Consider the following 288,358-nt stretch of genomic DNA (forward strand, 5'->3'; position numbering starts at 1 on the left):
AGGGGGTGGTCTGCAGTATTTTAGGGATTTAGGACATTTTTCTGGAGGTTTTGCGGACACTGAGGAAATGCTTAATGAGAGATCTGCCCTTTTCAATATCCTATCTGCCTTCTGTTCTCTCATCTTCTATTGGCTTTTTACTAACAGGAAAAAAAAACCTAGTTTTTGAATTTGACATCTCCCTGCTTTGTTTTGGAAACTGTCTTCTGTCTCAAAGTACTTTCCTAAACTCTCTAAGGAGAGGCTTTGGTAAGAACGAAGGGTTTCAGAGTCACCATCTTGAGTACCTTTGCCGAATCTTATTATATGTGGATCCTGAAGAAAAACAATGCAAATCATATCATGTATACCCGCGTATGATTAAAAGTAAAAGTATGTCCTTTATGAGACCTAATAGTGAATTTCAAAATATAGTCCCTTTGTTTCTCTAACCAGTGAGCAAAAATGAAAAACACACACACACTTCCTATTATCTCTACATTTCCTTTTCATCCCTTGTTGATCACCAGGCTGGATTCTAATTCTTACCTTTAAATAGCTGTTCTCTTATTTTCTCAAACCATTTGACATTAGTTTCTCTGAGGTGTTATAAAAGGAATGAGATAGAAGACTGGAGGTAAGACAGAGGGCAAGCTATAGCACTGAGCTGGCTTCTCAAAATGAGTGGAGAGAGTGTAGGGAAGAGGTGTGCTGGGGGCCGCAATCACAGGTGCACGCACAGTCAGAGGCAACAGGGGCCAGTGAAGCACGTCTGCGTATGAAAGTCTACTTTTCCCTTTAAAGATTATAATCTTTCCATGTGTTTCCCTAGAAACATGGGGTTCTTTAAGTTTTACTTTTGTTTGCTCATTTTTAACCTCAATCTGGGAACAGAAAAATATTTTTCTAGTCAAAGAAAAGCGACAATGCAAGTGAAATAATAACTGATTCGTGGCTGGCTTCAGTGTCAGGGAGATAATGGAGCAGAGGTGACTGGGGTGAACTGAAGAGGGTGGTCACTGCATGATGGGGCAGCCACGCTCAGTGGAAGTGGACTACTGACGGGTGGGGAGTGTAAGCACCATGCGGACAGACAGTGTTTCTCAAGAAAAGCTGCCAGTATAGATTTTATGGTAAAAATCTTTCAATTTTTTTTTAAGTGTATGAGTTACATTCAATTTCAGGCTGCCATTTATGGCCTCTGTTTTATATATAAATGAAATGACATTGTATCAGACATTGAAACCTGAACTAACTATGGAATAGGCTTAAATTGCAATAGCAGTATTAGAATTGTAACATTACAAAAAGGATTATTTCCTGGAGTCCCACTTCCCAGCAAGAGTGTAAAAATCCCATGATGATCCAGGTCTTGTGGCCTTTGTAATTCAGGATGACAATAAGCCAACTGACTCAGCCAAAGGAATAATTTCCACTTGGCCCGTTAGCATTGAGCAACTTACACCCATCGAAATGCTTCATGAAAGAAGGCAGGTGGCACAAGTACAGAAAAGTAAATCACTTTGTCCCCAGTACGGTTAGAGATGGGCGCCGTGAGCTTCCACAGAGAGCCCAGCACATACACAGTGAGCGGTGGGTGTTTGCCTTTTAGTCTGAGTGCAGCTGGATGTGTTTGCCTCAGCAGCCCCATGCACCCGTGAGGAGCCCTGGCACAGGGGACTTCTGTGAAGCGCCCACCCAGCCCTCACATCGTCAGGCAACAGGAGGCAGGAATGTGGTGAAGAGGCTAGGGGACAGCCATGCTGCCATCTGCCCAGCTGATCTCTTTCTCTAGAGGTAAATGCTGAGGTGGAGATTAGCTCACAGCCACACCCGTGCCGCCCATATGGAAGAAGAGTTGGTTTCATGATTTCAGCCAACAAAGTTCTCCTAGAGGTGGGAGGGCCCCTGAGAAGGGCCAGGAGAAGCCGCTGGCCACGGTTTGGCTGGCAGCAGCTGGCGAAGCACCCAGCTGTCACAGCTGTGCCTCAGCCCTTCCCAGCCCTGCTGGTGGCTTTTCTCACTCCCCGAGGAAGCAGCTTGTTCAGTACACCATATGTTGGACAGGGAGAATCCACCCTCCCTTCAAAATTTAAAAAGCAAAAGAGGAAAAAAAAGAGCAAGTCAATGATAACTTCCTAGTTTTTGTTTCTTCTCTCACTTTCTAGCTAAGCGGCCAGCGATGCTGATGATGTATTCAGAGTGTGAGTGACAAGGATCCCGCGTCTCTGAAACCCTTTCTTCAACGCTTCCTCTCTCTGCTCCCACCGCCCCCTATCCCACCCAGCTCCAAGTACTACGTGCCCCAGAACAGGGAAGCCCTGACCCCACGTGGATGGATGCCTATGATAAACATACGCAGGGGCCAGGAACTCAAGTACTTGGCCTGGGTCCCCAGCCTGAAAAAGGCCAGCTGCGGAGGACCAAGGGCAGCAGGCCTGCAGTTAAGTAAAACAAATATATTCGTTCTCCCCTCTTCCTTCTTTCCTCCCTTCCCTTCCCCTCGTCATCTCTCTCCTCCCCTCCCTTCCCTTCCTTCACCCTTTTCCCTCCACTCTCTACTTGTGAACATTGAAATCAATGTGTTTATAATATCTGGAAGAGACAACAATTACCGAGTATATTTCCACTTCCCGAATGACCCATCCTGCCCGTCCCCATCTCTGCAAACGAATTGGTTTTCCTGTTTGCTTGCTTGCTTAAGCCAGGTCCTTTGCACAGCCCTACCCCATCCTTGAGAGGCAACTGAACAGAGGTCCACTGTGCCTTTGGTTCCCAGCTGGAAGTGTATTTCACGAAACTCCTAAATGTTTCTTTGTGACCTGAGGTTCAGGAGAGACAGGAGTGAGCCGAGCACGGACTGTACAACCATTGGTTCTCACTCCCAACAGCCCTTTCTTTGGCTCTGGCCCAGAACTTCAGGTAATGGAGGAAATTCGTATAACACCTCAAGGACAGTAATTAGAAGCACTGTTCTCTTAGAAGCATAGTCCTGAAGCTCTGAAGTCAGGAAAGTGACCTATGCTTATTTCTTTCCATGTAGGAAGTACAGTGGAAGGGAATTAATGACACAGAAGGAGAAAGACAAGCTCAGGGAAAGTTCTTGCTGCCTAGCTGAGAAAAACAAAATGCAATTAAGTGATAATAAAGATAATTCTTAAGAAAGCCCTTTTTAACAAGGCCCCCTAGTGTCAATATTTTTTCATGACTCTATGGAAGGTGGTTAGCAGGCCAGGCCAGCAAGCCTAGGAAGACAGTGTTTCACACTGAGATGCAGACCGCCCCGCAAGCCCCTCCCAATCCACAGCGAGCAGGTAATCCGGCAGGAGGATGCTGTTACTGAGGCCGTTTGGTGGTCCAGCCAGTCTCTCAGCCACCCGAATGCCACATCCTCACGGTTTGCAACTTGGCTTTGCAGATGTTTACGAAGGATCAGGTTTCCTTCTGCTCCCAGGGAGACCTGGCTGGAGGCCTCTATCCCATAAACTAAATTGCCTGTGACTAACTAGACTTCTGTGAATTGCTAGACTCACAGAAGCACTCTGATGTTATGGGTCTGCTTTCCCTGGGTGCAGCTTTGTGACCTGGGAAATGCCTTCACTTCTTTGGCTCTTTTTCTCCTAGTCTCTAAAATGAGAAAAAAAAATGTTTTTTTTTATTATAACAGCTTTATAGAGATAATTCACATAACATAAAATTTACCCTTTAAAAATATACAATTCAGTACTTTTGGTATATTTACAGAGTTGTGCAACCATCATCACTATCTAATTTTAGAACATTTTCACCAACCCCAAAAGAAACCCTATACCATTTAGCAGTCAATCACATTCTTTCCCCCTACAACCCCTGACAGCTGCAAATTTATCTTCTGTCACTATGGATTTGGCTATTCTAGACCTTTCACATACATGGAATCATCCGGTATTTGCCCTTTTACATCTGGCTTCTTTCCCTTAGTCTAATGTTTTCAAGGTTCATCTGTGTTATAGCATGTCAGTATGTCATTCCCTTTTATGGTCCAATAATATTCCACTCTATGCTGTAACACATTTTTTTAATCCATTCCTCTGTTGAGAGACATTGGGATTATTTCCTTTTTTTTTGGCTATTATGAATGGTGCTTCTATAAACTTTCATGTAAAAGTTTTTATGTGGACATGTTTTAATTTCTTTTGGGTGTATACCCAGGGATGGAACTGGGTCAAATAGTAACACTATGTTTAACATTTTGAAGCACTGCCAGAATGTTTTCAGCTGCATCATTTTACAATCCCACTGGCCATGTTGAGGATTTCAATTTCTCCACATCTTCATCAACACTTTATTGTCTGTCATTTTTATTTTAGCCTTCCTAGTGGGTTTGACATACAATACAAACCCATTAGTTTTAGGTGTGATCATAGTGATTCAACATTTTCATACATTACAAAATGATTCCCATAATAAATCCAGTTATTCTCTGTCACCATCCAAAGTTATTACCATATGGTTGACTATATTCCCTATATTGTACATTGTATTCCATGACTTACTTATTTTATGACTGGAAGTGTGTACTTCTTAATCCAATTCACCTATTTCACCAATCCCCAACCCCTCCCCACTCTAGTATGCAACAGCTTGTTTTCTGTATCTTTGAGTCTGTTTCTATTTTGGTATGTTTGTTCTTTGTTTTGTTTTGTAGACTCCACATGGAAGTGAAAACAGGTAGTGTTTGTCTTTCTCTGTCTGACTTATTTCACTTAGCATAGTACCTTCTAGGTCCACCCATGTTGTTCCAAATGGCAGGATTTCATTCTGTTTTGTGGCTGAATAATATTCCATTGTATATATGTACCACATCTTCTTTATCCATCCATCTATCGATAGACACTTAAGTTGCTTCCACATACTGGCAATTGTAAATTGTAAATGATGCTGCAATGAACACAGGGGTGCATATATCTCTTCAAATTGATATTTTCATTTTCTTCAGATAAATACTAAAAGGTAGAATTGCTGGATTGCACGGTATTTTTAGTTTTAGTTTTTTGAGGAACCTACAAACTATTTTCCATAGTATAGTAATTTACATTGCCACCACTGGTGTTCAGGGTTCTATTTTCTCCACATCCATGCTAACAGTTGTTATTTTTTCTCTTTTTGATAACAGCCACCCTGAAATGTATGAGGTGGGTATCTCATTATGGTTTTGATTTCCACTTTCCTATTGATTAGTGATGTTGAACATCTTTTCATGTGCCTTTTGGTCTCTGTATGTCTTCTTTGCAAAAATGTCTATTCAAGTCTTCTGCCCATTTTTTTAAATCAGATGGTTTATTTTCTTTTTTTATTAAGTTGTGTAAGGCCTTTTATATTTCTGCTATCAGCCCCTTATTGGATGTATGATTTGCAAATATCTTCTCCCACACAGTAGGTTGGCTTTTGGTTTCATTGATGGTTTTCTTCACTGTAAAAAAGCATTTTAGTTTGATGTGATTCCACTTGTTTTTTCAGCTTTTGTTGCTTTTCCCTGAGAAGCATGGTCCAAAAAAATATTGCTAAAACCAGTGTCAAAGAGCTTACTGCCTATGTTTTCTTCCAGAAATTTTATGGCTTCAGGTCTTACATTCAAGTCTTTAACCCATTTTGAATTTATTGTGGCACATGGTGCAAGATAGTGACAAAGTTTCATTCTTTTGTATGTAGTGTTTAGTTTTTCCACCGTTTATTAAAGAGACTCTCTTTTACCTGTTATATAGTCTTGCCTCTTTGTCATAGATTAACTGACCATATACGCATGGGTTTACTTTTGGGCTTTCTATTCTATTCCATTGATCTATGTGTCTGTTTTCATTTCAATACCATATGGTTTTGATTACTATAGCTTTGTAATATAGTTTGAAATCAGGAGGTAAGATACCCCCACTCAAGATTGCTTTAGCTATTCAGGATCTTTTATGGTTCTATACAAATTTTAGGATTCTTTTTTCTAGTTCTGTGAAAATTACCATTGGTATTCTTATAAGGATTGCATTCAATTTGTAGATTGCTTTGGGTAGTATGGCCATTTTAACAATAGAATTCATTCCAGTTCATGAATATAGTATAGCTTTCCATTTATTTGTGTTGTCTTCAATTTCTTTCATTACTGAATTTCTTTCAGCGTACAGGTCTTTCACTCCTTTGTTAAATTTATTCCTATGTATTTTATTTCTTTTGATGCACTTTTAAAATGGGATTGTTTTCTTAATTTCTCTTTCTGATAGCTGATTATTAGTATATAAAAACACAACCAATTTCTGCATGTTAATTTTGTTTCCTGTGACTACTGAATTTGTTTCTAATTCTAATAGTTTTTTAATGGAGTCTTTAGGGTTTTCTATACATAGTATCATGTCATCTGCAAATAGTGGCAATTTTACTTCTTTCCAGTTTGGATGCCTTTATTTTTTTCTTGCCTAATTTCTGCATCTAGAAATTCCAATACTATATTGAATAAATGTGGCAATAGTGGGAATCCTTACTGAATAAAAGCTTTTAGCTTTTCACCAAATATGTACTTTTTGAGGGATTTTATCATAAATGGATATTGAATTTTGTCAAATGATTTTTCTGCATCTATGGAGATGATCATAGAATTTTTATCCTTTGTTTTGTTAATATGGTGTATCACATTGCTTGATTTGCAGATGTTGAACCATCCTTATATACCTGGAACAAATTCCAATTGATTATGGTTTATGACCCATTTAATGTACTATTGAATTCAGTTTGCTTATATTTTCTTAAAGATTTTTGCATCTATATTTGTCAGAGATATTGGCCTGTCATTGTTTTTTTTTTGTGGTGTTTTCTCTGTTTTTGTATCAGGGTAATGCTGGCCTAGCATTTCCAAATAATGAGTTTGAAAGAATTCTTTTCTCCTCAGTTTTTTTGGAATAATTTGAGAAGGATGGGTACTTGTGCTTGTTTACATGTTTGGTAGAACCCACTTATGAAGCTCTCTGGTCCTGACTTTTTTGTTAATGTTTTTCTGGTTGTTCTGATAGTTCCATGTTTGTTTCTTCTTCTCTTGGTCTCCTCCCTTGTGGTTTGATGGTTTTCTTTGGCATTATGTTTGGGTTTCTTTCCCTTTATTTTTTGTCTATCTGTTGTAGGTTTTTGGTTTGTGGTTACCATGAGGTTCATATATATTGACCAAATAGAAAGTAGTCTATTTTAAGTTGATAGTCATGTAAACTCACATGCATTCTAAAAATATAGAACACTTTGTGCATTTGCATGACATCCTTGTACAGTGTCTGTGCTCTCTTCTCTATTTTGTTCCAATTCTAAAATGGGAAAAATCAATCAGTAATTGTCAAATATTGCAACCCAGAGTAAAAAGTGCATTTTACTTTAGTTTAAATTTAAATTTAACTTAATTTATATAAATTTAATTGACATATTTTAATTTAATAATAACATGTGTATTAAATAACTTTAGTGAAATAGTTCATGAAACAGTATTTACCCTTACTATCTGCAGTATACTTCATCTTTTCTCTCCTTTATTGCTGGTCATGAAGCACTAAATTAATTTCATGACCTGCTAAATGGGTCACAACCTATAGCTTAAAACCTCTGATCAAGATCATTCATTCATTTAATAAATATTCATTAAACATCAGTGTGCCAGGTTGCCAGATACTGTTCTAAGTTCAGCAGAGGACTAAACAGACAAAAGCACTTGCCCTCATAAAGCTTACATTTTAGAAGAGGGACTATATATATATGATATGCTATTTGATAAATATGATGTATCTTAATAAACTATATGGTATGTCATAAGTATACCAGATATAACATGCCCCACCCCTACCCCTGGATATTATATCGTCACTTTGGTGGGCTCCCTCCTATTCCAGAGACAAAGACATGCATTTCTCTATTTAAAGACTTTTTCGAAAGTTACAGAAGGATTATTTGACCGACTTGAGTAGAAGCAGAAAATTAACACTCCAATCCCAGGCAGCCCAAAACCAAAGACAAACGGAAGTTGGTGTAAAACTACCCCAGCTCTTTCTCCACTTGAGCAGGGTTAAGTTTCTTGAATCATCTTCCAAAAAACCAAAAATACTTGAATTTTTGGCACAAAGTCTATTTCTGGGGTAATACAAGCTATGAAAGAAGGTGATAAATGCTATGATAAAAAAGTAAATAGGAAAAGGGGATAGAGAGAGCCATGGGAGGTAATTTTAAATGGGGAGATCAGGAAGAGCTTCACTGATAGGAAATGCATGATATCTGAGGAAAGACCTGAAGAAGGGTCAAGATATTTTCCCCCCTATAGTGGGGGAAGATATGTGGATATGGAAGAGGGGAAATGTTCTAGGCAAAAGGAACAGCAAGTGGAAAGGCCTAGAAGCAAGAGTAAGTGGACCAGTGGAATGGGCTGAACGTTCCCTAAATTCATAGTTGAAGCCCTGATATCACTGTGTTGGCATTTTAAGGGGGGTCATTGGGAGTTAATTAGGTTTAAATGAGGGCATGAGAGTAGAGTCCCCATGACGGGATTAGTGCCCCTGAATGGAGATGAAGGGAAGCAGAGCCCTCTCTGCTACGTGGGGACACAGCAGAAAGCAGCCGCCTATGAACCAGGACCATTCACCAGACACCTAACCAAGCTGGCACCCTGATCTCAGACTTCCACTCTCTAGAACCAGGAGAAATAAATGTCTGTAGTTTAAACCATTCAGTCTATGGTGTATTTTGTTATAGCAGCCCTTATTAACTAAGATGACCAGTAATACAAGCCACGAAAGACAGGAGATTAGTGGAAGGGGAAATCAGAGATGTAACAGCATATCTAAGCAGATACTTATCAATTCTACCATTTTAATTTTTTTACCACATGTTAATGATTGAGGGTTGTAACATACAAAAACCTGATTCAAAAGTGTACGGTGTTGGTCAAAGTCAGGAAATGTAATGGCGGGCAGAGCAGCTGAGGGAAACAGGACACAGAGAGGTTAAATAATTTACCCAAGACATACAAACCAATACATTTTGGAGTCAGACACTCACAGACACTCAAACTTGCTAGTCTGATTCCAGAGCTCATATTACTCACTATCATTCTGTTCTACCCCCTATGAAAAGTTCAGATATAATGGAAGTAAAGCCAATGAACCACTGAAATTAGTGCTGATTAGTAATAACCAGTAAAAGATTTTTGTGTACACAGCAAAAAGTTTACAGACCAGGAGCACTCAAACCAGAACACGGACTGAGGTCCTGGGGTATAGTGTTATAAAGTAGCATATCTGGAGGGAAAGCAGTGACTGGTTATTCTTCACAGTGACTGGTTATAATATTACAATTTTCTTAAATGATAAGGAATTGGTTTAGTGGGAAATCAACCTCAAGAAATAGTTTCAATCTTGCTTATGATTTTCAGAGGCATAAGCAAAAAATGACCCAGGTCAAGTTAGTCTTACAAAATAAACTAAATTAAGCTTTGCTTATATGACTAAACTGGTTTTGTCTGCTCAGGAAATTTTCAGGGCTGGTCTGTTTATTTTTTATTTGAACACACCTTTCCATTAACAAAGCCACAGCATATTAGTATGAGTCCACACTAAAATTCAGCCCTTCTAGCTCTCCGTTCAATACTCTTTCCACCATATCACATTATCTTGAGTATGGATGGCACGCCCTTGGGAGAAAGTAGAGGGATCTTGGGAGGGAGAACTAGGTTACAGAATTCCCAAATCCAAAGCCACAGGAGAACTGGAAATCTGTTGAGCTTTTACTTCTGTTACCAAACATAACCTTTCCCTATTTCTAAATTTAGTCAGGAAATGAATGTGGGCAAAGACAAAAGGTAGACTTACTCTAGAAAAATAATCTAAGTTTCTCCCTAATTCCCACACCTTAGGCACCTACAAGATGAAACTCAGGGAAGTCTCTACCTTGAACCAGGAAGGAAGCAATGGCCTACGGCCACAGGTCCTTGTCACCTGGGGCTGTTGAGATGGTGAAAATTCAGTGGTGAAAGCTTCCTTTGTGTAGTATTTTCCTTCTTCCCCAAGGAGCTGAGAGGTGGAGTGAATAGTAAAGGACAGCCATAGCTTACAAAACTGAATCTGAAAGATCTCCCAAGAAAGTGAACTTTCAGGAAGGGCTCATGGGGAAAAAAATATCAGAAAAAGGAACCAAGAAGGGAGACAGAAATGACAATTGTCATGGTATTATTCCTTGGCAGGGGGCAGGATGATCGTCTAAAATGAAAGTGAGCTCATGTCACTCTAGTCGGTGCCCAGTGGCTTCCCTCTCTCCTCCCAGGAGCTTTATTTCAGAAAGACACTATATAGTCTCCATCCAGGATTCTGCTCAGATTCTATCATCAAAGAGGCCCATCTTGACTCTCTGACTTAGTTTAAACCTTCTATTCTACTTCTCTGTTTTGTTTTACTTCTTGGCATATATCACCAGCTGACACATGGTTCATTCATTCGTTTTTTGTTTTTTTTTAGTCTCTCATTCCCCCAAACCCCAGAATATAATACCATGGAAGGCATCTCAGACTGAGACTAATTTTTTCTGCTGTAATCCAGGATCTAAAATTGAATCTGGTAATTACTGATAAATTAATGAATGAAAAAAATGAATAGAACTAGAAGGAAAAGAAGAAAGCAGATGGTAAAGATAATAACAAAAGGGTGAATGATTCCAATAGTAAGGAGACCTTAAAATGAGATTTTTAACCCAAATATGGATAGGAAGATGGGGCAAGATAAGAGGAACTGATAAGTTTTTAGTGGTTTAAAAAAATAGGAACATCCATCTTATCTGCAGACCAACTGAGGACCTATTTTAATAGCTCTTTCTCTCTGATTTCACACACACACACAAAACGATTCCAATAGCTTCTATTTATTGAGCCAGGCACATGACCTTTATTAGCTCCAGTCTTCACAATAACCCTGAGATTGATGATTATAATCCCAATTTTGCAGATGAGGAAAATAGGGGTGAAATGTTAAGCAATTCATTCACAATAGCCCAAAGTTGAAAACAACACAAATGTCATCAGTGGATAAATGAACAAACAAAATGTAGCATACAATAGAATATTATTCAGCCACAAAAAGAAATGAAGCAGTGATACATGTTACAACATGGATAAACTTAAAAAACAATATTCTATATGAAAGAAGCCAGACACAAAAAGTCAAGTGTTGTATGATTCCATTAACATGAAATAACCAGAATAAGTAAATCCAGAGAAACAGAAAGGTGTTTGGTCGCTGCCAGGGGCTGGAGATGGGGAGTGACTGCTTCATGGGTGTACATGGAATCTCCTTTGGGGATGATGAGAATGGTTTGGAAGTACATAGAGGCAATGATTGTGCAACACTGTGAGTGTACTAATGTCACCATATTGTATACTTTAAAATGGTTGATTTTATGTTCATGTCAGTAAATTAAATTGTTAAATGGTTGGCAACTGGTACAATGTTAAAGTGAATTCTTCAAGTTGAAATGAAGGAACACTAAACAGCAGCAAGAAAGCATATGAAAGTATAAAACTCACTGGTAAAAGTAAATATGCAGACAAATACAGAACACCATAATACTGTAATGGCATGTAAATCACTGTTGATTTGAATATAAAAGCTTAGAGACAAAAGTATTAAGAATAACTATAGCTACAAATATTTGGTTTAGAAATATAAAAAGATGTGAATTGTCACATCAATAGCATGATATTGCAGCGGTGGAAAAGTAAAAATGAACTGTTGTTATCAGCTTCAAATAGGCTGATAAATATAAGATGTTTTATGTAGGCCTCATAGTAACCACAAAGAAAATTCCTATTGAGGATAAACAAAGAGAAAGAAATCAAAGCATATTACTACAAAAAAATCAAAATTCAAAAGGAAGAAAGGAGAGGAAAAGAGGAACAAGAGTTACAAAACAGACAGTAAACAATTAGCAAAATATCAGTAGTAAATCCTTTCCTGTCAATAATTACTTTAAATGTAAATGAATTAAACTCTCCAATCAAAAGAATGACTGAATGGATTAAAAAAAATCAAGGACCAACTATATACTATCTATAACAAACTCACTTCAGACTTAAAAACATAGGCTAACAGTGAAGGGGATGAAAAGATACTCCATATAAATGGTAAAAACAAGAAAAGCAGAGGTGGCTATACTTGTATCAGCCAAAATATACTTTAAATCAAACTGCCATTAGAGACAAAAGAGAACATTATATAAAAGGATCAATTTATCAAGAAGATATAACAGTTATATGTGTATCCAACAAGAGAGCACCTAAATATATAAAGCTTTTGAAGGGAGAAATAGTAACACAATAATAGTAAAAGACATCAGTAGTCCACTTTCAGCAATGGAGAGACTATCCAGACAGAAAACCAATAAGGAAACAGGACAAGACAACACACTAGACCAAACAGGCCTAACAGACATACACAGAACATTCCATCTAACAGCAGTAAAATACATTCCTCTGAAGTACACACAGAACATTCTCCAGGAGAGAGCACTTGTTAGGTTACAAGACCAATCTTAACAATTTTAAAAAGACTAAAATCATACCAAGCATCTTTTCTAAAACACAATGGAATGAAAGTAGAAATCAGTAACAGGAGCAAAACTGAAAAATTCACAAATGTGGAATTAAACACGCACCTGAACAACCACTGGGTCAAAGAAGATATCAAAAGGGATGTCTTTTTTGCCTCAGCCCCTCTTTTTCTCCTCCTTCCTGAATGAGAACATTTTTGTCTTTGGTCCTTCATCTTCTTTGAAGACTACATCCCTTTCTTAAAAAAAAAAATTGAAAAAGCCTAAAAACACCAGGAGTAAAAAATCACCCCCAATTACTTGCAATAAAAGAAAACCAAAACACAACATACAAAAACTTACAAGATACAGCAAGAGCAGAGCTAGGAGGAATGTTTACAGTGATAGATTCCCACATTAAAAAAGAAGAGGGACTCTCTTGTCCCCTCCTGGCGTGAGCTGGGAGCTCTGTCTATCTTCTCACTGTATCTCTCAATAAAAGTCTCCCTGGCTCTCCTAAAAGAAAAGAAGAACAATTAAAAAAAAAATCCAAACCTTAAACATCAAGGAATGAGAAAAAGAAGAAAAAACTAAGCCCAAAGTTAGCAGAAATAAATAAATAATAGTGATTAGAGCAGAAATAAATGAAATGGAGAATAGGAAAACAAATAGAAAAAAAAATTAGCAAAATTTAGGTTTTTCTTTTTAAGATTATCAAAATTGACAATCCTTTAGCTAGACCAAGGAAAAAAGAGAGAAGACTCAAATAAATAATATCAGAAATGAAAGAGGAAACATTACATCTAATACTGGGGCAATAAGAAGGATCATAAGAGACTACACAAGGTAACTCTTGTATGCTGTTGGTAGGAATAGAAAATGGTGCAGCACTATGGAAAATAGCATGAAGAGCTCTAAAAAATTAAAAATAGAACTAACACATGATTCAGCAATTCCACTTCTGAGTATATATCCAAAACGCTGATATCAGGGTCTTGGAGAGATATCTACACTCCCATGTTCATTGCATCATTAGTCACAATTGCCAAGATATGGAAACAACCTAAATATCCATGGACAGATGAATGGATAAAGAAGATAAGTATATACATACATTGAGGTATTATTCAACCATAAAAAAAGGAAATCCTGCCATATGAGACAACATGGATGAATCTGGTGGACATGATGCTAAGTAACATAAGCCAGTCACAGAAAGACAAATACTGTACAATCCCACTTATATGAGGGATCTAAACAGTCATAAAATTAGAAAGTAGAATGGTAATTGCCAAGGGCTGGCAGGGAGGAGGTAAAAGAGGGTGGTTGCTCAATAGTGTAAAGTTTCAGTTATGTGAGATAAGTAAGTTCTAGAGATCTGCTGTACAACATTGTGCCTATAGTTAAAATATTGTCTTGTGCACTTTAAAAATTGTTACAAAGGTGGATTTCATGTTTCATGTTAAGTGTTCTTACTACAGTATAAATAAAATGAATATTCATCACATATAAGAAAACTAAATGGAAACTTATCTGATTGTGTACTCCCAATCATATGATTTCTAGGTTTTACAATGTGGGAAACAGAAGGTGTAACATCAGCCTGTCCTCATACTGCCCCACCACCATACACACACACACAAGATAGAGATGGTGAAAGATAGAGTCAATCACGCCCCTGGTGCAAATTAAGCACTTCGGGAGAAATGTTCACTTTATCATCTTTTGGGCTTTATGAACTCCAGGACTGGAGAAGCAGATCTTGTTAAAACACAAAGTTGGATTCAGAAGATCTGAGATCCTTCATTTCTAATAAGCTACCAGATGATGCCAATGACGCTTGTCTAAGGATCATACTTTGAATAGCAAGACTCACACGCAATAGCCTAAAAACATCCGTGTAGCTATTGCAGAGACTAATGACCATTGCATTTTATTCAGCAAGCTCAGTTCTCCCTCTTTAGGTTAGGAGACATGGATCTTTATGAGTCAACAGACCAGCTCTCTTAGCATCTTCCTGTTGCATGTCTACATGGAGAAAATAATTCTCATTCCCTTTTTCATAAAGGCCGGTTGTGCATAGCCTAGTTGTTTGTCCACTAATGTGGGCTTCTGGAAGGAAGGAAACTTTGTCTAATAATAGCAGTGCCTTATATTTACACATAGCTTATAATTCACCAAATGTACTCACACATGTCAACTCATATCAGCCTCACCATGTTCCCTGGAGGTAGGACAGACAGGTTAAGTATATTGTAACTTAGTAGAAGCAAGCAGACCATTTGATAGAAGCAAGCAGAGTACCTTCAGAGTTGGAGTGATCAGGGAAACCTTTTAGGAGAAAGTAACATTGAATATGAAAACCAAGAATGGACAGAGTTTTGCATAGGTAAGGAGTGGAAGAAATAACCTTCCAAAAAAGGAGGTGGGATTCAAACAAACTGCAAATATTTATTAAGCTACTACTCCAAAACCCAGTAAAATCAGCAGGATCCAAAATATTTTAACGTTTTTCTGTAGGAAATAGACACCATTAAAGAATCGCAACTCATGGAGTGATATAATCAGATTCACTGCAGAAGCAGTTGAGTTTCGCGTATGTCAGGCTGGTGAAAGTGAGGCTGTCCAGGGGGCTATTAGAGGGGAAAAGTAAAAAATGATGTAGACATTAACTAAGGCATTAACAATGAATACGGAAAAAAGATATTTATGAAAGTTTGGGTGATTGGATTCAGAGTGTGATACAGGGAACATGACAGTTGAAACCTTCAGAAAAGATAAGCTTTTATATCTCAAAGGCCTTAAAAATGTGCATGCCCTTTGACGTAATTACGTCCACTGGGATTTTAGACTAAAGAAATAAATCTTGCAAAGGCAAAATCTCTTTCCACAAATATGTTCATTATAGCATTATTTTTAAGAGTAAAAATTTGGGAACAACCTAAATGTTCAAATATGACATGATTGTATAAATTTTTGTGCAATAAGATTATAATGACACCAAAAGATTAAACAAAAAATTTGAAAGATATTTTTAAAAGACCCAAATAAACAGAGAGACATATTTCCTGAATAGGAAGAATTAGTTCCTTAATTATTTTTCTCAAATTAATATGTAATTTCAACATGCCAAAGACATTTTTTTATTTGAACAAATTGATTCTTAAAGTTTATGGGAGAATAGATAAATAATATTTAAGAAAATTCTAAAAGGAAAGACTGTGATGAATTACTTTCACTGTACTAACAGGTTGTACAGTACACTATTTTTACAAGACAGTTATCAAAATTGTGCACTATTGGCATGCAACTAAGACTGCCAAACGAAACAGAGTGGTGTCTAGAATAGATATAAATATATATGGCAATGATATGTGCCACTAGAAATCAAAGTAGAAATCACAGATTTTTCAATAAAGGGTAATGGGATAACTGACTATGCTTTTGGAAAGAGTATATTTAATTCTCTACCTCATATAAGGTTTAAAACCAATTCCTAGGATTAATAAACATCTTTTTTTTAATTTAGCTGTATGAGAAGCAAATAAGCAATACAGAAAACTCAACCTTAATAGAATATAATTGACAGGTTTGACTAGGTGAAAACTAAAAACTTGTGTGCAGTAAAATAGTGCATAAACAAAACCAAGGGAGACAGGACAGACACAGAGAAATGTTTACAATGTACTTAACAAAGCGTTAATATGTACAATAGTAAAGGAGAACTCAAAAACCGATTTTTAAAAAGGCAAACATACCAGAAGAAATATAGGCATAGGATTGAACAGACACAGCATCAGAGGAAAAAAACACAAATAATAATAAGCATGTGAACTCAACCTCACAAGAAGTCAGGAAGCTATTAATTAGAAGAACCATATGACACTATATTTTGCTTGTCAGACCTGCAAAATTAGATTGATACAGTGCCAGCAAGTACGTAAGCAAACCTCCTTGGTAGGAGTGTACATTGGTAGGAGTGTATATTGGCAACTATTTTAGGAAGAATCTGGAGGTATACATAAAAATTTTAAATGTCCCTACCCTATGACTCAGTTATCTCACTTCTAGGACTTCTGTAACATTTTTTGAGAGCAGTTTGGCAGCAATTTATGAAAATTTTAGTTCTCATTCCTTTGACCCAACAATGACATTTCTAAGTATCCATCCTAAGCTACATGAGAAGATAATCATGGCAGCACTTTTTACAATAAAAAATCAAAATTGCTGAAGATCGAACAATGGAAGGATAACAGAATAAAATACAAACTAGGGAGCCATTAAAAAGACTGGGTTAAATCTATAGCTAGTAACCCAGAATATACACTTGCATTAAGCTTAAAAAAAATTAGTCATAGAAATTACTCCATTTTTTTCTTTAAAAAAATATGTGCATATGCATATAGAGACATGACTACATACATGTAAGAAGAGGAATAGATATGCACCAATATGTTAATGGTGTTCACCTCTAGAGATGAGATCAGCTAAAAGGGAAGTGTGTGATTTGGGAAGATACTTTTTTACTTTGTAGAGTTTGGGTTTGTTTTGTTTTTGTTTTAATTCTTTTATTAAGGCACATACAATAAAATCCATAAATCTTAGTGTGTAGCTCAATGCGTTTTGACATGTGTATACTCGCATGTACCCATCAGCCAGATTAAGATATCAAACGTTTTCACTACTGTTTTTTCCTTTCATCTAGATTGTTTTTAACAGTGCTGGGATTGGGGCTGATTTTTGACTCTTTTAGTATTGTTAGCATTTTTTTCTTTTTTTTTCTTTTTAAGAAAGGAATGTAGTCCTTGAAGAAGAAAAATGAAGGGCCAAAGACAAAACTGCTGTCATTCAGGAAGGAAGGGAAAGAGGTGGGGCCCAGGCAAAAGCCAACATAGGAGTGCCACAGACAGACAGGGGCCCAGGGGGCAGGCATGGGGCAGAGCCAAGGACTAAGAAAGAGAATGCTGCAGAGAAGCCAGGAAGATCAGCCAAGGCAGCAGGTGATGCGGAGTAGTGGTGGAAGGTGGGTGCACAAGGGGCTGAAGGCAGCTGCCTCCCACCCTGCCTGTGCATCTCTGTAGAGCCAGACAAACCAGGACCCACCCTAAACCTCCTGAATTAGAGGCTCTCGAATGACACCTGGACCCAGGACGTTTGAAGCACTCCTCAGCTGAGTGTGGGGTACAGCCAAGGTTGAGAAGCACTGAGCCAAGGCAACGAGAGCACCTCAAGTCAGGGAAGCTGAGGAGTGTAGATCATTCCTTCACCGAGGCTGGCAGGTAAAGAAAGAACTGGCTTAAACTGTCAAGTCACCTTGACCTTCCTTCTGGGTCAAGGAAGATGTGAGGATGGGCTGGGCTGAGATGAAAAAGCTCATGGGGCAGGAAAGATTAAACATTCAAGCAAGGTGGGGGAAAGGGGAAGGAAAAAAGGGAACCTAATGTTTTGGGACTTTGTTATTTGTCAGGAATTTTATATACACTATCACTATTACTTGTCCTTTGGTGATTAGTAATCACCACTATTACTATTTTTGAGACATGTATTTTTGCATCTGATCTGCAGCCAGGCAAGTAAAGCCAAATGAATAACAAGGACCCAACCCCATGTCAATGTTGGGGCCCTCCCTCTGCATGGGGCCAGGCAGTGAGGTCTAGGAGACAATGGGCAGGGAAGAGGTCCAGGTCTCAGCTGGTGGAGCAGCATGGAAAGAAAGGAGGAACACACCCACTGAGACGGAGACAAGCAAAGAGGGAGCATGCACAAAGGGGCTGGCATGTCAGTGTGGCGAGAAGGGGGCAGGGACAGAACAATCGGGGCAGAGAATAAAGAGCTGAGGCTCAGAACAGAGTTCTCCATCATCTCAGTGTATAGCTGAGATGGGGCAGTTCACTAAAAGTGAATGCTGATGGCTCAGGGACAGTGCCTGTGTGCTGAACAACAGAGCAGAAAGCCAGCTTTTGCTCCTCTCTCCCAAAGAGATGTGGACTCATCTTTCAATGACCAGTCTGTCACCCGCTGGAAGCTATGAGCATAGATAAGCTGAGCTGTCTGCAGCGGACTGAGAACTACAGGAGTAAAAGCAAAGTCCTCTCCTTCTAAGCGCTGACAGTCTAGAATTACCCAGAGTGACATTTCCTCACCAGCTTTTAACATTGTGTGATTGGAACAACTCCAAAAAATTAAGTGATCCTTTGCTTTGCAAAGGTCATATAGAAATATTCTGCCATGGAAGATCCATGTCACCCAGTGGTTTTGAAAATAAATAGGGTTTGCATACCTTTGAGGCCATCCATGAGCAAATGTAAATATGCTTGGATGATCACAGGAAGCACATGAAGATTGTGCCTGAAAGACACCCCTTCCCTCAGCTAAGAGAAGCAGATGGAGGTGCCAGTTTACTTGTACAAGGTACTGCTACTGAACAGGAAGCATCAGGTGATTATGCCTATGTAGGTCCTCTGGGCTTCGAGTCAAAAAAGCACCCTGGGATTATCAGTGTTTTCCTGAGGCCTGGCAAGTGGCTGCTGCTGAATGGCATTTGCCAATTACTCCAGAGTGGCAATCAAGCAAAAGGGGAAAGTCCAACAGTCCAATAACTATTTTATTTTTGAAACCCAATTGCCTTTGTTTAAAATTCTCCTCGGCAACCCTCTGGGTTATGAAACTGTCAGCTGCAATATTAATTAATAGCATTGAACAGACACACTAGAACTTACTAATCGTGTATAACTTTGCATCAGGCATCTGCCACTTCTTGTTTCAGTAAAATTTTTGCAAGAGAAAAGGTGGCAGTTTATGGGTGGTGTTACTACCCAAAAAGGTCAGAACCATGTACAGCTCTACTAGAAAACATAAATTCTACCTTTGTGGAAAACAACAAAGTGTGGATTACTTAGGCATCACCTCAGTGTCACACTCATCTGGCAAAAAATAAACACAGCACCTGGGAAGTTTGGGTTTTTGAGTATCAAAAAAGAAAGCAAAACTTGCCTGAGTCCTTGACTGTTTATTTTCTTTCTGACACTTCCTGCTCCTGGGATTCAAATCCCTGGAGCCCCCATCAAATACTGTCAAGCTTCCGTTCAAAGTTAGTCAGAATTAAGGAAAGAAATTGGACCCGGTGACACTCCACATCTGGGCTGCCAGGAGCAATACCATCTTTGAGGTCATTCAGTTTATTGACATTTTTATTATTATTATTGTTTTGTCTATTTTCTGCTACAGTCCCAGAGGAAGATGTGTGGCCCCGAACGTGCCAACCTGATCTGGGAGAAGCAACTAATCCCCATGTCTTTGCTGCGCCCGGCTCTGCACCGACCTCAGCTCACCTTGTAAAGTAGCAGGCTCTGGGCGTTTTGCATGCTGTGGAGAATCACTGTTTTGCCTTCAGCAAGGAACGTAAATGTTGCAACACTGACTCCTCCTCTAATGAAGAAAGAGTGAACAAGTGCACAGAGTGAGGCTGCTGCTCCAGAACCAGGCGGCTGGGGACGGCTGAGCCGGGCTGAAATCCCAAGACGCCTGTCGCCGGGGCTGGGCTTCCTCCGCCCCCTCCGCATTCGTCTTACTCGCTCCGCTCCCTCTTTCTGGATTTTACCGGCTGTGCGTGGAACTGCTTTACACACCATGGAGCTCCACGTCCCTTTGCAGGAAGTGCTCTCGGACTGATGCGCTGATCGTCGCTCACGGCACAAGTGAGTAGCCCCGGCAACTTGAGCCAGCCGCTAGCGGAGCGGCGCCGCGGCCGTGAGTTCGAGGTCGCTACGGGGCGGGAGCGGGGGTGCGGGAAAGTGACAGAAGCCCGCTGAGCAGGGCGGAGGGAGCGGGGCGGCCCGTCTGCAGCGGGATCACTGTCACAGGAACTGAAGATACTATACACTACGCGCTGTCCCACTCCCCCAGAATTTACAACTGCACACGCTAGTCTTTTTAAAAGGCAACTTCAGATGCACCATGAGAATGAATGAGTTTCGGCTTGGTGGTGGGATTCTCAGAATGCAAAATTTACATCAGATCGCAGAGAAAAAAATAGCGGGAAGGGCCTCAGACGGGTGTCGGTGGTGACGGAGGATTGAGGATTTTCCTACCCATCGCAGCAGCCTCCCGGGTATCCGGTGCGGAAAGTTTAGTGGTACCGGTGCCGACCCGAAAGGCGTGGCTCCCCGCATAAGGCAGTGAGGTAATGGCAGGTAAGCAGCCCCCTGGCTGTAACCCCTAACCCGGAGCAGGAGGGAGGCGGTTGACCTCAGCAGAGGCTTGCCAGCCCGGGAGGCAGCTGGAAGGAGAGTCCGCTGGTGGTTAGAGGAGGAGAGAGGAGCCGATGGTGGGAAGGCCGGCGAACTCAGGGAATTGCGGAGCCAGCGCGCTGTGGGCAAGAGCGCAAGCGCTGGATCTCTAGCCCTCTGAGTAGGAAAATACCATTTTAGTGACCTCTACCTGTATCCTGGAGAAGCAGCCCACGTTGCCCTAATAACAGCAGTTTAGAATTTTCTAGGATTGAACTTGAAAATGCTTGCAAAACGTTGTTATTCATCTGGAGGGATTCGTTTGTTTTCATTCATCAAGTTGGCTGACAAAGATTTCCCACCTGAGTCTCACGCTTCTTGGTCCATGGAGTGTTGCTAATCCTAGCCTTGGCTCTGGCTGTGCAAACTTGAGCAAGACATGTTTCCTCCCTGTGCCTCAGTTTCCTTTGCAACATTTAGGGATATTAATTATTCCATGTATATACCATTCATTATATGTGTGCATATGGGTGCCCGTGTGTATACACACACTATAATATATACATATGTATACACACACTCGTTTATGTGTGTGTGTGTGTATATGTAAATATAGTAAAGTGCTGAATAGTGCAAGTGAAAATTTTAACTTTAGTTGTTCTTAAAAACTGGGGATCTTAGGTCCTTTTGAGAATTAGCTATGAATCCTCTCCAAAGGGAGAAAAAATATTCTTGGAAAACATACGTAAAGTTTTGCAAGCAATCCCTGAGGGTTTGTGGAACCTCCTGAAGACCCTGCCTGAACCCCAGGCATGTTGCCTTCCTTCTGAGGACTTTATCAAAACCACACGGCCACACCTCCTCCACTGGCAGCTAGGCCGGCTGCACATGTAACCTGCAGCCTTTGCCAGAGTCTGGATCAGCCAGGCTGCTGAAGGAGAAAGCCCTGCCCTCGGGAGTGAGCTCCCGGGACACTGTTTCCCAAAAGCATCACCAGTCTCTGCCTCCTGGGAAAACCCCACCTTACAAACTCTTTTAATCACTTTCCTAAGGTGATGGTCCTCACCCCTAGACTTTTCAGTCCTACAAACAGAGCTGGAGAGCCACCTGTCTGTTTCAAAGAGAGCTCTTCAGTCACCTAGCTGGATGTCAGACAAAGGCTCTCTTGGGAAACAAAGTGCTGTTTGCTCCCCAATATAGTGGGAATAGTAATGTGTTCTTTCGGACCTCTGCACTTTTCCTTTAAGGCACTAGAGACTCATGCCTTGTCTGACCTGAGTCTTCCAACTGGTAATGCCAGCAAGGTGTAGCAGGGGACACATGGAGCTTTGAAGCCCATTGGACTGGGCTTCAAATCTTGACTCCCACACATAAGCAAGTCACTGAACTTCTCTGAGCCTCACTTTTCCTGTCTGTAAAATGGGGGACAGTACTGCCTTTCTTGCACAGTTGTTAGGGGAGTAGAAAATGAAAAATGGAAATGTCTGGTCTATAGTCAATAAACTGTTATTATTAATGTTAATTTAAGGTTTTAAGTAAGTGTTAAATGATCTCATGTTTTTTAAGAGGAGCTTACTCTCTCCTGTGGGCCTTATGTCAGCAAAAGAATGAGTAAAATCAGCTCTGGTCTCATTATTCTCAAAGATGAATGGTTCATAATACAAAGCCAGCTTTACTGCTTCACCAGCAAATAAAATGTGTCCAGACTGGCGTGGGTTCTCAACTCTTTCTCTCGCTTGGCCCATTGTCTTGAATACAAAGCATAGGACTGTGCCTGTCACCACAGACCTCATAGCATGGAAACTGGAAGGGTCTCATGGCTAGATCCATCACCAGGTAACACCGGAAACTCTCTTTGTAAAAAAAGATATGTCCCCACTGTCATCATTCACAAGTGGCACAGACTTAGCCAGTTTAGCTTCCCTTCCTTGGTCTTTCTCTGTTTGTCCCTCTCTTTCTCTGCAGTCCTGAACCCTTTGTTGTGAGAAGTTGGATGGTGCATGAATGTAGGAAAGAAATACCAGAACCTTGAAAGGAAATTCAATACTCTCAAAGTAGCCATTCCCAAGATGACCTGTATATTTTGGCAAGGCATTCTTGTATGCAAAGATGACAATATCGATACCTACTATTCACTGAACCACCAAGCTGTGTTAAACATTTTTCTACCTTACCTCAAGTCTGGAGGGTACAAGTTATCATTTAAAACTTTACAGACTAAAAAAATAATAAGAATAAGGATTTACATTATTTGCCCAGTCTCCAGAGCTGGTAAAAGGCAGAACCAGGATCCAAGTCCAGGTCTGTCTGACTGCCACTTTCACTCCTTTTCCACTGCAGAGTGCTGCCAAACTCCTTGATTATCAGAAAGTTGCATCATGCCAACTGGGTCTCAACCCAGTTCTTCTAAAAGGCAGGAATAACCAAATCTTCTGGATGATTTAAGTGGTGTGAACATATACTTTGCATGTAATATATATTAACAGGCAACAACAATGAGAATGTTCTCAAACTTGTGGAGAATAATTTTCACAACCCTTCCCAAGTCCAGCTATTAGACTCAAGTTAGGCAATAGCAGACCTCAGCAGGTGAAGCTGACTCTTGGCCACTAACTGAGAGAATCTTTTAGGTTAAAAAAAGCTCTGGAATTTCCTTCTCTACCACCTTTAGAATCAAGACATAATTTACATTTACCTCCCTGTGTGAACATTCATTCATTTATTCATTCACTCCACAAATACTTGCTAAGCTCTGAATCAGACAAATAAGGTCATCTACAGAGCGTATATGCTAGAGAGAGTAACAGGTAACGGACAGGTCAGCAAATACATAAATAAGGTCATTTCGGATATTGACAAATGATATGAAGAATGTGAAGAGAGGCTAGGCGCTGGAGTAACAGGACTTGTGGGCAACTTTAAACAGGGCAGCCAGAGAAGATTTCCACCTGAAAATCACTCGTTAATTAAATATGCATACTGAGAGGGAGCCAGCCCTGTGAAGGTCTGGGGAAAGGGCTGCCTTGCAGAAGAAACCTTAAGGGAAAGATCCAGAAATGGACTGAGTGAAGCAGTAGAGCCTGAAATACGAGATGGCCTCTTAGAAAACCAGATGGGTTATATAAAGAGGGAATTGTTGTTTGAATGCCTATTATACTATTCTAGGCTGGGCTGTGCACTTTGTCTATCTTATTTAATCTTCCCAGCAATCTGGTGAGACAGCTAGTTTTATCTTGATTTGATTTGATAAAGAGAGTGAGGCTCTTAGAGGGTGAGGAGTTCACCCAAGCCCACAAAGCTAGTATTTGATCCCATAGTCTGATTTGCTCCAAAGCCCAAAATTTTTGCTCACACAGCATGTGACCTTTGAGATAATCTCTTCTAGAGCTAGCAGAAGCAAAACCTCAAAACTGTATTAAATACATAAATGCTGCCAATGATTTCTATCTGATGTCCCACACTCTAGTTAGTGTGTCTAAACCTGCACTGTGCAATACAGGAGCCCTAGCCACATTAGTTATTTGGTACCTGGAATGCGACTGGACCAAACTGAGGTGTGTTTTAAGTGATACACCCTAGATTTCAAAGACCTAGTAAAAAAAAATAATTTCATGAATTTTTATATTGCTCTATGTTAGAATGATATTTTGGTTGTGTTGCTTTGGATGAAATATATCACTAAAATTAATTTCATCCATTTTCTTTAAACTTTCTTAATGTGGTTAAGTTTAAGAGAAAATTTAAAATCACATACATGAGTCACATTGTATTTCCCTTTAACAACACTGGTGTAGACTAGCTTGACAAAGGCGACAGGGAATTTTCTCCTTTATTCTTAACATAACTTTTCCTCTACCCGTGGCTCAGACGCCTTTTCAAGTCAGTCCCCAAATTCAGTTATTTGGTGAAGCAGTAAAAAAGAAAAGAGGTCCCTCTGTGTCCTCCGCCACACTCATTCTTCCTCTGTGATGTGACATCATGTCACCCTTGGATTTGATGAAATAGACTCGGGTTACTTCGATCACCAGGATACATCCCCTCACTCAGGCAAGATTCCAACATTCTATGACCAAAGGATCATTTTGAACCTGGATTTAGTTTTACCTTGAAATCAATCCCAGGCCATCTTTGTCATTTGCCACTTCATAAAATCAGACTAAGAGACAGACAGGACTTCCTGTTTGCCTGCAGAGCTCATTAAATAAGCCATCTCATTGTGGGAATAAATGTTTCTCCCGCTCTGTCCTTTCATTTAAAGCAGCATGAACAAGATGCAGTCCCAGTTTCCAGAAGGACTGTTCCACAGGCTTCACAGGGCCATTTTGGTTTCTTCTGTCTGAAAGCTAAAGTGGCCTCGACTGTGTCACTGAAGTAAAGATACGATTTGTTCCCACAGTCCCATTCATTCCAAAGGGAAGACCAAACAGATTCTGGTGGTGGTGGAGGACGCCTCTGGACTGGGATGTGTCAGAGGCTTACATTCTATTTGTCTGCTGGTTGACACATTACCTTCCTCCTCCTCCAGCAGTCTCGCAGTGAGTTCAGAGCTGATGAGACAATGCCACATGAAATGTCACTGGAGAAAAGTGCTGTACAAGTGTTCGTCATGGTGAGCATTGAAAGTCTGAGGCCTGTTTGCTCCTGTAGACATTTGCCTGCAGGGAAGAGTTTTCTTTCTAGAACTTGAGCAAAGCACCATACATGATGCTTTTGACATATACAAATAGCATTTGTGAATGCTTTCCATGTGAAGTCTAGATCTGGGGGTAAATGGCAGTGAAAAGCACACTCGAGTGAATTTTAGTGTATCTACACCAACAGTACCACATTTTTTCAGCATCTTCTAGGCCAAGAGTCTGTGCCAGACTCCTTGGGGAAAACAGAAGATGAAAACAGGGTTCTTGCTCTAGAGGAGCATATTGTCTAGGTGGGAAGATGGGCATAAGCATAAAACCCCAGGAACAATGTCAGGGAACGTTCTCTGAAGTATTACATGAATGATGCAATTAGAGTTCGGGGTTCCAGACGGCAGCACGCCCACCCACACGCCCTAAGTACAATGAGAAAGACAAGGCGAGAGGTCAGCACTGCAGGATGGAGAAGTTAGACTAAAGGCAAATGGAGACAAAAAAGACAAAAGAGCATCCCAAGAGAAATGCACAAGCAGCAGGCAACGGCGATGTGCACAGGCATTTGCCGGTGGGAAACATGAAAAACTGGCACCAGGGAAGCTTTCAACACATACTGATACCTCAATTCCATCTCCAGAGTTTTCATTTAACCAGTTTAGGTATGGGGCCTGTTGTAGTTGTTGTTTTTAATTCCCCAGAATATCCTCTCATGAATATTCTTCACCAGAGCTGAAAGTCACTGAGCAAAAACACAAGTTTTCATGTCATAATCATTGGAAATACAATTAGAAGAGTAATATTTCAAAGGGGAGTAAATGCACAAGCAAGATATGTGGTCTTTACTTTGTGGAAATTTTATATACGTGCCTACTTCTACATAGTCTTTTTAATTCACAGATAATTGTTGTTCATAGTGATTTCATTGACTTGAATGGTGTGGCCAAAAGGTGTAACCAGTTACCCACTCCTGTACTCTGTGTGCTTTGCGGTGCCCTGTAGTCAACTAGCTCAGTGTGGGGAAACTTGTCTCTCATGCTTGCTTGTCATGCATGCTTGCTAGGCTTTTGTAATCATTGCGAAGGGTTTTATTATCATGCTCATTAGGGCTCACCCTTGCTATTTTATGACAATCTGTAACCTACCCTTACCACTCCAACTTCACAGATTGGGAAATGAAGCTGAATTACTTGCCCTGGGCCTTGAGGCTGACTAGCAACAGAGATGAAATTAGAATTCTCAGCCACTGAATCCCCCATATCTTACTGGACTCCCAAAGTGAGTTGGCCCAGTCTCATGATGGTGTTAGAATCCTCTGTCCCAAGCAATGTTATTTCTTCAATGAATGGATTCGTGCTACAAATCAGTAGGCAAAAGATGACTCACTGTCCACACTGCAGCCCTGTAATTATGTCAGCAGCCTATCTCAGCCCCAGCTCTCCCTGCCATCTTGTAGTCTCCACTGCAGTGAAATCTTGGCCATGCATATTACATCACTTACAGGACTCCACTCTCACCTCTGGGAAGTGAAGTCTCCTTAGCCCCAGAGCTTTTGGACTGTTCTGATTTCTCTTCTTTGAAGCTCCTGTTTGTTGAAAGGTTATTAATTTTTGTTAGACATCTGAGAGAAGAGTAAAAAGCCCACCAATTTTTACAACTGCATTTATAAGGAACTCCTTATATGTCTTGGGAATTCGTGGTTTTGTTGCCAATTATAAAGCCAGGAGATCTTTATGAAGAGTAGTGGGGAAAAGCTGGAATCACGGCACTATAGTTTCTTTAGAACAAGAAGACAGGTCAACTTTGTGCCATCCCAAAATGATAATTTTCTTTTTCTCTGTTTCCAAATCCATTACTGATTTAATAACAATTTCCAATATCTTTAGCTATAGCAAAAAGCAAGTCTCTAAAACAGTGGTCCTCAGTACTGACCACATAGGAAAATTATCCCAGGAGCCTTAAAAAATACAGATGCCCAGACCCCACTCATAGACCCATAGAACCAATATTCTGGGAATGGATCCTAGATAGCTGTATTTATTTACAGTTTTCCAGGTGATCATAATGTGCATCAGTAAGAGCTCATCTTACTGCTCAGTGAAGGGCCAAGTCTTAACTGCATATTTCTGTTTCTCCTTTTGCCTTATTTTGGTCCATCCAAACTGTCTTTGGGAAACATGATTTCTAGCATAATATTAATTTTTCTGCCTATATAAACTAACTAGGTACTCAGCATAGCCTGGTGACTAAAATTTATGTACAGAAAATTTGGAAATTAGGTTGCCAGCAGCTTGACATAAATTATGAGATTGAAAGATAAAGGTTAAGCTTCCCTACCACCCATGTATTAGATTTCCCAATTGCTATGTTGATCTGTAGTTAACCAACACTTGGCTTGCCTATCTCAGCCATTTTAAAACCAATTAACTCCAATTCTATTCACACCCTTATTAAAAATATAATTACAGCAGTATTCTCCAGGGACTGTCCTTGGTTAGACTTTACCAAGGTGAATTGGCCAAGAGCTAACGAGGTTGTGTAAAACCCTCACAGCCCCAGGAAATCGTTTAGGTTGAAGAGGCTACCAGCATCCGACTGGGCCAGGAGAGTCATGAATTTTGGTTTGGAAAGAACCAAGTTAAGACCACCCCCAATAAAGAAGAACCCAGGATATGGAAAATGATTCTAAAATCAACCAAAGAATAATTATCCAGGGTCCTGCTAAAACTGAGACTCTCTAACCCTTCTCAGATGGTTGTATTAGTGGCACAAAACAACCAGATTGGGGTACTAGGTTTAGCAGAGAGAAGGGATGGGGAATGATGTACCATTGTACTTTTCTGGAGTGTTAAGATTATAGGATTAGCAGAAGATAAGAAATTGTTAAGGAGATTGCAGGGAGAAGGATGGATGAAGTCCTGCTGTTAGCCAAGCATCATAGACATCAGCAATTTTCATTCACTCAACTTTTATGGAAGGCCCACTATGTGCTGGGGCTGTACTGGAGTTGGAGAGATGAAGTTCCTGCTCTCGTGGGGGTTTATAGTCCAGTAAAATGAAACAGATATCCACATTAAGAAACATAAATATAATCAAATAAGAAAGGGCTATGAAAAAAAATAAAGTGAAATAAAGGGATTAGAGTCTAAGGAGGACTGTTTTAAATAGACTTATGAGAGCTGCTGTCTCGGAAAGGATAGCGTTTGAGCTAGCACACCAGTGTTACAGAGAAAGCCACAAGGAAATCAGGAAGAAAGAAGAACAGCAAGAGCAAATACTGGAGGTAAGAAAAGGTGTGACATGCCCAGGGAACAGAGAGGAGAGGAGACCAGTGGGTCTGGACCTTAGGGAGGAAAGACTGGAGCTGGAGCTGTTTTTCTAAGTAGCCCATAGGGTCCAAGGTCAGTGGAACAGAGTTAGATCTTAAGTGCTTTAAGAAAACCTTTGGGAGGTTTCAAGTAAGGAAGTAATGTGTTTTGCATTGTATTTTAGAGATCTCTCGGGCTTCTGTGTGGAGAATGGATTAGACTTGGAAGCAAAGGGAGAACTTGGGAGGCTGATCAGGAATACAGCCAGAGGTGAGGATCAGCCAAGCAGCGGCAGTGGGGTAGAAGTACTGGATTCAGGAGCAAATTTGGGGGCAGGACCAGTAAAGTGATGTCAGGCCTAGTCCTGCCTGAGATAATTACTACTGCTCTATCTTAACTCAGCCCACTGGTTTTGAACCAAAATGGAAATACATCTAGAACTATTTGGAAACATTAGGGATTTTGACCTTAACTTATTTAAGTAGGACAAAAAAAAATCCTATCCAAGGAGAAATTTCTGTTTACTACTTTTTACCCCCATCCATAAAAATTTCATCCTGTTTCAGAAAACCATTCTGATATCTTTGATGTTGTTTTTGATCATTGTGCTTTTCTTAAGTGCTAGAAATGTCACATTTACATTGCTAGTTTATCTCTTCTCTGAGTGTTTTGTCACTTTGGCTGTGTTGACTGAGTCCTTCATGCTGTCAGATGTTTACACATGGCTTTTTGAGTTGGTCACTGTCTCCATATAAATCATCACAGCAAGCATTAACATAACATCATACTAGCAAGCATTAAATGAGCACTTACTATAGGCAAGGCATAGTTTTAACAATTTTACATGTTTTAACTCATTTAATTCCCACCCACCCTCTGAGTGAGTACCCTTATTAGTATCATTTTACAAACAAAGAAACTGAGGCAAAAAAAAAATGAGGTTAAGTAATTTGCCAAGATCACACAGCTGATAAGTAGCAAAGCCAAGTTTTGAACTGAGGCTGTTTTCCAAGCTCCAGGTTGTTAGTCCCTAAGTGAGGTCACTTTTCATCTATCTCCTTTTCACTCCTACATATGAAGCTGCTACCTTCAGAATTAGACTTGTTTCTCCTGCAAAAACCGGAACCACTAGGAATCATTTCAACTGAGCAGGGCGTCCAGGAGTGGGACTGGAGAGGAAATGGCATCATTCAGAAGCTGGAAGATTCAGCCCCTCGCTGGGAGGACCTTGCATCTAAACCACCTGCCATCTGCCAAGGTGGGAGGGTAAACTTCTACCCAAGGAGCTGACTGGACAAAGCTGCCAACACCAAAGAACTCTTGCTGAAATGCCCCCTCTTTTCACCCTGTCTTTTGCCCACCACTCATAGTCCCTGTCTTATAATCACCTACTTGTCCTTTCTCAAAGCACTGAAGAAATCAAAAGTTACTTAATAAGCTCAGCAGCAAATTCTAGTTGCTCTCCATGGTTATCTGAGGCTGGCCTTTAGAGCCAGCCTCAAAACAAAAAAGAGTCATTAACTCATTTGTTATCACATTTTTTGCTTTAAAAATACAGAAGATTTTCTCCAGAATTTTAATATTAGAAGTGAAATAAGCCTGGGAACAATAGCTCATGCTGTCTTCTTTACCTTTCATGCATATATGCTTCCAGAAAATTCTCTCTCAAGTTAACTTGGTTTTCCAATAATCAGCATCAAAGTAACTGACCATCCCCCACTTCCTAACACAGTAATAATGATGAATTTAATGGAATTGAGGTTTATGCAAAGAAATTTACGAAGGTTTCTTTAATTCTATTAACAGATTTTTCATCAATGACTTATTTGTAGTGATTCATCTTTTGTGCTATAAGTTTTAACTTGTATATTTTAATTAAATGGAAGGCAAGGCTTTTTTTTGCTCCAATTGCCATAGGGTAACTTTCTGTAGAGATTGACATATATTCATTGAAGTATTGAGTTTATCTAATCAAATCATCAATCTCTTCATTCAACTGTTTGATTTTCAATAAAATTGTTATTTTGAAATGTTATATGATACATATCAGATATTTCCTATGGTTATATTAATTTGTAAATTCAAAACTACAAAAGTTATTATAACTATATAGTTATTAGACTGTAATCTTATTTATGTTAGGAAGATTTCAGGGAGAATCAATTAGTTAAAGTTTGAAAGCCATTTCAACCTCTAAATATCCTCCAAATAGCTCAGAATCTTACAAAAAGCTTAATTTTTATAAAGTCATCTTCAAATCAGTAAGGAAAATTCCTCCTTTTTCAGATGATTTTGATTAAATGTTCAGCAGAAAGTAAGGGTGAATATGTGCTGAATGAGGATGTGTCGTAAAAACAAGTCATTCAAAAATCAGAGCTACGTAATGAGAGCGATGTGATCAGACGGGTGACTTCATTGCCTCATTTGGGTTTGACTAAAATAAATTTTATTTTTCTTTTAGCACACTTTACTGATTTTACTTTTCAAAGGACACATCACTGAAGCTGTAACACTGTTCAGATCTGTAATTTTTAGATTTTTTTTTAATACATGGTTTAAAATTCAAGGTACAAAAGAGTATTCAATGAAAAATACATCTTTTCTCTCCTGCCCCACAGCCAACATTGCCCCAACAGGCAATCACTCACATTAGATTATTACCAAAATATCCCATGCCTTTACAAAAACATACTATGCATATGAATATGGGCTAGATGGCCTGTTTTGGGTATTTTGCATCTGAAATGCTGTCACTCTGGGAAGTGAGGGCCTACATTCTGACCTCCCAGTCTTGGCGCTGCCTTTCTAAACTAGTGTGTTATTCAGTGTGGCTATTAGAGGATAAACAGCAGTATTTTTGGAGAAGGTTTCATGTGCCAAGTATAGAGGAGGAGATGAAATTCCATGAGCACACACCTCTGGGTATCGCTGGGCATATTCTTTCAGTGGTGGCATTGTTATGTTGTTAAATGTCAGGGTGAGAGTCCTGGGGTCTAGTCTGCTTGGGCTCAGTCTTCTACAGGGACCTAAGGATGTTGGGCTTCACTGAGGCCCCCAAACATACCTACTTCCAGGCTTCTGGAGGCATAAACTCCTCCCTGTGATCACCGAGCCTTGGTGCCATCATGGATCTCAGAAGTTTCTCAGCAGGAAAGGATTGCACGGGTCAGGTGTCCAGAAGGATGTGTGGGGTTCAAAAATTGGCCAATGGACCTAGTTAAGATTTGGGAGCAGTATGAGGAAAGGCAAAACCTGTGACCCCCAAGGAGAGTTTTAGAATGCACCCATTCTGCCCATGGCCTTGCCCTGTCACCTTTATTTATCACCTTGTGTTAGGGAGTCATCTGCTTATTACTGATAATACAGGTCTGTGCTAAGCTACCTGAGGACAGGCCCATGACTGATTCACCTTTGTAAACCCTGCCTCAGAGCCTAACATTGTCTTTCAAATTACAATATTTAGTTAAGTGGATTAAACCTATAAGAAATGAATGTTTCAAATCATCATAGATTACAGATGGTTGGAGACCAAATCCTTGTCAGTGCAAATACATTCTAATTAAATCAGTGTTTTGTAATTACCAAAAAATTCTTGTATGGGCCACTCAGATGAACCATTTCCCTTCCTTCTTGCGTTTTACCAGCAGACCTTATAAAAGAATTTACCTTCTCTGCATTCAGAAACAGCCTATTTCTTTTTTTCTGCTGAATCCGCTTCAAGGCTGTGCCACTGAGATGTGTGACCTGTGCAAGGTTTGCTAAACTTCTCTTGAGCCTCAGTCTCTTTATTTGTAAAAATGGTGATGATAATGCCTACAGAACAGTTTCAAGGCTGGAGGAAGATAATGGATGAGAAGCACCTCATCTATAGTTGGCCCTCAAAATGAGCTTGCTCCCTTCTCCTGTGACCTCATGTATTCAGATGGTGGGACTGTGTGTCGCACACAGAACAAATAGGAACAAATAGAAATGGTTGCTTGATTTGGTGCTTTGTACACCCAGCCATAAATGGCAAACTTTCGAGACCATCATTCTTGCCAAACACTTACCTGGAAAGCTTAAGTTCTAAGCCTTTGCCAAATCTGCTTGAGGAGGAAAACTCCTCAAGAGAGATGAAGGCAGGAGGTTGGCTGAATATACCTCCTCCGTGTGTCCTGACTTTGATGCCAGCAGGCACTAGAGCCGCTTGGCAGTGTGCAATTCTGAGAAATGAGGAGAGAGCTGTCCTTCCTCTAGCAAAGCCAAAAGCTCAGAAATATATCAGCGCCATCAGCAAGCACGGTGGGTACAGCTGGACATCACATCACTGGTGAGAGCACTGTTGTCTGTGTGGGCTGCTCAGCCTGTCTGACGGGCCTCACACTGCACAAAGGCCTGAGTCGCCGGCCGGGCTCTGTAGGAACTGGGCGCCAGGCACCAAGGATTGAAAACCAGCCTAACAAAGCATGACTGTTTCCACCTGTGAGAGATGAAGCGATAGGGGGGCTGTGACTCACTTACCCACCTGGAAGACCAAACAATTACAAAAGCCAAGGGCCTGGCTTCCTGCGGCCACACAGAGGGGGCCTCCGACGCAGGTGGCTGTGTGCCACGGGTCCTGGTAACTGCACCAGAAGGAGCTGTCAGGTTTAGACACCTGTTATTATTCACTGTTTCATTTTGGTTCTTTCCATTTGTTTCTACTTCCTTAAACGTAATTGGGATTATTGGTATAAAAAGGAAACGTTCGTTTGTGAACAAATTATGTAGTAAGAATACAGTACTGAAAATCTACTAAAGAGATGAAAATTGGTATAGGAATAGCAGTGACATGGGCTTCAAATATCCTGTATTGTACCATTAAGGTGACAACCATTAATGTGTGAGGAATACTTTGAAGTCTAAGGCATGATCAAAGTGTAATAGCTTACAACAGAAAACACATGTTTCTTAGGGAAATCTTCAGTTGGAACATAAACAATGCTTACGAATTCTTACCAAAGTTGTCAAGAGACTGAGTATGTAAGAACTTGGCAAAGACATGTTCTACTGTAAAACAACTTCTCCCCACAGTGGTATTTCACAGAGTCCTCCTTTACAAAGTGGCCAGCAATCGGGATCTTTTCACAGATGTTGCTTTGGAAGCAGACAATGAAATTCAGGCAGGACATCATTATTGTACGTGATAGGTGGCTCTGAATTATCCAAGCAGCCAGGGCATTATTCAGCGGTAAAGCATTAAGCTTCTCTGGAATCTTTCTTCTGTGTAAGTAGATGGCTGCTATGGAGAGTTCCTTTTTTGGGGGTGAATTTACCCAGCAGATGACAAATACTCAGTGGGAGTGGAGAATGACACCAATGATTGTTGATGACAGTTGAAACTGAAATTACATTCATGAACCTCATACTTGGACTTGGTGACTGAGTCAGAGCCCTGGACTTGAAATCATGATGTCTCAAAATGTAGATCTGCTCGCTAACTGCTGTGATCAATCATTTTCCCCTCCATTTTGATCAGCAATTTAAATTCTCTGTGGGATTCAATGTTCTAGAAAATAGGAAAGGATCTTAATAGTGTCAACCCCAAGATAGGCAACTCCCCGTGTTCTAACAGATACCAATATGTCAAATATGTACTAGGTTCAACTATGAACTCCACCTTTAACAATGGCCTCTATAATCTAAGAAATGTTTTGGAGGCATTTGTCCATGAGTGAAAATTTGTCCCAGAATATGTGTTTTCATTATGCAAAGCAGAAACCCAAAAAAAGCTTAAACAAGAAATAGTTTCTCCAAGTTGTTCTCTTAGGTAGGTGGTATAACTGCTGTGAATACTAGAGACATGTTGTATGTATACCAACTGATTTCATACCAGGAAACTGGGGATAAAAGGAAGTCACTATTTGCAAGACTCTGAATTTGGTTTCTTTGTGGGTAAAACACTGCTAATATATTTTGTATACAGGAGAGTGCAATATTTTGATCTAAAAATCAGAGCCTTAATCTTAATTCAAAACCTTGTCACATCTCTTCATACTTCTGAGTTTCACTTCCCAGCAATTCCATGATTCTTTGTAGATGGGGAGCCCAGAATTGAAGAGCATCTAAAATAGCTAAATATAGTCAGAAACCTATTTTCTAACTATCTTTCTAAAATTCAGGAAGCATCTTTAACTTGATTATCAAACCTCCAAAGATATGCTGATCAGATGACTGGTAAACATGCATTTTGGGGGACATTTCTTAAGATTATCAGAAATTGCTCTCCTAGCCAAACTGCTGCACCCATTTAGGGGTGTTACCTAGAACTTATTTCATCCTGCTTAAAGTAGACTTCAAATATGAATAACATTAGCATGTTCCTAATACGTCCTAGACTGGAATCAGCAAACTTTTTCGATAAAGAGCCAGAGAGAGTAAACACTAAGATTTGCAAACCAGACAGCCTTTGTCACAGTTATTCAACTCTTCTCTTGTCACACAAAAACAGCTGCAGCCAGTGCATAAATGAATGAGTGTGGTTATATTCCCCAAAACAGCCAACTGGCCAGATTTGGTGATCCCTGTTCCAGATTCTGTTAATGCCACAGTAACCATCTGCTTTTGTAACATAGTTTTAATTTATCTTAAATTCTGTTTAACCTATTTATATTTTAGTCAATGTATATAATACAATATGAATTGGTTGTCAGACCATACAGGCATTTATCTAAACATTGTTTGATCTATTGATGTTTAGACATTACTAATACTATATCATGAATCTGTTGTCATATCATATATGAATTTTTACAAATATTTACCAATATTTGTAGTCAATAACAAACACACCTGGAGGTAACAATTATCCTAACTATCTACTGGATAACTTATCAAATCCTCTCCCTGTTTCTTAACTCTCTGATGCAAAGGGTTTTACATAACTACAGTATTGGGAATAAGTCTGTCCTATCCCTATCTTTCTTGATATTAACCATCTCCTGAGATAGCATTTATCTCTGCAGACTGAATAGTTCTAATCTCCATGATTTGTCCTGAAATAGCCCCCTCTCCTTCATCTCCTTGATTATTTTATGCTTCCATCACTGAGTTTCTCTGGGCTTTGTGAGTCCTTGAAGTGTAGTGACTAGACTGGAACACAATGTGCCAGAGTGGTCACATCATCTTTTCCTAATGATGCCCAGTTGTACCTTTTGACTGCAGCAAGCAATAAACAAATTAAAAGTGTGAAAGTAGGGAAGACATTGAGAAAGCCCAGAGGATTTTTAGAAGAGCAAAATGGACTACATGAAAAGAAGATTCTTGCAAAACACTATGAGCTGGCTACTAATGCATTATATGATTCATTTAAATCTTAGTTGTGATCACAACTGTGCTTTCTGGGGTGCTGAAAAAGGTAAGAACAAAAGCATTATCTTGCTTTGCCTAGGAATGGTCCTGTACTAATTTAGAGTGAAAAGCTTGGCTAAGAGTTTGTCTGATGGACACCAACCATGCAGAGTTTACCACATGTTTCCTGTGGAATGAGAAATCTGGGACATGATTTAGTACAATGGGCTAAATAACTCTGGAATGAGCTCTGCTTGCTTCCCAGACAGGACACTACTAATCTAGGAAGATCTATCTTTGTATCAAATTCTCTCCTTTGCCCTCCCGGTCCTGTAGGCAAAGTTAATCTGAATTTAGTGAGATCAGTTATACAGGGACTGTGTTATCATTGAAAGTCCTGTGCAAAATTTCCAATTAAAATTTATCTTTATCGTCATTAGGAGTGATAGTGAAAAATTCATAAAACAAGCATTTGTAAAACCCCTTAGACACTGTGCTAGGTAATAGTGAAACAATGGTAGCAGAAGGATCTCTGCCCATACACAGCTTACAATATAATGAGAAAGAAGATGTCAAATTCAGGTACATTTGGAAGTATGATAAGGGCAACAAAGGAGAGGTGTATTATACTCTAAGACAGCAACCCTGAGAAAGTGGTGATTGACCTTAGATCAAAATGGGGAGGAAGAGTTTTGCTGGCAAAAGGAACAGCATGTGCAAAGGCACTGAGTCAGGAGACATTATGCCAGATGTAGGGGAACACAGGGCACCTGAACCAGGTTGAAACAAAATGTGAGAAAAAGCTGGGAATGAGCCCACACAGGATATCAAGAGGCATTAGAAAGCCTTTGAAAAAGAGATATCATGATCTGATTGGTATTTTTAAAAAGAACCACTCAGATTACTCTGTGGAGAATATTGTGAGAGGAGAGAGCAAAGGCCTATGGACCTACTCAGAGGTTAAAGCAGCTGGTAAGAAAGATGAGCAATAACAGTGACTTTCTGAGCATGATTTTCAAATTACCGGTGGGAAGGTGGCTCAAGCCCATGTACCATTGCAAAATTAAGATATTTACCTCCAGGAACTTGTGGAAATGAATGCCGTGCCACACAGCTTGATTGACACCCTGCAGTGTGTTTTAATGCTTCAGGATCTTAGGCACATACTCCAGATGATGCAAAGGAGATTTAATTAACCTCTGTTTAGGAACTCAACAGACATGCTATTTCTTAGTGTCTATTTGGTATTTCCATGCCCATGAATTATTTGCAGCAATAAGCCAACTGATTATTATTGTTATCCTCCAAGTCTGGCCAATTCTGAACAGTGGGTTCAAAGTACACTTTAAGGATTTGGTTTTTAATCTTCCCTCTTTTCTTGCCTACCTCTCAACACTCATTTTGGCCCAGAAGAACCTATTTTTGATCAGTGGAGTCTAAGAAAGTTTGGTTTTATTTGTATTTTAAGGAGATGGAAGAAAGTGATTTTACATAAAAATACAAATTCTTGCTGTGCAGCATATTATAGATTCCTGAAGTTGATGAAAGGTTAAAGAAATGGATTTTTATATAAGCTTAAAGTTTTTGTAACTTCTTTCTGGCATTATAGAAAAGAATAAAGATGATAGATACAATGCATAAGTATCATCCAGAAAGAAAATCGCTATTTATATATGGTGAAATTTTTTTCTCTCATTTAGCAAATTAGGAGTACATTATGTATATATTTTTCAAAACCTCTTTTTTAAGCTTAATGTACATGATAGTCAATTATTAATGTTAACAGTTTCTGAAAACCTGATTTTTAAGCCATTATAACATTCTATCACTTGAGTGTGCTAAATTTGCCAATTAGATAATTCTAAAATAATATCAATTTTCATTTCCTTGATTACCAGATATAATTATTTTCTAATGCATTTAACACCCTTAAATTTCCTTCTTATATGGACTACTTTTTTATGTCAATAATCAAGATTTCTATTTGATTCTCGATATTTTCTTAATTTGAAATAATAAACCCTTTATACCTTAATGATGTTAATCTGTTCTCTATCATATTTGTTGTACTTATTAACCCCAATTTGAGTTTGTCTTTTAATTCTGTGTAAATTGTTTTTTGATAAGAAAATTTATAAATTTTTGTGGCATGAAGTCTACCAGTTTTTTTCCTCTGTGATTATTTTGTGTCCATTTACTCAACAAATACTGAGTGTTATGTGTTCAGGCACAAAGTAAGATACTCAGGGTAAAGGAGAAAATGGGACAGAGATGGTCTTGCTTTCTCAGAGCTTACAGTCCAATGAGGGAGACAGACAAACAAAACCCAGGCCAAACATATAGCACATTTTAACTATGTGAGAAGCACAGGGTAGGATGAGGCACCTAATCTGGACTTTGGCGGCTAAGAAAAGGCTTCTAGAAGGAAGCTAGTTCCCAGCTGAGAAAGAGACAAGGACTGTGAACAGGCGCGGAGAAAACAGAATACAAATATTCGTGTTTAGTGACCTAAATGCTAAGCGTGCCTTATGCCTGGAACATGGAGTGTGTGTGCGTGCCCCCCGGTGAGTGGCGTGATGGTCGCAGTGAGTGGGAAGACTGGCGCAGGAGTCCAGGACACAGGTGACGACAGGCAGGGACTGTGCCAAAGGGCTCCTCCCTTTTCGGGGGTTGAGCAATGCTTCAGCTATAAAGTTCTTATACGTATTATAATGCCTATTGCTGAATAATTCATTAGATTTTATTGTCATGTCAGTTCTTAGGCCAGCACCGTGCTACTTTTGCATTTTATGAAACATTTCAACCGGTAAGGAATGTATACGCTCATCACTTTACATTTTCAAAATTGATTTATCAACTCTTGCCAGTGAGTTCATCTAGGTAAACTCTGAAATGATTTTGAAAAGTTAGAAAAGTATATGTGTATGTGTAATATACATATGTGTGTTTCCATGTGTGCACATATATATGCATGTATGTATACACACACCCACAATCTCTCATTGGTAACTTGTTCAGGAATGTGTCAAGTTGTGGAAGAACTGACATTCTTTTGAATATTGAGTCAGCCCATCGAGAAGCATTGAATATCTCCCCACTTACATGAATTTTCTTTTGTATTTATTGTTAAAATGTTATGATTTTATTCACATAGGTCCTGCATATTTCTTGTTATGCCTATTCTTATGTATTTTATAATTTTATTTTTACATTGTGAATGGATCCTTTTTCCCTATCTTCTCTCTGTCATATTCCTGGACTATAGGAAAAATACAAATGTATGTATATTTTGTCTATTTAACTCATAATTATTGTAGAGTTTTTAGTTGATTATGAGTCTGCAATTATGATGTAAATACTGATTATTTTCTTCCTTCCAATAGTTTCATCTAATTTTTTATTTGATGTCTTACAGCAATGATAATAATTTTTTAAGTAATAAGGGTAACAGTGCATTTCCTGTCATAATTTGAAGAAGAATGCCTCTTGTTTCACATTTTTCAAAGTATGTTCTGTGAGAATTAATAAACATAGGAAATGCTACAAATGCATTCCTCTCACTCAGGCATTCATAATTCATATTAATATATTAAGAGTCAGAGGTTTTCAATAGAAAAAAACTAGTTACATTGAGTTTGACCCAACATTTCTAAAATGTGTTTGACCACAGAAGTCTTTTTCTCTCATTTGGAACTTTACACCAATTAAAACAGTCGAAATTATATTAATTTGATATTTTCATAATTTTTTATGCACCTTTGTCTTTTTTAACCTACCTTTTGCCATATGGACTATGGTTTAGTTTTTCTATTATTTTTTCCAATAATTTAAAAGATAGTCATCCTCTTTTCTATTTCTATTGCTCTTACGGTTTTCAAGAACACTTCTACCTATATTTTGTACTTACTAAACCCAAAGACATGACCATCCACTCTTCTAATCAAGTTCATAAAAAAATGGAATGTTTAAATAACTGTATCAAAGATGAGAAATTAATCCATTTTTACATCCTTTCAACCCTTTTCTCAGTATTTCTAAGAATAACAACATTTTTTATTCAGGTTTCTGTCAGTTAAATATTTTATATTACATGACTTTTCTTTCATTAGTTATTTTATCTGTTCAGCCATGTAATCATATTTACAGTGGATTCTTGGACACGTCTATGGTTATCTGGTTTCTGTGTCCATGGTTATTATCCCATAACACCGTAAATTTCATTTTTTAATCCTTTGATTAGTAACAATTTCTATTGGTCTTCAACCAAAAGAATGATTTGTCTGGGCATGGAATTCTTGTCTTACCATCTTTCTTGCCTTTTGCATTTTGGTCATGTGGTGGAAAAATCTGAGATGATCCATATTTTTATTATTTAGTAATATGTTTTTCTTCCCTGATTTTTATAGATTTTACCTCATGATTCAAATTTTTTTGTCATATTGCATCTAGGTGTGAACTCTTTTTACCAATTTTGCATAGTCCTTGCTGAATCATGTCAATTTCTAAAGTCAGATCTTCAGTTACCCTGGGAAGTTGTCCTTTTTAAAACTTTTTTGAATATTTATTTGGTTTTATTTTCTCTTTTAAAATGCATTTTTAAAATTTGAATGCTTTTTCTAGAGAAATAACTTACATCCAATGAAATGCAGAGACCCTAAGTGTATGGTTTGATTAGTTTTGCCAAACTCATATACCTGAGTAACCCAATTCCCTATCAAGATATTGAGCATTTCCATCATTCCAGAAAACCTGAAGTCCCTTTCCAAGCAATGTCAGAAGCAACCACTGACCTGATTTCTATCACCTTGGCTTAGTTTTTGCCTATTCTAAATCTTATATAAATGGAATCATACAATGTGATGGATGAGACTTCTTTCATTCTTGGTCATGTTTCTTGAGCTTTGTCCATGTTGTTGCTTGTAGCATTTCACGTATTGCTGAGTAGTATTCTGTTATATGAAATACTACTATTTTTTAAATTTTCTTTGTTGGACATGTGTTCCAGGATACCTGGGCTCTTATGAATAAAGCTGCTATTAATATTCTTTTTGGGTTTATTACAGTCATATTTTCCATTTCTTTTGGATAATTACATAGAGGTGGGATTTTGAGGTCAAAGGGTAGGAATTTATTTAACTGTTAAGAAGCTGCCAACAGTTTTCCAAAGTGGTTGTGCCATTTTGTAACTCTACCAGCAGTTGAGTTTTGGTTGGTCTGCACCCCTGGTAACATTCAGTGCTGTCCCTCTTTCATTTTAGCCTTTTTAGTGGGTGTGTAGTGCAGTCTCATTGAGATCACTGGTCTCCTTTTTATGAATACAAATTAATGCTACTTTGATTCTTGTCTCCATTTTGTGCATCAGCAATTTCTTGTCTCATGTTTATTCCTTTTAAGAAGTACAATGCAGGGCTTCTATATTTTAGGGAGTGTCTGATTCTGTTTCCTATAGTGTCTATTTTACCTCCTTCTGCCTTCAGTGGACATATTAATACTATTATTAATACTATTCATTTTTCTTTTTCCTGCAATCCTCCTTACCACATCCAGCCTTTTATTTCATAATGGCTACCTGCCCATTTTCATAGTGTCTTTTTCGTACATCAGTTGAAGATAAGAAACAGTCTTCTGTTTATCTCACATTGTGTAATGTGCAATGTGTTCTTGGACCTGCTCAATATGTACCAGGCTTTAAGTTTTCTGGTTCACTGCTGGAGGGCAGAATGACATGTCCTAGTTCAATCTAACAAGAACACCGCAGATGTAGCTTTGTGTATTAAGATAGAATCTTCTCTTCCCCCACCACCTATTATTCCACATTCAAAACAGAGACACAAAAATTCATCATCTTTGGGATGCCCTCTGCCAGGACCCTTCCTGTGGTCTTTCCTTGTTGGATATGTGTTCCAGGATTCCATGTGCTATGACCTGGTCTTGTAACATTCAACTTCACTGTTTTCTGTGGGGTGAGTTTTTTATATGAATATGGAAGGGGTGCCCTACTGGCTTTCATTCAGCAAAGGGCTAGCTGAATAGTTTTCAGGAAAGAAATGAACTGTTTCCCTACCTTCTTTGAAGCTAACAGTTTGGTTTTACTTCCAACAACAAATTATATATTGGTCAATACTTTTGATTCTCATTTTGGTGCCGTTGGGTCATGTTAGTCCCTATATTTCATCCAAATTTCTGAGTATGGACTGACTGTAGGTCTTGGTTTTTGGTATTGTCTGGAGTTTTGCTTCTTCCCCTCCTCCTTGCCATGTCCTCATAAGCAGTCAAAAATTGTACTTTCCAGGAATCTAATTAATGTCTTCTTAAATCGTTTCCATTCTTAAGATTTTTATCATTCTATATATTTTCCTCATGAATTTTGGCTAAATTCCTGATTTAATCCAGTTCAGGTTTGTATAAACAACTAATGTTTCTCTATTTTACATACATAAATAAGTTCATGTAAAAAATGAACTCTCTAGCAGTCTTTAGTAATGTGAGGTGCTGTGTCACCAAGAAAACCCTTTTACAGATGACCAAATATTCTGGGAGGCAAGGATGGGAGGAATCTAGTTAATCATATTTTTGTTGCTTTCTCTGAAGAGTGATTAGCTGTATGTCTTGAAAGATGTGGCATTATCACCTCTGAGTGGCACATGAATTCAAGTCACCTAATCTTTACTGAGGTCTGTGATGTGTCAGGCACTGTACGAGAAGGTAGATGTGTAGAGAAGTGTGAGACATGGTCTCTTGCATCAGCTAATTCACACTTTTCCTCCTACCCCTAGCAGTGGCATGTGTGAGGCAGGTGAGTCCAGTCTTTTGGATTTGTGAAGTCTCCCATATTGCTGAAAAATCCTTTTACTTTCATACAAAATTTTTTTCTCTCTCTCTTAAGATTACATCCTTTATGTCTACCAGGAAAGCTTTTGACTCTAGAATTACATTGCATTGTTCCATGGGGTCAGTAAGATTGGTGAGGTGATCTTTGAAAAATAACACTAAACAGACCAGAAACTAAGACTGAACCTTCAACAGAGCTCTTGAGGCATTTTCTAGGTATGTTCTGTTTCATACAATGAAAATTCCAAACACAGGTTCCTCAGGAAACAGGCCAACCCTAGTCATAAGATTCAAAACAGAGCTACACATTTCCTCATCGCATATAAGTGTGTATCATATGGTCTCATGCAAAGATACTTTTAGAATCTAAAAATAAGCTGACAAGTTAAATTCTAATCTTCCTTTGAGGGGAAAGTTTTACATGGTTAGCCTTTGAAATACATATTCCCTAAAGTACCATGAAAACATTGTCCCATAAAAGAACGTTTCTAAGAAACACGTATGTCCCTCCCCTCAATGATTTTTCTTATCATCACCAATAAAAATAAAAGTTGTGCTGTTCTCTTCAGGACCTTCAAAAAACAATCAGTCTTTGACTTTCTCATTCTTGACCTGCAAAACCAAGGATCCAAACAAAGATTAAGGTTCAAGGAGAGGAAGATCAACTACCTGCCCCAAGTATTTAGAATAGCAATTCTGAACTTTTGGTAAAGACTCAGAATTCCCATTTTTATCCATTAGACAAGAAGAGGAGGTCATTATTAAGAAACCATATTCAAAAAATTGGTCCCACAAATATGTTGCTTACTCTACATGCATGACTGCTCTTTACACAGATTTTGACTAGTTATTAGCAAAGCCGTGTTAGAGTAGCACAGAGCCCCATCAGACTGTGTGAATAGCCACTGGACCTCATTTACTAGGTTTCTGCTCAGCTCTATACTATGAGGGGTCGACGATAGTTCAGACCACAAATGGGCAGAATGGTGTTGGATCCAAAGTTTTGTCATGACAGAATGCTGTCTGCCTCCTTGTGATTATTTCAGACCCAACATAATGATTCCTGACCATGGTAGCTCAAAAAATCTTAGTTCTTTCTCTCTTGTCTTCCGTCTAGTATGTCTTGCTAGCTACACACTTACCAAAATGTCCTACTGAGAAAGGCATCTTCTATGGCCACTATCTCCTCTAGCATAACCACATATATGATGTTTTTTTTTCAGCCATATTTGCCAGGAACCCACCTTTTACAGCACAAGAATCCATGCAGTTTTCTACTGCCTGTAGAAAAGGATAGCTCAGTCTTTCTCAAACCAGGGAGCATTTGAAGCAACATGTCAATAAGGTGGACTGGTAGTTGGTGCTCCTTTCAGAACTAGATGAAAGATGCAGTTAATTCAGATTTTCTCCTCTCCCTAGAACCCTCAGGGAGTAGGATCTACCCAGGACACAGCTGACAATGAGAAGCCACTAGGGATTTATAACATGTTTAAGAACAAGGCCAAGAATGAGGTCATTCTACAACATTCCCCACTTGATTGTCAGAGGACAGATCTCCATTAACAGAGGAATCTCCAGTGACATTTTCAGGGACACATAAAATAATTACTACTTAAATATTTTTCTAGGCTTTCTTTCAGAGGAGTATAGGAATGGCCTAACGTATATTGTATACATTATACCATATAATACATAGTATATTGCCTTCATATCTTTAGTTAGCTTCATTGCTAATACATCTTATATTATTTATTTACTTACAAACAGATACCCTCACATATTTTTCTAAAGTAAGAAGGGGCCATAATATGATCATGATTCCCAAGAGACTTAACTCATATTCATTTAATCTCTGTATTACTTGCAAATAACTGTTGCTCACCCACCATGTACTGGATACTATGTTAGGCACCAATATGAAAAGGTCACCATGCTGTACCCTCAGAAAACACAGCCTAGTGGAGGAGAGAGCTGCAATACAGACATGGGTGGGAGTGGGGGGGGCAGTTATTGAACAAGCAGGAAGAAAGTAAGGAGAAGATTCTGTAGAGGAAATAGCACACACAAACTTACAGTGATTCACATGTCCCTGAGATTTTGGGCAACTTCAAGTAGTCTGGTGAGCAGAACGCACAAAGAAGTAGGAAATAACATCAGTGGAGCTGAAAAAACTAGGTTGGAGTCAAACTGTACAGTTTTTGGTTTGATCTGTGATTCAAGGGAGTCAGGTAGTAGAAGACTTGAAGAGATCTCTCTTGATTCATAGGCATGGTTTTCTCTGCTAGACTGTACTCATCCCTCCAAATGCGTGTGATGCTACACTAGATTTTACTAAAAGATCAGTCAGTGGAAATATAAATTGCCTGTGAAAAACAGTTGTTGAGTTTTCTTTTTATCTCTGTTTTACAGATGAGGAAACTGAAACCTTTTTAAAGAATGTAACTTGTCCAAGGTCACACAACTAGTTGAGTGATTCCAGGCTACCTGGCTTCACAGTCTCTGGTCTTGACTACAACACTTTACCCTTTCTTGATCTAAAGGTTTTCATGCATTTGTCTGTGTCCTACTGATGTTACAGTCAGCAAGTAAAGGCTGCCTTCCAGAATATATTTGATAACTGGCCAAGTTTGAAACTGAAAGGATTGATGTCAGTGATAACACAGGTCTTGGGGTCAAAGAATGAAGGATACTCCCTAGTCATGTCTCCAGATATCTTTCTTTACCCTTTCATGACTGTTTGAAACCAGATATCTGGAACTGGGTAGTCTTGTCCTGTTAAAGACAGAGAAATACTAGAAAGATATTAAAAGAATATTAATGGATTTGATGAGAACTCTGAAAAGCTACAAATAACAGCAATTGTATTTACTACCCAAGGCATTAAAAGTTAAAGACTGAAAATTTCAGAGAGATGTTATGTGCTTGATAAATATTGGTTGCTTGGTTTTGTTTAAATATTCATGGAGAGAATGGAAAAGACATTGGAGTGTAAGCTTAAATCAAAGCAGGACAGACAGGTTCTACAAGTGTTTCTCCTTATGCATCAATATTAATGACACCCAAATAGGCCTTAGGGCCATCCTCTTACTGTGCCCTTACCAAATAAGTAGGATATCATTTTCCTTGGAACCCCAAATGTAAATATATTCTTACAACATGACTCAAGTACTGTGGTTTTAAAAATTATGTTTTGAGTATCTATAGCTCTTCAGTGCCTTACTTGGAATCAATATCTGTTGGAAGTTCAACATCAAATGTTTATCACGTGTGAGGAGCAGGAGTTACTCCAAAGGCTGGAACCAGTACGGTTGGAATTGTTACAGCAGGACATGTCTAATATGTAAAGAAAGCTTTTGATCAACTAGTACAGATCTTCCTTGACTTACAGTGTGGCTGCATCCTCATAAACATATCATAAATTGAAAGCATCACAGGTTGAAAGTGCATTTAATACACATAACCCACCAAACATCATAGCTCAGTCAAGCCTTTCTGAAACATGCTCAGAACACATGTCCTGCAGCTGGGCAAAATCGTCTAACACAAGGCCTATTTTATAACAGAGTGTTAAATGTCTCATGTCATTTATTGAATACCGCACTGAATGGAAACAGCAGAATGGTCGTATGGGCACAGAATGGTTGGGAGTTTGTCGGTTGTTGACCTGGTGACAACGTGACTGCCATGGCCTGGCATCGTGAAGGAGTTTTGTGTCACATATCCCCAGCTTGGAAGAAGATCCAAATTCAAAATTCCAAATGTAGTTTCTAGTGAATGTGTATCACTTTAGCACCATTGTAAAGTTGAAAAATCCTAAGTTGAACCATCATAAAGTAAGTCAAGGACCATCTCTGCTGTGATACGCTGCAACTACGACATGCAGCAGTCACCTCCCTTTCCCCAGACATATTTGAGCAGAGACTGAATAACCATTGGAGGATGGTGGTAAGATGGAATAAGAGCATGTGTCTGAGGCTGGACTGGAATGGCCTCTGAAGGTTCCTCCAGCTCTCAAGTATCATAGAATAATTTACCAGCACTGCTCTGCACAAAGACCTTAATAAAAGTATTCCATTTTATCATATTCACCTATTCTAAATGGACAAGGATATCCAGTCCAGTTTTTGGAAGTGCTTTTCATGTTCATCTTCATTTTTATACCTCTGATATTTTTAGAAAATGTTGAATATACAGCGATATATAATATACTAATATTATATGCCTATATTATATATTTAGATATATAGATTGATGTGTGTGTGTGTGTGTGTGGTGTATGTGCATGCAAACACCTTTAACAGCATTTCATTAATCCTCTGACTATATTGACAAGTTAGAACATGGAGAAGTATTTCCATGATTGTATTAGAGATGGAAAAACTGGGGCTCAGGATCTTCCCACATCCTCCAGTCTCTGATGCTAATTGGTAATGGCCTGTTGAATAGAGTCCTTTATTTTAGATGTGGACATTTTGTTTAGTTTAAATCACAATGAAAACTCAGGGAGGGGTCATTCGGCATTTGGACATCTGTCTATGGAGAGATTTTATCTTCTGTTTTGTTACCCTATAATGCATTGTTCTTGGTCCAACATGCCCCTTCCTCACACATAGCTGATATTTAAGAAGCACACACTGAATTGAGTGGTGATGCTAGGACTTTTCCAGTCTCTGAGGGTCAGAGCAAAAGGAGACAACACACCACTCACATCTGATGAAGCAGCTGCAAGTCAGAGAATCCAATCACAGGGCAAATTTCAGACAGTGTGATGCTACTAGTGGTCATTAGAGGGGATGGATAAATGTGCACGGGTGACTAAACAGGATTTGCCCCCACAAATCAGCTCACCTGGATCAGGGATAAATTTCTCGGAGGGCTTTGCAAAATTGGCTTCAGCTCTCGTTGCCTTAGGGAGGCTGTTTAAAGCGGAGATAATTGCTAGATTGAAAAGGGGATTGGTTTGTTTTCCCAAAATGTTGAGGGGCAGTGGTAATGGTTTGGCTAGACCCTGCTGGAAAGCCCAGAAGAAGATTTGAAGTCCTCTACTTGGAAATGAGCTCAGTTGAGCGGTCAACTTCTTTCTGCTTTGGCTTTCCTCATAAAAAAAAAAGAGACTGGGCAATGTTCTCCTGAGTCAATGATTTTCCCTCAGAACTGAGTGTCTTCTTAAATCTGATAAAGTTCCCAAGGCATCTCTGTAGACACTAAATCAAATGAGCCCATTCCCAAGGCTAGTCTGTGTTCCAAGCCAGCACAGGGCCTTACCTCGTGCCATAAAGATGCATTTGCAGTCCTCATCAGTCATTCTCCAAGCTATTAACTTTAGCAAGTACACAGCAGTGTCAGCTACCCTTCTCTTTTGCTGCTGAGATGACCCCCAAAAATGGCCTGTACCAACTCTGGTGGAAATTTCACCTTGTTTTTCTTGTCCAGCTAATTGTACTTCCTCCCTTGCTCCAAAGCAATGCTTCATATGCTTATGTCACTCTCTGCATAGATTCTCCAGATGACACCAGGAGAGTGAGCAACTGACCTAGAGCTCTGCTTTATGCAGTTTCCCTGAGTCACAAAAGGTGCATCCAACTTTTAGTCACTCTTAGGAGAGAGAGGTTTCTTCAGCAACATTCTCCACTGTGAACACGTGGGAAAAGATGTGGAGATGGTTTTATGTAGGTGGATTTCTGTTCTCCCCACACACTATTTTGTCTTTGCAGAGTTCTTCTAGGGATTTTACTGTTCATCCCATTCTCACAGCAACTCCAGGATGTATATATTATTAGCCTCATTTTCCAGAAATGAAGAGACTAAGGCAAAAGAGTGAAGTGGCATGCCAATGGCAACATGGCTGAGAGGCAGCCTGCCCAGGGCATGGACTGTGGTCATCTGATACAGGCCACATCCACAGGTCTTTCTTCTACTCCGTGGCAGCCTTTCCAGTGCCATGGAGGGAATCAAAGCCTAGAAGAATAAATAGCAACAACACTAAAATTAATAATTGACTTTTTAGCATTTGCTGTGTGCTAGATACCATACTGAAAACTTCCCATGCCTTACTGCTTCTGCTCTTCACAATTTCTGAGGGTTACCATTATCATCCCACCTAAAGAAAAAATTGAATTTCAGAGTGCAAAAGTGACTTTCTCAAAGTTTCACAGGTTGGTAGAGACAGAATCCATCTCTAGACCTAGGTATTGAACCATGGAATTTGCTAGTGCCTTATAGCTAAAAGTTGGAGGGAACAGCAGGGCCTTTGATGAGACCTGGGCAAGGATAAAAGAACTTTGAGTTCTAACCGTGTGTCCACTTATCTGGGTGTGATCTTGGGCAAATTTGTAGACCCTGTGCTCTTTTAGCTTCTTAATATAAAATGGGGCTATAGTGCTATTTGGCCTGATGTCTCACAGAGGAGGGCCCAGTCAGGCCAGACCCAGGGTTTCTCTGAGCTGAAGAGCATTGTACAAAGGCAAGATACCATTTTTAGTGTTAGAGTTGTGACTCCAGGCCTTGTGTCCTGACACCTCCTAGCAATGCCCAGAAAGTCTGGGCTCCGCCCTCAGTCCCGTACTTCTTCCACAGCTGCCAGAACAGCTTGGTTAAGAAGAGTGTTACCCTTAGAGAATGTGTTCGTAAAAATATCTCCATTTCCTTGCAGTATAAAAGAAACCTAAATGAAATTAGGCTGCCCTTTACAGGAGTATATTTTTGAGCACCCTCTCCCTCGATGCTGAGCAAAGTAATTGTCAGTCAACCAACCAGAGTCACTCCCCTGGGGGTGTTTATATTCTGAGAATGACTAACAACTCTCTCTCATCCTAGAGCAAATAGTGCTTTCAGAGGGAGGGTTCAGGGGCAGCTTGTGGCCAAGATAGAATTGATTTGCTCTGGTGTCCAAGGTTATTGACCCTCAGGAGAGCCGCCATGTACAAACTGCCTCCTGTCACATCGTGCATTAAAGGTAATATTTCTAACCTTCACCATAGCCCTATGAAGTATTTTTTATCCCCATTTTACAGAAGAAGAATGTGACACTCTCAGAGAAATGCCCAGGACCTCAGCTCATCTGTTTTACATGATCTTCCTGTCTATGGCCTAAACAAGCAGCCATTTTCAAAATGCCACCCCTCCTCCAGGGCCGCGCTCCTTCCTAGCACCCATCAGAGCCGCTCAGGACTGGAGGGCCGTGCTTGCAGGAAAGAAGCCTTGCATTTTCTAAAACACCTGCACTTAGGGTTGGGTCTGCACTATGACCATTACTGCCCCTACTTTTTTTTTTTTTTGGTAGTTTATCAAACCCTTTGTTTCTCTTATATTCATTCAGCCCTGGATTTCTATTTAGTTCTGATGACAGATACAATATTTTTGGAAATTTTGATGCCTTGGAGTATAATTTGAAAATTAAGAGGAGATAAGAAAGCTACAGAACATAGTACAAACTGAAACACAAAATGTTGATTTTTAGTCTCATTTAGAGGCCTGCAATCGTCTTATTTTGGAATATCAAGATAGGTTATGTGGTTACTGGGTTACTCATGTAATAACCAGAATTTATTTAGAGACCTATAAAGGGGGAGAAAAAACTTTAGACAACCTGTTTTTTTTAATTTTCTATTTTTGAATGGAAGTTTTTTGGAAAACTTTTTAAAATTTCCCTAAATTTGACCCCCTTTAAGGTAATTTTATAACTATTGAAATGACAGCTTGAAAATCTTTCTATTATAACCTTAATCATAGGAAATTAGCAGAAATTATGATTCCTAGCCACAGAACCACCAAGTAGATCACAGTCTACCTTTTGGAAAATGACATTTCAACCAGATTAATTTGTCTATCTCACAATCATAATCCTTCACATCTGGGATATCTTAAACTGGAAATGTCCACAAATTTCACAGCCTGGCTCAGGGGGAGAAAAGAAAGAGGATCCCCCTGGGGCTGATCTTGCATTTCTCCCAGAACATTCCTTTGTACTTAAGAAAAGCCCATTCATTGACCTGTGAACTGTGTGAATCTCTGTAAGTTTCTGGTGAGCTGAGGGGCTTAGAGCCACATTTTTATGTACTTGCCTTAATTTTTCCTGCTTCTGAGGGAATGAAATCCTGCTTTTTCTGTGGCCAGCTCTGGAGAAGCAGAAAGCCAGCCTGACCGGGACAACCAAAGGCACGGGTGCGTGAGACGTGTTCAGCTTGTTTGAATTTCGCTGCTGCTATTGTGGGGGTGGGGATGGTGACTGTCATTCAGGAGCAAAGGCTTCAAGGGGGACAGATCAGCCCCTTGCTCTGGTCTTGGAGTAACAGATCATGGAGCAACAAGCTACCTGTAGAGAGCGTCTGCAGTTCCTGAGGACACACCACTGTCAGAGCTGCTGTAAACAGTCCACCTGATCAATGTTATAACCCAAACCAGGTGGGTGTTACATTCTCTTCAGTGGCAAAGCAGGGGCGGGTAGGAAAGAGAGAACAAAGACGAGTGGTGGAATTTAGTAGTAATACGGAAACCAAAAAAATATTTCTTTTAATAGCCAAAATATTTTCTTGTTTAGAGAACCTGTATTTCTTACTTATGCACAAATAACAAAAATTAAAATAAGATTAAATGGCCAGTTTACTAAATAGCAAGGAAATTAGAGTCAGGTATTCACTCTCTTATCTTTGAGAAAGGAGAGCAGCAAAGAAGTTGGAAATGGCAATGTCCCTTTGATGAAATAAGAAGAGACTTCTGTAAGCATCCCTGCAAAAACACACCTTTTATCTGATGCCAAAAAAACTCACCAAAGGTTATCAGCTTTGCAGCTTCACTTGGGACTGGGGGAGAGTTCCACAGAGTCAAGGGCACAGCATCATAAAGGGCTCAGTCATTTATGTTGGCAGGTGTAATGTGACATCACTAAGTAATGCCCTGATAGAGGCTGGGGCCAGCACCTTTGAGGAGGAAAAGGGACTCCTTTTCTGGGACAAGGTGTTTTCAACCTTCCTACTCTCAGAGGGCCCTGTAATGTCTAAGGGAGGAGTATAAAATTTGTCAGTCTTACTGGCAAGTTCCTGAAGTGGCGCTGGGCTACATAGAACACTGTTCTGTCTTTGGGGGACCCCACGGAAGGTGTGGGATGTTGAAAGGGGATTGAAGCCCCAACGGGCTGCCTGCCATCCGCAGGGCAGGACTCAGAGGCCAGTTGGCCCTCTGCCAGTGGAGCGGGGCCCCTCGTGCCCTTGCGTGCCCTGGGAGCATCCTCAGGAGCTGACACAGAGCCACAGCCACAGGGGGTGAGCCCCAGTGGTAAAGGAGCCCTGCAACTCACCTCCTGGGAACTCGACTCCATCCCCAAACTGAGTAAGAATGTGCTCTGAGCAGCGCTCACTGGGGACAGGCTTCCTGAAGGGGCGGGTCTCACACAGGGCGGTCCTGGAGCTCTCAGGGCTGGTGCCAGGTTAGTTGGCTGGTTTATTTTCAGCCTCCTTTGTATGTAAGCCCTGTAGGAGCTTCTTTCCGGTCTGGAAAACTGAAGGGCATAATGTGGGGACTGGCGGTTGTGGTCAGCAGTGACAGAAGTGAGTGCCTGGGTGGTGGCCATATGCAAATGGCAAGGGCCACATTGTACCCAGTCTTGCTCATCCATCTCCCGAGCGCTGATGTAGTCGGTTGCTCCCAGATCCCAGAGCGGAGCAGTGAAGGAACCCTCCCACTGGAAGCTGGCCTGCAGCCGTTGCATAGACCTGAGGAAGCAGCCAGAAGGGGAAGAGTTGGCCTTGAGGCTAATTAATGTTCAAAGTCTGAAAAAGGGAAAACAAAATCACTGCACTTCAGACACATCCAGTGAGCCTATGAATCCCTCTGATCGTAAAACAAAGCACAAGGGTAGAGCCAGCCTCGCCCTCTTCCTTTCCCATTTGTGACTTTTTATTTTTCCTCATGGCTGAAGTTCTTGGCAAGCTGATTTACCTTGGATTAAAATAAAAAATTGGGGTCAGAAGAAAGTGGTTCCCTAGGACCTACACGCCCTTACCCCTGAGACCGATCCCCTCCGGGGATGTCTGGATTGGCCTTCATTTAGTCAGTTTGCAAACAGCCTGGAGTGTCCTACTGGTGGTTTTGGGCAGCTGCCCAGGCTTCCAGGCAGGCAACACATGCCTCCCTCCTGGGCAGCAATCCTCACGGGGCAGCCTGGGAGACTGAGGGAGATTATTTCAGCAGAAACAATTCTCCCAAGGAGGCAAGCCCTCTGGCTAGGGTTTTTGTTCTGCGTTTGCTCATGGAGGTCCCAGCCTACTTCCTGCCTTATATTCTCTTTCCTTCTAACCCCCTGGCAGATGGCATGGCTCTCTCCCATGTGGGACTCCTTCACCCTCAGGCAAATAGGCCGAGGCCAACACATTTCACATTTCAGAGTGATTTTTGTAAGAACCTCCAACTAGGGCAGCCACTGGCAACCTCCTCAGAGAAACAGGGCGACATCTGTCCTCCTAAATGCTGTTGCAATAGCTTCCTTTGGTGGCCAGAGCCACAGTCAGGAAATATCGGGCATCTCTACTCTGATGAGCAAAATGCAATTGAGTTCTTTTCTTTCCTGATCCAAGGAAATGCTGAATTAGTCACACAACCCTGCCATGTCTCCTTCAGAAAACTTGGAGCTGTTTTCCTGGAGGTGTGACAGTTTACTAGGCCCTGGGCATCCTCTCACACTGGGGGAGGAGGCGGAAGAGTGGCTGTGCCTTCCTACTGCCAGTTCACACCCAGCCTTTCCCAGGCAGTATAATCTCAGGGCACCAGAGGAGGAGCAAGGACATCCATGAAGAGAACGTTTGGCACAAGCAATCGGAAGATTATCCCGAAGCTGTAGCTCAAATGTCAGCCATTTATTCACCAAGCATTTATTGAGTCCCTACTGGGTACCAAGGTTCTAGACTCCAAAGTGGATGACAAAGCCTGGGGATTTGAGGGTCTAGTACAAGACCCTCCCAGCCAATGAAGGTTCTGTGTTCAAGGCAGGTGCCCAGCTACCTCCCCATGTAAAGGTGACTGCTCCCCATGCTGGTTTCTCCTGGTGGGAGGAAAAGATAAGGTATGAGGAGCCAGGAGCAAGGAGATGCTTTTTCTAAGGGTTTTGGGAACTCCTTCCAGAGTCAGGCTTTGGAGAATTCCTTCCTGAGTCTCCAGTGGCCTTAAATATCACCAAATGTGCTTAATGTGCTTGCTGTCATATATGCCCCCTTCTCTCTGAGTGTCTAGTTTCTGAGCAGCTGGACAATGTGAAAATGAGAACCTTTAAAGAAGTAGGACTCTTCTTCATTCCTCTTGGTTTCTAATTTCCTCCCTTCACTTCCTTTCCTTATATCCTGCCACACTCTTGTCACCTCTCAGAAAACTTAGTGGCTGCTCTCTGCCTGCAGGATTGAGCTCGAGCTTCTTGGCTTTGCCTTCCAGGAGGGCAGGCCCAGTAGAGGACTGTTGAATATGGTATCAGAAAGAACCATTCTCATGGTCTTTTTCAGTGTCCATATTTCACAGGAGTTGATGGACTTCTTCTTCTGGAAACTTGAAGTTTAGTATTTTCCTTCAAAACAGCTTTCACTTTTTGCTTAGAGCCTGTTAAAGATGAAGGTTCTGTCCCCCATCTCCCATCCCCAGCCAAACCCCATAGACACACGTGAGCAAGCCTTCCCATAACTCCAAGCTCTGACCCTTGGAACCAGCTGAAACAAACATGCCCTCACGCTCTTCAGAAAGGGATTGTCTTGCCTGCCCTATCCCCATAACTGAACAACGATAACAATCCCCACACTGGAATATGCAGATAAATTATTAACAGTGGGTTGTACGTTTTGCCAGGTTGTAAAAGGGTGACTGGTTAGAGTCCCAATGTTCTCCTTGTCAGTGTAGGAAATGAAGAGGAGGATGTCATCTCGGGCCACTTGCATCTAAGACTCATCACAAAGATGTGACAGACTCCAGCCAGGAGTGTGAATGGGGTGACAGACAGCAGGAAGGCCATGGTGACTTCCACCTCTCCTTGTCTCTCCCAGGACTGGGAATGGCAGGGTGGGAACTGTGGTTAGGGTATCAATGGTTGCTCACAGGTCTTAGGGAAAGGTACGTGTTTTAATGGGAGATGGGCAAGGAGGCGCTATGTTAACATAAAGACCAACATGAAGGCCTGCTCTAGATCCTGGGTGTTACAGGGAGAAATGTGGGCCTGGCATGGGAGCAAAGATCACAAGGCCAGCGTGCTAACGGCAGCATGGCTCCTGGCAGAGGAGCTAACGGCAGAGATGGCTCCTGAGGGTATGGAAGGAGGGAGCCACAGGGCAGGGCAGGCACACTGCAGTGAAGAATGCCTTGCTCTGGTGGGGAGTTGGGGCCTTCTCCAGATCTCACTGGAAGGCTGCTCTCCCCCTAAGAAGCCAGCCAGTGAGCTGTGAAGAGCCATTGGAACCCATGCCAGGGTGAAGTTTGGGTGATTTGAGCTGAGGCTTTGTTTTTTTTTCATATTTAATAGGCTTCATTTTTTAAAGCAGTGCTAGGTTTACAGAAAAATTGCACGGAAAGTAGAGTGTTCCCGTAGCCGACTTCCCCGGGGCACACATTTTCCTATATTGTTAACATCTTACATTAGTGTGGTACGTTTATTACAGTGATGAGCCAATGTGGGTACATTAGCATTAACAAAACTCCATAGTTTACATGAGGGTTCATTCTGCGTCATACATTCTGCGGATTTTGCCAAATGCATGATGTCATGTATCCACCATTACGGTGTCATACGGAACAGTTTCAGTGCCCTAAAATCCCCTGTACTCCATCTACTCATCCTTCCCTCCTTCCCTCAAACTCCTGGCAACCACTGATCTTTTACTCTCTATAGTTTTTGCCTTTTCCACAGTGCCAGGTAGTTGGAATGATACAGAATGTAGCCTTTTCAGATAGGCTTCTTTCACTTAGAAACATCCTTTTAAGAATGTCTTTTCCTGGCTGATAGGTCATTTCTTTTTAGTGCTGAGTAATATCCCATTGTGTGGATGAGCCACAGCTTCTTTATCCATTTGCACAGCTTTTCAGTGAGATAAAAGGCAGAAACCCTGGAAAGGGCAGATGAAGAGACTCAGCAAGGGCCACAAGATGTGACAGAAGCAAGGAGGAGGACGGTGGAGAGAAGTGGGAATGCCAGCATGAATGCAGAGGCCTAAACTGGCCTGCGGCAGAGTTCTTGAGACCAGTGGTGGGTGGGAGAGGCCAGTTCCTCACTGATCCCTACCAAGTCTTCCCGGCTCTTCTAGACAAAAACTTTATGAAGGCAGGAAGCATGTCAACTTCATCCTGAGATCCCAACACTCTGCAGACATCCAATAAATATCTGGTGAACCCACTAACCTCCAAAACCTTTTCTAAAGAGCAAGTTTGCCCAATTGCCAGAAGATCAGAAGCCCCTGAGGTTGGCCAGTCATCTCAGGCAGGTGTCTGCCATTCTTTCAGTTCAGCTCCTCTGTGCCACGGGGTGGGGCCAAGTGTGCCCGCCCCGTTCTCCTTCTCGGCTATGAGTGCTTCTCCCTTGTCACCACCTGTGCCTGCCTTGTGAGACGTTCTGTGGACAGAACCAGAGCCACGCTGTAAGGAGGCAGGAAAATTAAGGGAAATTCAGGCCAACCTAATGTACCAGGTCAACAGGCATTCTCACCCCAGGATTAGAATCCAGCTGTCCTGCACTCATTTTTCAACCCAATCACAAAGAAACAGAGTTGGCCAAACAGCATCTGTAGAAAGGAAAGAGCAAGCAGGGTGACTCGGGGGCTCAGAAACAGCTGTGAGAGGAAGAAGAGCCGCACATCACGTTCGGGAGGACAGGAAGTCTATTGCCGCAGCAGAGCAGTCCACATGTGGTGGCTGTGGGAGCTGGCAGGTGGAGTGCAGCCAGGAGTCTGGGTGGAAGGGGATGCTCTCCAGGGGAGCTGGCAATTCCCTAGACAAAAACTCCTACTACAAAAACTCCTAGACAAACAGAAATCCTGCAGTGGGAAATTACCAGGGAGAGCGCCTGTCACCAGACCTGTGTGTTGGTGCAAGGTCATTGCTTAAAACCTGGTCCTCTCCCAGGGCATGATACGGGGGTTCGTTGGTACCCACATCACTTTCTCTCAATGTGATGAAAAGGATGAATGAGCCTCATAAGACAATGAGGGTATTTTGCTTGGAATCTGCTCACGTCCTCCCCAGGTAGGTGCTCACACAACCCACACAGTCAGCACAAAGTTGGAGAGCTCTTGAGAATTTCTTATGTAAGGGAAGGAATGGGGTGGCTGCTTGGCCCAAAGGCTGCCTTGGATGGTGGGGCTCATCCAGAGACACCCATTTTGCTCTTTGTCCCTTACTGTTATATAATTAGGGGGATCTAAGTTTACTGTGGACAGTTAATTAGACACAGAGAGTGGAGGTGGGAACATTGGGTGGGGCCAGGAGTGGCTGTCTTCCCACCTTGAAGCCCACTAAGTGGCAATCCCTGAAGAAGGACCCATCTGTGGGGTGGAGGGCCCAGTGCTGATCCTGTGTGTTCCCAAGGCTCTGGCCTCAAAGCTGCTTCAACCACAGGGGCCGCAGAGGATGAAGGGCCCCCAAACACCTCCATGTAACCAGAAATGCAAAGAGCAGAGTCAGGCTCAGATCGCACCATGGCATCAGCCCTGGGGACGGCTGGCCTTTCCTGAACCATCAGCATCTGGCCACTTCTGGGGCATCTGGCTGGTGTCCGGAGCATTTCTGGCACATGTGAGCCCCTAGAGAACTACCACTAAGCTCTCCATATCCAAAAATTTCTGTGAGATCGTGTTTGTGTCCCACCACAATCTGTCTGTTTTCTTGGGGCATTTGCTCACGAGCATGGAATTTTCATCTTAATTTCTTGCTCATTTGCTCTTGTCTTCATGTGGGAAGACTACTTGTGGAAATTCAGGGCCAAGCCACCATTTGGCCATAGCAGTGAGAAAAAGAAGAGACAGTGTTAGGCCTGGTTACTTTGTCTTGGGAATACACACCACTCACCACACAAATCCACCCTCACCCCCCTCTCTCCATCCACAGTTTTTCTCTGGCTTTCCAGAACACTCTTTAGACTTACCTCCTTCTATCTTAGTGTACACCCTGCCTTCCCTGCAACCTGTGTTTCTTAGCCACAGACATTGGAACACATTTAAATATCCACCCACAATGAAGGTAAACCCTCAGCTTGGGGCCCTAGGTCCCCATGAAACTAGGAGTGGGGGAGAGAGGAGGGCACAGCTGAGAATGGCATGCAGGAGCCGGTGCCAGCTCTTTCTCATGGAGCCCTGAATTTCCAGGGACATTAAAAGATAGACATTCATGACAGAGCCCAGAGCCATGCCATTACTATTTATAGTATTAAGTAAACTATGGGGCCTAGTTTGTGTTTCCAAGAAGCTTATGGGGGACATGGGCCCAGGGGCCAACAATGTGTAGTAAGTGTGGTGAAGTCCATGGTCCTGAAAGACACTAGGGCACTGGGTCTGCCTGAGGAAGCCTGGAGCCCACGTGGGCCAATTTGGGGAGAGTCCATAAGCTTGATGCCTGAGCCGAGTCTGGAAGGTAAAGTTGGGAGGAGGAGGGCACTGGATGGCATTTCCTGGCAGAAGGAAGGAGCCCATAAGAGGCAAGAGGCAAGAAAGCACCAAGCAGGTGGAGTGGTAATGGGGAACTAGGTTGCACAGTGGCTGGAACCCTGAGTGGGCGCCTGGGAGAGGTGAGCCCTGAGAAGGACTTTGAAGCCAGTAAGAAGGCTAAGGCTTTGAAACATTAACGAAAGACTCTGGGAAGGAAAACTGTCCACTCAGACTTACATTTACAGGAGAAAAGTCTGTCAGAAATGCGGGGATTAAGACAGGAGACATGGAGAACACAATCAGCTGGCAATGATGTTCCTGGGAAGTCTCTTTGTCCACACCTTTCCACCTCAGGCTTCCCGTGGGAGAGGAAGGCAAGCTGGTGAAAAGGCTTTCAGGAAAATAACCATTTATTAATTGTGTCATTTTTGTGCTGTCAGTGACTACAATGACTTTGTTTTGCAGTCATGTCATGTAAAATCACCATCATGAAAATATTTCCTCCTGATAAAAGTTAGACTTCAGAACTGTGAAATCATAAATTTCTGTTGTTGAAACCACGTAGATCATGGTACTTTGTTTTGGCAGCCCCAGCGAACTTACACAAGTGGGGAATCTAATTATCCTGTATTACATGTGGAAACTGAGGCACAGAGAGACTAATACCTCCTCGGAGTGAAGAAAAGACATCCTCTCAGATCTCCAAGATCTCTCCAGGAAAGTCTAGGTTAAATAATAGTCTAGGTGTTTGGCAGCACTAGCCAGCATTATAGCACATCTTAAACAATAGGCTAAGGCTGGAAGAGAACTTCCAGGTGAGGTTGAGGTTGTTTGTACTCATTACACCAGCACTGCCCAATAGAAATATAATGCGCTAATGTGGCTGGGAAAACTTTTCTTCTCCAGTATTCGACGTCTCAACCAAACAGGGTGTTTTGAGAAAATAAAATCCCTGGGACTGAGTTAGTCTGGCCTGAGTTGGGGAGTATTTACAGAGAACATCATTTATTATACAAAATAACTAAATGATGGTAAGTGCCTAGGAGAATTTGATTTTCTGCCTATATACTCCCACCATGAAATTAACACATCCCAGAATTTAGGTTGGAAGTGTGAGAATTAACTTTATCCCTTATCTATGGATCAAGTATCTGAAACTGAAGGAAGGTCCAAGTCTAGAGAGCAAGATTAATGACTCATAGGTCAGTTTACTTCCTTCCCAAGGAGATCTCAAAGTCAAGCGTATTTCATAATGTTCAGTGACAGTTGTTTCTCTAAACTCCTTCAAACAATTCCTTGAAAATTGTGCAAAATAGAACCTCCCTTTATTGATATAATAATATAGAGCTGAACCTTGGCCTAAATTATGCCAAAATATCATCATTCTGAACTAATAACACCTACATTTGCTGAACATTGAACAGTATGTGTGGCTAGACCGAACATTAAGTCAGACGACTTATCTCATAGGTGCTTCATGGACACTTGTGTTATTTGGAGTATTGAATAAATACATGCAAAGTGCTTAGAACTCTACCACCCCATCTCAGCTACAACCTCAGTGAATTCCTGCTTTGGCCAAGTAGAGCCATGCCCTATGGGGACAGGAAGGACTTAAGGTGCAGGCAGGGCTGACCTTAAAGGTGGACACAATTTCTGAGCATCCATGGGGTGCAGTTGCCCCCATGCTTATGTCTATTTCATTCTAGTTTTTTTTTTTAATCTGGAAAGTTTAAGGGTATCTCAGTTAAAGGCAAATAGTATTCTGAGGAATAAACTTTTAATCAACCAACCATTATCAGAAATGCTTCTACATCTTCCCAGGAATCCCAAAAAGCAAGATCTTATAGGTAAGGGCACAGGGAGAATGTGTGAGAATTCAGACCGTAAGTAGAGATGATCACTTGACATCTAGTCTGATCCACTCAAGAGTGACTTTCTCTATAGGAATAAGTTTACCCTCTATGAGATCAAATGAGTTCATTTGTATAAAGTCTTCCTAGAAGAGAACAAAGAACGTTCTAGGACAGTTTATGTATCTTGTTTCTGAGAATTAAAAGATTAAATGACTTTTAAATAACAGCTTCACTGAGATACAATTCACATATGATAAGTCAGTCTCTTAAAATATACCACCTGGTGGTTTCTAGTATATTCACAAAGTTGTGCAACCATCGCTACTGTCTAATTCCAGAACATTTTCATCACCCCAAAGAGCCCCCCCGCCCATGGGCAGACATTCCCCATTTTCCCCTCCACCCAGACCTTGGTAATTATTAATCTACTTTCATCTCCATCCATTTCCCTATTCTGGACTTTCACATAAATGGAATCCTATGATATGTGGTCCTTTGTGACTCACTGGCTTCCTTCATTCGCATGTTTCTAAGGTTCACCTGTTTTGAATCATGTATCAAAAATGTTCGTACTTTGTTCTTTTTTATAGCCAAGTAATACCCTTTGTATGAATATACCTCACTTTGTTTATCCATTCATTTGTTGATGGGCATTTGGACTGTTTCCACTTTTTGGCCTAATATGATCACTGGGGTACAAAAAAAAAGAAGAAGAAATGCAGGTCTTGGGTTGCCTACTTGCAGATGGGAAAAATATTTGGAAAATTCTTATGCCCTGAATGAGTGACTTGGCAAGAGAAGATGACAGAGTCCTTCAAATACCATGCCTATTTTGTTTCCAAAAGACTTACAAGCCTGAGGTTTCAACACTTCACTTCTGAGCTATCTAAATGAAAGCAGTCACATGCCCACATGTGTGTCTACAGCTGACCAAAGACAAACCAAGTCAGGGCCACGATTTCATTTGAGTTCTGTGTCCTCTCTCCATGTGTGAGGTGAAGGAGAAAACACATGGAGGCTAACAGACCCCATTTTCTGTGTCCTGGGTTCCCTTGGCCTTGATTAAATTAGATTAAGCAAATGCAAGGGCACCCTTGGGAGGGAGATTCAGGCCCTGGGATTAGGCCACACCTTCTGGCCATGGAAGACATGCCATAGGCCTGCCAGCTTTATTGGAAAACCCAAGGATTGAGGCGAGGACACATCAAGAGTCCTGTAGTCAATTCTGTGATGTACTCCATGTGTCCAGTGGGGGGCAACAAAGAAACAGATTGAAGAGAGCAATTAGAGATTTGAGACACTGTTTCCTGTTAGAAGAGAACGCGCAGAGGAATGTAATGGCGAGGTACTATTTAAAGGACTGTCGTATGGAAGAGAGAGGAGTATTCTTTGGGCCAAACAATAAAGGTAGGACCAGTGGAAGGAGATAGTAGGACTGCCGGGTTTTCTTAGCAATTAGCGCTGTCCCAGTGAGTGAGCACTGCAGGTCAGTGCCCTCCTTGGCACTTGATGTGTCCGTTCATGGGCTGGGGAAGAAGTGGACAGCAGTTGGGAGGCTGCAGAGCAAATGCCTCACTTGAGTGGGAGACTGGACTAGGGAAGCCTTCGGGTTGTGGCTAAGTGTAAAAATGATTTAAAAAGTGAGTAAACAATAAAGGTGGGTTCATAGTCTCTGTCTTTCACAAACGTTAATTTACCACATTATTTCATTGCATGGAAACCTAATAAACAGGAAAGAAGGTTGCCAGCCATTTTAAAAATACATGCTGGGAGGCCATTGGACCATTAAAGGCAGTGCACAGTGTGGGTAAGAGTGCAGGTTGTGGAGGCCAAGCCCTCAGGGGTTCAAATCCTTCCTCTGCCCTCATTAAGCCTGTGAACTTGGACAGGTTACCTAACTGTATTATGCCTTCATTTTTGTGGCTGTAAGGTGAGAATGTTAACACTTGACTCCTACTTTTGTTGGGAGCCTGAAGTCAGTTAATGCACCTGAAACTTTAGAATGCTGCCTGGCACATGGTGAGCCCTCAGTAGGCGTTCATGATAGTTGTTACAGAGGAGAGATCATTATTACTTCCTAAGTCCATGAGAGCATTTAAGCACCATGGCATCAGCTTGCAACAAGAAAAACCATGTTCTTTTGACTTGTGATATAATGAAAAAGAAAAGTTAAATATGGCTGCTCTTTTTGTAATAATGGACAATTTTAGGAACCAGTACAGGAGTGATAAGTCCCACAAGTGGAGTGGATGAGAGCTTAGTTCCATGAGGCAATGGATAAAATAAAATCCAGTGATTTGGGGTGGGAAGGAGGGCAGGGGGTAATGAAGCCCAAAGAGACAGAGTGCAGCTGAGTCCCTAGGAGTTCCCTGGACTGTTGCCTGTGGTTTTGTCCTGGCTTCTTGGTTCCCCTAGAGGAATAAAAATCAAGGCTTCATCCAGATTGCTTACCTGCACCAGTGTTGACAGTGCAGTAACACCTGGCTGACAACCTAATTATCTCTACCGTAAGTTTTCTTATTATAGGAGCACCTGTAGATGAGGAGGGGTAAGGAGAAAAAGACATAAGAGGGCTTAGTTTCTCATCTTGATAATTGCCTGATAATTTGCACTTGGAGGGCTTGTTGGGAGCCTCAGAACCATTTATTCCAACTTTGGTCCTTTGGATTTACTAAGCTGGCAGCTGATGAATACAAGGGGAGAAAGACCCTGGATATCCCTCTCAGGAGAGATTCTTCAGCTCTTAAGAGTCTGCTTGCTCACCAGCCCTGTCCAAGGGACATAGGTCACTGCAGAAACAGCAGTCTCCTGCTGGTGAGCAAAGTGTTTTCCAGTCCTGGGAGTTTCACCACTTTGTTTCTATGTGAAATAAGGCGGCTCTGTCCTAAAGCTAAATGACCAATTGCGTGTGATGGGATGAACTTATTTTTCATGCTCCCAATAAATGCAATAATAAGAGCACAGACAACTCTGGGTGGTCTCTTTGGAAACTGGATGGTGACAAGAAACAGTTTCTTTAAATTGTTTCCTTTCTCCTAGGACTGCCTATAAAACCAACATTATTTTAAAAATGCTGAGAACTATTATGCTTCATTGATGTGCTCCAGGGCATGATTTAGTGCTTGTGTAATATGCACTAATCATCCACTAATGATGCCTATCTCCGAGGACTCTTCCAACTAGTTTATTCATACATATCCTCAAATTTTGAATGGGGATGAAAGACAGCTAGAATCAGGTGTGAGATGGAAGTTGTTTCTCCTGATTGCCTTGTCCTTTATTATTTCTTTGTCTTTCTTTTTTATGACATAATCCATAAAAATCTATCTGCATGGAAATGTATCCACTATAGAATACTATATAAGTTAAATTACAGAGGGAAAAACATTTCTGGTGATGATAACTTGAAGAGGCACTGTTTGGCCCACTAATTATGAGATTTGGACTCAGGCAGAATCAGGGTCTCAGTTTCTTTAAGTCAACAAGTACGTGTTGTTCTTTATTTGACCCAGCACATAAATAGGTGGTAGTTAAAGTCAGCAGAAGTTTCTTCACAAAGGTTTCATTTGCCTGGAAGTTTCTACATACTGAACTGTAACTAATGCCCACAAAACCCCTTGGCATGAGATCATGGTTCTCCCAGGTGGAAAATGTCATCAAAAAACTTAGTGTGTGATGGTTGAACACAGGTCAGATGTAGTGTGACAGCCTCAAAGTCCTCCCTCAACCACATGTGATAACTTGTCAACTCTACCTAACAAGAGTCAAAGGCCTTAAAACAGCTGCTGGACTCCATGGAAGAAACCAGAAAGAAGCACCTAGAGAAACATTCAAATGCATGTGGACAATGGAAGAGAGCAACACCAACACTTGGACTTTCTGTTTGCATGCACAGAGCTGGAGTAGTTACTGTGGGTCTCCATCCCTCCTAAAAGTCTTTCTGCTGAAGAAGTCTTTGGAATCTATTCCCCTTAACTATAAAGAAAAAAGAATTCACTGGGTTGAATTATTTTAGCCTCCACTTTACTCCTTCCTTCACAAAGATTGCACTTAGCTATAAATGAGTTCTGATGTCATGAGACTTGGACACTGCAAATTGGTATTATTAAATTTATTAAGAGAAGAGAAGAGCTCTTTTAGGAGAATAACACAGTCTGAGTAACATCTCTCACTTAATAGACATCTGCCTAGAAATGTTACTGAGCTTAATGGTTACATTAAATAATTCAAAATTAATATAAGTATGCTGCTCCTCTCCTTCACAGCCTTACTGAAATTAAAGGGGGCCACATCATTCTTCTCTGTTATTTCACCAACTGGGAGGTATGACTCCCCTTCTATTTGATTAACTGATAGCTAGACTCCAATGCCTGATCAATTAATGTACAACAATGCCAGGATTATTAAGCTTGACTTTGATAAATTTTAGCCCCTAAAGAGCTCACCCTTGGTTAAGTAAATAGAAAAACCGATAGAATTCCAATATAAAAATGTTGGCAGAGCTTAGCTGATAGTTAGACATTCAAATACATATCCCAGTAAAAATATATTAGGACAAGTTTTCCTTCCTATAGAATCTCACTAGGACAAAGGACATACTAACCAACCTCCTATTTTAAATACCTACTATATGCCACTGCTCCTAAAAACACTTTTTTAATCATGAATTGAGGAGGTAGGAGATACATACCTTCATTTGTAAAAATTAAAAAACTGCAGAATGTTATGCAATGAATGTGAAAATGAGGAGCCTAGAGCAGTGCTAGCTGATCTGTGTGAACCACACAGGCACACGTAGGCACTCCTTAAGCACTTATGTTGATAGCTCTTTATCTGCTCATTTGCATGTCATTGTCTCACCATGCTGGACTGGAAGCTTCATGAGGGCAGGGCCCATATCTCAGCTGTTACCATCTGCCTTATTTGCCTAGCCTGTAAATAGCCATCAGTAAAAGATTATAGCATGGATGAAGCTACCTAGAGAGAAAGTATTGAAGAATGGGCAATAATTTTAACAGACATGGATGTTTTATGGTAGGATGAGCAGATGAGCCAAGACAGGAAGCAAGGATTAACATGGCAAATATATCTTTTCATGTTCTCAGCAAATATGTGCAGATTCTTCACCATGTACTAGACTCTGTGTGGGCAGGATGGGTACAAAGGTGAGGAAACATTACTATGGGCAGAGAAGAGATTTTGAGGCCGGCCAGGTTGGTGGGAGGTAGGAGGGCGCTGGCTGTGTTGGTGAGATGGTCAGGATCGGTGAACTATGAGGAGATGAGCTGTGGAATAGAGTTAACTAGGTGTGAAGAGCCTTGAGACCTTTTTCCTGAGGATAGAGACAGCCAGCAAAGCAATATAAATTAGGGAAGGTTAAAAAGACATTGGAAATGTCCCAGAAGTTTCCATGACATGCGTGAAGAGATGGCTCATCACTGACGAGAACTTAAGCCAAGTCGCACACACTTTAGGAGCTGCTGTCTCAAAACTGTACATGAGATAGATGTTCACATAGGCAGAATGTCCAGGGCTCCAGAATATTTTCACTGTTATTGTTTAATGTTTACTTAATCAGTATATTACTGTGTTTTGTAATTTTTTCATAAATATACCTTCTTTCTTTAAATATGATAGTTCTAAACATTTTTGGCACATTGTTAAAATGTGGCTTTCATATAGTCATAGACAAAATCTTTTCTGGCAGACTACACTTCATTTCATAATATAATTCAATGGGATAATGGGACTTAGGTATACTAAATTCATCATAGAGAAACCTTTGCTAGAGTTCATGTGCTCCATTACATATGTGTCAAGCCAAACAATTTAAAAACTAACACCGGAAATAAACCACCCCTACCCTACAGTTTTTCCTATGGAACATATAGTAATCATTTTGCATAGCAGCCAGATTTTAACAATGTGTATTCACGTTGCAATCTAGTTCCTTCATAGTCCACGTAACTATCTTCAGGGCCCCATGAATAATGCAAACTACAGCTAATGGCACAGATATGGACTCTTGATATGAGGTGTTTATGATATGTAAGGACCAAGCATATTTGGCTTCTCAGGGCAAATGGCAACACAAAGACCAGAATGTAGAAATGTTCTTTATTATTCTTCCTGAAGGCCTAGTTTGCAATTGAGCAGCAAAAATCTGGACTCAAAAAGTTAAACTTGGAATATAAAGAATAATAACTCATTAGAAAATAGGCAAAGGATTGAAAAAGCATTTCTCCAAAAATAGATACCCAAAGGGTCAATAAGCACATGCAAAGATGCTGAGCATCATTACTCACTACAGAAATACAAATCAAAACCATAGTGAGCTACCCTTCGCATGAACTAAAATGACTGTTATTAAAATGACAGTCAGTAGCAAGTTTTGGTGAGGGGATGAAAAAATTGAGAACCGTCATACACTGCTGGTGGATATAGCAAATGGTGTAGTCGGGTAGTCACTTCAGAAAACAGTTTGGCAGCTCCTCAAAATGTTAAACATTAAATTACCATTTGACCCAACAACTCCAATACTAAGTGTATACCCACCCCAAATGGAAAACACTCAAACCAATACTTGTGCATGAGTGTTCCTAGCAGCACTATTCACACTACCCAAAAGGAGGACACAGCCCAAGTGCCCCTTGACAGGTAAACACATAAACAAAATGTGATAATCCATGTGATGGAATGTTATCCAGCCACAGGAAGGAATGAAGTGGTGATAATATTACGATGTAACAAACTTCAAAAACATTATCGGAAGCAAAAGAAGCCAATCACAAAAGTCCATGTATTTGATGATTCCATTAATATAAAATGTCCAATATAGGTAAACTCATAGAGACAAAAAGTAGATTCATGGTTGCCAGGGTCTGGGAATGAAGAAACAGGAAATGAATGTTCATTTTACGGGGTTTCTTGTGGTGATGATAAAGATATCCTGCAGTTGATTCTGGTGACAGAAACTCAAACCTTGAGAACATACCCAAAAAGCCACTAAATTTTACCCTGTGAAAGCATGAAGTTTATGGCATGTGAATTATTTCTTAATTTAAAAACTAAAAAAGGAAGGTAAAAAAAGATTAAATTTGGAATTATTGATTTTTTTTGACATGCTATAAAATTAGTCCTTGGTTTTGGGGACAGACTTGAAAAATTGTAATTGGAAGACATAAGCAAAGAGAGGGTTGCATCAAAGAAGATTGGGAGAGAATTAGATAACAACAAGAAATAGTGAACAGAGACTGAGTTAAAGTTTATGAAAATAATCAGGCAGGTTTACAGGGAGCCATGTCTGTGATTGTGATGTATGTATACCTGTCGTACATACATGTACACATATATATTATATCTTATGTATTATAATAATATATATTATTTATGTATATCATTATATATTATAATATATAAAAATATACATACATACTCACATGGGAGAAATATACTTTTCTGTATATTTCTTGAAGAATAAGTATATTCTTAAAGAATATACTACCAAATGTTAACAATAATTGTCTCTGTTTAGTGGGATTTCAAGGCAATTTGCTTCTCAAGGCTAGTTCCTTTTGCTTCTCAGGATTATCTTACTTTGTCTGCAATGATCATATAATAGTGAAGAAAAGTTAGTGTGGAAGATGTTCTTTGAGAAAGAGTGTTCTCTGATCAGATGAAGAAAATAGGGGAGTTTTCAAAGTCTTACTAATAAATAATGTCCTGCTTGAGAAGACTTGTCTTTGCGTTGGGAGAGAAGGTGGGCTCACTTGCAGAAAAGATCGTCCTGGCACAACCTCTGAAATACTAATGCTTAGAATACATGTCCTTAGAAACTGAAGGCAGAGCATACAAAAGGCCTTTTCCCCTTGCACAACAGCTTGCTCTCAGACTGAGGCATCCACACGTACACTGTACATAAGTCACTAGCTACTCCACCTATCACAGATCAACCAGTCTATCTATCAACTATCTATCATCTTTAATCAGGATATGTCTACAAGGCAACTGACACCTGAAAGTAATGAAAATTCACTTGCTAAGTCACAAAATACAATCACCTCTAAGATTACACCATGTGCCAGGCCCTGCGCTTGAGCTGAGCATACATCATTGACCGAGTCAGACCCCTTCTTGTCTTTCTGAGCTTGCAACCTAGTCAGGCAGGAGCCAGGAAAGAGCTAGTCGAGGTAGGACAAGTCCCACAGGCTTGGTGGCACTCAGGGTGGGGTTCTCACCCTTAATTTCCAGTCTGAAACTGGAGGGCAGAGACAATGGCTCTGTCCTGAAGGAGTTCCCAAGATGAAAGTAAAGGTGGCTGGTCCCAAAACAGGTCATGGAAACAAGGTCCTGATCAGAAACAAGCCAGCAGCCAAGATGTGGAGCCCAAGCAGAGTGGCTTGGATGTGGGGTGGAGGAAAGGAGTTCACTAGAAAACTAGGTGGAAGAAGAGGAGTGGTGAGGGATGGGGCAGGATGGCAACGTCTCTGCATGCGTCCCTGGCATCAGGCTCAATAAGGCTCACAGCAGCTTTGTTTGCAAGAGAAGAATGTGGGAAGCAGCTACCCGTCAACAGGAATGAACAAGTTAATTGTAGGGTTTTCAAATAATCAAGTTTTGGGCATAGAAAATTAATAAACCAGGGTGGCATGTGTGAACAAAAAATGAAGAACAACAAAAAAAACAACTCTTCAGTAATTTCTTTCTTTCACAATTTGCTGAAGCATCACTTGAAGTGTCTTTCAATGGAGTATGACATGTCTCCTGCAGGGAAAATAGAAAAGTTTCCATGGCCAAAAATAAAAGAGAAAGTGGGAAGAATTTAACTTCTGAACTGGAAGGTCACTTTTACCAGAGGCCTTTGAGAAGGGCAAGGTTCTGCATTTTGTTCCTCAACTTTTTTATACAAAGGCCCACGGACCTCAGGCCAGTCTTGCTACCTGAGCTCCTACATGATTCTGCCAAATCCCTTAGAATTGAGCTGCGCAGTGCCCAGCATCAGTTTCTTTTTCATCAGAATGACTGCCTAGGGAACAGGATCCTGGCTGAGAAAGTGAAAAAGCAGACAATGAATAGATCCTGTGCCCCAAATAATAACTCTGTTTTCTCTGCCTGCCATCCCACCATGAAAGGTTTCCTGCATGGTAAGAGGCTCTCATAGAAAATGGGCTTACCCCGCAAAAAGTACTGAATTTTATCAGCCAACAGCTGCGTGAATGTCCCTGGAGAGCAAGGCCTTGATAAATTAAGCCGCAGATGGAATGGGGTCATGGGAGAAGAGGAGTAGAAGGTTAGAAGAAGTACAAATGGGGCAAGAAGTGTGTGTCAAAGGGTGGGAGTGAGACGTGCCTCACTGACCAGACACTCCTTCTCCAGGCTCATTTTTCTGGAGACCATCTCACAAACAATTGTAATGAAAAACAAAGCCACACAAACCAAAAACATAAACACAAAAAACAAGAAATATGAAACCCCACAGCATATGAGAAACTTTCTTCTGATTGACAAGGTTAAAGCAAAAATTAATTTATTACATTTCTTGAACCAGCACTCATTTCTGCTTAAATAAAAATAGTAACATTTTCCTTGTGACAAATCAAGGCCCATCTATGCCCCTAGAAGAGACGGTACACCTGGCAGGAAAACCAGACACAGTGCCTCCACTGCTGTTACTGGGTGGTCACAGGATCTGTGCCATGTGAGGTGCTGAACCCCACGCTGCTCCCAGAACAGTGAGAGGACTGGAGTCGTCCCACAGCGCAGGGTCCCTCCAGGAATCAGGGCGATTTGGGAAGGCTTGATAATGAAACTCGTTACTGAGGTGTGAGTAGAGTACTCATCGCCACCGGAGAATCCAGTGGCAGGGCTGGCAACTGCTGAGCACCAGGTACCTCAGAGGAGGGCTGGATGGAAAGGTCCCCTGGAGGGAAGCAGTGACCTTCAGTCAGCCCAAGGTGACCTCACAACAAAGCAGCAGGGGGACATATGCCCCAGTCCCACCTCCTTGTCTCCCTTGATCTCCTGCCAAGGCTCCCTGTGGGCTAAATTCATACTGGAAGTCAGAGGCCTGTGATTGCCATTCGTACAGTTCAGAGCAGGAAGCAGGGTGAGGAAGAATGCCGTGGGGAGGAGCCCAGGGGGGGCATTCAGCCCGCAGGTCTCCCAGCCCCCAGCCTCTCTGGATGGCAGTCACTGTGGTGGAGACTGCATGTGCACTGTGTTCCCCTTTGAGCGTTTAAGACGCTTCCGAGGTGAAGAGCCTAGAGTCTGGCAGGGCACGCACACACTCTGGAACTCTGTGGCTCATGCTATTACCTCCCCATCAGTTTAGCCATTTTGGGAGCTTGCCCCTCAAAGCAGCCCCAGCCCCTCAGGCTGAACAACCTGATTGCTGTGGTTGGGAAAAATGAAATTAGTTTGCTTTCCATATTGACATAACTTATTGAATACATAATACCACTTTGCTCTGGTTTAAGAAGCCCTACCATTTCAAAACACTCAGATGAGATTATTTGCATCATGCAAAAAAAGTATTTACTGTTTCAAAAGTAAGATTTTTTTTTAAGATACCTGTTAGAGTGAGTGGAACTAAGGACTTATTTAGAAACCTTGGTGGTCTCTAAGGAAGACATTTTAAGGGTTTAAACTCAAGCAGGTCCCAGATCCTCATCTTCTGTGTCCTACAACCCAAGCTGAGGTGGATACAGCTTCACAGACATACTTTAAATCTGTTAAAATGCTTCTTGTTCCAGTTGACAAATATCTAATGCTCAGGCCCCAAGTCTCCCCACTGCTGCTCCAGCTGTCTTAGCACCTTCTTGCCTCCTCCCTCCTTGCACCCTGAGCCTGTTATCCAGTGGTAAAGGGATCCCCCCACACCCTGCTCCTATCTGGCACAGCCAAGTGCCTATGTTCTGAGTGGTCATTGCCTAGGATGGACTGGTTGCTAAAGAGTTTGAGCATCACTCCTGTTCATAAAGGAATTACTTGGAGAGACATTCCCCACCTATGAAAAGAAAAAATAAGGCCACTCTTCTAGGAGCCGCCAGCTCACACCTTGCCTTCAGTGTCTCCCTTTGCAGACACCACCTCATGTGTTTGCAGGGCTCACCATGCTGAGTAACACCTTTCTGTCCCGTGACTGGCCAGTGGAAGTTTTTGTGAATTTCTCTGGAATTCATTTGGAATACCTCTCTGAGGAGAGATGTTGCAATTTTCAGATTGTTATGTAGGCCAGTGTTGCTGTTATTATTTAATCTTTGATTCCCTGATGTGACTTTTTGTTTGACATCTTAGAGTTTTCTGCTACATTAATCATGGTAGGATTTTTCCAGAGTGGTTTTTATACCATCTCAGGAATTATTATTCATCACCTATTCTGTCACTCACCACATTCTGTGGGTAAAAATGAGATTTTGTTTTAAGAAAAAACATAAGGGAAAAACAAGGAAACAAGGAAACAAATGGAAAAAGAGGAAACTAAAGCTCCTGTCAGCACTAGTGAGCAATTCCCCTCTCCCAGTGAGTTGTAAACCATCACAAGAGCAGGGGCTGTGTCCATTTGCTCAATGGGTTTTTCCTAAGCCTATAGCAGTGCCTGGCACTTAGCCAACACATGCATATTCATCTAATTAATTGATTAAATAAATCAGGCTCAGACCCTAGTTCTTGAGGTCAGTTCTTCTACTTTAGCATTTATAAACTAAGGTTGGGTTTTTTTTGTCTTTTATTTCTGATTTAAACAAACAATCCAATACTACCAAATCAAATAATGGGAATACCTGTCCTCTGTCCCTGACTGCCCACCTGCCTAAGTCTAGGCTTCACAGTAGCCCCCGTCACTTAATGCCTGTGATGAACTTCTAGGGATGATAGAAATATATTTTAACCAGCATGGATCAGTTATTTTCCGCAGATTCAAATCTTGCAATTAAAATCCACAGCATACACACTGCTGCTTACATTTGAGCACAGAGCGTCTATCCTGTTATTTTAATGTGAGTAATTTCTTTAATGACAAATTGTGGAATCACAATTATGTTCTTAACAAGCCTCTTGACTGAGCCAAAACTTGCATTTTTACAAACCTCTAAGGAGCAGCATTCCTTAATGAAATTCTGTAACACCAGCCATAGGAAATTTAGTGGCAGCATGTATGAGAAATACTCTTCCCAACACAGAGACCAAACCTCATATCAAAACAGTAGGCAGCACACAGGAAGCTCATGCTATGAATTCAGAGATGCCACAGGCTGCTCACATTTATAAGTGTTAAATGCAGACTATGTAAGTAAAACAACCACCACTAGAGATTGTAATGTGGAGAGGTGGAGAGCATTCCACACCACCTGATGGTTTGGGTTATTAGTGAATATTAAGTGATGTCTAAGAGCTGTGTGATAATTCAGGAAATCCAGGATAAGAAACAAGGTGGAAGGTGATTCTAATGGGTGATAGTAAATGAATAATTGATTAGAGCTCTTCCACAGTATTTCCTCATAAGGATCACTGCTAAAGTTGTGGCAGTGCCCATACAACCTTCCAAGAATGAAGAGGTCAGACAAGATGTACTGTTGAAGCCATGGGGGCATGTGCAACACGGCTCCTTGGCGGTTACGCTCTTGGCAAGGATCCATTTCACACTATCATGGATTCATATCTTCAATTCTAATTTACGTCATTAGGACACCCACTGTTCCAAAGGCATTTTCTTGAGATTTCCTGGACCATTTTCAGGAACCAAAAGCTGGTATGCAGAAATCAATATTTTCATGTTGACCCAACTAGTACACCCAGACACTTAAAAGCATGAAATACGTTTTTGCCTTACTGATAAACTAATAAAGAAGGCCTTGGATGTCTAATAAAATAAGATGTTATGCACACAAAGATTATGGATAATAGAGCTAAATAGTCAGGTGGAGACTGATACACTATCAATCTACATCTGCAAGCATCTACAACCTGCTTTGGGTCATTCAGTGCCTTGTTCTTGCTAGAAGAAAAGCCTATAGAAAACTTACCATTAACCAAACTAATATGGAACTGATTAGCTACAATGCTACTGCAGAAAACTGGCCCAATTAAGAGGCCTTGAATCAACTATTGATTTACAAATGCCCACTAGAATTTGTTTCTTAGTCATCATTTAATGAAGGGTTCTCAGTTAAGCCCTTAAGAAAAAGAACTTGTTCTGCCCCTATAATCATCCAAAAGTTTCATAAAGATCCTGCTTCTCAGAATTTGAGGTGTGGAATCCTTATTCACTGACAGCCTAATCAGGATATGGACAGAGGATGAACTGGTGGACTTGAAGTCCTATGTCAATATCAGGTTAATAAAGGGGAATGTAAACTTGGAACTTGCAGCATCATTTTGTCAAATCTACAATATGTGCAAGTCATGATATAGCCACATCACAAGATATGACTGTCAGTACCTAATTCTGCCACATTTTTCTTCCACAGAGGATAATCATTGCTTAGCCTTTTCATTGCTTCTCTTGGAATGAAATATTTCTATTATAATTCAGTTCAAAAAGTTTTCTGATTTCCACTGTGATTTCTTCCTAAACATAGTTTTATTAAAAATATATTGCTTAATTTACAAACGTTTGGGAATTTTTGAGTTACCTATCTGATATTGATTACCTAATTTAATTCTCCTTTGGTCAGGCAGCATATTCTGTATGATGATTTCAAACCCTTGAAATTTGCTGAAATTTGGTTTTGGCATATCATATGGTCCATTTTAGTGAGTATTCTATGGGCAATTGAAAAGGTCATGAATTCTACATTTGTTCTACAAATGTCAACTAAATCAAGTTTTTTAATCATGTGATATAAACCATCTATATCTTGCTGATTTTTATGTGCATGTTTAATCCAACATAAGAACGACATATTAACATCTCCTATGATTACGTCTCTATCCTCCACTCCTTTTAATTCTGGAAGTTTTGCCTTATATATTTTGAGGCTATGTAACTACATGAGTATAGACTTTCATTTTCCTGTTGAATGGACTCATATCATTATGAAATATCACTCTATATGTAATACTGACAATAAAGTCTACTTTATCTGATATTAGGTATAGGTACACCAATTTCTTTGGATTAGTGTTTTCATGGTGTATCTTTTTCCATACCTTTATTTTCAACCTTCTACGTTCTTAGCTTTTGTCCCATCTTTTTTTCATTCCTTTGTAATTCCTCTCTTACCTTTTTAAGGTTTTTGATCAGTGATAACCTCTTAAAATTATTCCATTTGTTCTCTTCACTACATTGTTATTAATGCATCTGTTATAATTCCTGTAGCTGCTGCTCAAGGATTATAGCATGCATCTTTTGCTTATGACAGTACCTCAAGTTTGTACTTTTATCCCTTCCTAAATAATACAAGTAGCTTGCAACAACTTAATGCCATTTACAACTCCTTCAACTTTTTGTATTATTGTTATGCATTTTGATTCTACATATATCGTTAAAACCAAAGGGCATTATTATTGTCATTGTTCCTGTTTTAAATAGTCAATATTATTTAGATTTACCCAATACTTGCCCCTTCTGGTGATATTTATTCCTTCCTACATTACCATGCTTCCATTTGTGTTCATGCTCTTTCTGCTATAGAACTCTTATTATTTCTTTTAGTTTAGAGCTGCTGGCTATGTGTTTTCTCAGTTTTAGTTTGGGCTCACTTCTCTATGGCTCCTTTTCAAGGAATTATTAGTCTATCGCCTTTCAAGACTCAGTCACCTTGGCAGCCTCTAGCCTACTGAAACTGCCTCAAATCCCAGGATATTTTTATTTTATTCCATTTATTTCCTGCTCCAAATATTGGCAAATGCCTCAAGTAGAAAAAAGGAGATGCCAATATGAGAATCATCACAACGCATTTCCCTTCTCTCTGGGATCTTGGAGCCCTCTGGTTAACTCTAGTGCCTTTGAAGAATATATAGACGTAATACAGATATATAAAACATATATGCTAAATTATAAATATAATTATATGTATATTAAAAAATCCAAACTTCTAGACCCTATCTGCTTCCCCCAATCCTGTAAGAATTTTCTTGCCACCTTATACTATAGCCATGCTGGCCTCTTGAATATGTCAAGCAATCCAAGTGCTTTTACAGTTGAGAGCTTTTTGTGCTTGCTGTTCCCTCTGCCTAGAATGCTTTTCCTCTGGCTCTTAAGCAGTTCCTATCTATCAGCGTGTATAGTTCATACTCAGAGAGCCCTTCCCTGACCACCCATTAATAAACTGACCTTGGCCTCATTGGTCCTCCTGACACCACATTTACTTTCTCCTTGGAACTGACTATTGCCCGTAACTGTTGTTATCAGCCAGTTTACTTGTGTCTTGTCTGTGTCCTCCACTGGAACATAAGCCCCACAAATCAGTGAACTGGCTATGTAAGTTTCCATTCTGTGATTTACATGTTCTCTAGGAAGTAATCATGTACTTAGTAAACCCACTGCCCAAGGAAATTTGCATAGTAATTCATATCCATTTTGGAGAATTATTACAAGGCAAAAATGTCCTAGCTCCAGATTAAAATGGCTCAAAATTTGTATCTAGCTTCATCTCAAACCTAAGCTTCAATAATCAGAACTTCCAGCCAGATAGCTGCAACATATGAATTGCCAGAGCCTCCTGACAAGTGGTAAAGCAGAGTATCTCCATTTACTTGGGTTGCATTTGAGCAGTGACCAAGTCTGTCTATTCATCACAGTGTCCCTAGTACAGTGCTTCTACATAGTAAGCAATCAGTAAATATTTAATGCACACATGAATGAATGAATGGATGGATGAACTCCTCAGGAATTCATCAGAAAGAAGAACTTGAAGTTTAAAAAGTTAGGGAACTAGCACTTGATGAGCATTAAGAAATTAACAGAAACTTTCTTTGATAATATAATGGAAATTGACTCAATTTATATGTAAGATTTCAGGAATACATAGGCTTCCTGTAGTCAAATATATCCCCATATAGCATTTACCATGTCTCTGACCTTGTGTCTTGCAAATTCAACTCTGATAGTGCCAGCTTTGAATAGAATTAAAAGGAGACACAGGCCTCACTCCTTCAGGGCATGTTCATGTTTATATAAGCCCTTTTTTATGTGGTTTAAATGCACAGTTCACTTTATCATTATCTCATATCCTGGCTCTTCCATAGGAAGTGATATTTATCTGTATACACTGAGTCCCAGTGTTCAGGCAAAACAATCCCACATCATTCTGGAAGACTTGTCAGAATTCTCAGGGCTTTGCTATCTTCTGTGTGAAAGGGATGGGGGTGGGAGGGGCAGCGCAAATAAGACCAAGAGACGACTTCCATTTGCAGAGGATAGTCTGATCCACTGAGACCCACTAGTAGAAAATAAAGGCATGTTCACTCTGGGGGGGCCTTTGGAATATATCAGTGCACTCTCTTCACAGTCATGTGACAGTAATTCTCAAAAATAGTTAATCATTTCAATTATGAGCTATCAAAATGGAGATGGGGTAGAGGAAACTGCCTGGTGAACTCAGAGACTAAGCTGTGGAGAGGTAGAATCTGAATCCAGTACCACTGGCTGTGTACTGCTCATCTCCTTTCTCCATCTGGGATATGAAACTGCTACACCAGCTCACCTCAGACTCTCTTTGATTTGAGAAGCACTGTATTCTGAAACTGCAGTCCTAAGCAACAGTCTCCCCAAAGGGTTGTATATTTGATTACATACTTAGTATTCTCACAGAGTTTCAGAAGGTAGGAATGCAGTGAAATTCATTTTTATGCTACATTTTATTCCTGTTTATTTTGAATGGAAAAATCCTGCATACACTCAAAACATGGATTCAAAATAAAAAAAACACACCCTAGAAGCCAGCAAGCTCCTTTGATTACAAACAAGGTTGGGTCCAGTGAATCTGGGCCACTTGAGCTGTGTGGTTTGTTTTTGAAGTTAATCTTCAATTAACATCTTTTGTGAACTATCAGAAAGGTAAAATGAGATTGAAGCTTACAAAATAGCTATGCTAAGATAGATACATTTTATCTGGTGTCACCCTGAAGTTGTAACCAGAACTGCTTTGTCATAGACACTAACAAGCCTTTGTTACTGGGAAGGATAAAAATTTGACAGGGCTTGTGATAAATGGTAGAATTAAATGTCCAGAATTTTTCTTTATGCACAAGACTCACTTGGGTAAGTGATAACTCTTTACTGGGATTGTGTGTTGCACTCACAGAAGAATATTATTAGGTGCAAAATCCACAGCAGCTTAAGATTTTTAAAGTCTTGGAAAGTTGGCTTTAAAAAATATCACCTGGCAAACATCAACCTTTCCCTTTCTCACAGGACTTCTGGGACAAAACTAGGGTCAACAGTGTTTTAAGGCTCACAAGGAAAAGAATCTATCGCTTACAGAACAATCCTCTGTGCAAATCTGATTTTTCAAACATGGATCTGGGTGGCCAACTGTGCTGGCTCTGGCCAGATCTTCATTAGCTGAGTCAAGAAGACACTCATTTATTCAGATAATCCCAAGTCAACACATCTTTTCTCCATCAGAAAAGATACTTGCCTGATGAAGCGAGGAGCATCACTGATCAGACAGGATTAATGCATCTTCTATGATTTACACCACAATCAGATGTTTTCATGACAAAGCATTTGGCAAGCTGGATACCATTCAGCCAGGTCCTTTGATTTTCTAGTTCACTTTGCGTTGCAAATATGGCCACAGTTTTGAAAGTAAAGGCATGTGGATAGAGTTGTAATTTCAAGGGTCAGAATGCCTTTCAAGGATGTGGTTCTGTGCTGTTTCATAGAATGATAATCCCTTCTCTAGTACTAATCTGTGGTCATGGTGAAGGGGTATCCCAGCCACACAGCCATCCCTTTGCAACCAGCACCAGGCCTTTGTGACATCAAATAATTGTAGAGATGCAATCAACTGTATAATAAAGAACAAAAGGAGGGAAGCAAGACCCTACAGGATTTAAATCACTTTCTAGGGTTACACTGGTAGCTGGGCATGAAGCCAGAATGAGAAATTTGGTTGCTCGTTCATTGTGCCATTATGCATCTCTGGGGTGGCACGGCACAGCAATATGTAATCATTGCCTTGGAAGAAAGATACAGAGTAGGGGTTAGCAAACTATCTTTATAATGGCCAGATAGTACATATTTTTGGCTTTGCAGGGCATATGGTCTGTCACATCTACTCAACTCTACCATTGTGGCCTAAAAGCAGTGACAAGGGTTCAAAATAGCCAAAGAAAAACCAGTGAATCACTGAAGAAGCAATTAGTAAAAATTTACTGTGCACACACCAAAAGACAGCTTGCAAACCAAACTAGGGACACTCAGACCAGAACATGGAATGAGGCTCCCAGGTATAATGTTATAAAGCAGCTTATATGGAGAGAAAGCAGTGACTGGTTATTCATCACAGTGATTGGTTACAGTATTACAATTTTCAGTGGTTACCTCCTATCAACCTTGGGAAACCATTCAAGTTTTGTTTATCATTTCCAGAGGCTCAAGCAAGAAATGATCCCAGTCAAGTAAGCCTTGCAAAATAAGTGAAATAAAGCTGTTTTCTTAACTAACTAAACTGTTTTTTTTCTGTTCAGGGAATTTTCAAAGTTGCTCTGTATTTGTTTTTAAGTTTAACTGCAGCCACAGGCAGTGTGTAATGGCATAAGTGTGGCTATGTTCCAATTAAACTTTATTAATCAACACTGAATTCCACTCCGTTTTCACATTTACAAAATATGACTGCATTTTGAATTTTTTTCAAGTATTTAAAAATATGCAAAGCATTCTTAGTGGGCTGGATTTGGCCCAGGGCAGTAGTTTGCCTGCCTCTGTTGTACAGTAGTGTTTCTCAGCCCATGAGAGAATTGACTCTATAACCTGGGTAATGCCCATTCTCTCTGGCTCCATTCCACACCCGAGAACCTCAACCCTCATGTACCTTTTTTCTGCAGAGTTACTCTTATGTTTCATTGTAAAATTAAGTCACTTTTACATTTATCTCTGAAGTGCCTGAGTTAATAAAAGTCATCCCAGGTATGACGAAAGTCACAGGGTCCATTTAGAAAAGAACCAAGGGGAAGAATTCCTTCTGACAAACAGAGAAACCCAGCCACAAATGCCAGTTCTATTTTCAGTGTGAGCTGGTGGCTTGGATTGTACTTAATAACACAAGGCAAAAGAGAGTATAAATATTGCTTGTCAACATGGCTTTAGTGGAAAATACAGAAAATACCCAAAACTCCTTTTGCTAAGGTCACTGACTATAGAGAGTCCCCAACTTATGATATAGTTCAGCCTAGGATTTTTCAACTTTATGATGGTGCAAAAGTGACACATATTCAGTAGAAACCATACGTGGAGTTTTGAGTTTGGCTCTTTTCCTGGGCTAGTGATAAGCAGCACAGAGCAGCAGCTTCCAGTCAGCCACGTGATCATGAGGGTCAACAACCAACACATTGACGTCTATTCTGTATCCATGCAGCCATTCTGCGTTCCACTTTCAGTGCAGTATTCAATAGATTACACAAGATATCACCACTTTATTATAAAATAGGTTTCATAGGTGTTAGATGATTTTGCCCAACTGTAGGATAAAGTGTTCTGAGCACGTTTCAGGTAGGCTAGATTGAGCTATGTTCTGTAGATTAGGTGTATTGAATGCATTTTCAACTTCTTGTTTTCTATTTATGATAGATTATCAAGACATAATCCTACTGTAAATCAAGGAAGACCTGTACATGTTTACAATGAAAAGAAATACTTGGGTTTGCATAACTGCCTCAAGGAACTTGCCACATTCCTTGGTTCCATTGGAGCTCTGGTGGCCCATTCCTTGGACAGGCCTGGTTTGTTTGCTCACTTAACATAACAGCCAAGCATTCCCTTGAAATTCAAGGACTTTTTCTCCTGCTGACACTGTTTATTTGTATCCGTGGGGTGGATGGCCCTCTGGTAACACTCTCTAGTTTTTTCTGAGTTGAGAATAAGCAGATTCAGGTCTGTGGTTTTTCTGACTTGTGTGAGGGCAGTAGCAAAATGCTTTTTGCTTTTTCTCCTTTCTTGACTGAAGTGCCTTCAGAAGAAAAGATTGGGATATGAAAGTCTCCTGGAATCCAAGAGAAGGCTGAAGGATGCTAAAGCAGTTAGTTGCTACAGTAGTGACTTGGCTGCAGCCACCTCAGAATGAAGAGCTACAGGTGAGCACTAGAATGTAATCCAGATCCTACCATGGGGTACAGTGAGGTACATGAGGACTGTTACTCATATTGTTCTTGCAATACTGTCAGGCATGCTACCTCACTGGAATCACTGGTATTGCTATAAGTTGACTGTTCTAATATTTATAGTTATCAAGACATTTTGATTGCAAGTGATCAAACCCACCTCAAACTTGACTCAAACAAAAGTTCATATATTTAAAAAATAAATATCATTAGCTCAAAAGTCTGAAAAGAAACTATGGGTTGATCTTCAGATATAATGTCATCCAGTATTCAAACAGCAAACAGCAACTCTCCTTCCCTTTCTTTCTCTAATCTCTGCTTTCATCTGTGTTGGCTTCTTGACAAACTTTCTCCAGGTGGGAGGAAATATGGGCTCCTGCCTTTCCCGACTCATGGAGTCCTTGCAGATCATGGGAAAGAGTTTCTCCCCCAACATCTATTTATATCTCTGAGAAAACATCCCAATTGTCCCTGCTTGAGTCATATGATCACCCTTGAACTTAATGAGTCCAGAAAGATGACGTACTCTGACTGGCTAGTGCAGGCCAGGTGTTCACCTGTTCGGTTTTACTAGAATCATGTGGAATGAGCAGGAGGAAATGCTAAAAATGAAAAAATGTGGGACAAACACAGAACTAAAAGCTGTGTACTATCGTAGAAATTGTTTGTATTAATAAGAATGTGGTTTCCATTAGCAGTAAGTGTATCAGAAGCCACCTGGTGAACCATCAGTTATCTCTAGATATCTCTTGATTCTTTCTGCAGTCTCTGGGTTTCCTTTCACTGGGTTATGAGCTGGAAGAAGAACCCAAGGAAAAGAACCTGTGTTGCTCTCAATACTTTCATGGTCTAGTTCAGGAACACCACACATACCAGTACTTGCTGTAGACACTGATATTTGCTCAAGATGCTGGCGACCCACTCTTGTTTGGGTCAGAAACAGCAGAGCAAGAGTTCTGCTGCTATTATAAGGATTTAGCACAAAGACTTATGCCAGCATTAACATCACTCCCGTATGGAGCCCTGTCCTAATTCTGACAAAAGGACCATCATTTTCAGCACAACCTGAATACCCAAAGTGTGAAGCTAGCATGTATCGGGCTTACAGAGGGTGTCTAATACCATGGCAAGAACAAGCAAGAATGTGATGAATTTATAATTAATGCTTAATGGAAAACTAATAAGTAGATTCCTCAGCTAGGAAGGAGGTATTAGACAGAACACGCATAAAAAAGCATTCCCAAGGTACTGTTTCAAGACTGCCAAAACTCATCCAAAGCAATGTTAAAATATAAAGGTAGATTGCTTTTCAAGAAGAGAAATTACAATCTCTAGGAAAAAGGAAAATAAAATCATGAAGATTCCACTCCTTTGATTCTTCCCTCACCTTCTTCAGGCTTTCTAGTAGTTTTGAAGTGAAAAGACTGTGGGTGCTCAGAGTAGAACCTGAGGGTTTTGGACCCTCAAACTCCCATGGGCAAAATGAGTGGTGGCCGCCAGTCCTGTCCGGTGTGGTCATGCACTGATCCTGTGCTCACCTGCCTGACCTGCGTTCTGGGTTTACATCAGATGTGTCATAAACAACCCCTAAGAGCCACCATGCTCTGCTCTGTTAAGAGAAGTGGGCAAGGCCCCTTCTGGATGAGACATCTCATCAACCAGAAAGTAGTTATGTTGGATATGATGGCATCTGCCCTCTTGAAGTGTTTATGGGCCCTGCCAAAACTCCATGCCTTGCATAAGAAGCCAAGAAGATAGCTGAAACAAATTTGGACAGCCACTGGATTGTGCCCCGACCCTTTTAAAAAGTGTGTATTTCAGGTCCCAGATCTTGCCCTCAGCTCAACTACATAAACTTCCATTCACAGAAGGATGAAAGAATTAATGTTTTTGACATTTGGAGGAAAGCTGAGTCTAAGCTAACTTAGATAACATCTCCTTTACACCAAAAGCTCAGTCAATGTATCATTGTTCCTGGGTAACTGTTGAACTTTTTTTCCATGTTAAGTCTGTCTAGAAATATTGTGAATGTGGTGACTACATTTTATTTTCGGTTTCTGTTCAGCCAGATAACAGAGCAAGCTCTCAATATATATTTGTAGAACGAATGAATGAATGCTATTCATGGAACTCAGTCAGGGAAGTGAAGTTTTAAAAAATTGTGGGGAAGGTTGGTAGTGCTATATAGTATAATAAACAAATCTGGCATGGAAGGACTTGACAGTTTATGAAATAAAATAAGGTCTCCTTTGTATCCAGAGTAGATTTATGATTCCCAAAGTTTAGCTCAAAGGGCTGTTACTCAAAAGAAAAGCTTTAAAGGGCAGTCTACAGAAAAGAAGCAGCCTGGTGTTGACGTGTCTATACAGAGAAACGATCCTCAGGCAGGACATTTCTGGAACATGAAATTGGCTTTGAATTAGAAGCTAGACTAGGGATGCAATGAGATACCCTGGGAGAAAGAGAACAGTCACAGGGCTTGAGGAAACTTTGGTGAGAAGCAGCTCCATCTAGGTATCTATAATTCTTCCAATATCTCACCCCAAAGTCTACATGGTACTTTAAGAATGAAGTGTTCATAGTCCTAACCAAATAGAAAGTTATGAATAAACCTAAGATTGGACAACAGCCAGCCAGTCAAGTCTTGTTTTACCCCCAATTTCTGCCTCTGTTCCAAAGTGAAGTCCATTTTATGGACCACTAATGGTCCATTATGGGGGGATCTGCCCCCATTCCAAATCACTGTGTAAGTCTTAAACACATCTGACTACTAGAAAATATTTATTCTTCTTCCAAATATTTTCAATCCAAACACCACATTTATATGAATTTCACCAACCAGTATACAATGTATTGCTATCCCTACCTGTGCAGACTAAATGAAGCAAGTAAATAAATTCCAATTGCAAAAAGAAAAACTTTACCATTCTTCAAGTTCTCTGGTCAGTTCAGTGTTCTCTTGAATTTAAAGGGACAACCAGCCAGGCAAATGCAGTAGAAATTGTTGCATCATAAATTTTCTAAATCTATTATTTGGATCTTTGCCTATCCAAAGGCAATATGATAGAAAGAATGTGGGCCTTGGAGGCAGAGAGGTCCTTAATCAAATTCTAGCTCTCCTACTTCAAAGCTGTGTGACCTTAAGGATGTTATTCAACCCTCAGAGACTACACGGTAAAATGGAAATAATAAAAATGGGTTTATTATAATAGGCTAATAGGGTTAATTAGATTTAAATGGCATAACACATGTAAAATAGTAGGGGCTTTTTAGAGGTTAGTCATTGACCTTCATTCATTTGACAAATATTTATTCGATGTCTACCATGTGCTAGGGGCTATTCTTGGTGCTAGGGAAATAGTGGGGAACAAAACAGAAAATATCTCCTGCCCTCAATAGAGCTTACATTCTCTGGGTAGGAGACAAATAAATAGCATGACAGATGGTGATAAGTGCTAAAGAAATAAATAAAAAGAAGGGAGGGGAGTGATGGAGCATCCATGGAAAGGGGAGCAATTACAGAGTGGTCATGGGAGGCCAGGCATGCCTCTAATATTTGCAGGGCTTGGGGGAAAAATACTGCATGTTACATGTCTAAGTTGTCAATGATATATGATAAATTGTAAATCAATTATGGACCAACATCCTACCTTGACAGGAAACCTTCAGTACATCTTGGAAGGCCATGCTCAAATTTGGAGTTCTCAGAATCTTCAAGAGTTCTGCACTAAAATGTGAAGGGTTCTGCCACTAGCCAGTGTCCCTACCCATTCCCACTTATACTCTTCCCACCTCCGGTGAGGGCTTCAAAAATGTGCATGGTGGACATTCCTGTTCACAAGTCCAATTTCCTGTGCACATGCCTCTAAACAGTTTCTTCTTGGTCTTCCTCTCAGGCTGAGTGTGTGCCTACTAGCAGCACTGACTTAGAAATGGGCTCAGGGCCACTGGGACAAGGAACTGTGGGCATTCAAAATGTTCTCTGTAAGAGGGGAGAGGGGAGTGGGCACCTCTATGTGAGCATGTCACTTTAGCCCTGCATGCTCCTTGCCCCACTGGGGAGTGATGAATGAGAGCAAGCCCTCAAATGTAGGAGAGCCAGGAAAGTTGACCTTCTTGCCTGGGTCAAAGAGCAGAACTGGTAAAGAACTCACTCACATGGTAATTTTAAGCAAATACCCAAAGGAGTTGAGAGCAACCCTTTGGGGATCTTTGAGGAAAGAGTGTTGTAGACAGCAGAAGTAGCAAATGCAAAAGCCATGGAGTAGGAACATGCTTGTTATGTTCCAGAAGCATCAGGGAGACCAGAGTTGCTAGAGTGGCACAAGAGATGGTGGTGAATAGCAGGAGCTGATTTCAGAGACATGCCTGGGAGGCAGATCCTGAAATCTTGTAGGTCATTATAATAACATTGATTTTTACTTTGAACAAGATAAGAACCCTTGGCATGTTTTGAACAGAGAAATGACAGGATTTCTCTTATGTTTTAAAAGCACCATACTGGCCTGGCATTGGAAACAGACTGCAAGGGGCAAGGAGAAAGGCAGAGAGTCAGCCAGGAGGTTACTGCAATCATTCAAGTGGTTGCTTACACCAAGATGGTGACAGTGAAGAAAGTGGGAAGAGGTTGCACTTTTTAAAGACAGAGTCAGCAGGATTTGCCAATGGATTGGATGTGGAGTTAAGAAAGGGAGAGAAGAGCCAAGTATAAGGCCAAGGCTTCTTAACTTGAGCAACTGGAGAGATGTAGTCAACACTTTTATTTAATTTTCTTTTTAGCAAATTAAACATAATTATATTTTTTAAATAAATATAATTGATTAATTAAACATAATTAATTAAACATAATTATAAACTGTATTACTAGTGGCAGTCAAAAAAAGCATCTGGTTGAAGTATAATAAAAGCAAACATTTGTAAATAAGAAGGGAGATGAGCTTATATTGTTCTGCCTATGCAAACAATGTCTAAAACTGTGTACATGTGTATATTTCTCAGTACACTACCATTCACAGATGAAAAGACCTATTTGAAAAATCATGAATTATCTTTTGTTCAAACTTCATTTTACTAATGAGTTAGAAGCATCCTTGTAAATTATTGTGCCTTTAATCAAATGGTCAGCATGGAGAATTACTGTGGAATGAAGAATGAGCCCTTGGTCCTGGTGTCAGGTCCTCGGAATGACCCATGTTGGCTTATGTGAGCAAAGAGTTGACACCAGTTATCTCAATTGGTTATATTCTGAAATTAATGAGGTGCTTTTTTTATGTGAGATCACAGATTAGCTTCATTCTCTTTCTTGGCCACACACCTCACCTCAGCTTCACAAATGAGTGAAATTGATTACAACATGGACCAGACAAGAATGTAAATCCATCAAAAAGATGGCGGCATGAGAAGTGAGGCAGAAACCTCCTCCCCAAACCACATATAACATGAAAACACAGAAAATACAACTAATCCTGAAAAAATGACCCAAAAGAAGATTGCAACAGATGGCCTACATTCTAGGGAAGAGAGAAGACCTCACAGAAAAGGGTAAAGTGGCAAAGCCATGATCCAGCAGGACCCAAGCCCTCCCTCCATCCCAGCTCACCTGCAGGAGGAAGAGAAATGGAGCAGAAGCCTAGGACTGCTAAACACCCACCTCTGGAGATCTGCTCCAAGAGCACAAACCCACATTACCTGGTGCTCTAGAGATTAGTGGGTTGGAAAGCAAAGACAGGCACAATACTCAGAGAGACCGAGATTCCAGCCACTTGTGGAGAACCAGCCTCTCTGGGACAGAAGAAAGGCTGGCACTCTGAAATGCTTCCCAATAGTGAGAGGGCTGCTAAAGGGGCAAGGATTACACAGAGCTTGCTTGCCCCACCTATGGCAGGTACAAGGGCATAACACAGAGGCTTCTCCCTGCACACTCACTCGGCCCACCGGCTCTGGCAGTGGAGGCAGGTGCTGCAGTCAGGAAGCAGGAAAGAGTTCTTTCCTCCTAGCAGGCACCAGCAGCACTCACCCTGAAACCCCTGCCATTGCTCCAAGTTCTGGGCAGCTCCAGAGAATAGAGCTTTTGGACACTAGAGGGCACCACCTACACAAAATTATTATTCCATAGTAATCATTAGAAATACGAAACATCAAAAGAATCTGGTACAAACTAGAATCCCTCAAACACCAGAAAGAGGGCAAAGTGAAACTGAAATCACCAATCTTCTTGATAAAGATTTCAAAATCAAAATCAAAAACAGGCTTATGGAGCAAAAGAAAAATATTCTAGATCTCAGGTAGGACTTTGAGAGAGATAGAAACTTAAAAAATACAATACCTGAAATGAAACTTACAATAGGATTTAAAAGCAGATTAGATGAGGTAAACAAGATGGTAAGTGAAATAGAAATTAGAGAACAGGAATACAAAGAAGGTGAGGCACAGAGATAAAAAAAAGAATCTCTAGGAATGAAAGAATAATAAGAGAACTGTGCAACAAATCGTAATAGAACAATATCCGCATTATACGTGTATCAGAAGAAGAAGAGAGAGAAAAAGGGATAGAAAGTCTCTTTGAGAAAATAATTGCTGAAAACTTCCCTAGTCTGGGGAAGGAAATAGGCCATGTATATAACCAATTGAACTTAGGCCATGGAAGTGCACAGATCTCTCAACACAAGGGAACCAAGGAAGACAACACCAAGACATATAATAATTAAAATGGCAAAGATCAAAGACGAGGACAGAGTATTAAAAGCAGCCAAAGAGAGAAAAAAGATCACATACAAAGGAAATACCATCAGACTATCATCAGACTTCTCAGCATAAACTTTACAAGCCAGAAGGTAGTGGCATGATATATTTAATGCAATGAAACAGAAGGGCCTCAAACCAAGAACATGCTACCTGGCAAGGTAAATTTGAAGGAAGGATTAAACATTATCCAGATAAGCAAAAGTTGAGGGATTTTGCGTCCTGCAAACCATCTCTACAGTGTATTTTGGAGGGACCCTATAGACGGAAGTGCTCCTAAGGCTAAATACCTGTCACCAGAGAAAAACACAGTAAATGAAGTAGAACAATTAATTACTAAGCAAATGCAAAATTAAATCAACTACCCACAAAGTCAGTCAAGGGTTACACAAAGAGTACAGAATATGATACCTAGTATATAAAGAGTAGAGGAGGAAAAAAAAGAAGGGAGAAAAAAACACATTAGATTGTGTTTGAAATAGCTTAATAAGTGAGTTAAGTTAGACTTCAAGATAGTAAAGAAGCTGCCCTTGAACCTTTGGTAACCACGAATCTAAAGCCTGCAATGGCATCAAATACGTATCTACCAATAATCACCCTCAGTGTAAATGAGCTAAATGCACCAATCAAAAGACTTAGAGTCACAGAATGGATTAAAAAAAGACCCATCTATATGTTGCCTAGAAGCGACTCACTTAATACCCAAAGACATTCACAAACTAAAAGTAAAGGAACGGAAAATGATGGAGCTAGAGGGTATTATGCTCAGTGAGATAAGCCAGGCAGAGAAAGGCAAGTATCAAATAATTTCAGTCATTTGTGGAGTATAACAACAAAGCAAAACTGAAGGAACAAAACAGCAGCAGACTCACAGACTCCAAGAAGAGACTAGCTGTTACCAAAGGGAAGGGAGTAGGGAGGGTGGGTGGGGAGGGAAGAAGGGGATTAAGGGGCATTATGATTAACACACATTATATAGGGGGGGTCACAGAGAAGTCAATATAGCACAGAGAACACAAGTAGTGGCCCAAAGCATCTTACTACGCTGATGGACAATTAGTACAATGGGCTGTGCAGTGGAACTTCATAATATGGGTGAATGTAGTAACCATAGTTTTGTTCATGTGAAACCTTCATAAGATTGTATGTCAATGATATCTTAATAAGTAAATAAATAAATATACAAGAGATAAGAAGAAAAAAGAATGTAAATCCATCACTTCTACTGAGAAAACAGTTCAAAATACAAGTTCCCCTACTAATAATAAGTAATATTTTCTTCATATTTGAAGGACACATCCTTGACTTCTTTGGGATGATGGCAAAGAATAAATAAAAACATGTCTAAATAAGTAAAATATAGGAAGGACTATGTGAAACTAAAGAACTTAAAGCTTAAAACTTGGCATGAAGCATTCAGGCACTGAAGTGGTTGAGACATTATTCTCATAGCTTCCAAGAGTTTCTACACCTCAAATTATTTGAGCTTCCAGTGCTGGCTCTCAGAATCTTTGCTCACTCAAATATAAACCAAGAAGTTGGATTCCTTTACTTCAAAGAGGTCTTCTTGCTTAAGAAATCTGTAATTATCTGTCTTCTACCTGGAAATTCTAGCTTAGGAAATGTGTTACATAAATTTTATTGAAACCTAAACTTCAGAAACTTCTGTGTATTGCAGGGTTTTTTTAAGTTGTCAACAAATTCTCCAGTGTCTGAGAAAAAAATTGTTATCCAATCCAATTAAAGGAGTTGTCAGCTCTGTGCTGTTGCTTTTGAAATCTGCCACACGGCTCTCTCTGGAGGCAAGGAACCACATCATCAACAGGCTTTGCTGTAAGTAAAGCAAGCTAGACAAACACCTGGGATTTGGATACTGTTTCAGACTTAGCCAATTGGGCAACCATCACCCTTGCATCCAGAGAGCAGCACAGGGACAAGGCAGCTGGCTTCTCATAGCCATGAAGAAATAATAATAGTGCATGGGTGTGTGTGTGTGTGTGTGTGTGTGTGTGTATGGTGTGCGTGTGGTATAAGTAATGGGGTAAAAGGATGAGGGGCAGCTGGCAGAGAAATGAGGAAGAAATGAGAAGAGGAAAAACAATCATAAAAGCAGCAACCCACCTGGACAAATCAAAGAATTTCTTAGAATGCAACACTGGCTGTGTGTGTGAATAATTGGCTTACAAATCACTTCCTCCATTTGCTTGTTGTATAATAACAATCATTTCAGTGTTGCTGATGACAACCCAGAAGGGAATTATGGCCTACTGGCTAGTTTTGCATATGGCTTTTGTGTGGAATAATGCTACAGAAATGGGGATCTGAATCTAAACAGGCAGATTTGAGACTGGTCTTTACATATTCTTTTGAAAGGGGAAATCCCCGATGAGTTAGCCTCAGGAGCATAATCAAAGGGCAAAACGAGAGGACAATGCAAAGCCTTTGCCTAAATCCAAATGGCAGTTGCAGCAAATTACCAAGAAGGAAACTGACTCCTAAGTGTTGTAACCCAAGGGTTAATGTGTGTAGCTTTGTGTTGGAGAGACTGCTACTCATTATCTTTCTCATTAAAATATGGTCATGATCATAACCACCCTTTATTAAGTGCTCACAGTATACCAGGCATATTGTATACATGATTTCCACTCCTCAAAATAGCTCTGTATGATGGATATTATTATCCCCATATTAAAGATAAGGAAAGTGAGACATAGAAAAGTTATTTGCTCAAAGTCAAACCACAAGTTAACAGAGGGGTTGAAATTTACTTCCAGGTCTTGCCAATAGCAAGCCTCAGACCCTTTTCAAAACCTTACCTTGCTCTCATTAAGTTGATACTTAGTGAATGTGCACATCACCCTAGTGTGTGGGCCTGTATATACTTCTCTGCATTCTGTCTGTCTTGCTGCTGAGAGTGACATATGAATAACATGACATCATCATATATCATTGCCTTTAGTGCATAGTTGATTTCTTGCCCTGGACTGGTTTGCTCCTTTATTGGAATATTCCCTTTTCCTTCTCTGAAAACTTAGCAATATACATTTTATATTTTCTCTGAGACATACATCTCCAAACACATTATGAATAATGAAAATTGGGCTACAAAGTTTAATTATGAAGCTGCGAAATAGACTTTATTCAAACAATACTTGCACTAGTTTAGATTTTTGGCGACCATTTGTCCCTAGAGCTATACAACCTTGAAATTAACCTAATTACAGTATTATTGTACAATATTGGCAATTTTATTCTATGCTTTTCCATTCCTAACATCTAAATATAGTGTGATGTGAATGCCTAAGTTGTTCTAGTGTTTGATAAAATTCTTTTGTAATAATTTGAAGAGCAAAAGCAACATTTTCTATGTCTCCCAACTACATGGCAATATCTGAAACCTACATCTAATATAGTTAAATGCCAGCTATTTCTGAAACATCAACCAATCATCCCAAGATATGAGCTTCCCAGTTTTATTCATAGTATTTTTATTATGTGAGTATTTTTAATGTGCCATTTGTTTCTTTAAGACACAGAAGGATAAAGTTATTTGTAGAATAAATCTTGCCTGGATGAAATAGTAAAAATTGTTGTGCTCCAGTAAATTCAATTTATTAAACTTTGCATTCATGAATGAAGTACTGGGAATGCGGTTTATAGTTAAGGAGGATGGATCACACAGATTAAGCCTGTATAACTACCCCATTATGGTGGTACCGTATAGGGTGCTACTACCAAAAACTGAAAATACTATTCTTCATTATACTTTGTTATGTTTTTTTACTTTCCAGAATACACCTTTGTATTAGGATGGCTAACTTACGGTGTGGTAACAAATTCCATTGGTATGTTTCAGTTACCAGTTGCTTTATAACAAACCACCCAACTAAATGGTATAAAAGAACAATCATATTATTCTCACAACCTCTGCAGGTCAGGAGATTCGATGCCACACAGTGGTGATCTCTTGTATCTGCTGCATCATATCTGGGGTCTCAGGTGTGAGCATTCAAATGGCTTGGGGGCTAAAACCATCTGGAAGCTTCTCCACTCACATGTTTGGTGCCAGTCAGGGGTGACTCAGACTAGCTGGGACTCTTGACAAAGAGCACCTACATATGAACTCTTTGTGGGGCTTGGGCTCTGTGGTAACTGGATTCTGTGAGGGCACATGCAAAAAGCAAGGGATGCTCCAAGAGAGCTTCCCTTTCTGATCTTTTCTGACCTAGACTCAGCAGTCACCCAGCATCACTTCTGCCACCCAGGTCAAAGGTGAGGGGAAATAGAGTCCACCTTCTGGCGGGAGAGTGAAAAATTCACACTGAGGAAGAGCATGTTGGACAGAAGATAGTATGGGCCATCTTGATTGTCTTTGGAATATACCATCAGCCATGCACTGCCTTACAACAACCACCTATTTCCTGCTCAAACAAGAGTCTGCTGTGGATCCAGGCAATTCTCCAGTGCAGACGTCTGCTTAGCGATCTGAACTGCTGCTTCCATCTGCAGTTTCTCCATATCAATTCATCATTCCACAGTCACCGTGGCAGTCAAAGAGCAGCCTGGAAGATCACACACCAACTTTTCAATACTATCATCTGGAAGAGACACAGATCGCTCCCACTCATGTTGCACGGCTCACACAGTCATGCCCTGCCCTCAGTGGGGCAAGCACTTGAGGCCCTCCTGTGGACCCAGACAGAAAAGAGAGCTAGAATGTCGGCAAGTGGCGATAATGTTTATCACAGCCTGAGAGAGAGAGAGAGTTCCTGAGTGGGGAATACCCGTAATTCCCTTCACTGCTGTCCCCGTAATTCCCTTCACTGCTAGTTTTTTTACTTTCTCAAATCAGTTCATTTAATCCTTCATTCATTTAACAAATATATTTTAGATGCCTACTATGTGTAACACATCAGTAGCTAGTTCCTGGAAGGAATTCAGATGCCCCCCAAAACATAATTTTACTCTAGAAAACCAACTGGAATCTCAGTCACTGTGTTATCAACTCCTGATGGGGGAGAGGGAATATCTCTGGCAGATGCTACACTGTCCTATCCCCTCCAAGGCCTATGAAGTAAGATATTTTTTCTCTTCTTACTTGTCGTGGTCATTCAGTTTTATCATTCTCTTATACCAGTGTAGTCAAAACTCTTTTCATTTCAATATTCATCATCTGTCTCCACCTTTGCAGGCCATAATTTCATGACAGACTATTGAGGATGCAGCTGTATTTCTAAAAAATGCAGATGGTGACTATTAACTGGACGCTGCCGTGGCAATAAACTGTATGATAAATTAAATGGCTTTAACCCAGTTTGAAGCTATCATGCATTATTAGTCTGACAGCATGATTCCATTGGTTGTTGTTTTAAAGGAAATTTAGACATCAAGTTTGCAAACAGTGGAAAAGTCGGCCAGAGCTCTCCAATTTTCCAATAGCAGAGCTCATAGCTTCATTTTAAAAATGAAAGGAATGAAAACCAGCAGGAGCTCTCTTTGGGGCCAGTTTCTGTTTCAGTCTTCAATTAGAAAAGTGTGCTTCTAATGGAAAACCATAGAACAATCCTTACTCCCTGGTGAGAAAGAATGAAGAAGAGGAAATGAGCTCTCTGATCAACTGAAGCAAGGATATTGTTTTTGCCTGGGTAGCTGTCTTCCGGGGTGACTCTGAGCATGCAGAAAATCATTCTTAACATTGGTTTGTACATGCACTAAATCATGCTATGGTATCTGTAATTTTCTACATCATTGACAACTTAGGGCAAGTTCTCATTTGAAAGCAAATAATATGAAATATAAACAACAGAAATCATTGGTGGTATATACTAAAAAATATCTTCAAGATGTGTTTCAAAAAATGTCTAGATGGTAAAATTAAAAATCTGGATTTCTAAAGCTCCTCAGCAGAGACCCCTAACATTTGACAAGTGCACCCACGATGACAAGAACACCTGTTAGAAACTGAATGAGAAATTTAGTTGTCTGCCAGTCTATCCTAGTATCATATGTGTGAGCTAGGTGGAAACTGCATATTTATAAGATTATTATCATAGGTTTTAATTTGCTAAAACTATATGACTTCTTTCGGTCTTCCAAACTAGGCCAACCAGTTAGCCCTCGGATCTAGAGGACCATATTTGGCTGAGCCAAAAGGAATAAGTAGAGATATTATCAAAACCACAGCAAAACTAACAATAGCTATTCTGATGATAACTTTACCTTCTAATGAAATCTCAGGTCTTTTAAGGTCAGTGAGACATAAACTAAACTGGATGATGATTATACTAGAAGGAGAGTTACTAAGCAGCTTCAAATTTTCAATTCTAAGAATTTTAGTTACATCACGGTAGATAAATATCACCAACTTCTCTTTTTTGCTACTTTGGAGTCCCAAGTACTATTTTACAGCCCAAAGCTGTACTTTTCAAGGTCATCTTCTTTCATTCCTCTAAAACTTGTGAAGGCTTACCAGTCTTCAAAAAGGAAACTCTGTATGTATGTATAATTTGTATGTATATGCCGTACATCTTTAAAACTCTACACATTTGTATACTTTTTAAATTGCTAAACATACATTCTACCTACAATTTCCTTCTTTTCCATGCTTAAATACAAACAAAGGAATTTTTAAATTTGAAACTAGGAATTCCCTTGTTGGCAATGTTGAATTCCTAATTAATTAATATAAAAATTTGTTTATTTAAAAAATTGTCTCTTTTTAAATTATGGTTGGAACTAAATGGCTTCTAAGATCTCTCCCTTCTCTGAGAGAAGGAAAGGAACCAGCATTTACTGGACATGAGCTTTGCAGTAAGCAGAGACTGCCCTCCTTACCTGACATAAAACCTGTTTTACCCAGGAAAGGCTAGGAGCCAAACCTTCTATGCCCTTTATTGGGATCACAAACAGTATTACTACACTGATGGACAGTGACTGCAATGGGATATGAGGGGAGACTTGATAATAAGGGTGAATGTAGTAACCACATTGTTTTTCTTGTGAAATCATCATAAGATTGTGCATCAATGATATCTTAAAAAAAAAAGTATTAGTTCTCAAGAAACGCATACCCTGAAAGTTCAACCCAAATTGAATGGTTGGAATATCGATGATGTGAATGAGATAATTGGTCCACATCTAAAGATTGATTACATAAAGCAAAGTGGAGATTGAAACAATTTTCTGAATAATTAATGTCAAAATAATTGCCATCAAAGAAAATCCAGTTGGAAATATTTAAGACAGTGGATTGTAAAATGGTGCAACTTGTTAGTTTGCTATATTATTAGAGAATTTAAAGAAAACACTTTTCCAAGTTCTTTCCTTTAAAAAATGAGTGGACAAATTAAACTTATGATTAATCCTCTGTTGTTTATCTGTATTATAAACAAATATATTTTACATATTGTTTCTCTTTTAAAAAGTAATTTTCTTCCAATTTTACCCTAATAAATTCATTGGTATGTCTCACCTGTGACAATCTTTTCATCCATTTGGTTCCAAAAGAAGTTCCAGACATATTTAAGAAATCTTTGTATTTTTGTTTTTCTTTTTGCCACATTTCATTGTCTGTTCTTTTTTGGGCATGAAAATATATTTGTCTGAGTATAAACCAAGACTTCTCTTCAGGAAGTCAGAAGTGCTGTGAGTTTCTTCTATGCTCTGATTCTTTTAAATTGTGGTTGTTTTAAGTTTGCCTATCCTGATGTAGAGTTTATACTTTAATTTTGGCCCTGATTTTTTACAAAAGCATTTTTCACAGCTAACCCCAAGTCCATTGTACAAACACAGCTTTTAGTTATCATGAGTCCCATTACCATCCAACCTCAGTTAAACTCTGCCTCCCAAGACAAATCCGCTGATTATCATCATCTACTTTGAGTGAAAAATGGTTAAACTGTCTCTGCATTCAACACAGGAAGGAAATCTGCTTTTTAAAACTGTGTTTTAATAATTCCTGAAATTGGAATGATTGCAGACTTCTGTGAACCTAAGAAAGCATTTCATGCCTCCAGAAATGAGGAGAGAAATGAAGCAATGGTGTCACTCAGCTCAGTTGGAAGCTGTGCTACAAGAGCAAGCCGTAAATCTCAGAGAAAGTTGAGCTAATCAGAGACTAGCAGCAGGAAAGTGAGTCTCTTGGGAGCAGAAACAATCGCAAACCTGGCCAATCATTTTCCCAGCTGTGGCTGTCCTCCTGCCATGACTGCTCTACATCTTTACTGTACTTTCTAGCTGGAGTTGATAGAAGAAATTGTGAAACAGAAAACTATAGGAAGAATCAGTAGCCTATGGTAGAACAAAAGGGACTGACATTTAATGGCTCAGCAGATGGGATAGTATTGGGAGGAGGGGCTGGATCTTACTTCAGCATCCTGTTCTTCTCTCCAACATCAGTTTCTATTCTGGGTCTGCAGAAGTTTAGGCATACGTGTAGGGTGTGTGTGTGTGTGTGTGAGAGAGAGAGAGAGAGAGAGAGAGAGAGAGAGAGAGAGAGAGAGGTGGGGGATTCTTTTCTGTTCCCAGGCCCACTTGAGTATCTCCACTTACCTCTTTTCTTCATCAATTCCTTTCCAAAAGAGTGAAATATGTCTTACTTGAGAAAGGTTTAAGGAGATTATATAAGCACATACGCTGAATTTTCTAAAAAATATGACCTCATTACCTTGATTAATTAAATAGTTGCTCTGGCAGAAGAATACTCTCAGAGAAGCACTGGGGTTTATCTTTCATTACTCTAAGCCTCTATGTTTTGAGGCCCCATCTTCTCCTGTAGAGAGGAGTTAAATCTCCACATTTCTAAATCATTGAGAGCATGTATGGTATCCCACCGTGGGCATGTGTGCCTGACTTCATATTCTCAAGAATAATAATGATGGCACACACATGGGGGAGACATTGAAGAGTTCCCCAACCCTAAATTAGGAAAGAAGGGTGCAACCCATATACTGAACACAATAGTGTTTAAGAAAGAGCTCTGTTAAAGCGCATCTCTTTTTAAGAGTGTGTAAAGGCCTGTATGGGAGGAACTTAAATCTCTGATGTACTAAATGTGCACATTGCAAGGAGATGTATTGTTTGAAGAAAAGTCAGAGACATACTTTCAAGCCTGTATTGCAATTAATTTGTTTACATATCTGTTTCCCATTACAACACAGGCTCCTTGAAGGCAAGCACCACCTTTATTACATCTACATATTCTCTTTACTGTAACCTCCACCCAGCAGCTAGAGTAGTCCCTTCTAAATTGTTGGTACTAAATGTGTCATATTGAATGCCTGTATTGACTGATTGGTTGGTTGATAGAACCAGACTCTGACAATGACTAAGCAAGTCTCGTTTTGTAAGAATTCCATCATACTAGATTTGAAGATCATGACAAAGGATTTGTCATGCAGTCTATTTTGAACAGCCAGGCTCAAAGCAATTAGTAGCACTAATTAATTTGGGGGTAAAGTCTCTCTCTACTCAACAGCATTCAAATAACATCTGCATGGGCTATATTTTGAAAAATATTTCAGTATGGGAACCCAGTCCTAACTCACACTGAGCATGCTGGTTTGTGCATGACTTTACGTTCTCCAGTGTCTTTCTTCTAATTATTATCATGAGATTCTTAGTCAACATGTGTAGTACTTAGGACTAATTGGAATTGGGGAAAGTGAGTGATAAAGTAACCAGCCCAGGGTACCTAGCATTTCCTTCTCCATTTTAGCCATTTTATTTCATGGATGAACATTTTTCTCAATCAAAGAATCATGCAGATCCAAAGCAATTCAGAACTCACCAAAGCCTTGACTACAAAACTGTCCCTTTAAGTACCTGGGCTCTTTAGCTGACATTAATTATGAGTAAACTGCACTAGGCATTGAATATGAATAAATTTGCTTTTAAAATTGAAGTTAATTTAGGAATGTAAAGGGCTTTATAGGAAGGACTTAATCTTCAACATAATAGAACAATGCACATTACAAATAGATGCATTTTCTTATGAAGAAAACGACTATACTCAAAAACACTATGAAAACTATGAAGCCAAAGATGTTAGTAAATCAGAAATGAATAAACCTTGGTGAAGTAGAAAAAAAATAAAGCTCAGATTTATTATGCTACTGTGGCCCAGGAAAGGCTAAAGAGTATTTAAATGCTAACCTAGCATTACAAGGCTTTCATGGTGTGCAGGCTATAGGGACATGATCTGACTTTTGGAACATAAAAATCAATTTAAATAATGAGTACCCTCTAAGAGGGAAGTTTTTTGCAATAAACACCTACATTAAAAAGAAGCCTCACATGAACAACCTAACTTTACACCTTAAAAATCTTTAAAAAAAAGGAGAACAAATGAAATCCAAACTTAGCAGAAGGTAAAGATAAAACAAAGATTAGAGCAAAAATGAGTAAAATAGAAAATAGTCAAACAACAGAAAAAAATCAGTGAAACAAAGAGTTGGTTTTTGGAAACGGTAAACAAAATTGACAAACCCATATCTATACTAATTAAGGAAAAAAGAGAGTAGACTAAAACAAAATAAGAAATGAAAGAGGAGACATTATAACTGATACCACAGAAATACAAAGGATCATAGAGACATTTATGAACAATTATATACCACATTACCAGACAACCTAGGAGAAATTGATAAATTTTTAGAAGCATGCAACCTACCAAGACTAAATTATGAAGAAATGTAAAATCTGAATACACATACAAATAACATGAATATTGAATCAGTAATCAAACACTACACAATAAAAATTCCAGAACCAGACAGCCTCACTGGTGAATTCTACCAAACATTTAAAGAAGAATTAATGCCAATTCTGCTCACACATACAAAAAAATTTGAAGAGAACACTTTTGAAATTCCTGTTATAAAAGTCAGCATCATCTGATACCAAAGGCACCCAAAGACACCACAAGAAAAGAATACTACAGGCTGATAGCCCTGATGAATAAAGATGGGAAAATCCCCCCCCAAAAAATAATAAAAACCAAATCAAGCAACACTTTAAAAGGATCATACACTGTGAGCAGGTGGGATTTATTGTGGGAATGCAAGGATGATTCAATATATGCAAATCAGTTAATGTGATACACCACATTAGCAGAATAAAGAATATAAATCACATGATTATCTCAATAGATGCACAAAAAGCATTTGACCAAAGTCAACATCCTTTGATGATAAAAACACTCAAAAAACTAGGAATAGAAGGAAAGTACCAAAACATAATAAAAGCCGTATCAGAGAAATCCACAGCTAACATCATAAAACTGAAAGCTTTTCTTCTAAATCAGGAAAAAGGCAAGGGATGCCCTCGCTCACCACTTCTATTCAGCATAATACTAGAAGGCCTAGGCAGAACAATAAGGCAACAAAAAGTAATAAAGTCCACCCAAATTGGAAAGGAAGAAGGAAAATTGTTCCTGTTTGCAAATGACATGCTCTCACATACAAAAAACCCTGAAGACCCCATAAAAGTACTGTTATAAGAAATAAATGAATTCAGTACAGTTGCAGGATAAAAAATTAACATGAAAAATATCATTTGCATTTCTATACACAAACAACAAATTATCTTAAAGGGGGATATTAATAAAATAGTCCCATTTACAATAACACCACAAAGAATTAAATACTTAGAAATAAACTTAAGGAGGTGAAAGACTTGTATACTGAAAGCTACAAAAAATTGATGAAACAAATTAAGGAACACACAAAGAAATGCAAAGACATCCCATGTTCATGAGTTTGAAGATTTATTATTGTTAAAATGTCCATACTACCCAAGGCAATCTACAGATTCAATACTATCAAATGCAAATTCAACTCTACCAAAATCCCAATGGTACTTTTTAGAGAAATAGAAAAAACAGGTCTACAATTCGTGTGGAACCACAAAAGAGCATGAATAGTCAAATCAATCTTGAGATTGAAGGAAAAAGCTGAAAGTATCACACATCTTGATCTCAAAATATATTATAAAACTATAATAATCAAAACAGTATAGTACCAACATAAAGACAGACACATATACTGGAAGTGATTGAGAGCCTAGAAATAAATCGGTGCATATATGGTCAACTGATGTTTACAAAGTTTCTAAGAAAACACAATGGGTAAGAGATAGTCTCTTCAACAAATCATGCTGGGAAAACTGGATATCCACATGCAAAAGAGTAGAATTGGACCCCCATCTCACAATACCCACCAAAATTAACTCAAAATGGATTAAAAACTTAAATGTAAAACCTGGAACTGTAAAAATCTAGAATACATAGGGGAAAATCTTCATAACATTGATCTTGTCAATGATTTTGTGGATATAACACCAAAAGCGCAGGCAAAAAAATAAAAATAAACAAGTGGTACTATATCAAACTGAACACTTCAGCACAAAAAAGGAGACAATAGAATGAAAGAGTAACCTGTGGAATGGAAGAAAATATTTGCAAATCATATATCTGATAAGGGATTAATAGCCAAACGTTGGAAGAAACTCCTATACCTCAATAACAAAAATATTAATAACTCAATTAAAAAAGAGCTAAGCATTTGAATTGACATTTCTCCAAAGAAAACAAAATGGCTGCAAAAGTTATATTTTAAAAAATCCTTCATATCTCTAGTCATCAAGGAAGTGTAAACCATAACCGGGATGAGATATCATCTCACACTGTCAGCATGGCTACTGTTAAAAAAAGAAAAAGTGTTGTCATAGATGTGGAGAAACTGGGGCCCTTACATACTGTTAGTGGGAATGCAAAATGGTGCAGATGCTATGGGAAACAGTATGAAGATTTCCTTAAAAAATTAAAAGTAGAACTGTCATATGATCCAGCAATCTCACTTCTGGGTATATATCCAAAAGAATGGAAATCAGGACCTCAGAGGGCTATTAGTACTTCCTTGCTTATTGCAGCACTATTCCCAATAGCAACATGGACAAACAATCTAAATATCCATCAACAGATGAGTGGATAAAGAAATGTGATATATACATATGATGGAGTAGTATTCAGCCTTTAAAAAGAGGGAAATTCTGCAATATGTGACTACATAGATATTATGTTGACCTTGAAAATATGCTAAGTGACATAGCCCGTCACAGAAAGACAAACACTGCATGATTCCACTTATGTGAGGGATCTAAACAGTCAAATTCATAGAATCAAAAAGTGAAATGATGGCTACCAGGACCTAGAGGATGAGGACTGGGGAGTTACTAATCAATAAGCCTGAAGTTTTAGGTAGGCAAGATTAATAATGTTCTAGACACCTGCAGTACAACATTGTACCTATAGTAAAAAATAATGTACTATACACTTCAAAATGTTCTACATGGGTAGATCTCATATTAAGTGTTCTTACACAAGAAAATAATTTTCTTTGTTAGCTGATGAATATATGGTGGAGGCTCTGCTATTTCCTGTCTCAGCTCCAGTTGCCTTAGTCACTGATAAATAGAAATATAGGCTATTTCTTATACTTTTTACAAAGTTTTATAAAGAAGCAGTTATTAAGCAAAGAGAAATTAATTTTGTTTTGAAGCTTTAAGCATTTATTTATTGTTCTATTCACTCAGCAAATATTTGTTGTGAGCCTGCCATGAGCCAGGCAATCAAGCAATGTTTTGAGATAGAGGCGAAATAGGACCCCTGTCTTCAAGGTGCTCGTAACAGGCATGGCAAACTAATTTTCTTTGAGTTGCAATAATGTGCATACAAGGTAGAGTAGATGTGTAGACAAAGCAACAGAAATGCTCAAGCAGAGTTCAAAAATCCTTCTAATATATGGTGTGTCACAAAAAGGCTCTTACAGGGTCCATTTGGTAGGAATTGGCAACCTCCAAAGATTCATCCAGTTCTAAGGTTCAAAGAGATTTGTAGAATGGAGACTGCTTCCCTAAACCAGGAAGGAAGGCAATCATTGACTGTGCAAATGACACAAATTAGATGTTGTCCACTTTTTTACATGAGTCTATCAAACAGAGGAGCAGACGCTGAAGGGCAGCATTTCTTCTCTTTATTTGTTTTTTTCACAAATCACCCTCAGGGCAACGGGATGCTCCAGCAATAGGGGTCAGAAAAAAAGTTAGGAATTTCTGTGCTGTCAGAGAAAGTTTGTTCTCTGTTACCAGCATTTATGAAATCAATTTTCCATAACTGCTGGATCACACTGGTGTGAGAACCAGCTTTCCACAGCCCATCATATTTGTGTCTGGGGGATTTGAGAGCACTGATATTTTATGACAAATACAAAGGGGATGAGACCTATTCTAATGTATTCATTACTTGCCTTCCCATGCTGGTAAATAATATGGTAATTTGAGATATATAGTGTTCCCATTGCTCTTTTTTTGATTCCTAGAACTCCTGTCTTTTGTAAATCCTGCAAAAATCAAAGGCAAAATTGCCTCACAATTTGATTTTACATCCCTCTTATTCTCACTTTCTTGTGTCCACACAAGACATACAGTACATTTTTCTGTGCTTTGACCAGTGTTTTCAACAATACAGCCCTTTCTGTTCATTCTCTTACTGTGGAAAGTTCAAGAATAACTCAATGAAAATGAATTCATTTGTTGATTTACAAATATATATTAAGTATCTACTGTGTGCCTGATACTAGGCTAATATTAAACACAGAACAATGAGAAAGACGAAAACAACTGATTCAAGAAAAGTTTTAAATTTTTTTCAAATATTTCCAAAATTGGTGGCATCGTATAAAGACAAAAGAGAACATGCATAGATTCCTTAAATAGAAATGAATTAATAGTGAATGAAAGAACTCAAAAGCTCTCCTGAAACATTATTTCAACCCACAGTTGTGAGTAAACCAATAAACTGAAAAGAGAGCATGATGCCCCATGGGTTTTAGGAAGAAATCCCCATTTATAGATTTGGCCTTTTAAAAGCAGATGCATAGATCAGTTTTCTTAGAAATAATAATTATCCAGTATATTTTACTGAGAATAGCACTTAATTTATGTGAATTTAAATTGTCAGAATGTTTTGGCCCTTTGCGGTCAATACGTCTTTCCTTTATTTATTTAACAAGTATTTTTTGACCTGCTGCTATGGCAGTTTAACTTGCATAAGAGGGCAATGAAAACAAATAATTAGACAAACATCTAGCATAGTTATGATTTGCACTATGAAGAAAACCAAGGGTGTGTGTGTGTGTGCATACATGTGTGTGTGTGTGTGTGTGTGTGAAAATGGTACATTACATAAAGTGATAAGGTAGAACCAATCATGCAAATAGGGGAACAGATGAATTTCAGGCAGAAAACAGAATATCTACCTATTCTATCCAAAAGATTGTTCTGCCTGGACAAAAGCAGTGCAATTGTCTAAGCCAGTGCTTGGCTAATCCTACCTGCCATCTGTTTTGGTAAATAAAATTCTAGTCTAGGTTTTGTAAATAAAGTGTTTTGGGGACACAGCCACGTCTGTTCTTTTGTATCATGTCTACTGCTGTTTTGCACAACAGCATACCTTTACAGTTGCAGCAAAGGCCCTACATACCACAAAGCTGGAAACACTATCTGCCTCTTTACATTAACAGCTTACCAGTCCCTCACCTAAATCATCAATTGGGATAATTATTACATTTGTTGTCTTTTTTATTATCTTTTCTTTAGCCCTGTGAGGTCAAACCAACAGTTTGCAGAAATTCTGTAGTGATGATAGTTGACATTTATTGACTGGGATTATGTCCCAGGCACTCTTTCAAGCACTTTATGGGAATTACATTACACTCACTGCTCACAGTGGACCTATGCAGTGGGCACTATTATCACTCCAGCTTACTGATGAGAAAACTGAGACACAGAAAAGCTAAGTAACTTACTTGGTGTTGCCCAGCAAGTAAGTGGCAGCATGAAGATTCAAAACCAGACAACCTACATGGTAATCACTAATCTAAACTGACTTTACGCTTTCACATTCTGCAACTTCATCCCCGTAACAGACCCCATTGCTTACAAGTGTCTATCTTTTCCAAATTGGCACAAGTAGACAAACATCTTGCTCCAAAGAACTTAGACCTTGCTTTGTAGCCAAAGTTTACAGCTATTCCTTGCTTAGCATTCAGAATGTAAAGGCTTCCAAGTAATTTCCTCTCAAGCTTCACTGAGAGCATTGGGTAAAGAACCCATGCTTCCAGTAATGGCCCTACCCACACTAGAAATCCAGACTGGTTCTTGAATCACCCAAGTGTGCTCACTATTAAATGTACTTCCTAATTTCCCAGGTCTTTTTGGCTGCCAACACCACCCTTCTTTTTCTCCCCATTTCCTGAGGATCCAATGTAACTTCAGCATCATCTCCCTGGACTGCTTGGTGATTTCCACTAATATCCCAGATATGCTCCATAAAACCACATGTAAACCCACTTGAAAATCTATTTCATAAACCCCAAATTGTGGAATATTCGGTTCAACCTAGGCTCCTAGCCACCCTACCTGTGAAAACATATGGGCCAATGTCTATGAAAGATGCCTATTTCTAAAGCTTTTTTTATGCCAGCCTATATACTTCTGAAGAGATTTCCCACAGGTTGATAAAAGCTTCCACATGTTGCCTGCACTTAAATACACACCCAGTGAAAAGACTAAACATGAGAGAATTGCCATTTTTTCCAAGTCTGAATATGGGCTCTGAAGAGTTATTGAGAAAGCACAGTGTGTAAACAGCACCTAACCACATGGGTGGTCATGACCCCTGCCCTCATGGATTGGCAGGGACAGAGCCCAGTAAGTGAGCATATAGTGTAATGAGTGTTATAATGAACACGGTGCAGGATGATAAAATCGTCCAGAGTCATGGCACCCAGCTAGGAGATGACAGGGGAGGCCATAGTCAAGGAAGGCTCAATAAAAGGTAGATTTAGAAGGTAAAACTCATCAGACTTGGAAAGTAAGGTGGGAGAGGATTGGAAATTAATAGGTCAAGGATGACATCTGTTTCATCACCTGCATCCTTGTTGAATTATTACGGCTTCTCAGTATACATTTCTTCACACACCTGAAAGTGGTACTCACTCATTCAAATTAACACACATTCTGTAATTTCTCATGGATGTTACTGTGTTTCAAGATAGCAAGAGAATTGATCCACCCTCATTTTGCAAGTAACCAAATGAGAGATTTGGAACAAACAACTGGACTTTGCTCAGACTCACTCTCTTCATCTTCATAAGGATATTGAACAAAATAATTTTCATGTTTTCTTCCACCTCTAAAATTCTACGTTTTAAAATCCTGTCCTTTTCATATTTTCCTAGTCAACTTGCCGCATATGAAATTTCCCAACTCTGGTCGATCTTAGGATGGCGTATCTGTTAAAACTGTGTTACATGATGTGTCACACCCCAAATCTGAATGACCAGGAACTAAAGCCAAATAGGAGTTCTCTTTTTCTTAAGTACTAAGGAGTTCAGAGGCAGACAATCCACGGTTGATGCAGTAGCCAAACAATGGCATCAGGGACCCAGCCCCCTTCAATCTTTTTTCTTAGCCATCCAGAATCCCCAAGTCAGCTGCCCCATCTACAGCTTCAGGTCTGAACTTGGGGCAAGAAGGGCTATCAAGAAGGGGAAGACTCAAAGGGCTAGCTCAATCAGATTTATTTGAAAGAGCTTTCCTAGAAGTTCTTAGTGGCATTTGCTTAAGTCTTATTGGTCAGAACTGTGTCACGTGGCCACCCTTAGGAGGAGGGGAGGCTGGGAAATGCTCTTTTCTTTGGTTGGGTACATTGATGCACTAAACAAAATGAGGGCTGTGTTGGTAAGGAAGAAATGGAGAAGGGATATTTGATAGCTTGCACCATTTGCTGAAGGTTATTCAGATATAAAATTTTAAATACTTTAAAGTAAGTCTGGCATAGCTACTTACCAACCAGAACAGATGGCAGCCAGCTGTAGCAGTAATGCCAGCTGAATGGCAGCCCTCACATTTTTCTGATTGGTACTATATTCACTGCATATAGTTATTGTCCCTCATCCCACCATGAAATAAAGCCTAAGGCCATCAAGGACAAGATCATACTTTGCATATATTCTTTCTATTCCCCAGGAAAGTGACATTTACATACAGTAAGTGTTCACTTTTGTTGAAAAGGGTTGAATTATTCATATTATAAGCCAAGAATGAAACAAGGCAAAGAAGTGTCCAAGTTATTACCTATTCTGTTTCTTCAAGAATGAATGACTCCTTTGAATGGTGACTGTATAATCCTAAATGCCACAGTACTGTTGACTATAAACTGGCAGATGGATATGGGCTTTGAAAGTTATTCAAATCTCTTACCACTATTCAAAGGATTATTATAGGCTTAAAAAAAGGAAAAAGAAATGTTGCCTGAAATGAAAAGTTTCAGGCATAATAGAGATTCAGAAGACCTTTCTCTTCATTTATAAGGTTGATTAGAATGAATAAAGAGCTACCCCCACACTGTTAATATAAAGAATAAAGTAAAATCAGTTATTTAAAAAGTTGCATCTGGGTCTTCCAGCCTGTAATAAACCGAATAGTGTAATTTTTTCCTTCACTCAACTCTTCAGTATCCATATTGCTCAGAGGTTGGGATGGAGCATCTTACTTGATTTAATTTTCTTATAAACTTGATATTAACTCAAAAATTCATATATGAAACCCCATTCTTTAAAAATAAGTTAAAATTTTAATGTTCATGGTTTACTTTTCACCAATTAAATTTTCTCAAGTGTTTTTATTTTCTCTGCTTTACTCATTTTGAGATGGTATTTCACTTTCTACTACATTTTTCTCATTTGCTCTAACTCTCCAGTTTATTCTCCATTGTATGTGTTTCTTGAAATGCAATTCAAGTCCATCTACAATTATTTGGAGAATTAATGGACTATGAAGAAAAACATATGTATGTACAGATGGCCCCCTTACCATTTTTTGACTTTATGATGGTGCAAAAGCAATACACATTCAGTAGAAACTATCTTCAGATTTTGAATTTGGATTTTTTTTTGCCTGGCTAGCCTTATGCAGCACAATACTCTCTCTTGATGCTGGGCAGTGACAGCTCCCAGTCAGCCACTCAGTCACTAGAGTCAACAACTGACACACATACAATCATTCTGTTTTTCACTTTCAGTGCAGTATTTAATAAATTACATGAGATATTTAACACATTGTTATAAAATGGGTTTTGTGTTAGATGATTTTGCCCAACTATAGGCTAATATAAATGTTCTTAGCATGTTTAAGGAGGGTTAGGCTGAGCTATGATGTTGGGTAGGCTATGTGTATTAAAGGCATTTTTGACTTAATGATATTTTCAATTTGCCATGGGTTTATGGGGACATAACCCCATAGTAAGTTGAGAAAGATCTGTAATGTCCAAATGTCCAAATTGGCTTTGGCAGGATTTATCTTTGAGTCATCATTTCCAATACAACACCTCTCTGATGCAAATTATTCTTTGATGGAATAAAGGTTAGAATATAATGGGCACTTTGTTTCATTACTTTGATCTATTGCTTTGGCCCCTTTTAACATTTGAGGTATATACTTTTGTCTGTGGCCCTCTAGGGAAGTTATTTTATTTTTATGTTCCCAAGTTTATTATTAAAACATGATAGGTTCTTTTCTTTATACCACACATATTTAAGTCTAAAATGAACCTTTTTTAACACATTTTATTATTTTTGAAATTGGGATACATATTTTAACTTTTGGCATATCACGGTTTAACTGGAAGTATTTTTTTTTCTTGGCAGTAAATAAAACAATGGTAGCAAATAAAACAATTGATAGCATCTCTGATATATCAAAATAAAGTAATCTCCAACAATATATTTAAATATATGCCTGTGTGCATGGGCACAATTATAAATGGCTATTTTAGCCTATAAAATGGGATAAAACATATTAATATTTTAATACTTTAATATTTCAAAATGTTTCCAGCTTATTGGCTCCCACTAAAAAGGAACTGTGTTCTTCCATAAAAGATCTGACACATTACAGTAATTGTTTCCATGTCTCTTTTCTTCTCTCCCCTTGTTATTTAGTGATTGCACACTTCTTTGAAGTCAGAGAATAGCCTTTCATGGTATGCACTCAAATGTGTAGATGAGTCAAGTAACTGTATCCTAGTTAAAGCTAAAGGAGATTGTTTTGAAGTATATGAGCCAATGAGAAGACAAACTTGTGTAAGACCATGGTTTTCTTACTGGATTTCTAGGAGTCCTAGACCTCCATACAGGTGCCTCCAGAGGCACCACAAGGTACAAATGGGGGCCAAATGGATGGAACTGGTCACATGCTCTTTCTTATTCTCTTTCAGATACTCTTATCTGTTTTATATTTCGAGATCCCTTATAGAATTTCCATAAAGAAAAGAGCGTTATGTTCCTTTTTAAAAGGCTTGAAAGTAAGGAAGTTCAGGCTTTGTTTACATAGACCTGGGTTCAAATTACAGCTCAATCCCTTAAAACCTGTGTGATCTTTAGACCAATCAGTAACCTCCAAATTTATTTTTCTTTATGAATAAAATGAGGACAACAATATCTAATGTTATCACCAAGTCACTGAGGATTAAAAAATAGAATGTTAAGTATGCTTCACATTAAGTTCACACCCTCTGTAACTCTTTGCTAGTGTCCTGCATCAGAAATTGCAGGGTACTGAACATCACTGATTCTCAGTGACAAATTAAAAATTTCTGAGACTGAGAGATCTCTGAAATAAAAGGGTTTATTGAGCATCTCTAAAGGCTGACTCCTGGGGCAGGAAGTTTCTGCTTCACCAGGAGCCAAGCCAATGAAAAGAAACAACTTGTCCCACCAGGCTCAAAAAACAGGGGACACTTATAAGGGGTCTCAAGGAAAGAAAGTTCCCTGAATTCACATTGGCTACAGATAAGCAAGGTGGGTCAAAGTGCAATGGGACAGTCCAGAGATAGGTGGTTAATCCACAGAGAAGGTTTGTGGATTGGTTGTCAATGGTAGTCAGACACTGGTCAAGGGGGTGCAGTGGTCCCGAGAACCTTCTATTTAACTACTGAAATGACTTCATCCAGGAATGTGGAGTTTTTGGTTAGTCACAGCCCACAGCTATTGACTACCTTCCCTTGTCTCTCTCTCCCACTCTCTGGCCCTTATGTCATGTAATTTTAGGGCATCTCAGAATGTTTCCCTATCTACAGTCACTGATGTGATGTCACTTTTTCTTTTCAGTCTATCTCCTTCTACCATCTGCCTTTGCCATAAGATCTCAAGAAAGAGTTTTAGGTAGGTGCTTTTTTATTTTCATGTAAGGCAGTAGTTCTCAGAGTGTAGACTTTGAACAGCAGCTTCAGGACCACTTAGGAGTTTATTAGAAGTATAAAATCTCAGGCCCCTCCCCAAACCTAGGAATCTGATACTCCAGGGCTGGAGTTTAGCAATCTGTTTTTAACAAGCCTTCCATGAGATTCTGATACACACTGAATGTTGAGAAGCCCTGTAAAGAATATACTGATGTGGACTTGGTAGGAGTGGGCCAGTGCATAGTAGAGACAAGAGCAAGGAGTCACTCGTAAACACAATGCAGGGTGCTGCAGGGACAACAGGGGGACATTCAGAAGCCTGTCATGAAGGTTTGTGGAGTCAAGTGGAAAAGGTCATCCAGGAATAAGGAAGAAGGACAGAGGCTCAAGTGGCAGCATAATCAAGACAGAATAAGCAGAGATGCTGAAGCAGAAATGGACTCATAAAATCAAATGGATCAGCAAAAGTGAGGTAGTTATGTCTCTCCCTCTTGCGGCCTTTACTCTCCTCCTTCCTCACCAGAAGCCAATCCACATAAAAACTCAGTCAAGAAGCTTGTCGGACAAGGCAGCTAGAGAGTCAAGGGACTGGGACCAAAGGTAATTCTGAGATACTTGATTTGTCCTTTGTGCCATTCATCCAATCTATGTGTTCTTCTCTCTTCACTCCCCTCCTTTGACTTTTCCCTTAGCTGATTTCACTAGGAGAGAATCATTTTGTTTTTCTGACAGAATACTAAAGAAGTATTTTCTTCCTAATTCTGAAAGCAAGAATAGAATTCTCTAAGGAAAAATAACACAAAACTCTAAAGCACATAAAATTATACTTTATTTATATAGCCTTGATGCAAGGAAAGAAAAAATGTTCCTCAACCCAATGTTAGATAGATGATTTAAGTGACTGGGATGCATCCTACCAGCCCCAAGAAATACCTTAAGACAACCATTCTCAAACTTTATTGCCAGAGGGCACCCAGCTGGGTAGCTGTTTACTTTAGTCAAAATAGCAGTCAGACTAATAGTTAGGCTTCCTGAAGTCAAAATGATTTGTCAACTGATTTTTTTATTGTTAGTTTAATCTTTAACTTCATAACTTGGTGTTTTAATTTATCCAGACACAACTTTGGACCCTGAAGGTTTTCCAAATTATTCATCACCTTGCTCTCCAGAGTCAACAGAGGTCAATGAGGTCTCCATGCCACCAGATCTTGGGATAATAATCCAAGGGCAAAATAGCCATCAGAACACTTCAAACAACAAGCCCCCATCTCAGGGAACATCTCAAGAACTCACCCAATACCAACTATGTCTCAGTGTATCCTGATTTTTTTCTCCATCTTCATATGTGAAGAATTCTGTTGTTTGTTTTTTCATTAAACATAGCTGACAGAACTATAGGGCCTGTTTCTGAGAGCCTTCTGTTTTGATGGCATATTCTCATGACCACTTGGCAAGAATGAGAGGTCATTTGAGGGAAACCTTTTCATGCTCCAAGCAGCTGCGTCCTTTGCTAGTCCAAGCTTCTCACCCACTGGTGCACCACCTTGGAGGAGAGAAAGCAAGCCCTGTGAGGAAGGGATCAGACTCAGGGCCACTCAGTCTCATAGGAAAAGCACACAGCTTGAACACTTAAAAAGGGTCTTCAAAGGCATGACAGATAGTAGAAAGAAAACCCTGGCTAGTTGTCTCTATTTCCACAGAGGAAACAAGCTTAAAATGCTATTAATTGGGAGTTTAGTGAGAAAGAGATAAAAACTTCAGAATTAAATAATAGATTTGACTACTAAGAAAGCCTGTGGCACCTTCATTACTAAAGAGGCAGTCTGCTCTGGGATGGGGATCAGAAGAATGGGTAACAATCCAACCTTGGTCTCTAGTTGCCTGACTTCTCAGGGCCTCAGTGTTCCCATCTGTCAAGTAAGGAGACGGGTGATCACCAAAGTCCTTCTTTATACATAAACACCCTATGATATTTTAAAACAGGACATGTAACATTCTGTCTGGAGTGCATGTTAATAGAAGTTGACTATCTGAGGTTCCTTTCAACTCAAGAATTTACAGACAAATTCACCAATTTGTTTCCTATTTTGAGTTGCAAAAATATGATCAGATCCATATTAGATCATACCAAGGAGTTATTATTAATTCTATTAAATATGAAAATAGCACCATGGTTACATAAGATTGTAGTCATGATTGCCAGGTATATGTACTGAAATGGGTACGGGTAAAATAACATGCTGTCTGGGATTTGCTTTTTAAAAACTAAATAAATAAAACAACATATCCAATAACATGCCCAGATGTCACAAGATACCTTTCGGACTGTCAATCTTTCTGAATATGGAATCTGTTCTAGAAAAAGGAATTAGGAGCCTGGAGAAATATTGATAATCTTGATGTTTTGGGCACAGAGCCAAGAAGCTAGATGCTTGAGATGCCACCCAAGGTTTTTCCTGAAGATCTGGGAGGTTGAATTAATTTACTGTTTTTACCTTTTCCTTCTTCTGTGTTACATGGGTACATTGGTATACAGAAAGCAAATTCTCCTAAAGAAAATGGAAGTCCCGAGAGGTCCTAGTGACTTTGCTGGGACACCTACTAATGGCAACATCAAAGCCAGAATTAGGACTGACGGGTGAGGTTCTACGACTGTTCCTCCCACACCTCCTCCCACGCCTGCCAGGGAAGTACCCAAAATATACATACGCTTTTGGCACCATTTGTCCTGGAGGGCTTTTGCCTCTGTCCAGGATCCAGTCTCTTTAATCATTCTAGTGGTTAGAGCCCTCCTTTAAATAAAAAGTAGTAAGATGTCATAACAGTGAACTGTTTTAGCATCACTGGCTTCTTACAGAACATGACCGACTTTCTCTCCAGCAGGGGCATAGATGCCACATTGGAGTAGGGAATGGGCTGTGTCTCATTCGTCTGGCTGGCCAACTCCTATATAGTCCCACTATTCCTACTTGATTAAAAAATACTATCAAATTATAAATTGGTTCATAAAAGAAGTAGGAACTGGTCACAGAAAAAGTGTTTATATAAGCACACCTGCTCACTCAGACGCCAACCGTCTGCATCAGTTTCTTAGGGCTTCCATAACATGTACCACCACTGGACAGCTTCAGACAACACGTATTTATTTTTTCACAGTTCTGAAAGCTCGAAGTCTGAAATCAAGGTTTCAACAGAGCCATGCTCCCTCTCAGACTCTGGGTGGACCCCTTCCTCGCCTCTCCCTAGCTTCTGCCGGTGGCCAGTGATCCTCAGCTTCCTTGGCTTCCTTGGCCTCTATCCCTCAGGCCTCTGCTCTGTCGGCGCCTGTCCTCCCCGCGGGTCACCTTTCTCTCTCTTATAAGGACACAAGTCATAGTGGGTAAAGGCTCACCTTACCAGTACGACTTCATCATAACCAATTATGTCTCCAATGACCCTATTTCCAAAAAAGGTCACATTCTGAGGGACTGGAGGACTTTAATATCTCTTTTGGGGGAACATGATTCAACTTGTAATACCATCCAAACAAGCGACATTGTTAGAAGGTTTCCCTTGTGTCCTGTGTTGTGGCTCCTGACTTTATACACTTGTAGTGCTAAAAATCCACTTTTGTCTGCAAAGTGATTTTTGGCAAGAAGGATGGCGAGCACAGCCCTAGCTCTGTGGCCAGTGCCAGCCCCTCAGAAACACATGTGGGACGTGCTCCTCGGAACCCAGGTGGTCGCGTGCTGCTGGTTTAGTGACAGTAGAGTGGCTGCAAGCTGATGGGGCCCAGGGCTGCTCAGGCCATATGACTCACTCCTGCTCGCTTGCCCTTGCTGCACTGGCCTTACCCGCCTTGGTTCCTCTCTGGTGCCGAGCATTCATTCTGCTTTCCTGAGCACAGCTCCTTTGAATCTAGCCAGTTTGATTCTGTTACATGTGAGCTATAAAACAAACCCAAGCAAACCCACCATCACAAGCAAGTTATCTCCTTTTTTTTTTTTTGCAATGTAGGGAGGGGCAGCGGAAGCTGTGGGTATCACAAGGCAAATATTTAATCTGCCTGAAGAGTCAGTTTTCCCAGGGTAATCAGCAGACAGCTTAGTGTTCATCAGAGCTGCACAGACTGATCATAGAGGATGTTTAAGTCCAGGAACAAATGATACTGGGCACCACAATCTAGATCAATCTGTGCCTTCGCCCTCTACATTCAGAAGTAAACATCCAAACTTTGCCTGGCTGTCTGATGCCCAGGGTAAGTTACTGGGCTTCGTGGATTCTGGGCAGATTTCCCGATGCCACAAGTTCTTTTCTCTGTCTGCCTGGTTGAGAATCAGGTCCTCTGGGAGTAGAGGGAACAGTGAAATCGTGTTTGCAGAAAGAAAGCCCTGTGCCCACTCTCTCACTGCTGCTCTGTACTTGCCCTGCCCTCCAAGGCAGGTAAGTGGAAAGGAGTTAAACTACTCAGCCACTGGCAGAGGATGGGAGGTAGAGGGAAGAGGAAGAAAAGGGAAGAGAGGGGAAATAGAAGTCAAAGGGGAAAATAACATTAACAGTGGATAAACTAATCAAGACTTATATAATGATCTCTGCCTGATAGAGGCAGTAGATTTAGCTAAGACACTGGAATCTTTCCAGATTTCAGGGCCTCCTCCTATCTTAAAACCAGTTGAGGTCCAACAGCACATTTGCCATGGTTGATTCATTGACATTTGTGTAGCTCCTCCCTAACCTTGTTGTACCAGAGGCAGGAAATGTAGAATAAGGACTCTGTCAGCACTGTACATCACCATGGGGCCCCATCCCCTGGGAGCTCCCTCAGGCATGCAGGAAAGCTGGCTGGAGAACAAGATCCTCAAGATTTAGAAAACAGATTGGGATTTCTATTGGAAAGGATATGATTTTGTCATGGACTTAGTTGCTTGTGCAACAATGGGAGCAAAGTAGGAACACCAAGATGAGAACTTTTTCCCCTCAATGTCTAAAGGACAATCATGATTTTTCTGAGCTCTGTCAGATGGCATCCAGCTGTGGTCCAACTCTGTTTTGGTCCACACTTACTGAAATCAAAGCTGCCTACATTTCCACCGCCATCACCTGGAAAGGAGAGAATGAGAAGCCATCTTTTATTTTTTTCTACCAGTTTCTGTCTATAATACTTTGTATTGATTAATAATTGGTCCTGGTTCCCTTTGCAATCTGGAACCACAAAGATCTTGTTCTGTGTTTTGTGTCAGCTCTGATTTGGAACACAGGGTCCTTAGCAGTGAAGTTTTGAAAGTGAAGGAAAACATGGGAGGAGACAGAGATGGAGGCAGATTTGAACGTTTGGCCTGAAAGTTGTACTTAATGAATGGAGAGCCAATAATCTCTGGAACTCTGACTTCCCAACTGTCATATATTTGATAGACATATTAAAATTGAGGGCAGGATTAATTATCAAGGCTTCTGGAGCGGTTGTCAGTGTGGAGGGAGTACGAGAGGGGGTGCGGGATAAATGCTTTTATGTTCATTCCTGTTTATTCAAAAGGATTGTTGCTAATAATGAGGGCGGCTGAACATGAAAGAATATCTATTATCAAATTTGCAAGTAGGTAGGGGAAATAACATACTAACGTCTCTTTAATTTACATACTGTAAAGTTTGCCTATTTAAAGTACATGACTCAGCAGTTTTTAGTATATTTACAGAGTTGTGGAATCATCATTATGCTCTAATCTTAAAACATTTCATCGGCCCAAGAAGGAACTTAGTACACATGAGAAGCCACTCCCCATTCCCCTTACTCCCATCTCACCACCTCTGGCAACCATTAAACTCCTTTCTGTCTCTGTGGATTTTCTTTCCTGGACAATTCATATAAATAGAATCACACTATATGTGGTCTTCTGTGACTGACTTTTTTCACTGAAGACATGTTTTTGAGGTTTGTCCATTTGTGACATGTTTCAGTACTTTCCTATTTATTGCCTAGTACTATTCCATTGCAAGGATATACCACATTTTGTTTATCCATTCATCAGCTGATAGACAACCCAAGATATTTTAATTAAAGGAGTGAATTTTCATGATCTCTGTAATTTGAGATGAACACCTTTTTAGCTATAGGTATGAGTTCATAAAACAGTTCCTGACCTTAATATCTTGGATTTAAGGGAATTTAGCATGGACAGCAAAAACGATGTCATTTAAGTTTGTAGAAAGTGGATGTTTGCAAGATGACCTTTAGATAGTAGTGTGATATGGTCATGATATTTGCATTTGTGTTTTCCAATTATCTTAGAGTGGATCTGAATTTAAGAGTGTCCACTCCTGCCTTCTAATAATATAACTTCAGAAAGCATGAGATCTTTTCAATGATGTGCACACAGAATATACACACTTGCCTTTGTGTGTTCAGCCAAAAAGTTCATAGCTGGGTTTGAGGCCCAGCTCCATGGCTGGCCTACCTGGGTCTGCCGGCTGCACTTCCTGTTGTTGTGTCAGTTTCTGTCTTCCCCTGCTTGTGGCTCAGATATGAATGAGGAGGCATGGAAAAGAAGGGAGATAGGAAGCAGAGACAGTTCAAGTCTTAGAAGTTACTCTGAGCTCCATGTTCAGGCAATTTTTACTTAAAGTGGCAAAACCCTTGTTTCCCATTCTCACATGGAGAGCAGTGGCCAGACTGAGGCTCTAAAATCCTGGCACTGGCATGTTGGGCACCTATTTAACCTATCTCTCCTGTTCTTATCAGCAAAGGGAAGACAGCAATAGTTCTTATTTTCTAGAAATGCTTTGAAGATTCCCATAATTCCTGGCATATAACAGATACACAATCACTGTTTACTGTTAATATCATTAGCATCTATTAATTACTTGCTATGCCCTGGATACTGTGCATCCTCGATATTGTGAATCCAAAGATGTAGCTAAAGGTATCGCAGTTTGCAGATAAAGAAATTGAGATTTGAGAAGCTTCTATGTCTTCCTTAAGATCATATGGCAAGAAACTGGTACAAGTCATATTTATATCCCTTTGGTTCAAAATCCTATACACATCAAATGGATCATACTATCTACAAGCAATGAGTCATGCTAGCCAATATGCTGTAAACTAGGATAGAGCCATAACAACACACACAAATTTGTTTCAGTAAAAATGAATGATTGATACAACCGGACCACTTAGGGAAATGATGTCACCAAAACCCGTGAAGCCAAAACAGAAGCAAGAGCCTGGGATGAAGCTGTTGGAACAAATACGGGGCTTTAAGAACCTCAAAGTAAAGCAAATCACCATGGCTAGTTGCTATGGGGAACCAGACACCCTGGTTTTTGGAGACTAAAAGAAACAGCACATGGCATTCTCAAGCTGAAGATGGTACTTGACCCATTTCCTTCTGCTAGGGAGTTAGTCTGTTGTGCCTATGTTGATATTTCCATTCTCAGCTTCATGGTTTAAGGTGTGTCGGTTACCATTACCAGTCACCCACCAACAGCACTTTTAAATTAGTCTTGGGGACAAAAGGGTGAACAGAAGCATGTCTTATCATTGGGCCAGTTCAACTACCCATTAAAAAAGGCAACATTTAATAGTCAAAGAAACAACTACATTGAAAAATAGAAGTGTCGGCATTGACACACACTAGTTATTTACTGCTCCACAAGGGTCATTAGCTGTGTTTCCCAAGAGGAAGAGAGAAAACAGTGTGAGGGCCAAAGACAAATAGCATTGAGATGGTCACCAACTGGCTGAAGTAACAGAAAAAATAAACAGGTTTTACTCCTAACATTCCCCGCTAAACAGTCTCCCTGATTAAATAGTGTAAAATAGGAACACTTTTGGCTACTGATCCTAAGTAATCCTAAACCTTGGATACTAAAACCAGGAAATATTCTTTCTTTTATATTTCTAAGTGAAAAAGTGTTCTTGATCAGAGTACCATAATCATAACAATCTTCTACTTTAATTAAAATAGTGTGTTCTTTCCCCACTTATGGTATTAGTGACTACAAATGCATAAAGAACCCTTTCATAAACCCCTCACAGGGGTTTAGAGATCAGGTCAAAGTTTACACTTTAAGAATGTTCCTAATATTGCAATAAATTGAGGATTATTTTTTTAAACCAATTCCTTGAGAATTCTGGACAATGTCTTTTCCTTACATAGAGGTTTTCATTGCCCTTTCAATTAGGAGCGCAAACCTAGCTTGTAGATGCTACAAGCTTCACCAGGAAATTGGACTGACACTGAGGTGGTGCCTGAGCTAAAATAAACAGAAAGCGCTTTTGTTCAGGTTCACTGCTGATGGCCATGTCCACCTCTAAAGCTTCAAGATGACCTTTGGCCAATTTGTGCAGATTCACTCATGTCATGACATGTCTATTTAGTGGACTGGAACAACCGTTCTGCTTCTAACTGTTTCCAATTTGGCATTGTAGTGCTTGTAAAATTAAGGTCTAAACTCTACCCTTCTCTGCTGGTCAATCAAGGAGATCAAGGCTTTGGTTCTTTTTCAATTATCAGTAATACTCTCTATTTACTTTAGTCTCATGCCCAAAAGGATTTGAAGTAACGTGCTTTAGATACAGCTCCACTATACTGTGACCTTCACCAAGTTATAACAGTCATAAAATTTACAACCTTTCACTGTGTTTCACTGTTACAAAACACTTCCATAAACTCTTGTTCAAGTTACTACCCTCAAAGAATACCGACTGACCTATACGCTCCTGATAAAGCTAAAGCCAGCAGGTGGAAAACTCTTTGGGAAATAAGAGTACTGGAAAATGCAAGGCTAACCCTATTCATCTATTGACTAGTAGGACCAGAGTTCCAGTGTGTTGGTCCAGCTTTGGTTTCAACTCTGGCCTCCGGAGAAGTTCCCATCTTGGAGATTTGTCAAGAATGGGAGGTCAAATATGCCAAGACCAGGAGGTCAGGGTGTATATGCTGCCAAGCTTCCATACAAGGAACCTCTTGGAAAATAAATAAATTGCGGAACCTGGCCGGAATATCAGTAGCTGGAAAAGGGCCTTGACTTTTCCCAGCAGATGATCACAGGAATATCTAAACTCTAGAGTAGGGATTATAGACTATAGCTTAATTTCTAAGCCTCCAGGCTCCAAGAATCATAGCATTTCAGAAATGACTGATCTTCCAGACCTGATCCAGTTGCTAACCCCCTAGGGTCTCTGCTGAAGCATCCACAGGGAGGAGGAGCTTATCTCCTAGCAGAGCAGCACATTTCATCCTTGGGGCATAATAATCATTAAAAAGCTCTTCTTTTTCTTGATTCCAGGCCTTCTTCCTTATAACATGATCCACCCATCCATTGTAGTTCTACCCAGAAACGGGCAAAGAAAATGTCCAGTGAGGCACTTCACCACCCTTGCATTAAACTCGAATTTGCTTCCATGTAATTTCCTCCAGTTGGAAGACTTCTCTTCTTAAGCCTTCACACTTTCCCAATGATCATAGCAGCCCTGTGGTTTCAGAAACAGCACACAAAGCCCCTGGAAGTTGGCACATCTTCTTTCCTACTCACAACTTTTACGTGTCTTCTATCCCTCTCAACTTCTTCCACTTCCTCTGATATCAGCTCCCAGCTCTCTTATAATTCTGGAAATTAAACATAAACTGACACACAGAAGGCAGAGGTTCTAATGGTAAGAGCAAAGAAACTTGATTTGAACCTAGGCAAATTTCCACAGCAAAGGCTTCCTAATAAATATTATTTAACTGATGGGGGTCAGGGAGAGTGTAATGATAGAATATAAGCAAATAGTCATCATAAATTGCAGTGTACTATGGAGCTATTTGAATAGTGTTCAATTCTAAGAAACCTCGAGCATCATGTAGCCCTAGCTCCTTGTCTTACACTAGGACATTAAATAGAGAAAAGTGACTTGCCCAAGGACCACAGGACAAGTTAGAAGCAGAGCTAGAAACTGAACCCAGATTTTCTGACTCATAATCCCTTACTCCTTCCACTGCCCCTCTATTGAAAAATGAAATGAATAAAATCATCTGTGCATAGACTGTAAAGAGTACCCAAGATAGATTAGGTTCTCAGTAACTAGTGGCTAAAGAAATACATAAGTAAACAAATGAATAAATGAATGAATAACTAGTACTTGTTTCTGATAATATTTTATAGTTCCCTCCAAATGTCACTTACATTTTTCATCATTTTTTAATTAGGTCTCTATTAAGGAGCTTGGTTCTCAAAATGTAATTGTGAAGATTAAATGGGACAATGCATTGAAGTACTTAAAAGCAGTGTCTGGCAGTCTGTAAATCTTAACCAATTATTATCTTTCTCTGTTTTCTAGCCATTTTTCTAAATAAGATTATGCTAATGTGTAATGACTCGCTAATCTGAAAAATCACTTTGTTATCTCCTAATGAAAGGAATTCTGAAATTGCAAAAATATTACAACTAGTTGTCAGTTCCTATCCTGTGCCTTTAACTAGGTCATCCACTCCCACCCCTTGTCTCTGGCACCCAAAAAGACTCCAAGTCCTGGGTGCTTTCACTTCCTCCTCTGGGCTTGTGTTTGCTCAGCCCCTGACCTTTGGGCTGTCTCCCATTTCCAGGCAGAACTTGTGTGTTGGACCTGACAATGTATTTGGTTTTACCCTATTTGACCCTTAGTACTCTTGCTCCTTCTCTTTCAATCTCAATCGTGAAGTTTTGGAATCTCCCCTTGGCTCCGTCCACTTGCAGGCACCTGGTAGCTCTATTTCTCCTAAACAAGGCCCATTCCCTTGGTCTGCGTTGGTGTTTTTGCCTCTGCCTTGTAGATGGTCCCATAATATCTATATCGTAGCATTTCTTATAAATAATAAGATAAGCTCTTCATATTTCTGTTTCAAGAAAGGGGAAAAGGGTTATTTTTCCTTCTTTATTTTTGTGTTAACTGAGCTGACTCTCTCCACCCCTTTCTGTGTTTTGCCTTCTGATCTGCCAGTGTGATGGCGCTCAGACTGGACCTGCCCAGGAAGTGCAAGCTCTGCATGATTTATTGGGCTGTTTTCACTTTGAGGGCTTCACGCACATATCTACAAATTGCCATACGTGATCTGTATCAATTGCCAGAATGCTTGAAGTTTCCTTCTGAATCTCTGATTGTATCTGATTATTTGTCAAGATTAAAGATTCAACTTGGGCCAATGTCAGGAAACAGGAAGAGCTTTGCTAAATTGACCAGTAAAGATTATAGCTGAAGTTCTGGGATGCACAAGAAACACCTTTTATCTTTTGAAACTCTGTCTTCTGGTGAATTACCACTTAATGTCTTCATATTTTTTTAATGGGTATAACTACCCCCACTATGCCCCACCCAGAAAGTAAGTTCCTTTAGAGCATGGATATGATTTGTTTATATTCACAGCTCTATCCTCAGAACCTGAAATAGTGCTCAGCAAATCTCAGGCAACCAGGTTCAAAGAGTAGTGAATGAATTAATGAATAAATGAATGAGAAGCAGGATCGAGTTGTAGGTGGACCACAGCCTTTGGCACCAAAGAGATCCCTGTTCAAGTTTTGATTATGCCAGTTCCCAGATATAAGACCTCTCTGAACGTTGATTTCTTCATCAATAAAATGGGAAAAATAATAGTATTTACCTCATAGGTTTTGGGGGAGAAATCAAATAATGCATGTAAATATTTTAGAACAGTAGCTGGCCTATTTTTGAAGCTAATGTTAACTGTTACGTGTATTCTTTTCAGTGAAAACCTTAGATGTTGAAGCTTATTAGAGATAATTGAGCTAATTTAATATGACTAGTAATAATGACTGTACTAAAGACAAATTAGTTTAATCTGTCAGCAAAATTTTAAAGAGCCACATTGACAAAGCATGTATTGGTCACACTCACCATGTTTAAAACACTATACTAGGAATTCAGGAGTGGGCGAGATGCAAAGATAGGTGACACAGTCTCTTTCCTCTAGGAACATAAAATCCAAAAAACTTACTATGAATGCAGTGCCATGCTGAGTATGTATAAATATGAGGCATTGTTACTTCCTACATTCACTCTCTATGCTTTGCAGAAAGTTATTCTAGAAAAGTTCTTTGAAATTATTCTAAAAAAATTACTCAGCGTCTTTTTTGAACCCTTATAATGAGCAACCCTCTGCCTCATGCAACAGCTCATTCTGTTTGGAAAATGGTAATCACCTTTAGAAAGCTCTCCCTTACAATTATCACTAATCTACCCCTCAATGATTTTTACACATTGGTACAACTTCTGCCTTCTGGACTCACCCCAAAGAAATGTTTTTCCCCGACATAGCAGAGGTCAGCAAAGTAAGGCCTGCAGGCCAAATCCAGCCCACAATTTATTTTTCTAAATGAAGTTAATTGAAGCACAACCCAGTCTATTCATCTATATGTTTTCTGTGGCTGCTTTTATACAATAGCACAGAGAGTAGTTGCAACAGAATTTATGGCCGGCAAAGTAAAAAATATTTACTATTTGGCCCTTAAAGAAAAAGTTTTTCATCTCTACTCTATATAACAGACCTTGAAACACGGAAAGACAACTAATATGCCTCCTTTTCAAGTGAGAAGCACAAAACTGAGCCTAGAATTCAAAGTGGGAGCTAATGGAGGCACTATCACCTCCCTTGTTCTGGACACCATACTTTCAATTAGACACCTGTTCTTTGACCACATAATTGAAAGTTAAGTGTATAAAGGACTAAACCTCAGATTTTTTTTCCCGAGAGCTACTGTTCAGCTGTGCCTCCCCACCCTGCATTGGTGCAACCTCGTGTGAGAAACTAGGTACAAAACTTGACATTTTTCCAGCCTGTCCAGAGCAATCAGAAAATAATTCAGCATATATTTGAGGGTGGCATCAGTCAAGGTCAGACAGGAAGAAGGTGACACACTCAGTTAGGATTTGTAAGATTATATGATAAAGAGATCATTTACAGACCTGTGGGCAGGGTTGGAAGAACTTACAAGGGAATTGGCCACCACCCTCCCTGCAAAAAGGAGAATGGCAGGGAAAGATTTGCGGGACCCAGTGACAGCTGTGGCCGTGGGAGAGGGGCTGCCAACTGCAGCTGTGGTAGCAGGGACACAGCCACTGCTGGAACCAAGCATGAGGAGGGCAGGGAGGGAAGGAAGCAGTTACCGTAGTGTGCGCTCCTCTCACCCTCTGTCTCCCATGGGTGGAGCCCAACCTGTAGCTGGAGGGCAAGAGCCGTAGGAGTCAGCCCCACAGGGCACGGAGAGGCCCGAGAGTGGGTGTGGAGGCGGGGGCAGAAAATGACGAGGGCTAAATGGTGTGCCAGGCATTTACCAAATGCTGAATGAATAAGCAGATGAACGAATGACACACGTGAGCGCAAGGCCTGTGGCTCAGTAAACCTTTGCTGCACCGCAGAAATGAGTGAAAGCACCATGACACCCTCTACATCCTCCCGCCCAGAGCCCTCACTGCTGCTGCTTGGCATTCAGACTCTCTGCCCTCATGCAGCCCTCCTCCTGTGCTTCAGTCCCTCTGCACCCTCCCTAGCATCTGCTGACCCCCCTGGGGTTTCCTGCCAGAGCATAAGAAGAGTCTGGATTCTTCTGGACAGAGCTAGGAAATTATCAAAGAGAGGGCTTTCAGTCCTGAAATGATTCCCAGAATCTAAAATGCATTTTAGAACATTCAGAGTTTTAAAAATGAAAAATTCAGCAGTGCTACACCCACGGGAGAAAAAATGGTGGCTTCTGAGAAAGCTATGCCAGACATTTGTGTTACAGACTCTGGCTTCACCAGATTCCTTATTTCCAAAAGCCCTGGGGCTGGCTATTTTATGCTCAAGTGGTCCTCATCACTTCATTGTCTTTTACGGAAACAATGTCTGGGCTGTCCATCCATTCCTTATTCCTGTAGCAGTAATGTTGAGAAAGTGGACCATGTGAGAGAGATTTCTGTGGCATGAAGCCATGGGTGGCTGTCCACAGCTTACTGACTGTCACTTCCTCCTTCATCAGTTGAGTGAGCAGGGAGAATATTCAGCATCCAGTTCCTCAAGGGATAAGCCTTAGGATTCTGGATTTTGAAGACAGAAATTATTTAAAAGCATGATTTGTTGTACTTCTCTAATTAGATTGTTTTTGCATGGAATATGTAAGACAGAATTGGGTGCTAAGTTAGGAATTGGTGTCCATATAGCAAAGCAAATTTTTAAAAATAACTAGAGACATATATGGGCCTTTTTTATACTCAAGTCTGGAAATCATTTTTGCTCTAATTCAGATCCATATTACCAGCAATTGTCACCTCGTGCCTCACAGACCTGAGCCAGTCAGTCCCTGGATTTTAAAATGTCTTACACAAAACCTAGAGCCAGATATATTGGAAGGAACAGGTGGGAACCAGGTGGGAACCATGAATGCTGGTGGGCATAGCCAAACTCTGTAAGCCCATAGCCAGCAGAACAACAAAAACCTCTTCCTCACCAAAAGTCATTCCCACTTCAAAAATCATCCTTTTGCCCGTGCTGGTGCAAACGCATAGAATCAAAGATGGGCTTCAGGTTGGAGTGGTGAAATTCCCAAATTCAGACATGGTTATGACAGGATTTGTCAGCATATTTCACTCAAGGTCACTGGGACCAAATTTCATAAAAATATAATCTCATTAGGATCACCAGCAAAATTTGAGGAAGATCTGAGATAATAGTGCCATACCAATGTTAATCTTCTGATTTTAATCATTACACTGTGTTTATGTAAGGGAATGCCCTGTTCCTAGGAAAACATACTGAAATATTTAGAGGTTAAGAGGCATCATGACTGCAACTTCTCAAATGATTCAGAAAAAATAACCACGTGTGTGTACAGTGAACAAAGAATGATAATCAAATGTGGTCAAATAATAATCATTAGGGAATCTGGGTGAAGGGTATTTGGGATTTTCTTTTTTTAGCTATGTTTGCCACTTTTCTATAAGTTTGAAATTTCTTCTTAATAAAATTGCCAGACAACTAATTCCGAAAGACAAGAGCTATCTTATGCCTACACCTGAAATGCACAGATTTCAGTCATGGTATGTGCTAAAAAGTGAGTCAGAAATGGCATCACCTATTTCGCCATCTTTAAACTAAAAGTAGTCACTTCCTCTTTCAGCTAAAGAACTCTTTTATTCACGGAGGCGAATAGACTAAGGACACTTTCCATATGAACCCTGGAACTTAATCAAATGTCCACCTGTCACATCACCTCTCTGTCCTACTGTCCATTTCATTTAGGCAAGGTCAGAGATTCATCTATCTGGGCTCATGGAGGGAATAATTCCAAATCAATGTCCATATTGTCTCCCACTGTTCTTTTCAAAGACTGTTTTCCATCTCCCAGCCTGTCCTACTCAGAAAACCCTTCTGTTTATCTCAAAAAAAAAAAAAAAAATCTATTAATAGCTGATTATCTCCTGGTAGTGCAATTATGGGATTTTTTTTTCTCCTTACATTTTTTTATTCTTGAGATACTTTCAACGATGACTGTATTATTTTTAAAATCAGAAAAAGAAATATTTTGTTTTTCTCTGTGTTTCCAAGCAGCTAGCTGTACATAATTCTTGCCATAGCTTTCTGTGCCATGCATAGCTCCCTAATATTGTCACCGCTGCGTGTCTCCTCCCTCCCAGCCTGCTGACAGACCTTAAAGGAAGACACCTATGTGGCAGGCTCTGGATCTTCCCCATCTATCACTGGCAAGGAAAATCACTTCATAGCCCCATGGCCTGCTGAGCCCCAGGTATAACCTGCTGACTTGACTCTCACAAGCTGCTGGATGACTCTCTCCACTTATAATATCCTGTTGCTATTTTGGAGTTGGAATTAGATAAAGTACTTAACTCACATTTTCCCCTTTCATGCCAACTCAAATACCATGCCCCTGTTCCGTCTCCCTAGGATGCCAAACCTGGAGAAGCAGGTCATGTGAAGTATTACAGCTCCATGTTACAAATGAAGAAAGTAAGCCTTGTGGTTTGCCTCTTTAGACACTACAGTAAAGTGAGACCTAGACCCACTGATGCCAGCTTGACCTATGTAACCCTGAGCATGCACTTTCTCTCTTTCAGAAGAAGATCAGAATTCATGCAGACATAAAACTGACTAGGTCATTAGTAAGAGAAAATTCTAACCAAAATTATCCTAGGACTTCCTGAGGCCATCCTCTCATGTGTACTAGTTTTCTAACATTGAAAAAGTGAAAGCTCTTTGAGGACTAAATGCCACGTCAATGTCAAGAACCAAGCCTGAGTTTTCCCTGTGGGCAGTGGTTCTCAACTTTAGCACTGTTGACATTCTGGAGCAGATTATTCACGGTGGTGGAGGCTGTCCTATGCATCCCTGGGATCGCGGCAGCAACCCTGGTCTCTACACACTAAATGCCAGTAGGATACCATCCCACCCCAATTGTGACAACCAACAATCTTTAGACATTGCCTAAGGTTCTAGGGAAGACAAAATTTGCACCTAATACTGATAATAAAATATATTTCCAGACATTGCCAGATGTTCCGACTGTGAGTGGGGCTGGGATTGTGCAGGGGAAAGGGAGGAATCACCCCATGGAGAACCACGACTCTAAGTTACCTCAACCCAGCAAGAACTTTTGTTTTTCATGCAAATGGGCTGAAGTTATAGTGTTCAGAGTAAACATGAGAGAGCACCTGCAGAAAGGATGCCATAAGATGTCAAAATGCTTTGGTACAACAGGACCCTGCCCAGGGGTATTTGGGAACATTGCAACAGGTGAATCAACCCAGCCAGATGACCAGCTTCTGTGAATCTCTTTCCTGAGGTTCTTCCCCTTGATGCCAAATGTCATATAAGATTTGTCTGAATGAAAGGCAAACCAGGGAGAACACGACATCACCAAATATTGTGAGTAGTCCCTCCCTTCACGTGGTCAAAGAAGTCCAGAAAAGCATTGTGCAGTCTGAACAGCATGCAAAGCACCAGGGGGATTTGGATGCTGTTTTTTTTTAGTATATGTGTACTTACTTACAGACCACATTATTGCACTAAAGATTTGAATCTTAGTCTCTAATTTACTCTAATTTTACTTTATAAAATTTGATATTTTTTAAACAAATAGGCCCCCATTCTGTGGCCTAACTTGAAATCCCTTTTTTCGTTTCTCAAAGGGTGCAGAGCAGGTGATGTGGTAGCAACAGATCCACCTGTCATTCCAGATGGTGAACCAAGGCCCCAAGAGTAAATCCCAAAGCATTAGGGTTGGTATCTACTCTCCCTGCTCATCTGCAAGCATGCCTCTTATCCCCCTGGTTGATCGCCTTTCCCTGCAACTGCTCCTCATTTTCCTCTACCCTTTACCCAGCCTAGTGTTTGATTGGAAAGGCTGCTTCTCAGGCCAGTGAGTATCTGAAACCACAGGCAAAACTTGAAACCAATTACATGGTCATCCAAGAGAAACAGAAATGCAGCTCAGTTTCAGGGTGAAAACAACATCCAGAAGTCATTGTTCATAAAAGAATTCAGAAGAAAATGTCTCCCTAAAAGAGGAGATTAGAATTAAGCATAGAAGTACAATTCCTGGCTGAGGCTTTGCCGAAAATGCCACAGTTCCTTTTGTGAGCTTTGATTGGGTTTCTGGTCTCTCTGACTTAGCTGTTAACCCTTTGATCTTGTCCAGTGTGACAACTCCCAGTCTCCCCAACCTCTCCTCCCCAGGGTGGAACAGAGCGCCTCTCTGACCGGCATGCCAGGTTCCTTTGCAAGAGCTTGACATCCTGTGGGCCCTGTTCATTCCACCTCTCCCACGGCCAGCCCTTCCCCAGGCTCCCATCTGCACATCTCTGACCTTAATTCTCCCCAGACTGCAAGAGGTTCGGAGGAGCTCAGAGGCAGCCCAGAGCACTATGGAGGGTGTGTCCATCCAAAGAGGGTGCTTCAGACTGTGTCTTAAACTTTATGCCCATAATCTTTTCACCCACCATGCTTGCCTGCCAGAGTCCTTCAGATTCTTATCACCTGAGCCTCTGCTTTGACTAAAGGATGACATTGCCCAGCATCGATACACTTACTTACAGGGGTAAGACCTTAATTTATGAATAAGAATTTTTACCAGATTCACTTAGTGGCTGTCCTCTAAGAGGGCCTTGGAATTCAGACACAGGACAGGAGAATTGTAATTGCAACAGTGAGACTGAGATGATTGAGGTACTTAGCTCCAAATCTGCATTGTCTAATGTACTAGACAATTGAAATGTAAATTCATTGAAAATAAGCAATGGTAAAAATTTAGTTCCTCAGGCACACCGGCCATATTTCAAATGTTCAATAGCCACGTGTGGCTCGTGGCTACCATATTAGACAGAACAGGTACAGAACACCTCTGCCATCATAGAGAATTTTCCTCCAGACTGAAGCTGATACTGGCAATTGGCAATAGGGAATTCTGGAAAGCAGAGGGAGCCTGCAATCATCAGCTATACAGGGAGGGATGGAGAAGAGTAGAAGGAACAGAATTCCAAAGGGAAAGTGAAGAGGGACAAGAGACAAACTGCAGATGCTTTGCTAAGGGCCCAGCCGTGGGCCCTTTTGATTTGGGAACTTCCAGCTTTAAGTATCAGAGCTGGAAGTTCCTGACTCAGAAGCCACTGCATGCATCCACCCCACCACAAAGCTCTGTGTGATGACAACTACAAATAAAGGAGCTCCAGGGATGGCTTGGGGCTCCATTTCCTCCACTGCATGGCCCCCGGGTTCTGTGGGCTCCTTGTGAAGCAAGGCACCCTACCCCAAATCCTGAGCTGAGTGGTGCTCAGAGTGGCCCTCACATACCAGAGTCACTGGCCCCCAGCCAAAGGGAAATCACCACCTGGCAGTGTAGGACAGCCCATCAGCACCTGAGAGTCCACTTAGAGCTCCGAGTTCCCAAAGCAAAAGACATTCAGGGGAACCCAATCGCCTTCTCCATCTGGAATTAGACCTCCACTCCGAGAGTCTGAGGGATGTGAGGCATCCAAGGAGTGACTGTCATCTCCTACTGATAACTGCAGTTCCTACTTGCAGTCACATGGACTATTTTCACAGTATGTGGCTGAGGAAAGCAGGGCAGATGTGACCCTTCAAGGCTTTGTATTAGAAGAAATTTGTTCTCAAAAAGAGGAAGAGATATGCCAAAGTCAGTCTGACTGGTAATGGCAGAACCAGCTCTAGAAACCACCCTCCAGCTCCAACTGCAGCTCAGATCACCTCCCTCAGGTGATCAGGTTATTTTGTACCTGTCCAGATCCTTCTCTTTGTCAGCCCCAAAGGGTGTGGCCTCCCCTCAGACCACACTGCCACCCCACTTCACATCCAGTAACTGAGCCCCTGACAGTCTCGTGGACTCTTCACTACCACATGATCCATGCAAACTGCCAAGCGAAGGCAAAGTGGACCTGTGGCTCTCATGAGGACACTAATGTGACTATTCCCAGAAGACCCCTCCTGGACAACTGTTGCTTTCAAGGAAATAGCACTCATGGCGGCCTGTGCACCAGACCTGCTAAATCTGGTTTTCTGTGCATAAGACACAGGAAGATCCTGCTTTCCTGTTTCCCAAAATTTTGAATCTGCAGTGGAAGACCCTTGGAACATGCCAGTGGCTTTGGTTGCTAGAAAAGGATCCAGAAAACTAGATCAGATTAGTCCATTTATAGGGCTTTCAATATTTATGACTTAGTCTCAAATTGGAAAGAGATTTGGGAGCTATATGGGAGCTATTTACCTCCCTGGCTAAATAGCAGATCTGATTCCATATTTTCCTTTGACATAACATGCACGGAAACACGCAGACAGGCAGACCAGCTATCGGGCCTTCACGTCTTTGAAATTGAGCATTAGTACTAAATCAGCCATTGTCCAGAGGACTGGAAAGAGCATATCAAAGGGATTGTCAAGCATAAGAGCAACAGGAAGGACAATGACACAAATGATTACTTAAATGTGCCCAGAAAAGCCATACCCCATAGCAATATACCACTTTGTTCCTTTCCCTTACAGCAACATCCAGATATTTCTGTCAGTGTATCTCTACCTCTATCTCTTTCTCCACCTATCTCTACCTCTATGCCACTGGAGTTGAAAACATACCCAAATCATCAATTAGACCACTCAACTGTCCATGATGAACTTCAGTGAAATCCACCCCCAGGCTAGATGCCCTGCTAAAAGCAGATGAAACAGTGCCTGGGTAACAGTCTCCAAAGAAATCCCAAGAAAACCAGTTCCAGGTTTGATTTAGCAGCTCACAACATCACTCTTTCCATTTGAGGGAGGCTCCTCCTCCCCCCTGTCTTTTCATCAGGGAGGACAGTCTTTCCCAGCAGACCCCAAATGACTTCTGCTATGTCTCAGCAACCAAAACTGAATGGGACCAATCACAGTCAAGTGGGAAATGAAGTTACCACGAATACTTGAGACTGCACTTCCTCAGTTCCTGGGACTGGGCAGCTGATAGCTGGTAAAACTGAGCTCTGTAACAGCAAAAAGGAAATGCAGCCAGCAGTGTGAGCCATACCCCATTACACACAAGGCTGTGACTAGGAATGGAGAGGGGCTTTCTACTCCTCACGCTGGAGGCAGCCTCCCCAGGGAAGCCCACCACCCCTTGATCTGGTCAAATCTGCCCCTTATTGGCACTCATAGCAACTACAAAGTCCTTCTTAATACTTTTGTCACTCACATGTCACAGTTTTACTAGTGTCTCTCTTCTCCAACAGGCTGTAAATATTAAAACCAGGTTGTTTTAGCACAATGCTGTATTCTCAAGGCTCTACCCATTCCTGGTGCATCTTAGATGTTCAGTGACATTTGTTAAAAGATGGAATCATAGATGGATGAATGGATGGATGTGTGTTCTAGCCACTAAACTAGTCAGGTTGGCTATGACTTTTGCTGAAAATGCATCAGAAAGAGCTGAATCTTGGTTTCCCTTTCTCCTCCCTGTTCTCATTCAATGAGTGTGCACTGAAAACATTTACAGCTCTACTCCCAGGCCCAACCTAAGAACCCTGGCCATTTATGCTTTTGATTGCTTTTCTGATAAGAGAGGGCTTCTGAGGGAAGTTGAGTAAAGAAGAAAGAAAAAAGAGTGATTATAAACCAGCAAGAGAGACAAGTAATTATCTTGCTGCATAAGTAACCCAGATGTTTTGAATGAAGAAGCAAGTTTAAAAGAACATATTGTACATGAGTGAGAAAGTGTGATTAAATCAGGTAGAGACACGATGTACTGGCACGAGATGGAGGGAAGTGAGGGTGGAGAGGAGGACCTTGGGACTTGTGGTGGTTTCAGGTTGCAGCAGATACGCCCAGACTTCTGGCCCTAAGCTAGGAGGTAGGCTTCAGCCCTCAAGCCCACTGGCTGCCTGTCTTGCCCACCACCCTTGGGACTCCCGGGCCCTCCTGCTTTCTCCACCCTTTTCCCCTGTTTACCACCCATGGAACTTCCAGACCCCCCTGCTCTGCAAAGCAAAGATGGACAGAAGCTGAGGGGCCAGGGTAGGACATGTGCCCAACTGCTTAAAGAAAACCTTGAACTTTTTCAGTTCCTCTTGAATAAGATGACCCCGCCCAGCTCTGAGGCTCTGTAAAAGTTTTTCCGTGAAATTGCCTTTCACCCACTTGTCAGAACTTAATGGCAAAAAATGCCCTTGGGCATTTTAAATAACCCTAAAATGGATACAATAGTGGAATTCAGAGAAGCAGAGGGAATTCTCAGAAACAAGTGAGCAGGCTGTGGGACATCAAGAACTGTTGAAATCATTCTTTATTGCCTGAGAGGTAGGGTGCATGCTTAGCCACACACACCAGTTAACACAGGGAAGTTGGCTGTCAGCAGCTGCTGAAATGTTTGCCATAACAGAAATAAGCAATCTTTGTATTCTACCCCAGTGGGGACCTTCAAGTATTTACAACATGAAATGGCAGGTTTTCATTAGGAGACTGTTTTTGTGCTGTTAAAAGGAATATAAGATTTTTTTTCCTTCCTCAATTACGAAAGTAGTAACTTTTTATTGTACTTAGGCATTTTAGTAGTATTTTATTTTATTACAAAAGCAATAACTTTTATTTTACAATCATCCTCCCAGAGATAACCACTGCTAATATATCGGTGTATATGTATTTCCAGTCTCTCTAATGTGCACATGTAGAGATATATTTATTAGAATTAAGGTCAAATACATCTTTCTGTACCCAGTTCCCTTTTTCACATGTTTCCATATCATTGAACATTTTATTAAAGTATTTTAAAGATTAAGTAATGTTTCATTGTATGCCTATACCATAATCTAGTTAAAAATAATCCTTTGTGATTTAATATTTAGATTTTTTTCCAATATTTTCTTTTTATCAGTATCACTGGGGGGATTCTTTTGTTTTTGCATATCTTTGTTCATTTGGAATAAATTTCCAGAAGTGTATTTTCTGATGCAAAGTGTATCCAAAGTGTGGATACACTTAGTTGGCTGTTACCCATCTGTCCTTGAGTTCAAATTAAATGCTTTTAATATATATTACCAGAAAGATTTTACTAGTTCACATTCAGAAGGCAAGACGTCAATCCCATCAAGCAGCCAGAGGTGTTTGCCAACTTAATGTTACCATCCTGAATCTCACTGGGTTGAGAAGAGAATAAAAGAATAAAATACTTTATATGAAAATAAACTCTGAAATTTGAAAACCCTATTAAAAAACTTGTTATCATTATTACCAATTTTTTAATTACCCAGGATGGAAAAAGTATTATCTCTCTCAACCACATATTCCAATAATTAACAGCCCTTAAGAGAATGAAATCTTTCCCAGTGGGCCCACTTGGCACTCTGCTTGCTGGGCACACACCCAGAGCTGTAAATGGAAGGCTGGGATTATAATGGGGTCTTTTAACCAATCAAGGACATTTGGAGGAATGTATTCCAGAAATTCAGGTGTAGATCAGCCCCTCTGGATAGGCACACTCACGAAAAACATCCCAAGCTATTTTCATGTGGGCCTGTGACAACTGACAGAATGACAAAGCAACAAATTTCCCTTCCAAATCATACTGTTCTTGTGCTAATAGTAAAATTAATTTCTATCTCTCAAGCTGAGTTGAGAAGCATAGAGATGCAACAATAGGATGTGAGCCAGGCCAAGGATGAAAATCATTCCAGATAATCTTCCAAGAGGAATGTTTCCAAGGAGAAGGAGAAATTCACTAACCTTTTGGATATTGAGGTCCTAATCTTTTTTTTCCTTTGTTGGTTCCATAAAGAGCTGTCTGGAAGACACACCACCAGTTATATGATGGACAAATAAGTGATACTATTCTTGTAAAGCAGTGAGCTGACAATGATTTGCTGGGTTCTGCCAGGCCAGTGTCCTGGGGGTAAATGTACAGACAGTTGCATAAGTCCACGTGCCTTCTATGAGCAAATACATTGGCCCAGGAAGCCCCAGAACCAACTGAGAATTAGGCCTACTGTTTGTTAATGTACACTGTTGGGATGCTAGACTTTTAAAGAAATAGAGAGAGCTACTTTTATAACTGACAGTAGCATTTGCTTTTTAAGATGGTGAGCATATTATATATTTTTCTAGGTATAGCTGTCTTACTTTGGAAAACAGAAATGCATCATTATTCAAAGCCCAGTTATTGAGCAACCAGATCTTAGCTGGCTTTGTTACCCATCTGTCCTTGAGTTCAAACTGATGCGCATGAACAGCTTTGTTGGAGGAATCAGTAATATCTCAGAACACATCCTTCAGTAATATGGAGGGCCTGTTGATTAGTGGGAAGAGTGTGTGGCAGAACTCAAGGTCAAGTGCTCTTTCAGTGGGTCTGTAATTCAGAATAAAGTATTTATATGGCCTCATCAAAATATTCAGTCAATCATTCATTCAATGTTGTTGAACACCTATGGACAATGTATAAATGTGACAATAAGTGGGGGCTGAAAATGTAGAGGAAACAAGACAAGCTATGATGGTATTCAAGATGAAACAGAGGCAGTAGGCCAGTTATCAGAGGTTTCCCTCAGATTCACAGCTCTTCTACTTGGTTAAAGATAGCAGTTACTCAGCTGCACTGATCGTCCCTGGATTAGTCGGGCTGAATAAGGCTAGCTCTGGTAACATTCTGCCTCACTAATCCCAGAGGCTTAATAACCAAAGGTTTATTTCTCACCCATGTCAAGAGTCCAGTGGACATCAGCAGGAGATGCAAGATCCTTCCATCTGTTGGCTGGACTTAGCCCTTAGGGCCTAGAAGTCCTCACCCTCATCTTCCTCTGGCCAGTAATGGATCACATACGGAAATAGAAAGAGAATGAGAATGTGTGAAAATGTTTAAAAACCAGGACTAGGTCAGAAGGATATCATTTCTGCCCACTTTGAAGGGACACAAATTCAATCACCTGACCCCATCCAATTATAGGGGAGTCAATGAGGTGAGCCTCGTGTGCCCAGAAAAAAAAAGGAGAACCAAATGGATGGACACTAGCAGTCTTAACTACTCCTGTGAATGGTCCCCCAGGATTCTAACTGAGGTGGGAGGAAAAAAGAAGAATGAGAGAGGACAACTGCTTTGACACATTCTTGAGAATTTCTTCTTAGATTTGTCAACTCTGTCAGATATGCACACAGCCCACTCTCAATGCTCTGAAGACTCTTCCCATCAGGCACTTGGCCCAGGCCCTTCAGCTTTCCAGGACCCGTTGCCCCACATGTGAAAGTAGGAGATGGGATCTGAATCCTTTCAAGTCTTTTGGCTCCTTTCATATCCAAAATGCCATGATTCTAGGACTCCTGCTATTCATTTCCTCCTAGACAAACACGCAGGGAGCCAGAGAGGCCATGCCAGGAAGCCAATAATTTATTTTTTATTTTAATTTTTAACCTCCCTTCTCACTTCCCAAGCACATTTCTAAAAATTAAAATACGCATACAACAGACAAGGTTGTTACCAATATAATAGTATTTTTTATGGCAAAGTAAAATTGTTTTGTGTTTGAATGAATAGCACATTCACACACACATACATAACACAAAAAGATCCCTCTGTGAAAAAATAATCTTGTTAGAACAGGCTTGCAAAATATGTTCTCCTCCTACTACTCTTTTCTGTATTCATTCTGCAGTGATAACAAATTGTAGTGTCTCAGTGGCTTATGACAGCATTTACTTTTTATTCACTTCCCATAAAGACAGTGGATCAGTTGCAGGTTGGCTGTAGTTCCGCTAGGATTGGCTGGACTCAGCTGGACCCATCGGGGTTTACCTGCCTTCTCATTCTGGAACCCAGACTGAGGGCATAGCCATCATCTGGGACACCCTGAGGTCATATAGAAAACAAGAGCAAGAAAACCTAAGCCAAACCATGCGATTGCATGTAAGGCTTCTGTTTGGACACAGCAAAAACCATCATAACCACTCACATTTCCTTGGCCAAAGCTTTTCACATGGCCAAGACCAAAGCCATTGAGATGGGATGTGTATTCCTCCCACAGGACGCAGGAGGATCCCAAGGACAAGCGGCAGGGCTACGTAGCCCTCTGGTTTACAGCTGGGGGCTGCAATCTGTCCACTTCCATTGAGGTTTCTAAATGCAAAGTCCTCCTTCTGCTCTGGAAAGTTCTTGGTATGGAGAGAGTTAGGAGGGAGAAGCAGTCTGCAATGGAGATTTGGAGGTATTTTAGCAAACTCATTTCATCCTTATCACAGCTCTGTGAAGTTGGTCCTTGAATTATTTCCATTTTACACGTGAGAAGACACAGAGAAGTTAAATAAGTTAACCTAAAATCACACACTAATAAGTGGCAGAAACAGGATTCCAAAGCAGATATGCAGCTCCAAAACCCCTGGGATGTAGGCCACTGTCCTAGATGCTATCCTGCATAATCTCTTCTCCTGTGGGGACAGGGAAGTGAGCCACATATGAAAACAGACAGAGCTAATAGAATCAGAGGGCAGTGAATAATGAGAACATGTGAAGCCTTGGCACTGTGCAGAGATTAAACCTGGCCAACACCAAGAACATGGAAGGGAAAAGAAAGTACCCACCTTCTTGCGCTCTGCTCTCTAGGGACAAAAGCACCAGATCAGGAGCAGCCGGGCCTGGAAACCAGTCATTACCCCCAAGATGGGCAGAATAGGACTGCAGAGGTAGGAGGGGAAGGTGTAAGCTGAGCTGTGAGGGGATAGTGTCAAGGGATTCTGCCAGCAGTTCACAGATGGCCCGGCCATACCATAGGCGAGCTGTGGCCAACAGAACATGGGGATGCCGGCCAGCTGGAGGAGTCAGCCGCTGGTCTGGGCAATGGGCAGAGATCCAGAACCTGATGGGCCTGGTCATAGAAGAACTAGGGTCTTGACAGTTAACATGGCAGGTTGCCAGTACCAGGCACAGGGCAGGACCCAGTGCAAGGTTTCCCTGGGTTTTCCTTCTGTGCCCAGAGGAACAGACATCTGCCTCCAAGCCCACAGGTAGGACTCAGGCGGCCCCAGCTGTGGAGGCCTGTGGGCAGAGGTAGCCAGGCCGTCAGGGCAGTCTCCAGGCTATATATACAGACACACACTAAAATGTTCTATCACAGAAGCCCCAGACTGCAGTGGGAGGTGCACTTTTGAGAGTCAAGGAGGGCTGAGCTTTTTCCATTTCTTTAAGTTATAGTTAGGTACATTTGTTTGTTTTGTTTTCATTTTAGTTCGTGTACCACATTTAGAAAGCTGCTTAGTTAAGCAATTTGCCCCACCCCCACCCCCACCACCTCTGTTCTGGTTGTCAGAAGGTAGGTTAAGTTAGCTCAGGAGAGGGGTGCAGAAGGGGAAGCAGGGAACCCATCTCCATGAGAGGAGAAGGAGGAGGGAGAGGAGCTGGGGCTCACAAGGCATCTCCCTGTCAGGGGCTACCTGGAAAACTGCACTGAGCAGGCCTGAAAGTTTCAGCTACACCCACATCCTCCTTACATGTAAGAACATTGTGTCCAGAGAGGTGGAGTTTGGGGTGTGCAGTAAATATTTAGCAAGTGCCCCGCAAGGGAAGAAAAAGAAATCCTCACCAGTAGAATTTGCCAATTCCCATGGTATAAATACTCCCACTATGGCTCATTTCAAGCCACCAACAGGAAGCCAAGTGGCTTATGACAATCCTGAAAATATAACGACTGCCTCCTGGTGGAGCCCAGCCCAGAGCACCCACGAAGAGGGTCCCCTTGACCACGCAGCTCCTGACACACCGAGCCCTCCTCACAGGAAGTACCCCGCTCAAGTCTTTCCTTTTAGGAAAATGCCCTTTCTAGATGCAGAGACTAGAGGAGTCCATTCTGCCATGGCCACCAGACCTTCCTCCCCTCTCTTTTTCTCTAGAGCAGGGCTTTCAAACTTCAGCTGGCATAAGAATCTCCTAAGTGCTTGTTAAAAATGCTCCTCCTGATAGATACTTGCAACCAAGAGATACTAAATAAATCCTAGAGATCTAATGCACAGCTTAGCAATTTTGGACAGCAATGCCATATTATAAACTTCAAAATTGCCGAGAGATTAGATCTTCATCGTTCCCATAGCAAAAAAGAAATGATAATCATGTGATGTGACAGAAGTGTTAGCTAGCACTAAGGTGATTTACATATTGGCATATATAAATGTATCAAATCAACATGAGTACTAAACTAACACAAAGTTACATGTCACATACATCTCAATTAAAAAAAAGTTTTTAAATTTAATTCCCCTTTCTAGGCCCAAACCACTAAAAAATTTTGACCCATTATATCTGGGTGAGCAGTGCCCAAAACAGACTCTAGCCACAGTGCCCCAGGACCCACTGCTTTGGGAGGACCTGGATCCCCACAGCACCCAGCATCAGAGGTGCCTTTGGGCAGAGGGAGTATGCTGAGGAAGCCCTTTGTCAGGAAGAGGGCTGCCTTCAAGGCAGAGCCCATGGGCCCAAGGTCCTCTGACCTTTCATCCCAGCCATAGCTGGACTGGGTTTTGTACATCTGGTGCTCCCAGAATGGGTCATTACTTCTCTGTAGCCATCAGAAGGGGAAAGTGTGGTGGTTAACAACCCAGACCCTCACTGTTGAGTTCCTCTCCCTCCATACTTCACTCACCATGTGACCTTGGACCGCTCACAGAGCCTCTCTGAGCCCCAGTGTCCTCATCTGCAAAATGGGCATATTAATGGTATTTACATCTCAGGCTTGTTGTCAGGGTGAGACATGTAGTATGTCCTATACAAGGGTTTGCTGATTTTGTCAGCTCAAGGTTAGAGCACACTAGGGATTTTTAAGAGAAGGTGGTTGGTTTAGGCCACTTACCCCTTTGAGCTTCAGCTTCTCACCTTTGAAATGGGAGCAATGAGGTAGTAGTGGTAGAATAATAAGAACAGTAATTGTTTCCCTCCCCACTGCACAGGATTATTCTAAAGATGATGACAGTATGAAAGTGCTTCGCACACTGCTGCTCACCACATAAATACAAGTTTTGTCCTCTTAGCTTTGATATTGTTAATTTGAGGCAGGACTCAAGAGTCTAAAGACTGGCTTCCCGTTTCTGCTATACTGCCTTTCCTGTGTGATAGAAGACAGAGCAATTACCTTTCTGACCCTCAGCATGCTCTCCTGTCAAGTGGAGCCACCTAGCCGAGGCATTGCGTATGCTAGGTGACATTATGTGGATCAGTGGTTCCAGACTGGAATCATCTGGAAGGTCATTTTTAAGTGTCCATTTGCCAGTGGGCCCAACTCTGAACCAATTAATCAGAATTTCTGGGGACAAGGCACAGCAGTAGGTACTTTTAAGAAGTTCCCTGCATGGTCCTAACATGAATCCTGGACTGAAAAACCACTGATGTCTGTGGAACAGCTTTGTAAACAGCAAACCACAATCCACAACTGATGGATGTTTTTAAACTGTTCTTAATTGGTTGGTGATCCCATGAGGGACTAGTTACCCTGAAAATCAGGCCAACATGTATTTTCCAACATCTGCCTGAAGTGTGCCCTGGCCAGGGAGAATTGAAACTTACCCAGGTCCTATTCTTGCCTTCCCGCCAAGCAGGCTGAGCGAAAACAAACTTCCTTCAAGTCCAAGACGCTGCTGGGATGCTGTGGAGAGAGAGTGGGGTTGGCATCATCATATTTGGAAGTGATGCTTCCAGCTGTGGGGGTCTCATTCAGTGTTCTGTTTTATTAAGGTGTCTCTAGTGCAAAGGCGCCTACATCCCTGTGTGGCAGTTTACCCCAGTTAGGTTAGGAGCCGACAGATCTTTCTAGTTAAGTCCCCATATGCGGTACCAACTGCGAGTCAGCTCTGATTCTGACAAAGGCTCTCTGTGCTAACCAGCTACCTCTCAGGCACACAGCCACGGCCACGCACAGCACACTCCCTCTTCTTGGGTGCCTTTTCCCAGAGCAGAGTCTTCGAGAAGTTCTTCCCTTCTGGGTTCATGGGTGGGGAGGGAAGGATGGAGGGAGGGAGGGGGACTGGAATCAGAGGTGGATATTTTTTATCAATCCAAAATACTATTTCTAATAGCAGTCACACCATTCAGAATAACTTATTTGAAACATGTTTTTTCCAAAACAAAACTTAGCAAATAGTTTGTCTTTATTACTCTTTTCATTATTCCATCAAATTCACGTGTTGCAAAATTGTCGGCTTTTTCTATTTTTTTCCTTTTGGGTAAATATGTAAGTTTATCCACTTCCAAGCAGAAACTTCATCAACAGGTTTTTTAATCCCCACAAAAAAAGATATTCTCAAGTTTAATTATAGGGTTTCAAAATTAAGTGTCATATGCAGTTTAAACTATTAAAATTTATGTTTTGAATTTTTTTAGTTTTATTTTTTCAACTTACTTAAACCAAAAAACAGTTTACCCATTTCTCCTACCCCTATACCTCTGCCAACCACCAATCTTGACTCTATATATGAGCTTAGTTTTACATATATATATATATGTGTATATATATATTAGATTTCACATATATGAGAAATCATATGGCATTTATCTTGACATGGTATCTGTCCTACCATCTGAGTCTTGATCAGTCTTAGCATGATCCAAAGTTTGCCAAAACTAGAAACAACTCAAATGTCCATCAAGAGTAGAATGAAGAAATAATGATCTCTCATGCAATATAATATGAATGAAGATGAATGAGAAAAAGTGAAAATGAATTTTTGGAAGCCATATATAACAAGGATGAATCATATAACAATGTGAAATCAAAGAAGCCAGACATACACACACTCAAAAATGCACATTATATGATTCCATTACTATAAAGTCCAAAAATAGGCAAACCTAATTTGTAGTGTTAGAAGAGTGGATCCCATTGAGGAGTGATGGGGTGCAGATCAGGGAAGACACCAGGGGGATTTCTCAGGGGTTGTTAGTGTTCCATTTCTTGACCCAGTTGTACATGGGCATATTCATTTTTTGATAATTTATTGAGAGGAATATTTATGGTTTGTGTATATCATATGTGTGACAATCTTTAAGATATCCGGGTCTTGGACTGGGCCCTGCTTGTCCATTGGGAATTGGGCTTCCAAGAACTGAGTCCTCAGAATCCCTGCTTAGTATGCTCAGTCCATTTCATAGAGTCAGGGGAACTAGGTCAAAAATCCAAGTAGAATATTGGGACAACAGTGACAGATGGAGCAGAACAGGGTGGGGACTGCACTCACTTCGAATCACCTGATACCAAGTCCGGGAGCAAGTTTCAGAAAATAGTAGAGCTGAGATGACTGGTGTTCAGGATGGGCTCTGAGAAGGTCAGAATATATAGACGGATTCTGCCAGTGGGTAGACAGTGGGGAGTGATGTCTTGGGAGTTCAAATCTACCTTTTAACTCTCAGGAGCCACACTGCCTCATCTTCTATTGATACACCCTTCTACTGTGGACAGTAGGATCAGTCCTCACCATGGGACTGTGGTCTTGATTTTCCTTCTGGGAAGAATAGCTCTTGTTTCTTAGAAACGCAACTTGCCAGAGCATACATTGCCAGACTTCTTTCTCAACTGTTGGCCTGAGAAGAAGAGACCTGGTTTAATGGAAGAGGGCAATGAAGGGGAGATTTTTCAAAAGAGGGTCTGAACAAGATCAGCATTGATGCAGAGCAAAATGAGGAAGGAGGAGGGTTGGTGGAGGTCAGAGCATGGTGGGAAGGCATAATGGAGTAAGGTAATGGGGGAACATAAAGATGAGAGACTCTTTGAAGATTCAGACCAAAGAAGCCAAGGTAGCTGGTCATGGGCAAGGTATAGGGACATCTGGATTGCTGCAAGCCTGCCGCTTGGTTCCATGTCTTGCATTTTTAAACCATAGTTTTACCCAGGGTGTCGGTGAGGAGTGAGGCTGAGATAACTATCTTTGAGTGCGGGGCTGACTTTTTCCTAACTGGACTCCAAATAATTGGAGCTATAACCATTTGCTGCTGTAACCACCACTAAAGCAGACTGTGGACTCTCTTTGGGAGTTCTAGCCCTGACTGGGGTGAATACAGAGGACCCTTGATCAAGATTCTTCTTGCAGTGGGGGTGGAGGGACTCAGAGAAACAAAAAACAAATTCACCACCAGCCTGGTGCCCACCAGTCATAAAAAAATGGTCAGTGGACAAGCAGAAGTGGACAACTAAGAAGTGCTTAGTTCTGGGAAAAGCCACAAAATAATCTGGGTTAGCACTGGACATAGTGCCCTTAGGAGTGAGCAGTGGTGATTATCTTTCTCTCTGAAGGTTTACTTACCACACTGTATTTGCCTTGCTGGGGATTAAGATAGGGCATGAAGTTGGGAAATCACTATTGAAACACAGTAACAACACTCCTGTATGTCTGATTCTCTGGCATGGGAGTTTCAAGGCATCAGAAAGTACCTGGTGGCTAGTAATCAGATTCCAGGATATTTTATGAAATCCCAGAAGTGGTTTCTTTTTAGCTCATAAAATACTTCCTGAAAGTATTTTTATAGCAAAGCTTTATTTAGGAGAGTTCCTTTGAGATTGAACCAGAGCACCACAAATATAGTGCCAACAATATCTATTCCTTCCAGCCCCCACAGGCATTTCTTTCGCAGAACACGGGGCAGAGCACCTGACCTTGCCCAAAAGGTGTGATTTACAGCACATTGATTTCAAGCATTTTGATGCAATGCCCCAAAGAGCAGAGAAGTCTTAATAAAAGGATATCACAGAACCTCTCCAGCCAGGGGTCAAAATCCCCAGATCTCCAGGACAAAGAACTCTTCCAGGGCTAACTGGACCTAAGGAAAGCACAGCAGCTGAGATCCTTGGTTACATGTAGGACCCAAGGCTGGTTCCCCTCTGTGCCTCAGCTCTCCTGGCCCCACACCTGCCCGAGGCTGGCTGCGCTGCTTTCTTCGGGTCAGCTGCTAGTCTCCACTCTCTTCCCTGTAGAAGGTTGCTCTCTCCCAATGGCATGTGGCTGTCAATTCACTAAACCTCTGTGTTCTTCAGTTTCCTCACCTGTTCAAAGGGGATGGCATTAACCGGTGCTCTCCATGGGGCCTTTGTGAGGACTAAGTGGAATGTGAATGATCAGGATACTCAGCACTGTGCCTGATCCAGGGTAAGGGCTGCATATGTGGTAGCATGATTTTAAACATATTATGAGACTTTAACAACTTGATTTAAATTAGATGACCCCAAGCAGTAAGACCCAGAAAGTCCTTTAGAATGTGCAGTCTGGGACAGGCAGGGGACAGGGACAGCATTTGGAAGGAATCTGAAACCCCATAAAATTTAAAGGCAAACGTAAGCCATGTGTTTCCGAGAATTTACACTTAATTAATCAAATCTATTGTTTGCTGAGAGCTGTTTGGAGTCCAACAAGACTAATAAGCATTTTTCCAAATGTCTTTAAAAATCCTTTTTTCTTAGAAGAACATTTAGAGGCTTTGAAAGTTGTTCCAAGGTAGAAATAATAATGTTAATAATAAATTGCTCAAAACTCTCAACCCCTGCAGGTTCAAAATTTACTTAATGCTCCAAACTCAAAGGATTGAATTACTACTGGGGTTTATGGGCCTTTTCCAAAGGGGAGAAAGGAACCACGCAGAGCCTCACTTGAGTTCATTGTGTGGTTCACGGCCATGCCCATAGCCCAGAAGATTTCCTTCTCAGAGGAAGCACCCTGGCATCAATGAGGTCAGTTTGAAGTCATACTAAGTGTACTGAGGGTACCGACTTTTCAGCTTGGCTTACTTGGGGCTAGTGGATGAAAGCCCTCCCGCCAAACAGTTCTCTTGCAGGTCATACAATCTATCGCACATGAAATGGGTGATTAATTGTTACGTGACTGTGAGGTGTGAAGAGAACAATTTTTCTTTGGGGTGTGTGCAGAGCTGACTGCTGCACGGCTGCCCTTGAGCATTGTCATCTGATGACCTCTGGTGGTGGAATTTTTCCCAGCATGTGTGCATCGATGTTCTTGAGCCAAGTCTTCAAACCATGTTACATTTTCCTACATTCCTTTCCTCCTGTTTTGTCATTCACATTAAGAAGGAGCAGGAATAGAAATCAGTTGCAAACACCCAGAATAAAGTGGTGAACGTGCCTAACCAGACTGCCATTTCACAGAAGTTGCCTGGTGCTTTCTCTTTCAGTGAACCTCTGATACATTTCTTGCGGAAGGAGATGGGAGCCAACATGAAGGGGAATGTGGCATCCACAATTGTTTCCATTTTGCTACTTTTTCTCAACACCCATCTTCTGAACGGTAAGTTAGAGACTGTCCTACTCTCTTTAATTCCCTGGGGTGTTTATGGAGAGAATACAGAGTCCATTACAGTCCTTTTGCAATGCAGTTATGGGAAATGAAAATGTCCATGTTACCTGCTGCTCTTGAAGGATTTGCAATATTTTTGGCATTAAATAAATGCAAGAATTAATGCAATTAATGCAAAATCTTGCCACTATGCTCCAACTTTCATCCCCATTTCGGGAGTGCAGTGGAACAGCTGTTCACACGACAAGACCAGGGTTTCATCCAGGTTCTGTCACTAACTAGCTGTGTAACCTTAAACCAGTTACCCCGTCTCCCTGGATTTCCACATTTTCAAAGTGAGAATAGTGATGTTCCCACCACCTCAAATGAAATAATGTATATGAAAAATCTTTGAAAAACTGTAAAAGGATCTAAGAGATTTCTGTGACATGGTGGGAACAGGTACAGCCAAGTCTATGATCTGTGCTATGGGCGGAATGAAGTCCACAGCCAAATTAGTGAGTGGGCCTGTGTGTACAGATTCCTGTGTCAACCCCTGTGTGTTTCTGGGGGTGTATACTTTTGTATGTACCTGTGTCTATGTTAACCTCTCTATATATGCCTGGTTGCAAATGCTTCTCTGTGTCTACCTGTGTGAATATGCATCTATGTGAGTACCTGTATGTACATGTATGTTTCTGTGTGTATCTGTGTGTGCTTCTTTAAGTATGCATCTCTGTAAATTTCTGTGTGTGTGTGTGTGTGTGTGTGTGTGTGTGTGTGTGTGTTGTGTGACGTGGGCTCGATGTGAAAGTGTGTATGGTACCTATGTGGTTGTCACTCTGTGTACATTTTATGGGGATAGTGGGACTGTCCATTAATTTTAACTTTCTCCTCTAATAGGCAAAAAGAACATTTGAGTAATTATAATTTCACAACTTTACCTTCCTCTCTTGAGTTTCCTAGAGATACTATTAATAATGAGTGAAATGTGAAAGAGATGTTTTCATAAAGAGCAAAAGGAAAGTAGATATCAGTATAATCTATAGGGAAACTTTAAGCACTCAGATAATCAGCAATTGCCTTAAATAACTTCTGAGTATGCTGATAATTAAACCATTGAATTTTGGTAACCTGTAAAAATGAACAATGTTATAAATATTGGCAGTGCTGGCCCCAGGCTAGCTGGCATGGAGTTTTAAGGTTTTCTGTAATTCTTTAATAGTTATCAGCATGGAGTGGGAGCTGGGAGCTGGAGTGTAGCTCAGCTCCAGCTCACATTATCAGCCTGCTGCTCTCTGCCCCAGTCTGTGCCCATGTCATACTAGTCCATTAAATTCCGCTTTCTAGTCCACTTTGCCCATGGCCTCTCCCGTCCCCCATGTTCTCCTCCAAACTCGCCCTTTCTGATCTGGTGCTTGGCTAGACGTTCTAGACTAGGAGCCAGCAACAAGGGGTGGGGACAAGTGTGGGAGAAACACCTGAGAGCTCCCCTTTCTGCTCCTGATGTCCTGAACTAAACTCCTGGCCGTCCAGCTCAGCCCAAAGAAGGACCTTTTGGGGCTGCAGGGCTGGGAGTGGCGGGGCTCCCTGGCCCAGCAGCATCCGGGCATACCCAGAGCCTCTCCTTTCCTCTCTGGACCTGACAGGTAAGGAAGAGAAGCAGGGGCCAGCTCACCAAGAGCTCTGGGGATGAGGTGACTGAAACACTCCATCCTCTTGACATTGTATTTCCCACATTGCCCCATTCAGACCTGCTAGCATCCAGATGGGACTGGATGCAGTTCTCAGATAGTCATGACAGCTGGGACCTGGGAAAGCAGACACCCACTTCTCCACCTCTTGCCATGCCTCGTCCCCCTTAAACAGCCATGAAGCTACAAGGAAGCCCTTTTCCACCTCACCACAAAAAGAACCAAGGAGAGGGGGAAATATAAATGAAAAGGAACTACGAACCATGACTTATTAATTGGGGGCAGGAGAATGGGGAGACAGACTGTGACACTGGGTCACAGGTCATAGCTGAACAGAATCCAGAAAAGTGAAGGGAAACAGGAAGGAAAAGAGATGACGAGCACAGAGCGGAAGGGAGCCACTGCAGGAGGAGCATCGGGGATACAGTGAAAGAACACAGAGATCAGAGACTGAGCTGACTGTGTGGGAGCAGCAGAAAGACAGAGGCTGGTGAGCAGAGGGGACCAGGGCCGGGGAGTGCCACATCAGCCCCGCGCGTCCCTGAGCTCATGCTGGGGAGAAGGCTTGTTACGGGCACCCCCATACTGTGGGAGGGTGCACCTTAATCTTACCTCCAGCAAATTCTGGCTTTTTCTAGGACAATCACCTCCTGGAAAACCTGAGATCTTTAAATGTCGTTCTCCTGAAAAGGAAACATTCACTTGCTGGTGGAAGCCTGGGACAGATGGAGGACTTCCCACCAATTACACTCTGACTTACCGCAAGGAAGGGTAAAAAGCTCTCTTTCCTATAAAACCCCACATGGGGTTCTCACCCTCAGGCCGTTCTGAATTAGAATCATCACACTTCCCTGGATTGACACTAATAAAGCTCATACAAGTCAAGCTTCCACATTCTCCTGTTAAGGCCCTTGAGGCGCTCTCTCAGTGGGCGTGCGTTGGCGTGCGTTCATCTGCCCCTGCCACCACACAGCACAATAAGCAGTTTCATTGCCTGTGGCAAGCCAAGCTGGCAGCTCAAGGCCACATATAAGTGTTTCCTAAGAGCTAATTAACTTCAGATGCTCATCCGTAAACCTGGGTCATTCACAATTTTTTTAATAATCTTGACTTTCATAACATAAGAGGATTATCTAGTAATCCTTGACAACCACGGTATGTTAGCTTTTCAAACTTGTTTCATGCCCAAGAAAATAAAAAGAGCCCTATAACAACAGGTAGGTGAGGATTTTTTCCTTAGCAAATTGTGGGTCCAGGATCCAGGATCTTCCAAAGGGCGTATTTGGAGCTCGGTCAGCGGTACAGACTGAACAAGGTCACCTCTGGGTGAGGATTTTGTTTTATTCACAACAAGACCCTCTTGGAAAGCTGTATTCTTCCCCAGTGAAGAAAACATTTACTGGTGGCAACAGCTGGCCCACTTCCCAGTGACTGCACTCTATTGTACACAAAGCTGTCATCCCTTCTGGGACCCATAGAGGTGTCAGTGTAAACAGATTTCTGGAACACAAACTCAAACGAAATCAAAGAAGCCTGCACACCTTGTGGTGTGTCTTGCATTGAAGCCCCAAGTCTAATGTGAGCTGCCTAATGAGCCACCTAGGCCTGAAATATGTCTTCCCTCGGTCCCTTCACCCTGTTGCTGACCTAGTACAGTCTGAAATATGCTGACACAAGTCTTTATCCTCTTTACTTTTTTTCTAAAATGCAATATAATTCAACACCTATGTGCCATAAATGCTATATTGTACATGGGCCCCCAGTGAGTTTGTATGCAGGGGAAAGACCCATTTCCTGAGATGACCCAATGGCATCTAAGTGTGGGGGAGCCTTGACAATTGAAAGTTCAAGTATTTATTGCCAGAGAGTGTATATGACAAAGCCCATAGAAACTGACAGAAAAGAAGGGTTGATGAAAAGCAGAGTTGCTGAGGCTCTGAAGTAGCCTGTCCACTCCCTTCTCCAGCACTTTCTTCCCTGTCTCCCAGCTGATATGGGGCCACAGAAGCTTGGGGAGCCATATTTCAGCTCTGGTTTTTGCACTTGGAATGCCTGGTCCCCATAAGCCAGTTGTAGTGATCCATTCAGAAAAAACTAGATTCTTTTTACTACTTTCTTATTCATTCCTAATATATTACTAATTACAGAGAGACACTCACCCATGAATGTCCAGACTACAAAACCAGTGGCCCCAACTCCTGCTATTTTAACAAGAAGCACACCTCCATATGGACAATATACATCATCACAGTAAACGCCACAAACCAGGTGGGAAGCATTTCCTCGGACCCACGTTATGTGGATGTGACTTATATAGGTAAGGGAAGGGTGATGGGGAAGGAATTTGTTACTCCATTATGGATTTGCCAAGACTCAAACTCAGTTTGAGTATTCTTGGACATTTGGATGGGTCCCTGAAGAGAAAGATGAGAAAATTTACAGTATGTTCTTATCAATGGAATGTTTTAAATCAGTTTTGATCTGGTCATTCCTGACAGTAGACCTGGTACTCAGGCTCCTGTGTCCCTGTGCTTTCACTTGATCCTTCCTCCCATCCTCTGGCACCCAGAAAGAATGTTCTATTTCTGCTTCCTTTATCCCTCCAGCCGTTCTCCTGCAATCCATGTCTCCTTCTCCTTTGGCAAGGCTGGGACTTCTTTTCTATCTCTCCATGAAAGACAGATGCTCCATGGAGTAGCAGCTCCTAGAAGGGGTTCTCTGCTCCCACGCCCACAGGAATTGCTCTAAATGCCTTGCGCCAAATTCAATTCTCAATATACATGTGCTCCTTAACAACTGGATCTGTTACTTTTTAAGAAAGAATTTGGGGAGTAAAATGCTACTTGAACAGCAGGCTGAAGGCTGACATCATAAGGACAATTAACAAAGTAAAACAAAGTCAACCTGAGAGCTGCTTCTTGCTTTGCATGATCAACACTGAGCTGCAGGGCAATTAGGCATAACTGTAGTGGCCCGTACAGTTTAGCAGGAATGACAGAGTGAATCCTGGACAAGAGATGGTTTGGCCAGGACTGGTTCAGCCCTCATCTTGGATGATAATATAGGGAATAGCTAATTAATTTCAAGATCACCAAGCCTTCCTACTTACCTAAAGCCACACAACAAGCTAGTATTCTCAAGTGTTCACTGACATATCATCCCGTTGGCATGTTATCCTCTGAAATTAGAAAATCTTCCAACATCAATGAATGTACACTTGAATATTTTCTCCCCCCCCCAGCAAATAACTGGAACAAGTATGAATGGGGAGAGGCTTAGGACAGTCCTCCCCCCAAAGAATTATCTGGTCCAAAAATACAAATAATGCTGAGGTTGCGAAATTTTTGTTCAAAGGATTCACCCTGAACATTTTACTTGCATTTTTGTCCAAATATTTTTTGATCAGAGGTATTTCTCCATATTATGTTTAACTTAAAACAGTGTAACTGATGTTTTTTTTTAGCAAGTACATGTAAAATAATCTTTCTTAGGTATTTACTTAGTGATGTATAAGCATTAAAATTAGTGGCAAATTTTCTAAAGTTCCTTTTGTAGGCAACTATAGGTTATAATGCCAAGTGCACTCATTCTTATCCCACCTGGTATGGAGACTGATTTGAGGAGGTAAGAAATCAACAGAGAAAATGTTACTGACCAACAGAACAGAGACTAGGGTCAGTGCCCAAGACACCTCACTTAGGAGGCATGCACAGACCTGTACTTGAATGTTCACTTTCCTGAAAGTAAGTGCCTCCTTAGTTTTTTTTTATTGTAGCAAAATACACATAATACAAAATTCACCATTTTAACCATTAAAGTGTGCCGTTTGATGGTAGTTCATCCACAATATTAAGCAACCACCAACATTGTCTAGTTTCAGAATACTTTCATCACTCCAAATGGAAACTTCATATACATTAAACATTACTTCAGATTCCTCCGCCCCCTTTACCTTAGCTCCATAGCAACCACTAATCTGCTTTTTGTCTTGATAGATTTACCTATTTTGGATATTTCATATGTATGGAATCATACAGTATATGGTCTTTTGTGTCTGGCTTCTTTCACTTAGCATAACGCTTTCAAGATTCATCCATGTTGTAGTACATATCAGTATTTCCTTCCATTTTATGGCTGAATAGTGTTCCATTATATGGATATTGTCTATGCATTCATCAGTTGATGGACATTTGAGCCATTTTCACCTATTGACTATAATGAATAGTGCCTCTATGAACATTCAGGTCCGAGTTTTTGTTTGAACACCTGATTTCAATTATTTTGAGTATATGCCTAGGACTGAAATTGATGGATGACATGGTAATTCTATGTTTAACTTTTTCAGTATCTTCCAGAGTTTTGTACAGTGGCTGTACCATTTTACATTCCCTCCAGCAATATATGAGGGTTCTATTTTCTCCAACATTCTCACCAACACTTGTTATTTTTCATTTTGTGAATTCTAGCCATCCTAAAAGGTGTGAAATGGTATTTATCATGGTTTTGATTTGCACTTCCCAGATGACTAATGATATCAAGCATCTTTCATGTGCTCATTGGCCATTTGTGCCTCCTTAAATTTTATGACTTGCTTGCTTCAACTTAATTCCAATTCTGCTGACCAGTGCCTCATATCAAATGTGAAGTGTTCCATAACCAGAGTGAAGTAAAATGATAGAAAAAGCTTCCTGTAAGTCATATAGTTCTGTGTTTGAATACCACTTTTACTAAATGCAGAGTTTCTTTCATATCTGCAGTTGAACCAGACCCTCCTGTGAACCTGACTTTGGAATTAAAACAGCCAGAAGACAGAAAACTCTACCTGTGGATGAAATGGCTTCCACCTACCCTGGTCGACGTAAGATCTGGTTGGCTCACACTCCAGTATGAAATTCGCTTAAAACCAGAGAAAGCAGCTGAGTGGGAGGTGAGTCAGCCAGAAGCTTTTGGAAGGAACCAGATCCTTTGGTAAAGAAGAAGCCTCACAGCTGAGAACAGGTCATTCCTCCTTATTTTTGGGCCACTGTGTTCCCTCCTGATGACATCGTGACCCACCCCAATGTGGAAGGGCCTTCTCCCCTCCTTGGCAATGGATGAGGGCTCATTTTCACAGCTCTCCCAGGGCTGCTTCCTTGCACCGAGCAGCTTCTTCTGCCAGGTTAGCTCCTACTCACCTCCCCCAGGATCTCTTAGATCCACACACCTATGAGAGTGCTTACATGGCACTGCAGGGGAGGAAAAAAATCTCAGTGTAACCAGTCCATGGCCAATAGTGTTTTTATTCACTTTAAAATACTTCAATGTAAGGAAATAATACAGTAAACTTTAGGCATTATTATATTCCATTCTAAAATGCTTTTTAAAAGGGAACATTCTCAAGCAGAGCCAAAATAATGGGATCACACATAGGAAAGTAATTAAAATTCTTTAATATCATTTAATAGCCAGTCCATGTTTTAATCCCCCAGTTGCTCCCAAAAATATCTTTAACAGCTGCTTGTCCAAACCATAATCTATTCAAGGACCACCACTGGTGGCTATATCCCTTCAGCCTCAACGTGCTCAGGAGAATGGACAGCTTCTCCCATAGAATGTCGCACCTTCTGCATATGTCTTATTAGTCCTTTGGGAGGTCATTTAGCTAACTTCTTTGTCCCCATATTTCCTATAAACAGATACTAGATTTAAAGATTAGATTCCGGTTTAATAGTTTTTAGCAAGAGTACTTCAGAAGTGATGTTATGTGCTTCATATTGCATCTTAACAGGGGACACAAACCATCTTGTTGACTCCACAATAAATGAGGCTAAAACTCACTCCGGGATTAGAGAGATGCTGAACTGATCCCTTAATGGTGAAGTTATGTTTACTCTGTGCCCTAATGCACCAACATACACGAATACCAGGCTACCTTCCACTGAGAGACTTTATACCGAGTCATAATACTTGAATCAACTATTTCATTAGGATTTGCAAAACTAACAATTTTCCAATTTTATTGACTGGCTGTGTTGCGAAAAGTGGAATTTAGAAGAGGTGCTGGGGTAGAGGGCAATTTATTTATCTTTCTGAAATGCACTCTAAATGGACAGACATAAAGCCTATTAATTTTTGTATGAGCAATGTTTAAGAGGAGGAAGAGAAGGGGTGAAAGTAGAATGGGGAGAACAGGAAACCCACTAAATTTGACTGTCCACTCACTCCCCAATAATTTATATCTAGGGGAAAAGTCTCTTCATCACACAAGACAAGTGACTTCTGTTTCTCTTTTTCCTCCTCAGACACATTTTGCTGGGCAGCAGACTCAGTTTAAGATTCTCAGCTTATATCCAGGTCAGAAATACCTTGTCCAGGTTCGCTGCAAGCCAGACCACGGATTCTGGAGTGAGTGGAGCCCAGAGAGCTCCATGCAGATACCTAATGGTGAGTGTCTTGGTGACCTTTTATTCAGATTCTTAAACATTTTTTAAAAATAGAATGGATTTAGTAGATTTGTATGTAGTAACTACTAACAGAGAAACTATTTGGGATCTTAGCCAGAAAAAATAAGTGGTGGTGAATTTATCACTCTCCACCCAATACAAAGACATTTGGAAGGAGAGTGTTGCTCCGTGAGTCACGGCCAGTGAGGACCAGTTTTGAGGATAAGGCTTCAGACATGGGCTTGGCAAGTTCAGGGAGCTGGAATGTCAGTCATTCTGCTCTGCCCTTCTGCTTCATCCCTATTATTTAGTCAAGGTCATCATCTAGTACTCCCGGATTTGAAAGGTTGTATCCCATCTCAAAGGCATGAATGATTTTCAGTCTCTGGTTGTCAATTACATGTTGGTCTCTTAGTTAAGGCACAGTATATAAGCAGCACTCAATTCTAAGTGAAACATGGTGGCTTGTATTTCACAAAAAGATGATTCATCTTGTATTTCCAAAGTATAGCTTGTACAAAGTCTTTACCTTGTTTGGGCCTCCCAATCCTCTCAGGAATTCAGAGAGAATATAATTACCATTAGGAATTAAAAGTAAGGAAACAGAAGTTCAGTGAAGTTAGAGGTCTTGCCCAAAGCCACATGGCAAAGTCTTCTGACCCCTTGCCTGGCCAATGTGCAGGGCTTGCACTGGCTTAGCATACTGGAAAAAGCCCTGAGCTGCAGGCCATTAGGGTTCCACATGCATCTAGTCCAGCCCTGGCTCTTCCTAAATAAAAACACAGGTCTAGAGGCAGAAGGCTTGGGCTCAAATCCCAGACTATAACTTTATGGTTATGTGCTCCTGGATAAATCTCACTTTGAGTCTCAGTTTCCTCATCTTTACATACAGTGTATGTAAAGAGCTTAACACCATTAATGGCTTTAGTAAGAATTTCATGAGTCTTAGCTTTTATTATTGTTATTATTGCAACTGACCACGTGGCCTTAGATTTCCTCTTTAAGGATCAAATAAAATAATGCGAAAAAGGATTTTGAAATTTGTAAATTAATGTAAAATATATGCAGCATATTAAAATTTAATGATATTGGAAAAAATCAAGCCCAGCATTGATGCTACTCTGGATTGCTGTTCAAATCAAAAGAGGTGTACATAGTGGGGGGAATTCTTTTATTCAATAGTTTCACTCTTTAGTTTTGTTTGTTTATTTTTAATGATGCTACATATGACCAAAGTTTTCTGGCTGTTTGCTTTTCAGATTTCACCATGAAAGATACCATCGTGTGGATCTTTGTGGCTGTCCTTTCTGCTGTCATCTGTTTGATTATGGTCTGGGCAGTGACTTTGAAGGGCTATAGGTACTTCACTGTCTATCAACCCTCCTCTCAATCATGGTTATCAGTGATAATGGCAAAAATGACAATACAAAGATGATGGAAACCTACAGATAATTCAAACGCTTCATTTTAGCCATCAGCTGCTGTATATTCATTCATAAAAAACCTTTTATCAGTGCCAGCAAACACAGCAGAATACACTTATGCTGGTACTCTTTGCATCCAACTAAATTATGAAATAGTAAAAAATCTGGCAAGAACAACTGAAAAAAAGAAAACAAATAGTCCAAACAATCCACTAAGTTCAGAATCAACCTCCTCAACTAGTCAGAGCTCATTTTGATGGATGCCCCTCTAATTATTGTCTTCACCATGGAGCATTAGCTTCACGTAGCCCCAGGATACTGACTCCTGTCTATCATAGTCCACATAGGAGCTATTCGGCGATAATACTAATGTTTCAAAAATTACAAAGTGAAAAGATGATCATTTATCCTTTCTCACAAATTATTTTGTAGCATGGTGACCTGTATCCTTCCACCCGTTCCTGGGCCAAAGATAAAGGGATTTGATACCCATCTACTGGAGGTAAGTGCCAGAGGTGGACGTGTAATATGACTTGCTCTTTTGTAATAAGGGCCTTTACACATGCACATGTAATCCCCATCAGTTCAGCCTGGCCCGTGCATTCACCCTTGCCCAGCTGTCCCTTCTCTCTTATTTGTCTTTATGGAAAGATGGGTGGTGGGGCGTGAGTGTACTTACCATCACATACTAGAAGTCAGAGGGCAAGGAGAGAAAGGCAAGAAAATGTGAAAACATAGTAATACACATCAGATTTACCAAGTCTGTTCATAAGCACAGAGATAAACATTTTGTGCAAATAGATTTCACAATCTTTCAATTTAGAAAGAGGGTGAATATTTTAATTAATACAAATCAGGAGCCCACCACCACCTCTTCTGTGATACATTGGTAAAAGCTTCCACCTGACTATTCTTTACATAATTGAAATATTCTATTGCAATTGCTGCTCATTTTGAGCATTCTGGTTGAGACATGATCATTCTAATGGAGCTGATGTTTGCCAGGGCCCACTTAGGCTGATTCAAGAGAGAATTAATTTTAAGTGTTTTGAATGAAAAGAAGGGTTAGAATATTTTAAATTTCTCTCCAGGTTGAAACATATAATTTTAATTTGACCTTAATTTAAGTTTAACTTAATACCAATGTATATAAAAGCAGTGACCTGCACATTCTATCATTTGACCCAGCCACTGTGAGACCAACAGACAAGATTGTGAAAAGTGAGTCCCAGAGAATTTGGCTTAACCGCATTCACTTTGATTGCAAATATCAGAGTAGCGAGGAGAACCCCAGGACTTGGACTCCTGATCCAGTATTCCAACCCCACTGCCCAGTCTCTGGCACTGGCCGTTATGGAACCAACATGAACATCTCAACTAAGTAAATTAACTACTGTGTAGCTTGAAGCTTGACCTTGTAGCTACATAATGAAAAACAACTACTTTTTGTGTCAAAAAAAAATTTTTTTTCCTGTTCCTATCCACATTACCTTTAATCTTCCAAAGAACCCTCCCAGGTAGGTACTCTTATTCCCATTTTACAGATGGAGAAACTGAGGATCATAGAACAGCTTGTCCAAGGTTAATACCCTTTAGTAAGTGATAAAGTCAAGATTTAGACACCAGTACCTGATCTAAGTCAGAAGATCAAGAAGAAGAGTGGAAAATAAGGGAGGAGGTGGAAAGAAGAGAAGGAGGGAGAGGAATAGGAGCAGATGTAGGAAATGGGGATAGCGGGAAGAGAGGGAGAAAAGGGGGAGGAAACAGAGGAGAGGAGAGGAAGAAACAGGATAGCAGGAGAAACGAGGGGAAGGACAGGGAGTGGGAAGAGGAGGAGGTGTTCAGAGAACCAACTGGCCAGCAACCAGATGTCAGGGCCAGCGAGTCCTAAAGGGCCAAATGCATGCATGAGCACAGTGGTTTTAGGCATTTTAGAAACTTTTCTTATTGAATAGTTATATGTTTTTTATATATATATGCATATACTACTTGCCCAGTAAACTTATGATCATTATTGCTTAGAGAGAAACTGAGTTAAAATCATAAACTGACTTAAGAAAAAATATGAGACAATTAGTAGTCCAGGAGGTGATTAGAGGCCTGGTATGCAAACGTCTGACATTTGGGAAATCTGGCTAGGCCGTTACCACATCCCACCTACCCGTAGTCATGAACATAGGTGTGGCCATGATGCTACTTTGGGATGCTATGAAGCTAAGAGCCATCTCACCTTGTGTCTGTGTTTTAACAGAAGGGCAAGTCTGAAGAACTCCTGAATGCCCTGGGATGCCAAGACTTCCCTCCTCCCTCTGACTGTGAGGACCTGCTGGTGGAGTTTTTAGAAGTGGATGACAGTGAGGACCAGCAGCTGATGCCAGCCCATTCAAAAGAACACCACGGTCAAGGTATGAAGCCCGCACACCTGGATCCCGACAGTGATTCTGGCCGGGGCAGCTGCGACAGTCCTTCTCTTTTGTCCAAAAAGTGTGAGGAACCCCAGGCAAATCCCTGCACATTCCACACTCCTGAGGACGTTGAGAAGCCTCGGAATCCTGAACCCAATGTTACCCTCACCTGGGACCCCCAGAGCATAGGCTTGGAAGGCAACATTCCCTACTTCTGTGCTGATGGATCCAAATCTTCAACGTGGCCTTTACCGCAGCTCCCCAGCCAAAACAACCCCGGATCTTCGTACCACAACCTCGCTGATGTGTGCGAGCTGGCCACGGTCATGGCAGGGGCTTCAGCCACACTGTTGGACAAAACAGACAATCATGCTTTCAAATCCTTGGAAACCATTGAGACTGGAGGGGAAGGTAAGGCAGCTGAGCAGAGGGAGGGGGACCACTCCCATGCCTGGACTGGCCAAGACACAGCATGGCTGCTGCCCCAGGAAAAAACCACTTTTATCTCTGCTAAGCCCTTGGATTATGTGGAGATCCATAAGGTCAACAAAGATGGAGCACTGTCATTGCTCCCGAAACAGAAAGAGGACAGTGACGAGACGGAGAAGCCAGGTGCTCCTGAACCCAGTAAAGAGTATGCTAAGGTGTCCAAGGTGATAGAGGGCAGCATCCTGTTGTTAGTGCAGGATCCACAAGCTCGAAACCCGGCTTTGTTTGAAGAACCAGCCAAGGAGGCTCCACCATCCTGTCAACAGAGTCAGGCTGAAAAAGACCTGGCTTCCACCACATCAAGCAACTGCAGACTCCAGCTCGGCGGGTCGGATTACCTGGACCCCACATGCTTTATGCAGCCCTTCCAGTGATATCTTGGTTAATGGAATGACTGGTTATAATGTGACTTTTCTTCAGGTAACACTACAGAGTACAGGAAATACACTCCACTAGAGAATGCTTGTGAACATGGTTGGACTGACATGACTAAGTCTCACAGTCCACTCTTTTTCATGCTCCATTTTCAAACAGTTGCCTCTTTTTTCAACAGCTGATTCCAGAACAAATGGTTTTGTTTCCTAACTGTGATTTGTAGATTTACTTTTTGCTATTAGTTAGAAAATGATATGTTCAATGAAATAACAGCACCTTGCTTAGTATTCTTGAGGGACAATACCAACAGTACATCCTCTGGAAAAGTCTCTCATGGTTTGGTATGTCACAGAAGGAAATGAAATAATCAAAATTGTTTACCATAGGAAGATGAAAAATGCCATGAAAACCTTTGGAAAACCAGTTGCTTAACCTTTGCACTCCTCTTTCATGTTATTAGTATTAACCAAATACAACACATTTAAAGAATGCATTAGGACACCTGATAAATTGTTTACATCCATTCCTATTACCTTAGTGATACATTGCTGATATGCAAGGAAAGATGATGCCTCCATTTTTTCTTAAAACAGTTTAAATTTGTTAAGCACAGATTTTTTCCCTAAATTGTATTTTATTCTAAAGCCTCTGGAGAATATTGTGTTGGAAAGGGAAATTTTCTGATACAAGGCAAATAAGTTTCACCTAGTAAATCCTTCTAAAATATTTTCCTGCTTCATTTCAGCATGATAGATATTTATTATACACCCAGTCTTCTCTTAGTGAAAAAAACAAATCCCAAAAGACTAACTCTAATTTAAAAGATAATCACAGCAAAATGTTAATGAAAATACTGCCTTACTGTATATACAAATTCTACTTTAATATAAACCTATACATTTAATAATGTATTTTTGAAGACTATTTTTCTACCACTTAGGTAAAATAAAAGACTATTTTCTATCTTCCCAGTATAGCTGCCTGCATATTCAGTGGGTACAGTATTTTCTGCTATGAAGTTATAACTATTTAAGTACACAGTTGTATGAGCAGTCCCTGTTCACAGAGTCAAATGCCCAACTGACACCCGCCGAGGGATACCAAGTGGATGACAATGTTCAATTTCCAACATAGTGTTAAGTGTACTATATTCCAGTACAGTTCATTTGATTCTTTTGATCTCCAGGGTACTTTAAATGACAATCACCAACCTAGAGTTTCAGAACTCTCCACAGACTAGAAATGACCTCTGGGGCTTCTGCTCTTCTCTAGGTAAATATTCATAAACTACCATGAGACAGGAGAATGGCAACATCTAACATACTTTTTAGAGAGAGGGTTTTTGTTTTGTTTTGTTTTCCTGAGCAATCTTGGGCACCAAATAAATTTTAAGCAAAGCCAGGAGTTAGCATCTCTCTGGAGTACATCCATTTGCAAAATCTTGGCAGAAGCAGAGACACCACTCACGTCAGAAGTATCCAAATAAAAGTTCTAAGAAACCAGACATCTGTGGAGTGGTGGGAACAGCTACAAAGGCAAGGGTATGGCAGTAAGAATCTCCCAAGTCAGTTCCAAGGGCACGTTCCCCGAGAGCGGCCAAGAGCCTGGATCTCCATTTTAGAGAGTACCCATGGCTTATGGAGCTGCTGCCCTCTGCTTTTCATTTCATCTTCAGGTCCATTCTCTGTGCCTACTCACTAGCTGGGTGTACTCCACTCCACTCAAGCCCATGCTGATAGGAACTGGACTCGGAGGTAGCCTGATATTTGAAAGTAAACACATTGCTAGGGCTCCCAGAAGTAGTAGATCTGAGGCTCTGTTCTTCCAAAATATAAGCAACATCTTAAGAGAGAGGGGAATACTTAGGAACATTGTCCGAGTTCATGCAATCCCCTAGATCCTTGCTATTCAAAGTATCGTCTGAGGAACAGCTTCATCAGCATCAGCTGGGCACTGCTTGGAAATGCAGGATATAGGTCCCCCTTCCCCAGGCTTACAGAATCAGAATTTGCATTTTACTAAGATCCCCAGATGATTCATGTGCAGAGTGAAGTTTGAGAAGCACTGCCCTAGACGGCCACAACAGAAGGTTATATTGGAAACAGTCCTGTCTAAGAAAGTGTGGGTTAAGTTTGTTTGATTCTCACTGAACTACACTGTATGAAAAGAGAAAGAATCGTTTCTTAAAACTTTACTCATGGTTTAAGATTCAAATAATGGTAGAGAAATACCTGCAGAAGTACACACAACTTCCAAGAGGGCCAGGGAATATATTCCTGAGAGGCACTGAACAAAAGACTCAGACTTTCAAAGCCAATGCAGTCTAAACCTTTCCCCAAATAGTCCGTTTTCCCCCAAGATGTATATCAATCACTCCGGTAGTGTGAAAATTCAGAAATGATCTTTTTGACACATGATTTGGTATATATGAAAAGAAACGTTATGGCTAAGACTCTACTTGAACTAAATCCCTAAAAGAACACCAAGGAGTCAGTTACTACATAAAGCCAAGACTATAATTCTATGGTTGATTAGCACTACTTATTTGAATTAAATTTTCTTTTTCTTTATCATGGTCTAGCATATCTCTATCCAGGAGATAGCTAGTCAAATGGAAGGGTACAGAGTGGGGGTCAAGAGACCCAGGTTCTAGTCCTAGCTTCATTGTCTTAGCTCAGTTCCTTTCTCTGGGCCTCAGTTTCTTCTGAAGGAAATGTCAGGTCAAATAATCTCCAATGGCCTTTTAAACTCCAACTCCATCAGTCCATGAGTCCTGAATATTTTCCAGCAAAGATGATTAACCAAAGCTTTGTGTCTTAATCGAGCTAATAAACAATTGGCCTTCCCCACAGAAATGCAAGATTCATGGTTTAAGATTCAAATAATGGTAGAGAAATACTCTTCAGTGACATGCTCATTTCACTTTTAAGTCATCAGTTCCAGTTGGCCTTAACAGAATGCACATGCATTTCATAAATTATATAGGTACAGAATCACAGTCTAAGATTATGTACAAGTACATGTATAGAAAGAAGAGGCATGAGACTTTAAAAAAAGACATTGAATGAGGCTCTAATTTTTCAAAAAATGGTCTTTCACTGAATCAAGCCATGTTTTATTCCTTGCTGAGCCCAGCAGCCCCAGATCTCTTTTCTTATATCTGGCTACCAATTCTGTTTTGTTTTGTCTTGTTTTGTTTTGTTTTTTCTCTTTCATAGATTATGAACCACCATTACACAGTTAATTTAAAGAGTCTTATGCTCCAAAACATAAAACATCATAACTTTATAAAACACACCTAAATATTCGACTTATGAAGCACATTGAAAAGGAATAACCAATGATTGATTTGTGAATGCTTATGACCCAAAGTGCAAAAAGTTCTCTGATCAGTTTTAACAAATGGATATAAGACATGTCAATACAGCACAAGTATTACCAGCCATGTCATTGGCATTTCACAGACTTTCGTTCTCCCAAGTGCCTAAGATTAATCCCAGTAAGCAATTACATATTAAAAACTTGCTTTCACTGGTTTGGTCCAAAGTGAGTCAGCCCTTGATACCTGTACAAGATCAAGGAGTTTGACTCCTTGTCCTCTTGTGACCCAACCAAATCAGAGACTCCTATGAGTCAAGGAGCGACCAACAGGCACCTAAGTGCCAGAATGCAGCAGGGCTGTGGAGGAAATCTGGCTCTTTCTCGAAGCTGCTCTCAGCTGCGCATCAGAAAGATTTGCAGAAAGACTTGGCCCTGCCTTTAGTAACTTCCCTATCTCTTTAGAGTACACAAGAAACAGATTTATACACATTTTACAAAGTGCCTCTCTTTATTTTTTTTTTAATTCTTTTTGCAAGAAAAGAAATTTAGAAACTAAATTTCACTTTTGTTATGTAAATGAAAGAAGCCAGAAAGGGAATGACAAAATGGTCTAAGGTCCAATGAGCAACTGTTCGGTGGATTTTTTAATTCATTGTTTAACTGAATTACCATAGAGCAGATGCAAATGGAATAATTTGTCTAATAAGAAATTGACTCCGGCTAGGATTTTGGGATAAACCTTCCACCCCAAGATTCAAGATTCTCAATTTAAAAACATACTGATGCACTTTTGAATTGCTTTGAATTGCACGCCTGGAAGTGAAAAAGGCAATGGGTGCACAATGGAACCTCACACACAAACACAGAAAAATGTGAATGACTCTGGACTACTACCCATTGGTGAAAGCCTCATGTACGCTTCATTGAACAAATTTCTTTTTCTGCCTTTTCAGTTCAAGCACAGTAGTGTCATTGCTAGGCTAGTAGGCTGAGCCCTCAATTTCCAGGTGTAGGTCACATTGCAGCAACTAAACAGATTGTATGGCCTAATGTAAGTCCCTTTAGCCACCGTTTTCCTCACCTGTTAAGTGGGTTGGCCTTTTCCTCACCTGTTAAATGGGTTGGCCTGAAATGTTTCTGAGACTCCTTCCAGCTCTAACCGTCTTTGATTCTTGTGAACTAAGATCCAGGGTGCCAGGTCAAAGATCCAGGTGCAGTGTGGGAAATATTGCTGACTCCACGCACCCTTAACCTAAACCATTGACCAGTGCGGCTGTAACAGTGCTTACGAGAAAACCAGAGATACATTCCTACAAATCAGATTAATTTGATTTACTATCCTTGCTTCTCCTCTTCTTAGCTGTGTAGGCTTTTTATTCTCTCACTCCAGGGTCTATATTTTTCATAAGAGTTAATTATGTGCAGTAGACCACAATATCTGCAAGAAACTAAATTATTCATAAGCAATGACTTTGGCCCTGCAAAGGACTGAGTCAAACTTTAAATTAGCCACACAGATGTCAAGGCCCATGTTGAGGGTCACAAGTTACCTCATTTAGGGATTCGCATGCTTAGAGATTCTAAATTCATCAATTATGTAAGTAATTCAAAGGCCATTCATAAATTCAAGCTACATTGATGACTCAGCCTAGGTCTTTCACAGAAACTTAAAAATAAAAAATAATTGTTTGAGAGTTTAGGATATAACCAGAAGTTCTATTTATATTATGGCCTGGGCTTATTCCCTGATTAGCAGGTATATGACCTGCAAATCAAATAGGCTTTCTCTCCCTAGACTTGGCTTCTCAGGAAGGTGATTTTGGTCTGAGACCATCATGGTATCTATTTCAGTGAAAGGAAAATGGTAGAGAAAACAGGATGTTTCCAGAGGTTTGGGAATATCAGGATTCCACAAAATGCTGAGATTAGCCGACTAAACCCCAATTTTAATGAACATAGTGAATCTATAATCTATTCAGTGTCCTAGTTTATGGCTAAGAGATGTACAAAACTCACAATACCATATACCCACCACTATTTTGTCCACATCGATTCCTTTTATTTATGCTCTGATTTCAAATCAGGAAGCAATGAGACATGTATAGAATAACACACCTTGTTGATGTGGTTGTCAATGAATAGTGAGACTGTTAGACAATCTTATTGTATTAATTAACTTTTTACTAGCTGCATATTCAAGAGAAAAATAATTAACTCTAAAAGCTTTGGCCACTGACATAAACTTTAATAGTTATGGTCAAATAATGCTTCATCTGGATAAGCTTCAAAATACAGTCTGAATTTTTCCATGCAAATTTCACAAATCCTGGGGGGGCGGGGGGAATGTGTTAGCTTATCTGAACTTGAAAATCTATATGGCAAAGATCCCTCTGACAAAATAATTTGTTTTATAAAATTCCTGATAAAATTATTTTGAATTTCTAAAAGTAACTGCCTCCCCTTCTTGTCCTAATGCCCTTTCTTCAAAGCTGCTTATTGTTCAGAAATGAAAGGTCTCAGGTCTCACGCTTTGGCTATCTTTCAGTGGCATATCAGGTGTGCTTGTCATGTGACACTCCTGACTTTAAAATAACTGTTATGTTATTTTATATTGTATTGCTTTATGTGGTTCAAAAGCTGTATGACACACTGAAATATATAATCCTCATGTTGTGAAACTCATCATGTAATACAAATGAAAATAATTATTTAATGACTTACAATCTATCCATATGTATTTCAATACGATTGTTGTCTATGTCTGTTAAACAAAGCTGAAAAGCTCTGTGATGGTAGATTTCCGTCGAAATAGTGAATGTACTATTTTATTTTGTAATCTTTGCCTAGAAGCTGTATAATATGCCATTCCCCAGCTGATCTGGGGTATTAGGTGTTTAAAGTATAATCCAACAACTGTTAAAAAGTCAACCTCTCAGCTTTGCTTTCTGTGACATCGTATTAGGTGCATCCTGAGGCCTGCTTTTGTGCTCGGTCATTCATTTAAACAATGTAAGGGTCTCATGCAGAAACCAAAGCAATCTTAGACCCAGCCTGTTGGTGGTCTCTGTCTTCTGCAAAGCCATATCCAAGTGAAGACTATGTAATAGCAAAACGTTCCATATTTTTTTCCACAGCTACCACTACCTCTGCTTTTCATCTTTCCCTAGAAAATGCCAAGCAAAATTCTTCAACATTAAGGGAGAAGTTAGAAGTGATTGTTTCAGTAAGTTACTGCTTCTGTTTGTTGTTTTTACATGAGAATGCACCTTCTAATTCACCACTTGGTATGTTTATGCTAGGCTTTTTCAATAACTATTTGTACATTTTATAAAACTGGCTGACAAGTAAGGGCCAGAAAGAATACATAGTAAGTTACCAGATGAAAAAAAGAAAACCACAGAGTGCAGAGTTTTTTCTTAACTGTAAATCACCTCTTGGTGGCTACCTAAAGCCATGATAATGATAGTCCTCAAGTGTGGTTTCCTGAACACCCCCAAAAATAAATCTTTTCCTTATTTGATTTTGGCCATGCAATATAATATGGTATTGGAAAAGTCAGCCATAGGTCAGAAATAATCTTGCTTCACTTTTTAAAACTTCTTTCTACGTATACTTATTATAATGCCTATATTTTTTCCTTTTTTTTTTTTTAGCTGCAATGAGTTATGGAAGATTGTAGTCATCTGATTTATCTTGCATTTTTAATTCTTTAACTCTCATTATTACACATTGTGCTTTCTGTTTTCTATGGATTTATTCATTTGTCTCCTTCCATTTTGAGGGAACAACATGGACAGTTAAATCCTTGTCACCAGTATGGGAAATTATGCTGACTGCTATTATAACATCTTCATTTTTACTGCACACCAAGAACAATGCTTGCCAAACAAAAATCTTAAACATCCCAGTGTAATATGATCATTATATTTCTATTCATGTTATTGAAAATACCCAGCTCAGTGCCTGGCTCAATAAATGTTTATTTCCCTTGCTTACCCTTCCTCTATTTTTTTTTTTGACATGCAAATGAGTAGAATAACATGTGTGTCTGAAGAAATGTTCTTGAAGAATTTTTGGTGCTAAAGAATCCATAATCTGGAAATTGTTTATATAAGTTGGCCCAAAGCAATTTTCCTCCTTCTTTACCCTTCCACATCATTGCAAACTATAATTTTTTCCCTCCTTTACCCGATCCCTTTCACATGAGAAGCTGCTAAAAATAAAGTGAGATGGAACCAGGACCTTGGGGATCAAATCAGAGAAGCTCATTCACATATTGGAAAATAAAGGAAAAACCAAACCATTTTTAGAACATGACCTTCTTTTGGATGGTATGATTCATCCATAATACTAACAATATCTTTTCTGACAAAATCCATACTAAGTGTAAAATGAAAACTTTTTTACTTTTAATGGATCTAGATCTAAAAAATCTTCACCTACAGTTGTATTATAGGATTATGAAATGGTGTGACAGATTGCTTAACAAATACTTCTCTGCCTCCTAATTCTCTAATGCCATGCCTTAGAGGGGCAATGAGAAATGTCATCTGTGACATTTAAAGCTCCAAATCTTAGCTTCCCCTAAGAAACACTGACTCTCCCATACTTATATTGGTGCCATCTGCCTTTAATTCTTGGGCACACTTTGACTTTTAAGCTACAAAATTTGGAGTGTCATTCACCAGACACAGCATTCATATTATTAATGATGAGCAGGAGAAGTAATATGTAGCTTCTTTTCCAAAATGATTACATGTGCTTCCCTGAAGAAACAGGAAGTATATATTGCCATATCTTGTCAGAATCTAATCAGAAACCTTAATGCCACCAGACTTACTAACAACTTACTGACCAAGTTTTGTACATTCTGAATCTTCCCCTATTTTTTAGGGACTGGGAGATACAGCTTCAGTTTAGTAGAAACCCTGAAATCTTGGGAATGGGTTAGGGTAGACTGGGAAGGAGTATAGGAAATAGGATCACCGAAAAGACCCCAAAAGGGATTTTAGAGCCAGGGAAGAAGATTTCTGCGGGATTTACCTCTGCAAACCCCTCCAATCCATACAGGTGAGACCAATCCCATTCTGGATAATACAAAATGTATTCTACTTTGGAGTCTTGACATCTAAATTGAAATTCTTTTCTCTACAGTCTTTTCTACCTACTCCACACCTCAACTCCTGCTGCCTATTCAAGTGATAAGCAATTTCCTTTATTATAATCAGGTTCACATTAAAACTTACACTGACAAATGGGCTTGAAGCACAGATATTTTTATGAATGTGATAAAACACATTTTTTAAGAAAAGGCTAGAGGATGTCAGTCAAATAAAACACCACATGGACATCAGTTGGCAAATGCTGGTACAAGAAAAGGGAGCTCAGGAATGTTTTATTACTGCATTTAGAAGTGTGTTTAAAAGAATTTGTATATGTCACAGGTATATTTTTAAGGTGATGAACATTTGTGTCATAAACTATTAAAAACTACAAGATGAGCTTAAATGACATCCGCTAGTAGCTTGACTTTCCATGATCAATACTGATATTGTTACTGAGCTGTGTTAACTTCATAATGTACTTTTCAGTCCTTTTCCAGAGCACCTGCTTTTGCAATGCTTAGTTTAAATTGAACCAATAAATTATTTCCTTAGGTGTGGTGTTTGAAGGGTCTTTTTATATACAGATATGAAACATGTATTTTGTGAAAAATGTACCTTTGAGAAGTTTAGTTTTTTCTTTGCCTCAACAAACTTTACTAGGACATTTTTTAAAGAAGGGGAAAAAATGTCATTCTGAGCCTCTCCAGAATTAAAATACCACAGACACAAAAATAAAATATTTGTCTTAGATCATCATCGAAGGCATTTTTTTTCCAGGCACAGATTTCGGGGCTCATCTTTCAATACCTTCTCTAATTTTATTTTCCTACTAAATGGAAACCAAAACTGACATCATCTTGCTTCCAACCCAGCTAAATTCTACATCTCTTTCCAACCCAGCTAAATTCTACACCTCTTTCCACTGTCCTCATGTTCCCCTAGTCTTTATCCATTTCCCAGGCCTGAGCCTTAAAAATACAAACATACTTGGAAGCACCCAGAAATTCCTTGGGCCTTCTGGGAACAACCAAGAACAATCAAGGGAAATTTCTAAATCTGATATACAATCAATTTTCCCAAATGAAGCTTAAGCCACAAATCTGAGTGCTAAAAATTTGATTTTCCTATCTAGAATTATCCTGTCTTTACTTACAACTCCAACTGTGATTTAATCTTCCAGTTAGGATCTTTTATTTATTGCATAAAATATTTCATACACATTTCAAAATTACAGAAGATGATATAACAAAGACCAATTTACCACCAGCCAAATTTCACAAATATTAACATCTTACCATATCTATTCCATGCTGTTTTTTTAAATAAATGAAACATCACAGATGTAGTAATTTACATCCCTCAATAACCAAATTCTCCATCTCCCTGTCCAGTGGTAACCATAGTCCTGCAGTTGTTATATATCTTTCCTAGCCATTTAAAAAATGTATGTATCCATAAACAATATATATAATTATTCTGGGTGTTTATGAATTGTACATAGATAACAGCATATGACATTATGCACTGTAATTTTTTTTCATTCAGCATTGGATTTTTGAGATTCAAATAGCTCCAATTTATTGGCTTTATCTGCTGTATGCGGTTGCATACATATATACAATTTATATGTTAATCCCTGTATTAACCAACTTTCCATTTCCACCATGATAAATGGCTGTGCAATGAACATTTTATGCAAGCCTCGTTTTTTAAGTATTTGCAAGACTTTCTCTAGGATACACATCTAAAGATGGACTTGTTGGGTAGTATGGAACACATATCTTAACATTACCTCAATATTGATGAACTTTTTCCAAAGCAGTTGTACCAATGTACACCCCAATCAGCAGTGTAGGAGTTTCCATTCCCTCTTTAATCTTGATGAATCTTAATGAATTTTACTTGCTTATGATGCATTTTATATACTTTGCTGCATTCAATTTGCTCAAAGTTTATTTAAGATTTTTGCACTTATGAGATTCATCTCTTTTGCTGCTTGAGACATAATTTTCTGAACTGATTTATAAGTTAAAACCTTCTTCTAGAATTACAGAAATTCCTCTTTCTCTTATAAGTCTATTGATTTTTTGCTTTGTATATTTTGGGGCTATACTATTAGGTGTATATAAATTTAAATACTCAATCTTCCTAATAAATTACCTCTTTGTTGTTAAATATGATCCCTTTTATCCTTAATGATTCTCTTTGTCTTAAAAATTCTTTTTCAATTTTTCTGATACTAATGCTGCTACAGTAACTTTCTTTCTAGTGGTAATTATTTGGTGAATCTCTTTATTCCACTACTTTCAGTTGTTCTATGTTACTATCTTTTAAGAGTGTCTCAGAAACAGTAGAAAGCTAAATTCTATTTCCTCATCCTATTTGAGATTTTTTTCCTTTATGTGGTAAATCAGTTCCCTTTTTTCCCTTCTGAAGTGCCCTTCCTTCATTTTTCTTTTGTGATTGAATCTATTTACAATTTAAATCAGCCAGTCTTGTAATAATCATTATAGGAACAGGATATAATTAAAGGTCATAATCAGATTATTTGCCATATCTGAGGGCCTAAATTTAAGGGTATCTCTTCTCCCACACAGGAACAACCCCGGTCACAGTGAGCCAAATTCTAATGAACCTCATCCTGCTGTGATTGGAAGGAACTGTGGTTTGGCTGTGAAGTTGAAGGGAGTGAACAACTGGAGAAGTCCAACTGCTAAGGGGCTTCTGCACAAAAATATCTGTGCCATGCTCTACCAAAAAGAGATGAATGTGGATGTTCAAAACCCTCCTTTTAAACGCAAATCTTCCTCAGTTATCTGGTAGTCATTGACCATATCCATTATTAAACAACGCTTGATATATCTGAGCCACATCTCTAATATAGTTATTTCCTTCTAACATACCTGCCATCTCTCCACCTCTGTCTGAGCACCCTGAACATGCTCTTTCCTAATCCATCCACTGTGAAATGGAATACCTATAATATGAGGTTTCATTTCAGATGTTCTCTGAAATCCTTTCAAACATTTCCCTTTCCTTCAACTCCATGACTCCTAAATGAGTTAAGAAAAGGAAATTTTCACTTTTGAAAGGCTGTTATTTATCCTCAGTAACTCTTATGGACCCTGCTCTGTTACTGGCAGAAGGACTCGGGTCAAAAAGCAAAGTTCATTCAGGGGTTACCTGATCAATTATTAGTGAACCTGTGTGCAAAAAACTCCCCTGTAATTATTAACATGACAACAGAATTTTCATGTTTCCTCCTTTGCCAATTACCTTTTCCAAGGAGAAATTTCAATGTTTCCCTACCTGATGAAATATATTCTGTACCTTCAAAGTAAGTTACTATCTGGGAGATAGATGACCTCTCCAGACTTATGTCTTGTCATGTAAATTGGGATAGTTCCTCTTTTTCCCTGGTCTTATGTAAAATGGAGAAAATTATACCTGATCTAATTTCATAAGAAGGAAAAAAAAGCATAGCAGATGACTCTTAAAGTCCTTTATAACCAAGAGTCAGAGTCTTTTTAATAGTAATTTTACCTGTGAACTTATGGTAAGATCTTGGATTGTTGTTTCAAGTGACTCCTAGACTGAGGATAAAGATCTGGAGGGAATCTAAGCTTCCTCCTCATCCCAGTTTTCAGATTCAGTGGATATAATTGTAATTCTGAACAGGTCAAAAGACCCAACATCTTAGAAAACAATTCTGTGCAATGTTAAGTGAATTGTAAATTGATGCCACCTTACTGGAGTGCATTCTAAACATACATACATTTTGATCTAGAAATCCCTCTTCAAGTATTGATCCAGAGAAAAATATATTTAGTCCAGCGCACAAAATTCTATGTCCTAAAATGCTGGAGAATATATAGCTATCCATTAAGAGGGACTTAACAAATAAAATATATGGAGACTTCTAGTTTCAGCTCCAACATAGCTTGGAAGTTGTCACTTCCATCCTTTCAAAGAGAACCTGGACAAACGAAAAATCTGAAACTGAAAAACTGAAAATGACTTTTCTTGAACACATCAGAGAAGTGAGGTTGCAGAGTGAACTATCACTTTGAAATCTAGAGCAAAGCCTAAAAGTCACAGCTAAGACCTTCTTAATCTGGAGCAGAAGTCACCAGAGTCATAGCTGGTAGAATACTTACAAAGTAATTTTGAGAAATTGCTAGAGTCTGAGTATGACTGACATGAGAATGAGAAACTCCCTGGTTGCCAGAATCTTAGAAGGACCCCAAACTTTTATAGGCCTTACCTAAGGAACACCACCAGCCTGTCATGGCAAAGTTGCCCTCATTGTTCTGGCTGGGGAAGGAGAAGAGTAACTACTGTGAAATATGGTTAAGAGACTTCACCTGGACAAAGATCTGTTCTCCAGGGGAGATGAGTTGTCCACAGTCCTCTTTCAGCAGGTGAAGAGCATTTCTCCCATTCCACCTTCCTCTATGCTTCCTACTCTACCTAAGGGGTGGGGCTAAAGAACATAGTCAAAAAGGGTAAGGACTTCAATGAAATAGATTGGGAAAACTGAAGCCAGGAAAGGGAGTCAAAGGCAGAATTTTTTTTTTAATTTATACTACTGGAGATTCACTTGTGAAGGGCACGTCCAGAGACACAGGCCCACTGAAAGGCTGAGATCTAATCATAAGTCTTTGGGGCTGCAATATAATAACAGTAATTTACATCTGAAACACCTGCCAGACCCTGACTCTGTTTAAGGAGAGGTTCTTAGGGAAGCCCTCAGATACCAGGGAATACAAAACAAGGATACTAGTGGAAATTGAACCCTCTGACACCTACAGCTACAGCAAACATTAAACACATCCCAACTCCTAACTGGATTAACATAAAACCTCACTTTAAAGGCTTATTTACCTCAGATCCCATTGTCCAATGCATCATGTCCTGTTTTTATCAAATAGTTGCAAGTGATGTTAAAGTGAAAGAAGAAAAATACAGTCTGAAGCAACAAAGCATCAGAACCAGATTCAGTTATAACCTAAACATTGGATTTATCACACAATTTAATATAACTATGATTAATATGTCAAGGGTTCTAATGGAATATAGGTAGATATTATGTAATACCAAATGGGTAATGGAAGCAGAGAGATAGAAGCTCTAAGAATCAGAAGAATTCTAGAAATCAAAAGACTATAACAGAAATTGAAGAATGTCTTTGTGTTGGACTCATCAGTCGACTGGACCAGCTGAGGAAAGAATCAGTGAGCTTGAAGATAGGGAGTAAAAACTCCTTAGCTTAAAAGCAATGGGAAAAAGTGGGAGCAAATAACAGAAGCTCCAAGAACTGTGGAATAATTTCAAAAGCTGTAATACATTTGACTGAAATACCAGGAGAAGAAAGGACAGAAAGAAATATTAAATTAATAACAGCCAAGAATTTTCCAAAATGAAATAAAATATATCAAGGAAGATTATGAAAGAATTAAGAATGATGACTCAGACCTATGTATTTTTTGCATGAAAAGCTGTATTACTGACTATAAGCAGATTATAAAACTGCATGTATATATAAACTGGTATACACCATGTAAAAAAGATTTCTGAAAGAATCTTTCCTAATATATAATGGTGAGGTTTGCTGTGATTTTTCACTTTCTTCCTCATGCTTTCCTAGGCTTGAGTTTGTTTCCACAAAAAAAAAGTTTAAAAAGCATATACTGTACTATGGTGATCAGAATAAATGTCCTCCTTTTGAATAAAGAAGATACAGTTTCTCAGTTGGATGTTATTCAGAATGCACTGCTTGGCTTCCCAACCCTAGGCAGCCCTAATGAAGGGGGCCTTCACCACACCAATCTTTAAACTTATAGCCCAAAAAGATTTCCACTCAAAGGAGTTTGCAGTCTGTAGTATTCACAAAATAAAAATTCATCACAGCCCAGTGGAGTTGAAGAACTTATGCCAGATCTCAGGAACTCAACATTTTCTCACCTCAGTCCAGCACATGACTGGGCACCCCAGGGACACAGGTCTCACTGACACGGGTCACTCACATAGCAGTTGACCAGCCCAGTCACATAAACACTCACACAATACAGCCTCCCAGCAGAATGAACTGGAAGCTGGGAGCCCATGCAAAAGGGACCAATTTAAAATACTTTCTGTGCTTACCAGCTGCCCTTACCTCTTCTGGGCACTTGGGGAAAAATGTTGTTTTCCAGACTTGGTGGAGGTTGTGACCAAGACAATCATCCCCCCTGCAGGGTGATACAAGATGTCCACCTTGTATGGTGTTCATCCACCCCCACCCCTATTGGAGGAGGTCACCAAGAGGACCTGACCACAGGTTGACCCTCAAGCTGGACCCAGGAAATCGGAGGCTCTTCACCCCCTCCTCTGTCCTTGGAATGTACACACTGCCCACCATTGCCACAGTGGGAGCTACTTCAAGGGCATAGCCTTGAGACAGTAGGTGTTGTTGAGACCATCGGGATGGTGGACATAACTGAACCCAGTTACGGCCTCTATACAAACATTAAAGATTCTGGTGGGTGGGAGCAGAGGTCTACTTGTCTTATGGCCACCCAAGACAAGCCTCATAAGTAAGTTCTGCTGCTCATTAAACCTGCCACCTACCATCTGGAGTGGTCTGCCTCATTCTTTGGTCTCTCCCTGCTCTCCAGGTCCAGGGGCCAGTTTGTGTACCGACACCCCAATACCCTGGTTCCAGCTGCCTTTGTCACCGTCCCCAGTGGGGCACTGCCATGCAGAGGCACAGTGATTGCCACCCTGCAGCCACCAGAAATCTGGAGATATACACACAGCAACCTGGATGGATCTTAAAAACATGGCTCTGAGTGAAAACAGGAAGGTCACATATTTACATACATTAATAATGCACTCACTCCAAATAATACACATTTTACAAGAATGCATACCAACAAAAAGATATGTATTAAATACATATAATAGTTGCCTACGGAGACTAGGAGTGGAGAAGGCAGGAGTAACTAAAGGAAATTTAAGAAATTAAAATATAAGAATAAAGCACCCTGACTTCTCTGCTCTCAACTTCTTGCTCTATTCGCACACCTAAAGGGATGCACGGTTGTCCAGAGTTTTCCCCAGCTAGTGGGTGCCCCTTCCCCATAAGCCCTCCTCCTCTTCCTCTAAGACCCCCAACACCAATTTCTTTCCCCAGTCACTTCATGCACATCCTCTTTCTCTCCCTCTTCTTCTCACACCCCTCTGGTTTCTCAGCCTCTGACCCCTTCAGCCACACCTGGGCCCATTCCCCCTCCGATAGAGACACTCGTGCTGATGCCACACAAAACTAGCAAAACTAGTCCCAAAGACCTTTGTGTTGCCTACCTGCCTTCTGTCTCCCTTCTCTCTCCCTCCCCCCACCCATTGCCTCTTCCCCAGCCCTGTTCTCCTTCACTCCCCTTAAGGCCCTATCCTGGCCCTGAAAGCTCTGGGGCTTCTCCAATCGGAGGCAGCAACCCTCCAAGTTTCCCCTCTGGAGCTCCGCCCCACCCAGTCTAATCTCAAAGTCCGCCCAGTGGCTGAGCAGTGGGAGGCCCTCCTCTGACTGCCTCCACAGGGCTTTGCTTCCCAGCTGGGAGAGATGATTCTAGTCTGCAGACGTTTGCCAAGGGCTTTGAGCCTGGACACCTCCTCTTCTGGGATCCCCAAGATGTGCCCTTCCCTGAACCGTGAGTGGAAACCAGGGGCATGTGGGTCAGCAGAGGGTCAGCCAGAGGGGAAGGGCTGAGCTCTGGAGCTTCTGGAAGATTAGACCTGGATGAGCTCTTAGAGACAGGTCATCTAACCCAGCAGTCATGACTTTGTCAAATCCAGTGTCCCTTTTCATGTCCAATATTTTACAGTGCCCTCTTTTGCTCTGAAATGAAATTCATGGATTAGAAAACTGACTGTGGGGGATTTCCCTAATTACAACCTCCCTAGTGCAAACACCTGTCTGCATACTTATATTCCATAGTGAGACCCTGTGCCTCATAGGCCTCAATCAGGAAGAGGAATCCCTTTTCCACTCCCCACAATTTAAAAATAAAAATGTGATATCTTAGCTATAATATAAACAGATATAAAAGGATGGCAATTCAAAATAAAGGTTTAACTATCATGTTAGGTGCTGAAGGATGACTATAAGCCACAAAGCATTCTCACAAACTCCCACCATGTCCCCAGGAGGAGGTACCATCCCCTCACTTACCAACAAGGAAGCAGAGACTCTGAGAAGTACAGTCATGTACGCAAAGTCACCCAAGAAACCAGGACTAGACTCTGAGTCCAGTTCTCCTCCTCAGACTCTCTTCTCTCTCCAGCAGGAACAGAAAATGCGAGGAGACCCGAGGGAGCATCCATCAGTAGCTTCATGGGCCATAGCCTATGGGCTTGTGATTTTCACGTGTATCTTGTTTCACTATATTGCCCCACTCCCTCACCAATTCCCCTAATGCCAACTCCTGTCTGCACATTTTTATGCCTTAGAAGTCCCAATCAAGTAGGGGAAAGCCTTTTCCGTTCCCCACTATGATCATTTTATTGCTATGTTCTCCTCATCTCTCCCTTTTCTTTATTCTTTCTTCCTCTCCTATCTGCTTTTTATCCTCCTGCCCCAACAATTGCAATTCTTTGAAACTTAATACATGTGTGGTGCTTTAAATGATTATTCCCTTTCATCTTCAACCAAATATTTTAGTGAGTACTATTAACCGATTTCTCAGATAAGGAGACAGAAGAATAATGAATGAATCATTAAGAAATGTGGTCAAAAGCAGAAACATCAAACGACAACCTGGGATTCAAAGCCAGGTCTGCCTGACTCCAAATTCAGAGTGATTCTACCAGAAGTGGTTCCCCAGAGAGACTGAGACAAGTTCCACTGTAACCTCCTGCAGAGCTCTTTATATAATGACTTAGTCAATAATAGCTTATTGCCTACAGGTGTGCAAGCATTGGCCTAACAGTAGGCCAATTACATCATTAAGTAGTTTAGGGTCAGGTGAAGATCTTGGCCATAGGCACTTCCACTTTCCCCACACTCCACCCCTCCAGAATTCTCGGCTCACAACCTACATACCATCAGTCTTCTGCAATGATCCTTGTTCAAGAAAGCTAGAGCATTGTAACAACAAAGCTTACAATAATAATGGTTATTCTCGAGTCCAAGGGGATTGATTGCCACCAAGTGGTCATCCCAGCTGTATTCAAACCAGCCCCAGCTCGTGATTTGCACTTTCCACAAGAAGCCAGTAGCAGTCCTGATAAAGAGCTCCATGCACACCCAGCAAGTTGCAGTTATTGCTAGGGTGTGCCTGATCCACAGAGACGTTAGAGGAGATTAACAACATGCAACAAAAGTTGACATAACCATTGGGCCACATCAGAGGCAGGCTTTCCTTCTAAAGTACTTGGGCCATTTCACCTGCTTCATCCTTTCCTGGGGATGACAGCAGCAAATGGCCTGTCACATGATCACATGATATACTATAACTGTTTTGGTCTGACCACAGGCCCATAAATCTTGCCACAATTCTTGCTTCCAAAGGGTCATGACCAACCAACCAGTTGGTGTGGCACTATGTCAGCAGCCACAGAGTCAGTTCTCAATAAATAGCCCAACTGTCAGTGCAGAAAACTATAGGGGAAGACTCCTGGCTAATCATAAGTCATGCTGCCCACAACTCTACCCATTGGCTGCTCTTCCCCTCCCCATCCTCCATCTTATTGTCTCAGTCTTGGATGGAAAGCTACTGCCCTCCATTACAGGGGCTGCCCATGGCTGGAACCATCTGTATACTGTGCATCTTCGGGTAGAGGGGCTCTTTTCTCCCAATAAAGACTCTCTGCTACTAATGACTCTGAAGCAAATTCTTCCTGCCTTGCACTGGTATATGTCACTGACCCCAGTAAGCACTGGGGCTGGTAGAGAGAGTGCTACACTGCTCTGAATACACACCCCACGTGGCCAGTGTAGGCATCTATGTCACACCACTCCACAGCTTTTGGGTCTAGACTCGTACCCAACCCATGATGGGATAGATGGTTCTAACCTGCATCAGGGCCGTTCCAGTAATGGGCTCTGTAGCCAGCAGCATGGTACACAGCAGCCAATTGTTTCTCTATTAAGGTTTACCATACCTCTGCTCCTTTCCAGAGTTGTAACCAAAGTCCAATAGGTTGGAAAGTTCATTTAAGCCACTGCCAGAGACCCCAGCTATAAACATCTTTGGTCACACGAACATCTAGCTCATAGGCCCTTGATGGGTCTATCACACTCAAGGCCTTCACAGCCTTGACTGCCCATTTTGCAGTGGTAAAAGCAGATGCACATGTCTCATCCCAGTCCCACTTGAAGCCTTTCGTACCAAACAGTATAAGGGCTTCAGAATTTGTGCCAAGTGTGGGATGAACACTTTCTAGTAGCCTAAAAGACCCCAAAACTCCAGCAACAATGCCACAGTTACAGGGATAGGGAAGACCTGGACTTTATCTGTGACTGTCTCTGGGATAACTTTAATCTTACCTGACCAGATGACCCCCAAGAATTTGACTGACAAACCAGGTCCCTGAACCTCGGTGCTGTTCATAGCCCATCCTTTCTCCTTTAGATATTGCAGCAGTCTAGGTGCTGCACCTTCTAGATCTGTAAGAGAATCAGAGGTGAGCATGATATCATGAATCAATACAATGATTCAGTCACACCATTGGTTTCTCCCATGCTGCCAAGTCCAGGGCTATGAGTCCATAAAGGATGGAGGGACTGTGGAGGCATCCCTGTGGAAGTACAGTGAAAGTCCATTGCCATCTTTACTATGTGAAGGCAAACTTTCCCATCTTTCCTGTTCTCCGTCAATAGAAAAGAAGGCATTAGCAAGATCCACAACATAATGATATATGTTCCTAGTTCATGACTGAGGGTAACCATCAGGTCTGCAATAGAGGGGGTGGCACCATGCAGAGAGGGTATGACTTTATTTAATTCTCTGTAATCCACTGTCATATACCAGGAGCCATCTGGCTTTTTTACCAACCATACCAAAGAATTGAAAGAACTATGGGTGGGCTTTATAATACCTACCTTCTCCAATTCCTAGAGGTTTTCTCCAATTTCTTTATGCCCTTCAGGTAATTTGTATTGTTTGGTATTAGTCACCCACTGAGGCACAGGCAAAGCTATCAGTGGGTGTTTAGCATGTCCCCTCAGGACTGCCTTTGCCACATGTATTCTCAGTCTGAACTCACCTGTAGTGGTCTGTGACCATAGGCCTTGCAGGATATCTATACCCAAAATATATTTGGGGATGGGAGAGGTATACACAGTATACTCTTTTGTGGTTAGATAGGTTTGGGGCTTGTTTCACTCTGATAGCCTTATACCCATTTCCATTTATAATAGTGGAGGTTCCAGAAAGCTGCTCAAAGTTGTCATGAATCAGTGAACATGCAGCTCCTGTGTCTACCAGAGCCAGTACACATTGTATGTTCATTGGGGACCAGTTAATTGATACTTCAACATATGGCCTCCAGTACCCCCTGGTCCCTCAAGGTGGATACCTTGACCCTCCCCTCAGTCAAATCATATCCCCCAGTCATCTTCCTGTGCAGGGTCAGGCAAAGTCAGCTTACTCTCCAGCAGGAAGTCTTACAAACACACACCAGAGTTGTGGCTCTGTCTCCAGCCTCTGCTTCTTGGTCCTCAGTGGCCAGAACTGCTGCTCTGGTTTCACTTTTTGCCACAGCTCCAGTAAGATTCTATTTGACTTTCCATTCAATTTCTCTCTGTCTGCTCCTGTCCCTATTAAATCAAATCACATTTGGGTCATCGTAACCTTAATGGGGCCCTTTAAATTCTGCCTCTGAGTAGCAGACCATATTTCCTTACGTGATCTCATCATTTCAGCCTCTCCCAAGTCTGCCACCACATGGGTAACCTCACTTATGGGCTGCCCTAAGTGAGGGGCAAGTATGGCCACTAGGGCCCCAAAGAGGAACATGGGAGCCATTTAAAGCACCACATTTCTCATTCCCCCAGTAAAAGGCTCCTCACCTGGGCCATAATTCTCTGGACTGTAAACAGCATTTTTCATGCCTAACTCCCATAACCCCTGTTGGAGCTAAGCATACATCTGCCATCTAGTGGGGGAGGATGGTAAATCACCCTGATTGGGCCATACAGTGTTAAATGCAGCTATAAACCAATTGAGAAGGGAGTGATTTTCTAGGGTCTGATGTGTGTGTGTATTGTAATCTCTGCCTCAAGGCAGGATGAACTGTCAGGGGAGCTAGCTTTCCCATCTCTGATCCTGACAGAATAATTCTATCCCCCACTATATCCCAAAGACACAGGAGCCAAGCTGGTATCAACTCCACGGGCTTTTGCCAAAACTGAAAACCCAAATCTACCAGCTCAGCGTCAGTTTAGGGGCAAAGTATAGAGTGCTCTATGACCTGGGAAAGGGACTGAACCTCTTCCAAGTGAACCCACAGTTGCTGCATCTTTATTTTCTCATCTACAGCTGGGCAGGCTTTCAATAGAGGAGGGGTTGGTGCCTCTGGCATCACTCATTTGTCCTCCCACAGCTCCTCCATTTCAAGAGCTGACAGCACCTTTCTTGCCACCTCCCAAGTCTCCCCCAGTGCCTCCTCTGCAGCACCTTAAGCTTTCCTACAGTGCTTCACAGCAGTGCCAGCTCAGTCTTCAACAGCTTCCCTACCTTCACCTCAATACATCACAGCTGGCATTCTCATGCTGCTGCTTCATGTACTTCTTGCAGGAGTACATCCTTCTGCTTCATGGCCTTTGCCTCTTCTGCAGTGCCTTGCAGTGCCACTCTCCTTCTGCAAAGAATCTTTTACTTCCTCCACAACACCACGCAGCTCACATTCTCATGCTGTCTCCTCTCCTATCAACATCATTTCATTCTTCAACAAATCCACAGCACTTCACAGCTCACAATCTCATGCTACTATTTCTCATGTCTCTCACAGGAGCACATCCTTCTCTTCTGTAGACTTTTTAATACTGTGAGAAACAGCCAATCCATGGTTTTCACTGCTTTGCAGGCTTCTGATTCTCAAAGGACCTCCTTATTATGCCAAGTGCCACCTCTACTGCCTCAGGTGTCACTTTCACTGCCCCCAAGTCCTGCGGAGGGCCCCAGTCCTCTAGCGGGCAAGCCACCCCAGACCACATGCCCACTGGGGGACATTCAAATGTCTCCCTGTCTATTGGGGCAGCACACTGAAGCACCCATCCCGTGAGGGCAGCCTGTTCCACTCTTTGGTTTACAGTGAATCCTGCCAGCTATGCCAATTGTCTTGCCTGAGTGTTTAAGCCCTGCACAAGTTCACTATGGATTTGGTGAGAGCGAGAAATGACAACAGAATATTCTTGGGGTAAAAGGGTTTATATCTGGCTTTATTCTCATGGCAGTAGGTCAAGGACTAGAATCACATATGCATCTAGCAGTCTGCAGGTCCATAATCCATCTTCATCTCTGCCTCTACCCAGAGCACTGGGCAGATCACTTTATATAGTGATTCAGTCAATAATAGCTCATTGCCACAGGTGTGAAAGCAGTAGCCTAGCAGTAGGCCAATTACATCTTCAAGTGATTTAGGGTCAGGTGAGGTTCCTGGCCATAGGAACTTCCATTTTTCCTACACTAGCCCTCAACCCTATGGGGGTTTAATCTATCCCCACCTCAGCTCTAAAGTGAATAAAATCTTCCTTTCCTGAATCACTGACTAGCCTAAGTATCAAAAGAAACCAAAGTGACAAGTCAATTTTAAGCTACATAATATGCCAGGCAGAACTGAATCACTTTAATGTTCTACTGACTATTTCCATTGTGCATTTTCAAATATTTTATAACTGTTTTTATTTGAAAGAATAAGGAAGTTCTCAATAAATACCTTTCTGTGTTGAAAGTTGGTTGTGGGTGTTAGAAAAATATTTTCCATTACAAAGAGAATTCCCCCTAGAATTTTCAAATGCCCACAAAAATTGATTTCTCTCACCTTGCCAAACATATTTTCATTTTTTGATACTATGATTTTTTGGGGAAAAGAAAGCCAAGTTCAGGTGACCTCTCTGCTGTAGAACTCTGTGGGAATTAAGCACCTGGCAAGTTAAACCCAGTTCCCCACTTGGCACTTAATATACGAGAGTAGTGTTTTCTCCAAATTGAATTAGACCTTAAATGACTTGAGTTGTCCAGGTGAATTGAAGTGGAAATTCAACTCAACTTGAGTTGTCCAGGTTAATTGGATGAAAATCCCTTTGGGTTTACCATCAGGCTTTAAAAGGCAATATCGGACCAGTTAAAATGATAACAAAGAAACCAAAAAAAAAATAAGTAAAAACACCTTTACAGAAATAGACCTGGGATTTGGTCTTATTAACCCACTTCAGTCTGTCTTCACACATACAAACACACATACATACACACAGTCCCTATGCATTCACATGAAAACAGGTCTGTGTAAACATGTATATACACCATTTCCAGGGGCCCAAGAGAAGCTTTATTAATCCTTAACTTTATGTTGTCCTCAAAACATAGGCTATTTTGAATAAGAATGCAGGCAATTATCTAGATATTTGAATTTTAATTTTTTTCTAGCAAGCTAAAAAAACCAAAGAATTTTTGTTTCTTTTTGTCTATTAATTTTTACTATTACTATTATTTTCAAGTTTGGGTTGTTTGGTGAGACAGGAAGTATGAAAGACAATAGATTTTTGAGATGTTATCTAGACTTATTTTGTTTATTGACTAATTCTTTCTCTTACTTGTCTTCCTTCCATTCTCCCTTTGGGCAGGCTTTTATGTATTTCATTTGAAGCCTTCATTCCACCATCATATTCCTGTCAGTTTGGTGAATGAATGAATGGATGTATAAACCTGCCTTGGCTGTTTGAAATTCAGACTTTTTTTTTATCATATCTTTCTTTCCAACTCTCTAGCCTACTTTCGTAATTCCTATAACCTTGGAGTTGAGAGCTCACAGCCTTCTCAATGGGCAACTCCAATTTTACAGGTAGGAAAATGAAACTAAAGGGTGAAAAGAATTTGAGTTCTTAGAAGCACTCAAAATTTTTATTCCATCTCTGAACAGTACTAATGTAGAGCGACACAATGAAAAACTTCAAAAGGTGAAATTCTTAGAAAAATTAAGCTATCCTTTTTTTATCATTTCTATGCACAGATACCCAAAAGCCACTTGCGTTTAAAGTTAAGAGCAAATTAATGACATCAGTGATTATTTAGAGCTTTTAGAAAAGTGAATGAGATCTCTTTGAAAGAAAAAATACTCAGAGCTGTTACTTTCTAGCCTCATTTAAAAACATAGTTGTTCATTATGTTTCTCAGGACTGTGACTTCTTAGCCACACAAGACACCAACATTTCATCCATGGATTCAACCTTCATGCTGAATGAGAGACATCATTTCCAAAGCTCTCTCTACCTGTTATGTTATCTTGATACTGACCTTGAATCTCCAAAATTAGCAGCATTCTTCTCCAAGAGTATTTATAAAGTCTCTAGACATCTCTTCCAGCTCTGATAGCCTTTGATTCCATTATTTCATCCCATTGTATAGACAGGTCAAACTCTGTGTTGGAAAGGGAAGGATGAAGGTGGTCAATGAAATGAGCAAAAGAGTAGTAGGCTGGGAGTCAGGCATGTGGAATTTCATACCTTTTCTGCAGTTAACTCACTTGGTGGCCTTAAACAAATTAATGTACCACTATAGACAGGTTTCCTCCTCTATAAAATGAGTACTTTGACAAACAAAAAAGTATAAGGTCCCTTCTAGCCCAAATATTTAATGATTCCTCTGGCTCAGCTTATCTTTACTTTGGCATGGTCTTATGCTGTCATGGTATTTGTGTTGTGTTTTGGTGAAGGTTTTGTCTTCCAGATCTATTTACTTGTATTTGTTAACATAGTTCATTGCCTAGCACCTATGTCTCCTCATTCCCTACAAAAATAGTCAGCCACCATTCCCTGTGTATAAACAATCCAGAACCAGAAATTGGGGTAAGCACTGGGATTCAGGCACTAGGCAGCTCAAAGTTTAGAAAGCACCTCTATTAACAGAGGCAGTATATCCGAGCCACACACCTCACTGGCCAGGGTTTGGTCAATCAATATTCCCCACTAGATTCAAGAAGAACTCTCTTCTTTCCTCCAGAAAACTCATATTGAGATAACTCCACTTTTAAGTCCCAATGAAAGGCTGATTTAGATGATGTTTTTAAACTAAGAAATAAAATTGCCTAAGGACCTTGATTCAGATAACTATAGGTGATTTTTACCAAACAGGCCTGTGTGATGTTTAGGTGAGGACCGTAACTCACTCCACTTTTAATAGGTGCTTGGTGGACATCTGTAACCAAGCTCAGTCTTCATACAAAGCCCAGAATGCCTCCATGTGACTTCACACCTGAACGATACCAGGTAAGAGTCAGAATTTTAGGAAAACCCAACAGAAAGGGCTAACTTACTACCTTTCTCCAGAAGGACCCACAAATGGCCCTGTCTGCCGCTGAGCCATCCCATCCCCAGATATTCCAGTATTTAAGTCATTGTGAGTATCTGAACCTTCTTTCTCCATTCAATTCTGTATGAATGGTGTACGTATATGTGAGAGAGAGACAGATGCTGAGACAGAGTGACACTGAGAGCACAAGAAAGAGACAATCCATGACACTATATGTTTCTCTGGGATATAGATATAATACACCCAAAAGCATACATCACAAATGTATGCATTTTTTAAAATGTTCCAGTTTTGACTTCTCATATGGGCATGATCTGACCTCCCTGAGTCCTCCACCAAAAATTATAAAGTTATCATTTTGCTCTCAGGCTAATTCTCTCTCTCTCCATCTCTGTCTGCCTCTTTCCCCCCAAACTGTTTCTTCTACATAGTACTCATAGTTAGAAATTGTATAATCAATGGTCAGGAGGGATCTACAAGGAAATGTTTTAGGAGAGAGGTCTGATGATTAAAGACATGGACACCACCAGCACTTCACATTGTTTTTTGATTCCCAAAATAAGAAAAAAATGACTTAGTTACTTTTGACATTTACTTCCAAGGTCTTTTTTTTATTTTTTCACAGCCAAAAGTAATTCAAAGTCAAGGCTTTCCATTGAAAGGTAGAAAATTTCAGCTCCCTTCATGTTTGATCTAGAAAAGAATCAGAGGGCCACATTAATAGTTTCCCCTACATGAAAGGAGGAGCCTTGGGGTCCTGCCTGGGAGACACTGAGCAAATCCACCCACTGTAGAGGTGAGGTGCTGCTACTCTAGGGGGTGACCTGCTATTGATCTTGTAAGAAACATGGGGATAAGGAAAAGGAAGATCTTAAATACTTACATCTTGCCTGTCAACAGTCCCTTGCCTATAACCGTGTCCTGGAGATCCACAAGCAACATCTGTCCCCTAAGCTGGAGGCGTATTTTCCGAAGCCTTTGTTGCTCCACCAGGGTCACATGCAGTGGCTATTTGATTACGAGGGAAACAGATACCTGGATTTCTTTTCTGGAATTGTCACTGTCAGTGTTGGTCACTGCCACCCGTGAGTATCCTTAAAACGCTGGGGTGTTCACTCCAGAGGAATATATGGAAATCAGGTTAGTGATTCAAAACCGTAGTTGGTTAATAACTCTCCGCCCTCAGACATATCCCAGTTTATGGCTCCCATGCTCCCGGCTGCTTCCTGGGTGACACTGAATCTTACCCCTGCACTTTTTATTTTCCTGACAATGCATGGTTTAGTGGTCATCGCGCGTGCTGTGCAGCGTGGCCACGTGGTCGGAGTGCTGCTGTGTGGGGCTTTCTCCTCACTAGTAACAGCTTTCCGAAGAGAGGAAGCCACTGAGGAAAGGCAGAAGGAAGGGAGAGGCAGTTCTCCAAGGACACGGGGTCTGGTGGGGGGGGGTTGATGAGGGGAGGTCACTTCTCACCTACAGACCTTCATCAACTCCAACCAATGGATGAGTAAAGAAAGGATAAGAGAAAGATGTACTCCTCACAGGAAACTTACATTAGAAATGTACAGATCCCTGAATCTTGAGATTCTCTGCTCCTTTGACTCCCCTACCCAAGCCAAATGCCCTCAGTAGTTCCTCTGTGGTCTTCTAGGCTTTAGTGCAGTCATTTCATTCTAATGTCTGTTCTCTCTTGCCTTTAATAATCTGGCTAATAAAACTCACATTAAGTGGGACCAAAATAAAGGAAGTCTAAATAAACCAAATAGGTTGGGCCGTTTGGTCCAGGTAGGGGCAAATGGTCTTCACAAGCAGCTGTCAGGTGGTAAAGAGTGAGTTTTACTCCAGGGTCTAGTCCACATTGTTCCTCCCATAGCCACCTCCTTGCCATTTCTTTCTTCAGTAGATGCTAGTCCCAGGTGAGGTCCTAAGGAGCATGCAAAATAAATTGCAGATGGAAATTTAACATAGGATAAACACATGTGAAAGAAGTAAAGAAAACTGAAGTAGAGAAAAAAATTGAACATTCCCACTGAATCTTCCCAGTCATGTTGGACATTGTACCTGTTAATTGGCCACTCTCACTGACTTTCATGGCCTGTGTGCTTCCCCTGACTGCCTTCTGACCCTGCAGCTTGCCCTCTGACCCCATAACTCTGGGGGTCCAGGACTCTTTCCTTCACTGCCTGCTCTTCTCTCTACGCTCCCTTCATGGGAGTACCGTCTCCCCCATAAAATTGGTCCCACCTCCCTCCCCACTCCTGGTCATTGAATCACTAAATTTTCAGCAGCCTTATCCAACTCCATTTCTTCAGCCTTGGCCCCTCATCAAGCTAAGATACTAACTATAATAAACCCAGAGTGGGCATCAAGATGCTGTGGATAAACTGAAGGTTCCTGTGTCCAGAATTTTCACCTGGCCCCCGTCGGCTAGCTCACTACACATGTGTGGGCAATGCATTGTTATTGACTATATATAAAGAGCCCTGCCCAGTGCTCTAGGTGACAGAGTGGCATGGCTACAAGGCTGCAGGAGAGTAGAGTAGAGGGTGGAGTGGTGGCAGCACCAAGGACAGAGACTGGGACGGCTGTGCGGGCTGAGAGGCCCAGAGGCAGGGACCTGCTTGCTGCACGCAGACTCGCTCTGAGTGGACAGGATTCTAGTGACTGACCTGCTACTGTGGAAATAAAGTTGGGTATAACCCTTTCGCCCCAAGAATGTTCTACTGTCATTTCTTTAGTCACACTGAATCCATCATGAACTTGCCCGGGGCTGAAACCCATTGGCAATGTAGATGCCCACAGCCTCCAGGAAGGGGCCTTCACATACCCACCAAAAGTCAATTTCAGCTGATTTTCCACCATCAGCTGAAATTCAACATTACCAAAACCAAATCCATCATGCCCTCACAATACTGTTTTTATTCACACATTCGTTTACTCAAGGAACACATGTGATCCACCTGCTCTGCTGAACTCCTCCGCTAGAACCTGGGAGGCTAGACACCTGGCTGAATTCCTCTACTAATTCTGTGGTTTCTCCAATGTTACAGGCAAGAATGTTGAAGTCATCTCTGACTCTCCACTACCACCCTCCACTGAAATCTCTCTCCTCCTAGCCTGTCTCAGTGATTCCCACTGACACCAATGTCTGGGGAACTCTTGTCCTCCCACACCTGGAAGGGCCCCGTGCCCCCCTCACTGGCCTCACTTACCAGTCTTCCCCCATCAATCCTACCCTCTCAGATTTATGTTGCTGAACAATGCTTCTGTCAAGTGTCTCTTCTGTCTAAAAGTTTGATACTGCACAATTTTCTGAAGTAAGTTCCATGGAACACTGATCACAGGAGAGGTACATTGGTAAAGGGTCCTGTGAGAAAATAAGTTTGGGAAACACTTCAAACTATTTCTTCTTCCTAGGGAGAAACAGTGCAGATTAGATTATTCTACAACAAAGTCCTACAGCAAAGAAATATGTTTGATCTGGTATTTCTCAAAATTGCTTAAGCACTGAATTGATTTCTTAGGTGTGACAGTTACTAATAACAAAGAGAAATGGTGTGTAACAAACTTTAGCCATTGCTGTCTTTTAGATCAAGTTCAAAACACCTTGGCCTGTCCAGGTGTTCCTAGTCAGGTCCCACATACCTATCTACCCTTAGTTCCTACTATCCCTCAACATGAACATTCTGATCGTCCATAAAATGTGATTTCATGTTTGCAAAATGTTCATCGACACTGAGCATTACTAAGGCCCAGATGCTGGAATCTCTTTTGAAGGAAAAAGTGTTAATCCTGTATACATGTGCTTGATGGATCTATAATTTTTTAGAAGAATAAAATGTGAGGACACCCAACCTTAGATTTAGTCATCTCTAGTTTCCAAACTATTTGAAAAGTTGTTAATAAGAAAACCTAGTGAGAAGAAATCCCTCCTAAACTAGGAATGTCTTTTCTAAAATCCCTAAGAAATAATCATTTAGTCTCCTTCTGAAACTTCTCTTGATGAGGAACTCATCATCCTTTGAGGCAACGCATCCCATTGCTGGAGACCCCTGGTGGGTAGAGAAGTTCTTTCTGTGGTACAGATGAAGTCAGCCTCTTGAGCTCCTTGAGAAATAGCTGTATGTTTGGGTTCAGCAGCTGGTGTGTGTTAGGAGGAACATATCAGCGGGCAGTGTGGGTAACTCTGCTTCTCTGTTCAACCAGGAAGGTTAACGCAGCTGCACAAAAGCAGCTTGGCCGCCTGTGGCACACAAGTACCTTCTTCTTCCACCCTCCAATCCATGAGTATGTAGAGAAGCTTGCAGTGCTTCTCCCTGAACCTCTAAAGGTATGATGCTCCCAGCTCAAAGGGTCAGGGGTTCATGATCCCAGAGGAGCTGTCTTAGGAAACAGGGATATGGGCTGGAAATTTGGTCTGTGCATTGAACATCTGCAATGGTGAGTTAATAGCCTTATCAGAAAGCAGTGAAGGAGAAGAAAGGAATTAATGAATTGCCCATGTTCACTTCCTCACCTCCAAGGCTTTGCCTCTCCTTGGTGGTTCTCCTCCCCGCCATCTCTCTGCAGAAATCACATAGCAGGAGTCCCCGCCCTCTCACACTCTCTGTGTTCCTCAAGAGGTCTTCATCTCTTTGCTCCATAGCTCCTCTGCAAAGTCCTTTGCATTTCTTCTTTTACAAAGAGTGGAGCCACTCTTTAATAAAATTAGCATATCATTCAGTTCATTTGGTCTAAGATGCACCTAAATATTTTTGCTAAATGAGATGTGACTGAAATGACTGAATTTTTTAACTGAATTGAGATGTTAACATGTTGGCTGAGATTTGTATTTGGGACCCAATAACTTAATAAATATGTAGGACCTAGAATAGTGCCTAGTACCCAATGTTAGCTATTATTATTAGCTTACAATATTATTTACATGCTTTATTTACTACATATATTATCTGGAAGAGATGAAGGAAGGTGAAATAGCTGCAACCTAAGTTCAGCACAGGCATGTTCATGCAAAAGCAGAAGCCAGGATGTCAACAAAGGCCCAGGCTCATGCCTCCCAGTCCACAAGCCTGGAGGACCCAGAGCCCTTTGGCTCTCTTTCTTTTAGCCAGAATGAGCTGCAGTTTATGTTTGCTTGTTTTCTCAACATTAACACACACTGAAGAGACAAGCTGGGATATCCTCCGGGGCTGCAGGATCAGGGAGCCTGCCCTGTCCCAGGCCTTCAGAATCAGTTGGAATGGTTTAAGTTCAGTGGTCAAAAGACCTCAGATCCACTTGGCCACAGTCACTAGGTACCCTTTAACAAGACTACCCATCTTAGCATTTTGCAGAGCATCAAATAAAGCCAATGCAACTCTGAAATGTTCTTGGGATAATTCTTAGCCATTCTTCATATTTCTAGCACTGAGTTGCTACCCAAAGAAAAACTGTAGGATTAAAATAGTAATTAAATAATGGGACCTCTGTCTGAAAGGAAATCTTCTTGAAAATCAGAGTCTAGCACACAGTCTTTAGTAATTTTGAATTAATTGAGTAATAAGGAAATAAATTAAAATATGAGATCACACATCTTCCTTTCCCTCTAGGTCATTTTCTTGGTGAACAGTGGCTCGGAAGCCAATGACCTAGCCATGACAATGGCCAGAGCACATTCAAATAACACAGATATCATTTCTTTCAGGTAATCACACCTTGGAATATTCAACTTTAATAGCATTGACTTACCCCAATTCTAAATGTGTGTCTTTAAAATATAGCATGGAAGGGGGAAGGGGCTTTCCCAGAGGTATTTTTCTAATTTAGATTTTAGGGCAGGATCAGTCAAATGAATTTATGACTGGATGAACCCATCCAAATTGGCCTGATCTGCGGTAGGGGTCCCTGACTGGGGAGACAAAGAGCTTGGAGTCCCAGTTACAGATCCTCCCGTAAAATTAAAGAGATAGTTACATGACAGTTCCTTAACTTTGCAGGTGTGGTATTGACCACGATATATGCCAAGTGGTCAATGACTGGTCTACACCCATAGAAGCTCATGGCTCTACTATAAGACACTGGGCCCATTTTAGTCTGTGTTTATAATAAAGAGCCATACACTTATTTCATAGTGCCAGCTGCCCCGTTTTTCTCCTTTTACTCTCTTTAAGTTCAGAGGGTACATATTTTTTGCTCCTTCAGGTGACTTTTGAAAATTAATGATTGAATAGGTTAAGTAAAACACCAATCACCATTCTGTATTGCCATATTTCTTTGATAGCAAGTGTTTCCTCATGCTTGTAGCACTGCATGTGCATTTTATATGAAACGTGCAGTATTGGATGTGCTGTGGCATTCAAATCTTGGTGGCTATGTGAATATTAAAAATAATAGAAAACTAAGCATTTTGCTTACAATTGCCTCCCTTGGGTAACTTTATATAGCACATTTAAACAGACTCCTATAATATGGTTTATGTAAAAGACAGGAGTGATTTATAGTAAATTTTACAGAATGAAGAAATAGTTCCATTCGTTCACCTGTCTGGCCTTAATTTCTGTCTAAATTCAAAAGAAGATTTGATTACCACAGCACATCCAATACTACACATTCCATATAAAATGCACATGCAGTGCTAGAAGCATGAGAAAACACTTGCTGTCAAAGAAATATGGCAGTACAGAATAGTGATTGGTGTTCTACCTAAATAAACTGCCCAGGATTGTATGTACAGACAATATTGATCTGTTCAAAGGAGTCATGGTGCTACTAGGGTTCACCACATTATTGTGTCTCCTCTTTCAAGACAGACAACCAGCCTTTTGAGTAGTCTTAATAGTCCTAACTTCTCTTCTAAGGGTGATTTTGATTGGGGAAGTTGTCAAAACTCATCTGAAGCCAAGACTGGTGATTAGGGTGACTTACACTAAACATGACTGTTTCTGGTTCAAAAGAAACAAAACCTGTGTTAGTTATATGCCAGATAAAGTGGTTTATAGGCACTTAAAGAGACATCCCCAAAGATGTTGAGCAACAGCTGCCACCCAGGAACAAACACCTGGCTTCTCAAGGTTACCGCTTTGAACACCAACACTCATTGAGTGGACGCTTTTTGGCTCATTGCTAAAAGACCAGTCTCACTATCTTAGGGCAGGTGCTAAGGTCAGAGTCCTTGGCCAGATGGTTGCCAAAACTCCTTTTGCAATTTCAAATCTATGACACTGGTAGAAAAGATAAATAGATAAATTCACCAAACATGGACTTAGAAGATGTCTTAGAAATCATTGGAGGTGCATGTTAATGGAGTTCTATTTCATCGCCCGAGCCTTCATGGACGTTCACTTTTGTCCTACACAGGATTCCACAGGCCAGCAATCAAAGGAAATGAACTCAGCCCCATCTTCTCCCTGTTTTTCCTCTGCAGAGGAGCTTACCACGGATGCAGTCCATACACACTTGGCCTGACAAACATAGGGCACTTGAAGATGGAGCTTGCCAGTGGGATTGGCTGCCAATCAGTGAGTTTTGATATTTTTGTCTTGTTTCTCTACAGGCTGCTGGGTATGTGAATAATTGATCAGATTTTCCAAGTATTTGGATTAGAAACTAATATAAGCCTGTCATTAATCAGGGGCTTAATTTGCCTTAGTTGAATCAGAGACCATTTGAGGAAATGTTTCATAGACCTTCAGAATCTGAGCAATAATTTTTGAAAGGGACTTTTAAAATGTATTTTGCTTTTACATAAAATCAAATAAGCCATAAATAAATGCATTGAATTAGTTCTCAGAGCCTTGAATGCATAAGATCTCTATGGAGTTATCCTGGTACCCACCTTCTGTTCTCACTTGCTATACCACCTTTTCAGCATTAGAATCAGGTACCTTAATATTTATCAGGTACCATAATTATTCATATAGTTTCAGGTGCCCTTACCCATAAACTCTTGAGCAAGTTGTTTCCAGGCTAACACTGAAATCAGTTTCCTTTGTGGAGTGCCCACATAATGATTTCTAAAAAGAAAATTACCATCCAAAGTAAAATATCAGGTTTTTGCCCAACGTGGAACAGGAGGGGAGGAATCTCAATATCAAATTAAGAAGTCCTTTTGCCCTGATTGGTACCACACTGCCTCCCTCAAATTGGCTATGTGGCATTCATGTTTTGCCAAACTTCTTTTGTCACTTGCAGACAATGTGCCCAGATGTTTTCCGTGGCCCTTGGGGAGGAGACCGCTGCCGAGATTCTCCAGTGCAAACAATTAGGAAATGCAGCTGCGCACCAGGTCCAGCTGGGCAGGGAGGGGGGCGCACGGTAGAAGGTCAGGAGGGCTGGGAGCCTGGAGAGAGGCTGAACCACTACTCGGTGGACACTTGAAAAACTGAGAAAGGGAAAAGCAAGGAAATAAAACCAGAAAGCAAACCCTTATAGTATTAGCACTTTTCACGGCAGCTATCACTGTGCTATCTGGCAGTCAGGGAATGCAACGCAAGCTGTCAGAGCCAAATGAAAAGCAGGCTATCACCTGGAACTTTGTTAGCCCTATTAGCAAGAGCTCTATCATAAATTTTTAAAGAAAACAAGGTTGGTGAGATTATTTGCCAAGTTCCAATGGAAGAAGGGGAGATGGAAAAGAATACTTTAGCAATCTCAAACCTCTAGACAAGCAGCTTCCCCAGGGACCCAGAATACCAGCCAAAATGAGAGCATCTGTCAAAGCATAAGGCCATTCCCAAAGGCTGCTGCCACCTCTTGCAATAGTTTTAAAGGCATTCTTATGGGGAAAGTGTCTATTTACCGATGGCATTTTTATTTGCATTCTCTACTTACTCTTAACTTGAGGGAGAGCAGGCCAGGAACAGCATCTGTTCTTTGTGAATCAGCAAGTCCCACTCCATGCTTGTCTTCCCAGTTCAGGATCTTCTGAACAGCTGCTCCTAAACAGTGCTGAAGGAAGGAACTAAATGCTCTGGTAAAGATCATTAATGGAAAAGTATGAGTCACTGGGTTGAGAGAAAGAATGCAAATGGGAGATGTAAAAATCAGCTTTGAAGGGAAAAAAAATTCACAGGCATCTTTAAATTCAGATGGGACTGACAGAATGAAGGTTGGAGGATGAAAGAGTGAGCATTGAGATGTGACGTCATGGCCACAGAACTTAAAACCCTAAGGAAATGTAAGCTGTAATTCAAACTCTCCATTTTAAAGATGAGGAAACTGAAGCCCTCATGAGACAGCAGGAAAACTAGGATTTGATCCGAAGTCTTCTGACTCCAAATGAGTCCTCCCAACCTATGACTGCCCTTATTCACCTTGATTTGGCCACAGGCTGAACCCAGGCCTAAAATAATTCCTGTTCTGCTGGCCAGGATCGAGGAGTTGCCTGAACTCAGGAGACCTGGATTGCACTCCCAGCCCTACTGTGGTTCAGCTATGGGCATCTGCTTCCATTTTCTCATTTATAGAATGTAGATAGCAATATCTGACCCCAGCCTCCCTGTCACAAGACTTCATGAAGTCATGGAAAGAGAGCTTTTTGTACAGGAAGGCAGATAACAGTAACGGCAAGTACAGCCACACCTGTGTATAGTATCTACACAGCATCAAGAACTAAAACTGGGTTGGTGCACCACATAGACTTTGATCGGATGGCAAAACCACGAACCAGAGCCCAGCAGGCAGAAGCACTCAAGAGATGGCCAACTCCTCCCCTCCCTGCTGTGTCCTGCTCCCTCGGGGGGCCTTCTCCTCTGCCTGAGGCCAGCCTGAAAATACCAGAACCCTACATCTCTCTAGTGGCATCTGGAAGCTAAATGACAGTGACAGACAGACGTTTCTGCTTCTCTGAACTATTGTCTTTGTTTCAGCTGAAGTCAGCTGTTCTCTTATCGCACATCTTTAGGATACAAGACCAATAGCACATCCTTAAACAGAAATGGAATTCAGAGAGGGACTTCAGCCCTCCCCGGCAACCTCCCAGCACTTCTAGGACCTGAGAAGAGTTTGGTCTGCTTTGTAAAAAGGTGTTTGATATATTTTACAAATGCATTCTCAACATGTAAAGTACTGTGTGTATAGAAGGTTCCAGTTCTCCATTCTTTTTAGTGTTTGTTCACTAGCTGCATACAAGGGTCCATCTTGGCAGACATTTTTTCATCTGAAAACTATGTCATCACCTCCCACACAGATTTTAGCAGGGGTCCATTTTGTGAATTTAATATAGAATTTTTTGTGGAAGATTTCATTGTCTTCCTCCAACCCCTTCTCAGGAATTTTTCTTTCCACGTGTTTGTTCTGGGCCCTGAATTTCAGATAAAACCTGTGATTAAATTCATCTCTCAACACCCACTGCCCCCACAACATCCCAAACCTGGTACCATTCATAACATTCTTCTTCACCTTTTCCAAGACAAGTTTTCTTTCCTTTAAAGATTGTTCTTACTTGGCACCTCCTCTGCTGAACCCTTTCTATTCCACCAGCGAAAATAAAACCCCTCCCATCTCTACTCTCTTGCTTGGATAGTAATCCAAGAGAGCACTACTCCCCACCCTCTTGCTGTTGTCATGGTGACACTGCTGCTTAAAGTCTGTCTCCAGAGGCAGCCTGACATGGAGTTACAGCCACGAGCCAATGAAGTACATGCGCAGTGAAGTAAAAAGATGATTACAGCAGAGGACCCCTCTCATCGCTGAACTTGTGGGCAGTGGGGGAAAAATAATCATGAGGGGTCTATGACAGGTTGAAGCCAAAGCTTCTCTTGGTTTGGCTTTGCCCAAATTTAAGCCTTAAGGTTGATTTTGTTCTACCCTTTAATTTCTCTAGTTATTGATGGGCTTGCTAAATTTCCACATTAGATGTTTTGAACATAGCATCCATCCTTCAGGGTCATCCTAGGTTGCTTTCTCTTCCTTTCTTGATGAAAATAGGAAATTTCAATCTCTAGAGGTAAAGATTTATCTGTCTGCTCTATCCTGTCTGTCAAACAGCATAAGTGATACTAACAATGTGCTTTTGATATCCTTTTCACTACTTCCTTCCTCACACCTCCAAGCACCAACTCCAAGTCACTGACGATACCTGATACCTCTATCAAGCAAGCTTTCCCCAACCTCACATGTAGCCTAAAAATATGCTTCAGGCCAGGTAGTGTTTTTCCCATTTTTTAATGAAGGGCTGAATTATAAAATACATTTACACTTCAGTTTTTATGGAAATGACTGAAGGTTTCTCTCCTTACCTCTAGCCTTCAGGAGACAGGGCTGCACCCTCACCTCTCTGCAAGCATTAGGGTGAAAGGTGATGACCCACTTCAGACTGTGGTTGGCAGCTTCCATCACACTGACATCTCTCAGCATCCCTTCTGCTGTCCATGAATATGAGGCAGAGATGTGCTTTCTAGAACTGAATTACAGCTGTGGATAAAAATTTTCAAGTTTCAGTATGGAAGGATATAGTCCTTCTGGGACCTTTGGGATTCCAGAGGAGAAGACTTGCTGTAGTGGATGAAGATTATCCAGCTCTTAATACATTCCTCTTGGACTGAATTCTAATTGTTCTGTAAACATACTTACTACCTCTAAAAACGGAGACACTTTGTAGCTTTGTAGTAAGATTAAGTGGCAATGAAAGAGCTATTTTCAAATAGATTAATCCACTCCCCAATTACATTTGAATTAAATCTACCTACTTGAGAGGATGGATACCCTTAGTCAAAACAGTGATCTATACCAGACTCAGTGACACTTGGGGGCATTTCTTCCCTAGGAGGAAGACTGAAGTGTTCTGTTTATGCCTTTATGGCTTTGCTAGACTCAATGCTCCAACTTAAGTTCAAGTCATTCTGACAGATGTTCCTCCTTCCGAAATCCATACCCTAGTATCCTGCTTCACTGTATTGTGAGGGACTCTAATCAATTTACTCATCCTGTTTTCTCTTCTCGATGTTTTTACCCTTTCTCCTGCATGTCCCTCTCACATCTTCAAATGCTGTGTTTTGTTTGTTTTTGCAGACTGCTGCCAAGCAAAAGTTCAGTACATTGAACAGTTCAAAGATACTCTGATCACTTCTGTGGCCAAATCAATTGCTGGATTTTTTGCAGAGCCAATTCAAGTGGGTATATTGACCTTAGTCATTTAGTGAGCTGAGTTTTAAATTATTGGAGAGTTTTAAGTCATACATTCTAGAGAATTCCAAATTATTTAAGTCGCCACTGCTATGTCCCTCTCCAAATTCAATTCAGTCCCTTGGTGCTCCTAAGAAAAGAGGGCCCCTAATTTTCCAATGACTTTTAAAAACCCATTTCCTGCATTCCCAAACTGAACAGATAGATAAGTGAAAGTATTGAACCCCTAAAATTCTAAAGGAAATGTCAGCAATTTCTAGTTGTTTAACACCCATACTGTCAGCAGTCTTTCTTCAGTTGTATCAAGTTCCCTTAATCTATTTTTTTCTAATCTCAGAAGAAAATAAACATTTGTGTCCTTTTCCCAAAATAAGTTAATGCCCCCCTTTCCACCTGGGTTTGAAATCATTCTGGAGATTGTTTTGAAAATTATTGGTATTACTAATGCTATCATATTCTTTCTTTTTTTTAAAGAGTTTCAAAGGGCTGTGCTGTTATTATAGGTCTTCCTGGCTTGGTCTTTTGCAGGGGGTGAATGGATTTGTTCAGTACCCAAAGGGGTTTCTAAAGGAAGCCTTCGAGCTGGTGCGAGAGAAGGGAGGCGTGTGCATTGTGGACGAAGTAAGTGGCCATTGAATAGTGGTGATGTGGTGTGGCCAGGATGGAAAAAGCACAAGGAAAAACCTCTTTAAACTCTCCTGTGTAGTCCAGGCAGAAAGCATCCAATGTGGGAATTCCAAGATGTGGGCATGCAAGTTAGTGAAGCTTTTGCTACTTGGCTAATTGCCTTGTGAGTAGATTAGCTGGTCCGTTTAAAGAGCACAGCAGAATTTAAACCCCCAAATTGATGCTGCTAACAGGCACAGGCAATGCTGCCAGCCCTCAACATCAACTTTTTAAAGTCTTATTAGGGGATTGCATCAGAGACAGCTTAAAAACCACACAGGATGTTAAATCCCATAACCAAGTTTTCATCAATCCTGAGCTAACTGGCTCAGTTGGGTTTTCCATATGACATAATTTTCAGGCAGAAAAGGCAGTCACAGAGAAGAGGATGGCCAACCTATCTAAGCCAGGCAGCAGGCGCCCCAGCCCCAGTTCACTGAGACTGTAGCTCCTGCTCAGTTCAGCCTCGGGCAAATGCTGTTTAACACCCATACTGTCAGCAGAGTCTTCAGAGCAAGTCTCTGCTCCTGCTGCCTTGACACAGGAGAGACTTACTAAGGCTTTGCTAATGATAATAATCCTTTCCACATGCATTATTTATCCGGCCCTCACAGCAGCCCTGTGATGTGTGGCTATTAGTATTTCTACTTAACAGAGTTAACTTAGGTTCAGAGGGCTTAAGAAATAAATCCAGAATCACACAAAGCTAGTAAATGGCTTTGGGTGTCTAAAAGCTCAGGCACAGATTAAGTGCTATGTCCACAGTAGTACAAGGGTGATGATGATGATGGCTGGCGATGCTGAGGAGCAGGAGGAGGAGGAGAGCTGAGTCAGAAAACAGCATTGCTTGAAAGGTTTCCAGTGATTTGGGATTGTCTCCATCAGGTGCAGACAGGATTCGGAAGGCTGGGCTCTCATTTCTGGGGCTTCCAAACCCATGGAGTCCTGCCGGACATTGTCACCATGGCTAAAGGGATTGGGAATGGCTTTCCCATGGCAGCAGTCGTGACAACTCCAGGTAAGACCTACTGGCAGTTTGCATTGGCTTCTGAGCCTCCGGCAGCAGAAAAGGTAGAAACACATGTATTAGGACGTGTGTGGGAGGGAGACAAGGATGGGAACCACACTGCTTCTCCCAAGCAATGAGCAAGAGAAACAGTCTGTCTGCCAGATTGCAGAGCAGGCAGAAGAAAGCTGGCCCCACTTTGCTCTTGCTGTAGGAAAAACTAATTCTACCATCCCCACAGTGGAATTCATGGTGCTACCACACTGACAAGGCATAGGAAAATGTGCCACAAATACAAAACCAACACAGGAGATCCTTACTAATCTATCCAGAGCCAACCATGAAATTTTCAAGGGATGCATATTCTGGAAGGAAACTCTTCCCTGATCTTGCCACACCAATAAACTGTAGACTCAAGGTACAGAGGGAGTTTCCTCTATTGGCCAAAATTATCATCAATAAAATAGCCAAATATGGTACAATCTCACTTAGCCAGAACATTCTATAAAATGAACACAAGCATTAAGTGTATTTTTGATTTAGTAAGATGTCACAGGAAATTATTTTTATGAACCATTTATTGTTGAAAACCTGAAAAATTATTTCATTTGCTTTTCCCACCAATAGTAAGCACACTTCAGAAGCACTAAAGGATATTAAGTGTCTAATAATATCTGTGATTTTATTGAATTAATAATGCATGAATATAGAAGATAAAGTAAAATGGCCTAAATATATACTCACCCTGAAACAATCCAGAAATTATGTTACTAAATCCTTGCTGTGAAATTTTAAATATATATATATAGAAACATATAGATATATGTATATATTTCCTTCTTTGCCCCAAAAGTATAATACAGTCAGAAGGTTTAGCTTATGAAGGTTCCACATAAATTCTCATAAATCAAGTTTTAAGGTACTTTTCAAATCACTTAACACATTAAAGATTCTGTTATCAAACTTCTCATTGAGTAACAAGCAATTTTCCTTATCCACTACTAATATCACACAGCTAAGGCTACCGTAGCAATATACCACAGACTAGTTGGCTTAGAGAACAGACATTTATTTTCTCATAGTTCTGGGGACTGGAAGCCCAAGGTGAAGATGCCAGCAGAGCTGGTTCCTGTGGGCTCTCTCCTGCAGATGACCACCTTCTGATGCACTCTCATATGTCCCTTCTTCTTATGAGGACACCAATCCTATTGGATTAGTGCCCCACCCTTATGACCTCATTTAAGCTCAGTTACCTCCCCATAGGCCCTATCTCCACATAGCCACATTGGGGGTTGGGGCGTCAATGTAAGAATCGGTGGGGAGACATGATTCCATCCATAACATCCACTGAAGAATGAATTGGATATGATGCCATAAAATATATTATTCCTATAAATACAACATCCAAGTATATATAATCCAAATGGTGTGATGGGAGATTATAGACAGGATGTGTCGCTTTTTCTCCCCCTAGAGATTGCCAAATCTTTCACTAAACGCCAATTTCACTTCAACACTTTTGGAGGAGGCCCCATGGCCTGTGCCATTGGATCAGCCGTGCTTGAGGTATGTGCCCACAGCCACGTTACCAGCACTCATTTCATAAAGGGACTTCAAGACCATGCTCACATTATCAGAACTCTGTCATGTTACATTAGTAAAGTGAGAGTTAATTACTAGTCCATGAATTTAAGTTAGATTTTTAGTTATCATTTTACCCCTTCCCTCCTTTTTTAAGATCTACTTTGGGTACTAGAAGGATTGGATACAAAACATAATATAATAAACCTCCAGCAAATGAGAAATAAAAGAATTTCCTTAGCTATCTGGTAGCACTGAAATTTTCTTTGTTATTTGAGTGGTATTTTATGGGTAGTTACCAACAGATATCCTTGATTTCAAGTAAATTTTGACCGTGTCTTGTAGATGCTTCCTTCCTTTTGTTGTACAGTCAGAAATGTAAAGTCTAAAGAGAAACAGTTCTTTGTGAAAACAACTAGGTGATTCAGCTACTGTTCAGCCTCATCCCAGGGGTTTTGCCTGGGTCTCATCTGTTGAAAAATATCTTTAAATGCCCTTGCTAATATACATACTAGCATTTGTTTAAATAAGTATAATGTATTAGAAGAATTTCCAAGAAATTAATAACAGTGGTTGTTTGTGGGAAGGGAAACTTGGTGGCTGGGGGTAGGGGTCAGAGAGGATCATTCTACTGTAGACACTTTATACTTTCTGGTTTAACCAGGCACATGAATCACCCATTCAAAAAAATTGAATTTAAAAATATTTTTAAATAAAAACAAGTAAAAGCTCCCTTTGCAAATTAAAATGGATCTTCATCTATGATTAAATCATGGAATGAGAAAGCATGGGCAGGAATGTGTGATTTATTTCATTTTGTAGACATTGCCAAATGTTTTTGAAGTGCTATGTCACCCCAACCCATTTGGAAAGCACAGACATTAAGGTGAACAAACAGGTCTTAAAACCATCAAGATTTGCCTTGAGTCCTGCAATTATTGTTGGCTAAATATAAATACAGTATATTGCATGTATCAAAAAACACAGGCCTCTGTTTGCATGGAAATAGATGAAAATCCTCTTGTATCTGCAGTGCCCTGGGTCTGGGCCCACACAGGGCTCCACTTAGCCCAAGAGGTAGCAGCCCTGCAGCGAGGTGCTGGGGTCATGACAGCCTGGGTCTGGATGAGGGCTGCTGGACAAGGGTCAACCAGCTCCCGATGGGGCAAGCATCTGGAAAATTCCTTTCCTCAGAGCATTTGTCTTCTTCACCACTGTATCACAGTCCTCAGCAAAGCCTGGCAATAATGACCCTCAGGATTATGGAATCCATACAGGCTACACTGAGATGTGTCTTCTGTTCTCTCCTAAATTCTCAAACTGCCCCACCACTGAAGATGAGGATGGAAGGGGAAAGTATCCCCTCTACCAAGACTTTTTTCTTCTTATAGCAAATCTTTTTGAAGTACATGGTATGGCCACACTAGACTTTGGGTTCTACTTACTGGTCAATTTTCTGTAAAGAGTTTTCATTTATGTTTCAAAGACATTTTATATACATCTACCTCTCTATGTTTCTTAGTCAGCTTTAGATCTTTTTATATGAGGTCATTTGGGGCTTTCTATCAACAGGTGATTAAAGAAGAAAATCTACAGGAAAACAGTCAAGAAGTTGGCACCTATATGTTACTGAAGTTTGCTAAGCTGCGTGATGAATTTGAAATAATCGGAGATGTCCGAGGCAAAGGCCTCATGATAGGAATAGAAATGGTGAAGGATAAGGTAGGTCCTGACCTCCTGCTCTCTCTGTTGCTTCTTGGGGATAGTAAGAATTAAAGCAGGAAGCATCAGCTGCAAGCTCACTTCATTCATTCTCAGGAGAGGACACACAAAGGCAGCAAGACTCGGCAAAGCCTGTTAGAGATGTGCAGGGAGCCCTAGAGTGTGAACAAAATGCTGGCAGGTTGTCCAGACTTCTAGAGAGGTGGGGGCAGGGAGGCAGCATCTGGAAAAGGGAACTGATACGCTTCTTGCCAGACTAGGCAAAGAGCATCTGTGATGACTGAATAGAATCAGAAATATGGGAAGAGAGGAACTTATCTGGGGAGGTGCAGGGGGCCCAGAGTGTGAGTGCAAGTAAGGGAGAAGAGCCAGGAGAAGAGCAGGGACAAGGCTGTGGTGATGGTTTGGAGTGAGGATGTTAAAGAGCTACAGGGTTTTGTGTGAGTGTGTGTTCGTTTGTGAATGGATTTCAGTCTCCCGAGTAACCGGGGAAGAATGTGACTTTCTGATGACATTCCCCACTGTGACCTCAAACTTAATGTAACAGTTGAATTTAGCATTTTCCCCAGACCAATTATTCCTCCCACATTCACTCTTTCCATTTCTTACCCTCCACTGTTACCTACCCAGCTTCAAAACCACAAACTTGTCTGTGACTCCTTGTCTTCCCTTTTTTCTAACATCAAGTCCCATTGATTCTTTCCTTTGCCACGACTCTCAAATCCTTTACTCTGTTTCTACTGCCGCCCCTACGGTCCATGTCAGAAGGAAAATATCCCTCCCCTCCATAAAAGCAAAGCCTAGAGCCTCTGAGGAGGGCAACAGCATGAGAATCTGGGCACCTAGGAAGGGACAGTCAGACTGACCCCTTCACCCTAACCATTGTCCTAAGATTAACCCAGCTCGTCTTTAAGTGGCCTCTGACTGTATGCTCTCCCACAGCATCCTAGTGTAGGAGGGTTATGCTCAATTATTTTAGGACTCATACCAGACCATGGATAAAAAGCTCTTCAATTAATACCACACAGAAGAGCCAATATAAAGCTGAAATGCTTAAAGATTTGAAAGCTAAGGGAAAACAACAGGAAAATAAGAGTGTGAGAAGACGAGGCTGCTGGCCCACAGGCCAAAGCATTATCTTCAGCTGGTGGCCCTGACAAAGGCTGTTCCAGGGCTCGGAAGAGTCAGTCCATCCTAGTCCTCAGCCCAGGAGCTCCCTTATAGGTGTCTAGACCACAGAGGAAAGCACAACAGGAGAGGAGAGGTTCAAATCCAGCTTCTGCACGCTCAGACATGTGAGCAGAGCTGTGCGTCAGGACTCGATCTGTTGTGGGGAACCAGGGGGGCCTCCCAATGGCCTTTGATACAGAACAAGCTCCATGATGCTGCATCCATATTACAATGGCAGAGATACACATGTGACATGGGAAAATGTGCAAACTGGATTATGGAAAAAACAAGTTATAAAACAATATTTATAGAATGAGCTCTTTTCCTCCTCTTTCTGCCATTTGGTAGTTACAAGCCTGGGCTCTGAATGCAGACCACCCAGATGTAAACCTCAGCTCTCCCATTCCTTGGTTCTACTCACTGGTCCCTTCAATGCCATTCACTTTCCTACAACCAAATGTCACCCCAACTTTTCCCCAAGCGTGGAATACAGTTCTCTCTTCCCTCTCTCTCCCTATGGAAATGCTAGCCTTTTTAAAGATCTAACTCTTCATCACACCTCCCCTTTGTTTTTCCTGTATGCAGGGGTTCCAGGCTACAGAAACCCACTAGCGTTCACTGTCTTAAGAGCTCCTTTGAAAAGATCTTTCAAGCCATATGTTTGTTAACTTAATTCTCATGTGTAAATAACCTGTTTTCCTAAATAAGCTGTACACTTTTGAGGCCAGGAAACATGCAGATGGTTAGAGCTTTATAAGTTTGTTGATTGAGTCCAGGCTCTTGCAGCACTTTGAACCACATTTATGTGTTGTAATAGCTCATAACTTGACTATAATGCTATCCCTCATAACCCAAAATTGAAATTCTCTTACCCTGTGAGTGAGGAGGTAAATTGGTACAGCCCTTTGGACAATTTGCCTACATCTATAAAATTTTAAATGTATGCCTTTTCACCTAGAAATGTATCATAAACACTCACAGAAACATGTGAAGATATATACCATCATATCGAATTCACCGAGTATCATAATTCCTCCAAGTGGTAAAGATACCTCAAGACAAATGCTGGGCATAGAAGCCACAGGGTATAAATCTGCAAAGAAGTAAAAAGCTAACCTTTTCAAACAATATGGCTTCTCTCTCACTTACCAACTTCACATTTCCCTGTATGGCCCCGGAAGATGACTGGTTAGCCAGAGACGGGTAAGATTCCTCAAGGGAGGAACAACCTAAGACAGGCACAGTCGCAGGGGGGCCATCAGGTGAGAAATTGGGATCAACAGAGGTGAGGCTTAGAACCTCACCCCCCCCCATTTTAAGAGAAATCTGCATCTGTGGATGTTTTATTGCCCTTGTCTAGCTTGGATTAACACATAGTCTACAGGCACACACCTGATCATCTACATTTGCTCTCTTACAACACTAAACTATGTTTTCTACCTTTATCTTGCATCTACCTACCACTTCAGCATTTTATTAAAAATAATAATAATAATAATAATAAAGGGAGAAATGTGGGATCCACATATAAATCAAGTATAAAAATCAAACGAATATTCATATTTGACCTGATTGTTTATAGCTCATAATGCGTGATCAAAACCGAAAGTTTTTGTGATGACTGCCCTTGTACTGTTCACCATGTAAGAACTTATTCACTAAGTAAGAATCTGTTCACCATGTAAGAACTTGTTCGTTATGCTTCAGAAGATTGGAGACTGACGAGAATTAGGCTTGGGGTGGATTAATGATTGTGCATTGAGCATTGACTCCCCTATACAGGATTTTATTGTTGTTAACAACCATTTGATCAATAAATATGAGAGATGCCCTCTCAAAAAAATAAAAATAAAAATAAAAAAATAATAATATTATAATAAGTTTGTATGGTGACAGATGATAAGTACACTTACCATGGTGAGCATTTTGTAATGTATGTAATTGTCAAGTCCCTATGTTACATGCCTGAAACTAATATCATTATATGTCAACTACACTTCAATAAAAATAATAATAATTGGGCTTTAAAAAAAAAAAGATATATACCAGCAGGGATGTTTGCAACATTGCTTATAATTACAGAAAATTGGAAGCAACGTAAATGCCCAACAATAGGAGATTAAACAAATTACCAATGAAATACTAGGTAACCTTTAAGACTAGGTTAAAATACACTGACATGGAAAGATGTCCAAGACAGAAGCAAGATACAAGTAAAATCGTTACAAGCATATTACAAAACATTATAAAGTATGACTTATTTCTTTAAATATGTATTTGTCTGTATTTGTGTGCACAGAAAAACTGTCTGATTTCACACCAAATCATCAAGAGGAGGTATTCCTAGAAATAAAATTGGGGAAAGGGAAACTTTCTATTTTTACTTCTTGTATTTATCTATCACTTTAAGGCTTTTTGTCCAATAACCATGGATTACTTTTATAATTGCTTAAATGCAGATTTACTATAAAAAAAGGGCAAAAAACGTAAAGATAAACAGGAAGCTACATTACACATCCAGCAAGAGGTTGGTTACAACACGCCTACTTGATTACCAAGCAGTTGGACAGAGGCTGGAGCACAAGGTCTAGGCAGGCTGTTCTCTGGCTCTGCCTCGCTGTAGTTTTCTGCCCTGCTTTTCTCTGTGGAATGCGTGCAAGATGTTCACTTAGCCATAGTGCTACCGGAGATGGGTCCTTGGTCTCGCTGATGGAAAGAATTCAAGAATGGACACAAAAAGCCATTGAGCATTAAGGGTTTATTTGGAGAATAAAATTCAGAGAAAGACAAGAGTACAGCCTGAGAGTTGGGGGTGGGCAGACCCAGAGGGGGTTGCACTAAGGAGAGGTGTGATTTTTACTACGCTAATAACTGAGGAGTATGATTTTTACCTTGGGCATGGGTTGTGGAGTGAAGTTTGGGTCCATTTCTCTTCCCTGTTGGAACGAGCTGGTTTTGGCTGGTCTGTGCTCAGACTCTGACCCTTCACCAGGAACAGAGGATTTGGGGCAGAAGCTGAGTCAGGGATTGCTGGGGGAAGGAGACTGGATATTAAGCCTGACTAGGAGAATGAAGGTAGGAGGCCTGGAGGGAGCCCTCCCCTACCTCACTAGGATCACAGACGCTGGTGTCCAAGCCAGGATCACACATATGCATCTGAGAAGAGACCCATTCCCAGCCTGGGGGCTACAGAATAGAGACCAGCACCAGGGACAGCTCTCAGGGCTCAAGACAGGAGGCAGTAGTTCTCAGCCCAGTCATCTGAGGAACATTTAACAAATACCGATGCCTAAGCCCAGCCCTATATATTCTAATTCAGTAGGCCTATCAGAAGGCCTAAATATCTGTAGTTTGAAATGGCCTCCAGGTAGTGCACACAGTCAGACTTGAAATGACTAAGTTAAAGGGAGGTATTTTTACTCACAAACTTGGAAGATAGGAGACGCAAAGAAAGGGCCAAGCCTCCAGCCCGGTGTCACCAAAGGGGTATGAGCGTGTCTGGACCCACAGAGAGGGACCAACTTCAGATGCCCAATGACCTACTACAGACTCTTGACTCCCAAAGCCCTATCTCTCCTAACCCTGGAGGGGGAGAAAGAACAAATCCCTCAAGCAGGGAAGATGAGGACAAGCATCCCCTCCCCAGCATCCCAGGGAAAACGTGGACTTGTTTGTGCCCTTGTGCAACTTCTAAGTCATTTCCTGGACTCTGAAATGAGCTCTTCACATGCGCAAACCAAAGTGCAGAGTTGGTAAGAATTTCCACGTAAATAAAACAGACTCCAAATTCAGCTGTTAAAGAACAAAGCCCCATGAGCAGAGCCAGGCTTCACTAGCTACCTGCGCTCAGCTTCACTTGTCTTCGGGAATTTAGGATGAATTGCAATACAAACATTTTTAATAACACACCTCCCAAGATATCCAGGCCTGCAATTAACAACTTTATTTAATCACAGGGTGCCAGAAAGACTGCGAGGTCAGGAAGAGCACTGGCCCGTTGAGTTGCATTTTTCTCTTGAAAATAATGTCTTTAACCTATCAAACACCAAACCGAAAATACTTTTTAAATGTACTTACAGACGAGCCGCCAGCCTCTGCCCTGTGAGGAAGTTAATCAAATCCACGAGGACTGCAGACACATGGGGCTTCTAGTTGGCAGAGGTGGCATTTTTTCTCAGGTAAGAGGAAGGCTGGTCCTTATCAATCACTTCAGGTCGGCTTCTCCCTGCTACCCCAATGCTGGTTGTTTTTCTTCACAACTCTGCTAAGGAACACTGCCACACTTCCTCTGGGCAAAATGCTCAGGTATTCTTAAAAGAAAGGTGAAGTGGAGCCTTCTGGCTACAAGGGGGTGCTGTGTTAAAATGGTTGGGTTATGGGCGTTCAGTGGGGAATAGAGGACAAACTTAAAAATGCACAGACCAACCAGAGGATTTGCAGTATAGGTAATAACAGAGTCATCACAGTCATACCTTACATAGTTTGTCTCATGTATGAGTTAGTTCTAACCCTTGTGAGAGCAATCCTAGTTATTATTAACTCAGCCCTGAGTTCTGACTTTGTGAACCCTAAACCTGCTAAAAACGTAGTGACCCTGTGGCGATAGGTAACCTATCAGCACTGGCAGGCCCAGGTGATCCTGCAGGAGAGGTGGCGGACAGCCATGGCTGGCTCCCTAATGCAGAACTGGAAATCAGTCACTCCAGTGCCCTTCACCATCAGGCAGGGAGATGCAGAGACCACGCTCTCCCTGCCTGTGCCCTGGAAAGCCAAGTACGCTCAGGACCCTGGTATGGCCCTGCCCGGAGGGCATGGGCTGCGCCTGCTGCTTGTGACTCCATCTGGCCTAAATCGCTCACACCAGCAAGACCCTCACAAGGTAGTGTTCCCTGCTCCATTCCTACCTCTCACTCTATTTCAGTGAATGCTCTTGCCTCCTACTTCGCAAAGGAAAGGGAAACCCTTAGGCCAAAACTCTATATATACTCATCTGTTCCCCACATCCATTTCTTACCTTCTTTCCTGTAGGTTCAGAGAATGAGGTGTCTCTCCTGTTCAGATCTAGAACTCCCACCCGTGCTGTTGACCCTTGGCACTCCCTCCACTTTGCTCAAGGAGACATTGCGGGGTTCTCTTGTATCTGCAACTTTTCCTCTACTTCCCCTCAGCCTATAAACAAATAGACCTAAAGCTCCTCCAGCCCAGACCACACCACCTCAAACAAAACTAGAAGGAACACTGTTGCTGGGACATTCTCTTGAGTTTTTTTCTAGACTTGGTCCCAAATATTCTTTCTGTATATGAATCAGACAGAATAATTTAATGATTACAAATCCTAAGTGTACAATGTATAAAGACATGAAAACAAGTAATTGTTTATTTGCTTAGTTATTCCTTAATTATCTGGAAAACACTTCAGTGCTAAGCAGCAGTTGCTATGCTGGGTACTAAAGGCACAATGATAAATAAGATCCCTTCCCTCATCATGGAGCCATCAGGAGAAAAAGACATATAAAAAGCAAATTACAATACAACATAGCAAGGTCATCTTCCAGGTGGGAAGAGAAAGGATTCCTGGACCAGCCTTTCCGGCTAAACTGAGCCTTCAACAATGAGACAAACACTCAAGCTCACATGGCAAAATGCAAAAATCTCCGTGCACACTACTGTGAATGCAGCATAAGGCTTGAGGCAGTGGGTGGTGTTGGAAGGTTAATATGGGAAGTATCCAGACTGCAATGGGTTGGGATATGAGTAGAGGGAGGGCAGAGTGAAAAGTAATGGCCTTGCCCCAGTAAGCATCAACCCGTCCTTTTAGTGAGTTAGGATAAAAGGAGAGGAATTGCATTTGTATGGTAACTAAAGGGACCAGTGGGATCAACCTAGGTTTATTTGGTGTGGTTTGGATTTGGGTTATGAGACCTTTAAGTCTGCTTGTATATAGGCCATGGGGGAGTTGACAGGAAGTAGAAGATGCAGGAGAACACCGAGATGTTTCCTGGAGTGAAGGGGATGGAAGGATCAAGGGCCAAGGTCATGGATGGAAACTTGGAGTTAATCAGTAGAGACATTTTTTTCTCTTAACCTTCAGGTAAGAATGAAAGAACAAATGTGGGAGCAAAGAAATTTATAGAAAGATCTTGCCTGACAGCTTCTGAGAAGCATGAGGCAAGATTATCTAGGAAACAGAGTGAGAGGCAAAGGAGTTGAGCGAGGAAATTGAGAAGAATGATAAAGGTTTAGAATGGAAAAGGAAGCTGACAGAAGCCAAGAGAAATTAGGGGGCCAGCACAAGTTAGAGACCCTGAGTATCTAGTGGTGACAGTCTGCCCAGCAGTGTGATCTTCCCTAATACTACTCAGCCATTCACATTGGAGCAAAGCAGTTCAATTACAGCTTGAAGGGGGCTGGGACTTTGCTGTGTGGGTGCAGCGGCATAAGGGTGGAAATGCAAGCAAAGGAAGGGGCGGGTGATAGAGTAGTTCAGACTAGCAGCCACGTGCTCCTGGCTTGGTAGGAAAGGAAGGAAGAGGTCTGAGCAGGGAGATAGACCTGGAGATAATGGAGGAATGAGGAAACTGAAGTTTTCATGCAAAGGGCAGATGTATTAGGGATCAGAAATTGAATTACTCCTAGTGAAGAAACTCATGGCTATGGCCGTGGGTGTAAATGTATGCAGAGGAGTGGAGATGAAGGTTCTGGAAGTTGTGGCAATCAAGAAACTGCAAAAGCTAGTTGGTTGGGTTGTACGCATGGACAGAAGGGTCACCCTCAGTGACGGCAGAAATGGAGTGTAGTTAAGTGCCTAAGATGTCCGTGAAGGTGGTGGAAGGATAAGGAAGGCAGCAGATGACAATAAGGAAATGGGGCAGAGCCAAATAGTACCTGAATTCCTACAAGACTGGAGCATGAACGGCCTGGATACAGCACTGGAGTATCCAGTACTCCTTCCTGCAGAAGGAGACCAATCCTTGAGGGAAATATAAGAAATGTCATAAAAACACGGCTTTGGATTCTTAGTTTAGTGGATTTCCTCTAAGTCGTATTTGATTCTGTGATCATCTGTTGCTCTATTTTCCTTTGTTTTCTCAGACATTCCGCATTGCTCCCTCGATGTGCATCACTAAATGTGATGTCAATTTTGCAGTGGAAGTATTTCGTTCTGCCTTAATCCAACACATGGAAAGAAGAGCCAAATAAAATTTTTAAAAATAAAAAACCACAAGTCTCAAGGACTTTTCACTTCTGTTCAAGGGTTAATTTGAGGAATTCCAGAACCACTGGAATAAATTGTAAAAGATATAGTTGACTGCCTACCGGCCATATCTGTTAACAGAGCCCCTAGAACTTTGAGAAATCCATCCTTCAGGGAAGGATCTCCCTCTCTAGTTTAGAGAATCAATCCTAATTAGTCTAGGTTCGTTAACGGTAATCTGATTTCCTTTGCAATGACTCATTTATGCATGATAAATATTTTTGGACAATGAATCCTAAAGGAAAATCTTTTGGTGAAAGTACCTTCAGGGAACAGTTTATTCATCCTTCATTCTTCATCTCTGGAAGACATGTCTTCTTCTTGCTGAAGCATCAGATGTTATGATGGGACTGCTTAAGCCAGATTAGCCATTTTGAGGCCATGAAGACAAAGCTTATTTGCTGAGCTTGGGAGGTGGAAGGAAGCTGAGACTTTAATTATGTCAATGAGCCACTGACTTAACCAATCCTGGAAACACCTTCCCTTGGGGCTTTTGGATATATGAGATAATAACTTTGCTATATTGCACAAGCATTTTGATTTAAGTTTTCTATCACAGCAGTCATAAGCATACTGAGAAATGATGCAGAAAATATCCCAAGTAGATAACTGTCTTCCTCTCCTTTAACTCCTTCAAATGTTGATCAAAGCTTTCTCTTTTTCCATGCCATTGTCCCTCTCTGGGCTAAACCCTTGTTACACCTATTGCAATAGTCTCCATTGCCAGAATTCCCCAAACTTCAGTCATTAAAATGCACATTCACAGTGTTTTCTCCCTATGTATATATCACCTGTCTTATAAATGGCTCAATATTTTTCCTTAATTTGATTTTTTTTACTTAAATGTATGTAATATTAACCTTTCTATAGTTATAAAAGAGAAATCAGTACTATTTGTCATAACTGAGAAGTAATCATGAAAGTAGAGTGAACATAAAGCAATGGAATTCAGTTCTAGTGAGAGAAAGTTGCTTGCAGGTATTTTCAGCTTGAGGCTTGTCTTCTCTTTGTTCAAACAGGAGATTAGAGAGTATTTGAGGAGTGTTTAAAGATGCTGGCAAACTGGGACCCTATCCTTAACACAACAGAAAAGAATCCACAGAAATGAAAGGGAACCTTCTCAGCATGCAATTTGACATTATTTAAGCTGTGCCCCAGTTTGATGCCCTGTCCTTGTGGTCTCCCCCCAGGAAAATCTGTTTTAACACATCCTACACCTCACTACCAGATTTGTCTCCCTCAGTAGTTGACTTAAACATGGCATTCCCTTGCCCAAAACCTTCCAGTTGCTACCCTTTGTCTCCTCAAACAAAGAGCTCAATGCCCTCCAGCACCGACCATCTGAATAGAGCAAACACTTTAGAAAAGCTCTGTTTTGGCACAGCGGAAAGATCAATGACCTGAAAGAGCCAAATGACCTGAATTCTAAACTCAGTTCTTCCACTTAATTTGCCATAGATGGTTTTGGGTAAGGGTTTTAACCTCATTTTGTTCCCAGGCATATCAATACTTGCCCTTCCTACTTCTTGAGTTGCTTTGGGAATCAAGTAAACAAATGGGTGTAAAAGTGTTTTGCAAACTAATGAACTAAGCAAATAGAAATTTCTTCCCTTCAAGCTACCTTTCTCTTTTTTACTTCACTGCAAAATCTCCCTATGCCTCAGCAACTAAGATGTTTTCCTGCCTCCCATCCTTGGAAATTCTTTCCTTCACAAAAGGCCACCAGTGACTTCCTTATGGCCAAAACTTAATGTTTCTTCTGAATGTTCTTTCTAAACAACTGCTCCTTCTTGAATAAGATTTATTTGGCTTATGCAATGTGGTTCTTCTGTTGTTAGGCAGAAAGGCAGACATGAGAATAAAGCTAGCAAGGCCCACTAAAAGGAACTCAAAGAGTTAACCAAATAAAACCAGAGTGCCAGAAAAGACTCACATTTAATTAGTTGAAGTTTCAAGGACCAGGAGTGACTTGAAATGTCCAGACACTCCCCAGATGAAAAGCAACTTCCCAGATGAGAAGCTTCCAAGCACAGACACTCCCCAGGTAAAGAAAACATCAGAGGACAGGCACAGCAAACATCAGAATGCAGTCCATGTCTCAATTTCACCAATTAGACCAGCCTCCAAGGCCAAAGATTGTCAACCAAGGACTTCTGCCCTGTGAAAAACCCCAAAAAAGAATCCTCACAGTAAACAGCTTGCCTGTCTAACCTTAGGCAGACCTACTGTGCTCTACAGAGTGAAATAAAATTTACTTTGCCTTCTTAACTTAGGTTTCATGTCTCACTCTATCTGACTTCCCTGTAACTCCAAACCAAGTTTCTTCTCAACACTTCTATCTCGGATGGTTCCTTCTCAGTCTCTTCCCTGATGACTCCTCAGCTACAAGGTTCTGTCCTGGGCCCTTTCTGCTCCATGCTTTCTCCCTGCAGATAACCTCATCGATTTCAGAAATTTCACCAGTCGTGACTGTGCTGATGGCTTCCAAATATTCATCGTCAGTCTCAACCTTTCCTCTGATCCCCAATCCTAGGATTCTAGTTGTCTAGACACCTTTATCTGGATATCACAGGACACTTCAAATTCAACATACCTAACATAAAATATACTATATACATCTCTTCCAATGAATCCCTTCTTGAATGGTACCTCTTTTATCTCAGGCTCACAGTTTATGGCATTATTTTCTTCCAAGTTGTCTTTTTGCCTTTCATAAACCTATGTCTTATAAATACTTCACCTAACATAATTTTTCCAATATGGTCCACTTTTATCAAAACTGCCTTAATTGGGGCCATCATCATCTCTTCTAAACTACTGAAGCTACCTCCTAATTGGTATTCTAGAGTCCTTCCCAATCCATTCTCTACACTGACACCACAGTCACTTACTTAAAACACAGATATGGTCACATCTGTCATCTCCTGCAGCCGTAGAGGACCCCCTTTGCCCACGGAACATAAAGCAAATTCCAACTACTATGGCATTCAAGAGCCTTCACAGTTTGTCCCCAAATTCCCTTTCTAAGCTTTATTCCTGCTTTTCTTTCCATGTTATGCACATTGTTTCCTTGCTCCTATAGTTCATTCCACCTAAAAAGTCTTCTTTTCTTTGTTCAGTGGAAATCATGAGGTCAGAGAAACTGGGCAAGAAAGCCAACACTTAACTTCTAAGTTATTCCTTAAAACCTTCCTATTTTTCAATATTCTTTTTCTTTTAAGATAAAGAAATAGGAAAGAACATTGAAAACAAAGTTTATGATAACCATTTAGAATTTAGGAGAATACAAAGAGGAAACAATAACACAAAATTTAAAATAAGACAAAAATGTCTTCATGCTCAGGCCCAGTTCCCTGACAGTGCTAGAGCATGCTCTCCTGGCAGAGGGGTCTAGCAGGAGTCAGTTGTTCGGACAAATTCCTTGAATATATTTCTTTTGGCTTCCTGAATCCCACAGGATCTTGTGTGTACCTAACAGAATATCCTGTTAGCCTCCCACCTCTAAGGGTCATTGTAGAGTAAAAGCTTATGATGGAATTCAAGGTAGCCAGGTCCTGGGCCTCATTCCATGACTGTGAAGGTTGCATAGCTCTATCCAAATGCCTGTTGAGCAGGATCAACTGCTCCTCTTTCTTGAAGAGCAAGTGGATATTTAAGGTGCATATACCTCAAGAGGCATGGAGCAGAAAGGGCAAAAATTGCAATGTTAGAGCATGTATGGCCAGTCATTCCTTTCACTAGTTTATAAACGTGATGGATTCTTATTTCTTTCCATTTGGAGCCGTGGGCAGGAGTTTAGCACCACCATCTTCTTCCCTTCCATTTTCTGCTCTACCCACAGGAGGTGGGATGTATGCCAGCTTACATAAGGCAAGGAGCCCACATTCTTGCCAAACTTTTTTATTTCCTTTCTTGTTAAAACTGAAAGTTCGAAGTGAAGATAATGAACACTCAGCTCAAGTAAACTTTTTTCTACATAAGGAACATATTAGTCATGTGATTGCAACTGTTTAAAAATCCTTGAAATGCCAAGCCACTCACAAAGGAGTAGTTAAAAAAAAGAACACATAACATCACAGTTTGGTTATGGCATTAATGATAATAATTATCAAAAGATGTAAAATAACACTAATAAATAGGTAATATGGTAACAAACTGTGTAATTACTTGTGTTATTAAAAGAAACTCCATCTTTTACATCAGTGCAGTTTTTAACTTTCCAGTTATTCAAGCTAACCTGAAAAGGTATATCTAAACTATGGGAAGACTTAATTCTTCTTCTGCCTTTTAAATCCAATTTAAATCTCACCTTTACTACAAGAGACAAAAGAGTAAAAGAAAACATCACATTTGCCCCATCAGCATCAGAGAGTTAATGCCAGAGATCTAGTCATCATCCAAAGCAGGTTGAAGGCTGCAGGGCCCTGCATCAGAGGATTGCTCTGGGTTGATAAAAGCTGAAGGCTCGCCACTTCCAATAGGGGCACAAACAGTAAAAATGGCACAGATCTGCCCACAAAAAAGGGGCACATTAGAAAACAATGCCACAAAAAAAAAGTCCACATAACTTAGTAAGAGGGAAAGAAACAAAGACAATTATGCCAATCCCATTAGGTTCAGTTAAGAAAAAGTAGGTCAACCTGGGTCTAATCCGTGACAGACATAGGGAGTGTTTGGTAGAACTGAAGGTGCTGTGCTAGAATACATGATGAACAGCCATAAAAAGTCACAAAAACACAATTTAAATCGGAACTCGTGGGTAAGGACTCTGCAGACAGCAACTAGTGAGAACATGAACTTTTACCACAATGCAATAGAGGGAGCCTGCACAAGCACTCCTTGATTTGTTTGGGCAAATTAATCTCTCTGAGCTGAAGCTTCCTTGTGTCCAAAAAGAATAATGCAACCCCATGGAACCCTTCCTTGTAAGGATTAAATAAGAAAATAATCTGAAAGCTGCTCAATATTTTTTCTCTCCTTAGCATCTCTTCAACGCAGAACTTCCTTAGTTGGGTTTGACTCTCACCACCTTGTACTGATGCTAATTCTTGTGTATACATCTTATCTGCCCAACTGGGTGAACTTGTTTTCTCCCACCTCATACACTTAAAGCCTAACACAGTGCCCCTCATAGAAAGGCAAAAACTCTTAACAGCACCATGTGCCTTTTATCTGCGGATGCTGCAATGTCACCAACGTTTAAGGCAGAACCCAGTACATCTGAAATCAACAGCAAGCCCTCTGATGTGGCTTTTGTGTGTGTGTGTGTGTGTGTGCGTGCCTGTGTGTGTATTCAAAAAAACAAATATATTTAGAAATGTGTATACCATTAGAAACATGTTTTGTCAAACATATTAATATATGTTTAATAATATTATATGTATTTAGAATTTCAAGTAATAAAATTCCAGGGACTGTTGGAAAGAAAAGGAAACCACTTGTAAATGAACTGTGAGGCCCTAATAACAAGAGGAATTGAGGTTCCCAGACACCCCTCATTTATTTTCCAAAGGGGGGGGCTGCAGTTCCTTGCACTTCCTTGGGTCCCCAACTCACATCCCTGCCCTTCTCACCCTCAATAAGTGACCCTGTGTTTATCAGAAAAGCATTGAATCTGGCAAGAATTCTGTTCCTACTCCCGCGTAGTGCCCTCCAGGGCTGCCCCGCCCCCGCCCCGCCTGCCTTTTGCTTCCCAGACGATCTGCCTGCGCTCCCCTTGCGCTGGTCTCCCACCTTTCTCAGGGCTTTTGCGCACATGTCCTCTGGCCATGGCACTAGCCTCCCCGAGCCCCAGGCTTCACTGGCTGCTGCCGCCCCACCCTTCACGGTCGCGGTCCAGCGATTATTTCACATGAGTTATGTCCCCACAACGGCTGCACACTCTCTGGGATCTCGCTGCATAAATGGTTCAGTCGCTACCGGAGTTTCCACTTCCACATTCTTCTTCCTTCTCCCCCTCAGCCTATAAACATGCTTCTCTCCCATTAAAAAAAAAGTTTCCTTCAAACATACGCCCTCTTCCTAAAAGTGATGCTGCTGGGAAGGAATGGTGGGCGCCGCTGCATCCCGGCCCCCCTTGCACTCTCGGAGCCCACAGGCGCTCTCCCAACAACCTGCTCTTACAAAAGGGACCAAGAACCCCTGTGATGGTTCATTTTAGGCGGCAACTTCACTGGTCCATGAAACACCCAGACATTGTTACACATTTTTTCCAGGGGTGTCTGTGAGGACGTTTCCAGAAGAGATTAGCCCTTGGATTGGTGGAATGAGCAGAGCAGATGGCCCTCCCCAGTGAGCATGGGCACCGTGCTATTTGCTAGGGGCCTGAATAGAACAAGAACGTGGAGGAAGACTGGACTCGTCCACTCTCCTCCCGACTGCTTGAGCTAAGCTGTCAGTGTCCTCCTGCCCTCAGCATTCCCGGTCGGTCCTCAGCCTGCAGCCCCAGCCTGGAATCCACACCGTTGGCTCCTCTGGCTCTCAAGCCTTTGAACTACACAATTGGGTTTCTGGGTCTCCAGCATGCAGGTGATAGATTGTGGGACTTCTCAACCTCCATAATCAAATGAGCCAATATCCTATAATAAATCTCTTTCTAGATACAGCTGTATATAGCTATATATATTTATCAACATAGATAAATATATCTACATAAGATATAGATATATATAAAGTCACATGAGCCAATACCTCACAACAAATCTTTCTAGATATAGATATGCACCTATTTATCCACATAGATGTATGTCTGTGTAGCTAGATATATATAGCTATACATAGATGATAGATGATGATGATAGATAAATAGACAGACAGACAGATAGATAGATAGATGGATAGCAATCCTATTGGTTCTGTTAGTCAGGGAAAACCCTGACTAATACAACCCCCCAACTGCTAAATTCCACAGAAAAGCTCTGGCCCTCACCTTGGCATCTCAGTGGCAGCTGAGACTGTTGGTCAAATTCTTCTAAAAATTCCCTCCCTCTCTACTTCTTTTTCAATGGCTCCACAGCCTTCCATTCTGCTACCTCTTGAGGCCTTCACATTTTCGTGCATTGGTTTTTGTTTAGTTTGCTCCCGGGGCTGGTATACCCCAGGGGTTTTTCCCTTGACCTCTTTTTTACTTCTCTGAAAACTGTCTCTGAGTGATTTCCTCCAATATGCAGGATGGTTTCATTGTCTAGATGGTGAGGATTCCCAAACGTGTCACCAGACAGCCTACCCCTGGCTGAGAGACACCCTCCTTGAATGTTTTCGCCTGCATACCTACTGCATTCTCTTCCTCCTGCCTGGAGTGCATGTGCTCTCCTGGCTGCAAAGGGTAATAATTAATCCAACTGCCCTCTTGCTCTAAGTGCCTGGTAATAGTAATTCCCAACTACCCAAGCCAGTCTTAACCAAATCTCTGATTCTTGCTTGCTTGCGCCCCTGCCATCCCTTTGTTCTGCCCCTTCACCTGCTGATCACAGCTTTTTTGCTCCCCCTAAGTGCCCCAGCCCTGGTTGTCATGACTGGGAGTTTTATTGCTGGTCCTTGGCACACTTTTGGGCCTTCTTTATCCTGCTCATTGCTTCATGCTTCCTTATTACATTGCTTAGACTGACAGTCATCTTCATCCATGTAAGAGTTAAAAAGTTGGTTGTTTCTATTATCTAGCTCTTTCTCTGCTCTAGCTCAAAGTCCCAATTTGCAGGCATCATTGATTGCCACTTGAAGCAAATTTTTAAAAAGCAAGAGGTAGGAGGGGAGAGTGGAAATCATGCCAGAAATAAAATATTTTTAGATTTTTTTTTCTTCCTGTGGTGGTACTGGAGGTAAGGAGCATCAATAGACTAAGTGAACTGTAGCAGAGATGTCCCACTGAGCCAGTGTCCAGCTGGTTCTGTTTGGTACTGCCACCTACTAGAACCTGGCACAAGAGCCCCATCAATGCCTCTTGGGTGGTCCCGTACCAGTTCCACCAGTCTGGGCTACAGTACCCTCTTTATTCTTGGGAACATCACTGAGTCACCTTCTGGACCCTGGGAGCCATCTCCAGTAACTGCCTGCTTCCTCCTTTTTAGGAATATCCCACCATCCATCCTCTTTTTAGTAGGGGGCTCCTTCCTTTCCCAGGAATATTGCCTTTCTCTGCCTGTGCACCTCTGCCCATACTTCTTCACATAGAATCCTTATACCCAGGATCAACTCCCTTACTTCTCTAGCCCTTCTGGAGGGACTGCAGAGAGAGGTGGTGGGTTCTGGTACAAGGAAGCAAGACGTACTTTCATTCAATCCTTTCAGTGCCATAGAGAGGGAAGAAAACAGTCTACGTTCTGTATTAAAGTTTTGAAGATTCAGATTTTGCAACTCTTGAAAATATTTTTCACAAATGCATGCCCTCTGGGTACACAATTCTAAAGAATATATTTGAAAATGAAGAATAAAGTTGGAGGACTCATATTTCCTGTTTTCAAAACTTAATCACAAACTTTTAGACCAACATCATAGAAAAGAGAGCCCAAAAATAAGCCCTCTCATACATGGTCAATTAATTTTGGCATGGGTGTCAAGACCATTCAATGGGGAAAGGAATAATTTTTTCAACAAATGGTGCTGGGAAAACTGGATATTCACATGCAAGGAGTGGATTTGGACCCTTCCCATACAACATGTACAAGAATTAAACCAAAATGGATTAAGGTCTTAAACATAAGAGCTAAGACTATAAAATTCTTCTTAGAGGAAAACAAATCTTTGTGACATGGATTTGGCAAAGTCTTCTTGGATATAGCATTGGCAAAAAATAGATAAATCAGGCCTACTTAAAATTAAAAACCTCTGTGCATCAAAAGGCACTATCAAGAGAGTGAAAAGACAGCCCATAGAATGGGCAAATATATTTTTGCAAAATCGTATATCCAATAAAAGCTGAATATCCAGAATATATAAAGAACTCCTACAACCTACAACAACAAGAAAACAATCCGATTCAAAAATGGGCAAAGAACTTGAATAGCCATTTCTCCAGAAATGATAAATGGCCAATAAGCACATTTAAAAAGGATCACTATCACTAGTCATTAGGGAAATGTAAATCGAAACCACAGTGAGATACCGCCTATACTCATCAGGATGGCTATTTAAAAAAACAAACAAAAAACAGAAATTAACAAGTGTTAGTGAGCATATATGGATATTGGAACACTTGTGCATTGCTGATGCTTCCTTGTTATATTGCTTAGACTGACAGTATTTCATCCTCATTCATCTTCATCCATGTAAGAGTTAAAAAGTTGGTTGTTTCTATTATCCAGCTCTTTCTCTGCTCTAGCTAAAAGCCCCAATTTGCAGGCATCATTGATTGCCACTGGAAGCAATCATTATGGAAATGTTATCCATTATGGAAAAAAATATGGTAGTTCCCCAAAAAGTTAAACATGAAATTACCATATTACCCAGCAATTTTGCTTCTGGATATATATCCAAAAGAACTGAAATCAGGGATTCAAACAGATAATTGTACAACTATGTTCATAGCAGCCAAACTTAGAATAGCCAAAAGGTGACAACAAGCCACATGCTATCACTGGATAAATGGAAAACAAAATGTGGTATATGCATATAATGGAATGGTATTCAAACTAAAAAAGGAAATTCTGAAATATGCTACAATATGGATGAACCTTGAAAACATTATGCTAAGTGAAATAAGCCAGTTATAAAAGGACAAATATTGCATGGTTTCACTTATACAGGGTGCTTAGAGCAGGCAAATTCATAGAGACAGAAACTATAACAGAGGCTACCAAGAGTTGGGGAAGGAAAGGATGGGAAATTATTGTTTCATAGAGCTTCTGTTTGGGATGGTGATAAAGTTCTGAAAATGGGTAGTGGTGAGAGCTGTGCACCATTGGAAACATGCTTAATACTACTGAATGGTACACTTAAAAATGACTAAAATGGTATATTTTACAATTTTTTAACATATTTGAAAAGAACATTTTCATGTATAGAGACCATTTCTTCCAGCAAGAATAGAGGGAAGGATTAATATAGAGATTTAGATTACATAAATGAATGTAATGACAGAGAGATTTAGTTGCTTTAAAGCAAACAGACCTTATTTCTCCATATTTAGGTGAGAAAAAAATGTTCACTGTAGCACAGAGAACTCCAATCTTTCCTTCATGTATGAGTTTCTTAATATCAGACATTTGGTCTTAGATCCTTCTTGGAACAGCAGGACCAATACACTTATAAATGAATCTAATACCGGCTGTGGTGCCCGGCTCGTGGTCACTGTGCACTGAGAAACACTCCCCATGTAGGGGAGCACCTTCTCCCTGAAGCAAGTTCTCTCATCTGTAAAGTGAGCAGGTTGAACTAGATAGATAAACTCGAAGGTCCATATCAGCTCTAGCATTTTGATACTCTGAAATTTTAAAGTAGCAGGACACAGTAAGAGGCTTTCAATACAGATTTTCCTGGAAATAGAGATGAAGTGTGTTCTCTTTTTTCACTTCTTAGTTTTTAAGTGTGTTTTTTTAATTGAAATATAGTTGATATACAATACTGGCTTCAAGTATATAACACAGTGATTCAACAGTTACCCACATTCTTTAAGTCCTCACCCCAACTAGTATAGTTACTATCTGTCAATATAGAAATATATTACAGAATCATTGGCTACATTCTCCATGCTGTACTACCATCCCCATGAACAACTTATATTATGATTGAGATTTTTATGCCCCTTTATTCCCCTCACCCTCCCCATCCACCCACCCCAACCCCTCCCCCCATGGTAACCACCAATCATTTCTCAGTGTCTACGAGTCTGCTGCTGTTTTGCTCATTTTGTTTGTTTTTTGTTTTTAGATTCCACAAATAAGTGGAAGTGTGTGTGAGCTCTGGGATCTTAAGGCACTGCATACATGTTCAGCCCCAAACCTAAGGTCCCTGGAAAACAAGCATGTGGCCAAGTAGCTGTAAGCCAGCATGGTACTAATGATGGGGGAAATCAGAGTCTCACAGACCTGTGAATATGGGAGCCCTTCTTTCCTTGAAGGCATTAATAAGTGTCTCAGGCTTCTCTTGAATGCTCCAGACCAGGCTCAGCTCAACAAGCCTTAGTAAATCCATACTGAGGATGGTTTTATCCACATTTTACTTGCCAATCTGCTCTTTACATTGTTTTTCATCCTGTGATGAAGTATTAATAGCACAAAGAAAAAGTGCCAGACACGAGTGGTGAATCATTAAGATAATGGGGAAATTTTACTTAATAAGGTTACTATGCATTGGGGAAAACAAAAAGCTTAGATGTTAAGGCTTCCATAAGGGTAATAAATCAATTCCTCAAATTACAAAATAGATGAATTTAGAAATGCATAATATTATTAGAGGTCCCCCAAAAGGGTGATTATTTGGGGAGAGGGCATTACTTCGTGTTCTCCTGAGATATATCTGTGCTATACCAATAGGACAACAAAGAATTAACTTGAGGTTAATTACATTTTAAAGAAAACAAGACCTGTGTCTAACAAAACGAAGTTTCCATTTGCAAATAGATGAGGGGTTCAAAGCAGACAAGGGCCAGCACCAAGTATTTCTGCTGGCCTCTTTCTTGCCTTCCAGTGCACAACACTTTCAGGAGCAGACTCCTCAGCCGACATGAATGGGGTGCATCCTTCCAAACGTTCCCTAGGCTTGCTCTTGAGGCAGGAAATAGTTAAGTATCAAGTGGTAGAGGAGTTCAGAAGAAAAAAAAGCCTGAGGAGAAATTGGGAATGCTTCACGGAAGAAGAGTCACTTAAACGATGTTGCTCTAAAGCTCAGGCGGAATGGGCCCCCGCTCTGGGCCTCAGCTGTAGAGGGTCCCATTTTGGCCTTCCTTTGGCCCTGCCCTCCCTAGAGATCAAAGAATCCATAATGAAGACACCCAGGACCCTAGAATTCCAGACTCCCCTACCAGATGGCTCTGAGCTCACTTGCAGGCCTACATGGGTCTCCTCCTGGGGCAGCTGGTTGCTGGGGGTCAGCTGGCACTTGGACATGAGAACTGGGACGTCTGAGTGGATACACACACTGAAGGATGGGAGCTGACAGTGGGGAGACAGGGGGATGGGAGGTCAGGGGTCAGGGGAAGAGACGAGGTGAGAGGCCAGACCTGCCCTATTTCCATGCCACCACCATTTTCTGGTAGGCAATGTAAAGAATCAGAACTCAAAATTTGAGCTCAGCCTTTTGAGTCCTCATAAAGTTATAATTATCAAGGTAGGGGGATAAAGCATATTTAACTTAATCGTTTGTTAGCTTGATTATAACTTTGAAACATTTCGACATACAGTATGTAGGTCTCCATTTGTTCTTCTCCCCTAGGTCCCATAAATCCTAAGGGTGTGTCTGCACTTAAATTTGACTTGAAGTAAGTGTAGGATTTGGGAAAACAGAGAAAAAGGAGAGGTTTCAGATGGGTGGGACATAGTGAACCAAACAAGAATCTCTTAGTCTGGCTCCTTGGGACGTCATTCCTCCCGCTCAATATTGCTAAGTGTCTTTATTTCCATTTTACTCTAGATTGGGTGTTCCTAAATTTTGGCCACTATTCCTGACTTTGCCACTTCTAGTGTTCCTGCCCAGTGTGCCCTCTGTTAAGTGCAGCACCCAGAACTGAACCTAGGGCAGACATAGCAGGACCTCCCCTGTTCAGGACTCTGCGCAGCTATTAGCGATCCTAAGAGCAGCAGCCCTGTAGGTTCCTTTCACCCAGACCCCTGGTAATACTGCCATCAACTCTAAGCCCCACTCCATGACCATGTCTTGAGGCTAACTCATGTTTTCCCTTTCTATTTTGTTCTGGTTATTTTCATGCAAGTCATGTATCTTTCAATTACCTGCTCTTATTTCCCTCAGAAACTCATCTGTAAGCACTTCTTTTGGATCCTAAGTCCATCATCCCAGCCTTTTGTTATCACTCAGGTGAACACCCTGGCTTGGCATCCTACCAGGGAGGCAGTGGGGTGGTAAAGAACTTGAGGTTTGGGACCATGAAGCCCTGGGTTCAAGGCCCAGTTCTGCTGTGTTCTAGTTGTATGACCTTGAGCAAGTTGCTTGATTACTTTGAGTCTCTGCTTCCTCCATCTCTAAAAAGAGACTACCAGTACTTTCCTGAAAAGGGCAGACAGGGTCCCGTATGAGTTCATGGGACTAATGTCCCTGAGTAGGTATTAGTGACATGCCTTTCAGCTTTTTCATTACCAAAATATTTCTGTAACTTACAGTAAAAAATGTACTGGTTTTCTATTGTTGCATAACAAATTGCCACAAACTCAGCTTAAAACCACATCCATTTATAGCTCACAGTTCTGTAGGTCAGAATTGCTTCTAGAATACCTTCTACAGTACTCTACTGAGGGTCTCACAAGGCTTGGGCTCTTATCTGGAGGTTATAGAGAAGAATCAGCTTCTGAACTCATTCAGGTTGTTAGTGGGATTCCATACATTATGGTCATAGGACTGAGGTCCTTTGTCCTTGCTGGCTGTCTTACTTCCTTAAGGCCAACTACATTTTGTGGCATATGGCCTACTTCATCTGCAAAACCAATGATGAACGTCAACTCTTTTTCATGCACAGAAATCTCTCTGACCTCCCATTCTGTCACCAGCTGGAGAAAACTGCTTTTATTTTAAATTGAAGTATAGTTGATATATAATATTTTATGGGTTTCAAGTATAAAACAGAGTGATTCAACAGTTTATCTATATTATCAGATGCTCATCCCAACTGGTGTAGTTACTGTCAACATAGGAAGATGTTACAGAACTATTGACTATATTCTATATGTTGTCCTTTTATCCCTGTGACTAATTTACATTATGATTGAGATTTTGTACCTCTTAATCCCATTCACTTCTTTCACCCACCCACTCCAACCCATTCCCCATGGTAACCACCAGTCACTTCTCAGTGTCTATGAGTCTATTTCTGTTTTGTTCGTTTTGTTTTTTTTCAGATTCTACTTGTAAGTGAAATCCTATGGTATTTGTCTTGCTCTGCCTGGCTTATTTCACTTAGCATAATACCCTCTAGGTCTATCCATAGCAAAAATTATTTTTGATGGTTGAATAGTATTCCACTGCATATATCTATCACATCTTCTTTATCCATTCATCTATTGATGGATACTCAGTTGCTTTCATATATTGGCTATTATAAATAATGCAGCAATAAACATAGGAGTGTATATATCTTTTTGAATCAGAGATTTTGTTTTCTTCAGGTAAATTCCTAGAAGCAGAATTACTGAGTCATATGGTATTTCTATTTTTAGTTTTTTGGGAAACCTCCATAGTGCTTTGGGTAGTGACTGCACCAATTTACATTCCCAGCAACAGTATAGGAGGGGTCCCTTTTGGAGAAAAATGCTTTTAACTGGGCTCCTGTGAGTGTGTTAGACCTACCCAGAGAATTCCCTATTTTAAGGGGAATTGTGCCATAGACATAACAATTACAGGAGTGACAGCTCATCATATTCACAAAAAAGGTACTATACAAGAAGATATGTCAAAGAAATAATCAATCCTCCCAAGTTTCCTTCATATGCTAAAAGTACAAAAAAATATACAGTGGAAAAAAGTCTCCAGCCCCTACTCTTATCCCCATCACCTGGTTCAACTCACCCAGGCAGCCACTGTTTATGGCCCTTCAACCACTATAGACCGCAAATGCATCAAGCTTCTTGTTACTTAACACTGTATTTTGCAGATCTTTTTGTAGTTGTACAATAATTTATTCACTATTAATGGATATTTAAGTTATTTAGAATATTTTGCCTTTCCAAAAAAGGTTGCAATTAACCCTTACACACAGTGTGAATATATCTGTAGGATGCATTTATAGAATTAGCATTTTTGAGTCAAAGATTATTAATGTCTATAGGTTGCCTGTTTTTCTATACTGTCTCAACAGAGAATGTTTCAAATGTCTTCAATTTTACAATCTAATAGGTGAAAAATGGTATTTTGCCAGCATAATTTTGATTTTCTTTACTGAGTGGGCCTAAGCATCCTTTGTTCAAACAAGGATTGTGTATTTCTACGACTTTCTGCTGCCAAGGTCTGCGCTGCTGTTCTGGTTGCTGTCTTTGAAAGTTGTTGTTGATTAAAGTAACCAAAATTTACTTCACTATTACAAATCAAAATCGCAAAAGGTACCTTTGGTCTGCTGAGCCTCAGGGGGCCCACTCTGTGTAGCATTCCTTTTCCCAAGTCGGTTCTAGACCTTTTGAGAGGAAATGGACCAAAGCAGAAGAGCATCAAATACCATCTTTATGACCCATCAGCTGAAGGGGGCAACAAGGGCTTCCTGTCACTAAACTGCAGGGTGAACCAGAGACCACCAATTACAGCAGCACTGTACAGACACCAGCCTCCCCACCATGCCACCCACCCTCCCTGCTGGCCACCTACAGGGCAGAGCCCCTGCAGCTTTGTCCCCTCACTGTGCATCTAGACCAAGCACTTACACTCCACAGGTGTTCAGGCCAACCCAAAGGAGAGGGGCCTGGGCCGAGCCACCCCCACCCAGTTCCTCTCCCAAACCCACCAATCAGATAACCACACTCTCCTCTAGGGCAAAATGAGTGTAGGGGCAGAGACAGGTGGACAATTATATATCCCACGGGCTGGGAAATTAGTGAATCATTTCTGCAATTTGCCCTAGTGTAATGCTGCTTTGAGTCTCTCTCCTATGATCGTTGGGAGTGTTAGGAAACAGGTAAATTTCAAATTTCCTTGACAAAGAAAAAATGAATTGGATGCTTCCCTAACCCCACAGCTGCATTTCACTTTAGAAAGGCTGTGTTGATACCAGAGGAGGAACCTGTGCGAAGTCCAGAGTTTAATGGAGAGCACCAGGCTAGCACAGAGCTGATGGTTTGGATATTCAGGATGATTCAGTGCAACTTCTCTTCAAGTGTGCATAGAGCAAGGGAATGTCTGTCCTCTGTTGGTGGAGAGCACAGCAGTCCCATTAGGTGGTTTTGTGTTGTGCAAATGCAGCCGCACGAGGCTCTACTGAATGAGAGTGCCTGCTGGAATCATCTGATCAGCACAGCTGCCTGCAGAGCCACACTAAGATTCAGCATTTAAAGAAGCCCACAGATGGTCTACTGAGGTTCATGTATTTTCTGCACAACATAACTCAAGGAGTGTCCAGGGACTCCAATCCCTTTCTCTGAGTGTGCTCTGAATTCAATTCAGTAAGTATTTAAGCATGTGCTGTGGTTCTAGCTAAGTATAACGATGAAAAAGGAGGAAGGAGCCCCTGTGCACCCTCAGGGAGCTCACAGTCTAGTTGAAGCCCAAGACTTACCAGCAGGGCCACTGTGCTTCATAGATATTAACCTCTGGTCCCTGCAACAATGCTTCTGAGGCACCTCCTGCCCAAAAGATATCTGCATCCTAATCCTTGAAACCTGTGACTATGTTCCCTCTCTCAGCAGAGGGACTTTGCAGAGGTGACGAAGTTAAGGATCTTGAGATGGGGAGACAATCCCCAATGATCCAGGAGGGGCCTGTAATCACAAGGGGCTTTACAAGTGGAAGAAGGTCAGCATCAGAGGAGATGTGTGCCACTGGCCATTGCTGGCTCCAAACATGGTAAGGGGCCACAAGCCAAGGAATGCAGGCAGCCTCTGGAAACCAGACAAGCTTTCCAGTTTCTGGAAAACAAGATACTGCCCTGGAGCCGCTGGAAGAAACGAGCCCTGCCAACACCTTGACTTTTTAACCCAGTGAGATCCATTTCAGACTTCTACCCTCCAGAACTGTAAGATAATACATTTGTGTTTTTGAAGTCATCAAGTTTGTGGTCATTTATTCCAACAGACTAGGAAACTAATGTTAATACCATTACCCTTGTTTTACAGATGGAGAAGTTAGAGCTCAGTGAAATTAAGTAATTTGCTTAAGTTCACACAGCTGGTGAGAAATAGCGCTGGGATTCAGATGTAGCTCTCCAGCTGCACAACTTTCCCTCAAGGTGACCCAGATCTCAGAACACAGGTATCTCAGCTAACACAAGGCTGCAGATGGGCATGCCTGCTTTGCATGAGGAAAGTTCTCCTCAAAGCTCCTTGCAGTAATTTGCCATCTGCACTGGTGCTTGCTTCCCTCTCAAAACACAAGTTTGGAGAGAAAGAAGATGCATACAGTACCAATTTTTTAAGAAAAATGTTCAGGGAGACAAGACTGTCTCTGGTTACCCCCTCCTCTCCACCCAGCTGACAGCTCTGACTCCTTTGGCAGGGAAGCTCCCTGAGAAGTGTGACGGCTCCATTTAACACAGGCTGCTAAAACCCAAATGGGGCCAGACGCTCAAAAGATGCTTCCAAAGTGGGCTAATGCTGACTTATTTGCTTTTTGTTCCATGAAGGTACTAAGGAGGATGACAAATAAGCAAAGCTTGAAATGATTACAATTTTTCATCATCTGTGTTATAGTTAAATGAAATTTAACATGAAAATTACATTATATGCCTTATAATTTGGTTGGTTGTGAATAATGTGAACATGGTGTGAGGCTCCTCCACCACCTGTCACAGATAGCTGCTGGACAGAACGTGTCATCCAGCCTGTCCCAGACAAATGCCAACTGTAACTGTCATAGGGAGCATATCCTGATGTCACTGGCAGGTAAGCAAGGGCAAGCCTATTTGTGGTTTAGAAGAAAATGGCATCACTCAAACTATATTCAATTATTTCAAGTTTAAGCATATGTTTCTTTAAGATGTTCTAGACACTTTTATGGTTCGGCCGTATTGACATAAATTATTCTCTTAAACTGTAAATAGAACATAAGCAGGTACACCTTTGGGGATGGCAATCTGGCAGTGCAGATCAACATTTTAAAAGGATAATCCCTTTGACTCAACAACTCCCCTTCTAGGAATTTATCCTAAGTGGGGGTAATAAAATACATAAAATATGAATAGCATAAAGGTAAGTATATCCATCAGAATGTCACGGTGAAAATTTGGAAAACCTAAATGACCATCAGCTTTATCGACTATATGTAACCATGTATCATGGAGCCCCTAAGATGGTATTGATATGTTTTAAGAGTTAACCATAGAGCATGTGTATATTAAGTGGAAAAGCAAGTTGTAAAACAGTATCTAGAGGACAAGTTCAGTGTTTATGAAAAAGTAAACCTCTCTGCCTAGACAGTCTTGAGAGTATACATTAAGAGGTTGATAAATGCGGGATCCCGGGTGGTGTTTATCTAATATATATTATTCTGAATATTTTGCAAAGAGCACTTTATAATTCCATCATTAAAGCCCACACAGTTTTCAACCTAACAAATATGAAATCAGTTTGTGAAAAGCTGTTGCTCCTGAGAAATGAAGAGTAGACTCCAAAACAGAAATAGGACAAATTGTCCCTGACGATCTTGCAAGCAGCACAAAAGCATGACTTCTAAGCCACTCAGAAAGTACTTCCCAACTGGACAGTCTGGGAGATTACAATAGTATCATTGCAGGAATTAAGAACAATGAAGTCAGTGCAAACTGAGGTGACCTAAAAAACAAAGCTGCCAATAAAATGGAGCTTCAAAGTGAGCTGGAGTGGCTGGGACAGATGCTTGCCAGAGGTCTTGTCATTAAGCTGTTGGGCTTCTCTGGAACTGCAGAGAATCCCAGCCCAGGACCCTACTGTCACAGGCATCCTTCTACAGCATTTCTGGCAGAGAACCCTGACCATATAGTTGCAGGAACACCAGACCTCACTGCATTGTAAGAACACTGTTGGATGAACCAGAGGAAAGTCTGCTCCAGAATATGCCAAGACTACGAGCTTTTACTAAATTTGGACTCACAAAGGTATGAGTTCTTGATTAAATTTGAAAATAAGTACCTGAAGAGATAAATTACATACCATTTAATCTAAATGCTAAGAGATACTATGGCCTTTTCATTTTAGAAATTGTAGAAACCTTCTCCAAGTGACTTTCAAATGATTTGTAGTGCAAAAGCTAATTTGAGCCTTTTCTATTTTCAGAAGGCACTTCATAGCTGAAAGGACATCAATGATGCTGGGGCCCTGACTGGTTTTAATGGCAAAGTAATTATCTGCAGAAATGCACTGAGCCTTCTAACATAATTAGGATCGCTGATCTTCAAGACAGTTTCCATCACTATCACACACCACACTGAAATACCATACACATACCAACACAGCATCTAAAAACTGTGTTCCATTTGGGCCAGCATTTGTAATAGTACCTTTTTAAAAAGTATGTATGCTATAGTATCAATACAATCATAGATTCTTTCCAATTTACCACTTCATTGTTCAGACTGAGAAACTGATGAACAGTTAAATAAAGCAAGAATTTTTAAGTAGAGATTATTGAAAGTAAAAGCTAACAGTTATTGAATGCCTATTATGTACCAGGCATAGTGCTCACACTTAAAAGCCTTTACAATTCTTTAATCCTTACAATACCACATGGTTGGTCTCACCTCTCAAAAAAAAAAAAAAAAAAGGCTTAAAGAGTTTAAATGACTTGCTCAGAATCAGAGAATTTATGCTAGCACTGGAATTTGATCTAAAATCTCTTAAGAGTTAAGGGCCCATATTCTTGTCACTGTTTAAGCTATACTTCTCATTTAGGTAACTGTGTATGCTAAAATGTGACTCAATCAGGACTTGAGTTGTACGTGACAGAAAGCACAAAACAAGAGGATTCAGCGATGTTTTATTTCTCTCAAGTGCAGAGGTAGGTGGTCTGGGGCTGGTAGGGTCCTACCTCTGAGGTGTCAGCAATGAAACTCCTGTGCTTTTTTTGTTGAGGATTGTTGGAGGGGCTAGAGCTCCAGCCATAAACTCTTCACTGAAGCTGGTAGAAGGAACAAACATCCCAAAAGTCGCTCAAATTACTGGCCCTCTAGTTGCAAGGGAGGCTGGGAAAGCAATCTTCAGATCCTAGATGGCTGTGCACAACTAAAAATCAGAATTCGAGGGAAAAAGGGGATGATGAATACTGAGACAGGTAATAGCCTCTGACACAATTCCAGCTATGGAATATGCCCAGAATAAAACGCTGTATCTCCCCTTTCTGGTACGGGTCTTTTCTGCCAGCAGGTAGAGCACTAATTTTTATTTTTCTGGATGTTTCAAGTATTTCACGAAAACCAGAGTAACATTACCCACCATCTAGAATTAATAAATGCTAGTATTTTCCTTCAGGTCTTTAAAAAAAAAAAGACTCAGATAGGGTCCCTTTTGTTGCCACACCCCAATTTCATTCCTCTCCTTCCCTTTCCAGAGGCAAGTACTTTCCTACATGATGTGCTTGCCATTGAGGTTTCTATATTCTCTCTGTAAGTAAAAATAGTATTTTAAAAAATGTATAAATGGCATATATTTCATCTTCAGCAGCTTCTTTACATTCAGTATCTTTTTCAAGGGCTATCCACTAACATTACAGATCAGGTTACTCATTTTCACTGCTTGTTTGCCACCTTATTTATGCATAGGCCACAATTCATGCACTTCTTTTTCACTGACATTTAAGGTATTTACAACTTTTCCTAGATGAAACCAGTTCAGCTGCAAACATTCATTAAGTCTCCTTGTACACATGCACACGGATTCTTAAGAGCACTGTTTCTCAAGCTTTAAGGAGCAAATGGGTCACCCAAAAATTCTTGCTAACCACAGATGCCCATTTAGCAGATCCAGTGCGGGCCCCAAGAACCGCCTTCCTGAGAATTCCCAGGAGGAACCCAGGCTGTGGCTCCATGAACACCGAGAGTGAGAGCTAGGTCATACCCAGCCTTATTGGACCAAGGGCACACACAGACTCAACTTTCACAGACATTGTCAAATTGAGTGAATTTTACTCCAGAAGAAATGAATATGTTCTCATCTCCATCCTTATCAACAATTGACCTTGTGTAACTTTTCGCCTTTTGCCAAACTGAAAACATGAAACAATTAAGTGCTATTTCCCTGATTATCAGCGACAATGATCATCTTTTCATATTGTTTAACTATTCCATCTTTTTGTTCACATATTTTACCCATTTTTCTAGTGCAGTAGTTCTAAAATGTGATCTGAGAACTCTGGGGGCCCCATGGGGCCCAAAATTTCCTTCTTTTTCCCATTTTCTGTATGTGTGAGGCTCCATTTTCTTCATATACTTTAACCAAAACAGAGAGAAACACTGCAGAAGCAGATAGGAGAACCCACTGTCTTCTATTAAGGGAGACATTAAAGGATGTTCAAAAATGTAAATTGCCTCATACCATTAAACTTATTTTGAAAAATTTATTTCCCATAGTTGGTATTTAACATATATTATTTTTATAACTTAGCACTTAAAAAATTCCTCTAATTTCTAACAAAGTAAATGTTAATGGATATAATCTACACACAGAAAAACTCTTTGAGGGTTTCAATTTTTCAGCGTATAAATGAGTCTTAAGAACAGAAAGTCTCAGAACTACTGTTTAAATGCATGGCTGTCATTTGCTCACTGATTTGTAGGAGGTTCATTTGTTTTTTAATGTGTTTTGGATACTACTACTTTGTCACCAATACGGCTTGCAAACATTTTTTCCCAGTCTGAGGCTTGTCTCTTTACTTAGGGTGACTATTGTTCTATAGAAGTTTCATTTTGATACAGTCCTATTTTCCTAAAGTGCGCTTTTGCTAAGGATACATCTCTTATTTTGAAACAGGAAGTCTCATGGGGCTTTACAGAGAACCCCAGCTTTGGCACCACTGACTAAATTATGGAGTGAAAAGGAGATTTCCCCTAGCCACTCTTTCCAGAACTCTCATTCTATGCATCTTCCATAACTGGACCTAATCTCTATCAAGATGGTAGTTAGCACTGCCCTTTAATGAGATCAACGTAAAATATGTGCTCATACATTTTAGAATATTGTTTTATCTCAGACAAATGAAATCAAACATCGTGATTTACCAAAAGTAGTATTTTACTCTTGGCATAATATATGTTTCTATTTTCATCTTCAGAAGTAGAGAAGGAAATTCCTATAAAACAACACATATTTAATCCAACATATATACTTCTGTCTGCAAATATTTTAACTGAAAAAGATTTAGTCCATTTAAATTCAACATTTTGCATAAAATTTTTGTATTTAAAAAACTGCTTTTATATAATTTTATTTGTCCTTCATACTAATTTCATATAAGTGGCGATAATATTTTTCTAAGAAATCTGTGAAGATAAGGAAAATGAAGTTCAAAAGTTAAATGGTTTATCAGCATCTTATACATAGGATCGGAAGTGAGAGCGAACGTCTAATCACACAGGTGAAGATCCCTTAAAAATTATGGTTGATTTTTGTTAATCAGATAACAGTGACAAGTAACCCCAATCAATCCTCACATAAAGCAGAAATGAATTAAATACCTACATGGTTGGTACAAGGGGAGGTAAGGAAGGTCTGAGAACATTTGCAGCAAATCTGCCATTCAACATGACTGTATTTTTTTACAGTACACTAACATGTGACTAATATGCCCTCTGTTCATTAGTATTCCTATTCATGATTACGGCCAATTCATCTAGTTCAAATCAGAGCAAGGTAGAGTGTTCACATGAAGCTTGGGGGTTAAGACCAAAGATAGAAAACTGGCTGTATTTCCCTTGAAGGGACTAAGAAAGGGAAGAAAAAAGCATTATGAGGAATTATTAATGTAAGTTAGATATAGGGAAGTAAAGAAATACACATATCTCTAAATAAAAAAGAGAAAAATTAAAGTACAAATGCATGTTTTCAAGTCAATCACACAGAATGGTCCACATCATCAACCTATCCATGAGGCTTTCAGAAAAGATATTGCCATCCAGGACTTTTCTGTTTTAGAGCTTAAACATAACTAAGATTCCTTCATTTGAATATTCAAAGATGTAAGAAACAGAAAGTATATATTTCAAATAGTGAGTTCAAAGTTACTTTCAGACCAATCAAAAGAAAGCCTATTTCAATGAAGGGTTCCAACTGTAAACCTGACATGTCAAATTCTACTCTAGGTCTTTAAATCATGGAAACATTAAAAAGAACTGCCTATTTAATTCAACCAAAACACAGACTCCTCATTGATCCATATACTTGACCACACTCACTTATAATGATTCTCCCTCTTTCTGTTGATTCTATATTCATCCTTGCTACAGATAGATAGCACAAATATCATCCCTATTCAAAAATCTTCCATTAAAAAATGTTTTTCCTCCACTGAATGATGGAAAAAAAAACCCAAACCTTCTGAAAACAGTGAAGGAACAAAACCCAAGGCAGGATATCCCTTGTTAGAGTCAGTAAATATTCTGAACCATCTGCTGCCTTAATTCAGCATGGTTCACAGCTGTCACTGTGCCTAAGGAGGAAGCACCAAATAATTTGCTTCCATCTCCAGAATTCAAATCAGAGTGAAAAGAAACCAAAATGTGTATCTTGTTGATAATTATAAATAAAAATCTCTTCAATAAACAATTATACCTTGAAGAGATACTACTCTTGAAATATAACTGTGTATGTTCAATTAGTTTCTACCTATCATTGTCCTCAAAGGAAGAGAAGTACAGTAATCAATCAGCTATTTAGAAATAATTTTAAAATCAGGGCTGTGGAGTCATGTTATCAGGTGGAAAAAAATTTAGGACAATTTTAAAATGATCTGAGTCTTTGATGGATCATGAAGTATATCATATAAATTAGGTAATGCGAAATTCACAAAATGAAACAGAAAGGGGCATTTGTAAGTGTTAAAATAATTTAATTCTCCCTGTACATTTGTGTCCACATGAGCCAACAGAAATCAAGAAAGCATACTTTACAATATTTACCTGCTTTGAGATATTCAAGTCAATTTGTATGGCAAAAGTAGAATTCAATCACTAATGAAATGTTTAAAAAATATATATTAAACAAAAAGAATGTTTTTAAAAGATAAAAAATAATCTTCCACAATGCAACAAATTGCAGATCACTGAAATTTTAACTCTAGATGACTTCAGTTCAGTTTTTGGTTTCAAAATCTAGAGACAATCAGAAAGAAAATGTGTTGGCAGAATTTCTATCTGTTTTTACGTTTCTCTTTCTTGCTTCGACTATTTGCTACACTGTTTAAAGAAGATGATGAAGGTGCTCTCGCATGACCTGTGGCCTTTAGATGGTCAAAAAGTTTATTCCGGGATGGAAATTCACTATGGCAGGTTGTACAGCTAATAAGAACATCACTCTGAGAAAAGATAAATAAAAGCAAGTGTTATTATCTGAGAGCAGTATTTTGTTTTCACGTCAAAATTAAATATCAAACAATTGCAAAATGAAGATCTTGTAACAAACTGAAGAGCTACCAAGACAGGCTCAACAGAGGCAGCTTTTCTTTGAAGCCCCTTTAACCAACACAATCAACCTGAGGTCTTCACTAGCATGCACCACACGGACTAGACCAAAGCTTTAGATTTCAAAGTACTAGAAAACAGCACAGCAGCTATTCTGGTACAGTCTGCTATTTCTAATGGGCTTCTTTTTACTTTAAAGAAAAAAAAGTAACAGTACCACATATATAAATTCTATGATCATCCAGGAAAACTGCTGATCCACAGTTACACAGTAGGAAAAGAAGGGCTCCCCAAACACACATATCTTCAGAATAAAAAATTTAGATTACACTGCTTAAACAACAAGGTCCAAGGAAGAGACGTTAATATAATTTTGACCTACCACTGTCTGTGGTTCAGCAGGTACTCTGACAGATTTTTTCGTATCTTTGGCTTTCTTTCCTTTGGGTTTAGGAACACTGGAAAATAAATGAAAGAATTCAGTATAATCTAATAATAATAATATACCCCTTTTAACTATCATCTCGCTCCCAGGATGACTCAGAAGAGTCTTGCACTTAAAGACTAATTAATTAATTTTAATGGACGAGCTACTTAATTTTTCTATCTTAAATGAACAGCTTTAAAGAGCAACTTTATGGATCATAGTATATAACAAATTTGACAAAAAAATTTAAAAGAATTTACTTAAAACTGTTGAAACATAAGTTAAAACAAGACCCCTAAGATATTTCCAAATTTTTGTCCGGTGTGTTTCTGTAAAAAAGTAAAGCACTTAATACTCATTTATGGAAGCAAATCATCTTCACAGCAACCAGTGGTACTCACATTAAATGGGTTCCCCCAAAACACAACCTTCTGAACCTTCAAAGGTTCAGTGAAATGAGAAAAATAAAAACACTGTCATGCATTTTTTTATAAAATTAAATGTGTTTAATGTGAAGAATTTTCTTTTATTAAATGATTATCTCCTTTCTGCTGATCTGGTGGGTTACCCTTTAACCTCTGCCAGCCAGTATATTCAACGGCTCCTATTCAAATTTAACTCCTGAATATTCCTCTACTCAATCTTCTATGAATCTTCATTTTCCTTGATCACTGTCATGCATTTTTTTATAAAATTAAATGTGTTTAATGTGAAGAATTTTCTTTTATTAAATGATTATCTCCTTTCTGCTGATCTGGTGGGTTACCCTTTAACCTCTGCCAGCCAGTATATTCAACGGCTCCTATTCAAATTTAACTCCTGAATATTCCTCTACTCAATCTTCTATGAATCTTCATTTTCCTTGATCATTTAATATTTTCCCAAATTCTTAGGCTAAAATCAGAAAGCAACTGTATTTACAGAACAGATGGGCTGGATTATAATGAGTAGAGGAAAATGCTGCCAGCCCCTTCATGAGCATACTATTCTTAAGGCAGAAACCAAGAGTCTATAATAAGTTAAATGGCCTAGGTATTTAAAAGATGCTGATTAGGAGTTAATACAACATTATGCAGTATTTAGTCAGCTTTGAAAGCATCAAGATGAAGACACAGAGCATAAAGGCAACAGATTGACATTTACTAATTTACAAAAATCATCACAGTATGCCACAAACATATCCAAGAAAATTTAGAATGATATTCCTGGAGAACAATTTATAATATTATGAAAGACAGCAGCTACATCTCTAAAAGTAATTATCTAAGACCTTTATTTTTTCCAAGTACTCTCGATACACAAACGTTTTTTAATGAGGAACTTCTCACGAGGTAGCCACACTGCGGAGCAGCCGGAGAAGGGCCCACGGCAAGGCACGGACGTCTCCACCGGCCCTGCCACTCCTCAGCTGTGATGAGCTCACCTGAGTTCTCTGAATCCTTTTCTCGCATCAGTAAAAATGAGGAAGCCAAACTTTATCAGTAGTGCCAAAGTCTGACTTTTAACAATGAGAATTTCCTCCTGAGATAAATTCTCATGTAGAGGCAATATGGAAAACAAACGAAACCACTGGAGCTTTAGATGAGACAGGTGGCCAGGAGCCTGGAGCCCTGCCTTTTAGCCCACTCTGAATACCCTCCAAAGAGCCCCCAAGGGACCTTTACAGGACACGTAGGCCCCACGGAACTAGGTGACTGGGGTGCCTTCAAGGAGTCAGCAGACAGGGATTAAATGACAGCTTTTTCTACTGCCTGGTTTTTGTTCTTAGGCAAGTCACTTAATCTGGGACTCAGTTTCCTTATTTATAAAATAGGAACAAACACCTAGCATCAGATAGTGTGTGACCTCCCCTTCCAGGTTTCCATTCTCCAAAGTTCTTCAAAGCTTCCACATTACCAGTTGGTGCAGCTCCCTGTTTTCCATTTCCATAGCTGCCACCCAACTCTGGGCCTCCATCCTGTCCGTGTGCTCCCAAAACTCCTTAAACTCCCAAGTACATTCCCCTGCCCCTTCACTATTGCCCCAGTGCTACGCATTTTCAACTCAGGTTCCCACTTTACCCTGTCATTTGAATTTTTTCATGGTCCTATGACAGGAGTCTGAGGCTGTTTATTGTTCAGATCCTTTCTCAAGGAGTAAATTATTCTCTGCTCCAGAGGAACAGAGGAGAATGTGGACATGACCTCCTGACAGGCTGTACTGTGGGGCTGAACACAGGGCAACAGTCACAAGCATGGAGATTTGGTGAGCGATGCTGCAGGCAAGTGGGGCACGTCCTGTTCTCACTGAGGGACCCAAAAAAAATCAGTGAAGATTGGTTGGTATCTTGATCTGGGCAATGGTTACATGTCAAAATCCATCAAATTGAACCCTCAGATTTATGCATTTTATTGTAGGTGCAATAAAAAAAAAAGATACTGAGCTTAGATCGATGATACAATAGAAGAGGTATATAAACATTCATAAAATTTTTAAAAAAGATTACTGATCCAGGACAAAGTAAGAGCCTCAGAGGAAGAAACAGCACTGAATCAAAGGCGCTTCTGACTTTTTGGCCATGTTGCTGAAATGTATGTGAGCCTCATTCCTTGAGTGTTCTCTTTCCGACATGTTTCATCTGTATACACATGTACATGTCTGGATAAACGTGTAAATCACCGATATCCCCACATTACTTCATTAGTCATGCGGGAGGAAATTCTACTTAACATATGAAAAGATACCCTTACTATCAATATTAAGTAATTAGAAAACAACATGCAGCTTTGACTTACCTTTTCGCTTCATTTTTTGGGTCACCACAAAGTCCAACAAACTCTGTGACACTGACATTTTCCTGGGGACTATCTTCTAATTCTTTGGCACTGTCTTGATTTAAATTGGTAACTTCTGATTCAACCTTTACTCCTTCTCCAGTTCCATTTTCATGGAAATTAGCATCATAATTCTAGGTAATGAACATGTATGCAATACAAAATAAATACTGTAATTATACTGACTTATGTTGCCAAATAGTTATAACAATGATGTCCTAAGCACTCTGGTAGTATACTTTCAGAAAATAAAAAAGAAAAGCAAATAATTTAAGAACATAATGCTCATCAGAGAAAAATTAAGTTAGGGAAAAGCCAGAAATAATCCAAATGCCCAGTAAGTGAATGGTTCAATATATGAAGGAAAATTATGAAGCTCTTAAAAATCATGTTTCCAAAGATACTGATTCAACATATTAGCTGGAATGGTTACAACACATTAGCAAAAACTGAAGAGAAAAACTTATAATGCCTAATTACAATTTAATTCAATGTTAAGTAGTATCTGTAAGCAAAACTAGGAGTAATTATTTATAGCTTTCTGTACTTTTCAAACTGCAAGAAGCACATGTTATTTTCATACTCAGGAGAAAGAAACAACAACCTGGCATTACAAAAGAAAGATGCCTGGCAAATGTATCTTCACTAAGTGCAATTCTTGTTTTTATTTTGGGTAACATTTTGCCACATTTGCTTCCTCCCATAGTTTCTCTCTTTGCACACACACTTTCCCTGGGTGAACTGCTGAACTACGGATTTAAACTATAGGCAGACCTCAGGACACATCACTATGTCATCTCCTAAGAACAAAAACATTCTCCTACATATCCACAATACCTTCTTAATACTCAGGACTTTAACACTGGTGTTATCTGTCACACAGTCCATATTCACATTCCAATAATGTCTTTTTGTAAACGCTGAAAGGGGGTACAATCAAGGATCATATATTACATTTAGTTATATCTCTTTAATCTCCTTTATTCTAGAACAGTACTAGTTTTTTCTCTTTTTTTTTATGGTGTTAACAATTTGATCACTGTTTTGTAGAATGTCCCATAGTTAATATGGCTTTCTCCGAATGCTCCCTCATGATTTGATTCAGGGTACACATTTCTAACAAGAATATTATAAAGATAATTCTGTGTCCTTCTCAGTGTATTACATTAGGAGGCAAAACATTAGTTCGTCCATTTTTCAGTGATTAAAGTCTGACCATTTGGTTAAGGTGCTATTGACAAATAAAATATTTTTTTCCTTTTTTAACTAATAAGTAATTTGCAGACCATTACTTTGAGATTTGTATAAATACCCTATTCCCTAATCATTTACCCAATGGATTTGGTGATTCTTGTGTGAACATTTATTACATTGATGGATGAAGAACAGTGATATTTCTACCTCTAGTGCTCCTACCATTTACATTTGTCCTAATTCATATTCCTCTGTAATCGAGCTTCCCCATTCACCTCCTCTCTCTCCCAACACTTTTTTGGGCTTAATACAGACACACAATTTTTTTTTAACAAAATCAATGTGTAAAAACCTATTACTATTATTCCTTTTGATAACTCAAATTTTACCAAATTTAGCAGGCCTTTAAGGGGACCACTGGGTACTTCTGATGTATTCCCAACCATTTTAAATAGCTCCTTAGTTTCTAGTCTAAGATGATGCAGGTACCTTGTACTTTTCTTGACCCAGCCCTGAAATCAACTCTTTGTCTAAGTACCAAGCCCTGAGTCCTTTAGGAAGGGGATTTAGAAACCAAGATGTGTGCATTAGGTATGCTCATTGCTACTGGGGTGTCACTGATTCACATAGGCCTTCACAATGTACACACTACTAACACACAACTTTTTAACGTCATAATTTTAACAGTGATTAACTTAGGTGTCATGTACTTTTTTGGAATACGAAACAGATAAAATAGTCAACTAAGCCAAATCTAAAGTTTTATAAAAAAAGTATTAGTGTTACCTTATATTTTAAACATTTTCAGTTTTTCAAAAGAACTATGTAACATTTAATACCTAGTATAGCTAATATAATTAGATCATATTAAAATGGCACACACAGAAATCAATTCCATTCCCTTTAGAACTATCAAATATCCTTAATAAAATGGACAATCTCATTTTGTTTTTTGTAGGTTTAAAAATATCCACAGGATTGTTACATATACATACAACTTAATACCCTTAATATTGAAAAGTAAAACTGAAGATAGATTGGATTTAGACCCCAAGTGTGACATATTTAAACTACTTACATTTCTGAGTAATACAAACATTTTTTCAAGAATCACAGTCATTACAAATTTCTAACCAAATATTCCTTTTGCAAAATTTCATTTATGCTGATGGCAGAATAAACTTAAATATACAGTGACCAATCCCCAAATTTTCATATTTTTCTGATTAGAATTGTCTTTACTTAAAGACACATCACATGTGTCCATATTTTTTTTTAAATACAGTCACTCAGCCAGCTAGCTAGCTGTTATGGAAATCCACATGCAAAATTTTAAAATACACCAATAGTGATTAAAATAGGTATACACAGAGAACAGAGAAAATGCTGAGAAAATAAACATTTTTCAACACTTTTCAATCCATTTTACAAGCAACATAATAGAGTGCAACTCCCTCTCCTTGACACATATTATAACTGAGTAAACAAAAGTACTCCAACTTAATATTTGACATTCAGTGTTAACAAAGCTTTTCAACATACCTGTGCTGGCTTCTGTTTCTTTTTCTTCTGTTTTTTGGAAAGCCTAAGAACAAAGATAAATCAAAATGTCAAATACTTTGTGAAGACTTATTAAGTGAGAAGGAAAAATACCAAAATGCAGAGCAAAGGAGAATACTAAAAATATTTAATGTCATAAAGCATAAAAAGAAACAAAAATATTCACATTATCATTTTAGAAAGTTTTAAGTGGTTAACTGATAGTAATTAGTATATCAGTTACCTAAGTATAAACCTGCTTTTAATGTAGTCATAATATATTCTGTAAAGATATATTACTTCAATACTGTAAGTTCCCTTAACTAGAAGAAATGCAGAAAATATTAGCGTAACAGAATTACGTCTTTCAGATAAAACAGCATTTTAATGCACTCTCTAAATGTGATAAGTAGTCTAGTAAAATTTTTAGAAGTACTTTTGTTTTGGAGCATCTTCTACTTCTTCCTCAGAATTAGCATTCAGTGGATTTTCATCAGTTTGAGTTCCTGAAAAATTTTCTTCCTCTTCTTCTAACTGCTGTTTTAACAAGGTAACCATTTCCCGATGCTTCTTTGATTTTTCATGATTCCTCATGCTGAAAGAACAATCTGATGTGAGTAAACTACAACACGATTAATTTACATGTGCCCAAAAACCTTGCTGGGTAAGAGCAACCAAGCTAAAATTTACTTTTTTCCCATTAAGCAAAATGTTAGTGATACCATAAAGAGAAACGGAACTCTGTCTGGTTTTCTTAGGCATGAAGAACACTGGAAGCCCACAACTACATTCTTACTTCCTGTACCCAGCGTTCTCCCCTCTTTTTATCTACGTATTTTCTTCTGTTTTTTTGGTCAAATTATTATTTTTATTTTCCAATTAAAATTCAAGTCTTCTCCGCTGTTTCTTTTAATTACTAAGCACTTGCCAATGCTTATATGGTCCAGGCTGTGCTGTGGCCTTTGAGGGATCTCAGCGAAGTCACAAGACATTCTAACTTTAGAAAAGGAAAACCTCGTAAATTTGAAAAACTATGATGTGAGGGCTTTAAGTACAAGAGTGGTTTACCTCCTTTTGAATTTTCTCAACAGCTGTGTTTCACCTTCTCAAGAGGGGTCTCCCTTCTCATTCCCATCACTCAAATGTGAGCTCAGACACATCCGTATCCCTGTGTCTCAAACTCTGAGCCAGAAAGTAGGAAACTTGGTCATGATCAATTTTACCTCATCTGTTCAGAGTTTGGTTTTCTAGTTTGGGTTTCTACTCTTCCTTCTACTAAAATTCTCCTTCAGACCAAGGTTCCTTGTAGAAATTAGAACATCTTGTGACAGAAAGTTAGTGCTCAAAAAAACTGACTGGAACATGTCAAAAGGACACTGCAGCCAGCTTGAAGGAACTCTTACTAACCACATCTGGAAAAATCTGAGCATGAAGAAAGCAATAATGAATTATAAAGCACTGAAAAATATTCAAAAATTCACACTGACAACAGACAGATAAGTGGGGGGAAAGACGGCTCTTGTTTCCAGCAGAAGCACATGATGACTAGCACTGCAGAAGGAGCACTGGCATCAGAAAAGCCTCACTTGGGGACATTCGAGTCAAGACTGGTACACGCTGAAATCATCAATGGATGCTAAAGCTAAGAAGAAGTGATGAGGAGCAAGCTATCTGCATAGTTTTAAGGTGTCTCCCTACAGATTAAACATACTATAAGACATTTGTTACAAGGGAAAAAATAGTAATTCTACAGTGAGAAAACTGGAGAATGTCTTGATTGGAAAATTACTACTGCCAATGAAGGGCAGATAGACATTATGTGCCTCCAGATATGAAACGCTGCAAGCAAACAACGTACTTGTGCAGTATTCCATCTGGGGATGAGAAACTTAACTCTAATAAATCAACCTGAAAAATACTCTATTAAAAAGATATTTTAAAGGGCCAGTATTCTGGAATATCAGTGGCATAGACAAGGGTACTGATCCAGATTAAACGAGACTAAATAAATAAATGCAATACATGATCCTAGACTGTTTTGAAGTGGAAAAGAGGCTATACAGGACATTAATGAAGGATCAAGTGACAGAGGCTGAAGACGGGCAGTAAATGAGGTCAAAGTACCGTATCAATGTTATAAACCTGCTGAGGTTGATAGCTGTACTGCAATTATGTAAGAGAGTATCTTTACTCTTAAGGAATGTATACTGAAGTATTTAAGGGTAAAGGAGCATTATGCATATAACTTACTCTCAAATTGTTCAGGAAAAACCTGTGTGTGTATATAGAGAATGAGTGCATGCAATGGGGGAAAAATGTTAGCAACAGAGGAATGGGTGCTTATATTCTATTCTTGCAACTTCTAAGTTTGACATTATTTCCAAATAAAAAATAAACTTTTACATATCCTTCAGCGTTGCTTTCATTTTCCTGGTTTTTCTAACCTTCCTGTTTCTCGCCACTTCTCTTGCTCCACTATTCCCTTGAGGGCTATGCAGGAATGCCATTTACGACTCCCACATCTCCATCTTCATCCTCTGGTCTCTGTCTTTCCTGCATGTGTATCATTTCCTGTTCCCTGACTGATTCTACTCTCATTTTCTTTCATATTTTTCCCCCTCTCTACAATAATATCTCTTTTCATACGTCTCTTCACCATTGTTCCCATAAGATACAGTCTTCCCACTGCAGCAAATATGCTTTATGCAGGACACAAAGTTCTCAGGCGGCAGCAATGGCTGCATTGGAGTGTGATGCCTAGAAGTGAGTTTGCCACCAACTCCAGAGAAAGATGACTGGCTTTGGTCTAGCCTCTTTGCCTGTGTGACTCTGCCTTCTTTGCCAAAACAAGCAACCTTTCTTTCTGGAGACAGTGTACATGTTTAAAAAGCAGCAATTACATTGGAATATTGACATGAGTGAGAATCAGTACACAGGCATATTTGCAGGCATAAATCCTTCTTCCTCCCCCACTGGATAGAAATTCCTCCACGATGACCTGTGAGGGCTAGTCATCAACTGCTACAAGCATTTCTTTTTAGGATCTTCAAAGTGTTACATTTCATCTCAAAAGGAATGGTTAGTTCAAAGATACTAAACTTACGCCTTTTCTGTCTTGAAAGATTTGTCACATGCTGGGCAGTAAAGGCCATCATAACGCTCAGCGTCCTCCATCTCATCACTGTCTTTACCTATGAGAGGGAAGCCGGTTGTCAGATTCCTGTTTGAACAGAACACAAATCTAAACATGATAACAAATTACACCTCTTTAATAATGATCTGATGCCCCACACAAATGAGAAACTAAAATGTTTGTATTTCCTTACAAAAAACAAATTCTGCTACCAGAATTTGAGTCAACCTTTCAAAAGTAGCACTGAATTATAATGGAAAGGGTCCAAATAAATGAGTTTATACTCCCAGTTCTTTTCATAAGTCTACTGAGGAGATTCCACAGAGTCTCCAAGGTCTGGGTATGAGCTAAGTTCTGAAAATCAAATGTCACTTTCATAGTTCTACCACAAAGCAGTTTTTTAACAAAGGTTTTTTCATTTACAGGTTGGGCAAGATTTACTACAAACACATTTATAACTGTAATCTAGTCTCAATGCCTAAACTTAGACATTCTATCATTATTAGTTCATAAAACAGCATATTATATATAAAGTTTACACTGTCTTCACAGACTTATTTTTTATAAGCCTGACACTTTATTACAATGAAATAATTACTATCAAGCAACTAAAAAGCTCAATGGAAAGTTTCTGTACACACCTATAAAAAGAAATTTTCTACTTATAAGAAATGAACAAGTAAACTGACTGCCATCTGGGAATTATTTTGGGATCAGCCAAAGTCTCAAAGTATCTCTTCCATATTTTACATTTTGGTTTATTATTAGTGATGTTAATATGCTTCTGAAGGACATTCTCATTGAAATAATAAATGATCAAAACATAACCTATCTAGTATTAATGTTTAGTATATGCTATTTTCCAATTATCTGTGTACTTTCAATATATTGCATACATAAAATTACCTTTGATTAATCAAATAGTTAATAAGAAATACTGTATTTTAAATAAAAATCTGGATCTACAAATGGCTGTATGTTCTCAAGTATATGCCATAGCCTTTAAGAGTCTCAGTTTCATCATCAGTAAAATGGAGATAATTCTATGAGCAAAATCTACATTTACGGGTATTGTGTGAGGATCAAATGAGATCTTATGTGTGGAAGCACTTTATAAATTATAAAACTCTACCTACTTTTGCCACCTCACATTTATAAAGTGCTTTACAATTTTCAAAGCACTTTACAATACTATTTCTAATTCATTAAAAAAACATTTCATTTTCTAATCATTTTGAATAAATAACTATCATTTCATTTGGGCTATTTGGAAAAACCACATTTTTGGATAAGGTAAAACTGATTTAAATGTGCTTAGATTATCCAGTTTTACTTCTCATGGAATAGCTAGAGACCATGAGGAAAACAGAGACTATCCTCAACACCACCTAGTCCTTGCGTTTTACAGTCACATGCCTGCTCTTATGCCAGAATTAGAGAAAAGACCCATTCGAGCACACCAAGATCAGCCCCTCTAGAGTCAGAAACGAGAGGCAGAATTTATATACACCACACAGATCAGCACACTATCAGCTTTTCTACAGTTACCATTAAAACTTGACCTACTGCTGAAATGCATTTTAAATAACCATTTAGTTCCATCTATCAATATGCCCACTTGTCAATATATTTATGCAGCCAGAGCACAAACTGTTTAAAACATGTTCAGGAAAGTTTGTTAATCATTACTGGAATTGGACTACCTTAACAGACTACCTTTGCTTGGCCCATACAATTCTGTTTTTCATTTTAATTATCTGCCACATCAGAAAAAAAATCCAGATTTCCAGCTTAAGTTAAAAAACAAACACAAAAACCCTGGCAACACTGGTCCTGGCAGCGATCGGCTGGAACTCAGGTGTTCTCCAGGTTTACACCTGCTCTCCCATGCCTGTCTTACACTTAGGCCTCTCAAGTGGCACCTGTAAGCAACTTGAATGCACAACCTCTGCAGATGAAAACATTTAGTTTCTAAAGTTTCTTAATGAGCGAGGAAGTTACCATCCTGTCCATCTTTGAGTTCATGTTCCTCCATTTCGTCTTCATCTGATCCATCTCCAAACTCCTTTTCATACTGTGCCTCCATCTCCTGGAGCTCTTTCTCCAAATTGGCCACTGTCATCCAGCTCTGTTCCTGGTACTGTTCTGCCAGTCTAGACACACACAGCAGTCAGCTACACTGAGAAGCATGTCTCCAAATTGGTTTTACTTACTCTTTAGGCTTCAAATCCATCTCCTTGAGAGCTTCCCCTCCCAAGGGGTCAATGCTTACCAACTTAAAACCTGTGCTTGGTTAAAACCAGGGTCACTTAAATCTGTCATCTGTTTGATTTTAATTGCTCTACTAGATATGGCTTTTGAAACATATACCTCTTGGCAACTTATTTAAAGTCTTGAGGTATTTTTAAATCATCTAGGTGTCAAGTAAAGTGGTAATTTTCAAAAGCAAGGAGTGGGGTAAGTAGAATTTTTAAGAAATGAATTAATTTTATAAAGAATCCTGTAATTCTCTGGACACAAAGCTTTTACATTAACTGAAAACAACAAAATAAACTTTAAAGACACTAAAATGAACTAAATCTTTAAGAACACACGATTAAAGGGGCTGTATTGCAAGGTGGCTAAAAGCCAGGGCACAAGGCTGACTTCTTGGGTTCAATTCCCACGTCAGCAATTTACTAGCTGTGCCCTCAGACCAGTTGGCCTTGTTTCCTCAGGAGAATGAGGATAAAAAACCAGAACCTAATTCACAGAATTGTTGTGAGAAAAGTGCTTAAAATGGGGCCCATACAGACTAAGAATTCAATGCACGTTAGTTGTTACTAAATTTTATATGAGCCTGTAAAGGATCTCAAGTACAAAGGAAGAGAAACCTCCAATTCAATGGGAAAAAAAGTACTTTTTCACAGTAGGTGAAAAAACATTGTCCAATACAGGACTTGAAAGAAAAACAAAAGAAGGCTGCAGTGGGGATGATGTGACCCAGCCTGGAAGCCCACGAGATCCCGCCGAGGTCACCTCCAGGCCCACACTGGCACCAACGAGGGACCCAGCTAGCGGTACGCACTTGGCCTGCTTTAGCTTCTGCTGACGCCTCATCTCTTCGGCTTTTCTCGCCTTCTCTGCGTTCTGCTCCTCCACAAGCTTTCGATGGGCCTGCACTCTTTTATCTCTTTTCCGAATGAATGCTACTAACTGACGGACAAGCTCATTCTTCTCCTTCCTGGCTTTGTCTCGAATCTTTTTGTTTTCTTTTTCCATGGCTCGTTTCTCCCAGCGATTTGAAGCTTGTCGGGTATCATATTCTTCCTTCCAAGCAAAGTTCTTCTGAGTGCAGAAACTCTGCCAGTAAGCATAGAAAGGATGGACCACCTAGTGACCAAGCAAGATAGAAGTAAAACGCTAGGTTTTTTTAGACTTTTCTTTTTTAGTAACGCAGCATATATCAGTGATGCCAAACATCTTTTTTCATACACCTAACATTACTATTAATGAATGGAGAACAGTCCTCCTAAGGCTTTACAGAATAAATCACACTTCAGAATAACTTTAATGAGGAAATTAATGGGATGGGACCATAGTCAATAAACAGGGAAAAGTAAAGTGTGGAGGCTGCAGGAGCTGAAAGTCCTTCCGGAAGCAAAAGAGTCACAGAACAGAACCAACAAGCAGAATCCATTTTTTAAAAATAAAGAAATGGGGAAAAGGCACACCAATAAATAAACACTAACTGTAAAATGGCAATGCAGTTTTCTTTTACCGTATCATAGTCACTCTGGGAGTCTCCAAAAGTCGGGAAATCCTCAATATCTGCTTCTAACACAGATTCTAGTTCTTCCCTTGCAATCATTTCAAAAACATTACGATACACAGTATAAAAGCCCTAAAAAACAGAAACCAAATTCTTAATACTTTCATAGTCTAATAACAGAATACAGAATAAGATTTTAAAATAAAACATGGAAAACTTTAATGTTAAAGAAGTTCAGGTTCAACCTCTGTCACTTAAAGTACATTTAGATTTCAGCTAGAGGTCTTTATATGCTGACAATTTGCATATGAAGGCAATGTTTTTTCAGTTTTTAAGATGAACATTATTTCAACTTTCTATTATAGAATAATTTTAAGAACTCTCTCTGTATTTGAAAGTCTTGTGCTTGATAAGAAATTAAGAATCAGCTCCTTTATCTTACCTTTTCATCATCTCCATGACCAGAGTAACAGGTAACAGTGAAGTAGCGAAGCAAATCTAAGCTGTCATCTTTATATTCCCCATCAAGCTTACCTCTAAGTAGAGCTTCTCTATGATTATCATACCTAAATAACAACAAAAAAATTACCATCATCACTGAAGACTGAATAAATAAAAATTCAGAAATACTCCTTACACTGAAACAGACAAAACAGTATTATTATATGCTTGAATAAATAATCAAAAGATTTTGAGAAAAATATCAACATGAAAAGACTTCATAACCTTTCACAGAACTGCTGATTAAAACTATGACTGCAACTTCTAACACGTCATTGGCATTATATGGTATTATCCCACATGAATCATAGAATTTAATAAGCCACAGAATTCCCAGACTCTCCCAGAGAAGTGGCTGCACTTTCACAGGAAAAAAACATTATTGATCAGGACAGTATTGGATATAATCTGCTCCTAGACTAATTACACATTTGTGATCGGGAATTTACCAACATGTAACAGAATGTTTATGTAAACAATCTACGAGCTTCACTCACACACAATTACTCCTCATAAAAACTCTGTAAACTAGTTATTATATGCAAAGATCTAACAGGAAGCTGAAGCTTAGCAAATAGTCAATAATTTGTTTTCCATATTCCTGAGGGTAATTAGCAGCAAAGATGGAATTCAAAACCAGGTCTCCTGCACTGGAAGGACCACAGTTCTCCTAGCCATTGTACAGTACTGCTTCCAGCCAAAAGAAGAGTTAATAGGCAGGGGCTTTAAATAAAAAGACAAGGGAATCCTTAAGACAGGAAAACAATCTAGAGTCTAGAGGAGAGGCTAAACCAAAAAGAAGCCAGGAAAGAATTTCAAAGTTCCCAAATGGAAGGCAAAAGCATTTCTACGTCCAGATCATTTCTAAGGCAAATGCCTCAGGAGGAGAAAACTTAGGATTCTCTCTCTGACTTTCATTTAAAAGACAATTCTAGAAGAATTTTCTCTATACAGTCTTTCTTTCTTGACAGCAAACTGTACTGTACAGTGTTTAACACACAGAAGACTCATGGTAGCAGTGAACACCCACCTGCTCTTTGGGTGAATCTCAAGTTATGTCAGGACTTAAAATCTACTTCCTTGCAGCAAAGAAGTTCAAGAGAATCTGAAAACTCAGAATTTCAAGTGTAGAAATTTTTCTTGGAAATGGTATTAAATTATCAGGTCATCATTAGTAAAAGTATCTGTCATAGATGTAGAAGCTTAATTTCTTTATATAAAGTAGTTACTGGGAAAATATTACGATTCTTGTATCACTACACTGAATCTGAGTTTTAAGGACAAGTCAACATTCTTCCTTGTCTGACATCAGTAAATTTGTTATATACCAGAGACCTCATTTAATGACAAGTCACTTCATAAGTATCAAAATTCAATCTACCTAATACTGCCAAACTTTCTTTCATTACCTGTAAAATCCAGATAGTTGGTGTAATCATCATTAAGGTTTCTTCCACCCAAACACTGCACTTTATATAATGAATAGATGGCAGATGCTTCAAACACATCACAAATCATTCAATATATTTTTTTAAAAACTTATCTATTGATAATTCTTCCCAACAAAATTCGTGAGAGTAGGAGGGACAGTTTGATGCTCACCATGCTCTTTCCTGAGGGTCACTCAACACATCATATGCTGCTTGGATTAACTTAAATTGTTCAGCTGCTTCAGCGGCATTATCCAGATTTTTGTCTGTTAAAATAAAGTCACAGAATTTTAATCATCAAAAAAGTGGAGGACACAATCTAAAAGGGACCTCTTCCATGACAAATGCTGTAAACAGATGAGGTGTGTACAAATAGGGAAAGGCAGAGACACCGATGACAGCTGATAATCAGGATCTGATATAAGCATCTACCCGAGTAGAAATTTCAGGCTTTTCCCCAAGCCTTGGTGCATCATCGAGCACTCAATCTGGATGTTCACAAATGGAAAACCTGAACAGTATACATCTTATTTTTAAAAGGAACAAAAACATGCATATCAAATCAGTTACACAAGGACTAACATTATCTAGTGCTAGATTGTGTTTATTGTTCACAAAGTGTTTCTTTCTTAACAACATACACCAAAATAAGCCTCATAAAGCTTAAAAAGTAAGTACTAACTAGCTGCTTTTCCTTTTGCTGTGCTTCCTTAACACAAAATTCGGAAAAGCATCTTTGCCCTCAGGAGGGAGCCAGCTTCCAAGATGGCCCCGAAGGATGAGGCCACCTCCTGGCATTCACTCCCCAGCATAGTCCCCACCCAGGTCAGCAGGGCTGGTCTGTGTGGCCAGCGCAGAGCACCAGTGAGGAGGCGCTGTACATCATTTCTGAGATAAGTTCATGGAAGACTGCTGTTTCACCTCCGGCTCTCCTCTCTCTGATCTCTCTGGAAGTAGCCAGCTGCCAGGACACGAAGACACTATGGAAAAGGCCACGTGGTGAAGAATGGCAGCCTCCAGCCCACAGGCGGCAAGGGGCTGGGGCCTGAGGCTGTGAATGAGCTGGAGCTTAAGCAGCCACTTGAGACCATGCAGGCAAAGCCAGATCCCAAGGGATGTGGGGAACCACTGACACAATGCCAACAGGCACCTACCGCCAATGCTTTTTATGAGGAAAAAAATTCTTGTTTAAGCCATTGTGGTTAGATTTCCTGTTATTTCCAACTAATACTTCCAAACTCCATCTTGTAGCCCCGCTTCAATGGGTCATGTGTAGTAAAAGACACTCAGTGTGTGCTGTTATAATTATTTGGGATTTTGATCACACTCTGTGAGACAGTACTGTCTACCCAGTATCTATTCCCTTCTTCCTAACAAAACCCTTACTTTGTTCACAGTGATTATATACCCAGTTAAGAAATTCTCCTCCCCAGACTTTCTTAAGTTGGGGTGTGGGTAAAGTGAAGGCTCCTGTGGCCAGGATTCTCACCTGGCTCCGGTTGGCTAGCTCACTACACATGTGTGGGTAAATTACGTCGTTACTGACTCTATATAAAGAGCCCTGCCCAGTGCTCTGGGTGACATGGTGGCATGGCTGCAAGACTGCAGGAGAACAGAGACAAGACTGGAGTGGTGGCAGTGCCGAGGACAGAGACTAAGAAGGCTGTGCAGGTAGAGAGGCCCAGAGGCAGAGACCGGCTTGCTGCATGCAGACTCGCTCTGAGTGGACAGGATTCTAGTGAATGACCTGCCACTGTGGAAATAAAGTTGAATATAACCCTTTCACCCCAAAAACGTTCTACTGTCATTTCTTTGGTCTCATTGAATCCATAGTGAAGTTGCCCGGGGCTGAAACCCATTGGCAAGATGTGGTGTTATCAGGGGACCCCATTTTTAGCTAATCAGATATAAACAGATGTCTACTAAGATTCCCAGGACAGGCTTGGTTTTCCAGATGAAAAGGATGGGTGTTGGCAGCACATACCTTATGCCCTTAACCCATGCCCCATGTCCTGCCCCAAGTCATGGTTTAATGCCTGCAGTTGAACTCTGAGAATTGTGAGACAACTGCTAGTACACTGCCTCCCTCCAGGAAGAACTGGCCTCTGACTCTCGGGTGGGCACCTGGGCCCGGAATTGAGACTCCACTTGCCAGTCTCTTCTGAAATATGACTACCTAGGCTCTGCTGAATAACATCTGTCAAAATATCCTCTGATCAACTTTTAAGAATCTTCCTCAAAGGGCACCTAGCACACCGTCTCTGTCACTGCTTTATCCTTCCAGCCTCCATTCTGCTGGTGGGGATCCCCAGGCGCCACCGTGGATGACGAGTGAGGGCCTGCTGAGCAGAGTCCAGCGACCTCCTGGAGGAGGACGCCTTTCTGGGGCTTGCCTGCTCATCTGTTCCTTTACATGAGAACAATAAACTTCGATCCTTGAGACTTAGCAGCTTATACTTGTTGCAAGGACTCAAGCCTGATGGTGAGGATGATGAAGCAAGTCTTTGATGGTTGCATTAAGCAGCTGAAACTACCAAGAGAGGCCACCTTTGGATTTCTTGATATGTGAGAAAAATAAAATGACTATTTGGGTTAGCCGCTATAGCCAGCTTCCTGTCACATGCAGCTGAACGTCATCTAGATTCACCTTCAAGGTGAGTCCAGCTGAAAAGTCATGACTTCTACATCTCCATCATATCATTAAGAACATTTTTGTCAGAGAATCACATTAAAATCAAATTAAAGATGGCAAAAACAAAAGAGCCAGAAAACACATCTTCCCACATAAAACAAAAAAGGTGATTGCGGGTGGCAGGTGGGTGGTTCTTGGTCACCTTTCAATCAGTGCTGTACTGTGTCGTCCTGTTTCTCTCCACGCCCTTCTTTCCTCCCCCAAGAAGTTTGGAGAAAGCTAAAGCTTCTAAACACCTAAAACTCATCAACATACCATCTGCATATAAGATTCAGCTTCAGACTGAAAATTCTTTCTAAAATAACTTTTCAATCTGCCATAAGGCTTTTTATTTCACTTAAATATACCTGAACTGGTTGACTATATGGTTGAGCTGAGATCTAATAGGCTATAAGTTCAAAAAAGGAAGCCCATGTTTATTTTAGCCAAATGCAAAAGCCACAGGTATCGTAAATTCATTCATCCAAGTTTAAAAGGTATTCGCACACAATTCTTTGTGATTTTCTCTTGATCCACTCCCATACTCTTCCACTCCCTCCCAAAAGTTTTTACAGTGCCTTCTTGACATTTCCAGAAATCATGCCTTTTAAGCCCTGCCTAGCCACAGCCAGGCTCCCTGAGAACACCCTTTCCTAAAGTTTCCCTCACATACGGGGCTGGGGCAGAGCTGGCAGCCACCTCATCACTGATCCTTCACTCACTCCTGGGGACAAACTACATTCCTTCAAGACCCAGACCATCTGGCCATCCCACCTTCTTCCCTCCTCACTGCCTACACACCTCCTAGCCACTCCCCCGTACTCACTGACAGTTTTGGCACTTAGCTCAGAGTTTCCATCACCTGGCCTATCTGCATCCAGGGTGACTTCAATGTACTCTGACCTCCTCATCACCCTACCTCATCTTGCCTGCTCCCACCCATCCTCTCCACTACAGCCCAGAAAGATACTTGAAAAATATAAACCTATCATTTTCCCTGCTTCCAACTCTTCAAAAGCTTTCCAATTCCTCTAGGTTAAAATCCAATCTATTTCATCCAGATTCTCAGTTTACTACAACCTTCAAGACCTGACTGGTGTGGACCTGGCCTGCTCACCTCTTTGCCCTTTCTAGACTCTGCCATGCTTTCTCTGGCCTCCCTCAACATTCCCTGCATTCCTGCTCTAAGTCTTGACCTAGATGTTACTTCTTCAGGGACGCATATCTATCCAGCCCACCCGTACACCCAGTCCAGGCTGGGTACATGTGCTCATAAACACCTTGTATTTGCCCTCATACAGCCCATATGTCACTGGATCAAAATTGCTAGCTTTCCTCTTTCCCTGAAAACTTTAAGTGCCGGCAGAGCAGGGACCTGTCCTGTCTCATTCACACAGTGACATGCTCAAGAAATATTCATAAGATTAATTATTGAAAGCCTGCCCTTTACAAGGAGTGATTTCACTAGGCAGTGCTGTTGACCCTACTTGAAATTATTCTCAGTTCCTCAATAAAATAAAGGAAATGTCTTTTTTTTCAACAATGAAAAATGGGTAGCCTTTCTATCTGAGGTACATATTCTTGAAGCAAAGCCCATATATTAATGTCAGAAACATCTAACACAGTACTGGCACACAGAATGAAACACTGTGGGTGACACTTAATGAGCCAGCAAAGAATATCAAAATTGTGCACTTTTTCAAAGAGTATCAAAATCATGCACTTTTTGGGAGAGTATTTATCCCTTAAATGTATATGTACTTCAACCCAAAGAAGACATTCACATTTAGTTCCTAAAAGATTTGGTTTCAAATTAGTTAACTGATATTTTAGTATTACTTGCATACTTCCTGGCACTGATTTCCAATTAATCACCAGATCTGGCAATTTTTTCTTTACAACATCTCTTAACCTGGCCTTACCACTCCCTGTGACACCAAGCCTGGCTGGGGTACTTGCCTGCCCACGTGGACTCTGACTTCTGTTTCTGGCCCTCTTCAATCTACTCAGCTACCTTTATAGTACCTTCCTAAGACATCTTAATAAAAGCAGCATCAACTCTCCATTATTGGAACAACAAATTTCACAGTCCTTAATCTAACAGACAAGGCCCTTTACAATTTAATTTCAGTACTACTCAAAACATCCTAATATTGTCATCAAAATCAAATATGCATTTGGTTACAAGCATTAATCCTCTTCATCACACTCTGCCGTCCCGAGAGTCAATGAATTCCTAACTTTCTTCTAATTCCTTGGTTGATTTGTAATGGTAACTCCTATTTACCCTAAGAATATGCTTCTACACTATTTTTGGATTAATTTTTTGGAGATAGCTATTGACTTCCTGCTGTGAGAACATTCAGCTCATTTACCTCTTTCCTTTCGGTATATCAAGCTTTTAGTTCCTCTGTTAGTAATCTCTCTAAGTAATAAACCCATACCTTTATTTCTTGTTCCCTCAACTACAGACATTACCTTCTGACTTTGGGTCCAGAGCCTTTCCTTCAGCTCTTGTCCCTACCCATATTTTCAGACTCTCAATAGAACTTGGTCAAAGAAACTGTCCCTTGAATCATCTTTTGTCCACCACAGTGCTCTTCCCCATAAAGTTCACTTTTCTCCAATTCCGTTCCAAGATCCAGCTAAAATCCAGGCTCCTCTGCCAAGGGGAAGGCTCATCGCCTCTCAGTGTATTAAGGAAAACTCCCTCCTCTGTGAATTGGTGGGGCATATATTAGTTGCTCTATTAATCCAACTACCAACTATATACTTTGTGCTATTTTGCTTGCACTTGTATTTAACTTTTTGTATGTATAAGGATTATATACGGCAGGCTTCCCAGCAAGACTCTGAATCTAAAGCATTTCAGAATCGACAGTGTAGCAACTTGCATATACTGGAGGCTATAAACGCGCTTAGTGATTACTGGTAATATGAAAGCCTCCTATAAATCTTAAAAAGCTGAAATTCAACTACTGCCTTGGTTTCCCAATCTGGAAGATCAGATCACTTCACAAAAATCACACAGGCCTGGACTACAACCAAAAAGATATCCAAAGGAGGCATATTTCTAAGTAAACACACAAACTTCACTAGGGAAGGCACGCAATTAAAACTCTTCATCTGCAGAAAATCCAGAGTATACAGGGTCTGCTCAAACAGGTCACTTAAAAAAAAAAAGTGTAGCTTTTTAAAATACCTTTCCTACTTCCTCTGTCCTGATTTCAATAAAAAAGGAGCCATAAATTACACTTAGGTTGCTGGGATTTTCGCGGCAAGTTAAGGGCAGAGGAAAAGCCCGGGGTTAGCTGAGACGCTGGGGATTCCAGCAAAGGGCAAGCCTAGGACTGAGTAAACAGCTCACGACGACTCCTCAGTGGGCTTGCGATGGGGTGGGAGAAGCAAGTAAAGTCCTAGAATGTGGTCTTCTCCATCAAGTGGCACCGCAGGAAGCCGGGTGCTGGTGGGGGTACCCGGAGTTCGAGCGAAGCTCGGGGTCGCCCGTTAGCGTCCACGAGGGGTGGAGAGGCCGCTCAGCCGGGAGGCCTGCGCAGGGGCCACCTGGCCGGAGACGGCCGGCTTCCAGGGCGAGGGGAGTTACCGGGCGGGCAGGTCTAGGTTCGGTCAGGTTCCTGGACTGGTTCCGGGGAGAACGGGGAGAACGGGGAGAAGGGTCGCGAGGAACGGGCTGCTGCGAGGGGCTGCGGCGGTTGCTAAATAGTTACCCGGGTGCCATTTCAGTGCCAGCTTCCGATAGGCCTTCTTGAGCTCCTCCTCGCTGGCGTCGCGCCGCACCCCCAGCGCCTCGTAGTGACACTTCATCGCCTGGCCGGGCAGGTGGTTGGGGTCGGGGCCCAGGGCGGGGCCAGCGCCCGGGCCCGGGCCGAAGTGGGGGCGGCGGCCCTGATGGTCCTCTCCTGCTGCGGGAGCCCAGCGCCCGCACCGCGCCAGCCAGTGAGCCCGGCGGCGGCGACGCGGGGCGCTGGAGCGAGGTGGCGGAAGGCGGCGCGGGCTGCGGCACGCGGACGCGCGGAGAGGGCGGTGCCTGCGGCCCCGGCTCCGCATGGGCGGAGGGCGGGCTCTATTCTGGGAAGAGCCGCGCGGAACGGAGGCGGGGCCCCGGCCGGTGGGAGGCGGAGCCGCGGCGGGACGGAGAAGGGGCCGCAAAGGGATGAGAGGCGGGGCCACGGCAGCTAGGAGGCGGGGCCTCAGTGGGAGTCATTGTGAGGGGCACAGACGGTAAGAGGCACCGAATGGGCAGCCGATGTAAGGGCTGAAACGAAGTGAGATGGGAGTCTGATGGGAGAAGAGTCGGGAAAACATCTTGAGGTTCTGATAATTTCTCAATTGAGTCCAATTGTTACAGATGTGGCAGCTCAGGCTCGAAGTAGTCAAGTGGTTTGCTCAAAACTTCCCCAATTAATCAATGCCAGGATTTCGTGGGACTGAGTACCAAGGTTTTTAAAACTCTTTTCAGTACGCTTCAGCTGCCACTTAGTGAGATCTCTAATAATCCTAGCCAATATGCATGAGAAACAATAGTAAATAAGATGACAAACTGAAATCAGGTTAAGAGGGAATTATCAACACATTTTTAAATAACATACTACAATGTTTTACCACCAATATGGATGAAATTGTGCTGACCCATCCATGACTCTAATTCTCTTTCTGGTCTCTAATCCTACTTTTGCAAGATAACTTTAGGTTGAGAATGCAGGTAAGGAATAGGTTTTGGTTGATCTAATTGATACATTGTATTACAGGATGGAAGATCTGTACAACTTTCCCAATTAGGTGTCCAAATAATATCCTGTCATTGAAAGGCATCAGTACCCCAATATACTTCACTGTAATGTGGGATGTTCACATATACTCATTGTTAGGTGATTTTGTCAGCCATGCATGGTTAAGAGACACGTGGCTCTGTTGCTAGCTTCTATTGCATAGGATTGAGGGTACTTAAAGGATGTTACTTTCTTCCTAATAGCCTGCCCCCTGAACAGTCGAAACAAAACCAACTCTAAACTTCATCAAATTTTTACACACACCATTGCCCAAACAACTTGCTACTCAAAATTCATACACCTACCTCTTTTCCAAAGAAAGAAGACACTCAACAGCCTTAGTTATAAATTGATAATGGATAGGGAAATCAGTTTTGAGTGGAGCAAAAGATGGGACCTTTCCTCCTCTGAGACTGGAATTGGGCATGAAGGGACAAAAGTGACAAAGGACATTTTTCTTCTTCTATCTAGTTTTGCTTACAATTTGAATTACTTGCCTTTTTCCTGTTGAGGGAAGAGGGATATATTTTTACTTGTAACATTACATAAAACTTTCAAGACAATTAAACTGTATATAAACTTCAGTCTAAAGGAGCATCTCTTTTAAACAAGCTGATTTCTAAATGCACATGGACTTGGAAAATGAGGAATTCATTCAAATGGGGTATCCATATAAGTGACTGGGAAAGGGAAGTAATTTGGGACAGGAAAACATTTATGTGTGGAAACTGAAAATCAAAATTGTTAAATGGCAATTCCACTAAAATGACAACACACATCAGAAAGTATTAAAATCTCAGGTCTTCACTTAAACTCATAGCTTGTTGATCCATGTATGTTAATAATCCATAATTAACTTGTTGAGAAGTGTTTAAAAACAAATCCTAAACACAGCTCTTTTCACCCAAGGCTATCTATATTCAATTGCCTAAAGGCTTTTTTAGTCTGCACTGAACCAAATTTGGCCTTCATTAGCTGCACACAAGTATTTCAAGTAGACCTCTGACCTAATTGCGTAATTTAGATTTCAAGGTAAGTAGCCTAATATAGCCTATTACAAGACAAAATAGCCCAATATACAGTCAAGACCTCTTAGCAGAAAATTAAGGGAAAAAAATGAAAGAAAATTGATCATTCTGCCTGCATTTAAAAGACATAAAATTAAAAATTCAAGTAACAAACGAGGGAAGATGACTAGATTACTATATAAAAGAGTTCTTACAAACGTAACTAATACACAAAAACAGTACTAGTCACAAAAGAAAAACTAATACCTAGCCAAAGGAAAGTATTCATGTTTTTACCAGTCAAGTGGACCATGATTGTCATCACCATTAGCAAGAGTACAAGAAATTGAACAATCTAACCTCTGGCAAGGTACAATATTCAGGGGAAAAATCAAAATGTCCTAATGCTTCTAACTTTTGACCTAAGTTCCACCTATAATAAGGAAACCACAGGTGTACACAATTATGCATAGAAATGTTGGTGCAAGCACTTTTATCAGAAAAAACTGAAATACTTAAATATCCAACAGTAGGAGACTGAGTCTACAGCTGTGGTACAGTGGAATACTGTGCAATTATCTGTCATATTGTAAACAGAGACATGGGGAAATAATTAACATGAAATAAGTGGGTGACAAAATACATGCATGACCCAATTTTGTGTGTATAGTTTATGTGTATGTGCCCATTTCCTCAGCAGCAAACCACCTCTCCAAGAACACTGGCACCCAGAATCTTCTTTCCCTGCTATTAATCTACCTCCAGAATGATAAACCCAGTGCTGTCTTTGCTTCCAATAAAGTTCTCATAAGGGGAGAAATTCAAGTGTTCTAGTGTCCTCTACCTGTTCCATTTTACCTTTTACCATTTTAATTATGTAATTATACCCACTGCTTCTAAATTTGTAATCTACAAAATACTTTCAACATGTACTAACTCAACTGATGCTCAAAAACTATTAATTTTTATTGGACTCTTTTTCAACATAAGAAAACAAAATCCAAGGGCTCACTCATTGGTGAGTGAGTGACTCGGGGACTCACACTTTTACTAGTAAGACACTCTCCTTTCTACCAGTCGATCCCCACTTTACCATCCAAAACTATGTTCTCGAAGTGCCTAATGCTTTAAGTAATAATGACTCAACATACCCGAATTTCATCTTTGCTAAAACCAAAATTTTAATCCAAGAGAGCTGGCCTAACTCCTAAGAACACTAAATGTTTAGTTTTACCAAACACACTTTGAAAAGAAAAACAAATTAACTGATGAATTGTTATTTTATTTAGAAAAACACAGTGAAGCTGTTAAGATTTTTAATTTTTTTTTTCTCTTAAATGCCACACTAGATATACAGCCCTGGATAACAGAAGTATTTATACACTGAATACAAAATAAATACAAAATACCAGGAAAAAATCTAGTTATCCATTGATTCATTTTGCCTTCCCACTGTTCATCTTCTGTTTCATTTTTCTTTGCCTTTTATATACCCTTTTCTTTCTTGCTTTCAAATCAACTTTTGGCTCTGGTTTTACCCACTGTATTTCTATAGGCTTTTCCTCAGCTGGTACAAGAAAAACATCTGCAGTGGGATCATGTGGAAGAATAGTCTTTGGTTCTTTCTTTTTCATTTTCTGCACATCTTTCACTTGCTGTTTCTCTCTGTATTTTGCCGCTGTGATAGATCGTATGACACGCCGATGCTAAAAACAAAAAAATTAAGATGCTTTTGAAATAAAAATTAACATTTTATATATGTCAGGGACATTCAGTTATAAACACTATTTCCTTTCACCCTGTGTCATTAAAAAAAAGCAATTGGTAAGACCATATACAGCAAAAATCAAATTCAGTTTCATAGTTAATAGAAGAGTGACTACTTGAGAGAATTATTTTGGCCAGAGTTCTGGGACAATGAAGACAGGACCAATGAACAACAAAAACAGCTTACCATGTTTGGTGACTGGTAGTGAGGATTTTCATATAAAGTTGGTCCTCCAAAACTTCCCTGGAAAATTTTTATGAGATTCAAGACAAAACGAGGCCCTATTTCTACGAGAGCAGCATCTTCTTCTATAATCTTTAATAAAAAGGAAATATTTCATTTTGGTTGGATATACTGTTCCCAAAAGTTACACTGTCTATAACCTCACTACAAATGTGTTTAAAGGAACTGACAATCAAATTAAGGTAGACCTACCAAGTGCCAAATCATTAATATTTTCTAAAATATATTACTAGTTACAGACAGTTGTCATGGGAAAACACATTTTTTCAAGCACAGTCTTTGAAAATTGAGTAATTTCAATTTGGTCTAAATCTTCTCATAATGCAGATATTCTTGAAAAACTGTGGTTAAATGAATTTTGAAAATGACAGTCACCATAACAAATTGTATTAAAGCACACTATGGGAAACCTTTTAACATTTAAATCAGCCCCTTGTTTTTATGAATCTAATTCAAACTAGATTGGAAAGTTATGTAAAAAGATACATGGCCAAATTTATTTTATGGCTACCAACTGTGGAATTGAAAGGGAACTTCTGAACTGTAAATATTAATATTGTTGATTCAGGTATATCTGCCCTCAGAGATTAAGAAGCAGGTATGTTTAACTCAACTGCAAGGAATCCAATATAGCACATTCAGAAAAAAGCCCACATCACTTTATATGCTGCCTGAAATTTTGTCTTGCTGTTCTTTTCCATGTCTCCTCTCCACCTCTCTGCAGACTTATCCTACCAAACTCTTGCTTCAGGATTTCCAGAATCACCTCTCCTCCTGAACAAGCCATCTGTGACTCATCTAATAGTTCTCATTGTCCTCTACAAGGGTTTTATTTTTTCTAAGTCTTAACACACCCAGGTAATTCTAACCTCTTGGGAAAGAAACTTATATTTTACTGAATATATGGTAGCTTTTTAGAAAAACCATACTCCTTATCAACTGACAGCCATGAAAAGAAGGCGGCAGAGATCACTTAAAGTATTTTAAGAGATGTGGTATGAGTAGTTACTTACTGCAAGTCTGTGGAGGATAAGAAAGCTATTTAAATCAAAAGGATTTATTATTTGCATCTGTAATATACACAAAACACTGTATATCCCAATTTATTTCAAATATAATAAAAGCTAACCTGGAAGTTCCGAAACCACATTCTATTATCCAAAATGGTGAAAGTAAACACATGGTCCACAAATGGCTGGCTTTTGGGATGATATCGTGGTGTACTGAAGATCTAGCAAAACAAAAGGTATTTTAGTTTCTTATTCTATGTATAAGTTAAAAAGTCCAAAGAAAGACACATTACTAAAAATATTTTCTAGAAAAAATACTTACCTGAATCAAGAGTTCTTTTAACAATGCATAATGCGGCAACTCATCAAAAACCTATAAAAATAAAGTGAACATATTTGACCACAGCAGAGTGTTTTTTTTAAAACTGTGTGTCTTTTATGTTAACTATATACAACAATATCCACTAAAAAAACAACACTGCAGAGTAAATTTAGACTTCGTATGCTGAGAAACTTACAGGGTCAAAAGATAAAAGGGGCCGGGAACCTTTCAAACAGTTTCCAGTCATCTTTAGTTCAGCTAGGGTATGAACTAGAAAAATTGCAACAAAAAAAGTTATAACTTCGACACAACTATCCCAAAGATTATTTTCAATTTTCTCATAAAAAATTTTAAATTGAGTCAACTTACTATTCTGAACAAGGAATTTAGCAGATGGTCCATGAGGTGAATTTGAGAGCCTGAAAAATAATGAAGTTTTCTTCAACTCATTAGAATTAGAACATGGTAAATAATACTGTCCATTCACAGTTTAAAGGACACCATAATGTGCTCACAATATTCATATATTTAATTTTCTTTAAAGGTTTGAACTTTTGTGAAATCAAATTAGTTTGCTTTCTCCCCTGGCCCTGTCTTTTTACATAAAAGCCCGAAAGGTATCTTTAACAAGAGGTACAAAAAACAAATCCATTTAAAAGAACTGAGTTCCACTCAAACCTTACTTAATACATTCCTTACCACATATAGAGATCTTGTTTCTTCTTAGCTTCAAAATAGATACATTTATTGCAGTTTTTCATTTCACAAACCTAAATAAAGCAAAGGATACAAAAATGAAACTAATAAATGAAGATAATAAAAATGAGAACTAATGCAATTCAATATAATTAGTATCTAGATACCTCCAAAGATACTTAAGCAGGTTAACAGGCTATGAAGGTCTAAATCTAGGTAAACTTCTTTGCAGAAACATTTACAGTTCTTAGGTACTCTATCCAAGGTAAAGTAGATACTCTGCCCACCTCTTTGGTGGAAGCATCCACTCTTTTTGGCCTAGCTGTTTAAAGTACCTGGACTCAATTCTGATTACTGAGAACCTCTTCTAACCATAGTCCTGTGTACAAACCACAAATACTGATAACAGATGCCCTAGGGATAAAACACACTACAATTAGCCTCACCAGTTTTAGGGAAAAATAGACCTTATAAAACCAAAGACATCCTTTATAATGCTAATTTTGATTTTTAGTTCTTTGGCTTTTTTATTTTAAGCCCAAGAAATTTAAGTTGAAGTTTTTACTTCCTCATCTGTATTATTATTCCTGTGAACTGGTTCTGCGAAATCTCTAAGGGACTGGTAAAAGGCAGAAATACCCAAAACCTGTTTCAAGTTGATTTAAACTTCAACAACTTGTAAGTTTACAAAGTCACACTTTAGAAATACATCAGAGCAATACAGGAATGAAGTCCTTTATTACTATAACATTCATAAACTAATATATTCATATGCTTTAAACTACTAGATGCTTTCAACTTAACAACTTAAATTCATAGGTACAATACTTTTGTTCCTTACTGGTCTTAGAATAAAGACAACATTATATTGCCTGTTTCCCCATCAAACCACGGTTCCTAGAAACCCTATCCTATTGTATGTCTCCTATCTTCATTTGAAATTGTAATATTTGTATATGGCCTGTCTCCCTGCTTATAATGTAAGCTCCATGACAACAGGGGCATTGTCTGGTAAAACACTATTTCCACACATGTAGAATAATGTCACATATAGCAGAGACTCAAAAACTTGTATTAAATGGATAAAAGAGGCCTCTCTAATAGCTAAAGTGAACTACCTTAATTCTTTTAAGCTTTAAAAATTTTTAAATACAAGTTTAGTATCTTCAACAGTATTTTGCAAATTTAAGCTATTACTACGTTGTAAGTAAATACCACATGTATCACTTTTAACACTGGCACAACACTTTTACAATGTGAGGTTTTAAAATATTTAGTTAGTTTTTAATTTTACTTTATACATGTTGATAATTTTTATGAGTACCTACTATGAATATAGCATTGTACTAAACATACTGAGAAAAAAGATGAAATACAGTTCCAGACTTCAGGAAATTTCAGTATGCTTGTTGAAACAACACAAATAAAAGAATGATCAAGAAAAACTATGCACTGAAGTACTAAACTGTAAAACTACTTTTATAAGTATAATCAAAATTTAGAAAGCAGATTATTGAAGTTAATAAAATTTGTTGGAAGATTTTTTACAAATTTAAAAGTCACTGAATAACTGATTTATTTTTTCAATGAATCATCATTAGTGTTCCAAAATATCTTGCTCTTATATATGTAGTCTTCCTAGAATATTTTACTTTATAAAATTACCTCATTAATCACAAATAACTTATCTTTACGATCCATTTTAGTATCTATAAAAAGAAAAAAAGAAAAAGCAGGTTAACAAAAGCTTTCAAAGCTACTTCGGTCAAATCACAAATCACACACTTTCCATAACAGTATTTTAAATGTTTTTATAATCCTCAGTTTAAATGAGATGCTAATTTTCTAAATGATTAGACCTGAAAACACGTTTTGTTTTTAAATGCAAAAATTAGTGGTTACAAAACAGTCTTGAAGAATTATAAAGTATGATCTAAGCACTGTTTCTCAGACTTCATGTATTCTATGAATCTCTTTCACAAATGGAAACATTCTCACAGACTGAAGATTGTTCTAGGCCTTCAGTTTAAGGAATACTCACACTTAAATTTGAATTCAAAATTTTCAATTTTGAATTACAGATGCCAAAAAAAAAAACGTTATAAAAAAAAAAAGATTGGTTTTATATTATCATAGGAAAAACAGATACAAATCAAAATTTATCTTACTAGTTTCAGCAATCTGAAGATAAAACAGCAGACCCCAGTATGAAAAACACTGGTCCAAAGAACAAAGTTACTACCTAGAATTAAAACCAAAAGCACCTCCCAACACAGGCATAAAAACAGCTGCATGACAGCACTGCCACAGTACTAAACCTAAAATAGACAGTCTTCACTTGCCTCAAAGACCCCTCACTGCTAAAAGGAGCCTGGTGTTTAGAAGTAGACTGAGCCCTGGTTTAAAGGTGCTTCAAGGCCTTCTCCAGTGCATTAGTTTTTTAAATGAGAACTTTTTTTTTTAATGCAGAAAGCAATACACAGCAGTCCTGAATCATTAAGGACAAACCAGTTCACGACCTCTGAGAGTACTACGATAAAGACATTCCTGAACCTTCAAGAAATGTTTTGATATATGAGGATATCTGTTTAAGAAAGTAAAGAGAATATTTAATAAATTTTGCAAAGAATTTCTAACAAAGCATTAACTGGAAATATCTTGGCACTGAAAAGATAAACTTCAGAGGCATCACAGTTCTTTACCTGAGAAGGTTGAATGAAGTATGATTTGCACGGGAAATATATAAACAGTTCATAAATATAAATTTTTTAACATATATGATATAAAGGCACCTGCTTTAGAATGAGGCATTAGCATTCTTAAGTCTTGCATCAAATGTCTTGTTCTGAAATTTATTCCTCTGGAAGAAAAGATGAGAATTCGTTCCTTATTTTTCCACCTGCCCTAAAGAAAAAGAAAATGTTAAAAGATTTTTAAATCTCATACTGAACCTATCTTTTTTTTTAATATTAAGTGTCTACAATGAAAACACTCAGCCATAAAAAAGAATGAAATCTTGCCATTTACAACAACATGAACGAACCTAGAGTGTATTATGCTGAGTGAATCAGAAAGACAAATACATGATTTCACTTACATGTGGAATATGAAGAACAAAACAAACTCATAAACACAGAGAACAGACTGACAGTTACCACAGGCGAGAGAGGATGGATGACATAAAGTGAAGGGGAAAAAGAAGTACAAAATTCCAATTATAAAATAAATTAGTCATGGGGATGAAAAGTATAGCATAGAGATTATAATCAATAATATTACAATTTCTTTGAATGTTGACAGATGGTAACTACACTCATCATGATGAGAGCTTAGTATTGCACACAATTGTCAAGTCACTATGTTGTGCATCTGAAACCAATATACTATTATATATCAACTGTATTTCAACAAAAAAAGACATAAAAGTATCCAGCTTTTTAAGTATCCCATCATCCTCTAATACATCAAGACTATACCTGTAACTCTGCCTCTTTCTCCATGTAATTCATGGAACTGAAATGTTTTACTACACACAGAACAGAACTCTTCCCACTCCTGAAATCAGAGTGGACTCCTCATTCCCTATTCCTTGCACAAAAGACCTTAATATTAACCTAACATTTACTAGATTCCTACCGGGAGCCAGACACTGGTCTTATTTGGGAAGATAGTCAACAAACCAACAAACGAATAAAGGCTCGACATCCTTACTTAGATAACTACAACATGTCTGTCACATAGGCCAAAAGTGGCCAAGCACCATGTGATGAGGCAAGAAAGAAAACTTTTAGAAGTCCCCATTTATTTTATGCCATAGACAAATTAAATTCCTTACGTAAAGCAACAGCAAACTAAAGATGGCTCCTGGTTCTTATGAAGTAACACAACCTATGAACAAGTTAACTTCCTCTATATAAAGTAAGTAGAGAAGCACAATATTCATAAAAAGCTTCCGGTAGCAAGCAAAACAGTCCTTAGCCCTTGAACTCAATCTCTCAGTACCGTTCACTGGCGATGGCACCACCAGAAATACTCACTGACTGCCTTCCTTTTTGGTTTTTCTCCTTCAATTCTCCTCCTGATAAAGATTCTTTCTCAGGTCTCTTTTAATTTCTGGTCTCTCAAGGACAGAGTTCTCATAATCATTCCCAACGGACCAACTGGCAACTCTATAGAAAGGTAAGGAACTCTCCAGTCCTAATCATCCAAGTATTTAACTTAACACTTCAAATTGAATTCTCGAATGCTAAACCTTAAGTCCAGTAAATTTTCTTACTATTATTTTTCTGATGTCATCATCATTTCCATCCACCAGGCTCTGAATCTTCCATTTGCCCTTATTCTGCCATCATGAGCACTACTCAATGCTGTCAATTTCTCTTTGCTACAACTTACTTTTCCTATTCACCGTGCCCTTGTTCAGATCCTTACCATCTTAAACCTCCTAAATTGCTGCTAGCCTCCCCAGACAAGGGCTCCTCCAATAGATATGGCAGGCTAGCAAATTTGAGCTTTCTAAAGCGCTACTCCCATCACATCCTTAAATTCACTGGGTTTTCTAAACAAAGACCAAAATGACAGCTTTAACAATGGATTCTAAGATGTTTATATTTTTACGTCATTATTGCCCCAAATCAACCCTACACTTTAGCCAATCTGGCTCTACTTTTTAGATTTTCAGCATTCAACACTTCAAAACCACCTTTAATTAGTTCTTTCCTCTCCCTTGTATTGTTCTCTCTCATTTTTGAATATCAAAACTGTGCCCTTCCCTTGGGATTCAGCTCAAAGGCTAATTCCTTAGTGGGGTAAAAGCATTCTCTATCTTTCGCAGTTACACAGAGTTTCTCTTATCTTGACTCAGGTCATAGATACTATTATATTTCTTCTTAGCTTCTAAAAAGGGAAGAATGAGAGTATTAACATTTATTGAAAAATCTTCCAAAAGGTCAGCTTATTCTTCACAAAAAGTAAATAATTTCTTCTCTTAATCTGCAGATGGGAAAAGAGCTCAAAATGCCGCTGTTAATTAACAGAATGGCTAGAAATTAAACTCACCTTTCATCCCTCAGAGCTAACTCCCTTCCTAGTGCTTGCCACTACACCACAAAAGGTTGCCTATTTATCACCTACTACGTGGTGAATAAATACTAAGCTAAGCATACGTTGGGGAGAGGGGAGGTCCGCACCGGGGACACAGTAATTAATAAATAAAAGGCCATACTTGTCTCCGCAGTATTTAATCTAGCTTAAGGAGCTCTCAGTTCAATGAAAGTTAGGTCCAACAACTTGTGTTCACCTTCTTTTGAATACCACCATCGACTTACATGAATTCTTAGTTTCCTTCTAAACTCCAACATTTAAGGAGGAAGAGAACACAGTGTAGTTTTGCAATCCCAAAGTCTAACTTTGTACAGTGTCTGGCACGTTAAAAGTTTGTTGACTACAAGAAAAGCTCACTCTATCTAGTCTAGCTTTCATCATCCTTTGAGAGTTAAACACCTAATCAAGTCGAAGTCACTGTCCCAAGGACAACAACTTTTCAAAGAAACGGCTAACAAGTTTCAGCATCTGAGTGACATTAGCGGACCATGGCACAATCATTCGGAGAAACATACTCAGTAGTGTGAAATAACTTGAAGGAAAGTACTACTCTCCAAAAAAAATGAGTAACTAGAAGGCGGACGCTGACTGGGTACCCTGCAAGACGATTGTGAGCCGGAGAAGCAGTCTGAAGCCGGCCCAGTCGCTCAGCCGGCCCGCTCTCCACCAGAGCGGGCACGTGCTGGAGGATTAGATGGGAACGTGGTGGCCAGACCGACCCAGAGGCCAGCTGACACCGATCTCCCTTCCCTCTCCACCCAAGCAACTCCGAAATCATTAAAGCTGTAATCAGGCGCGCGGGGCGGCGGCCGCAGCCATGCGAGGGTAGCCGTCTCTACCTTGCAAACGGGGCCTGGGATACGGTTTCTCTCTTCTTGCTCCACCTCCTCTGCCATGTCGCTCTGCTTAGCTGCCGTCCTGGCATCCTTTTTGTCTCTTTTTGGTTTCTTCGCCTGAACCGCTAGGCCTCCACGCCGTTTCCTCTTGGTCGCTGCCATCTTGCCTCACCGCCTCAGTTCTAGGTTTTCCTTCCGGCTTTGCCGTTCCACACCCCCTTCCGGTCTCTATGGTACCGTAGCTCGGCTCGGTGGTCCTCCTCCAGCTCCATGATGCCTTCTTTCCGGTCTCTTGTACAGCCCATCGCCCACTGAGCTCTCTAGGCCTCGTCTCTCTCTGTGGTAACGGTGGCCGAGGTGGCTGACGGGTCTGAAAAGAGTGGCGGGAGCCGCTGCCCTTCCTCCCCAGCTTCCCGGGAGACATCGCCGCTTTCCCCAGTGACGAAGCTGGGAAAGGCTCTCCGGCGTGCGGACCCCATCGCAAAGGTAGGGTTCCCGCGCCCCAGGAAACAGATGCCGCCCCTGGGGAACGGGGTTGTCTGTACTCTGGAAAGCTCTGGGGACCGCCTGTTCTGTAGAGACAAGGACGGCTCAAAACTGCGGGGATACGTAGCCTTGGTTTGGCTGAGCGAAACTGGCCCCAAGAGGACCTACCGTGTTAGTTGCCTTTTCGTTGTTCAACTTTCCATTTCTTATTGCCCCTTTGCTAAAAACGAGAAAACCGCAGCTTCAAAGTAATTTTCCCCGAAGTTCCGAAGAGTTAAGTGACAGAGGTGGAATTCAATCCGTGTTTGACTGAGTTCAACGCTCAGGCCTTTCCCGCTCTCCTCGTAGGTTGAGATCGTGGGCCGCGCCAGCATTGGTGCGGAGTTTTATTGTCGAACCTCATCAGGTGTCACGTGAGCAAGTGTTGGCACCAGGCGCATCGCTTGGGGCCGAATGTGCTGTGGAAGATGCCTCTCCTAACACAACGGATCCAAGATGACAATGATTACAGCTTAGTGGCCAGCCTTGACAACGTTAGGAATCTCTCCACTATATTGAAGGCTATTCACTTCCGAGAACATGCTACATGTTTCGCTACTAAAAATGGAATCAAGGTTACGGTAGAAAATGCAAAGTGTGTGCAAGCAAATGCTTTTATTCAGGTATGTAAGTAGACACCATTAAGTCTGGGACATATGATGTACTTCCTCCAGTATGAATTACAAAGTTCTCAATAGACATCATTGAAGAAAACAAAATGCCATTATTTGAGTTCTCTTCTCTCCTGGTAACAAATTCTTGTCCCTACTTGTTTTACATAATGGTTAATAATAATATATCTGAAATGTATTAAGCTACACTATAGGCCAGGCACTCTTCTGAGTGTTTTATATGTTTAATGCATTTAATCCTCACAATATAGTTCTATGAAGTAGGTTCTGTTATTATTCCTATTTTACATATGTAGAAACTGAGGCACCATTTAAAGGATTTGCCAGTAATCCCACAACTGGCAAGTGACCTGAGTTGGGATGAGTACCCAGAACATTTGTTTTCAGAATATATGCTCTTTTATCATTACTTCCCTGTTACTAAATAATATTTTTTTCTTTTATCAGCTATAATATGTTTGTTCTTACAAAGTAATATTTGGGTGGTTCAGATAGGATTTCAGATCTAATTCAGCATTTTTTTGAACACCCAAGTGCACAGTAGGCCCTCAGGTATAGAGAGGGATAAATAAGACAAGGCTCCTATCCTAAAACAAATTGACAGCTTTTATCACTTGTGCATTATCAAATTGTTTGGCTGTTTTCCAAGTGACCTTTGCCATACTGATGGGCACAAAAAAAGAGACAAAGGAGAGTCACATAGGGGATAGTTTCAATTCAAAAAGCTAGATAAAGGACTCTTCATAAAAGTTTTGCATGGGGACCTAAATTACTGTTACACCTTTAACTATTGAGTAGCAGTATTCTAGTGGATAGTAGTTGAAAAAACTTAAGATGTTTTGAAGCATAATCAGAAATTATCATGGAGTTAGCACATGTTAAAGTATAAAAAGTAAAATCTAGAACCCTATATGTAAATTTTCATTGTTTTTTATCCATTTTCATGTTTACTTTTTTTTCTAGGCCGGAATATTTCAAGAGTTTACAGTTCAGGAAGAGTCTGTTAATTTTCGAATTAATTTAACTGTCCTTTTAGACTGTTTATCTATTTTTGGATCAAATCCAATGCCAGGTGAACCATTTTATTATCATTATAATAATAATAATATAATAACAATAATAGTTTCCACCATTAACCACCCTTTCTTTTTCTTAGCAATTTGTTATAAAAAGTTGAGGAAATACAAAGAATATCTCCCAATGGAGAAGACTGGGAAGGTCTTTACAGAGAATACACTGACATTATCAAAGCAATCCACTATTCAAATTCAACCTGCAACAACATAACATACTTATTCACAACAATTCTGTTACTTGCAGTATTGGTCCATGTAGGTTTTCCATACTGAAATTGTGTATATATAAAATCAATAAGCGATTTCTGAGGTGTGTTTGGCAAGCTGGAAAGTGATTTCAAAGAGTCATGTTATATTTTGTTTTCTTTTGATTCCCAATTTTCTTGCAATTATTAAATTGCACTCCCCTGTCATCAGGGAAGATGTGATCCCTCCTTATGAGGAGATACATAAATGCTAGAAATTGGGCAGAATAAAATATTGAGTTGCTTTCTGTAGCATTTGAGGAGAAGCTGAATCCAGAGCTGTAAAGCTAAGCCTGAAGTATGATTTATTTCCTTTGCAGGAACTTTAACTGCACTTCGGATGTGTTACCAAGGTTATGGTTACCCTTTGATGCTATTTCTGGAAGAAGGAGGAGTGGTAACAGTTTGTAAAATCAATACTCAGGAGCCTGAGGAGACCCTAGATTTTGATTTCTGCAGCACCAATGTTATTAATAAAATTATTCTGCAGTCAGAGGGGCTCCGTGAAGCATTTTCTGAATTGGATATGACGAGTGAGGTCCTGCAGATCACGATGTCTCCTGACAAGCCTTATTTCCGGTATGTGAACACAGTACAGTGGTAGTTAATGTAGTCTATTCCAACTCCCTGCTTACACATTTGCTTAGGATGTGGAACTTTTATCTTTCCGGTTCCTAGAATTTTGAGAACTTCAGAGAGCTTTTACTCTTACCTCGTACTTCAATAGATCAGGAAACAAGACCAGGAAGACAAACTCATTATTGAAAGCTGATAGGTAGTGCTGGTTTCTAGATGAGGAGCCCAGTTTCCTAATTCATAAGCTAATGGTCTATGCATTGTACTAACTGTTGTAGATCAGGTTACATATAAGGAAAAACTGGCCTTACATTTTGGGGAAAGGTGTTTGTATTTCAGACATACTTTGGAGATTAATGTGGTTTTAGTTTGAGACCACTACAATAAAGCAAGTCAAATGAAGTTTTTGGTTTTCCAGTCATACAAAAGTTATGTTTATACATTAGTGTAGTCTGTTAAGTATGAGAAGTATGCCTAAAAAAAGTCCATACTTAAATTAAAAAATACTTTATTGCTAAAAATTTCTAACCATCATCTGAGCTTTCAGTAAGTCATAATCACTGATCACATAGCATTTTAAGAAATGTAATAATGCAAAGGTTTGAACTCTTGTACAAGAGTATTACCGAAGTGTGACAAAGAGACATGAAGTGAGCAAAATGTTGGAGGAGAAATGGTACCAACAGATTTGCCCGATGCAGGGTCGCCACAAACTTTCCATTTGTAAAAAAACGCTATTATCTGTGAATGACAGTAAAGCAAAGTGTGATAGAATGAGGTATGCCTCTATATGGTTTTTCTTTCAAATTAGTATAGGATGCAAAGGAAGCAGATGTTTTCTATATGTGGTTTATTCACTAAGTATGTCTAGTCATTAAGCTCTATAGAAAGGAACAGCTTAAAATCGAGGTGAAGAAGAGAGAAGATGAAACAGCATGGAAGGAACAAAACTGCATGCTGTTACGTACCAAAATAATATATATTAGTACAATATACAATCATTACAGGAGTACTTATGGAGGATAGGTTGAAGTAAACTTCCTAAGAGGGCAATTTTCAGTAGGAATACAATAACAAAAACTATAAGCTGCTTCTGATATTTTGACCCAACAAATTATGGAATGACAAATCTTATTTCAGGATTGGAATCAGTTTGGAGAATTTAAATTTTTCTCCTTTGAATTATTTCAGAATATTAAAGAGTAAAGGAGCTAAATACATATGGAATGAGAGGTAAAAGCTGTTCTTTCTATATCTAGTTTAGAAGAACTGCAGGCCCTTTTCATAACATTAGGCAGTTAAAAGTTGTTGCAAAATTGGGTAAAATGTTATCCAAAATAAAAATCAGTGGAACCCAACTTCAGCAGCAAAATGAATTCCAGGTATTTAAACAGGGTATAGCTGACCCCTAAACAATGTGAGTTTGAATTGCACGGGTCCATTTACATGTGGAGTTTCTTCAATAACATATTGGAAAATTTATTTGGAGATTGATGTAATTTGAAAAAAAAGGCCTTTTCTATAGCTTACGTTATTGTAAGAATGCACTATAATACATAAAACACAGAAAATATGTACTAATCAGATTTGTTATTGGTAAGGCTTCTGGTCAGCAGTAAGCTATTAATAGTTAAGTCTTTAGGGAGTCGAAGTTATATGTGGATCTGACAGTATGTCGGGGGTGTCAGTGCCCCTAACCCCCACATTGTTCAGGGGTCAACTGTATTTCACAGGATCCCCATCTAAATAGATACCCATCTAAATATGCTGTCTATCAGTATAGGTGACTGGATACATCAGGTTTCTCTCATCTCCAGTATGGGAAATGATTTGGTGGTGGGGACCTGGGAGTTGAAATTTTTTTTTTAGATATGTTAAATTTGAGGTGTCTGTGAAAGTAAGGAGTAGTTGGATATACAGAGAGCTCAGGAGATCAGTCTAGATGGGAAATTTAGTTTGGGAACCATCATAATAGCTGGGCATAAACAAAATGTCTCAGAGAAAGTTATGTTAGAAAAGATGGATCCTGGGGAAACTAGCACCTGGGTGTTGTCACTGTGCTCATAGGGTACTTATCAACATGTCAAACCCACAGCAAGTTTTTGAAGGTTAAGTAAACATAAAAGCATTTATAAATTGTCTGCATCCAAACAGCTGATATTACCAAGCAAAGAAAACCATAAAACAGGCCAAAGAGCAGAAAAGCCATAATTATTTGGTGTGGCCATACAGATAGGGAATGGGACCCCAGGCTCCTAGTTGATTTAGATCAAAGTCTTCCATTAGTCATTTCTCTCTCCTCTATGATATGTATATATATATATATATTTGTTTTATTATTGGCTATATACCCTGTGTTATACTTCTGCCACTGTGACTGATATACAATTTGAAGTTTGTACCTCTTTATCCTTCACCTATTTGACTGGTCAATATCAGAAAAGGAGTATCAGGAATAGTGAATAACAGGGTAGAATTAAAGTAATGAAATTGAAGCAAATTGGATTCCTTTTGTGACTGCTTTTTTTCAGAGCTGTTCATTGGTTATTAGTTCTTCTGTACTCCCGCAGCATCCCGTAGGAATCTTTATTATGGTAATTGTTACAGTGTATTGTCAGCACTTGTTTACATATCTGCTTCACTCACCAAAATGAGCTTCTTAAGGAAATGTTTTATTTGGATATTAATATGGCTTATTGTTGGGCCGATGAGTAAATGAGTGCTCTTTTTCTGCCATAGGTTATCTACCTTTGGGAATGCAGGAAGTTCCCACCTTGACTATCCCAAAGATTCTGATTTGATTGAATTATTTCATTGTAATCAGACCCAGGTCAACAGGTCAGTTCTTAATGTAAAGATTGCCATTAGTGATGAAGGTGTGGTTAAATACCACATTTCTATTAAATAAAATTTTTAGAAAGCTTTTCATCTGTTGATAGAAGTGTAACATTAATAAATAGTAGGGTGCTTGGTTTACTTGTGAATTTAGAGATGTGATAGTGAATGAAATAAAAGTAAATAAACAGCAAATTGCACAGGTAATTGATTTTATTCTTATATTTGCTACTTGGTAGTTTTAGGCTAATTTTTGTCCTTGGAGTTACGAACACTGATTTAAGTGTATCCAAATAACAGCTTTTTATTTACTTTTCTACAGATACAAGATTTGTTTACTGAAACCCTCTACAAAGGCATTAGTCCTGTCTTGTAAGGTATCTATTCGGACTGATAACCGAGGATTCCTCTCATTGCAGTATATGATTAGAAATGAAGATGGTCAGATATGTTTTGTGGAATATTATTGCTGCCCTGATGAAGAAATTTGTGAATCTGTGTCTTAAGTATGATAATTCACTGTGATATTTGTTTATACATTCATGATAGGTCATATTCTCTTTCTGGGTATAGTATTCTTCACTACTACTTACTGGATTTTCTGAAGGGAAGAAGCATGGAGGAGATAGGCGCAAAGTGCCTGTGCCATAATTGTTGTCGTATATTTTATATGTAAGAAAAAGCAGCAGCATATAGGCACTGCTTACTAGTTTGAATTCTGGAGACTGTATCTTAAAGTAGTGGTTCTCAAAGTGTTGTACAACAGTATCAGCATCATGTGGAAACTTGTCAGAAGCTCTGGAGGTGGGCCAGCAATCTGTAGTTTATAAAGCTTCACCCCAGGAAATTCTGATGCATGCTAAAGTTTGAGAACCACTGCTGTAAAGGAGGCTTTTTAAAAAAAATAGCATTTAATTGCATCAAAGTGATTGTTTTTACATGTGATTTCTTCACAAATGTTCTGAAGTCTTAGCATTGCCAAACAGGTCTGAATAATTATGTAATTTATTTTTAAAGTATACATTTAGAAGAAATCTGTGAACAGGATATAAGATAATCTTTAGTTACAGATTTTTAGAAGAAATCTGTGAACAGGATATAAGACAATCTTTAGTTACAGATTTTCCTCTTGTTCTCAAAACTGTTTAGTATAATAGCTACTGCAGTAAGTACTTATTAGATATCTTCTATTTGATTATAAGAGTTTCCCATCCAAACTAAGGTGTAGAAATCAGTTAAGTAACTTTCTTGGATAGTTTTCAGTGAAGTAAGTTTTATGGCATGTAGATATTTAATAAAATATGACACTAAAATTACCTGACTTGTTTTCTAATAGAAAAAATACACTTAAAATGAAGTTTCTGATGATGCCAAAATAAAAAAATCAAGAAAAAATGAAGTTTCTGTCCCACATGACAGTAGTTCAATATCTCTCAGTGGGCAGGCGATATTGGCCTTTTTGTGGGGGACGTTTCTTCATGGGAAAAATTCATCCCATTGAGGGACTCATTTAGCCTCCCTGGCCCTTGCCCACTAATGCTAGTAGTCTTCGTGACCACCCCCTTCCCCAAATAAAAGTGCCCCCATATTATTGATGGTTGACAACTGAATAGTCATCAAAATTTCAGATTATGTTTGGAGGGCCCTACCTTAAAATAGGCCCTGCAGCATTAGAGGCAGTTGGTTTGGAGAGTGTTTCAGCAAAGCACCTCAGAGAAGAGCTCCTCCGGAGCAGTTGTAAGCGTGTGCACAATTCTGGGGATCTGGTCCAGGGTAGTACTTGATCACGAGTAAGTCTCCCAAGCAATCTCAGAATGCCCAGGTGGTACAAAAGTCAAAGTTTTGTATAGTATATGTACGAGACGGAAATGAATGTGGTCCAAATGTGGTCCAAATGTATCTAAAGATACGTTCAAAGAACAGAACATATCTAAAACATAATTATGAAAATACTTAATCTGCCAACATTGCAAGGACTACAGTTTTCCTTTAAATTTAAATTAGGGCAGTTGGTTTTTTTGTTCACTGGTATGTTCAATACCTAGAACAGCACCTTGTATCTAATAGACATTCAGTAGATATTCATTAGATGAAAGAACCTCTACTTTCATATTGTCTTTTAGCATCTTATTAGTTATTATTTAATTATACTTATTTAGTTCTGAATTTACTTTGATCTAACATATTTTTTAACATATTCATTTAAAATGAATTTAAAATCTCTATTGATTTAGGAAGGAAAGACTGACATTTTTGCACACTTAAGACCATAATTTTAGCTGAATATCTTTAGCTATTTAGAATTTAGAAGCTAATGAATTTAATTTTTATTAATTACCCTAACATCAAAGTACTGATTTAATAAAGTATTTCCTACTTATGCATGTTTCTATTTGACCTACAGATTTACTAGTTCAACTCTGTTCAAGTTCCTATGAAACACCACTAGGTGGAACTCAGGCAGGCCAGGATGTTTTGGTGACTACAAATTCATTTCATGCGTCACATTTAGAGTATAATCTTATTTTTAAGACCTTGAGTTTTGCCTTTCTCAGGTTCATCTCCTTTTCAGTTAAATTGTGCTTACCATGAATGGGTAGGTAATCTTTTTTCCATTTTTAATTTATTTCCTGTTTGATAAAGATATGTTTCCACCTAGAATTGCTGAAATGATTCAAAATAATACAAATGAAATGATTTGTTAAATTCTACTTTTCTAATAAAAATAAGTATTGTTACAATAATTTTTATAAGAAGCCAAAAGATTTCTGTGGTGTCCTCAGGTAGTCCCAGTAGGAATTAGTTACAACTGCTGAAGGGGAAGCACGTGGCATTCTGAGCAGTTTGGGGTGGGAAAGCTTACAGAACAATGTAGACTGCCTTCTCTCTTTCCCTGTCTTCACAGTGGCTGCTCCTATCCCCACCTGAAACCAAATCTCAGGTCTTGAGAAACTGGAGAAATTGTGTAACATTTTCTCTTTCCAATTATGTATTTGGTAGTGTTTTTATACGAGTTAGGTTCCTTGCACCCCAGTGGTAGCTGGCAGCTCTCCCATGGATTTCCCGCTCCAGGAGTAGACAGCTGCTTCCCTAATGAGAAATGCTGTAGGCGGCTTTTGGAGAAGTTGGGGTTCCTATGGCCAAGATCCTCACTGAACTTAAACCACCTGATGATGTAACTGGTCTGTTGCTAGGCTACCAATTCCACACCTTTAGGCAATAAGCTATTATTGCACTTATAGAGAGCTGACCCAGTGCTCTGGGCGGAGGCAGAGACGCTAGTGCTGGACCTACTGCTGGGAGAACAAGCCGGGTAATAAACCCTTTCACCTGAAAGAAATGTTCTACTGTCATTTCTTTGGTCACACTGAATCCATAGCAAACTTGCCAGGGGCTGAAACCCATTGGCAAGACAACTGGCATAGTTGGCAGGATCAACCAGGTACCATGCCAACTGGCTGGTTGGTCACCAACCCCTGTGGGGGCAAGACTTATGGGCCTGTGGTCAGACTAAAATAATTACAGTATACCATATGACAGGTCATTTGCCACTGGCATCCCCAGGAAATGATGAAGTAGATAAATTGGCCCAGATATGTTAGAAGGAAAGTCTGCCTCTGATGTAGCCCAATGGTTACATCAGTGTTCGTTGCATGTGGAACAAAAGACAGTGTGGGCTGTAGCCCACCAGTGGGGCTTGTCTTTGACCTTTGAAGAAGTTAGTGGAGTCCGGCAGTAGTGTGTCATGTGCTCCAAAAGGGACTGTGGATAAAATGGGAGTTCCTGTGGCCAGGATTCTCACCTGGCCCTGGTTGACTAGCTCACTGCACACCTGTGGGCAATACATGGCTGCTGACTCTGTATAAAGAGCTCTGCCCAGTGCTCTGTGGGCAACATGGTGGCAGGGCTGCAAGGCTGCAGGAGAGAAGAGCAGAGCAGAGGCTGGAGTGGTGGCAGTGCTGAGGACAGAGGCCCAGAGGATGGCTGTGTGGGACAGCTGTGCAGACAGAGGGGCTCAGAGGCAGAGACCGGCTTGCTGCACTCAAGATTTGCTCTGAGTGAATGGGATTCTAGTGACTGACCTGCCACTGTGAGAATAAAGTTGGGTATAACCCTTTCACCCCAAGAACATTTTGCTGTCAATTTCTTTGGTCACGTTGAATCCATAGCAAACTTGCCCAAGGCTGAAACCCACTGGCAAGACAGGGACTTACACCGAGTTCCACAGCAACATGGGACAATAGCTAAGGGGCCTATACCTCTCATCAGGTGGCAGACAGACTATATTGCCCCTCTACCTGTGTGTCAGAAGGATATCAGTATGCTATGACTTGTGTGGAAACAGCTACTGGACTTCTGGTTGCTTTTCCTACCTGTTGTGCAGACCAGCAGATGACCAAAAGGCCTGGAGCATCTCTTTGCCACCTATGGCTGACCACAGGTAATTGAGAATGATCAGGGCACCCATTTTACTGGACATACACTGCAAGAATGGGTGCGGCAGCTGGGAATCAAATGGAAGTTTCATGTGCCATACACTCCTACCGCAGCAGGCGTGATAGAGAGGCACAATGGCTTGTTGAAATCCGGACTAATGTCAGATACCAATAGTCTGGGGGATGGTCAGTCTGCTTATGGACTGTGCTACAGTGTTTGAATGAGAGACCCTGAAAGGGAGCCCTGAGCCCTGTAGACATGTTAACACATATGGCTGCCTCCCCTATACAACTGCAAGTACAAACCAAGGAAGAATCACTGAAGCTGAGGTTCAGCCACCAGAATAATATCTTGCTGCCAGTACTAACTGCACTGAACCCTGCAGACTCCATTGAGTGGATGTGGCCTTGGACCTTTCAGCACATGGACCAATGATGGCTGGCACTCCTGGCACCTTGGGGACAAAGCCTGGAAGCTGGCCTCTCTATTCCTGCAATAACAGCAGAGTGGCCCCCAAAGGTCACAGTAGTGTATTCTGAATGGCCAGAAGGTAGGAGCATCTTACCAGGGAGTTTTGTTTTATCATTATGGCCAGTGCATGCACCTCCAGTAGCACTATATATAGACCCTTCAGTAACCCCCATGGGGAAAGGAGTAAAAGTATGGTATACTAGACCTGGAAGGGACCGCCTGCCTGCTACAGTCCTATCACAGGACCACTCTCTTGCATGCGTCCTACCTGATGGACAAGATTTGCCTATGTTGGTATTAAAACGTGTCTTAATCGCTCCTAAGATCTTTGTGGTTTGGAAACTCTCCTCTGGCTTAAGGATTATTATAATTTTTGTTATGTGTATCAAGATCTTGTATCTTAATTTTTGTTATTATCTCTAAGTTGTTATTCTCTGTTGCTGTTGTGGAATCTGGTTACAGTGCTCCAGCTTTCTCACACAGGGAGCATTGTGGAAGATTGAGAGTGTATAGATTATAAGGCGAGAATCCTGTAGGGGTAGAGTGTGGGAAAGTTGGAGTTCCTGTGGCCAGGATCCTCACTGAACTTAAACCACCTGATGATGTAACTGGCCTGTTGCTAGGCTACCACTTACACACCTTTAGGTAATAAGCTATTATTGCACTCTATAGAGCTCAGCCCAGTGCTTTGGGCAGAGGCAGAGACACTAGTGCTCAACCTACCGCTGGAAGAACAAGCCAGATTAATAAACCCTTTCACCCCAAAGAAAACTGTCATTTCTTTGGTCACACTGAATCCATAGCAAACTTGCCGGGGGCTGAAACCCATTGGCAAGACACCACTGTTCCAAGTTCCTCTGCTATCTGTATTTCAGTCACCACCAGAGGTGTTGGTAATTACTAGAGTAAATATGTGAAGTAGGTTTTCTTTTAGAAAAAATAGCTTGTTTATCAATATATTAGGTCCGTGGTAGCTCTTTTAGGTAAAACTAGAGTGACTCAGGATATGTCAATATATGACTAAAGTATTTCTAAGTAGTCCTGTCCCCATCCTTGCATGGAGAGGCTGGCTGTAAGAAACTAGTGGGGCTTGTGTACTGTACCCTTAGGCCTAGTACCTGAGGCTTGAACCCTGAATGGTACTGCTTCCTGCCATTTGGTCTAAGAATTTCTGATTGCTTGTAGCTGACTGGATTAGAATGATCCCATCTGGAGTGTTGTCAAGTGTGCCTTAAATGGCCTCTCATGGAAAGTAGTGAATGAACTACCAAGACAGAGAAGTTGGGGCTTCACTGAGAAGCTTGCATGAACTTTGTGCATGCTTACTAAGAAATGTGTAGTAAAATCTGTTTGTGGGACAGTTTGATCTGGGCTTGATTTTTTTTTTCTGACTTGGTAACAGATTGTAGGAAAATAGCTAACCCTCATCTACCTCAAAAATTTTGATGCCTGTTAGCTATTTAAAAGGAATCTTAAAGTTGTATGTGATCTTTTTTACTCAGGTCTGTTAGAAACATCAGGTGTTTGACTGAGTTGGATTATCCACATTGCTGGTTATAAGAATAAAAAAGCCCTATTTTACTCTTAACTCATCAGATCAGGTTAACTGTTTCGGAAGACCAAACATTTCCTCACAAAGCAGTTTTAGTAACCTCAAACAGGTTATGACTAAAAATACATCCAAATAGTATGTTAAAATGTTCACCAATAAACTACTTAGGTATTGCAGAATTACAAAAGAATCAGAACTGAAGAGAATGAAATTAAACTAAGAGAAAGGGAAGGTAATGGAGTCCCACTGACATAAGAAACTAACTTAAGGAATGTGTCTAAAAAAATACTTCTTCCCCCTGTAGTTAGAGATCAAGATCCTGGTTTCTAATAACTCATGGGTATTTACCTGTAATTCTGCTGCTAAGTGGACCTTTTTTTTTTTCCCAGAATCCTTAGTTCTGCTTTTGATTAACCACTGTTATCATTGTTGATAAATATATTTTATAGTTGAGAATTTTTGTTATCCACAAGGTTGGCTTTATTGTTGGCTATCATGTATAGACTTTCTCTTCACGATAATAGAAGACCTAGAGGAAAGAAGAAAAACATTTGTAAATTTTTCTTGTTTCTTGCCTTCTCTTCTCCTGGCACTAGATCACACTGCCTTATTGAGCTGGAAGGCTGAACTGTGGCACAACGGACTCCATCACCATGTGACCATACCCTCAAAATGCTGACTCTTCCAGCAGGCAGGCCTCCAAAATATTACTGGAGTCTTGGGCTTTCTCCCTAAAGAGAGGGGAGCTTTTCCTTTGATTCAGATGACAAGCCAAGGATATCTAAGATAACCTGGATTGCTTTTAATCACAGCTAAAAAAAAAAAAAGTGTCTAATTTAGGGCCTTTATATTGTTCATGATTTTCAGATGATTTCTTCTCAATACCAGACTCATAGTCCAGAGGCCCTGCAAGTGCTAAAAGGAGGCTCTATCTCCTCCACTTCCAACCATTAAGATTTCCATACTCATTTCCTAATACTAGAGAAGTTGGACTGGAGTTAGAAGTATTCTGGACTAAAAGGCCAATCCAGAAACCCAGTTTCTATTAAGTGTTCTTCATTCACCTGGCTAGTTAGACCTCAAGCCTACAAAAAGTGTGGTTTTCATAGACCGTTTTACTGAAGAAAAAATAAAAATGTTCCACAGAAATATGATACAAAATTTTATGAACAACTTGAGGTTTTTTATGTGAAATCCTACTAAAGACTGATTCATTCTCTACTACTTGCAAAAAATACAGAAAGCTATCAGGCATCTTAACTTCCTTCTCAACGAACCAAGATATAATGTGATTTCAGATTCCAGGAGGAATAGGCAAAAGTCAATTGCCCCCTGCGTCTCATAAATTCAGATGTGGGCAAAGATCTGAGAGGGATCTCAGGCTGAAACTAGCAATCAGCCTAAGCCTTACAGCTCTTCCACCACAAGGTGGCAGGATTCCTTTTGCTGGAAATTCACAGGCCACTGAAAGAGTACTGATTTCCACAGTGAAAATATTCTCTTTGAATTTTAAGTAATTGTGCCAGACTGTCTCATCTATGTATTATCTGCATTTCCAGGGGCTGATAGGCTTGAGCTCACTTTTGAGATGTTAACCAGTGAAATGTTTTCCACACTAGTTTGGTGGTAGCTTTTAACCGGGGTTAGTTAGTAGCTCCAATTTCTTTTTGCTTCCTGAACCAATGGTAGAACTACAAGGTAATAAAGTCAAAACCCAAGCTTTCTGTAAAAAGAAAGATAGCTGTTATTTATTACATGTATTACCATGTGGCCAGGAAATCTTGCTAACAACTTTATATACATCATCTCATTTGTTTTCACAGCAACACTAAGAGATAGGTATGTTCTCATCTGCATTCTAAGGATGAGGAAACCAGGATTACACATAGTAAGAAGTGGTCGTTTTAGGGTTTGAACCTAGGTTTGTCTGCCTCCAGAACTAGAGCTCTTAACCACCATGAATCATAAAGAGAAATTAGGGATATGCCAAAAGTCATGTTTCTGTGATCAGACAAAATAGTTCATTGGTGAGGTAGTCAATGTTCATGAACACTTTATTATGTCATGAAATGGGGTCCAGATTTTTTGCCAAACTGCCAAAGCATTCCTGTACCCTCAGTTCAAACATTTGCTATCCCTCTTGCTTTAAATAAAACCAAATCTTAGATACTTTCTCTACTTTGGCTCTAAAGGCACTGTTTTATTTGCCAAAATTCAAGTCACAGACCATTTCAAGAGTAATTCAGGCAGTGGCTTTTAAAAAATTAATTTCTTCTCAGCATGCCTGTTGGAAAATTTAGTATATTAAAATTTCTGAGAAGTCCAGGAAATGAACATGTGTCACTCTGGTTAACCCAGTTTGGTTTTTTTCCTAAACTGATTTCTGCCACAGAGCCTTTCTCTCTCCTCCATGTAAACCAGTGGGCATCCTTGAAATCTGCATTCTTTGCACTACCCTTTAGGAAATGCCATCTTGTACAACAGCCATAAAGAACTTACCATTTCTTTGATACAGTGCCCTCTGTCATGCGTCCTTCCCTTTGCACATTGAGTTCCTTCTTGCTGGAACAGCTTCTCTTCTCCATCTAGATGAATTGTTACTCGCCCTACAAGAAAGAATGTAAATGAAACCCTCTCTGAAGTGTTTTCTAGCTTTCTTAGATGGTCTCTCCTTTCTGCTCTCATTGTACAGGGACTTCATGCTTTCATGATTTCTTCATGTTTTATCTTGCACTACATTGTTGTCTCACCAGATATTTGTTGAAGGAGTGAAGATGAGGAAACTGAGGCTCAGAATGTTTATGTAACTAAGGGCCACATAGCTGTTTCATAGCAGAGTTGGGATTCACACACAGGGTGCCCTGCTCAAAGTATACTGCTCTTTTCACTATACCTGTATAGCAGTTTGTGGCAGAAGTTCAGCTATTCCCCCACCCAGACCCCATGGCAGACAGTTACGAATAAATCAACTCCACCAAACCCAGCCTTTTTCTCTGGAGCCTTAGCATCACTAGGAACCACTAACAGAGTGGGCCCATGAGATGAAATGTATTTGACGACCTTGCCCTATTCCACACTATACACTACCATCAGTCCATTTTTGTGGACATGGCAGAATGGTGTTGACTATAAAATTTCCCCATTGCTCTGCTAATGACAAGGTACCCTGAGCTCTTTGTCACTTAGCAGCCTCCATTTCCCCTCAAGGAGAGCCTAAGGTAGGGAGCTATATTTTCACTTCTCTCTCTGTCCTCATGCCTCCAGCTCTTTCTATAATCCTGATTTGGAAAAGCTGCTGCCCCTTGGCACATGGTGCTAGAGCAGGTTGTGCTTCTCCCTCATTCATATACCAAAGTGGCGCAAATATTTTTCCCTTTCATTCTGTAGAGTCAGTGTTGGAAATATTTACTAATAAATAATAGAGAAAATATGAATAGCAGCAGCCAGAAAATCAGGTTGTGAGCATAAATGTTATCACTAAAGTCTTACCCAACACTGAATTGGCTGACACAAAACTTTCTGAGCATATCACCTATTCCCCTCCTTGCTGCAGTGCTCTCTGGAGATAATCTCCCCAAATCCTACTTTTCTTTGGCTTTTCACCCCCAGCCCCTCAGCCCAGAAGCTTCTTTCTATTTTGTTCACATGACCAAGAGGACAGTAGATCACATAGATTAGTGGGTATTGAGGCACCTTCTTTCTTTCCCCCCTTGTAAAGAGAAAAGGATGGTTTTCTTTGTTTCCTTCTGTTGGCTTCTGTTTCAGACCCATCAAAAGTTAGCCCAATGTAACTTCATCGTGCAGCTGTCCTACGGATATCTAACAAGGACAAAGATGAAGTTGATACACCATACTTTCATACTTCCAGTAAGTTTGGATGATGAACTATTGTAATAGGAGTTGTAAGAGGAGCTATTATTTATTGAACACTTACCATATACTAGATACTGTGCTAAATGCTTTATGTAAATTATCTCATTTATTCTTCATTATGTTTCCATAGTACACATACTATTCTAATCCTCACTGGAGAAAACATCTCAGGGTAACTTGCCTGATGACACACAGAAAATGGCAGAGCCTTGATTCAAACACAGGTCTGTCTGACTCTAAAGTCCATGACCTTGAACTATAGTCTTCTAACTAGTACCATCCTGTCTACTTTGACAGATAATGAGTGAGTTTCTGATTTGGGGAGATATTTAATTAAGTACTAGACAAACAGGAATCTCAAAAATCTGTTCTACCAATACAGCTCACTCTAAAATCAGTGGTGATTTTTTATTTGACGATACAATGGCTTATTACTCATCATTCTCTTATCATTACCTCTAATTAGCACATATGTATCAGTCATCTTTCTGAGCAGTTTTACTTATATTAATTCAATCAGTCACAATACCTTGCAAAGTAGGTATTATTGTCCCCAGTTTATATCTGAGGACACTGAGAAGTAATAACAGCTGGGATTATAACCTAGGCATCTGGCTGTAGTCCATTCTTTTAATACATAATACTGTATGTTAATATTTGACATATATGCCATACTCTTTAAAAATTTCTTTATTATCAAAGATATGTATATTGTCAAAAAAAACAAAATTCAAATAATACAAATATATAACATGGAAGTTGAAAGCCCCCATAATCCTATGTCTCAAAGATAATTTCTGTTACCTTCACTGACTACATATTTACATGTATTTATGGTTATACTACATATAATGCTCACTAATACATTTTTTTTCATGTTTTTACCCCTACCAATATATCTTTGGTGTTTTTCCCTAACCCTTTACAGCTCTACTTCATACTTTTGAATGACCATATTATGGTCATAAACATGCATCTTATTATGTGGACATAAACATGTATCAGTGTTTAGCTACTGAGACATCCAAGTTTTTCCTACCATTTTGTGATGAAAGAAAATTCTACAAGGAAAGAAGGTCCTCCTGCATGACCCCTAAAGAATACAAGAAAAATTATTATAATAATTGATATTTCACAATCTTACTATGTGTCATACACTAAGTAGTGTAGTTAGAGTGCTCATATTTTTTTAGATGAAGAAAGGAACACATAGGAAATCTCACTAAGTGGAAAAGCCAAATTTGAGTCCTGTTTTGATTCCAGACCACCACATGTAGTCTCTCTAAAATAAGTGTAAGTGTTCTCCAAAGTTCTTCCCTAAGCCTTCTCATTTCACATACACATATTCCATGGATTTCCTATCCATTCCCTTAGCTTCAGGGCCTATCTCCTTGAGCTCCTGATTCAGTCAGCCTATTAGACATTGCCAGGTGGTACTGTGGGCCTGAAACAACACGTCCAAAGTGGAAATCATCGTCAGATGCCATAGATGTCCTCCAAGATGATCTCCTCTGGCCAATACTATTTCACTTAATAGCATTGCCATTCACCCACCTGCCCAAGCTAGAAACTTCAAAAGCCACCTTTGACTCCTACCTCTGTTACACCTTACAAGTAATTGGTTCCAAGGTCTTGTCAATACGGACTCCAAATTGTTTCTCAATCCATCCTATGTTCCTTCTATGTAGTTCCTTCCATAGTAGTTCCTATTATGGTTTTAGATAATGAAGGCTCTCAACACCTCTCCCTTGGACTATTGTATCTGCCTCCTAACTGGTCTCCCTACTTCTCTTATTTCCCTAGGTCCCATCTATCTATCCTTCCTATTAATGTTCTAAAGCCAATAATTGATCATATCACATCCTGCTGAAAACTCTTTAATAGTTGCCTTTTATCTACTGAATAAATTGTAAATTCCTTAACATGGCACATAAAACATTCTGTAATCTGGCCTCAATTTATTTTTCCAAACACATCTCCAGGGTGTCCCAACCACTCACAGTCACTTGCTTTTCCTCAGAATTATCAAGTATTTCCATGCCACTATTCTTTCGTTCATGCTATTGAAATGCCATCCTCTGGCTTCTTTTCTACCTGCTGGTTATTTTACTTTTCTTCCTTCGAAGACCCAGCACCCTGCCTCCAGCATATGCAGAGTTTACACCAACATTTCTAGCCTCATAATTTATTCTTGCCCTCTTTATTTACATTCTTATTAAAGCTTTACTACAGACTAACTTATGATCTGGTCATGTGTGTCTGTTTTCCTGAAGAACTATATCTTAAACATACTACTTTTTCTAGTGCTTAGAAAGAACCTGATGTATCAGTGATTAAAACTGAATTACCATTTGTGATTCATGTAAAAAGACAAACAACCTTGAAGTTTACTTCCAAATCTGAGATTTTCTGTGCCTTTTCTATACACTGAAGTCTTATTTGAGGCCCTTGCAACTATCATTTAACCTTGGAATTAACTATTTCAAGGGGTCAGTTCTGCTTTCAGTCCTTCGCAGAGGCTTTAAAAAACAAGGATTGGGGCTCCTGGCAATGAAAGTCCAGTGAATGTTGTCATTGAATTTCCGGACGAGGTGGGGTAAAAAGCACAAGAGCACATCAGACAACTAGCAGAGCTCCAGGACATCTGGGATTGATTGTTACAGTGAGATGCTCAAACAAAAAGAACAATTCTTGTACTGTTGGTTCTTTTTTTTTTTTTTTTGACATCTGGGCTTTGGCAGCTATTCCTATGGCTTTGCTCAGCAGTTCTGGAGGAATGAAGCATGGGCCTGTTTTAGGGAAAGAAAAACCTTCACTGATTCAACTTCTGCTGCAGCTGGGTCCTTCAAAAGACTCTTCCTTTCCCCTTGTTGGGACTTCCATGGCAGGTCTGGGTCTCATTGTCATTTAGTCAAGAGAAGAATCAGTGTCCAAGCCCCCAAAGAAACTCATGCTACCTGGGGTTTGAATTAGGTTATACCAATGCCTCTAAGTTCTCCCTCACCTGTGGTTCTTTTCAAATCATGAATAAGGAATGAGTAACAACAAAGGACTGGAAAGAAAAGCAACTTCAGGCTTCTGAGGAAACATTCACTCTAGCTATTCTGAAGTTTATCTTTTTAAAAAGAAGCTGAGTAGAACTTTAGCTCCAGTTTTGAGGAAACATCATGCATTTCTTCTCTGATACTAAATCTTTTGTTCTTTTAGTTTCATTATTACCTTCAAAGTACAAAATGCACTTATATGTTGAGAAATTCAAACACTCAAACATTAGATATGGTAATACTCCTTAACAATTACCATTAATTTCAAATATTCTGACCTGCTGCCCTGTACTGGAGAGAAGTGGGTGGGGAAAGTATTTTGCTAACATTTATCAAGCAAATACTCTGCCAACCATGGTCTTATGCATGCTATATACATATATTTTTTTATTTATACCCACGGCAACTTTCTGTGGCATACTATTATCTGTACTTTAGTGATGAAGAAGCCAAGGTTCAAGGAGGTTAAACCCTTTGCCCAAGCCCACGTATTTAGTAAGTGGCAGAGGCAGGTTAAGATGGCAGGACTGACTCCAGTAACATATACTCTTTACACATTACTCTTACTATAAAATAATAATTGTGTAATATACAACAGTTTCTTATTTAAACATTCTGACCTATTATCTCTAGCATCTCAGAGAGACAATAATTATTATTTTGTTATTATGCCAACATTCACTGAGCAGGTATGACCTTCCAGGCTCTGACTTAAGTACTGCACTATATATGATCTTACTAATTTTTGGAAAATTCACTTGTTGAGGGAGGTACTTTTATTTAATTGATGAATAGAGGCTGAGAGGGTTTAAGTAACTTTTAACCTAGGTTGGAGAGCTAAGTTTTGAATCCAGGCAGTCTGCCTTCACAGTGTAAGCTGCTCTGCCTACAGAGAGCACATTCTGGAGTTAGAGCTCGATTCAAATCCCAGCCCTGCCTCTTCCTGGGTTAGTTAATTAGAACATATTAGACCTTAGTGTCCCTACATGTAAAATGAGGCTCATAGACTTACCTCCTGACCAGGTGTCCCCATATGTATTCTCAAATTCATCTAAGTCAGAAACCCTATTACATAGTAAAAGGAAGTACATTTTTGAAATACGATAGATCTGTGTTCAAATCTTTCTACACTTAAAAATACTTGAGACATTCTGAGTCTCAGTTTCATTATTTGAACGTGGGAGATAAAATACCTACTTGAATAAAAACAAAGCAAAACTCAGGGAACAAAACAGCAGTAGCAAGCAGGGACTAGTGATTACCAAAGGGAACAGGATTGAGAGAGTGGGCGGGAAGGGAGGGAGAAGGGGACTAAGGGGCACTATAATTAGCACTCACAATATAGGTAGGTCACAAGGAAGGCAGTACAGCACAGAGAAGACAAATAATGACTCTGTAACATCTTACTACACTGATAGATAGTGACTGTATGGGAAGGGTGAGGACTTGATAATGTGGGTGAATGTTGAAACCACAATGCTCATGTGAAACTTCCATAAGATTCTGTGTCAATGATACTTCTAAAAAAATTAGCAGACAATAATAAATATTTCTTATCTCAAAAAAAACTTGCTTGATAGGAGTATTTATGGATCAGAAATAGAATATGTACTTTACAATGCCAGGAAATAGGAAGGAGTTCTCTATTGTAGTTATTATTCATATTGTTATGGTTATTGACCAAGGAAATACACTTTCATATACACTAGCAGGCAGGGGGCAACAGGTTCCCTATATTACTTAGAGGCTAGAGAACCCTCTGTCTTAGATAATGATGAAACAGGAGACAGTCTTCTGTTGGGCTTACTTTAGGTATGGCTTCTGACTAAGGAATAGGATAGACTGAATATATTCTCCATGTTCATCTTGCCCCTGACCTGTCCTGCTGGTGAGAAGGGTACCAATTGTGAGCCACCTCCAATGAACTGAAATCAGGGTCATACCCCTCACCCCATAACGAAGCCACTCTTTGTTAGAGAGCTCTGGGTGAAAAGCACATGGCCTTTAGAGTCACACTTGCTGAGTCCCAACCTCCAAGACTAAATAAATTTAGACAAGTTCCTTTGCAGAACATGGAGCCCCCCTCTGTCAAATGTGAGCTATCATATTTGGTATTTGCAAGGATTAAATACTTTATGAATAGGACCTACCTCAGTTTTAGAGGTTTTGCATACACTCAACAAATCTTATTTCTCTTCTTTTTTAGAATAGTTCAAGGTCAACATCATTCATCATTCATCATCTCAACTGAGATGAACAAAAAGCAATATGCCAAAGATAAAGAAGGGGGCAAGTCTGCACAACGCACTCTCCTTGGCTTAAATTCTAAACATTTAAAAGATCTGAAGCTCTTTTATTTCTAACGTTGGAGACAATTATATTCCCCCAAATTTGCCTTATGTTTATGTATCTAGATTTTGTATATTCAGCTAAAAAAAATAAGTTTAATGTATTTATTTACTTTGTGCAATACATACTACATCTATCTCAGGCTGTCAGCTGAGACACTGTCTTGTAGGATATGGTCATAATGCTCAGAATTCAAAGATATGTTAGAAATACTAAATATTATTGTAGCAAACCCCTATAACATTGGGTTCTAGGAAATTACTAGAAATTGACAAGTCACCTCCTGTACAGGATTTGGCCAAATCCATAGTACAGGTTGGCATTTTGCCTTACTATCAAGAATAACAGAAAAATCACCCTTCACTAAATGAATCTGGGAGAGGCCATGCTCTCCACATATCCACACTGATGACCTGTGAATGACCAGGACCAGAACTCACCTCTGCAGGAGAGTAAGGAGATTTTTTTGTGTCTCTGCTTTTGCTGTGCTCACTCCCATATAAGAGAATTTGAATCATCAGACACTGTAAGCAAATTGAGAAACACAACAGGTTAAAGAGAATCAGATAGCAAGCACTTTATAAACCAAACTGAGGAAAGCATCAATGGAACTGAGATGTCACAACTATACATTTCAAATATCTGAACTATAATTCCCCTGGTTCCCTACCAAGGAGGAAAATGAGTCTGAATTGAAGGCTTTGCATAGTTCATGCTGTATGTGTATCATTCCACTTCACTGTACCTACCACTGCCATATGTGGATGTGAGTAACTGAAGTAATAGGGCCAAAAATTGATAGCAGCCATATTTAAAACCTGGCTACAGTACTGACTTCCATTAGGGTTTTCCAACTGCATGGAACCAAATGGATTAATATAAATGAAATCTGTATATATATATATCTCTCAAATTTGCATTGCATTTTCATGCTGAAATTACTCTTAGATAGCTTTCCTTTTAAATGTCATTGTTGATTTTTCCAGTCAACTTGGAATAATAGGGATTAAATTTACCCTTGCACCTGAAACAACCAAAAAAAAAAGTAGACAAAATATATTAAATAACTTTACAGGCATAGACCATCATACAACAAAGGACAGTAATCCCTAAGAGAGGGAAAACAAGTAAGATAGGCCCTATTGTTGCCCTAGATTACTTCTCTGAGAGTATTTCCAGGCCATGATGCAGAAAAGGAAACCAAGTGAAGCTCAGCAGACTCCCTGAATTAAGGATTTGGAGCTGAGAGTCCTAGCAGTCTCTCAGTGTAGAATAACAGAAAGGAGACAACTACACAGAAAAAGAGCCAGGAATACCTGCAGTGGGTCCTCCTCAAGTATTCAGCAGAGTACTGACTAGCACATATGTGTGAGAAAACTGCCCAAGGCCAAGAAAAGAATCATCTAAAGGGGCTGGTGGGAATGGTGCATGGTGCTTATATAAAGCCAGGTAAAGTGCATGTTCTCAGCAGCCAAACTGGAAAGCCTCACTGTTCATGGCTTTGGGTGGGATACTCATGTGGCCTTTGCCACAGTAATGGGGGATAATAAGTCCTTGACTCCATGCTGCTCTAGCTGCATCTGATGAATCTTAAAAGTAAGACCTAAAAGGACTAAACTGTAATTTAAGTGAGTTCTAGAAAAAAGTTTAAGAATACTGTAGGAATACAAAAGCATCCAATACCCAACAAAGTAAAATATTGAATGTGTGGAATCCAAATAAAGATTACATAAGCATGCAAAGAAGCAGAAAAGCATGAACAATATGAGAAAAATCAATCAAAACCAACCCCAAACCAACACAGATGTTAGAATTAGCAGAAAGTGTATTAAAGCTGTTATTGTAACATCATTCCATGTGTTACAAAAGTTAAGTGGGGAAATGAAAAAATATTTTTAAAAAGACCAAAATCAAACTTTTAGAGATGGGAACTATAATGTCTCATAGGAAAAAAGCAATGGATGAAATTAAAGGCAAGTTTGACATTGGTGGAGAAAAAAATTAGTGAACTTGAATGCACAGTAATAGCAACTGTTTATAAAGGAAAATCATAAATCATCTCAATACGCACAGAAAAAACAATTTAATATTTAACATCGAATTCTGTAAAATCTAACATCCATTCCTAATTTTAAAAAATCAGCAAACTAGGAAAAGGGAACATCCTCAACATGATAAAGGATATCTATTAAAAATCTACAGCTAACATCAAACCTAATGATGAAAGACTAAATTCTTTTCTCCTGGAAACAGGAATTAGGGATGCCTGTTCTCACCACTTCTACTTAATATTGTACTAGATGTTCTAGTGAGTGCAGTAAGGTAAGAAGAAAAAATAAAAGCCCAAATTGGAATAAAAGAAGTAAAACTTTATTTGCATCTATGTAGAAAATCTGATGACTCTATAAGAAAGCTACTATAACAAGTGAGTTGAGTAAGGTCATGGAATACAAAATTATTATATTAAAAGAAAAACATCTCTGGTAATGAAAAAACTCCCAGTAAACAAAATGTCAATACCAGATAGCTTCACAGCTGAATTCTATCAAACATTTGAAGAAGAGCTAATACCCACCCTTCTTAAAGTATTCCAAAAAGTACAAGAGGAGGGAATACTTCCATACTCATTTTATGAGGCCAGCATAATACCAAAAGCAGACAAAGACACTACAAAAAAGAGAACTATAGACCAATATCCCTCATGAACATAGATGCAAATACCCTCAACAAAATATTAGCAAACTGAATTCAAAAACACATCAAAAGGATCATCTGGCAGAGAAAAAGATGGTGGATTAGGAAGGCAAGGTGGAAACCTCCTCCCAGAAACAAATAAAAAAACAAAAATACAGCAAATACAACTAAACCTAAAATGACCTGAAGACTGCAGAACAGACCACCTACATCTGGGGAAGAAGAGAAGACCTCACAAAAAAGGGTAAAGTGGCAAAGCCAAGATCAAGCAGGACCCAAGCCCTCCTCCACCCCCAGCCCACAGGCAGGGAAAAGAGGAACAGAGTGGGAAGGGGTAGGAGCCCAGGATTGCTGAACTGGCCCAGGAGATCTGCTCTGGGAGTATGAACCCACATTACATGGTGTTCTGGTGATTAGCAGGCTTGGCAACAAAGACAGGTAGAACACTCCAAGAGGCTGAGATGCCAGCTGTGTGTGGAGAACAGGCATGCTCCACTGGTCCCCATGAGACAAAAGCAAAGTGGGCAGTTTGAAAGATTTCCTAGCAGTGGGAGGGATGCCAGAGGAGTGAACTCTTGGGATCCCCTGACACTCCATCTCTGTTGCTGGCAGTGCAGCCACAAAGTTCTTCCCTGTGCACATGGCCAGCAGACAACCCACTTGATCTGGCAGTAGTGTCAGACTTTGCTGCCTGGTGAGTTGAGGGAGAGCTTCCCAGCTTTCTCACCTATTTCAGCCCAACCGGGGATGTGCCTGCAGCAGCCAGTTGGAAGAGCTCCTTCCTCCCCATGGGTGTCCAAGCCAGGTTAGGCCTGGGCAGAACTGTTTATCAACCTGCCCATCCCATTAACACTGAAGCCCTGCCACTGC

General features: G+C 40.2%; 5 protein-coding genes, 1 long non-coding RNA gene and 1 other non-coding gene across 19 annotated transcripts; 3 read left to right on the forward strand and 4 right to left on the reverse strand.

Moving 5' to 3' along the window:
* Positions 1-7,217: 7,217 nt before the first annotated feature.
* On the reverse strand, positions 7,218-7,326 carry LOC118969182 (U6 spliceosomal RNA). The gene has a single exon (XR_005057095.1). It is a non-coding gene; the product is annotated as a U6 spliceosomal RNA (small nuclear RNA).
* A 12,225-nt stretch (positions 7,327-19,551) lies between these two features.
* PRLR (prolactin receptor) lies at positions 19,552-162,443 on the forward strand. Of its 6 annotated transcripts, none has more exons than XM_073237250.1 (10): positions 19,552-20,240; positions 80,413-80,539; positions 142,218-142,330; positions 144,651-144,783; positions 146,160-146,329; positions 148,770-148,939; positions 150,294-150,435; positions 151,694-151,793; positions 152,291-152,360; positions 154,110-162,443. In XM_073237250.1, exons 2-10 carry the CDS (start codon positions 80,526-80,528, stop codon positions 155,124-155,126), a joined length of 1,929 nt encoding a protein of 642 aa, XP_073093351.1. In that variant the 5' UTR covers positions 19,552-20,240; positions 80,413-80,525; the 3' UTR covers positions 155,127-162,443. The 6 variants fall into 6 exon arrangements, with proteins under 6 accessions (XP_073093351.1, XP_017529701.3, XP_017529702.3 ...); XM_017674212.3 differs by lacking the exon at positions 80,413-80,539 and adding an exon at positions 141,579-141,759; XM_073237252.1 differs by lacking the exon at positions 19,552-20,240 and adding an exon at positions 44,857-61,708.
* Positions 112,860-136,717, reverse strand: LOC108405849 (uncharacterized). Its single transcript, XR_001855309.3, has 3 exons — positions 134,020-136,717; positions 132,771-132,873; positions 112,860-131,966 (listed from the first exon to the last, which is right to left on the reverse strand). It is a non-coding gene; the product is annotated as an uncharacterized lncRNA (long non-coding RNA).
* Positions 162,444-171,085: 8,642 nt separating the features above from the next.
* Positions 171,086-222,157, forward strand: AGXT2 (alanine--glyoxylate aminotransferase 2). Of its 5 annotated transcripts, none has more exons than XM_073237295.1 (14): positions 171,086-171,241; positions 179,933-180,018; positions 180,962-181,146; positions 184,268-184,391; positions 185,650-185,744; positions 187,464-187,557; positions 188,231-188,324; positions 192,050-192,150; positions 192,692-192,784; positions 193,715-193,847; positions 195,310-195,401; positions 196,989-197,138; positions 202,388-202,486; positions 222,054-222,157. In XM_073237295.1, exons 1-14 carry the CDS (start codon positions 171,154-171,156, stop codon positions 222,111-222,113), a joined length of 1,494 nt encoding a protein of 497 aa, XP_073093396.1. In that variant the 5' UTR covers positions 171,086-171,153; the 3' UTR covers positions 222,114-222,157. The 5 variants fall into 5 exon arrangements, with proteins under 5 accessions (XP_073093396.1, XP_073093401.1, XP_017529704.1 ...); XM_073237300.1 differs by lacking the exon at positions 222,054-222,157 and adding an exon at positions 211,779-212,030; XM_017674215.2 differs by lacking the exon at positions 222,054-222,157 and adding an exon at positions 205,401-205,527.
* DNAJC21 (DnaJ heat shock protein family (Hsp40) member C21) lies at positions 222,051-251,453 on the reverse strand. Of its 2 annotated transcripts, none has more exons than XM_017674226.3 (12): positions 251,133-251,453; positions 244,906-244,999; positions 243,245-243,368; positions 242,812-242,934; positions 242,119-242,423; positions 241,053-241,204; positions 239,022-239,109; positions 236,355-236,513; positions 235,922-235,964; positions 233,147-233,319; positions 230,328-230,403; positions 222,051-225,557 (listed from the first exon to the last, which is right to left on the reverse strand). In XM_017674226.3, exons 1-12 carry the CDS (start codon positions 251,227-251,229, stop codon positions 225,540-225,542), a joined length of 1,452 nt encoding a protein of 483 aa, XP_017529715.1. In that variant the 5' UTR covers positions 251,230-251,453; the 3' UTR covers positions 222,051-225,539. The 2 variants fall into 2 exon arrangements, with proteins under 2 accessions (XP_017529715.1, XP_017529713.1); XM_017674224.3 differs by lacking the exon at positions 222,051-225,557 and adding an exon at positions 229,354-229,839 and having other exon boundaries at positions 251,133-251,451.
* Positions 251,454-254,462: 3,009 nt separating this feature from the next.
* BRIX1 (biogenesis of ribosomes BRX1) lies at positions 254,463-263,480 on the reverse strand. Of its 2 annotated transcripts, none has more exons than XM_017674220.3 (10): positions 263,183-263,480; positions 260,033-260,144; positions 258,906-258,949; positions 257,244-257,314; positions 256,914-256,963; positions 256,741-256,814; positions 256,545-256,595; positions 256,342-256,443; positions 255,156-255,284; positions 254,463-254,907 (listed from the first exon to the last, which is right to left on the reverse strand). In XM_017674220.3, exons 1-10 carry the CDS (start codon positions 263,339-263,341, stop codon positions 254,638-254,640), a joined length of 1,062 nt encoding a protein of 353 aa, XP_017529709.1. In that variant the 5' UTR covers positions 263,342-263,480; the 3' UTR covers positions 254,463-254,637. The 2 variants fall into 2 exon arrangements, with proteins under 2 accessions (XP_017529709.1, XP_017529710.1); XM_017674221.3 differs by having other exon boundaries at positions 260,033-260,139; positions 263,183-263,389.
* On the forward strand, positions 263,471-276,040 carry RAD1 (RAD1 checkpoint DNA exonuclease). 2 transcript variants are annotated; one of them, XM_017674222.3, is made up of 6 exons: positions 263,471-263,665; positions 264,014-264,327; positions 265,300-265,408; positions 265,978-266,236; positions 268,973-269,071; positions 269,391-276,037. In XM_017674222.3, the coding sequence occupies exons 2-6, from the start codon at positions 264,133-264,135 to the stop codon at positions 269,572-269,574; spliced, it is 846 nt and encodes a 281-aa protein (XP_017529711.3). In that variant the 5' UTR covers positions 263,471-263,665; positions 264,014-264,132; the 3' UTR covers positions 269,575-276,037. The 2 variants fall into 2 exon arrangements, with proteins under 2 accessions (XP_017529711.3, XP_017529712.3); XM_017674223.3 differs by lacking the exon at positions 268,973-269,071 and having other exon boundaries at positions 269,391-276,040.
* Positions 276,041-288,358: the final 12,318 nt, after the last annotated feature.

Source organism: Manis javanica, chromosome 1 (genome assembly GCF_040802235.1).
Source record: "Manis javanica isolate MJ-LG chromosome 1, MJ_LKY, whole genome shotgun sequence".
Classification (NCBI taxonomy): Eukaryota; Metazoa; Chordata; class Mammalia; order Pholidota; family Manidae; genus Manis; species Manis javanica.

Bases quoted from the DNA above. Each gene is read 5' to 3' on its own strand.
- PRLR (XM_073237250.1), top strand. The intron at 146,330-148,769 runs GTAAGGGAAGGG...TCATATCTGCAG, and splicing joins TGTGGATGTGACTTATATAG to TTGAACCAGACCCTCCTGTG. The intron at 152,361-154,109 runs GTAAGTGCCAGA...GTGTTTTAACAG, and splicing joins TTGATACCCATCTACTGGAG to AAGGGCAAGTCTGAAGAACT.
- AGXT2 (XM_017674215.2), top strand. From the start codon at position 171,154: ATGATTCTAGTCTGCAGACGTTTGCCAAGGGCTTTGAGCCTGGACACC. The intron at 180,019-180,961 runs GTAAGAGTCAGA...GCCTGTCAACAG, and splicing joins TCACACCTGAACGATACCAG to TCCCTTGCCTATAACCGTGT. The intron at 197,139-202,387 runs GTAGGTCCTGAC...ATGTACTTACAG, and splicing joins TAGAAATGGTGAAGGATAAG to ACGAGCCGCCAGCCTCTGCC.
- DNAJC21 (XM_017674224.3), bottom strand. From the start codon at position 251,229: ATGAAGTGTCACTACGAGGCGCTGGGGGTGCGGCGCGACGCCAGCGAG. The intron at 242,935-243,244 runs GTAAGATAAAGG...TCTGTTTTTTAG, and splicing joins GTCATGGAGATGATGAAAAG to GGCTTTTATACTGTGTATCG. The intron at 239,110-241,052 runs GTAACTTCCTCG...TCCCTCTCATAG, and splicing joins ACTCAAAGATGGACAGGATG to GTAAAGACAGTGATGAGATG.
- BRIX1 (XM_017674220.3), bottom strand. From the start codon at position 263,341: ATGGCAGCGACCAAGAGGAAACGGCGTGGAGGCCTAGCGGTTCAGGCG. The intron at 255,285-256,341 runs GTTAGCTTTTAT...TTTTTATTAAAG, and splicing joins TGTGGTTTCGGAACTTCCAG to ATTATAGAAGAAGATGCTGC. The intron at 254,908-255,155 runs GTAAGCTGTTTT...TTTTGTTTTTAG, and splicing joins ACTACCAGTCACCAAACATG to CATCGGCGTGTCATACGATC.
- RAD1 (XM_017674222.3), top strand. From the start codon at position 264,133: ATGCCTCTCCTAACACAACGGATCCAAGATGACAATGATTACAGCTTA. The intron at 265,409-265,977 runs GTGAACCATTTT...TTTCCTTTGCAG, and splicing joins TGGATCAAATCCAATGCCAG to GAACTTTAACTGCACTTCGG. The intron at 266,237-268,972 runs GTATGTGAACAC...TTTCTGCCATAG, and splicing joins CCTGACAAGCCTTATTTCCG to GTTATCTACCTTTGGGAATG.